At 41.2% G+C, this 274933-nt stretch overlaps 16 protein-coding genes across 17 annotated transcripts; 6 read left to right on the top strand and 10 right to left on the bottom strand.

Moving 5' to 3' along the window:
* Positions 1–6084: 6084 nt before the first annotated feature.
* On the bottom strand, positions 6085–10371 carry LOC142398351 (relaxin-3 receptor 1-like). Its single transcript, XM_075482318.1, has 3 exons — positions 9928–10371; positions 9268–9711; positions 6085–9182 (listed from the first exon to the last, which is right to left on the bottom strand). The coding sequence occupies exons 1-3, from the start codon at positions 10123–10125 to the stop codon at positions 8568–8570; spliced, it is 1257 nt and encodes a 418-aa protein (XP_075338433.1). The 5' UTR covers positions 10126–10371; the 3' UTR covers positions 6085–8567.
* A 4724-nt stretch (positions 10372–15095) lies between these two features.
* On the bottom strand, positions 15096–22827 carry LOC142399523 (cyclic AMP-responsive element-binding protein 3-like protein 3-A). Its single transcript, XM_075484251.1, has 9 exons — positions 22741–22827; positions 22149–22416; positions 20348–20478; positions 20013–20123; positions 19710–19816; positions 17199–17267; positions 15787–15871; positions 15391–15484; positions 15096–15298 (listed from the first exon to the last, which is right to left on the bottom strand). Exons 1-9 carry the CDS (start codon positions 22825–22827, stop codon positions 15096–15098), a joined length of 1155 nt encoding a protein of 384 aa, XP_075340366.1.
* An 8653-nt stretch (positions 22828–31480) lies between these two features.
* LOC142399143 (elongation factor 2b) lies at positions 31481–41122 on the top strand. The gene is made up of 14 exons (XM_075483629.1): positions 31481–31617; positions 32876–33090; positions 34979–35160; positions 35237–35448; positions 35567–35745; positions 36792–36897; positions 37120–37372; positions 37513–37708; positions 37844–37967; positions 38116–38358; positions 38942–39295; positions 39440–39622; positions 40090–40222; positions 40520–41122. The coding sequence occupies exons 1-14, from the start codon at positions 31615–31617 to the stop codon at positions 40711–40713; spliced, it is 2577 nt and encodes an 858-aa protein (XP_075339744.1). The 5' UTR covers positions 31481–31614; the 3' UTR covers positions 40714–41122.
* Positions 41123–42007: 885 nt separating this feature from the next.
* On the bottom strand, positions 42008–46681 carry LOC142399142 (BTB/POZ domain-containing protein 2-like). Its single transcript, XM_075483628.1, has 9 exons — positions 46146–46681; positions 45904–46023; positions 45533–45689; positions 45113–45218; positions 44818–45015; positions 44482–44674; positions 43406–43493; positions 43154–43300; positions 42008–43069 (listed from the first exon to the last, which is right to left on the bottom strand). The coding sequence occupies exons 1-9, from the start codon at positions 46649–46651 to the stop codon at positions 42908–42910; spliced, it is 1677 nt and encodes a 558-aa protein (XP_075339743.1). The 5' UTR covers positions 46652–46681; the 3' UTR covers positions 42008–42907.
* A 2170-nt stretch (positions 46682–48851) lies between these two features.
* Positions 48852–80367, top strand: LOC142399141 (protein unc-13 homolog A). The gene is made up of 42 exons (XM_075483627.1): positions 48852–49212; positions 53464–53493; positions 53705–53804; positions 56908–57025; positions 57161–57284; positions 57907–57977; positions 58186–58234; positions 58627–58656; positions 59897–60110; positions 61314–62414; positions 62544–62646; positions 63862–63905; positions 64487–64565; positions 65026–65031; positions 65124–65198; positions 65310–65529; positions 66149–66376; positions 66588–66729; positions 66949–67118; positions 67264–67379; positions 67820–67983; positions 68196–68349; positions 68635–68703; positions 68879–68968; positions 69294–69428; positions 69586–69713; positions 70186–70271; positions 70408–70534; positions 70624–70720; positions 71690–71833; positions 71914–71991; positions 72501–72578; positions 72660–72748; positions 72863–73006; positions 73774–73897; positions 74463–74519; positions 74645–74725; positions 75704–75851; positions 76275–76331; positions 76630–76716; positions 76822–76978; positions 77055–80367. The coding sequence occupies exons 1-42, from the start codon at positions 49191–49193 to the stop codon at positions 77341–77343; spliced, it is 5625 nt and encodes a 1874-aa protein (XP_075339742.1). The 5' UTR covers positions 48852–49190; the 3' UTR covers positions 77344–80367.
* Positions 80368–80821: 454 nt separating this feature from the next.
* Positions 80822–90809, bottom strand: LOC142399140 (RNA-binding protein MEX3B). Its single transcript, XM_075483626.1, has 4 exons — positions 90451–90809; positions 89357–89929; positions 87291–87541; positions 80822–86081 (listed from the first exon to the last, which is right to left on the bottom strand). The coding sequence occupies exons 2-4, from the start codon at positions 89862–89864 to the stop codon at positions 84882–84884; spliced, it is 1959 nt and encodes a 652-aa protein (XP_075339741.1). The 5' UTR covers positions 89865–89929; positions 90451–90809; the 3' UTR covers positions 80822–84881.
* A 1510-nt stretch (positions 90810–92319) lies between these two features.
* Positions 92320–97445, bottom strand: mbd3a (methyl-CpG binding domain protein 3a). The gene is made up of 7 exons (XM_075483625.1): positions 97274–97445; positions 95895–96051; positions 94793–94930; positions 94573–94663; positions 94294–94471; positions 93268–93423; positions 92320–93152 (listed from the first exon to the last, which is right to left on the bottom strand). The coding sequence occupies exons 1-6, from the start codon at positions 97285–97287 to the stop codon at positions 93273–93275; spliced, it is 729 nt and encodes a 242-aa protein (XP_075339740.1). The 5' UTR covers positions 97288–97445; the 3' UTR covers positions 92320–93152; positions 93268–93272.
* A 600-nt stretch (positions 97446–98045) lies between these two features.
* Positions 98046–101361, bottom strand: uqcr11 (ubiquinol-cytochrome c reductase, complex III subunit XI). Its single transcript, XM_075483624.1, has 3 exons — positions 101226–101361; positions 100311–100441; positions 98046–98428 (listed from the first exon to the last, which is right to left on the bottom strand). The coding sequence occupies exons 1-2, from the start codon at positions 101273–101275 to the stop codon at positions 100321–100323; spliced, it is 171 nt and encodes a 56-aa protein (XP_075339739.1). The 5' UTR covers positions 101276–101361; the 3' UTR covers positions 98046–98428; positions 100311–100320.
* Positions 101362–101715: 354 nt separating this feature from the next.
* tcf3a (transcription factor 3a) lies at positions 101716–124443 on the bottom strand. Of its 2 annotated transcripts, none has more exons than XM_075483621.1 (21): positions 124371–124443; positions 123897–124262; positions 120681–120777; positions 120226–120298; positions 115996–116069; positions 115244–115319; positions 114607–114647; positions 114315–114450; positions 113837–113886; positions 112488–112587; positions 112018–112154; positions 111749–111899; positions 111594–111652; positions 111364–111442; positions 108898–108974; positions 108642–108815; positions 108354–108459; positions 107419–107551; positions 106538–106785; positions 104352–104495; positions 101716–104263 (listed from the first exon to the last, which is right to left on the bottom strand). In XM_075483621.1, exons 3-20 carry the CDS (start codon positions 120732–120734, stop codon positions 104359–104361), a joined length of 1905 nt encoding a protein of 634 aa, XP_075339736.1. In that variant the 5' UTR covers positions 120735–120777; positions 123897–124262; positions 124371–124443; the 3' UTR covers positions 101716–104263; positions 104352–104358. The 2 variants fall into 2 exon arrangements, with proteins under 2 accessions (XP_075339736.1, XP_075339737.1); XM_075483622.1 differs by lacking the exon at positions 106538–106785 and adding an exon at positions 104898–105133.
* Positions 124444–129190: 4747 nt separating this feature from the next.
* On the bottom strand, positions 129191–134514 carry map2k2b (mitogen-activated protein kinase kinase 2b). Its single transcript, XM_075484250.1, is given in 13 exon segments — positions 129191–129264; positions 129380–129430; positions 129649–129719; positions 129721–129809; positions 129841–129878; positions 129881–129964; positions 130173–130224; positions 131219–131296; positions 131553–131586; positions 131588–131634; positions 131837–132056; positions 132058–132134; positions 134416–134514. Coding segments are annotated over 13 exon segments (1014 nt in total).
* An 11819-nt stretch (positions 134515–146333) lies between these two features.
* On the top strand, positions 146334–157598 carry onecut3b (one cut homeobox 3b). The gene is made up of 2 exons (XM_075482317.1): positions 146334–147414; positions 157246–157598. The coding sequence occupies exons 1-2, from the start codon at positions 146334–146336 to the stop codon at positions 157596–157598; spliced, it is 1434 nt and encodes a 477-aa protein (XP_075338432.1).
* An 8825-nt stretch (positions 157599–166423) lies between these two features.
* lingo3b (leucine rich repeat and Ig domain containing 3b) lies at positions 166424–211776 on the bottom strand. Its single transcript, XM_075483620.1, has 4 exons — positions 211313–211776; positions 175363–175972; positions 174462–175205; positions 166424–174319 (listed from the first exon to the last, which is right to left on the bottom strand). The coding sequence occupies exons 2-4, from the start codon at positions 175915–175917 to the stop codon at positions 173750–173752; spliced, it is 1869 nt and encodes a 622-aa protein (XP_075339735.1). The 5' UTR covers positions 175918–175972; positions 211313–211776; the 3' UTR covers positions 166424–173749.
* A 33001-nt stretch (positions 211777–244777) lies between these two features.
* LOC142399521 (uncharacterized) lies at positions 244778–248833 on the top strand. Its single transcript, XM_075484249.1, has 8 exons — positions 244778–244805; positions 245634–245754; positions 246324–246424; positions 247568–247596; positions 247689–247764; positions 247837–247971; positions 248070–248167; positions 248292–248833. Exons 1-8 carry the CDS (start codon positions 244778–244780, stop codon positions 248655–248657), a joined length of 954 nt encoding a protein of 317 aa, XP_075340364.1. The 3' UTR covers positions 248658–248833.
* Positions 248834–249104: 271 nt separating this feature from the next.
* On the bottom strand, positions 249105–252636 carry sf3a2 (splicing factor 3a, subunit 2). Its single transcript, XM_075483618.1, has 8 exons — positions 252147–252636; positions 251169–251456; positions 250996–251042; positions 250693–250802; positions 250523–250572; positions 249911–250051; positions 249759–249827; positions 249105–249653 (listed from the first exon to the last, which is right to left on the bottom strand). Exons 2-8 carry the CDS (start codon positions 251364–251366, stop codon positions 249381–249383), a joined length of 888 nt encoding a protein of 295 aa, XP_075339733.1. The 5' UTR covers positions 251367–251456; positions 252147–252636; the 3' UTR covers positions 249105–249380.
* Positions 252485–257036, top strand: plekhj1 (pleckstrin homology domain containing, family J member 1). The gene is made up of 6 exons (XM_075483619.1): positions 252485–252885; positions 253057–253124; positions 253241–253307; positions 253522–253612; positions 255211–255274; positions 255808–257036. Exons 1-6 carry the CDS (start codon positions 252792–252794, stop codon positions 255898–255900), a joined length of 477 nt encoding a protein of 158 aa, XP_075339734.1. The 5' UTR covers positions 252485–252791; the 3' UTR covers positions 255901–257036.
* Positions 257037–257789: 753 nt separating this feature from the next.
* LOC142399132 (fizzy-related protein homolog) lies at positions 257790–266753 on the top strand. Its single transcript, XM_075483617.1, has 14 exons — positions 257790–258055; positions 258783–258856; positions 260979–261107; positions 261314–261377; positions 262516–262646; positions 262736–262821; positions 262904–263087; positions 263302–263367; positions 263719–263821; positions 263972–264156; positions 264243–264476; positions 264827–264931; positions 265256–265348; positions 265454–266753. The coding sequence occupies exons 2-14, from the start codon at positions 258788–258790 to the stop codon at positions 265493–265495; spliced, it is 1491 nt and encodes a 496-aa protein (XP_075339732.1). The 5' UTR covers positions 257790–258055; positions 258783–258787; the 3' UTR covers positions 265496–266753.
* The last annotated feature ends 8180 nt before the right edge of the window (positions 266754–274933 follow it).

Genomic DNA, 274933 nt, shown 5'->3' with positions numbered 1-274933 from the left:
TGAGCCCAAAACAGAACTTTTTGGTATAAACTCCCCTCGCCGTGTTTGGAGGAAGAAGAAGGATGAGTAGAATCCCAAGAAAACCATCGCAACCGTGAAGCATGGGGGTGGAAACGTCGTGTTTTGGCGGTGCTTTTCTACAAAGGGGACAGAACGACTGCACCGTATTGAGGGGAGGATGGATTGGGCCATGTTTCGCAAGATTTTGGGCAACAACCTGCTTCCCTGAGTAAGAACATTGAAGATGTGTCCTGGCTGGGTCTTCCAGCAGGACAATGACCCGAAACACACAGCCAGGGCAACTAAGGAGTGGCTCAGTAAAAAGCATTTCAAGGTCCTGGAGTGGCCTAGCCAGTCTCCAGACCTGAACCCAATAGAAAATCTTTGGAGGGAGTTGAAACTCTGTGTTGTCCAGCGACAGCCCACGAAACTTGAAAGATCTAGAGAAGATCTGTATGGAAGAGTTGGCCAAAATCCCTGCTGCAGTGTGTGCAAACCTGGTCAAGAACTACAGGAAACGTCTGACCTCTGTAATTGTGAAACAAAGGTTCTGTACCAAATATTAAGTTCTATTTTTCTATTGTATCAAATACTTATTTTCTGCAATAAAATGCAAATTAATCATTTCATAATCATACAATGTGTTGATTTTATTTTTTTTAGATTCTGTCTCTCACAGTTTAAGTGTACCTACGATGAAAATGACAGACCTCTCCATTCTTTGTGAGTGGGGAAAACTTGCAAAATCGGCGGTGTATCAAATACTTATTTTCCGCACTGTATGTTAAGGGTAGCTGTGTAAGTCAGTCAAGTGAAGAAGCACATCTTTGTCCGCAGGCTGTACCAGCAGAAAGTGAATTTCTAATTCGAGCCCTCCAGACTGTTTCTATAAATACTGATGCTTCTAAGAGGAGCAACGTTGTTGGTCAAAGAATCTCAATTAGAGTCCCGCTGTCTGTGAAGGCGACTCTCCGGAAGGACAACAGTCGGAGCATTGAATTTTGGCCACAAGGAGCCAGTTAATGTCAGCATGCCTGGAGCTGGCAAAAACGGAGCAAAAGTTTATCAAAGATTTTGGGATTTCCAACGAAGCCAGAATCAAAGTGTTCAGTAATGAATCAAAGTACTCTGTTTGGAGGAAAACAAGCGCAGCTCATCAAACATTTAACCCGACCCTGCTGTGACGCTCTGGGTGGTGGCTTAATGCTTTGTGAAAGTTTCACTGTCATTGCTGAGATGCTTTTAAGGAAAGTATGAATGATAAACAGAAGCAGCACTGTCAGAATTTACTGATGCCGAGTGTCAAAAGACCCCAGAAAGGCCTCCCACAAAAAAAAAAAGTTTTCCAAGCAAAAAGAGGCAGTGTCTGCTCTGAGGCTGCCTACAGATGCTCCCTGCTCAGCATTTGTGAGCTTAAGCAGGTGTTTGAGGAGGAGTTGTGAAGTTTTAATTATGGTCAAAGGTTTGGAACTGCAAATGTGTTGGAAAACAGAGAAAAACACCAAAAAATGAACATGAAAGAGATTCTGCTTCAGCACTGTTTATTTTGAACGTGCCATTCTAAAGTTAATATCTAACAATCAACAGACCATCTTCAGAAGCGTTCTTTTTTTTTTTTTTCAGCTCTCGATAGCTTCTCTGGTAGACATCCAGTTTTAACAACGAGGCTTCTGCGCTCAGTTTTAATTTCACTCGAGTGTAATTAAAAGAATCCTGTGATCCTTTCTGATGAGTCAGATAAACCAGAACACCAAAGCTCAAAGTGTGAACTCAGAAGAAATTAATCAAGTCTCTTTCAGATGAGCGCAGCTGCAAATTCATTCAGGAAGAAAATGTTTTGCTCCAGCATTAAACTGACTGAACTGCAGTGGAAGTGGGGAGAGAGTTCAGACATTTAATATGAGCTGTTGGAGGTGATTTGGCTCGCTGGAGGCTGTGTGCTCAATGCCTGGATTCCACTTGGGAAGATGAATGTAATAAAGAAAAGGATAATCCTCAATTTACTCATAAAGGGGTGGTGAGGTGACTCTAAAATGAGCTGTTTCTGCTAGTTGGCAGAAATTTGCAAGCTTAATATTTGTCCTGAGGGAAATTAGAATATTGAAAAATGACATTTCGGGAGCGTCTCGGGCGAAGCAGGTGACACCGCCTGTACCCTTTTAAGGCACTCCTTGTTAGTTGTAACATCAATGTGGTACACAGAGGCAGAGGCATGCCCTCGGATTCACCTCCACAGCGCCTGAATCAGACCATTCTCCAGAGGAAAGTATGTTTTTGTTCTTCCAGCAACTGCTGTAACAATGTTCACTGCAGCGCAGTGCTATCAATTAAGTGTATCATAAAAGGATGGAGAGGTTACGCAGCACCAAGATCAGTGCGGAAAAAAAATTCATTTGGAAAATATTGTAAAATGAAACTAAAAGTTTCAAGCATTTCTATGACAAATGTGGAAAATGTCTAATGTAACAGGTTTTTTATTCCAGTCTTTTGTTAAGCATTGATGAAACATTTGTTCTCAGATAAGCTTGGTTTAGATCAATAAAGGTAACAAAAACATTCTAGCTTAAGTAAGCAAAGCTTTCAGCTGCAGTTCATGGATGTCAAGATTGTAGCTTTGAAAGGTCAATAAAAGGCTGATGGGATGACCAGAAGGCAACATTTACTTTTACAGTCGTGAGCTCCTCGAGATGAAACACGTGAGACGCCAACTCCATCATTCACAGATTGCTGGAAGCTCAGCGAGCAGATTACGAGACAAAGCTCTATCACAAAAAGACTCACAACTGAAACACTGTGAAAACAAACTAATATGTTTTAAGTCGCTTCAGACTTTTTGCATCTTTCTCTTTTCGTGTGTGTATAAGTGTATCTTTTATGTTTACTTGGTCAGCTTAATCTCTTGCTTGTGATTTGGCATCTTTTTTTGCTGTTCTTTTGTCTCTCCCTACAGTCATTTTACGCCTATTTTGTTGCATTTTCACGCCCCGCAGATTTTCATTGTCATTTGTCATCCCTGCTGTGTCTCCTCTTCACTATTTGTGTCACCAGGTGATTGTTTTTTGTGTGTCTTTGTGGTCTCTTTGCATCTTTCTGTGGTTGCTTGTGTCTTTTCATTGTTAATCTGTGTCTATTTGTGGTCCTTTTGTGTCTCTTTGCACAAAGCCCCAGGAAAGAAATGGAACAACCACCGTAGGATGTTCATTCACCTGTTTTCTTTTGTGAAAAACAAATGAAGAAATACACAAACACGTCGCAGATATAACACAAAATTAGCTTAGCAGCGGAATATTCTGATCTTGGATGACACTAGAAAAAAATGTAAATCAAATTGTTGTAATTAAAGGTAACTTGGTTTTTAGATCAAGTTGAGAAAAAATTCGAACAACTTTGTAATCCAAATTTACAAAGCAAATTTTTGCACATATATGGATATCCAAGTGAATCTGCAGTGAAAATAGAGTTCTTGCAGATGTGAGCGAGCTTTTACACCTGGCTGATCAACAGGAAAACGTGGCCAAGATAGGTGGAAACAAGGGAAAGGATGATAAAACTCTTTCAAGAAGGTAACTCAACTTGGAGTGTGGCAAAAAGGACGCAATGTTTTTTTGTTTTTTTTCTATCTCTCTGTCATACTCACACTCAGACGCTGGCTTTGCAATCAGCAGATGACGGCTCCACCTGCTGAGTCACATCCCCCAGAGGAAGACAAACTTACAGCGAGCTTAAGAGACGCAGTCATCGGTTGTGGATGGGTGGATTCAGGGGATATTCAGTGATGAATCGTTAATCTGCATTTGGCAAGAAGATGATGCCGGAACTTTTTCTTGGTGGAGAGACACTGAAACAAACAAAGATGACTGCCTGAAGAAAATACATTTCCACAACAATTGATGTTATGGTTTTGATGTCAGGTAAAGTACCTGGGGAGATGGCAGACATTGTCTCTATTTTGGAATCTTTTCTCATTCCATCAATTGAAAGGGGGTTTGGTGACGCTGAGGTCATTTTCAGGATGATAAGGCTTGTGCCACTGAGCACAGAATGTTCACATTTTTCATCAGGAAAGACATCTACTCAATGACATGGCCAAATGGTTCGGTTCTCAATCCAATTGAAAATCTATGGTGGAAAAGGAAACACTGGTCCTTGACAAAGGTTGAGGATTGGTGAGAAGTGTTTTTCATTGGTGGAGTCCTCAAAGAGTTCAAGCTGTCATAGAAACTAGAGGATCTGAAACAGTACAAATAATGATGTGGTTTTTTTCTATTTAGTTATTGTTTGATTCTATACTTGCTTCTTCTTCTTGATCTGGGAAAAATTGCCAATGGTTGAAATAATTATATATTTTTTCAACTTGTGTTTCACAAAGACAGAGTGGTTATCTGTAAAGAAAGAACATGGATAAACATTTTTATTTCCCTGGGTTTGAATTATTTTGCTTCTTCTCTCAGTGGTTCTGTTACTCACTATGGTCCTTTTTTTTGTCTTTTTGTTGCTTGTGACAAATGAATGTTTTCCTTCGTTGTTCTGTGACATTTTCTGGTCATTTTCCAAGACATTTTAGGGCCTTTGCCTATTTTGTGGATGGTGTGTGTCTCTGAGGTTATTTTGAGCTTGTGAAAGTCTGTGGTTTACCGACCATTCTAATGTATCCAATGATCTGATGCAACACTGCTCATTGGATGCACCAGAATAAGCTAATCAATGTGGGCTGAGCTCAAAAACAGTTGAGAATTCAACTGCAGCTTTCTTTGCAACCTGTGGATTTACAACAGAAGACTTGCAGTTAAAAGCTTTTAAAAACAAAAACAGCAATAAGCAGCCTTTAGGTTGTTCATTTCTCATCTCTTTGCAAACTGTATTACTTGTTATATCTAGTTGCATTTTAACGAATGACAGAGTTACACTCTCTTCCTCTCTACGCTTTCTGTGCATGTACAAACTCACACGAGTACAGCTCCACTGAACTGGAAGCACTTTCTCAGATGAAACTGATTTCATAGTGAGTTTCAGGTTGTGCAGACTACGTGAGCTCTGTACTAATTTCTTTGCCTCTTGCTTTTGGAAACTGCATGCATTCAATGTCCCAAGCTCCATCAGGCTGGTGGCTCGAAGAGCAAATTTTACTATACAGGATACAGTCCCTTGCCTACGAAAAACAGCTACTCTGATACATTCAAGAATAGATTCTTCCTCTTTCTTTTTGTCAAGCCTTTCTGTGTGCGTACCTTCAAGTGTGACAGACTTTGACCCATTTTGTCATTCACACTCCTTATATCTGACTGCGTCCTCCTGGGAAATAAAGCATGTGAGCCTGAAATTGTTTTAAACCCTAAACCATTCCGGCTTCGTGTGGGTACAAGTGGGAGCGCTCAAATGAATTTCTTCGATTGTTTTTTTGTCTCTTGGTGTGAAATTGCTCCATGTAGTTGTCAATGAACTGCTGGGCGCACATGAGATTACAGAGCTTGTACCTATCAAGTGTTTCTTGTTTTGTGTAAATCTGCATGTGAGTGGCGACACTGTAACGGCTTCCTCTGTTGATGTAACGACAAAACGGCGCATTCATGGAGTGAGTTTGATATCATGTTAAATCTCTGCAAATGATCACAGATGTCACTGTAACTGAGGCCCTTTCTTTTCTTTTTTCTTTCTTTTTTTTTCACACAGTGTGCAGTGCTGGAGATTTTCACCTCAGTCTGAAATCCCAGTTTTGATTGTTTTCATTTCGTATCTGGAAGATGCAGGTTTCCTTGGTCACCCACTGGCTTTTGAGCAACACCAGAAAAAACACACAGAGACGTGGAAGAGTAAATGTGTGATTCTGACTTGAGAAGTAATCACTATCAGAGTGACACAGAATGGAGGGACCGTGATGGAGTGTGCGTGGTATTTACACATCAGGCACTGTCTCCGAATTGGCGAAGAAGGTTATCCGTGCCAGAATTTTAAAGGTTGCAAAAGGGCAAAAACTCGGAACCGCTTTTGTTGAGCTGACTCATTTGCCTCCTCATGATGCTGTTGTGACTGCAAGGGAGATTAACTTCCGCATACGTCGGTAAACTCTTTCATCTTCCCGTTTTATTTAAGGTCACAAGACATACATGAATTCACAGAACTATTCACAGCGATACAGCAAAGCGGACACAGTGAGGAGGACTGACAATTTCACGCTTTTATCAAACACTGAGTTGCAAATGCCCAGGAGAGTTGATTCACTCCATATGAAGGTTTGAAGTGTGGCAGAGTTGGCCACATTAACCCGAAAAACAAACACAACAATCCTCATGAGATGCAAGGTCCAAAAACCACTTTAAAGGTCAAACAAATAGAATATCACATTATATATTTCTTGTTTGTGTGAAAGAAAAAGAAAATCAACTGACCACTCCACTCAGAGCCAAGTGATCGAACATTAAGTATGTGCCAGTCACACACTTGCAAGAAATTTATGGCATTCGGTGAGATTTTTTTCCCCCATAATATATGCATTAAAACCAGGACATAGCTGCTACAGGACATAGTAGGGGATTTGAAAATGGCATCGAAGAAACTCATACGATCATGAATATTTTCTTCAAAGGCAAAGTTAATCGTTTTGATTGGGATGTGAAGACCGACACCACTCTCATGTTTTGGATGCTGAATATAGAGCTAAATGTGTGAAACTATTATGTATTAGTTGTCTCGTGTCAGTATAGCTGTTAAACTACTTCGCCGATGTTTATCATAACCCTTTCCTGGTTAGCAAACAGTAATCTAGGAGCTTAATTACCTTGTTCTTTCAGGACCCTTTGCTGATCTTAAGTGGCTACTTTATGCTAGAGCGATGGTGCTATGTGGTAATAACAGCCAAAGGGATTAAGGAACATGTGCTGGCAAAAGATTTTCTTTGCCTGTGTTGGTAATTTGAGGTAAACTCATTTCAAGGGGATAAACCGGAGTGATATGACCCATAAAGAGTTTATAATGTGTTGACAAGTCATCAATCCAGTTGGAGGTGCAAGTTTTACATTTATATATCAATTAAACAAAAGAGGGGATACAACAAGATGACATCATTATATAAGTGGCAGTCTAATATTGAACGATGGCAGAGCTGCCGTGACTCACCATGTAAAGAACAAGCCCCCAAAAGACCACAGATGCTGTAGTCCTCTTCTTTTCCTATTAGGCAGTATTTAAACAGACGTGATGTGTAAATGCTCGACTGTGGGCATTCCTGACTTTTGGAGTTGTAGTGACTATAGCCAGGTTTCCATTGCCATTGTTTATTTACATTTTGAGGATATGGACAAGAAAGGGTTAATGGAAAATGTAAACCCCATTTGAAGTGGTTGTTTTCTGTTTTGCAGGAGGCCTCATGTGCATTTGTGATAAAGAAAAAAACTTTTCCATCTCACCTGGAAAAAATTAAAAAGATGTGACCCACCAGCTGTTTCTGGTCTAAACAATAAATTCACTTGAACAACAGCATCTTCCCAGATACTATATAAGCTCCAAGATATTCACAGAAAGTAATTGCTGAAGAGGAAAGCGACCCATTTTCCTTTTGTGGAGGTCCACTACAGCATTAGTGTTATGTTCTTTCTGTCTCTATGTTCTTTTTTCAGATCTTCAAAAGACAGCTTCAGATTTGCTTTGTTAGTAAAATCAGCAAAACCCCGCTAGCTAGTGACAGGATCAGACACTCAATCAGTCAGGGGATTTGATTCGATTGGCTTAAAACTGCTGTGTCATTTTTGAATTGACAAACAAATCTCCGTCCGAGCCCTACATATGTACTGCCATACATATGAATCTTTTTTGCCATGTTGAAGAGGCCACATAGATGCCATTAGAAGCCCACAGAAATCTGAAGCGACCATAAAGCAAAACGGTGTGGTGCCGGTCTGGAAACCAAAATTGGAAACTGTGGTGTGTTAGCGGGGGATGTGGATAACAAAGGGCAGTGTACTTTAAAAGAAGTTGTCCCCCACAAGCTGTACTACCAAAGCAAAGCTCGAAACTAGTTAGGTGTGGATCCTGCCTTGGCCATTTACTGTTTGTAACTTCCCCTTTCTCTCCCACCATGTCTGCTCCCAACTGTCACCATTAAATAAAGGCTTGAAACAAGCAAAAAGAAAACTCTAAAAAACTGTAAGGAAATAATGACTGAAATTGGGTGATATTTTCGTTGATGATCATGGTCAGCTTACACAATTCAAAATAGGAAATGACGTCATTATTTTGAGAGACCTCGTCTTTTGTAGGTGCAATTTCTTTGGTTCATTTGATTCAACTGTAATAGCAGATTTATGTTTGGTTACTGTTTAGTTATTGTCACGAGGCGAGTTTGAAGTATTTAGCTATGACAAACAGGCAGTTGGCTTACCTTAGTTTAGCATAAGGGCTAGGAACAGCGGAAAGCTGCCTGCTTGGTTTGAGCTAGTGGTAACAAAATACACCATCAGCACAGCTAAAGTTCATTAATACACAATGTTTGTTTGTCATATGTACAATAACATTACAGAAAGAAAGCAAATAATTCCCTTTCCCAAAATATCAGTGGTCTGTGAAGGAATCAATCACATGTTGCTGTTCTTTTGCATCACAACCATGTTGGGTGGAGCTTCCTCTACCTGTCTTCCTCTTAGAGACAGTGAGAGAACATTCCGGATGGAGTGAGAAACTCTCAGAAGAAGCTCCTTCAGTCCTGCTCTGTACTCTTTTCGGATCAGGCAGTAAAGCACAGGGTTGAGACAGCTGTTGGCGTGGGCGAGACACACAGTCAGGGGAAAGGCGTAGGCCTGGGCATTGTAGAAGGCTTTACTGAAGGGCACCAAGTCGAACTTGATCAGAACCCCCCACAAGGTAAGAGCCTGGTTGGGCAGCCAGCAGATGAAAAAGGACAAAACTACTATGGTGACAGAGCGGGTGACTTTGGATCGACGGCGGTGTCGTCCTTTTTCATACTCTGACTTCTCCATGCCAGTATCGCTGCCCACCACACTGCCTACAACGCGCCGGCTCAGGATGAACCTCAACAGGAGGAGGTAGCACACGGAGATGACAATCAGAGGAACAATAAATCCCAGAAGGACTTTCTGTGTTTGGTAGAGTCCAAGCAGGACTTGGGGATCCCAGTGACCTGAGTCGGAGTCGGAGAACCGAACTAAGCACAGCTCATCATCTGCAGACACCTGTGAACATAACAACTGCGTTAAAGGATGCTCACTTAAACAGAAAGCAAATCAGGACTGATGACTGAATATCAGTTCAACAAACCTGAACCGTGGTGGAGTAGAAAGCATGAGGCAGTGTGGCCACCAGTGACACCACCCAAATGGCAGAACTGGCCCACTTGGCTCGAGCAGTGTCGGTCCTGGGGCTGTTCATCTTCAGGGAGGTTACCATGGAGCGGTACCGGGTGATGCTCATGGCAGTGAGGAAGAAGACGCTAGCGTACATGTTCATGGTGGTGACTGAGCTTACAATCTTGCACATGACCCTGCCAAAGGGCCAAAGGAAGTCCAACACCGTGTCCACAGCCCAGAAGGGCAAGGTGAGGACAAACTGGAGGTCTGTAATTGCCAGGCTCATCACGAAGCAGTCGATGGAGGAGTGGTGATGGCCCCGGCGGCGGGAGTGGAGCAGGAAGAGGGCGAGGAGGTTACCCACAAGCCCCAGGACACACACCACCAGGTAGACCAGAGCAATGACAACACGCACCTGTCAGACACACAGACCTGGATTTAATTAAACTGTTCTCTGATGTTTTCTGTAAATTGACTCGAAAGTGCGCACAAAGAGATTAAAAGGAAAAATAAGAACGCATGCTGGAATTTTCTTAGAGCAAAAAAATACTTGTACTCTATTACTGTACTGCCTGACACATATTTCTGATTTCAACCAGCTGGAATTAGATAATAAGGTAGTTAAACCTACTGGCAAGTTGGCGCTGTCTCCGTGCAGATCAAGTGAGGACTCTTTAGAAAGGATGTGAAGCCAGCAGTTGAGAGAAAGGTTAAAACCTGGCAGGTTGGAAGCTGCTCCTGAGGGACTGACCAGCTCGGATATTTTATCCTCCTCTCCTCCGCACGCACTCAGCGCGGTCATGGGTCCCGAGCTGCTGTTGCCCTGCATTACTGCGCAGAGCAAAACCGACTTAGTTTTTAAAATAAGATCCCGGTTCTTACTCTTTTGCAAGTTTAACTTCCAAACTGAGAATGCAGAGGTTTAAATGAAAAAATCCCCATCCTTCTCGTCCTGTTTTTATTGTTCAATACCTCAAAGATGCATGACGTGTCCCTACTCGTATGTAGTTATTGCTCAAAACTGAAAATGACAAGATTTCAATAGGAGAGCTGATCATTCCCTACTTTAGCGCGTTTAGCCGTGAGTCTGACACGATGCATCTGCCTCTCCATCCTGTGAATGTGAGAGCACCCACGGACTCAGGGCTTTTATACTCGCTGGGCTCCCAGTTCACCACTTGACGGCGCCCTGTGGGTGCGCACAGTTCATCCAGTGTCAATACGCATTTATCGTTATTAGAGTAAATACACTAAAGGGACTATAAGATTGTCTCAAAACTTTTAGGTTATTTTCTGTTTACACTAAAAGTCCTGTCGCGTCAGATATGGCTAAAAAAAAAAACACATAAAACCTATGTTCGTGCATTTCATTTATTGAGTTTTTTTTTATTTTTTTATAATGTAACCAGTTTATCAGTTTCTCTCGTTTTATGTCCAAATACCACCACACATCTATTTTCCATACCATTTCATAGCATACCACCATGCCATTGGACGAAAGGCAGGGTATACCTTGAACAGATCGCCAGTCCCTCACAGGGCTCCAAATACTATTCGATAAATTCCAGTGGAACTTTTTGTCATTGAGTTCCCATTCCTAAATGAGCTGGTTCATCTAAAATGATTTTCATCACAGGACTGATGCAGCTTTCAGGCTTTCTTAGGGACCTAGAGGAATCCCTGAGAGCTTTGTTCTTGTTTTTTAATTTCCCTGCACGGTCTTACCTTTGAGGAAACTTACTGGGATGTCCATCAACAGCAGTTATAAATCTTTTCTTCTTGTGAATAATCTTTCTCATTGTAGAATTCTGGACTCCAAATTGTTGAATGCCCACTGAAGCAGTATTAATGTACTTAGATTTCCACACACTGATTCTGCATTTTGGCTTACTTTTTGTTGAATCACTATAGACTAGTAATATATCGTGTTTTGTTGTTCACCTAAAGCTGTATTTTTTAAACTTTTTTTCCAAGGTCAGGTAAGATCCGGGTAATTTTATTTATTTTTTTTACTATGTCCTGACATTTAAAACCATTTTCTCAAACAGCTTCATCAGGTATAATATATGTTGCTTACATAATATCTAATCATTACAACAAGTCATTTTTAAATTTGAACACCATTTGAGAATTTGTCCAAGATCTTAACAAGTTTTGCTGCAAGTTCTGTCACCACAAAGCTAGTAGAAGTAGAGTAGAAGGACATTCATTTTCATTGCTATGCCACAAAGAATTAATTTGAGATACACATACAAATATTTGCACAAATTCAAATGAATATAACAGAAATTTGCTTTCTTGCTAACCCAATATTGAAATTGATGGAAATGTGATTGGCATTCGGCCTGGTCTCTCTCTGCAAAGCAGTTGATTTACATTCTGCTGGAGATTTACAAGATGCTTAAAGATGTTGACGTTAATTTCCATCAGTTTTTTTTTTGTACGTGTGAGATAACAGGTACATTTCTGTTTGTGTTAATGTGACAACGGATGTTTCTCTTGGTCTAGGGGAAAATACACGGATCGTGTCATCAAAGAAATACACAGGGGGTGAAAAAATTGCCGTAGATAAGATGATAATGAATGAGGGTGCTCTGGAACGAGCTGCACCCCTTCTGAAAACAGTTCTCGATGTTAAGATTGTTCCAAATGAGACAACTGTTGGCTCTGAAAGCTTTAAAGACTGTTAGTCAGACAGAGTCTTAACTGGCCAAGGACATTCACTGCCTGACTTTGGTTATCAGAGCATAGAGCAGACACTCTGAATGGTTGTCTCAGCATCACAGTGCAAAGAATCTTACAGCTGAGAAAGTCATGAACATTATTTCAATGCGTATGTGGCAATAGTTCATAATGAGCTGCCCTATAAAGTCTTATGGAGCGACAGTGAGGGCATCGTTTTCTCCAAAAATGCCCCATTTCATATCAATGCAATTTGCTTGTTTTCTACAAACACAACATTCTACCTCCTGCTTTATAAGGATAATATCAAGGCAGTTTTTTTTCCCAAAAGGTATATGAGAGTTCACAAATTTTCTGGGACAGTTCTGTGTATGACCTCTAAAGAATAACAACCTTTAGAGTTTCCAAAAAGATCTCTAAAAGGTTTTACAAAACAACTTTAAGAGAATGTCCGGTAAGTTTTCCCTGAAGGCTCCCTGAAGGTTGCTGCGTGCTAACACATCCACACAAAGAAAAATGTATGGCAAAATCTTGTTAGTCTCCGGCTTGTTATTGCGATATTGTGATATTCTGCTATTTCGTTCTGTTGTTGCTTGCTCTAATGAGCCCCCGAAATGGACAAACTTTGCAAAGATAATGATATGATATATTTTTCTCCGTAGCATGTTATCATCCTCAGGTAACAGCACTTTAATTCAAACCTGACGTGATCAATTTTCGAAGTGAATTTCCATCTGCCTCCCTATCACTACAACACCACACACTGCTTGATGCTGTCTGATCAATAATTCATTTATGACTCCAAGCTAGCGGATAGTGCACTTGTATTTTTGGTTCAGAAAGTCTGAAATCGTTATTTCTTTAAATTGTTAAGTACACATTCGCAGCTCTCAACCTGAGCAGCTGCACCCGAGAGAGGATTATTATGAGGAAAACAGACAGGATTTTTAAAACGCTGAAGCTGTAAGTTCAAATTCTTCCAGCTGTTAATTGTTAGTTAATGCTGTCATACTAACATTTAGCTTAAAGGCTATCAGAGCAAGCATGACTGCTCGCCTTTTAAATTCAATCTCGGAAAGAAAATCTTAACGTCACCTGTTTAATACCCATCAAGTGTATAACGTGTGTGTAAATCCTCCAAAGTCACACATGTCTTATCAAATATGCTGCCACGGTGCCTCCAGCAGTTTGTCATGTATTTCAGGGAAACATCAACACATGCGGTTTGGAAGTAAAAATTTAGAAGTGGGACTGCTCTTAGCCGAACTTCCACCGTTTACAGGTCAATAAGAAGAGATCAAGTTTAGTGAAGCGCAGCGTTTTTTGATGACTATGCTCCAATGGATCATCACAGTGGAGTGGCGACATGAACAAAGAATGTGGATAGGAGAGGACACCTCTATTCAAGAGGTGGATAAGCTGGCAGAGGACTGAGATTCTGAATCAAACGTTTTGGACATCTTGAAATGGTGGAGAAGATGAGATTTAGATAAAAGGGGTAAGGCTAATTTGTCTCAAACAAGAGGGAAGAAGATCCAGCAGTTTCACCAGGAATGGTCAAATCAAAACATTTGTCCACATGTTGAATAGTATACCATCACAACAACTGTATACAATAGTATACCCCCCACCCCCCAGTTGAGACAGTTGAGACCACCCAAGGATGGAAACTTAGCTATTGTACCATTTTTTATCTTTTTTTTTTTTTTTCTTCTAGTTCAGTTCAGTTCAGTTGACTTTATTAATAAGGACTAAAATACATGTTTTACGACCTGTCGTGAGATTGTGTTGGAAAATCCTTGGACTAGAGTAAGAACATCAGAATCACAAAACAGGTGGGTTTGACAGCAGGAAAAGGTGACATAAAAAGGGATGAAGAGCAGGTGAGATGGAAGAAACAAAGAGACGAAACAACAAATCACTATCTTCCACATTGTGCGCCTCATTCTAGTAGTGTGCTGCATACACAGTATGTACTGATTAGGGATTGAGCCGAAAGGTAAAACCATTATGTTGCTATTAGTTGATGCTGTGGTGCAGAGTGATGGAGTTTTCCCAATGATTGTTGCTCTCTCAATATGTTTTTCCATCAGAACCTGCCTTCAAAATGAGGGGCATAGCTCTCACTCAAACACACACACACTGAGTATGAAGATTCACAACAATATGACAGTAGACTGCTGACGTTGCTTGGTGCTCAGCACTTTTTTTTGCATGTAAAGACAGAAATACAAGCAATCTGTGGATATTTGTTCGCTGCCTTGATCATAGTTCACCTCCAACTGTCTTCAGAACAAAACGCATCTCATGGTTTGAGGCTGCAGGCAAAATCTGCCCTGCTTTATTTTCACTTTTTCTGCTTGAATAATGGTATTGGCAATTATTAATGCCACACAATGAAAATGCTCTTTAAGGCTCTAGCATTCAGTGAGAGAAGAACTGTCAGCACTGTAAATGCGCTTGCATACACACATAATGAACACCAAAACTTCAAAACAGTTTAAAACAGTGACCAGCATGCCAGTTCCTTCATATGTCTGGTTTTCACCCCAGTCCTGTTAAAACAAATGCCCAGTCTCTCTAATGGCCAGCTGGCACATTAAATAGGCCAAATATAAATAGGCCTTAAGTGAATTGCTTCCACTGTATATGGCATCATTGAAGAATAAAAAAAACTTTAAGGTGATTCCAACATTTACTTGAGAAAAATGTTTCATTCGGGCTCCTCAACATTTCACTCACTTGTTATAAAAAAAAACACTTCAAATTATTCTTGTCATTCTTAGCTATTTACATTTAAGAGAATAACAGGATACAGTAGCGAACATATACTTGGGGTTTATTTTACAGATCTGTTATGTTTAAATAAAACTTTGGCAATAAAGGTGATAAATGATCCACTGGGCTTTTTCCCAAAGCAAAACGAAAATTTACCAACACCTGTGTGGATGACCTCCTCACTGACCATACTTCAGAGAGGGAAATTTGGTTAGAAGCAGCGTCTTCTGGTTGGATGTTTGTGCTTTGGAGAGCCACCAGGTCTTCAACAGTGGGAGTGCTGTAAAGCAAAAGTGCTCACTTGGATGATGCACTTGCAAGCATGTCGACACTCCTTTGCTACATCTTTCTCCTCGGGTGAGGCCAGTAATTATCCTTGTCCCTGTGATCCTGCTGGTGAGAGGAGGGGAGCTCTGCCCAGGCCTGTAGCTTCTCTGTCAGGCCTGTCAGGGCTTCAAAGCCCCTGAAGATAGAGGGGCAGGGAAGAGAGGGAGGAGGGACGTCTCTTGCTTCATCCACCGACTGCAGCGAGCGAGACGACACTGAAAGGCAGAGACATGTCGGAGATGAGCGAGTGTGTGTTTGCGGATGTACATGAGTGATGAAAATGGAAATGTGTGTACTGTCTACAGACCTTTGGTCTCTGTATACTCTGCCTGTCTCTGTTGGTTGTAAGGGTTGGGCTGAAGATTTGAGGAAATGAGCAGAGAGAAGGAGAGCAGCAAAACCTGGACACAAATACAGATGGCAGGATGAAAAGGGGCCAAGCGGAGAAAACACAAATGAGAAGGATATTAATAAACACACGGGGGCAGAATGAAAGGGACTTATTGGGGATGACTTACATAGCATCTTGAAGAAAAGATGAGCATTGATACAGCAGCAGTCTTTGTAGTAGGATATCGAGCTGTATTAATTATGCCTTTTCTATGAAATATCTACTGCTTCTGCATTTGTTAGAAAGGATGCAATGCGTCTAAACACTTTCCCACCGGTGTGAATGGCAGTAACAAAGTGGAATGTATCTCACCAAGATGCAGGTTCCTCTGGTTGTTGCTTTGCGGGAGCTATTAGGGAAGAGAGCCTGTAGCCGCCTAAGCTGCTCCAGCAGAGCACTGCAGTACAATGAGAGGCAAAAAGATAAGAGATATTTACAAAGTTTCACAAGAGGCCGACAGATGAAATACAAGCATCTTTTTGCAGCATTTGGGATCTTTTGCAACTGAAGCAAAAAGAAAAGGAGCAGAATGCTACAGGGAAAGAATGGGATTCTGGCTTCTTCCCCCAGCATAGGTAGGAAAGCAACATGAGGATTGCTTTCTTTTTCAAATCTTTCGTCTGGTAATTTTACACCAACATAATGAGGAATGCATGATTTTTTTTCATGCATTTTTTTCCCAAGGTGAGAACCTGAGGCCATCTGAATTTGGATCAGCAAAACACTGACATGGTCCAAACTCACAGCAGGGTGACAAAAGAGAAACAAAAACACGACTCAGATAATTACAGACGTTGCACCACATACATACAGACAAATACCAGAGTCAAAATAAATTAAGGATTGACATAAACTCAACAAAACATATTGAGAGAGTTTTGTTGGGTTTATTTCTGGAAAACTGTTTGATCAATATCTGAATGGTGCAATAATCCAGGCTTGCTTCAGTAAATGTTCAGCAAATTTCTATAAAGAATATGTTCAACTTTTGCTGTAAGGGGTCATTTATTTTTTTATGTTTCTTCATCAGTATAACCAAGACAATTACTTCTCTGGCCATAGACTGCATATACAGTCATGTAAAAAAGAAAGTACATGCTATTCAAAAAGCATATCAACATACAATTAAAAAAAAAATATCTCACCAGGTCTTAGAAGTAGATGAATACAACCTCAAATGAACAACCATGTCCTGATATGTAAAACCTTTCTCCATCAGATAACTCTATTGTCATGAACTCCACTGTTGTTTTAACTTTCATTCTCACTTGGTAGTTATGTTAACGCACCAAAATGACGGGGTTAAAGACCATCATGGTTTGATGTAACTCAATACCTCACAAAACCCTGCAGGTTCCTCACAGAATAACACTAAAAGAGCAGGTGTAAACTCTGGGCTCCTTTGGTAGAGAAATGGTAAGTTTTGACTTTGCGGCGTGCATCAAACTATTAGCCAATATCTGTGATGATAAAGTGAAACTGAGAAACACTTCATTCAGATGAAAGGAACACACTCGCCGGTTCCAGTTTTTGTTTTGTGGAAATGTGTCTTTTTCTTTTGTTTTCAGCTCTACTCTGTTGTTCAGACAAAAGAAGTTTAAAAAAAAAATCATTTATCAATTTTCCACTGTTTTCTTTCGTACTAAAAAACTATTCATCTGTGTCAATCAACTGATTACAATAATCGTTGATTTCAGCCTTTGTGTGTTCATGTGATGACTCACTTGTTGGTGTCCTCCAACTGCTGAATCTTTCTCTGCAGCTCCAGGTTGTGAGCACTACATGCAGACATCCTGCAGAAAAAGGCAGGTGGGAGAAAGAGTGAAAACATACAGGAGATTAAATAAAGAAAGGAGATCAATCAGCATCATTGTAGGATGCTTTACTGCTTCCCCTCTGCCAATTTCCCGTCTGCTGGCTTTTATCACTCAGACTTTCCTACCCAGTGAGTCCTTCTTTTCTCTTGCCCTCCATTTGTTTACTGAGTCGTCCTTCATTATAGCCTTCAACTTGTAATAACTCTCTATGGTGATACGCTCCACTTGCAGCTGGTTTAATTACCAGCGAATGCTGACTGTGCTCAATCGGAGTGACAATCTCAGCCTATCATGAAACTTTTGTTATCAGGAGACAACAGAGCTTGTGCTTGAAGGAGATCTTAATAACATACTATTAATGATTTTCAAAAAGCATCAATTCAGCTTTCCTTTGAACACTATCCATTATTAGATGGATGAACAAAAGATTGAAATGCATAATTGTTTTCTCACATTTAGAACATGAAATAAAGGTACATTGATGTTTGTCCCTGCATTCATTTAGCTACCCCTGTAGTCACAACACATCAATACACTCTCACAGCCTGCCTTTACTAAGATGAAAGGGAAACCACAGGCTTCATAACAGTCCAGTAGTGTGAGATACACACCGTACAAATAACCTGGGTGAGGTGGGGTTGATGAACAATAAACTTGGTAGGAAATGGAAAAAAAAAAGATGGGATTTGGGGAAATACAGGTACATTTATCTGCCCGCTCTACGACGCCGCATTGTTTGTGGAGGTGTGATGGGCTGAAAGAGCCAACATGTGGGAGGCAGGCAGAACTAGTGACAAATTTGCTGGCTGCCTGCATGGTGAGACTCATGCTGCACAGCCTGGGGATAGAGAGGGAAGAGGAAGACTAAAATGAGATTCATCTTGGCAAAACCCTATGTGCTCCTGATGAGTCGTGCTGTATGGTCTTTAGATTTCCCTTGAACCTTGCTGTAGCCGTCACACAGAGCGGCTTATAAGCTCTGTTGTGCCGCTGGCTATTATAATATAGTACACATTGCCCACATTAGATACTTTTCAAACACACTGCAGGGAACCCATTGGGCCAACCCCGTGCTCAGTTCATCATAGGTGTGCTGAATATTCAATTCAATGGTTGGGTTGATTCTACCACATAGATAATATTATGTAATATTAATGTGCAGCCCGCTGGTCAGTGGAGGCCTTCTGTAGCACTTCGGAGAAACTGGATAAACTGGATACATTTTTTGCTTGACTTTGTGTTAAATAGAAAGAAATCTGCAACCAGGTGAATTGTGTGCTCAGATAATTCTATTGGATTTAAGATTAATAACTCCTAAAACAATTTCATGGGTGAAGAGAAAACTTGAACTGTTTCACCAGATGAGACAGTCCACAGTTCCTCCACAGTAACGGGTCCATTAAGACATCCAAACGTCCTGAACTTTTACCATGACTGCACACAGAGGATGGTCTGATTCTCGAAAAGTAGGGCAGCCAAATTGGTTGTGTAACTCAAGTCTACCATATTGACAAGGTAGATAGTATATGCATGTATTTGTCAACCATCATTTGAATTGTAGCAGCTGGGTTACAAAAAAACGGCCCAACTCCTTGGAAGCACGTCAGGAACAGAAGCTGAGCCCCACATTCAGGAAGGTGAGATAACTCCACGTTTTTTTCTGAACGGTTTCTATTCAACCGACCCCAGATTAGAGACAAAAGAAGCTGAGGAGGGATTTACTCAGTTTGGGTAAAAAGAAATTAAGTGGATGTGTTAGAATGCCTTCAACTATTTCTTACCCTCACCTCTGTCAGAATTTCAATTAAAGGCAATAATGTGTATCTGTCCTGATTTATTTATGTAATTCGATCAATATTTTCAGACTGGACTGGAGCACCAAAAAAACCTCAACAGAATTTAAAATATGTTCATCCTCTAGCAATTTACAGGAGCACAAATATGAATCTGCCTGTAAAAAACTTGATTTATTACCTTTATTATTACCTTATAGATAAAGTACTGACCTGCAAGGCACATGTATTTTGGCCTCAGTGGTAACTGCCTGTTACCTCTGTGTTACAGCAAAGATATTAATTCACGTTTATCTCTTGTAATTGTTTGCCATAACAACAACCGCCGCTCACCTCTTTGACCCTCTATTCCAAACAAACCAAGAGTTCTGTGAGTTTTAGTGAATTTAGAGTCTCCTCTGAGTAAGATATTTAATTTTTTTGAGTGGATGAAAAGACTTTCATCAAAAATTGCTTTAACAATGAAGATAGAACATAGTTAAATAGATATTTACCCCTTTAAAACCTGTCTGTTTAAGTCAATCAAGTAAATAGACGTTTCAGAGCACAAACAATCTACTCTGGTTAAAAGGACATTTCTTTGCCAAAGTAAGCAGAGATAACGTGTTGAGCGAATGGCTCCTACCTTCCTTCCAGACTGTCAACATATTCCCTCTTCTTCTTCCTGCTTTCTTGAGCCGAGTGTTTGTTGCGGATTTTCCGCCGGATCTTCTTCAAAACCCTCTCCTCAAACTTGCCAGGGAGATGAAGGAACGAGAGCGGGTATAAGAAAGAACAAAGAAGAAAAGGATGAGTGAGACAAAAGGGGGCTGGGTGGTGGTGGCAAAGTGTTAGAAGTCGTTTAACTGAGGATACAGACTCAGTGGGAGTGGATGTGTGGGGAGCATGTGTACAAAGACTACTGTGCATATATATGTGGCTCATGTACCTTGGACAGGGGCAGTTTGCTGGGTAAATTTACCCCTTCTTTAGCCAGAAGCTTCTTCTCATCCTCATTAAGTACAAGCTCCTGCAGGGAATGCTGGGAGGCTTGTTGCGCCTGTGAAACAATACTCCAGTTAAATGGGCTCTCCTTGCAGCTTACTTGAACAAGGCACTAGAGTGGAATACAGGACCCTATAAAAAATGTGCTCTTTTTTTTTCGCTCAGAAAAAACAATTGGACCATAATGTTCAAACTGCATTTATACACAACCTTTTTCTAACATGCTGGTCAGAAAGCTTGAGAAAATTTACATTTTGCAGAAAAATGTTCAACTCTTACTGTCTGTCCCAGGTTTGATAGCAGCAGGTCCTTCACTGTGGGAGTGTGGCTGGGTGATAGCAGGGGATTTTGGTTTGTGGTGAGGTAGTATGTAATTCCAAAGCCCTCCTGGAGGCCGACAGACTCCCAGCCTGCATGATAAACCAGAAAAAGAAAAAGAAAGAAAAATAAACCAGAGCATCATGACTTAAAGAACTGACTCTACTTGCAGTTAGAACAAAAAGCACCCATTTGTGCAAAGATATTAGGCATTCTATAGGTAAAACAGAAATAGATAAAGATAAAAAGATAGAGATAAAAAATGTATCCTTCATTACAATTGTGCATTGAAATCCCAGGATATAACAACATTGTTGGTCAAAAATGCAAGCAGGCTCTGTTTTGGTAGCTTTGTGTGTCAGTTAAGCAGCACATCTAGTTCATACACTCTAGCAGATACATATTGTGTGTGTACAAGCCTCAAGAGCAAGAAAGAGTACATGCAGGATTTCTGGGCTGGATAAGTGGTACCCAGGCTGTATAAAAGCTTTTTCTAAGATGAAAAAAAAAGACGAAGGTGACGTGATGCAGGTGAAGCTGGAGGATGTGGAGGAGGAGTTGTCCTCTTATGCTGTAGCAGCATATGTTCAGATATAGGATAAACTTTATGATCTAATTGTACAATAAAAGATTCATTAGATTCTGTTTGTGGTATGATTGCATCCTTTTTATGGGCAGGACTATAGATTGGAGATGGTGCAGAGTAGATGAGTCGTTCAACAGACAGAAGAGATAACAAAAGACCTGGGGGGCTGATGAAGAGGAAAGTATCAGAGAGATGACACATGAAGTTATAGACAAAGTCTGAATTTGTCACAGCTCAAAAGCAGCTCTAATCTCACAACAGGAGCAGAAACTCAGAGTGTTGGTAAATTGTCTTCATCAGTGTCAGGGCTCTTATTTGTTCTCCTGCTGCTGAATAAAAAATGATAACGCTGAATGAGAACTCAGTTTGCCATCATTTCATTTTGTTTGTATGTTTGTGTTAGCCAGCCTGTCACCTTGTCCGTAACATGGCATCTCATTTTCAATTTTCAATTAAATTTCTCATTTAGTGCAATTATCCGGTAAAAAGGTCCAAAGATATCAAGCCCTCCATGTTTTAAGAGCTTAACAGCACCTCCAGGTATTGATCTGACAGAACCAAGGATCAACTAATTATTGATTTGATTTTAGAACAGCCTACCTGGAAGCTGAAAATATCACAATTGGTGCTGTCATAAAGGGAAAAGCTGTTCACACAGAGTTCAGATTTTATTCAGACCCTTGAAAGTATCCTTCAATTTACTTTTATTTCCTCTCTGTAAGTGAAACCCCTCTTTCCCCTGTCTTTGACATCTTTGTGTTGTTTGAGATTTGGTTTATTCAAATTACTTTTGTCACTGAAGGAGACAGTCAGCATGAAAAGGAGACATTATTTTTAAAAAAAAGACAGTTTCGTTGCATCACGAATGACAAACATTTCAAATAATTGCTTACTCTTTGAAAAAGATCCCTGTCAGAGACGCAGTTATTAACCCATATTATTCTACATCAGAGAGGACAAAATGAAAAATCTCACAGTCTCAAGGTTGTCATTCTTTCCAGCACCCTGTTTATTTCTTTTCTTAACCTGAAATTTGAACTCCCTGTAGACACAATCTACTGTACTGTTTAATGGCTCACTTGGTAGCTCTGAATTTCACCGCTTTTCCCATCCTATCTCCTTTTGTATACCCCCTTAATCCAATTCAGGCTGCCCACTCTCCCATCCTAGTCTTACCTAAATCAATGGAAACATCCGATGACTTTTCATTTGCCGGTGGCCAGTCCTCCGGGGATGGAGGCGGAAGTAATGTATGAACGTCAAAGGCTGGGAAAGCAGTGCAGGACATTGGATGGGGGCTGTCTGTGGGATCTGTCAGGGGGTCCTCGTTAATGCCACTGTCAGTGGTGCTGGGTGACCACAGCGGGGAAGCCGGCACAGAGGAGGACTCATGTAGCAGAGCACTTAAGAAGTCATCAGCCTCACTTCTTTGAGAGGTTGTGTTCTGAGGCGAAGGAAGAGATGTACACATCATCACATTGAACCACCACAGCTGGATTAACAGATTTAATCAGTCAATCATGTTCCCACACACGAACACAGACAGGCACATCTCGCAGCCAAACAGCAGAATACAGAATGAAACTGTAAATGTTATCCGACACAAATGAGATTATGCTCAAACATGCATGACCTCTGCTCACAATCCAGTTCACTGCCAATGTTCACATTTTCATAATGACAAGAATTAAATACGGTGTTGTAATTATGTTGCTCGCTTCGAGACTCCTTTTTGAAGCAAAGAGTGCTGAATGTTCAGGCCACATACATCCTTAATTGTCATCGTCCACGGTTGGTTGCTGTGGCAACTGGCTGATTCTTCTGTGTTCCTGATGAGAAGGTCAAAGATGTCCATCCCTTCATTCACCTGAAACAGAGTGATAAAAGTGAAGAAGCTCCTCAGTTTCCTTTCCAGTTTTAAGCTTAAATCTAAGCAAAAGGAAAAATATCTTCCATTGGTTGAGGGCAAATTTAAGTCACTCAGTTTCTCACATAACTTCCTGATGCCCAAATCAATGCAGTCACTTCCACTCTTACCAACTTTCAAACGAGCCACTTTTCTTTTACCACACCCATACTGAATCAATTACTACATACAAAGCAATAGTTACATCCAGTGATCTTACCCTGTCTGTAGTCAACGTCATTATTCTGACATTGAAGCAGCTGATGAAATTTCAATGAAACAACAGGAAAAAAAACACAGTTATAGTTAAAAGCACAGTTAAGAAACGCAGTTATATCAATATGCTCCTCTGGGGCAGTGGTGTGAAGGAGAAATGCCCGAAGGTTTCAAGGGACAAAGTTGAAATGCCATATCATGCAACAGCGTTTCCCCAACCCAGCTTATCACTGTCCAATCCTGTGTTTAGCTGACAGCCGAGAGAGCCAATTGGCACAGAAGGAAGACTTAAAGAATGGATTAATTAGTCAAAGTTAGTCAGAGGTAGTCTAAGTGACCTTTGATGTAAGTTTGATGACAGTAATTACTCGCTGTGTGCTTTCACATTCATTTCATGTTGGACAGATTTAATCAACTGACTAATTGTTATTACTTTCAAGGGCGAGAAAGTGGAGAGACGCTTTTCATTTGCTCCATTCTCTACTCATCGCTGAGAATCAGAAAAAGAATATGGAGCATAAAAGGGCTAATCCTGAAATAAATGTGTCTGTCCACATTTATTTATTGCGAAGCCCTTTGTCACTTCTTCACAGTTCGTGTGACTTAAGACAACCCCAGGCAAAAATCATGATATCACCATGCATGTTCACTTCGCTTTTTTATTTAGTAAAAAAAATGTTCAAAGCATTAAGACAGAAAACTTAAATCAAGTCTATGCCTTGAAATAGAAAAGGCACAACAAAAGAAATTAAGAAGATATTTTAGAAACAAGAGTCAGTGTTTGTGACTGAACCGAAAGAAACCGGCTGAAGTAAATGGGACTTCCATCCAGAAAGCCAAAAGTAAATCATTACTAACCACTAAACAAACAAATACAAGGTTATAGTGGGTCAAAGAGAAGCAAGCACGGACTGTAGATGTTTGGATTAAAGCAATATTGTGATAAACCACCAATCTGCGTTGCGAAAGAATATGGTGCCTGCACTTCGGTTTGGTGCAGAGCCAGTAAACAAAAAAATATGACTGCCTGAGGTGAACAAATTTCCACAACAACAGATGATGTGCTTTTGATGTCAGGTAAAGTACCAGGACAGGTGACTGTCATTAATGTCTGCAGTAAATGCACAGGTGCCGTTTGAAATATTTCTCCGCTTTTCTCACTCATTCAGTGGGAAAAAATGTTTGGTGACATTGGGATCATTTTTCAGCACAATAATGCGTATTGCCACTGAGCAAAGAGCTCTCCGATTTTTTTTCTCAGGAAAGACATATAAATTCAATGACATAGCCTGCAAACAGTCTGGATCTCAATCCAACTGAAAATTTATGGTGTAAATTAAAAAAATTGTCCATGACAAGGCTCTATCCTGCCAATCTGGTCTCTCATCTGTTATACAAGAAAGTTGGAACCTGTTTAATAAAGAGTATTGTTGTGATTTTTTTATTAGTAAAGCCCTCATTAGTGAGTTCAAACCGTCATAAAAGCCAGTGGAACTACAAAAAAGTATTAAAATTAGAAAAATGGCAAATGGCAATGGCAATTTAAATGTGTTTTACATATCCAGAAAGTTTATATCAAACACATTCATTTTACTCAAAACAGAAAAGCTGAACAAACACCCTCCAAATGTGGTTATTCCATTGTTTTTGCCGGGGGTGGTAGAAGCATTTAAATGGAAGACTAAGGACTGAGCCTTGGTGAAGCCCACACATCACCGCGGACAACTCGAATACATTATTGCAAACAAACACAAAATCATGAGAATACTTGTTTTGAACAAAATCTTAAAAGTAAAGTAGCCCTGTGGTGCAATGCGTTGCAAAAATCCTGATAGAAACATACCACAATTAAAGATCTGAGGTTTGAAGTTTCTTATTCTTTCACTTGCAATGGGAAGGTTCAATATCGACTTGTAGTGGGTAATCACTCCGGAATCGAAACAACTCCTTTGTGGGAGACACTTTGTGATTGTGGCTGGTTTAGATCTGACGCATTTGTGTACTGCTGTAAATGTGTAGCAAAAATCAGCTGAAAACATCCAAGCAGGACTGCAGTCTGGAGAGGTTCTTTCACAGTTCCGCAGTTGAAATTATCATTACCTTGTTCCTGAATCATGACTGGAGTTTTAATGGGGGACCTACGGTCATGAACAAGAAGTGCAGAGACAGTGGGCTTTTTGGAAAAAAAAAAAACACAAAACATTGTTGCTGTCTAGCAGGGACACACTTGTTGTCGTTCAGTTTCCATGTGTCCTGAAAACGGAACAATGACCGTGCTTTCCTCAGGAGGGACTTTTCTGCGCCTCTATATGTCTTATCTTTATTGCCATAATCAGGAGCCTCTGTGTCATGCTATTTCTAAGCGTGCACACCATAAAGCAAGTGTTATTACATAATGTGTTTTCAACAAAAGAGGAACATGCACACTTGCAAAGATATATCTGGCTGTTATCACAGCAAGAAGCGATTCTCCAAGTGGAAGAGCTATTGAACCCCTCGTTCCTTCTGCTGATTTCAAGAAAATAACATCTTCGACAAAATCCTCCCATCACTGCCTCAACTATAAACCGCTGTTACACCTTTTTTGCACATTTTACTTTCATCAGACGCCACACAGTTGACAGAAATCAGATGTACTTTCTTTTCTTAAAATTTCAAAAACTTTGCAATTCACTTTTCGTCAAGGCGCTGTGTGACTTTTACTGAGTCTTTCAAAAGTTTCCAATTTGGCATGGAAGAAGAACACAAATAAAACTGTCACACCTCAAAGGTCCAGGCCTGCTTCATTACATGGTGCTTTGCTGAGACCATAAAGGGATTTTCTGCATTAAATATGCAAAAGGTAAAATACATAAAAGATGAGTTCAGTTCCTCATCTTTTCCGATCGTGAGTCAAACACAATGTGAAATGTGCACAATGTGAAAAATCTAATTCTCTGATGTAGGTTTGCTGGGTTCGAAGATTTGGTGTAAAAGATACATTATTTTTTAAATCTGATAAGTTTTTCAGAATCTTTAAAGAATATAAAAAGAAAACCCAACAATTCAGTGGTTATTAATTCAAACATATATATACAGTATGTATATATAAATAAATATATATATATTTGAAGTCAGAAAAAGGTCTAAAGATATTCAGATTCATTCTCGTGGAGCCAGTGAGTTATGGTTTCACAGATTTAAACTGGGCCAGATCTGATTTATTTATAATAATTTCATAAAAGAAATAATACTTGCAGTGAGGCCAAAGTGTGAATCCAATAGGAGTCCTTTAGTCTCAGACAGAGAGCCTATTATCAGCACTGTAATATGCCTAATTGCAAGGCAGCAGAGCTCTACTATCTTTATTATTGTTCTAACTGGAGATTAGAGAGGTTCAAAGTACATGCAGATATGATCTAAACAGAGCATTTTGAGAATATCTTTGGATACCAAGAATAGTTTGCAGTTCAGTAAAAATAATTGCTGTGTTACTGCTTACAACAACATAATGTAATTGTATATTAGCATGTCCATTAGATGCATATCAAAAGGGTGTCAAGAAAAGTTGCACCCGTTTCAGTTTGATAGAAGAGCATCGGGTTCATCATTTCAAACTGATTCACCAATTATCATGAAATGTACTTTGAAATCTTAGTGATACTGTAACTCCAAACACAGATAGGATCTCATAATCCAAAGTTTCACACTGTCTCGTTGCTCAGTAAGGAAGTATGGGCGGGAGGGTGGGGACTTGTGTTGAATAGCAATACTTGGCTGAGTTATTCTCAGGAAAGAGAAAAGTGGTGAAGAAAGGTTACAGAAACTGTTGTGATCCCTGATAGAACTTATGTCAGTTCAAATTCACAGGCAAGACACTGACAGGATATGAGCATGCTCACTTCACCAGCCATGAAGTGTATGTTGGATGCTTCTCGCTACTTGTATGAGTGTAAAACAATTCCAAATCAATGGAAAATTCCCAGTGTGTCACACAAGTGAGAGGGAAAGCAAATCTTTTCTGGACAAAAGTAGGTTGAAGGATTTTTGTGCACTTGTTAACCTATTAAATCCCACATATAGCAAATGTGATAGTGGGATCAAACACACATGCAGGTGTCAGTAAACAGCCCACCGTTCTTCTACATCAAAAACATGAGATGAAGACCTTCCTGCGTGAATTTAAAGGTTTTGCGTGCTGAAATGATGTAGTATGCAGCATCTCTTTAAGTGGAAACTTAGCCAAAGAGAATGCACACTTCTAATGGCAGACTCCATCCTCTCTGGTAAGGTTTTTTTTTTCAAATGACAAAACCTGACAGCAAGTAAGAAGAATGTCCGCACTCATATCTGAGACAGTTTTATCCAGTCTTAATAAGAAAGGAGGGAAGTTCTACTGAAATAGTTTCATAATGGTGGCTAAAGCAGCGCAGAGAACAGCTCAAACAGACAGGCGCAGCCAGGATAGAAAGTCTCGGGTCAGTCAGTCGATCTTTTATCGATGCTATGAAATATGGAGTCCTTTCGCATTTTGAATTGTAAGAACGCTAAGGCAGGGATCTCACTCTATGGGGACGTCCTTGTGTCTGTTCTAAGCGAAACACTTTAAGATTCAGTGAGAGAGATGGAAGGATGGAGGTTAGGAAGAGAGCCTGAGGCTTCAAATTACAGCACAAAGGCAAAGGGGTACAACTGAATGATGAATGAAGCCCGAACCTCCGTCTAACTTTGAAATAACATTTTTACCCATGACCTTACACATCTTATAAATTATAGGACATGACTGAGAAGGACACATTCAGTATAAGTCTTTATATTGCAAAGCATCCTTTGCAAGAACCTTGTAACCTGATGGGGAACTGAGTGATACTGGAGGATCACGAGAGGGCCAGGAAGGTAGCTACCTTTTTGGCAAAAGTCTGGCAAAGTCCAGACCCCGGATGTTGTCAAAAGGTAAGGTAACTGTCATGTAATGCCTCACACTTTGCAGTACTCAGCCATCCCCCATCCCACAAAAACCAGTGAAGAATGTGGATGTTTAACAGCAACATGGGAGACACAGGGTGACCTACTTGATTAGTGACCAACAAGAAGGTGGAGGCTTGGCTGCATGAGATGGACCAAGTCTGGCCACAACAGGTGAGTATGGTCTCTAGATGTGCCAGCATGGCATCCCACCAAGGATTTTTTTGGTGGCTCTTGATCTATGAACTTTTGCTTTCTATGGTCGAATGCTCCAAAAGAAGAGTTAGCAGATTCTTAAAGAGAGGATCTAAGAAGCACAGGTCAGTATTTGGCCAGGTGGAGGTGCGAGCCAGCAGGATGGCTGAAACGTGGCAGCAGGAAGCCTGAAAAAAATGGGAGCGAACAGAGGAACCCACAGTCTAAAAGGCATCACTTAATAAAGCAGAGCAGAGTGAAACAAGAACAGCAGCTGGGCTGGTTCACACAACCACACTGGTTACTGGTCCTCATCAGAATCTCTAATATGATCCAATATTAATGTTAACATTAAAAATCTAATATTTAACTTCTCTTGTATTTCTTATCTGTCCTTTTGCAATAAAGGTTGTAGATATTAGTAGACGTTTCACAGTCCTTTATTTTTCATTTTAGAATTCTAATGTAGTTTGCCTATCCTAGCTGAACAGTCCCATTTCTCACTGACCATTCAAAGAGTTGGGGAAATGTTTTTAATGGTTAAACTATATCAGTGCCTTAAAAATCATCCATCAATCCATTTTCTACAGCCATATAATCGAATTCAGGGCTGCGGTACTTATAAATCAGTTATTATGAATAACTTTGTTCTATTCAATCTGAAATTACCAAGCTATGATGTGTTAGTTTTGCTCATTTAGTCGTTGTATCTTCATTTTAAATACATTGAGACAAATAAAGAGCCAAACATAGAGAGGTGTTTCTTTCACTAAAGGGGTTTCTTTCACTAAAAAAAAGCACTTCCTTTCTTCTTCCAGCTGTAATTTCAGCGCCCCACCTGAGATTCTGGAAACTTCCCTGAGCCCTGCGGTGGACTCGTGACCTGTCCTGGGTGTACCCTACATCTCACCTTTCCCGGACTCTGACTGAGATCAAGCAGATTTGAAAAAATGAATGAGTGAATGCATGAACAGAACCTCCCTGAGATGTTTTGTGCTGCTCTGCCCTCAGCTGGTGGAGGTCTGCTTCTACATCCTGAGGCAGCCTCACAGGGCAAAATTAAACAAAAGGAACAAAGGCTGCTAACGCTCCCCAGTAAACCCAACATGGAACCCAGCAATGGTAATGGTTTACCAAAGTTACATTATTCTGTTTATCAACTGCGTGTACGTCTGCTTTCCTTTAATATTTGAAAAGAATTAAAGCATAAAAATATGATAATATGAAGGAGGCAACAAAAATAATAAAAAAAATCAGTCATATAGCCAGCTGAAAGCATTGAAACAATTGTTTGTCGACCAAAATGTGTCAGTTATAATATTCATTATTCACTGCTGCATTTTCCCCAGCTGCTGTATATTTTCAATTTGCAAGACTACGTTGAAATTGAGGAAAGGCAAATGCTTGGGAAAAAAAGACAATGGTGGTGAGGCATGTCCATCCAATTGAAATGTAATTTCAAATGTGAGCTCATATGCCCAAACATAAAAGGCCACGTTTAATGTTCAAAATATTTGTCTCTTTGTCTACAATTCACACTGATGACTCACTCCACACTCCCTCCCTCATGCTTGCGGGGCTTCCGCTCAAATAAAAAACTAGACATGTTTTTTGTCTATGATAAGGCTCCTGAAAGACTGCCGTTAAATACTGAATATTTGGTGAATAAAACCCAAGTCAATAACTGAGGGAACAGAGTGACATATGACTGTTTAGTGATGCTGTTCTCCAGTGTTTTGGTTGTTATGAAGGGCCAATATTTTCAACGCAGAATAACACCCTGCACATCGAATCATCCTTCAGTTATTTCATCTAAAGTCATCGAATTATGTTTGTTTTCTATGATTCCACTTCTTTTCACGACCGTGTAGTTTTTTGTTATGAAACATTTAAAGGATGCATATATACTAGATGTAAAGTAGTTTGTCTATCCTTTTTCACCTCTCAAAAAAAAAAACAAGACTCACTTAAGGTCATTGAAGATTTATACCGACCAGCCAAAGAGACTGAGTTATATGTCTGTATACCCAACAGCCCTTTGGGCTAATATGCAACTCTGGGCATCTTCAAAGTGGATTTTCTAATCTTAACAGATGAAAGTGTGTGCTATAGGTTATCCTTATCTACAAAATAAATGGATTTTAAAAAAAAAGAAAATGTTAATACCTTCTTCTGGCTGTATAAATTGTCCCTTCAATGCACTGTTTTTTTGCTGTGTCAGTCCTTTAAGTATGACTTAACTGGACGAAACAAGCTGAGATAAATCTGACTGAAGAAAAATACCTAAAGGTAAACTGCTGAATAAAGTTAGTTTTTTTCTGCATCCAAACATGAATATGAAATTTCTCAGAACAGAGTCTCATTATCTTTTGCTCATGGCAAGTATCGAAAAGTAAAAGAGAAACATATTGCAAAAGAAAAATTGTTTCAGAACTGTTACTTCTGTATACTATATAGCATGCAACACTTTATGCTAAAGGTTTTTCAAGTTCTGATCCATGCTTTACAAATTCAGTGTTAAAATACCTACTTTGTTTACTTATATCCACTATATCTATGCATGTAGTAGACTGGAAAGTGTAATGGTAAGATTGCTGCCCTTCATGTGGGTGACTGGAATTTGAATCCTGACCTCCCTCCCTGCCTGAAAGGTACTACCTCCGGTATAACACTCCGGTATAGTGTTGGAGCTGTTGTTGAGCTAAAGTAGGGGCTTTACGTTTTTTTTTTAGGAGGATTTTTTTTTTTTAATGAATATAGGAAAAAAGGTCAAATTAACTGTTCATTTTCATTTAGCAAATTTGATGCATTAGAAATGCATAAATTCAAGGTGAACAGTAAAACAAATGACCATTACATCTAACATTTCCTCAGATTTTTCCTCATCTGTTCTTGTAATTGATAAAAGGCCATTTTGATCAAATAACATCTTCCTGATTCGGTTTTACATCCTGCATATGTGGTAACAGGTTGAACCAGTAAGAATAAAACCAGCCATACTAGTCCAGCAAAAAAAGATTCTAGCATTGTAGAATACCAGAAGCCGCTATCTTGGACTCTAGTTTGACTCTACGGTGAGATGGTGGGGGTTAATTAATCATATATGATGTTTAAGTGATTTTTTGTTCTCCCTTGAGTTCTTTTGGTCTCTGTAACTCAGAGCCTCAGCCCTGGGGCACAGTAGAAGCTGGCACACACCCACGGAAACCTGATACGAGCGGCAGCGCCCTCTGTTGGTAAACTACCAGAGTTCTGCCTTTCCACGGCAGCCGCGGCAGCAGCAACAACGTCTCTCCTGTCACCATCGGGACTGCCTGTTCTCATAGGCAGTGTGTACAGCCATAAGCCGTCACAGAGAAAGACCCACGACCTACAGACAACATGGTGAGTGAAAAATGGGCTGGGGTCCGCTGACGATTGTGTATTTCATGCGTTTGTGGAAGTTAAAAAACGGTCTAAAAGCGCTCAATAAACCTTCGCCGTTACCGTGTCAGTGCAACAAGCTGCCCTGGATGAAGCGTGTCAGGTGTGGGGGAATGGATGCCGCTGTCTGGTGGTGTTATGTGACCAAAGAGGGGCTCTGTTTGCGGTCCGTGATAACATACGCAGTAGCCAACTGATAAAGCTGGGCCGTGGCTTTTACTGCACGGCCCGCTATGCTTCGCTGTGACGTACACGGCAAAGCCTTTAATATCAAGCTGCCGGAGCCTCAATGCAGAAATATCACGCTCATTTGCCGAGAGAAGGAACACACTTGGTACACACATGTGTGGCTCGAATATGATGGATCTAAGTCATGTCTTGCCAAAATTGTGGACATATGTAAGATACGGGATGTTGCGTCACTCTATTCAACGTTAGAGGCGAATGGATATAAAATTACGTGTAGGCCCACAGCAATACGTCACTGTAATTCATTTTTGTTTATCAACGAATTTAAACATATAGGAGGGTTTGGCTGTGTCGGGGAATTCTCGATATGCAGTTTTTGATATTTAAGGAATCCTCGTGTCGGAATAACATAGAATAACATTATTAATATTTATATTATTTCAAAGTAAAATAAAGCCCACAGGGTATATACTGTAGGTATATATGCCCTGTGGGCTTCATTTTACCGCAGTATCAGACAGCCTCCACCAAACGGTCCGACCTTTATCTTACTTTTTGGTCTTAGAAAATTGCCCCTCCCCATATTTTAGATATTACACATTAATTAAATAGTTCGAGTGGTCTGTTGTCGGAAGGCCATGTGTTGGAACATTAATCTCATATTTCTGTCTGACATCTTCTACTGTTTCTCATTCAATGTATATTTCCCTTTATTCTAATAAGAAGATTTTAGCTTAAGGTCTCAGTTCAAGAGACTCTGTGACGCGCGGTAGATCGTTCCATTCAGCTGCAGCATGCGAATGGTGACTCATTAAATTCCCTATCTGTTGCTTGGACCATAAGGTAAAGTCTTTACGCTGCGCCCACCCTCCTTCCACCTAGATTCAGTTTCAAGCATGTCTTTCTTTTTATAACTCCGCTCGGGGCGGGTGCGCAGATCTGCTTGTGGACATAAATAGACACGCGTGATTAACAAACTGAACCCTCTGCTGCCGGTTGGTAATGGATGAATGTGCCCTCTCCCCCACAGGTGAACTTCACTGTGGACCAGATCCGTGCCATCATGGACAAAAAGTCCAACATCAGAAACATGTCCGTGATCGCCCACGTAGATCATGGCAAGTCCACGCTGACTGACTCACTGGTGTCCAAGGCGGGGATCATTGCCTCGTCCCGAGCCGGGGAGACCCGCTTCACGGACACGCGCAAAGACGAGCAGGAGCGCTGCATCACCATAAAATCAACGTATGTGGTTCACAGAACAGGGTGGAGTCCAGACACAGCTATTATGTTGCTCAGCTTATTAAACCCCTCCCCTCAAAACAGCAGCTGAATTAAGTCACGGTGTTACACCACAAACATAAGAAACATTTCTGCTGTTATTACAGAATGTTTCCCTTTTTCAGGTATGAACATTTAAATTTTTAACATCAGCAACACATTTCACAACAGTTGGCAGAGAGAGGTGTTCACCACTGTGTTGCACCGTGTTTTCTTTTAATGGCACTGTAGGTATTTTGGGAACCAAGAAGGCCCCTTTTGTAGTTTTTAAAGTGAAGGATTTTCCCACTCTGGTTTAACTGCTCAACTGTTGTTTGATGTATTTTTTTTATTTATTTTGCTCATATTGCATCATGACAGGCCTGGACAGTTTAGCGCCCAGACTCTTTCACTACAGAGCCCTGCTGCTGTAACAAAGTGCAGAATGGGCATCGTCTTGCTGAGATAAGCAGGGCCTCCCCAGAAAATGGCATCACCTAGCAGGATGTTTGCTGAAAACCCAGCTTTCGCAGACTTGAAAGTTGCCCTTGCCGTGTGCACTAACGCCCCCCATCAATCAACTGTGTGCCAATAAGAAGCCAGATCGTCTCTCTTGTCCGTCTCTTCTTCTGCCTTAAGTCTGCCGTGTCTATGACCTCTGGATCCAATTTCAGATTTTGACTGAACATAGAACAGCTGGCATTTCCATTGCACGATGGAGTCTTTTTTTGCATTTGGGGATAAAGTGATGAACCGTATTCCCCGACAATAGTTTTCAGAGGTGTTCTTGAGCTCATACAGTAAATTTTCTGTCTTTTTTTAAATCTTCCCGACTAATTTAGGATTATCCAGTATGTGTGTTTTTTAGCCCCTCACATGCAGAAATGGACTGGATCCTCTGAATCTCACAATCTTGTTACATATCGTTGATGATGAAATGCGTTAATTATTTCTAAGTTGAGAAAGTGTTCTCCCTAATTGTTGAACTGATACCAGTGCAGTTTTTCAAAGGTCTACCCCTACTCACATCTGTACTTGTGATCTACGAACCCTCACTGGGATGCTCTTTGATACCCAACCGTGTCTCTCACCTGTGGCCAATTAACCTAATTAGTTGGGAGAATTACAAAACATTCATTTCAATTAGCATATAGGCTTTTTAAAAGGAAAATAATGAAAGAACTGGAAAGAAGTGGCCGCTCTCGGTTTTTATTCATTTGGAAGATGCTATAACCAAAGTGTTGGTTTTGCTTACTGGTTTTTATTAGAATTATAATCATTAAACAAACAAAAAAAAACCTCATCAGCAACAACTTTGTAAGGGGGCTGAATAAGCTACATGTTTGTTGGCAGTCTGACTAGCTTTATTTTAAGCAATTGACTCGAGGTTCAGTTGAAAATTGCCCTTTAAAACCCGAGGGGTTTGGGCAAAAACTTAAATTTCTCCGTTGAAACCTTTTATTCCTCAGCATTTGAATAAACTTACAAATTTTCAATAAAAATCATATCAGAGGTTAATTACAAACTTTGCTGCCATATTTTTCTCCAAACTAAAAATGTAATAGTGTTTTTTTATTATTATTATTGATGCAAAGTGCGTGTTGCCTGTGGCCCTTTGTTCCTTGTCCTATTTCAGGGATGTCAACCTAAAACGTGCCGATTGCACTAAAACCATCAGCATTTACTGTAATTTTTCAGTAAATTAAATGCAAAGTCTCTAGTCAGCGTGTATGTCTCATTGAATCAAAGGATAGTCAGTCTCATTATAGTAAATAGGTAGGTGTATCAATTATTTTTTTCTTTTGAATTGAAGCAGTAGAGGTAAACATACAATGAACACATCTCTTTACTGTTCTCTCCTTCTGTTTTTCAGGGCCATTTCCATGTATTATGAGCTTGGAGAGAATGACTTGGCCTTCATCAAGCAGAGTATAGACGGAAGCGGCTTCCTCATCAACCTGATTGATTCTCCCGGTCACGTGGACTTCTCCTCTGAGGTCACGGCTGCCCTCAGAGTAACTGATGGAGCCCTGGTGGTGGTGGACTGTGTCTCGGGTAAGTCGAGCATTTTTGAACTCCTTGACTCTTCTAAAGCTTTCACAGAGGCTCACCTGCCCTTTGCCTCCGACAGGTGTGTGTGTGCAGACTGAGACCGTGCTGCGGCAGGCCATCGCTGAGCGCATAAAGCCGGTGCTGATGATGAACAAGATGGACCGGGCCCTGCTTGAGCTGCAGCTGGAGCCTGATGAGCTTTTCCAGACATTTCAGCGTATTGTTGAGAACGTCAACGTCATAATCTCCACCTATGGAGAAGATGAGAGCGGACCCATGGGCAACATCATGGTGAAGCACATTCACAATCACCATAAAAACACACTTATGCACTAAAATGGCAGAGAAAAGTCACAGTACAGTTGATACAGTGTTTCCTGTATGAGAACACTGTATTTCTTTTCCTCAGATTGACCCTGTCATCGGCACAGTTGGCTTTGGCTCTGGCCTCCACGGCTGGGCTTTCACCTTGAAGCAGTTTGCTGAGATGTACGTGGCTAAGTTCACTGCTAAAGGAGTTGCTCAGATGGGACCAGCAGAGAGGTGTAAGAAAGTCGAGGACATGATGAAGAAGCTGTGGGGAGAGAGGTGAGCATTCTATGACAATGGTCAAGATATCATCAAAGTCATGCTGACTCATACAAATGTATGACTAATTGTCCTCAACAGATGACTGCCCTCATATTAATGTAGTGGATTGGTATAAAATCTCAGGAACCGACACCCATATGGTTTTCTTTTTCTTTCTTTGCTCAGTATAGCAGGTCATCAAAAGCCCCCTTCGGGCTCGGGGATAGCTGGATAGTGCAGTGAGCGTGGCGTCACTGTGTACACGACATTGTCTCTCTGCTGTGTGGACACTGACATTGTTATCATTATAATTATTGCTCCTGTTGTGGATGGCCCTTTATTCTCTCACACAGAAGACACTGCTCCAAAATGACCTGAAACGCCTCGTTGGCGGTCCATGTTTTTTCTTTTCATTAAGTTATCAACATTACATTATCTACATCATTAAACACATTTGCATAATGCCTGCCTAGGGGCTGGTACAGAAACACCTCAAACAAAGAATAAACAGCTGCAATACACTCCACCATTTTTGGTCGGTTTTGTGGGGCAGCCAGAAAACACTGAGTCTTCCAGGAGGGCAGAACTTAAAGTAACAAGGTTTAAAATGGACTGTTTGAGTCTAAAAGTGACCCAGCATTGTAGAGTATTTGAAAAATAAGGTGTTTTTAGCAGGAAAGCATGTAAATCTATTCAAGTAGTTTCCCAATTTGAATTCTGAATTAGATTAGATTAGATTAGATTATACTTTATTCATCCCACAACAGGGACATTCACTTGCCACAGCAGCAACACAGCAAGAAATGTAACAACAGACATGAACAAGAAATTTTAAAAAAAAAAGAGAAAAAGCAAGTACTAAAAAGTAAAGTGACCTAGTATAAATAATATTGCACATTATGAAGTTGAAATGAATAAAATATAAATAAACACAGATAAAGAGAAATCTCTATGTGCTCCTTTTAACATTTAGCACATATCATTTGATCAAAACAATCAACACGTAAACTGACAGATATTTAAATATTGCAGTGCTGTGTAATTATTGCTCTGCTTTTTTTCAGATATTTCGATCCAAGTGCTGGCAAATTCAGTAAGACTGCCACTGGTCCTGACGGTCAGAAATTACCTCGAACCTTCTCCCAGCTTGTTTTGGATCCTATCTTTAAGGTGAACACATAATGCAATAAATCACCAGTATAACGAGTGTTTATGCAACTGCTAAATAATGTTCTTGTATGTCTTCATATATGTTGGAATGTGTCTACCAATATTCACGAGCACCATAGATTTCTCTGCAACACACACTTTTTTTGTCGCCGTAATAATTTCTAAGGTACAAATATAAAGAAATGCTTATTGTTTGCTTTTTTATAATAATTTCTCACACAGGTATTTGATGCCATCATGAATTTCAAAAAAGAAGAGACAGCCAAACTGATTGAAAAGCTGGATGTCAAACTGGACACCGAGGACAAGGAGAAGGAGGGAAAGCCCCTGCTAAAGGCTGTGATGCGTCGCTGGCTACCTGCCGGGGAGGCCTTGCTCCAGATGATCACCATTCACCTGCCCTCCCCTGTCACTGCACAGAAATACCGCTGTGAGCTGCTGTACGAAGGCCCGGGAGACGATGAAGCTGCCATGGGTCAGTAGAAAAAACAAATAACCTCAAGGACATCGTACAATAAGAGTCTTTTCAATAATCACTATATTTCTTCAGAAAACATTCATGGGTTTCATTGACGTTACTAGATTCAAAGTCTATTGTCTCAACTTTCTTCTCAGGTATTAAGAACTGTGACCCCAAGGCTCCTTTGATGATGTATATTTCCAAGATGGTCCCAACCACCGACAAGGGCCGTTTCTACGCCTTTGGCCGTGTGTTTTCCGGCTGTGTGTCCACAGGCCAGAAGGTGCGCATCATGGGTCCAAACTTCACCCCTGGAAAGAAGGAGGACCTCTACATAAAACCCATCCAGAGGTGAGCTTGTTTGTTCACAAACTGTATAGAGGCCTTACATAGATTATAACAGACAAAATAACCACTGAATATATGCTTGATTTTGTTTCCTTTTCGTGTATTTGCTGCAAACGTTTCATCGCCATATCCATGCAGGACTATTCTGATGATGGGTCGGTATGTGGAGCCTATTGAAGATGTCCCATGTGGCAACATAGTGGGTCTTGTTGGAGTGGACCAGTTCCTGATTAAGACAGGGACCATTACCACTTTTGAACAAGTAAGTGGTATTAATGTCCGTTCTTCTGTATAGGGCAGGCAGAAAGTGTGTCTGTGTGACAAAAAGTTTACCATTTGCACTAAGAGTTGACTTGTTGTCGGATCCCTATTACAGCAACCCAAAAATAATCAAGTGATTTCCTCTGCAGTCCCACAACATGAGAGTGATGAAGTTCAGTGTCAGCCCTGTGGTCAGAGTCGCCGTGGAGGCCAAAAATCCTGCTGACTTGCCCAAGCTGGTGGAGGGCCTGAAACGCCTGGCCAAGTCAGACCCCATGGTGCAGTGCATCATCGAGGAGTCAGGGGAACACATCATCGCTGGAGCCGGAGAGCTGCACCTGGAGATCTGCCTCAAGGACCTGGAGGAGGACCATGCCTGCATTCCACTGAAGGTAGACAGAAGGAATGAGAGCTTTCATAGTGATGCCAGTGTTGCTAGTATTGCTAGGAAAAAGGGGGTCTTAAAGGGGACACGAGCCTTCGAGTACAAAACCTAAAGTCAACACCAAAGACAGTTATTCTCACTGAGAGAAGACACTTTTCAGCTGGCTGAAACACTTCATTTGTAGTTCTTTTTTTTTCTGTTACTCGTCTACATCACCATGAAATATTTCTGCATAATGCCTGCCTATTGGCTGGTTTGGCACTCCTTAAATAAAGGACAGTGGCCTCTCTCACACACACATACCCACTTTTTGGCAAGTAACATCACCGTTTACAGCTGATCTTGCCTCAGGAACGGGGTTTCAAAGTGACGGGAGCTGAAACAGAGGGTTTCAAAGGGTTACAACAGGTGTTTCAGCAATAAGCAAAAACAGAAAAACAACTTGCGTTCTAACAAAACCCCAAAATAAAATTCTGAACTAATGATTGAACATAACATGTCTGTAAGTTTCAGAGTAAAATAACTCTGAGTTGAAACCTAAAAATGCACATATACACTCATGCCTGACTCTTTTCTCGTCCTCCCTCTAGAAATCAGACCCAGTGGTGTCTTACAGAGAGACAGTGTCAGAGGAGTCAGACCAGATGTGTCTTTCCAAGTCCCCCAACAAGCACAATCGTCTGTTCATGAAGGCTCGTCCTTTCCCAGACGGCCTGGCTGAAGATGTTGAGAAGGGGGACGTCAGCAACCGGCAGGAGCTCAAGACTCGTGCCCGTTACCTCGCTGACAAGTATGAGTGGGAGGTGACAGAAGCCAGGAAGATCTGGTGCTTCGGTCCAGATGGAACTGGGCCCAACATGGTGATAGATGTGACAAAAGGGGTTCAGTACCTCAATGAAATCAAGGACAGTGTGGTGGCTGGTTTCCAGTGGGCATCTAAAGAGGTGGGTGGTGAATTCATTTAGACTTTCAAATTATCAGTATATAATAATGATAATAATAATAATGTATGATATTTTTGATGATGTAAAGAACACTTTACATGCACTGACATATTCTTAAAAGTGATCTCTGTCCCCGACCTGCAGGGCGCATTGTGTGAGGAAAACATGCGCGCGATACGCTTCGACATCCATGATGTGACACTGCATGCAGATGCTATTCACCGTGGTGGTGGGCAGATTATTCCCACAGCTCGTAGGGTCATTTACGCCTGTCAGCTAACTGCTCAGCCACGACTCATGGAGCCAGTTTACCTTGTGGAGATACAGGTTAGTCTATGGAGGGATATTACCTTCAAAACTAATCACAAAGCCCGGAGTTGTAATACAGGAGCTAAAATAACATCTTTTTGAGTTGGGACATGTCTAACAGTTTTTGTTACAATCATTTAGGAAAACCACATCTAGAAAAACAGATGTTAGTTGGGTTGTTCAAATTAGCTGCGCTATGTTATCATTTGTTCATTGTGGACATTAAATTATTCCCTCTAAGCACTCTTTCAGTCCGTGGGGAAAAAATCTCATTGAGATAAGCCATTTAATTTACTTTCTCACTGAATAATGACTTTGGAGTTATGATAAAGATGCATTAGGAAAATATGTTTCGATGACAGGTATTGTCAGGAGAAATAATTATTGCAGACTTGTCAGGACAGGCTTGCAAAATTGCAGAGTTGTCCTTGGTCATGAGAAAACACGTCAATGCATGTCTGTTGTTGTGCCTTTCCTCTGCTCAGTGCCCAGAGCAGGTGGTCGGTGGGATCTACGGCGTCTTGAACAGGAAACGCGGGCATGTGTTTGAAGAATCCCAAGTGATGGGAACGCCCATGTTTGTGGTGAAAGCCTTCCTGCCAGTCAACGAATCCTTCGGTGAGTAGTTTTAGTCTGTTCTGCAGTCTTTCAAAGCGGAACTGAAAAATTGTTTGGCTAAATGGGAGATTACGACCAAAATCTAAAGAGGAAATTGAATCTTGTATATGTGAAGATACATCAGTATTCAACATTTATGTATACTGAAAATGGTATTAAGAGCTTTCTGATGGTAGTTTAAAACCCTCATGTGTAACACACCTACTATGCATCAGTAAACACACCGACATCACCTTCTTGCTGGATGTACTTTCATTATTTAAAACTAAGCTTTTCATTTGTTTTTGTCTCTTTAAGGGTTCACAGCTGACCTGCGCAGTAACACTGGAGGCCAGGCCTTCCCTCAGTGTGTATTTGACCACTGGCAGATTCTCCAGGGAGACCCCAGTGACCCTACTAGCAAACCCTTCCTAGTTGTCGCTGAAATTAGGAAACGTAAAGGCCTGAAAGAGGGCATACCAGCCCTTGACAATTACTTGGACAAATTGTAAACATCGATCCCGGATTACAAAATACCAAATCAATACCAAACCCCACCCCATGGGCACTTTAAAACCTTTGCACAGGCTTCAAGATACATGGCACACATTGTTTTGACTTTTGAGTCCAGAGCAGAAACAAAGCTTTAGTTGTAAGGAATAGGAAGCAGTAATGCTTTTTTTTTTTTCATTTCACAGCTACCGTACACCAAGTGCCTAGGGTGAGGGTTTTGGGAAGCAATTGGATCCAAGCAGTTATTCCTTATTTCTTCTATTCCTTCACATCTTTCCCTTGTCCTTCCCCTTATCTACCAGGATGGGCCTGTACACTGCACTGTGATACTGCTGCAATAATGCTTATTAAAATGGATGATGGCCAGATGTAACTATGGAATTCACAATAAAGTGTTACAGAAGTAAAGCTTACTGGATTGGCCTTTTGTTCAGTGGATGTAAGAAATAAAGAAAGAAATCAACTCCTGTTGAAAATCTTCCTTCTTAAATATGTTTTTTTTTTTTTAAACACATTGACTCTGTCTACGGCCACGGGTTAGATAAGGTGTGCACCGCTGACAAAGCTGTGCGGTGAATGTTCACAGGCAGCCAACATAAACTCTGACTGGGAAATTATTATTCCCATTTTTCTCCATGAGAGAAAATATAGTCTGGCTCCAACTAGTTTGTCAAAACTAAAGCATTAGTGCCTAAGCTCACCAGTCAAACCAATATATCCCGTCTGAGTTAGCAGCAGGCATTTCAGGAAGTTACTTCATGAAAATAAACACAATCCCTTAGACCTTATATAACTACAATGCATTTGCTTGTTAACTTGTTAAAAAGCACTTCATAAAAACTGTAGTTCATTTTAACCTTAAACCATATGTGTAGCATTGAAGCTAAGACGCTGATGTTACAGCCCACAGACTCAGTGGTAGCCTGACAGGGTGTTCTCACTCAGTTCGGGCACAGATATAAATACTATTTGTATCTAATATCTTAATATTTAAACCAAAGTACATAGAATAGCAGAGACCACAAAGAAAAAACTAGCAGAATTTTTGTTTTATTCAATAACGAGGAAAACTGCGTCACCTGTAAAATAATTTTGCTTTAGGGTGCTAGCAGGTGAATTCTGTTGCCTTTCGACATAATAACTTTGTTTCCCACATTTCGACTGCTGCATTGGATTCAACTACAGCTACGCTTTACACAGACAGAAACGGCACTTAAGCAGTTGTGAATTTTAGCTGAAAAACAAACAAACAAACAAACCAAAAAAAAAAAAAAAAAACAATCACCACAACACTTTTTCTTCACTTTTTAATCAATACTTAAGTCATTACATATATGTTAATAAATGCCACTTTAATATACAACCCTTTAACTTTGCACCAAGGAGGAAATCTCTTCCACACACTGTTTTTTTTTTTTTTTTTTTTTTTTTAAAACAAAGCTAAAAAGAATCATATTTGAAGAGTTTAGTGTGCATCCATAGAGCAACCAAATAAACATATGCAAGGCAAAGAAGTGCAAGGTATCTTGGGTATAGGCAACTACCAAGCAAGGACACGAGATATCACAGATTGTACTGTTAAGTAGAAACTGGAAAATAGCTCAACGTAATCATACTCTTAAGATTAATATGAAGCTTGGTTCAAATTTGCCAAGATTTTATAAACCTTATGAGGTCTTTTACTCTATGAAAGTTGTAATTAATGTGGAGCTGAATGAAACTCTAGTCTGCACTAAATGCTGATGAAGATCTTGTCTTGGCAAATCTGAGAAACTGTACATTCATACAGTTGCGACTCTCCTTCGCACTAATGCTAGAGGAGTACAGGAAGGAGAACCATACAGTTTAAGTAGAATTCAGTGTCACGCCTTATGCCGTCAATCCAAAGCAGTGAGATAGATAGATACTGTGAATAATCTGAGAGACTGTTCCCTCCCTCATGGATTTGGTTTCAGTCGTGTCCGTTTCAGAGGCTGGCGTCGTTACAACACAAAGTGACAGGTTTCGCCCCACGTAGAGACCCACATTGCCGTCCAGCTATTTGTCCTCCTGTTCGGCCAACAGTAGCTCACCATGTGGAGGGATTAGTATGAAGTCTGACAGATTAGTCCCCAGTACAACTGCTGAGGTGTGGACCTGCGCTTGTGTCAGGTTGTCACATTTGATGGAAGATCGCTGCAATGTCTGAGGTGACTATGTGTAGAAGATGACCTCAGGAATCTGTCCGTCTTCTACTGAAGTGCCGTTGTTGTTACCTGCTGCGTAGCAGAAGGTGAAGCAGGTCTTTGTGCCCGAGGATGATGACTCATGCGTTACCTTCCGCATTCCCTTAGTCCCATAATGAGAGTCTGGACCCTGTAAGGCAGAGAGGAAGATGAATACACATGACAAATACACCATTTCTTTCCACGTATTGATTACTTTCAACTTTACACAGACCTTAAGCGTAGCACAGGCAGTGTAGTTGACATTGGGTAGAATCTCCACTGGCTCTTTAAACATGACTCTGAAGGTGTTTGCTGACCCATCACAGCTGAAGCCTGTGTCATTCTGTCCCAGCACCGTGTTGCTGTCTGTGTGAATTATCTAAAAACACCCACAATGATCGTAAGGTATGAAAAACAAACGCACCACATCAAGACGGAAAACTATTCCCAACAAGTACACACTGGAAGGAGCTGTGGACTGTACCTGTATGTTGACTTGGTAGTCTGTGGGTCCGTGTATGGAGCCATAGAGTCCAAATCCAACCACAAATATCCTTCTGTTTACAGAGAACCTGTGAAGAAAAGAAAAGCGGAAACAGATGAAGGAAGGGAAGGATGGGAAAGACTTCTTGTGTAGTTGTCACAAAATAAGACTCTTTAAATCATACAGCTGTGCGTGTCACAGCAGTAAACTCGGAGGCGTGCGTAATCATTTCAACAATGGCTCTGTCCCAGTGAGCCACGGCCCTGAAGAATGATGCACTATACTGGGGCTTTGGTAGAACCACAACTATCAGACACTAAATGAAACCCAGCAAAAACTGAAACGAATAGCCTCGAATATACTATCAACAATGTGGTGTAGCTGCACCTGGAAACGCATTATTAGTGACCTCTGTGCTTGATTTTAAATTATAAAGAATATTTTTAGTGCTTCTTCATTTTCAACCGTTTTGCCAACAAAGATCCCACATTCGGCGACATGGATAGGCATTTCATTTTCCATTTTAAGATGCCAATATAACTCTTTTTATAAATGTGTACATGAATACAGTCTTTACTTGTGGGATAAACATCCCTCTCACTCTCACACAGCGGCGACAATGGCTCATCAGCTCCTCTCAGTTCACCTCATTTAACTTATCAAGTGATGCTTTTTGGCAAACTGTGAGCAAGCTTTGGCTCCCCAGCTGCAGGCACACAGACTCTACACTAACTCTTCTGTCTCTGCTGTCTGAAGCAGAAAAAAAACAACTGATATGAATAAAATTTGAACTACTAAAGTAACTTCAAATCGCACATTTTAAGCTCGGTGGAAGTGGGAATTTGCGTATACTAAAAATCAATCGGTGCATTTCTATCCTGAAATTAAACTATTAAAATTTCAAGAGATTTAGCAAAACTGATTTTTCTGTCAACATACACCTCATTTATGCCCAAATATTAATTGACTACTGTCAATCTCTGTGCGGTGTCATCACACTAAACTGTAAGTCTTATTTATGTGAAAAAGAACAAAGATTGGGTTGCCAGTGTCGTAATGCTCTGCCATCAATTCACCGTATGCGGTCGCTTGTCCCACTGTAGCCCCAGCGGCTCTCCACCTGACCGAAACGTGTGATGCTGCACTCCTTCCCGCGGAGACAGCAGCGAGGCCGGTCGATGAAATCGACGCGAGGTTTTGGGTTTACAGTGAAGTGGAGGAACAGGCTCACCACCTCTCTGTCAGTCAGAATATTCGACTGGGCTGGGCCTGAAGTGAAAAAACGAGATGACCCAAAGACGCAGATCAAGTTCTGAATCACAGGATACCAACGTGTGTTTATGTCAGGAAACACAACAACAACAACAACAACAAAAAAAGTAAAGTGACACTTTTACTGAGTTCCACTTTACCTGCAGCAAACTCCTCAATGGTCATGAGAGGGAAGCGGATGAGTGTGAGAGCTTTCCCCAAGACTTTACGCTTGTTCTCAGGCGTGGGCTGCAGCTGCTGCCTGTGAGCTTCGGCCTCAGCCCAACGCACGGATGCTCCAAACAAACGCACTTCTCTCACGCCGAGAGTGTCCCGCTCCAACACTGCCACCAGTGTATCTGATGGAGGGAAAGTTCAATTATCAATTGCCAGTCAGACTGTACTTCTTAACTACATCATGGAGCAATAGTTACAGTATATACAGGGACACTTTACCCAAATCTATATCTGTGAATCCCTCGGCAGCAAGAGCGTCCCCAGTGTTCTTATCAATGTTCTCTAAACAGAGGCTGGCAAGCTGTGGCTCATCAAACAATCGCGCCTAAAACAAAGAACACAGAATTGTTTTTTGTTTTTTTCAGTGCACAGCTGAGGTAAAAACTGACACATACTTAAACCAACGAACAACTCATCTTGTACTGTTGCTTAGTTTAATGCTAGAAAACCCCATCAGAAGTATTCTGTTGAAACTACCCAAATGACAATAAAATGCATTAACCTGTAGGACCTTGTAGTTTTTCATTGAGTGGACACTTACAGCATGTTCGTTAATGCAATGTGTCGGAAAACAAATGTCTGTCAAATGAAGGGAAAAAAAAACAAACAAAAAAAAACAGTGAAATCAGGATGGCTGACCTGTGTAAGCAACATGAAAGCATTGTCCGCTCTGAGGTTCTTCTTGAGGAACTCGACACAGTGAGCCTCCAGGGCTGGAACTGCGTACTTCTTAGCTGTATAGAGTGTGGTCATCACTGTCTCAGGTCCGATCTGCACTTCATCAGAGTACAGAAACCTGCAGAAGAATTCAAAGGTGACAATTGTACTTTTTTTTTTTTTACTGAATACGGTATAAACAAGATCATGTTTGACCAGCTTCTTCTTGGATGGAACTCAAATATAATTAGTGGAGTATGTGCAGTGAGTGGTAAATACCACACCCCCTTGCGGTGCCTTTAAATACCACACCGCCTTTGACGAAATGCCAAATTATGTTACATGACACTTACTTTAGCAGGGCCAGAAAAGCAGCTGGTTCCACGTCAGGAAGCTCGATCTCCGTTGATGTGGTCGCCATCCCACCGTTAAACATGGCATCGAACACTGCGCTCCCCACAGCCAGAACAAACCTGTCAATGTCAACAGACCGCAGCAACAAAGAGCCGGGGGGGAGGTGGGGGGTCAGCTCGTTCCGGTTCACACAATCAATAAGCTGACGTCAGAGCGCTCGTATTGAAGTTAGTCATCTTACCTGTGTGCAGGTATTCTCTGAACGCCCATTCCTTTGCCCACCAGAAAATGAACGTCACTGAGCACCTCGTTGTTGAACAGGAACGCAAACCGTTCCTTTACGGTGCTCTTCGTTGCCTGCCAGTTGTACACTGGCTCTCGGTACACCAACACAGACGCAGCAGCCGTGGTGGTCGGTGCAGTCGCATGGGAAGCGTTTGACGCTGCGGTGGTTGCCATGTTGGAAGCCGGGGTGGCCATGGATCCAGCTGCCGCAGCGGGCTGCTGCAGCCTGTTCTGCGCAGTCGGTGGAGCTCCGCTCGAAACACCGTTGCAGTCTCCCCCGCCAGGCCCCAGCTGCGGGTTGGGACGCCTGGCTGGTCCCTGTGCTCCCCCAGCGGCACCGACCGCTCCCCCGTTCGATGCTGGCATAGAGAAAACGCTGTTGCTCGGCTGGCTGTTTCCCAGAGGACCCGGGCCGGAGAAACTAAGGCAAGGAGGCCTGCCGCTGTTGTCTCCAGCGGCCATCTTGAACTTGGCGTAGGCGTAAACAACACACTTTATCACTTTTTGTATTTCCAGTAGTCCAGATAGTGATATCTGCTTGACGTTTCCCCCTGGCGTTAGTTACCTGTATTGCGATCTGCCCTCATTACCGAAAACAGGTTTTCTTCATGTCAAGATTCAAGACTCACATGATTAATAATCACACAACACGACACTGTCACACGAAATAACATAATGCAGTTCCCCCGTCACAACAATAACAAAATACACTTAAAAAGCCTTAAAGTGGTGGTTAGAGGAATTAGATATATTGTTAGACCATAGGGCTCCAATATGAATGTTTACTGTCTGAAAGAAAAAGTGTTTATGATTCTTTTTTCCCAGTAATAATAATGACTAATTATAAACAATGGTATTGTTGGGGGGGCTTGATGAAATACTTTACTATAATATATTATATTATATTATAATATAATATATTATATTATAATAAATATATAATATATTGGAGAACTATGTACACGAGGGACCAAGCGAAAAACCAATGCTGAACAGCTGTGGTCTTCAGGAAGCTCTGCATTAGAAACACAGAGTCAATTGATCTGGTTTGTTCCAGCATCCAAAAATACACTTAAAACCTCACATTGGAGAGAAAAAGCTTTCTGTTGTTCTGAGCTAATTTAAGATGGACTAATGTGAATTGGAAAAGTGTCCTGCGATGTGACAAATGAAAAGGCTTCTCGTTAAAGGAGGATCCGGCTTGTTTTAAGTAGATTGCACTTCACAAAAAACAGCACCTGTGATGATGTATTGGTGTATCAATGATCAGTGTACATGACATGCATTTCAATGAAGGCACCAATGCTCGGGGGAAGGTTTTGCTTATTTCAGAAATACACTGCCAAGCCACATTCTGTATGTATCACAAAGCTGTCCTGCCTGAAGTCAATACCTGCCACAAAATGAAATGTATTGAGAAATAGAAATGTTGACAAAGGAGGACCTAAGCTATTGAGCAGCTGAAATCCCATATTAAGAAAAAGAAAACATTTTGCCCTGTGAATGTAGAATCTGATGTAGTCCCCTCTGTTTCCAGACTAAGAGAAGAGGTGACATTTTCTGAGACACATGTCTTTCAGTTTAACATACAAAACTCAATTAACATGTAAATCACTGCTCTCTGTTTTATTCATATTTCACACAGTGTGGCAACGTTTTCAGAGATGAATTTCAATATATTCATTGTGTGTTATAAAAGTCTATGCTGCTTACAACAAGTTTGTCCCAAATCACTGCATGTATTTAATCTCTTCATGACCTCGTCATCTTTCTTTCTTTCTTGTCATCCTTTGACAACTCAGCTCTTGAGGGAAGCACGTTTGATAACTCCCATTCCTCAGCAGATCTCACTTTCTGTTTCATATCAAGTGTCACACTTTCTTCATCAGCTTGGCAAAACAGACACCGAGACATGCTGATGTTTTCCGCGCCACCAACAAACAGAGTCAACATAGTGCTGTTGTGAAACAAGTTTAATCTGACTCTTTTTGCACGTTTATTTTCATCAGTGAGTCACTGACAGTGACCACACACAATTAAGAGTCCCACCCAAAAATCTGCCTCATCTGGTGGGCAATACAGTATTTTCTTATTATTCTATCAAATGATTTTGAGAGGTCACTGTACGTGAAAAAAGGGTCACAGCTTGAGACAATAAGGATTATTCTGATAAGTCAAAAAGATTAACATTTTTTGTAAAATGTTTTTCCAACCTAAAATTGACCTCAGGTTATGTAATTCATTGACCCTTCAGATTTAATTTTCCTTGGGTTGCACTGTTATGTAATGACCCCTTTAGGTACCATTAGGATGTGTTAGTTAAGAGTAGTTTTCTATGTCACATTTTCATACAACATTGATTAGCATGATTTTAAGATAGGATATTTAGTTTAACACATCGTGGACACTGAATTAACTATTAGGACCAGATTTTGGCATTGGACCCCCCTTTTTAGTCAAAATGCCCTGAAACAATGAATGAAATTCCTTGTCACCATATTTTTCATTGAGTACATTACACCAGTCAGGACGATATTAATTCAGCCCCATCCCGTCTCACTTCCCTCCCTGCAGGCCAGCTCGAGGCACGAGGATTTTTCTGCCTGCTACTCATCAACCGTGACGTCAGGGCGGCGTGGCACGGCACGGGGGAGTTGTCCTCGCGCGGAGCGGTTGCTGGATGCTGCTGAAACAAGATGGCTGTGCGCGCAGGAGTAGCAGCGGTGGAGAGCTGAGGCAATGCAGAGGAGGAAGCAGGGAGGGGGGGCGAGGAATTCACTCGTGTCTGTCCTGTCCTGTCCTGTCCTGTCCTGTCAAAGGAGCAACAGCCCTGCAGAGCAAGAGACGAGCGCGTCTGAGATTGTTTAATTCCCGTTACTGTTCAGAGTAACGCTTTTTGTCAGGTAGAGTATTCGTGAGGAAGAGACCGACGGACTGACCAAACAAACCACCAAGTAGAGGACACCCGGGGACCCTCACGCCGCTCACGCCGCTTTTAGAGATGTCCCTGCTGTGTGTGGGAGGTAAGGAAGGAAAGCTACTCTGACAGCCGTTGTGTTGGATGTTATTGAAGTATCACTTGCTCGCGGTGTAACTGCACCAGTTGTCTGACAGAGCCTACGGGCTGTCAGCTCCGCGGAAAAGTGTGTGCAGCCCGAGCAGCGGAGGGTTTGTGCTGAATAGTCATTTCACAAGGCAGCTCTTTGCAGATGCAGCTCGCCTATATTGTCACTGGGATACTTTTAGCAGTTTATCTGCTTGTTTTATACACCGTCTAACCTGAGATAAATATGTCTGTGGCAGTAAAAGAGGGGCAAAAATATGAGCTGTTAGAGTCGTGACTGTTAGTACGAGCAAACATTACAGGGCTGTTTGAGTTTCTAAGAATGTTTAAATGCAGGGGGAGAACCGCTGTTTCCTCTCCTCGTTAACACTGTTGCAGCTGCCGTGAGTATATCCACTCTGCTCATTCATGCGTGGGCAGGAGGAGGAGGACGAGGAAAAGCCCCTGCCGCTGCCGCACCGCGCGCCGCTCCCCTTTGCCGCTCCGCTGTACCGAGGGAATACTGGCACCCGGCTGGAGGTGCACGTCACTCCTCCGCGTTTTCCCCCAAAGCGATGCGTCACCTCTTTCCATCACACTCCCTAAAAGCACCTGATGCTGATACTGTTGCCTCCCGGTATGATGAATAAGCATCTGCTGTGATTGCTCATATAGTAACGCCACAGCTTCCCGTTCAGGGTGAAGTGAGAGGAGGAAGCTGAGGGCTCTCACCAGTAACTGAAGGAGTAGCCTATGCGTTCATAGTATTCTGTAGGACTGATTAGGAGCTGAATCAGCAAAACTGTGGAAACACTTGTCTGAAATAAGAGGTTTTTGTGTGGGATCAGTTTGGTACCCGCAGCCACAGTGACTTCAATGGTTTTTGATATGTCAGTTGTACTCAATTTAGGGATTTTAAACAGAGCATATCCAAAGCCAGAAACTGCCCACCAGGATTTTTTTTATGACAGGAAGAAATGCTTATTATATAATCTGCTGCACATTTATCAATTTATAGATTAATTGTTGGTCTGCGATGTCCTATGATGTTGTACATGTCAGCAAATAGTTGAACATGCCAATTAAAGCAGGGAATATTTAGTTTAATCAAAAGTTAACAGCTGCCAGCTATTTCAGGAACTGATTATTTGCATATATCTGCTTCCTGCATTTGTCTTTTCAAGATGCGCTGCATTTCTATGTCTGATAGAAAACTGACTGAGGTCTTGGACAGTGGGATACTTTTGAAGACATCTTAGTGAGCTTTGGAGTATTGAGATGGGAAACGTGTCACAATTTTCAACGCTAAGAATGACATTTTTTCAGGGTAGACATTTTTAAATGTTGAAGTACAGAAAGTTTGGGTGGGGACTAATGATCAAGAGACCCAGTTGGACATCACAGTTACCCAGCGTGAGTGGGACCTCTACAAGCAGAATGTTCTTTTCTTGCTTTTCCAGTTGTAAGGGAAATGCCATGGAAAAGGTCGTGCCTCATTATTGCATCATTACAGTTAAACTGAAGTGTTCAAACTGCTTGTTTTGTCCAATATGCAGCTATTAGTCAGATATGACAAAGACTGGGGCTGACATTGAACCTTTGACTAATTGCTTTAAGACAGCATCACTTTGTTTATGCCTGCTATGTCAGAGCTGACACTGACTCTGATGGAATAATGGCAATGTGAGTGTAAATGCACATATGGGGCTTTTAAAGTCACCTTTTTTAAATGCCAAGCTTTTTATAGATGCTACCCCACCTCATCCCATCCCGCCAGGTCCACCCTCTGACTGTCTCTGCTCTGAGTCAGTCCCAAGTGTCATTAAGACCCTGAAAGTCATTCATTCATAAACACTGGCTGCAGCTGTCGATGCTGTAGACTACGAGACTTGGCAGAGAGCCCTCTCTCTGTTCCGGTTACATCATTCATGCTTACCTGACTGGAGCTATTTCTGGCCTCCACAGTACTTTGTGCCTCCTGAATAGGCAGCATTTCTTTGACGCATCTGCCAACAAAGCAGAATTCAGAGGCAGATTAACTCTGAAAAATGTTCCTTTTTTTTCTTTATTCCCTGCAGGTGAAGTTCAGTTTTTCTATTGTCTTGGACCACTGCAGATATCTCTTTGGATGTAATGCTTCAAAATAAGACGCTGTCTTTCTGAATCAATGCGTCCCTCATTTTCTCATTTGGTGGGTGAAGTCAGTTCTGCCAATCCCAAACATATATTCCCTCACAGTTCAAGTTGAAGGATCTCCTTGATTCCCTGTCAAGTTTCTGTTTTCTTGGCAACCTTCTTAGCTCCCATAAGTCAGAGCCTGCTGTGTCAGAGGTACTTCCTGAATGAAGTTGCTGCACAAAATTTACCGTTGAGTCCTTCAGATTGGTCTCAGTATCCTATGATTGATTAAAACCCAACACTTTTTGATTTGTTACATCCCTGTCAAATCATTTAATCACTTGGGAATGGTCAGATATAGCTCTGACCTCGTTTTCCATAGCCCGGCTTCTCACCCGTACCCTACATTTCAGCCAACTGATCCGATGTTGGAAACCTTACAGTCTTCTGCATTGTGGGAACGTTTATTGTACATATACAGTAAATGTGTCTTGTATTTTCTCCTTACATGCATTCACTTGAGATAAACAGTTGTTTGTAGGTGCCTGTTGTATTCTTCATCATTACTCAGCCTGTCAAAGAGATTTATGATTGTGTCCTGACATTAAGCCTCTCTCTTATGCCACTGAATCCAGCTCCTTTTTTTTTTATTGATCATCCTCATGTACAGTTACAACTCTCTGTTTTAGAGTAGACATAGGCTACATAAAGAGGAACATCTGATTGGATCTAATCTTCCTCAAGGGTGCGACCAACCGCTGAATGCGATGCACACTGTGGCTTCTTTTTGGACATCTCTGCTGAATGTAGAGTTATTTGAATTATTCTTTTTCAAAAACCGAAGTGGAAATTAAAAGTGGGATGAGTGTAAAAGCTGAATTTTACCAATGGTAAGGATTTTTATGTTGTACATGCCGAGTCCTCCTCAGGGTTGTTGAGACGGAGTGAAAGCGGAGATGAATATGTTCATCCCTGCTGCAGGTGCGCTGAATGTTAGTGATCCACTGCATTTAAGCACGCGTGTGCGTCTCTGCCTGCTGACGTAAGAGCACGGCACAAGCTGCAGGTGAGGCTTGAGTTGTTCTGTGCGTTGCGTGAAAGTTATAAAAAGGGTTGAGATAGCAAAATTAAAAATAACCTTGCTCACTCGAAGCAATTTTACTTTGGGCGAGCCTGTGGAGAATGTTTTGAGGCAAGTCGGGATTTGGTGTGGTTTGGAGGTGGGAATAAGATTCACGTTTGGTTATGTAATGCAGTGAATTTGACTTTGTTTCTTATTATGTAAACGTGCGTCTGATGTGTACACATCTGCAGTGTGGTGTGTGGATCTTCTTGAGTGTGTGTGTGTGTGTGTGTGCGCTTGGTGGAGAATAGTGGAGCATTAAAAATGTATGTGAGTTACGTCAAGGCTGGTAAAACAGTGCTGCAGAGATGGAGCCCGGGCTTTAAATGCATACTGAAAAATCCACTAACAGATTGTGTATGATAGAGGTGGGAAGTACTTATACGAGGAAGACATTCCCAAAACTATCCCCTGTAATTTAGCTTTTATGCTTAATGTGCTAAATAATAAATGATAAATAACTGAATTCATAACAAGTGAACTTTCGATTGATGTGAAATTGTAAGTAATTAATGTATAGCTATATGATTTAGAAGTTTTTGTATTGTGTTTGCTGTTTGTGTACGCAGCACAGTAGGATGTCCATGTTTCAAAGGTGCAGTGTTCCTGGATTTTGCCTCCACGCTCTGTGCCAAGTTTCCATGCACCTGATTAAGCTCAGCTCTTTTAGTCTAAATCTGCATAACTTAATCTTTGCTTTCCTGAGCCCACACACATGTAGTGTGTGAATATGTGCTTGACAACCTCTGTCTCTTTGCGCATGTTGGACAATAAATTGGAAAATATGTCTATTTATCAATGTTTTCATGTCACATATTGTTTTTGTTTTTGTTACAGTTATAGCCATGAGTTCGAGGTTGAATACGTGTTAATAATTATGTACCACAGGCATCTTCTGTTTTTCTGCTCTGTGTAAAAACAGAGGACATATAAGCGTGAAAACAGATGGCGTTCCCGTGTGTCACCATGTCCCTCTCTGTGTTTCCACAGTGAAAAAAGCCAAGCTGGATGGACCCCAAGGTAAGACCTGAGAGCTTGGACATAAAAGGAAAGACTTGCTGTGTTGTGGCGGGATTCTTTTAGCAGAATGAGGATGCAGTGAAAGGAAGTGAATGGTTTTGTAGATTGCCAGTGTCTGTATGTTGCAGAGACTTCTTTTTTTTTTAGTCGTTTCTAGTTCTGGGGTTTTTCATGTTAACACATCTCTTTCTCCATTCCTCTTCCCTTACAGAGAAGTTCAACACTTATGTGACACTTAAGGTGCAAAATGTGAAGAGCACAACCATCGCTGTCCGGGGCAACTTGCCCAGCTGGGAGCAAGACTTCATGTTGTGAGTCCTTCAACATTTATCCTTCACTCCTTCCTCTTCATTCTCCTTTTCATCCGCCCATCATGCTCTCCACACCACTTTTTAAAATTCTTTTGCTTTCTATCAGCTTTCCTCCCCCTCTCCCCCTTTTTTTTTCCACTCCTCCATCCCAAGTGCGCTTTATGCCTGTGTTGTTTCACACAGCTCTTCTCCTCCTCCAACAACTATCTCATGCTCTTTTTCATCCGCTCTCCCTCGACACTTCAGCCCTCTCATTCTCAATCTTGGCTCCTTCCCAGCCATTCTTTCCTCTCCTCTGTCACTTCCTCTAAACACAGCTCCTTGATCTTCATCTACTTAGCCCCCCCCCCCCCCCCACCTGGTTCATACTTACCCCATCACATCTCATATTCACTCCCTCCACTCTCTCTCTACTCATTTCTGCTCCCGAGTAGATCATTTGCAAGAATTTTTCCTATTTTTCTCTAGTTTGTTTTTTGTTTATGGTTTTAGAAATATTGAAAGATATCTTGTTGTGGTTACTGGGATTAGAATATATGTATTTGGGTATTTGGCGTGTAGAGTGATTCAGTGTGCTGTCTGGCAGCATATGGGCGATACATGGGGAGAAAAATTGAGCATGTAGGATGCAGCAGGCAGGATTACTGCAGAGTCCTGTGCATTTGTATGATGTTCGGAGGCGTTGAGCATTGTACAGGCGTTGCATCAGTGACGCTGTGTTATGTAATGTTTGGGCTGCAGAGAGCGCCTCGTGTCCTCCTTCAAACTGCCACTAAATGCCTCTGCCCCCCCAGTCTCTGCCATGAATCAAACGGATACTTTTCTTAAAATGAGTCGCCACTGAGAAGGGAAATCTACTCCCTCTATTTCTTAATTAAAGTTCCCTCTTTCTCCCTCCAGGCGTGCGATACAATCACCTCCTCCACTGCCTTCATCACATGGCTCTCCTCCCTCCTTTTATTCATCCCTCACCTTATTCTTTTCATTCTGTCCTTCGTCCACCTGTCTCGTAAATGTTTTATGTGAGATTCTCTCAGATTTGTTCCCTCAGAGACATTTGTAACCGCAAAGCTTGCAAATAATTATCATATATCTTGTGTGTGTTGGAGATCTTGGGTGTGTTAGATGTGGAAAAAGCTCATAGACCCATAAGCAAAAGTCCTAGTATAATAATGTAAACATAGTCTGTAGAGTCCTTTATTTAATGTTCCACGTCAATTAAAGCACAGAAGGGTTATTGGTAAATTTACCTTCAGCAGTAAAAGATAAATGTGGATGAAACACTGTGTAAGTATCACTTTCCTGTTGTTGTTGATCTAGGTGGAGCTAGTTTGAACTCATTTCTATTGTACAGCTATGCAGTTTAGTCCTGTGGTTCCCAGACTAGATATTGCTCCTCCTCCTAAATACTGGGAGATGAACCTCGGAGACTGTAAGATGTTTAATGGGACAGTAACTTTGGAAAACATATTCAGATTCTGTTACTTAAGTAAAACTAGAACAGCAGTGTAAAAACAATCCACTACAAGCAGGCCTGTGTTAGTCAGCCATGAATCATATAATCTCGTTTATTTAGGAATTATTTATTTGGTCATGTTTTGACCATTTAGATGATACATATCATTAGAAGATTATTTAAAGTATCCCATCGTTGTTTAAGTGTCATGTTACTGTTGTAGCTGCTGCAGGTGGGGCTTGTTTGTAATGCTTCATGCACAGTTTTGTAACACCTGATGCATCTTAGCGGCTGTGATATGATTAAGGGGGTGGGACAGAAGAAGAAAACTCAGACTTGTTTTCAGTTTTTTTACTTTTCCTCTAGTGTTTCATTTGGATGTATTAGATTTCTTTTCTCAACATTTCTTCAAATTAAACCATATAATAATAATGTGGAACTGGAACATTTCTGTCTGAAATTACATATGAGGTGCTTTAGCAACGTAGTATTTTAAGTCCTTAATAACTTAAAATTGTACTTAAAGCGGAACTCCGGGGCATTTGAAGCGCAATCCCATTGCTAGAGGTTGTCAAATACTGACAGTAGGACACAGACTGGTGCAAATCGGCGCTCCCTGTGCGGCGATTGCGCTGTTTGCGCAGCCTGTCATGCTAGCCAAATACGTGGTAGCTAAGGGGCAAGAGCTAAACCTTCCACGTAAAACAACAACTTGCACACTGCAGAAACGTCACACCACTTTATAAACCATCCGACAATAAAGTCACAAGCCTTACCATCAAAACCATATGCATGGTTCTCACATTACTGGCATGGGGACGTTACAAAACAACTTTATAAACAGCATGTCACTTACCGGTTGTCGGTATGCTCGCGCATGTGAAAGCCCAAAAGAGTCAATGGACGATAATCCCATATACAAAACAATTATCTTCTCTAGAAAAACTGCGTTCAAGTATTTAAAACATTACAACAATACATGCCCAGTAATATTGTTGTAATGTTTTAAATACTTGAACGCAGTTTTTCTAGAGAAAATAATTGCTTTGTATTTGGGAGTATCGTCCATTGACTGTTTTGGGCTTTCACATGCGCGAGCATACCGACAACCGGTAAGTGACATGCTGTTTATAAAGTTGTTTTGTAACGTCCCCATGCCAGTAATGTGAGAACCATGCATATGGTTTTGATGGTAAGGCTTGTGACTTTATTGTCGGATGGTTTATAAAGTGGTGTGACGTTTCTGCAGTGTGCAAGTTGTTGTTTTACGTGGAAGGTTTAGCTCTTGCCCCTTAGCCACCACGTAGTTGGCTAGCATGACAGGCTGCGCAAACAGCGCAATTGCCGCAAAGGGAGCGCCGATTTGCACCTGTCTGTGTCCTACTGTCAGTATTTGACAACCTCCCAGCAATGGGATTGCGCTTCAAATGCCCCGGAGTTCCCCTTTAAGCCTAGTACTTGATCATATATACTTGCATACTATTTATAATTGTATGGCAGGTGGACAGACCAAAACTTTGCTGCACATACGTGCATTGATTTTCATAATCTTGGCCTTTTATAGTGAAATATAATCTACATAATATATGTTGCCCCAGCTGTCTCTTTCTATATTTAGAATTTTCCATCTCTCTGTCTGGGATGTAGTGAAATTAACCGCCTGGACCTGGGCCTGACAGTAGAGGTGTGGAACAAAGGGTTAATCTGGGACACCATGGTTGGCACCTTGTGGATTCCGCTCCGCAGCATCCGACAGTCAAATGAGGTTTGCCACTAACCCCAACCACCACTACTCTTTACTGAGCTGTGGCTGGGCTCAAAGCACAAGCGCAGTGTTGATACTTGTTTTCATCCAGTAGCGTAATGCTGCTTGTGCAAAAAATATCCTTTGTGTACACAGGAAGGTCCAGGGGAGTGGCTCACGCTGGACTCTCAGGTCATCATGGCTGATAATGAGATCTGTGGCACCAAAGAGCCCACTCTACACCTGGTGCTGCTCGATACACGGTTTGAACTGCCGCTTGGTGAGTACTTAGTACTGGAATAACCAGAAACTGCCATTTAATGGGAGAAAATATACTGTATATGAATAAGCAAACAACACCCCTGTAGGAAAACAGAAGATGAAGCAAATGAATGATGTCTTTCATAATGTTTTCACAGCAAACATTGACAAATGAAAATCAATAATCTCTGTTTGATTAATTACCCAGACCCACTTCTCAATTATGTGGTTAAGAAGTGTGTGTGTGTCAGTAGGAGGAGTTACTCTGTTCTTTTATTTTCGGTGATCAAACTGTCTCCCTCTTAGCATCGATTAGGTGTCATTTTCATACTCTTCCTGTCTCTCCGGTCAATATTGTGCACCTGACTCCTAAATATGTGCACCTGACCTATTTTTGTTTTGGGGGCTTTAAGTGAAAAGGACAATTTTAAATGTCAATATGTTTGGATCTGGCCAAACTATGTGCAGCTTTGTTTCCGTTTTTCTTAAAAATGAACAGTCAGATCTGGGTCAAAATGTATTTATTTATTTTCTTTTTAACCATGTTTTATTGTCATTTGTTTGAACATTTCTGCACATTAATATATTAAGTGCTTTGGAAGGTGAAGCTCCATTTTGGCTTTTTTGCCATTGTTTTTCAGATATCCCTGAGGATGAGGCACGCTACTGGGCCAAAAAACTGGAGCAGCTCAATGCCATGAGGGACCAAGATGTAAGCTGTCAGCCTGATTGATTTAATACCCCAGCACATCCTTACTTTTTAGGAACAAGCTAATGTGATTAATTGGGGGAACGTGTTTTACTGTTCTCGATGAAATCCAATATTTACTGTAACTCTTGTGTGTAGGCATACATACAAATGGAATTATTCCTTTTGATCACCGGCTAACCTCTTTTTGTCCTGCTTCTCCCACCTACAGTACCAAGAGGAACAGGAACGCCCCCTCCGTGCACCGGGAACCCAGTGCTGTAAGTAATCAGTTACCGATTTAGGTGTTTAGATGTAATTAGATTGCTTTAACTCAGCTTGTGCTTTATGTGTTTCACCACATGAGTTGTGTGTTAGACGAAACAGACCTGGTTTGCTGCATTGCAAGAGATCAATAGTATTATCAGATGTCCAGAAGCCATCTCCTCCACAAATGCCTGTGTGCTTTGTCTATTGGCCCTGTCTGCATAGCTTGCTGAGCCAGCTGTCTGGAGCAGCTGGAGAGACTAGGAGGCACATCGCTCCCTCCTCACTCTCTCCATTCGCTGTCCCCATCTGGAAACATTGAAGCATTGATAGCGTGAATGCATGTTTGAGTTTGACCACAGGTGTAATTCATAATCAACACTGACACCCCTCTGTTTCATTGCAGGTAACTGGAGTCTATGGGGGGACCAACAAAGTAAGTGCAAGTGCTGGATGCACTTTAGATATACACCTGAATTTGGAGAATTGCACTTTTTTAGCATTCAGTTTGAGGGTATCTATTTGTGTTTTATTTCTGTGTTGCTGCTAAAAGTGTAGCACTGTCACCATGCCGCTGCACTGCTCATAAACAGGAGGGAACATTTATTAAATAGTTCTACGTCCAACACTGTTCACCTTCAAACACCCTTAAAGCTGAACATCAGCTGCAGCTTTCACAAACTTACAAAACAGTACTTTTCTTCCCCTATTTGTAGGTCACAGATAATCCTGTTAGGTTTCCCATGTTTATCCCTCTCGATAGAGGGGAAATAAGTTTAATCCGAGGTTGTCACAGCATTATGAACACAACAAGCACCAATGTGTTTATCCCCGAAAGATAATGACGATAACTCGACAACTTAGGCACTATTTGGTACAAAGTAACAAAGAACAAGGTCTGCTGATTATGAAAAACAATCGACAGAATAGTGCTTTTTCTTTTGCATGTATTATTTGTTTTGCACGTATTATTATTATTATATGCATTAAATTTTTGGAGAAAAAGCCCCAAATCCTCCCAGCCTGTTGTTTTCCCTCTTGTTGGGATGAGCAGATGGTCTTATATAAGTGCCTGTGAGACTCACCCACACAACTGCAGCAATTCATCTCATCTCTGTTCACTCAGAGGAAAAAGAAAAGAGCAGGGGGTTAATGACAGATTGTGAGCTAATGAAGTGCCTGATGGAGACGAAAACAATGAGACATGTAGGGACATGGGCGAAGTAATAAAAGGTTTCATGCCATTTTGATAAGTGTTTACATTACAGGACAGAGGAAGATGAAGCTGTACGCCGTGCAGCAGTTTGTTAGCTGGCTTTTGGAGTGAGAAAGATAATGATGAATGATTAATAGATAGCTGGTTTCGCTTTTGACTGCTTCGCACTGTCTGGGATGGTAATCTTTGATCAATGAACATCACAGAAAAGTAAAGCATGTCCTCAGTGAGCAGAGCAGATTTATGCTGAGTTATTATGATGAGCCTGAGAGGGAAGAAGCTCATAATGTTCATCATGTGTTTCATGTATGAATGCACTCTCAATGACCTGTATGGATCTAATAGGGGTGCTGGAATGCTGCCAGCTTCATGTTTTTTTTTCTCTTTTTCTTTTATTTGATAGAAATCTAAAACTAAAAAGTTATTTTCTCATCCCGTGTCTCTATGTGCTTTTGTGTAGATGAGGACCCAGATAGCGCTGTGGATGACAGAGACAGCGACTATCGCAGCGAAACCAGTAACAGCATCCCCCCTCCTTACTACAGCACATCCCAGCCCAACGCTTCTGTTCACCAGTATCCCATCAGCCACCAGCACCGCAGCTCCAGGAGCTTCTCTTATCCACGCACCGGGAACAGCCAGGACCTCGACTACCACAATCAGAGAACTGTCAGGTGTGTACCTGCATTAAAGATTACGTTGATAATATCATTGATAAATTATTCTATTTGTAAATTTTTTTTCAGTTGATTGAACGGAATATATTGTATCTATTGTATCAAAACTGATGTTTTGACCCTTTGTAAAAGGAAATGCACTGACTGTCCTGCTGAAAAAGAAAATGAACAATGGCTCTTTTTTCCTCATGTACCAATGAGTCAGTGTGTGCGACAGTGAGCCGGCTGACGCTACAACCAAAGGAGCTGAATGGATTTCAGCCAAAGGAGCTGAATGGATTTCAGCCAAAGGAGCTGAATGGAATTCAGCCAATAACAATTTTACCATTTATACCTGTGTTTTCCTTTTGCGAGTCTGAATATCCTTTAAGAAGTGTTATAAATGAATGAAGACAGTCAATGAAATTTCTGCCATGTCCTTTTTGCATATGCAGACATTTCATTGGCTTGTTCAGACCCAAAGGTACTTTGGGTCTGAACTACACTGTCAGTTATTTTCAGTACTGTTAGATTTCTCAGCATTTATTGATGTATTTCTCTCAGACAGAGAATGAAAATATGCATCCATCCACCTCTCACTCTATGAATTATTTAACTTGCAATCTAATGATCAATACTGCACATAAGATTAGCTGCTTGTGTGAGTGTATTGGACAGGGCAACCTGCTCACACCCCCACCCTTTCCTCTCAATCTCATCCCCACTGCTCTCTACACTCCCTCCTTCTCTGTGCCCTCATTCTCTGGAGTCTCTCTGCTCACCACTCCCTTCCTGTCTTCACCTTCATCCACCCTCCTTCCTGTGTCTCTATTAACTTTTTAATAACTCCATTCATCAAGGAGTACAAATACTATTTTTCCTGTTTGTTGCACTTCTGGATGCTTGTCCCTTTTTTTTTTTTTTGATCGGCCTTCTCTAAGTCTCTCAACCTTCTGTTCTGCTCTGTTTCTTGCTACTTGTCTGGTACTATTGTATTTCCACTGCTTTTCATTGATTAGCCATCAGCATTATTCCTGGCTGCTCCCAAGACACGCAGAAAAGGTGTTTAGAGGGGCTGTCCAGTGGAGTACAAAAAGTACGGGCCATAAAGTGCTCCAGTATTGTGCACTATAAGCATTTTTGACATTATAGTTCATAAAGGGATGGTAAGCTATTTATTTCATGTTGCATTGTAACTTTTGCCTCTTCTCTTCTTTCCAGTCCCACTGGTAGCTATGCATCCTCTGCAGAGCTCAGTCGGTGCAGCAGTCAGCTGAGTGAGGAGGATTATGGTGGTGAGTACGGTGAAAGGGACCCTTACGATGAGAATGACTCCTACCATTCATGCCACTCCTCAGTTAGCTACAGTAAAGGCTCTCCAGACTGGGATCCTGATGAGACCCAGGGGGCATACAGTGATGAGGGTGGCTACAGCAAAGATGGAGGAGAAGAGGTTGCTCTGTATGAGGGAGATGATGGAGGACTTTATGAGGGAGAGGAGGATGGCCTCTTTGAGGATGAGGAGATGATGTATGATGATGAGGATTTGTACAATTTAGATGGGCCCCTCAGCGAGGACATAGAGCCACCATTCACTCCTACCCCAACATCCACGGCAGCCCCGACGCTTGATGTACCCAGCTCCAGACCGCCTCTAGAAAAACAGCCCTCCCTACATCAACAGCAGCCTGCTGCTCAAACCCCTAACCAAACATCCAACCAGGCTCATCGTCCTGGCATGGCGTCAACAGCACAGCCCCCAACCGGTCAACAAACAGCCCAACCACCAAAACAAGCCCAGCCCCAAACACAAGCTCAGCCACAGCCCGCCCCATCTGCCACTTCCTTCTTCTCAATGGCCAAACCGCTAACAGCTGCGGTCACAGGCTTGGCTTCTACTTTCCTGTCTTCAGTTCCCACTGCCCAGCCTGCCCAGGCTCACCCTCCACCCTCAGCTGCACCTCAACAACACCAGTCTGCTGTAGCCCACTCTGTCCCTCCGTCCCACCCAGCTACTGTGGTAAACTCAGCCTCCCAGCCACCCTCCACTGCCACAGGCCCTTCAACCCAGCAGACCCCTTCCTCTGCATCACCTCACTCCCAGGGAAACGACCCCTCCGCCACACAGACAGCTGCTCTTGAGGATGAGGCTCCCCAGCTGGAGGAAGAACTGTGGTTAGAAGAGGATATGATGACAGAGAAAGAGGCCAGGACGCCCCCTGCTCAGCATGAGGAGAAGCTTCCTGCAGAGCAGACAGAAGAGCATTTTCAAGAGAGCAGAACACTGACGCCAGAAGAGCAAAAAGAGATGCCACCTGAGAGGTAGGAGTGAAGGTTGAAAGGGAATGAGATCGATAAAGTGAATCATTAACAAAAATAGACTAGAAAAGAATCAATAAGTCGCCGTTGCTAGACGTACGTCAGCTGTAGACATTTATATTTTTCTTTTAGCTCACCAGTTATAGAGGAACCCAAAGAGCCAGTTGACCCAACAGTGAGAGCCAAAGAGAACTGGCTGAGGCTCTACAACAAGGTCTTGGAGCAGCTGAGAGAGGTAAGTGTACCAGTTAATTTCTGGTTAGTGCCCCAGCCTCCGTTCACATTCCAGTCCAGTCAGGGCCCAGAGCTGTAGGCCTGGTTCAGCTCCACTCTATAATTTAAAACAAATACCTGAGTTGAAGAGACTCCAAAAATGTCTACCCAGTCTTTGAAATATACATATGTTGTGCATTATTGATGTGCAGACAGGGTACACACAGTATCTTCCTGAGTTCTATTTTGATAGTGTATTTTGCAAGTCACCAGGAAGCAGACTTAATGTGTTCCATCTTGTATAATTGATACCTTTTTCGGTATTCTTAAAATAGGAGCACTTGTCAGACATCAAACCCTTTATTTTGAGTTTGGATGAAGCACCACACCATTGCTTGACAGAACTGCTTGATTTAGTTGGACGCATTCAATTTTGCTTGGTCAGTTTTCACTTGCACATTTTATTTATTCATTATCTTTGAATTCAGTTGTGTAAATAATTAATCACTTGCTTCAATGTTTATGTTGATGTATGTCACCTTGCGTTTTTTTTTTTTGTACATTTAGCTTCTTTTCCCCTTGTCTTTATTTTTTTTTGTTTGTTTGTGCCGACCCACTTTGTTTTCTTTCCAGTTTCATGTCATTGCCATAGCGACACTCGCATGCACTTTGCTCGGCCATCATTGGAGCATGCAGACAGGTAGGTACAGTCTGAATGGTAGCTTGAGAGAAAGGAGATATGTCTGGTTGGATATTCTTACCGTGTTTAAGACACTTTCACTTCATTCCTTCATCTTCATAAAGTTTGATCTCTTCTGCTGAATCTTGCAAGAAGCTGTCCCACAGCTTGATTATTTGCTACACATGTTCTTCTAGTTCTGGTTCTTCATGAAAATGTCTTAATTTAAATCTTAAGCAAATCCAGTTTTGCATGGCTACTTAAACAATTTATGCTTTTTGCAGTGAAATTAATTAGGGTAACATTATTTCATATTACTCTTATCTTTTCTTAATGGTTTGTACAAATTGATTGTGTGAAGAACACAATAACACTTTATAAGAGTTTTTACTGACCCATCTCTCTCTCTCTCTCTTCCTCTGTTACAATAAATTGTTAAGATTCTAATGATGTAACTTTCTAGTGAACAGCCCTATTCATACAGTATTTAAAGGCTGGAAAGTGCAGACATAAGAAGTCTCATTTAATCTTTTAACATTCATCCTCTTTCTCTCCTAGGCTCGGGGAGAAACCTCCAGCTCGCTGTGGTTTGGTAAAGGAGGGTGAGTTACTGTCCAGTCATTTCTTTATCCCTCAAATGAAAGATACTGTACACGTCACAAAGCAGCTCCGGCAAATGAAATTTAGTCTAAATGATCATAGCTCATTTGGGAAATTCTGCCACCGCTGCTTTATATTGAAAACGACCTTTACGTCTGGGAAACCTCTGTTGTATTTCATTCTGATTCACAGGCTTCTTCAGTTTGTGGCATTAGGCCAGCGAACATTGAACAGCACTGGGCTGCCCTGACTTAGCTGGCAGGTCATTTGTAGATGAGGCAGATATAAGAGTGGAGCGGTTGGTGCTCACTGAAGAAAGGCTAAGTTAGCCAAATAAAAACCAAGCAGATATACCCAGGAGTGTGGATCGTCATGACGACTATTTGAGAGAAGTTCAGCCTGAATAATTAAACTCTCCAGTTAAGTCCTTGAGATGTCTGCCTTGGCTTTAGAAACAAGAATTAAAAATTTGTCAGCCACAGACTTCATCGTTAGATATTTTGGTGATATGCATGTTTGATTAGCTATAAATAGTCATGAGCACATAAATGAATGTATAATGTATCTACTCTGTTTTATTCAGAATGGGAGGTGCACTCTACAGTATCGACAGCATGCCTGACCTTCGCAAAAGGAAAGCCGTTCCTCTCGTCAGAGATCTGGTGAGAAAGGCCACGAAAGCAAACGCACACAGAAATATTTACCAAACTTGTGGAATGATTTCTGTTTAGATTTTATTGGCTCTCTACTATTATGTCACTCTCGATGTGTATTAAGGTTTGTTGTTAGTTTGCCTCTCCAAGTGTCCACATGTTTTCAAATCTTTTATCTTCCACCATTCCCTTTTTATAATCAAAAATGAATATACTCGCACTACTAAACTACTCCCACAGCCGGTCACGAGGCACTAATGAATTCAGTGTTTGCACAATTGTGGTGTTTATGTTATATCAATGATAAGTGTAGCTACACTGTTGATGTTCAGAAGTTGGGCCATACCGATCAGATTTATAGGGCATTTACACAAACGCATACATATGTTTATGTTTGTTTAAATTGCTTTTTTTGATTGTGTCTCCTTCAACTCTTCTCCTGTGTTTCAACATGACTTGGCTTTATTAGGCGATGGTAAGTATTTATTAATCCCTCAACAAATTCAAATGGAACTAAAAAACTTTAGATCAGACTCGTACACATTTCTGTTTGCCTTCTTGTTATAGTCTTTGGTGCAAAACTCGCGTAAAGCTGGAATCACCTCCGCCATGGCCTCCACCACCCTTGGCAACGAGGAGCTGGTGGGTGTTTTTCTTCTTGCTGTTCTTTGTCACATTTCTCCTCAGCTTTTTGAAACATTTGATAGCTGCTGAAATCAAACTTTTCTTTTGTTTTCATCATGACATTTGCAGAAGAGCCATGTTTATAAGAAGACCCTGCAGGCTTTGATCTATCCCATCTCCTCCACTACTCCGCACAACTTTGAGGTGTGGACAGCCACCACCCCCACTTATTGCTACGAATGTGAGGGACTCCTGTGGGGTATCGCACGCCAAGGCATGCGCTGCTCTGAGTGTGGTGTCAAATGCCACGACAAGTGCCAGGATCTGCTCAATGCTGACTGTCTGCAGAGTAAGATCATGCTACTTTTTGCATAAATGCACATATTAAACACACTCCTCTTCACTTATGTGCACTTGGACTCTTTCTTTACTTAGCTCTTTCTCTGTATCCTTCTGCCCAATTGACAACCCATTATTCTTCTCCCTCTTCCTTTCCAATTTATCTCGTGAGTAATGTGCTTTCACACCCCTGCCTCTTTTTTTCTTTCTCTCTTCCTCCCACAGGCTTTGCATCCACACTGCTCTGTCTAACTCTGATCCACAAGAGGTTTCTTATTTAGCTGCCATTCTGATATGAGAGGCAGTTCATGTGATGCCTAATTAATCTATTTCATGTGTCGTAAGAGTCTTATGAGCTCGTGTTTACCCAAAACATGCCACTATTTATAGCCACTCTATAATCAGATCAATAGTTGAGTGGGATAGTTGGAAGGTTTGGGTTTGACAAGTGGCCAAAAACGGTCAAAGATTTTCAGTTTTGATCTGTGCTACTATGGATTGGTGCTCACTTTTTGATCGATGATTACAGGGCAACCTGTTATAATATTCTGGGTTGTTGAGCCTTGATTACCTCTACATTTCTGATATCAACCATTCCTCCTGTATTCCTCATTTAATCTTGGTCTCAGGAGCTGCAGAGAAGAGCTCCAAGCATGGGGCAGAGGATCGAACCCAGAACATAATCATGGTCCTAAAGGACCGCATGAAGATCAGAGAGCGGAACAAGCCAGAGATATTTGAGCTGATCCAGGAAGTGTTTGCTCTTGACAAAACAACACATGCCACGCACATGAAACAGATCAAGCAGAGTGTGCTCGATGGGACTTCAAAGTGGTCAGCAAAGATCAGCATCACAGGTAACTAATCCCTTATAAGTGTTAAGCATTTTTTTGTCTTTTCAAACAGACGTTGTGTTGTTGTAGAGTTGTTCTTTGGTCGTGGCTGACTTGATGAAAGTACATGTACCTGAAGTACAAAAGAAATGATGTATTCTAGATTTTTAAAGAAAATCAGACCTCTGCCACAGTCTTTGTTTGAATATCTCTTTGTCTGTTGTCTTTTCTTCAGTGGTATGTGCCCAGGGCCTTCAGGCTAAAGACAAAACAGGCTCCAGTGACCCTTATGTAACGGTTCAAGTTGGGAAGACAAAGAAGAGGACCAAGACCATTTACGGCAACCTCAACCCTGTCTGGGAGGAAAACTTTCACTTGTGAGTGTGGCAGAAAGCTTTTGATAGTTTTAACTGCTGATATGTCATATAATGCTTTTATGTCAAACGCTCTAATTTAGTATGTCCCGTTTTTTTAGTTTGGATCTCTAGAAAATCATGTAGAACTTGGCATAATCCTTTGATTCCTTTCACTATCATCTTATGTTCCTCTGTATTCTATTTATGTTTTCCGACTATTTCTGTCTCCGCCTCATCCAGTGAATGCCACAACTCCTCTGACCGCATCAAGGTTCGCGTGTGGGACGAGGATGACGACATCAAGTCTCGCGTGAAACAGAGGTTCAAGCGTGAGAGTGATGACTTCCTGGGTCAAACCATCATTGAAGTGCGCACTCTGAGTGGAGAGATGGACGTTTGGTACAACCTGGGTGAGTTTTGTGAGATCGGACAAAAGGCGAGGGAGATTTTGAGAGTCACACAGACACAAAAGCCTAAGAAACCGAAGTCTGTAGTGTAGAAAGAGCAGATGCCATTCAACTCAGGAAGTGTGAATGTCTGACCTTTATGTTACAGACAAGAGAACAGATAAGTCTGCTGTGTCGGGAGCCATCCGGATGCACATAAGTGTGGAGATCAAGGGGGAGGAGACGGTGGCTCCATATCATGTCCAGTACACCTGTCTGCATGAGGTCAGTCTGATCGAACAAATGTTTTTAAGATTACTTGCACTTAGGTTTTAAATGAAACTTCAAACTTGCAAGAGCAACCCATTTCCCTTAGTTCAGTAGTTCTGGTCAGTCTTACTCAGTTTCACAATAACACAATCTGTTGTTTTGTTAATTCTGTTTCTGTCTTCAAACACTAAGAAATTTTCCTGTTTTTTTTTTGTTGTTTTTTTTAAACTGTAGTTGCCAATATTAGGTTTCTTATGACAGTTTAGCAATGAAAATCATTGAAATTATTGAGAAAATGTACACAGATTGACATAGGTGTCATTTAACCTAGTCTACACACAGATGTGAGCCCATGTCTTGCCTTAATTAATACATTTTTTATCTAGATGTTCTTTATGATCTGAAAGTATTCTATATGTTAAGACACTGATGTGCACATACCTGTCTGTATGTAGCATCTGTTCCAGTATACAACTGAGGAGCAAAACAGCGGTGTAGTAAAGATTCCTGATGCTAAAGGAGACGATGCTTGGAAAGTTTACTTTGAGGAGACTGCCCAGGAGATCGTGGATGAGTTTGCCATGAGATACGGAGTGGAGTCCATCTACCAGGCCATGACGTCAGTACCTCAAACTATACCCAGAATGTCCGACTTTGAGATTACAGAGATGACCCAAATCCTAAAATAAAAGCATTGTTGATTTTCCTGTTGCTCTCAAATAGCCTCATAAATCCTACTGTTAAATACTTACTGTACTGAATATTCATGAACACAGGTGAAAATGGGCACGCGGTTAATTCAATTGTCTTATTGCCTCTTCAATCCAACAGCCATTTTGCCTGCTTGTCATCAAAGTACATGTGCCCAGGAGTGCCAGCTGTGATGAGTACCCTGCTTGCCAACATTAATGCTTACTACGCTCACACCACCCAGTCCTCTAACAACGTTTCTGCCTCGGACAGATTTGCTGCATCAAACTTTGGCGTGAGTTGCTGAAATATTACTACAAGAGGAATTATGAGATCATTTAAAACTGCTATACTTCAGTGGATGATGTAGCTCTTAAAAACTTCTCAGAAATGACTAGACTTAATATCCTGGGAGTGCACACGATAGATTAGTGTCTCTTGCTTACTTTATGAAATCTCCAATGAGTCGATCATCATCAGGTCCACAGTGGGTTTGACCTGTCAGGTGGCAACAGATAATCTTGTCAGTTCCGTTGTGTTTTGATTGGCCTACTCTGTGTTTATATCTTTTTCTGTGTAGAAGGAGAGGTTTGTCAAGCTACTGGATCAGCTGCACAACTCCCTGAGGATTGACCTGTCAATGTATCGGGTACTTACTGCTCATTCAAATTTACATAGTGCTTAAATAGTATCGCAAGTGCCGTTGATTATGGGTCTTCTGGTGGGCTTCATCTGCCTGGACTACTTTTCTTGTGATGTTAACAGTGTGTTTTGTTGGGCTCACCGCTGCTGCAGTTTCTTATGGTTTTCCGTGTGTTTTTCAGAATAACTTTCCTGCCAGCAGTCCGGAAAGACTACAAGACCTCAAGTCTACTGTTGACCTGCTGACCAGCATCACGTTCTTTAGGATGAAGGTGTGAATGAATATCAGAAGGAATTTGTTTCCCCTTTTTCTTTTTTTCTCCAAACTATTTATTTTAAAGTTCTCAGTATTTTTCTTTATCTGTAGCCTGAAGCACAAATTTAGAAAAAGGATTACCAACATCCTACTCAAACTGAAGTCATTAGCATGACACTGTGTGTGTGCGTGAGGTGTTTATGTGAGTGTTGGTATGATTTTTGCAGCTCATTGAGTCTCTGGTTCCCACTGAGATAACCCCCTGCTGAGACACCGCGTGTCAGACAAATACTTTAAAGTGTTTTCCATTCAGCCATACGCTGTGTGCTGTCTGTGTTCAGGTCCAGGAACTGCAGAGTCCCCCCAGGGCGAGTCAGGTGGTGAAGGACTGTGTAAAAGCTTGTCTCAACTCCACCTACGAGTACATTTTCAACAACTGCCACGATCTCTACAACAGGGAATATCAGACCGACCCTGTGAGTTAACCTGCATGGAATGTGTATGTGCCAATGTCTGTTGCCAATACAGCTTTCCCACAATTTTGAGCACATGCTATGCCCTCACTGCGCTACGATAAAGGAAATCTTGATATATGCAGCTTTTCAGATACAAATCCAACGTCTCTTTTTCTAGTCAAAAGCAGTTCCTCCTGATGAGCAGGGTCCCAGCGTCAAAAACCTGGACTTCTGGTCAAAGCTCATCACCCTTATTGTTTCCATCATAGAAGAGGATAAGAACTCATACACCCATTGCCTTAATCAGTGAGTATGTGCTCGTAGCATTGCTCCAAGGCCTCAAGGCAATATTTAAGAGTCAGCTTAGGAGAGGTTTGATATGATAACAGCTATATGGAATTTATGGAAAGCAGTGCAGGGCAATGGAATATGAAGTAGGGGGGAGTATCAAGCGGACTTTTAGCCTTTTTTAAAATGGAAAACAAATAGGAATGATACGGGGGGGGGGGGTGATTTGTAAATATTTAATTAAATATTTCTGATAATGAATTTAATTAGGCCCATGGGCTTTGTTTTGAGAAACAATGAAGATAATAGCATCTTGCCAACTTTTGGCAAGATGCTGTTTTTTTCTCAAGAGTATTTTTTATTTCTGTGGCTGCTGGAAACATGGAGAGGAAGTGCTGATGGAGTTATATAAAAATGAACCTCTGTTAAATAATACAGTACCATTACTGGATATTTAAGCCTCTGTCTGTGTCTGTGATGTCTGTCACAGGTTTCCCCAAGAACTCAATGTGGGTAAGATCAGCGCTGAAGTCATGTGGAACATGTTTGCTCAAGATATGAGATACGCCATGGAGGGTAAGTTTGTCTGTGTGTGTGTGTTGCTGGCGTTGTGAGATCAGAGGGATAAATGTTTGTGTTGTTTTTATGTGGAGAAAGAAGGGGAGTTTAGAGTGGGACGCTCCTCATATCATTCTTTCTCTTTGATATGCAGAGCATGAGAAGCAAAGGCTGTGTAAGAGTGCAGACTATATGAATTTGCACTTTAAGGTGAAGTGGCTCTATAATGAGTACTGCAAGGAACTGGCCACTTTCCAGAAACACGTACCTGAATATCCAGCGTGAGTACTTTCTGTGTAGCTGCACACCTTTTCTGACGACTGTGGTGCAAAGATTTATCATGCCCTTTCTCGTTCTTTGTCGTTTGCAGCTGGTTTGAGCCATTTGTCATCATGTGGTTGGATGAGAATGAGGAAGTGTCCAGAGATTTTCTTCATGGAGCCCTAGAGAGGGACAAGAAAGACGGGGTATCTGTTTTCATGTGCAGTCTTAGTTTGAATAATGCCATTTTATTGCTATTACTGTGTTTTTAGCAACATATGAGTCTTGCATCTCTTTAAGTATTGGAATGTAAATACTGCATTGGACTACTTACAACCATCAAGGTTCAGGAGATGCTATTTCAGCCAAGTTTTGGTCCGAATTCTTCTTTAGAAATAATTTGACCAAAAAAGAAACCACGCAGTCATGTAAGGCTGAAGTGTAAGTAGCATTCAACAACTGAATTCTGCTGAAACGGCAAAGGAATACATCGCAAAAGTTTAAATGTGATCTTCAGCCTGTACACCCCCCCCCCCCCCCCCTTCCACACACACACTCAGTTCCTAGGCTTTCCTAAAAGCCTCAAGACAATCGATAAGGATTTGATACCAAAGGCATGAGGAAGAAAAAGAAAAAAAACTTCACTGTAATAGAACAGATGCTACAGCACAAGTTGATGTAAACACACACACACATACCACGCTGCGTCTCACAGTCCCTGTCTCGCTCACACCTACGTAGCCACACAGCAGGAAAGTCGATACAAAGCAGCTGAAGACTCTCCCAGCTCATATGTCAGGGTTCCTTTGGGTCCAATTACTGTCGCCCGAGGCAGCTTCTGCTTTCCCTTGTCAGCGAAACGGTGGTCCCCTGGCTCAGTCACATACCGTAACACAATTCAACTCTGAGCTAATGGCCGGCTTGCTAATGAGGACTCTTTTCCCTATCATAACCCTCTGATTACCTCCATCCCTCCAGTCCAAACACTTTAAGAGGACCCACCTGTCAAGTCTCAGGCAGCTCCTCAGGGGTCAGTTTTGTAGTTCCTCTCATGGGTGGTGGCCCTTAGTGGAATCAAGCATCACACTTTCAGTGTCACATCGCCGCGTTGTAGCACCAGCACCTCAGAGCACCCTCTTAAATTTTCCCCTCTACTCCCTCTTCTCGATCTCTAGTTCCAGGTCACGTCGGAGCACGCTTTGTTCTCATGCTCTGTGGTGGACGTGTTCTCTCAGCTCAATCAGAGCTTTGAAATCATCCGCAAGCTGGAGTGTCCCGACCCTCAGATTGTTGGCAACTACATGAAGAGATTCGCCAAGGTGACTTTCACCTCCTCATGCTCTCACAGAATGTGTTTGCCTGAGTGCTCATTCCAATGTAACACCTTTCTTTCTCGTAGACTATCGGCAACGTCCTGCTGTCTTACGCTGACATCATAGCCAAGGACTTTCCAAATCATGTCAAGAAAGAGAAAGTGGTAGGTGACTGTAATGTTTTATTTTGATTTTGTCTTTTTTAATGTCATGCTCTTTCTATCATATATCTTAGTTTTGACACAACAAGGTAATTGATGGGAATTTGTGTAATTTAAACTGCATTTTAAGACGTTTACTGTGTTTGTGGTCGAGTTGATTAATTTCAACACAATGAAATACTCTTCAGTGTAATGGCTGAGCCCAGGTTGCAGCCTTCACATTGAGTTAGAGCTGTGTAATTAGCTGAAAGTGGTAAGCTCTTGTAGAAAAATAGGCTGCTCCCCTGTAGAGACCAGCACCCCCCAGTGGAGCAGTAATTACTGAAAACTCCAGCTTCCCCTGCCCTGCATCACCAGGAGGGATTTCACCAAAGACGCAAAAGAAATTCAAATAAAAACATTAAGGGACCAGACATTGGTTGATCACAATAAAAGGTTGGGAGCAGATGTGCGAAAAACACAGTGTGTGTATATGTGTGTGTGTGTAATGATGTTTCTCTTTCTCTTCTCAGCCATGTATCATTATAAATAACATCCAGCAGCTCAGAGTTCAGCTGGAGAAGATGTTTGAGGCCATGGGAGGCAAAGATGTGAGTTTCCATTCCATTTTCTTTTTCATTTTGATATCCTAATATGAGACATCTGTTGTACTCATCACATCTTTCTTCCAGCTCAATCTGGAGGCCAGTGACTTCCTGAAAGAGCTCCAGAACAAACTGAACAGCGTCATGGACGACCTCAGCCGCATTTTTGCTGTCAGGTGGGCGTTTCTGTCTGATCTGCCCGAAAACGACCACAAGCAGTTTTTCCAGTGGATTTCGAAGTCCGTTCTCATGATTTTTTTTTTTTTTCTGTGACTTGTGCACTGTTACAGTTTCCAGCCCCAGATTGAGGATAACGTCAGGCAAATGGGGGACATCCTTGCCCAGGTGAAAGGTCAGACTGTGCCGGCCAATGGCAGCGTAGTGCAGGAGGCTGACAATGTCTTGCAACCCATCATGGATTTCCTGGACAGCAAGTGAGTATGGCTGGATGTCAGCAGCCAATTTGGCAAATTAGGAATAAATTGTTATTTTGTCCTTGCATTAATTAGCTCAAGTAATGCCATATGCTAAATATAGAACTGCAATGATCTGCTGATCATTTAAACTTTGCTGTATATCCAATAGGCTTTCCCATAACTATTTTGACATATGACTTCAGTAGCTCAGCATTTTAGGGCTACATGCGACAAATGTTTTGATTGGCTGACATGGCTGGACTACAGATGGGTCAGTTTAGCGCTAGGGCTCATGACTCTAGAGCCATGCTGTTCCTGTACTGTATTTAAGTATGACGTTTGGCATTGTCTTGTTGAAATAAGCAAGACCTTCCCCGAAAAAAAAGATGTGAACTGGATGGCAGGATAAAACCTGCATATATTGTTCAGCATTAATGATGCTTGCACAGATGTGGAAGTTTCTGCACATTTATGATTGGATTTTGAAATGTGAGCCCATAACAAGCTGGATCACAGCAACTGGCTTTAGTTTTTCAGCCATATTGGATTCTGTGAATCTTGTGACGATACTATTTAATTCACCAGTTTTCTCTGTCCTAGCTTTTTTTTTTAACTGTTGTTGGTGTCAAATACATTTTTTTCAAAGCCTTCTCTCATTTTCTTTAATTTTTTTAAAATATTTCAATATTTTGTCTTTGTACAAAATAGCATCTCAACTGTATTGGTAAGCGAGCTGTAAATGAAATTACTGTTTGGTGAGGGATTGTGTGTTTTTTCGGTTTTAGCTTGTCACTGTTTGCTAAGATCTGTGAGAAGACAGTACTGAAAAGAGTGCTGAAGGAACTGTGGAAACTGGTGATGAACACAATGGAAAAAACAATTGTGCTTCCAACACTCACAGACCAGACGGTATGTCATTAAAAACTTTTTTATGCCTTTGAAATTCAATGTTTTCTTCACTTCTGTATTAAAATGTTATTGTACATTAACCCATCTGTACTGCCATTTCCTCATTCTTGCCCACACCCCCCAATCCTAAGGTTATTGTAAGTATGTGTGTGTAGCCATTAAAAGCATGAAGAAACACTTTATTTGTAACAGGAACCCAAAATTCACCCCCCGTAGCCTTTGTCACTTTTTCTCCTCCGTGGATACGGTGCTTCAAAACCTGACTTTAATAGCTCCAGCGTGCACCAGAATCAGCATTACTAGCCCTGCGATACTTTGTGACTGGACACTGTTAAAGCACTTAAACCTTGGTCCTCCCCCTCCTCAGACAAAGCTTGTTTACTCTACCTGGTTGAAAGTTATATTCCCTCAAGTCAGTCCATAAATGTATAAAATGTTAAGCGTTACTCTTTTCCCCCATCACCCACCTCTCACCTTGGGAATCTTCTTCACATGCATCTCTCAAACACCGCTACTTGTTTCTCTTCACGCTGAACTCACCTGTCTGTTTGTGTCTCTTTGACAGGGCACTCAGATGATCTTCAATGCAGCTAAGGAGCTGGGTCAGCTTTCCAAGCTCAAGGTGATGAAAACAGATGGCAGCAACGACAACAAAATGCCTACAGAGGGAATTTGTACTAAAACTTAGATTTGAACATATAGACAGCTGAGGCATAGGCTGACACCTCTGTATGCTCTGTCCTGCAGGAGCACATGGGCCGAGAGGAGGCCAAAGCGCTGACTCCCAAACAGTGTGCGGTCATAGAGCTCGCACTGGATACTATTAAGGTATGAAATGTGTTTCGTTCTGTTTTCAATACTACTGTATTTGCTAGCTTAAACTTTGATTTAATGCCTACCCGAAGTGAAAATCTAAATTTGAACACAGTGTTTTTTGTTTCGTATGTAACAAACTTCAGAAACAAACTCCGTCAACTGAGTTTCCTGATTAGCAAACCAAGCGCTGGGTTTTCCTCTCCCACTTGAAAAAACAAGAAATGCTTTGTTGGTGTTGACAGACTGCCTCATCTGAGCAGCAGACAGGAAGCTCCTTCGCAGCTGGGGATGGGGAGGATGGGGGGGACGGGGGCAGCGAGCGGCAGAGTGGAGAGATGGGTCCAATTTGCATATTCCAGAGATCACCCTTTATGAAACCCTTATCAAAAGCTTTCAAATAAAAAAGATCCGCTCTGTAAGTAAATGAATAAATAGATTAAATAACTGATATTTCATAAGCCTTTTTAACTACTACCAACTTCTTTTACCCAACAGTGAATGCAAATGTATAGTTTCTTGTTTCAAGGCAAAGCCAATGCAACACAATCAGAACACACCAGATGAACATCGGCCGCTGCCATTGGTTAATGTCATCCCATTTGGAGTTCAGTCAATTGCATTCAACACGCTAAACATATCAGCCGATGCAGATGTTTGACTGATGTATCAGGGTTAAAACTATTAACCGCACATTATAATAAATATTAAAACAGCTGCAGACTACAGTTGGAAATATGAAGTTGATATGGATGTTTATTACCAGAAGGCTCAGCACTCCATATTCCAGAGGTTATGTTTAAATTTATATGATGAGAATCAGGTTGTTGACGAAATATAATCTAGACAAAATATAATATTTTACAGATTTAAAGTAGTTTAAAATACCAGAGAAGCTATCGGGCGTCATTGCTTGCAGGATGGTGACCCCACTGTAAACTGCATGTGTCGCCCAGAGCTCAATATGTGTGTCGTGTCACATCTGCTGCGCAGCAATACTTCCATGCGGGTGGCGTTGGCCTGAAGAAGACGTTCCTGGAGAAGAGTCCCGACCTGCAGTCTCTGCGCTACGCCTTGTCTCTGTACACGCAGGCCACAGACAAGCTGATCAGGAAGTTTATCCTCTCACAAAATGCTCAGGGTACGACCACAGACAGAACCAACGCACACTCGTACGCATATTCACACTGTAACGGAGTAGGTTCAAGCTGCTTCACACAGAGTTGCTCTCAGAAAGTTCTCTTGCATGTTTTTTTTCATGTAATTTGACGAGTGGAACTGAATGGAATAACCTGCTTACAGTGTTGTATGAGCGAATATTTTAATGAACGCTTCAGTAGCAGTTGTATAGAATGCAGTGCTTGCTTTTTCTGGTTTTGATTACACTTTGTGTCATACTAAAAGTCGACTGATAGGTTTTAGCCCGTGTTCTGATACATCTCTCTCAAGGATGCTATAATTGTTCAGGTGTTGAAGGCATCAGCCAGGTCTACCTCAATGATCTGCTTTATTAGGAGCTCTTTTGTTTGTTTTGTTTTTTACGTTCTCTTCTGTTTGCCCTCAGTCCACGGAGGAAAGGGGGTCAGGTACACGGCTAATGAAGACACCCCACCAGAGAAAGGTACATGTCCCTCAGGGGAACCCACAGCACCCGAGCAAAAACTGTCCCCAATGTATAGAATTGTTTATGGTATATGGAATATTTCACATACTTTTATCGTTAGGGCACAGAGAGACTGAATGTAAACACAGCAGGGACTAAAGATCAGGATGAGGGTAGAATGTGAAAGAGCTTGGGCACACATGGTGTGATGGAATACAGTAATCCTATGGAAACCTTTGTTGCTTCCTTCAGATTAACTCCTTTTTTCTTTTCAGTCTGATAAATATAGTGCTGGTAACTGAGTGTGTTTTTCCAGCATCTGGAGTGGACGCAGTTGGCGAGGTGGTCATGAACGTGGACATTTTACCCCAACCAAACGGAGAGCACAAGATCAGCGTCAAAGGTAAGAGCACAGTGCAGACTGGGTCATGGTATAGTCTTCTTTATCCTCCAACGTCCTACTTTGCTCACTTTACTTGTCGTTTTTTTTTGTTTTTTTCTCCTCTAGTCGTTTCTGCCAATGACCTGAAATGGAAAGCACAGGGCTTCAGGCCTTTTGTGGAAGTCTACATTATCGGCCCTCACCTCAGCGACAAGAAGAGGAAATTTGCCACCAAATCCAAGAACAACGCCTGGTCTCCAAAGTTCTGCGAGAGCTTCCAGTAGTGAGTATCTATCTAATCGGATCATCTTAGCTATCATGTGAGCCAGGAACACTAATGTCATTTTGTCTTGTTTCAGCTCGCTGGGAACCGAGGTGGGACCAGAGGGCTACGAGCTGCAGGTGTGTGTGAAGGACTACTGCTTCGCCAGGGATGACCGCACTGTGGGCATGGCCGTGCTGCAGGTGAAGGACATGGCCAGCAAAGGCAGCGTCACCTGCTGGCTGCCGCTGGGCAGACGAGTCCACATGGATGAGACGGGCCTGACGGTGCTGCGGATCCTCTCTCAGCGCAATAACGACGACGTGGCCAAAGAGTTCGTCAAGCTCAAGTCAGACCAGCGATCGGCTGAAGAGGGCCGCAGCTGAGGGTGGAGGAGGGCCAAACACGTGTGCACAAAAACAGCAGAGACATACCGGATTGACACATACCACTCACGCCTACATAGACAACCCCGTGCAATATACAAGCACACACTTAAAAAAAAAAAAAGCTCTATTGTACATAAATCTGCATACATTATGCAACATTTACATTGCAATGTTATCAATGCAAACATGGGGAATACGTTTATAAAAATTCCATTATTTTTCTGCAGCTGCCCTCGGTTTAGGGGAACCCTCTCATTGGCAAGCAGCTGTCAGCCGCTCACTCATTCTTTCCTGTGACACATCACTCCTTTTATATGCAGTATATTTAGTTGTAACGTAACGCACCACAGGGCGACAGAACCATGTGAATAGTTTGAGAATGACCACTTTGCACTTTTGCTTCTCAGCATCTTCAGGAGAGCAGTCTTTGCCTAGCTGTGCTCTGTTTGTCTGTCCGTCTGTTCGCTCGCCTGCCTGACTGCGTGTCGTTCTTCAGTGCGTCCCCGGCCTTGTCGTTTGCTCAGCGTAGTCTTCCCACGGTGCAGCGTGTTAAGTCAGAGCTCAGACGCATATCAGAGTTCGGCTTGGTTTTGCCCAAAAATCCAAAAGAGGCCACCGATCAGTGTGAAGGGGTAACATCACTGCTCGTCTGTGCTGTAATGTACTAACGTCCTGCATGTCGACCCCAGGAACACTGTGATTCTCTTTGCTGTAGCCATGGCAACCCTTCCCACATAAAAGATGGGTATCTCCAGTATTTTATCTTTGTGAGCATGGTGCATATAATCCTGCTACAATATGGTTTTGTGAACATCAGCCGACTAACCCTCCTCATGAAAGAGAGGACACGCTGTCCGTGGAGCAGTTATGAGCCCAAAATCCCACGTGCTGATGGAAGCAAAAGTTGTGGTCTCAATGCGCATTTTCAAAATACTTCATATCGCATCAAACGGAGCAATACCCCACCGTCTCACACCCCCTAGTATGCACATTAACTCCAAAAAGGGCTACAGGCTCAGTGGGCCGGGATGTCACTTCACGGACTGACACATGCTGTCCCTGCTCGTGTTGGGAAACCGCAGCGTCCCTGTGTGCGCCTGCGCTGCCATAGAAACACAGCTACTTAAGGCAATAGTGGTTTTGTGTGTTCACTGAACCTTGTGGACAAACCCTCTGAGAACGCTGCTGTGTCTACTGTTATCGTGTACATGCATGTGTGTGGAAAAGTGTGTATGTGTTTGTGTATAGGCTGATGGTCACAACTGCAAATTGGGCTCTGAGATTGTGAGCAACACTCACCCCCCAAAATGTATGCGCGGTCGATATTTAAAACCACAGAAGCACCAAGTGCAAGATCCAAGGAATGGGGAAGTTCTGATTGCATTTTTTTTTTTGTAAATGACTGAGATATTTTGTTTCTGGACTCATACATTCCCATTCCTGTTGGAAGTGTGTAATCTTTTACTTGCCTAAGAAAAGGGAGGTGTTTTGAATGCCTTTAGTAGGACCAAATTTGCAAGAACAGCAGCTCTTTTTCTTTTTCTCCAAAAAATGAAGCCATCAAAGTCACCGCCAAGCATTTCTGATGTTTAAGTATTACTTTCCGTCATGTGGGTCGATGGACCCGTTTACCGTTCCCTGCAATAAGGTGAGCAGACACTCCCGGCCATAGTCTGACTCGTCTCTTTGTGTGTCAGTTATTAAATGCTGCAGGAAGCCACCCCACGTGGGCCTGTCATCTGTTTTCGTTACTCACCGCTGCTGAAAGATAAAAAAAAAAAAAAAATCTCTGAATGTTATTTACACTCAGCAAAGCCTTCTCTCTCATCAACAGGATTGTTGAATCTTAAAACCACGGCTAGCTTTGAGAAACCCACTCACACCTTTGATTTAGGCCGCCAGATTTCATTTGAGTCATAGAAACGCATGAATCCTGCTCAGTTGTTGTGTGAACTTCCCTGGTTGCCGAGTCTTTGGGATCATTTAAAGGGGAACTCCACTGATTTTACGAGACCGTTTGCTGATGAGCACCGGGGGAAACTCTCACACAGGTTCCCCTGCAGCTGTGTTAACTGTCATGAATGTTTTTTATGTAAAATCACTTAGTGGCTGCAACTGTGACCATTGAAAATGGTCTAATTTAAAAAAATGTTTTTTTTTAAAAATGAGACAGTTTGAAAGTACGCAATGAAATGATCGTCTCCCCACCCCTGCTTGCAGCTATCAGATCCTGGTTGCAGACCTCAGATGTAAGTCATATCACCTTGTGGGTAATGTTGAATTCAGAAAGAAAAAAAAGAGACAGAATCTCTGTTTCATCAGCCTCAATCTTTATTTGTACCAGTCTCTGAGTTTGACAGCGTTACAAAAGTGCGGTGATAAATTGGTGGAGTGCTCCTTTAACAGTCTCGTTTTCATGCGTAATCCCAGGGCTCAAGAGAAGAAAACTTCACGTCAGATTCAGGTTGTAGCTGAAAAAGCAACGAAAAATAATCAATTGTCCAGTTTGGGGCTCGTTGGCTGCCCGCTAAATGAGTGTGTGTGTGTGTGTTCACATCCACACTGACCACACACACCTACACACCGACCGCTGCTCAAGCACAAAAAGGGCGCATGGAAGATGACACGCACGCACACCGACACAACTCCGTGGAGACCAATGATGCCCACCCTGTGAATAGAATCAACTACAATTGCATGATGGGAAACTTAATTGTGCCAGCACGTGTCTCTTTGATGTTACTTGACTTTTTATTTGACTTGTTTTTACTTTCCAAAACTAGTCTAATAACTCATCAGTGTGTTTCTGTTTTTCCAAAAAAAAAAAGAAGAAAAAACCCAAAACATCTGTAACCAATATGAATGTGAACACAGAACTCGCATGAGAGAATTATTTTCTACTGAGGATGTTTGTAATTTTTTTCTTATCATTATTGATTGTTCTTTAATGAGGACGAAGTGGAGCTGGAATGCAGCCTGATTGTGATCTGCTTCCTATTAAAAGGACTTTTGTGTCACAACCTACACGTTTTAATGTGGTCTTGTGCTGTAATTTGAGATCAAACGAGAAATGTGTCCCACATCTAATATAAAATGATTAAGGCAGCGAGTTAGGAAATACATCAGCTGTTCACCTTTCCCCATAAAAAGTCGGTTGACTCAACTCATTCAGCAGATGGCGTGCTCTCAGACGTAGACAGCAGGGTGTAACTGACACAAACCTTCAGCTGGAAGCGGCTTCCACCTCAGTGAGCGCTCAAAGTCTGTTCTCTCTGTGACCTCTGACCTCTGTGTGGAGGGGGAGGGGAACACGTTTGCATTACACAAGTTGTAAGAGGGGGCAAGAGTTAAAAATAAATAAGTGGTAATTCAAGGCATTTTCTGTAAGACGAGTACTTTTAAGAGCAGTGTGTCTACGTTCCAATGTTAGTCTGGTTTCTTCTGAATGAGTCCCAGGAATTGGAGTTGATCCGACTTCTGATTAGGGTATTATTTTATTTTATTTCTTCAACTTTTGGTCCATTACACGTAAATTCCCTTAATTCTACCATCAGTGCTTTACATAAAACGTCTCATCACCAGTATTTGTGATAAAGCATCACAAATTCAGCCAAGGTTGAAGCCTTGAAATTGTTTGAGCTGAGCCTTTTGCTTAATTCTTAATCCCGAACTGTCCCAGCGCTCCAGCGCTGTGCTAAAGAAGTAACTTCATCTTGTGCTCTTAGAGGTCTGATGTGCAGATTTCACACCGTCAGTCAGGCTTTGTTCAGCGGCTCTGCTGCCACCACACGGCGCAGAGGCGGCTCCTCTCGTTCAATGCACATTCCCACCAATAAAGACACGGGGGGGACACAGGCTCATATTTTTTACCGTAAAAAAATGAAACCAAAAAACAAGACTTTATTAAAGAAGCATAAAAAATAAAACTCTTGATACATTTCTCATAACCGCCAAGTCAGCTCAAATCATAGATTATACAATTTCTGCGGCTCGCGGTTAAAAGGTCCATAAACTTTCAAATAAAATATATTTCAATTTTAAAATTTCTTCAATAATTTTTCTCATTTTGTTATAAATTGCCTATATGTAGTACACAGGAAATAAGGAAAATAAAAAAATGGAAAAAATAAAAATAAATTTGAAGTAATAAAAAGGGTCACATTATTGTCTGGGATATTTAGGTAAGCAAATAAATCGTAAAAAATAAAACATGTAAAAAGTTGTTTTTTTTTCTTCGTTTTTTTGTCTTTTTTTTCTTTTTCTTCACCTTAAAAATTATTAGCTAATGCCAGGTGGCTTGAAGACATGCAGATGGTTAACTTACAAATAATGATACATGTTCTTTAGAAACTACACTTATCTTCAATTAAGTCATTTCGCTTCTGAAAACAAGATCCTGTTGATTGTATCCAGGGTATATACACATACAGGTTAGGCCTGAAGCCTAGTTTGCTGACGTTTTACATTTTGGTTCTGCGTACAAAGAGAATTAAAGCAAAAATAGGAGAGCGGAGGCTTGAGGGGAGTCCGTCACCCCTTACTGGCGTGGCTCTCTTAGCATCCCCCCTCTAATCACAAAAAAAAGGTCAGAGGTCACTGACTAGCATGCCTCAGGAAACCCTGTTTTCAAACCTTTAAAAAAGGAATTGGGGGGAGGGGGGTACAATTGCCTAAAAAAAAAAAAAAAAAAAAAAAAAAAGAAAGAAAAAAAATTCTCAATTAAAAATCTGTACCTTTTTTAACAATTAAAAACTACTGTACATTAACCCTAACATTCTCTCGTTGGCCAGAAACATCCTGGGGCAACGCCAGGACTTACATGAAACCCATCTGGCAAATACAACAAAAGTTATTCTTTAAACACATAAACTTGGACAGTTTTAAGAAGGGCTTTTAAAAAAAGAGGCCTCGGCAGACTTTCACAAACAGTCGTCACAGATCTGTCCATTCAGACACATTCGCAGCCCCCTGCGTCTTTTTCGAGGGCGAAGGAAAAGACGCGAAAAAGCAACAGAACCCAACGGGAAGGAGGGAGGGGGGCGTTGCCAGTTTCAACACAGCGGTCCTACAAGAGGAGGGAGCGGGGCAACAAGAATGAGAACAGGGCTGGCGGGTCTATAGTGCACCGGAGATGTTAGTCTGAGAACTAAATGGCCTCCCACTAACGACCGAGTTTGTTCATCTCTATGATTCAGTAGGGAGTTGCACCAAAAGCACCAAAAGACACGTCTTTACAAAGACTACATGTTCAAGCTCCCGGGCAGGCTGTTCTGATGGCGGCGGGTGCGAGCTACAGTGGAGAGCACAAACAGTCAAAAAACAGCAAATAAGTTGGACGTTATCCTAACCGGAGCACCAAAGCACAACAGCAGCCGTTCGATCCTGTACTCCTATAGAGCTGCCCTTCATTCCATTCTATCAAAACCGTCCAGGGAGGACGACTCCGACCAGCGTCGCCCTACGCACCAACAGGATCCGTATGTGAGGACTGTGTCGGGACAACTGGAAAAATAAAGAAGCAAAACATTCTGCAGCTGATGGGGTTGGAACACAAAGAGTGTCTGGAAGCCCTGGATGACCTAGCTACTAGCTGCCATAAAGGATAAGTTGATTCTTCCTACTGTGTGAGCCTGAAAATGTGATTATGCGTCTGTGCAGTCAGAGGAAGCCCTTGAGAATTAGGTGTGTCCTTTTAATTCAGTTGTCATGGCTTGTCTCATTCTATGAGCGGATTCCCACGCATGTTCCAAAGGGCCGCCGACGGCAAACGGCACACCAATGTCGCCCAAAATCACGGCGTATTAACACTATATGAGGCAGTTACTGCAAACTCACGCTGAACTTTTTTTCAAAAAACCACAAACACAAAACAGGGTGTACCTGCCTCACTGGAGTTACTCGATATTTCTATGAAACACGCGACAAAATCTCAAACTACGATCCATATAGCTCACTACATTTTTGTCAAGAGTACGGGGCTATATGGGTACAACAGTGTGTCATCTGAGAGAGTGCCAAACAGCTTTGCTGTGAGAGAGGGGTGGAAGACCAAAACCTAACAAAACCGGAACTGTTTGTTTTTTTTCCTTTTTCTTTTTTTTTTTAAAAACAAGGGTCTGGGATACAGTGCGTGGGTGAGGAGGAGGGAGGGAGTGGGGTTCAATTGAAACCCCTTTTTATTGTTCTACGTGGGAGGAGCAGTCTTTTCTCCTTCAATCGTATTTCACAAAACATTCTCGTGTGACATCAGAAAAGCCCTATCTCATCCTAGAGTTCAAAATATGCTCGTTAGCCACACACTAGACAGTCGAGAGTCAGAAACTAGAAGAAAACACTAAATACGCAGCTCTAAGTGTAACAGACACAGGATGTGAGAGGATAATGCTCTCGTGTGGATGGACCGGAGCGGCGCCTTCCTACAAGACCGAGCGAAGGACAGAAACCAGACCCTCTCGTGGTGATGACACACTGACTCTATGTGAACAACATTATAAGTGGGCATTATTCTCTCACATACACACTAACACACACACAAAAGAAGGAAAGAGATGTAAAGGGATTGTCAGGCAGCCCACACATACAAACTGACCACAGTCACGGTCCGTCAGCATCGCTTATGGTACGTTTCTTGATTTATTTATTTATTTTTTTTTAAAGGATTCTCGTCCAAATTCGTCAACCAACGCGTTACTGGATTGAATCAGGAATAGAGATGTCTATTAATAGCATTCATTTGGCTTATTTACTGATGGCTAAATTTTGTGTTGCAACAAGAAACAGGAATTCGTCCTTAACAGGTCCCTCGGGTGTAGTGTTCTGCCAGGTGCCTGACAACGTGCCGACCTTTTAGAAGAAAAAAAAAAAAAAAAAAAAATCAAAACAAAAGATGTTCCAAAGCTTAGAAAACAAAAACAAAAGAGGAACCTTTCCGCTTCATGTCACAAAAAAATAGCATGAGTGATTGCGGAGGACAGAGGGATTCGTTGGAACGGGTCGAGAACATTAAAATTAGGAGTAGAAAAGTGCAGGCCTCGTTGACAGCTTCATCAAAAAATATCTGTTAAGTACAAAAGTGTCAAAAGGAAAGGCTGTGAGAGAGAAAGCAGGCAGAAATCTGAAGAAGCCAGGATGAACACGTGTGGAGACGGACCGGCAGCCGGCAGAGCGGGCTGCTGCAGGTCGAAATGAAGGCCTGAAGAGAGATAAGACACTAGTTTCTTTCCATAAGTTCACAAACGAGAGACTGTCCGAGCCCCGACTGCCTGCTGACCAGTTTCAATTCAGAAAATAAGTCATTGTCACTGTAATATTATTATTATTGTTATTATTATTAATCTTGACAGTATCAGCAATATATCAACATCCGTATAGTATCATCATCTCTATTAATGCATTTATTATGGTCCATCATCTGCGTGTGAAGGTTATTAGTGTGAATCCTTCCATCGGCTCCATCACAGCTGGTGCCCCACTGCAATATCCTTCCTGCCCCCCACCCCTCATATTCAAGCCCCCTCACACAAATGCCCAGGGCATTAGGAGAAGATGCGGATGCACTGTGTGGTAGGAGTGTGACAGACGGGGCATTCTGGTTCAGCTGACTGGCAGATTTGCCCAGCGCACTCCATGCAGAACAGGTTGTGGCCGCAAGGCACCAGGGCTGCTGTCACCTCGCTCTCGAAACACACAAAGCAGTCCCTGTTGACCCCAGGGCTAACGCCAACCAGACTCGCCACCCCAGGGCCAGAGCCTTTCAGACGGCTCAGCATCCCAGAGCTGAGGGCCACGCCGCTGCTGCCTCCCTCGGAGTCGGTGGGTGAGCCACCGGGCAGGGAGGAGGCCGAGCAGGAGGAGTAGCCTGTTGACGAGCCGCCGGAGCTGGAGCTCGACGCGCCGGAGAAGGAGCCCGACTGTAGCCAAGAGAGAGTGCTGAGAGGGTCGCTCTGGGCACGCCGGGCCAACGGGTGATCCAGCGGGCCTACACCCGTGTCCTGAGGCAGAGTCGGAGACAATCGTGGAGTGACGGCGCCACCGCTGAGGCCGCTGCTGTTGCGCCGTAGAGGCTGCTGCTGGGAGGAACTAGCGGTCTTATTTCCTGCTCCGCCATTGACAAAAGGTGCCCAGATGTTGGAAGCACTGAACTCAAAGCCCAGTTCCTCTGAGGGAGGCAATCCTGGAGTAGAGTCCCCCCCAAATGTGAATCCACCTCCAGCGCTGCTGGAGCCTGTGCTGAATGGGCTGGTGGGGCTACCTCCCTCATTGGCCTTTCGGGTAGTGTTGAAGCTGTCTGAGCTCATCCCGCCATTGTGCGTGTGATAGGCGACCGAGGAGGACACCTTCCGGCTGGAGGAGTGGTGCACGGACATGGGAAGAGAAGGTGGTGGGGAGGGCGGAGGAGGAGGCGGGGCTGAATGGTGGCCTGTAGCCCTGGACCACAGAGATGCTCCCAGTCCTGCACTCAATGAGCCGAGACCTTCAAGACTGACATCAGTGCCGTTTGTGTGGAAGTCATTGTCTCCCTGCAGGTCTACAAAGGTGCCAGTTCGCAGAGTGATGTGAGTCTCAATCTCTTCCCTCGCTCGGTCCACGTTTTCCGGCATCCCGGTCACCTCAAACACCGGGTCTTTCTCTCGGCTGGGCGTCACAATGTAGGTGTGGGTCTGCTGCTGGATGCGCTTAATTGTCGCTCCCTTTGGTCCGACAACTAAACCAACGACTCTGTAGGGAACTCTGACCTGGATCAACAAGAAGGAAAGAAACTTCAGCCAAGGCCGTACTTTTCTCAAGACCTTTACGTGAACACATGTTCAGCATTTTCTTTGTTATTTTGTAGAGTACAACTAAAAACACAACATTTCCTAGCCACAGATAGGGTGACCAGATGAGGTTGGCTGAAATTCGGGACGGGGCGCGCGTGCATGCGCGGGCTGACTTACATGTACAGTAATAAAATGCTTTGTCGTCGGTGTTCTAGTATAGATTGGGTATAATTGCAATAAAAGACGCACACTTCGGTAATATCATGGCAAGTTCCAGTGTATTGGTATAACGTACACAGTCCGGGGTTCATAAAATTAACATGAAAGTTAAAATTAACTTTAACTTTTAACATAACGAACTGAACGTACAAAACATCAAAACGCATTATAGCCTATTAAATTGTAGGCTATATCGCTATTCAAACATTGATTATTGTTACATCTCAACATGGAATAGGCCTATCATATTATGCCATACGAGCGATACGACTGCTGGTGGGTGACAGAGTGAAACACGGATGTGATCTCAGCAGCAGCAACTTTATCATACAGTACGTCGTCCTGTTTTTTAAAGAAGACACACACCAGCGTGTTTCTTCCTACTGTTATGGCATTCGTGCAGTGTAGTTTACTACTAGCATGCAGTTTAACATCAGATTCTCCTCCGTGGGAAACGCCAAACTCCTTCCTGCACACTTTACAGAACACCTTAAATTCATCCATCAATGCATTTGTAAGCCATGAATATTTGCCCTCCCATTCCTTCCTGTACCTGCATTGTCGCTTTTGTTTTTTTTGCTTGGTGGTGTGGCTCTTCGCCTGCCATTTCGCTAGCTATTGATGTGTCAGTGAAAGTGAATTTTCGCGCCGGTCATTGTTCGCGCTTACTGTTGCAATGGAATGGAATTAGAATGTCCTAAAGATAACAAAATAGATACACTGTAGCCGGGGCAGCACGCAGCCACTTAACATTTGGGGCTGCGCAAGCAAGCAGCCTCTAGGTGGCACAGACGGCAGTAGCATTAGTTTGAGATGTGTACTTTACCTGGGGTTAAAAAGTAATTATTTGGCATAAGTTTAATTTTCGGGACAAGTACAGCCAGATTCGGGATAAAAGCTTAGAATTCGGGATTGTCACGAATTTTTCGGGACATCTGGTCACCCTAGCCACAGAGATTTTGGTACCTGTATGGTGGTCTGCCCGGGTAGGTGAGGTGGGCCGGGGAGAGAGCCGCCTCCTCCTCCTCCTCCTCCTCCTCCAGCTTTGCAGCGGGATGCACGGATCATGGAGAAATGCTCCGCTGCAGATACAATTTCGCGTTTGGCCATCTCCACATCCTCCCTGCGTCCCGTTACGATGAAAACAGGATCCTCTCCTCTGACTGGAGTCTTTATGTAGGTGTTTGTTTTAGCACGCAGGGCCTTAATCTTGCAGCCTGAAAGGTTTAAAAGCACAGTCTGTTAAAACTCAGCCATAAAGTACATGCGTATTCTTTTTTTTTTTGTGCTAAGCTCTGTGTTTATATATAGTTAGTGGCGCTTCATAGTTATCAAACATGCGTGACAATTATTACATAATTGCACCAGTCCTTTTATTTTCAGTCACGGCCTTAACACTCGTACAAAAATGGGCTGACGGAACTAAAACAAAACGTCGAGCCTTTGTGCCCATTTCTTCTGCTGTGGTTTAATGGCACTGGCTGTTTATTTTGAGGCACTTAACTTCTACTTAAACTGCTGCTGTTCGATTAGCATCTATTGAGATTCACGTTATGGATTTAGTCCGAAAGCTCAACACCACGGCGTGGCTGTGAGCATGTTCTTCTTATGAGCCAGATGAAAGTGGAGATCTCAGCAACATGAAGGAGGTGATCTGTGAAATCTGCTGCAAAGAGTTGGCAGCGAAGGTGGCCCTACATCAACAACCTCATTCTAATAGTAACAGAAAATCAGGACCAAAGTTAGACACGGAGAGACAACCGTTTGTACACTTACAGGCAAAATAAAATTCCATGTATTCAGCTGCCCTCAGTAACATTAAAACAAGTGGACAAATAATCAGAAATTGTTATGACAACATTAACTCTAACTTTAACTACAATAAGTCTACCAATACTGTATATGGTACAGTACAGGAGGCATTATCTGTGGTGGATAACAGGCCACATCAGCGCTGCCTTTTGTTTGCCAATGCGGTGTCTTCTTTTAACGGGAGCTGTGACTACATCAACTCAACACATCTGTGGGACCACACGGAAGAAGGTACACCGGCAATTCGAGAGTTTAAACACGCAGCCTGTGTCATGTTATGTCGCCCCTCCAGCATCCGCGCCGTACTGTGTCTTTAAGTGAGAACGCTTCATTGTCGGCGACCAATAGGACCCACAGAGCGTGATGTCATTGTGGGAAGCAGAAAGCATGGCTTTTTCAAACAAAGGGAACAATGCCGTAATGCCGCCGCGGCTACGACGCCAAAACTGTCCCCCAAACAGCAGAGCACCTCAAGGGTGTCTCGAAAAAGGCGAGAAAAACCAGGAGGAAACCGTACATGTTTAAAACGTGGCGGCTCGTACGTGAGCGGCAGCATCGGCAGACAGCGATGGGTGCAGGGCGTAACACCGCCCAGTCCCGTGTTTGTGCGCCTGCTGCCCCGTTTCTGCCTAAAATTTATTCCAAAAAAACCGACAATAGAGCACCACGGACACGTACATGTGTCGGAGTAGCGAGTTCTGCCTTCATATCAACCACTTCGGATCGGCGACGTGTCAACTGAGCATATTTCGCTATATCTCCTTTGTTTGGTGCAGGCTTCTAGACATGTCCAGACTCCCGACAATCTGCCGCTTTGTCTGACCCTCTTCCACCCCTCCCCCTCAATCCTACTCATCATCCACCCCCACTCTCCCACTTTATGTCAGGGCATTGTCTAAATACTGATAAAAAAAAATGGGCACGTAAAAACAGGAGGTGAGCCGGGTTTTTTTTTTATTTTTTTAACCGAGTATCCGCATTATGCTGCCATGAAAGACCCAAACCGTGAGTGCAGTCCAACCAGAGCACTAAGCCCAGACAGTTAAAGTTCAGAAACCCTCCCCTCACCAGGCAGGCAGCCACCCAAACAAAGAACGACCAAGCTGCATGCTACCCAAACAAGCTCTGCACAAACATAAACACCGATAATAATCACTCAGATCAGCATCACACACACACACACACACACACACACACACACACACACACACAGTACTTACCTTGTCTCCCTACTATTTCAGCCACATGTTCAGAGCTGGGGACAGGTACACATTCAGTCATGTTGACGCTTCTTTTCCTGTTGGAGAGGACGGAGCTTTGTTCCCCGTGGAGCATGGCGTGTGAGCCGGCCATGTGGTACCCGCTAGAACCGTAGTACTCCGGGGATGGAGAGCAGGACGTCGGTGAGTCCCGGGACCCACTGGGGTGCTCCATCATTTGTAGATCCATGTAGCCCCCTCCACCTACACCATTACAGCCATCAGAGCCCGGACCCTGGTTCCCATCCAGAGTGTCGACAAGCACGCTGCCTCCACTACCTCCGCCCCCACAATCCACCTTCTCCATGGCCATGAGTGACAGCTGGTCCAGGGCAAAACGGAGCACCTCTTGGTGGTCCTCGTCCCGGGACTCCTGATCCGTCTCCCGGGGCAGACCGACGCCGTTGTGCTGGCTGCTGATCACCACGTCGTGGTCCATAATCTCGGGGTGGAATAAAGGGCTAGGCATAGTTTCTCCGTGGATCTCACATCAGATCACGGATGCCTGTTTGTTGGGAGTGAGCTCACCCTCAGCTGAAACAAAATAAGGAAAACAACAAAAACAAACTGTTGGCTTTTAATCAATTAAACGTACAAAAATTAAGTAGAGATCAGCAACAGGGACCACTCATCAACAGCAGCATGCATCATGATGTTGATTTGAGCGCCTTGCTTTGTCTGTTGTTGCTTCTTGTCTGACAACTGGACCCATCCAGGAGGCTGATTGTTTTGTCTGTCCCAACACAGCTGAATAAAGTATTTCCCCACGCTGATAAAAACGAAGATTTGTCGCGCCAACTTCAGTCAACTGCATACGTGTAAATCGAAATTAAGACGTAAATAAAAGAGGGGGTGAATGCTGTTGTTGGCTTCAACAAGAAAGCTAGCAGGCTAGCTCCACATAGTCGGCACTCAGTCACGTTGTCGACCCCTTTGTTTGGGAGCACCGCGGCTAGCTGGTAAGCTCTACTCTGACAGTCGAACTTGTGCTCATTTTCAAAAACACCCGTGTTGTTTTTTAAAATTAAACAAACCCGGAAACCTCGCAAACTTACTTTATCTCGCCTTTAAGGTCCTCTCTTTGCCTGTCGTCCAGCTCTTGAGGGAAAGACGTGAAGCAGCGAGGAGGAGGAGGAGGAGGAGACCAGTGCTGTGCGGTGCAGCGCTAAGAGCTAGCGCGCTAGCCACCTAGCAAGCTAAATGGGGGCGTTGGAGAAAAAACGTTAAAAATCGAAAATAGGGCACTGTTGTTTTTTTCTCCTCGTTTAGAGTCAAAGCATACTCCTAGGACATTTGCTGAGTCTTCATTCTCCGTATCGTCAATGAGACCGTAGCTGAAATCCGAGGCTGGGAGTTCCCTTTTAGTTATAAAAACAGTGATTCTCGGCTCTCTGCTGCTGCCTGACCCCGGTCGGTCCGCCGTCTTTGTCTAGCCAGGCGCACGCCGCTCCGTCTCCCGCACACGGCACTGACGTCACCCGCGACACAACAATGGGTTCAAAGGCCACCTGGAGCAAGCGGACAGCATCAACGCTCAATTACAACTCACGTCCGTTGTGTCTGCCAGTCTTCTCGGTACTATATAATTTTTTTCCACGAAACTGATGTTCTTAGCATCCCCTTGAACCAACAGATGTATGTAAAGAAAAGGAAAAAACTGTGGTCATAGTTGGGTGTGTTCATCATGGCTACCCAATGAGGTGTTTGGGGTGGTCCAACAACACCTCAGAGTGATGCCCAAACACTCCGTGTCACTGCATTTGCTTTCTAGGTTATAGGATGATGACAACCAAGAGTCACAGCAGCCCTTTACACCATTTAACATGCACTGGAATAAAGGATATGCACGTTTAAAAAGTGCCTCTGAAAACAATCCTCACAAGCTCATATGCACCTCATGAAATTATTAATTTATTCACCAAATCCGTTCCGTTCCGTTCCGTCCCCCCCCCCCCCCCCCCCCCCCAAGTCCCCCCCCCCCCCAACAGTGTCCTTACAAGACCCCAGATGAGGGGGGGTCAGACATAAATACCCCCCACCACCAAATCAGATTTGGTTCATGAATCAGTTCCAGTGAGGACTTTCAGAGCCTTGGTGTTATCAAGTTCATCAGCCCGTGTTTACACCAGTTTGGAGCCGAACCATCGCAATCGATGATGCACCATCAGCAGAGGGCGTAGTACAGACTTTATCTCTCTTATTCGCCCTACTCATGAGAACAATGAAATGCAAGCAACTGAAGGGCCACAAAAGAGCAGACTACTTCACATCATAGGTTCTTTTTTTTAGCAAAATATTACACACTTAGTCATATTTGTGAATTCTAAAAGGTGTAAATGTAATAGCACTTTTTCTAACAGCTACATCACCTGTCTGTTCTTATCTAACAGCCTTCAGCTATATTTTAATCAGACAGATCAATATTAAAAAGTTTGTGACACCATATGCACGCATTTATTGCAGAGGCAATACTTCCCCCAACCCCTTTATACATCTTAGATGCTGAAAAGTCCTCCACCAAAGGAGACAGATTTTTGCCCGGGCTTATAGCTCCTACTGCCGCCTCTTTGCTCCTCCATGCGTATTTTAGGAAATGAGACATCTTCCAAGTTTTTTCTTCTGCCGAGACCAATTTTTTGGGTCACAGGTTGGTGGACGGGTTGCGCAAATAAGAGAAGTGAGACGAGCCTTTGGTCACAGCTGGGAAACGAGGTTTCAGGTTTCAAACCTACTAATTATTGGCAAAAAACGGTTCCATAATTCTGTGAAAAGCCCAAACAGAACCGTTTTGTGCTGGTCACAAGGAGGTGAAATGGGGACCAGAAGTCATTACTACTTCGGTTTGACTCCTTCTGACTGCCGAAGTCTCACATTAGTCTGAAGCAGGATTATAAACAACTATGAGAAGAAAAGGAGAGACACTCTTCACCACATATCATAAAGGAGCTGCATTTATTTGACAGTTACAGTCACACACACAGACAAAATCTTGCGATGATGTACAGTACGTCAACGCTGCATTTGCCGTCTTATCCGAGGATACAGGTCTTAGCTGTAACTGTCCAAACGCTAATGCAGCTGGAAAACACGACACAGTAAATTCTTGTGACAACACAAAACTTCACGACTCAAACTATGTAAACTCAGGTTATTGTGAGGAGGAAAAAAAAAATAAAAATAAACCAAAAAATAAAAAATAAACCCAAACATTACAACAAATTAACTGTGAAACTTTAACATGTTTGGTTATTCACAGCCACAGGAGTGCTGTGTGTGTACAAAAATACTGCAGCTTTCTTAGCTTTCAAACACACCGTGTAACACACCACCTACAGTGTCTGTAAAATATAAAGCAGAACGTTCTTGGAGAACAGTTAAAAATATACACACATTTCAGAACCAACTTAAACGCAACGCCACTCGGACACTCGCGTGCGTAAAGTTTTGCGTCTTCAGCGTCGAGCTTGAAACAGCTGTTGGCTAAATGTAACACTGCACCATATTGAGCACCATCCACAGCTGCCGTACATTAGTTAAGAGGTAAAAATGAAAACTATATCAAAGCACCCTTTCAGGGTTACACTGCCACGTGTAAAAAAATAGAACATGAAAGACAAAAGTCTTTGTTTAGGTTAGCAAAATCTGCAGCGCAACGTCTGCATTTAAAGTCTGTTTTAGTTTAAGTGTGTACAAATCAGCATGGAGCCGTTTATTTGAATATCTGAAGGACTACCAGCAAACTTCATGTCCAGCTGACCTGTGGGAGAGGTGACAGAGAAAGGGGTCACTCGTTTACAAATGTGCCACACTTCATAGTTCATCACAAGATGATCACAGTGGATGAGTTAAAGGAATGCCGAGTTTCTGTGTACCTGGGCTATAATTCTTCCTTGTCCACCTTCTCAACCGTCTCCTCTTCCTTGTCGACTTCTGCATCTGCAACGGCGTCCTCTACATGAGCCATGGAATCAGCCATCAGGGCCTCCTCAAGCCTTCTCCTCACATTCTGCACCAGGTCCTCCTGCTTCCTGCGGCGCACACACACACAAACACAAGCCCTACGATAAATGGTGCAAGCTCACCGAGGCTCAAAAGGAAAGAACTACTGTCTTTGAACATCCCCAGAGACATTTGTAGTATCAAAAATACGTAAACAAACACACCTTCTTAGGCCACATAAACATGCAGTCAAATTAAAAATGAGGGGGATTTTCACCATGGCAACTCGTTCCAGTAGCGTACAAAAAAATTTGCGATTCCCTTAAGTTATAAATGACCACAAGTGTAAAATTTCAATTTCACCACAACCACACAGACTTGAAGGGCTTTGCTCTGAAAGTCTGCCTAAGAACACATGCTGACACAAAGATATCACAGCAACAATGGAGGCCGTGGGTGGAACAGTACATGCAATTGGCCTTAACAGTTTGGCACATATACTAAATCCCAACTTGAGCTAAATCCCAACTACTCGAAGTCTATTTTCGGACGGTCACACATTGTGAGAGCGAGCGGAGCGGAGCAGGTTCTCTGATGATTTCAGCACAGGAGAACTGGAGGAAGACAGGATGGGCCGAAAATAACTGCTGTATTCACAGTGTAATTAAGGAGGGGATCGGAAAATGCAGCTCACACAAAATGCACATTTCTTACTTCAGGGCACTATGAGAAAGATATACATATTGTACAAAAAAATGTATATACTGAGATGTTTGCTGTCTCAACGGCCTCAGAGTTACATTTAGAGTTCAGTCTGTGGTTGCAGTAAGCATGCAGGTGTACGCGGCCGTCCGACATCCAGCTCGAAAACGATGTAAGTCAGGAACATTGGATTACGCTGATGCATGTACCACACAGTTATCAGTCCTTTCTGTTTTAATGGTGTCCATCCATCCTACCTGATGTCTTCATCGGTCACTACGAAGGCTTTGCAGAGAGGCTGTGTCGTGTTGAGCCAAACTCCAGGATTTTTCTCCACCGCGGCAGTGAGCTGCCCGGTGATGGGGGCGGGGCTGGTGTGAAGGGCGCTGGCGATGGCAGAGAGCAACGTTTTGTCCGAACAAATAGGCCCGACGCCTAAAGGAGAGGGATAAAAAAAAAAAAGGGCGGTCAACCTCACAGTATATTCTCACTCCGCACTCTACATGGTGGACGTGTTTTTTATGGTTATCCGTAACCCTGTAAGCCTTTGGGAAGATCCATAGTTTTCACCAGCTCCTCAGCTATATCGAATGCATTTATCCCGCTCAGCTTCCTCTCCCAGAACAGCTGATAGTGGAAGGAAAGCACAGAGGAGAAAGGTCCTCGTTAAGTTTTAGGTCACAGTTTTCCCAAACTGATAGATAAAAGTTATTGGAAGGATAAAGAGAGATTTTTTTCCCCTGCTCTCTGACTTACCTGTTTTGGCTGGTCTACCGCCTTCTGAGGGTCCGTCTTCACCTTGTTGTTGGGGTGATTTGTTACCTTGGTCACTGGCTGTTTGAAGATGGAAGCGGTCTGTCGAACTGGTAGTGTTGTGTTTAAATCCGGCTTGGTCTGTCAGAGACAACAGAATGAATGACTAACTCTCTAACTGACTAACCGGCCATGTGATCAGACATTGCATCCATTACTTGATTCCAGTGAGCGTGAGGGTGCAGCTGGAAGACTGTGCGAGTGGGAGTGTTATGATGCAAGTGTGGCTCTAAGGAAATAATCTGGAGCTACACAGCAGAGATGAAGGACTGTGGCATCGGTTTTACAAGGCACACTTGTAACACAGTCATCACGACACCATATGGGCAGGAGAGGTTTACCAAAAACAATGGAGAGAATGCACCCTGTAATAGCGCTTCACTAACTACTCAGTACAAGCGCTAAAATTGGGCATTTTGACATTTAAAATTACTCCAGAATTTTCTAATCTCCTGATTCAAACTAAAAGAAGAAGAAATGCAGTGCACGCAACTAAGCGTGTACCTTAAAGCACTCACCAGGATAAACTGCTAAATGTTTCCTGTTATGCAAGTCACAGTGAATGAGCAAACAAGCATTTGATTCAGACGAATGTTTCCAGGGTAATTCATTAGTCGCAGCTTAATGGCAGAGCAGCGAACACTTAGAGGCCACTGTTGGAGTCTCATGACATCTCAATGACTTCTTGCCAGAAGGCACGTGGGGGACTCTGACAATGTGGAGGAAGGCTGCACAGTCTGATGAGAGCTAAACTATGCCGTGTCGGTCCAATTTGCTGTCCGAACGGTTTGCTTTGTGTCCTGGAGCGGGCGACTTTTCTCGCCCTTAAATATAACAGAGCCTGAGCTCGTTCACTGAGAAGACTTAAGTAAAATGCAGAATATGAAATTGAAAAATCCAGTGCGTGATTTATGAAACACGCAAGAGAGGTTAGCATATTTTCTATTTTAAGTTTATGCAGGAATTGCACTGAGAGTACAAATGGCTAAAGAGCAGAATGCAGAGTAGCAACGACCAGGCTTCTCAAAGCCAACCTCCATCTCACCCTGATCTGATGGTTGGTGTCGTAGAACGGCTTGTGCCTGCTGCGCTGCGCTTTGGTCTGGAGTGAGCGTCCGGTCCGGGAGTGGCCGGCGTTTATGTCCGTGCGAGGGTCGCTGCGGAATAGCTGGGGCTTGTTGAGAATACGCTTGACAGGTAGACTGAAAGGAACAAGAGGTAGATCCATCACAACTGTGCGGTGGTTGAATCGGCTAACCTGACGCAACGCGACAGTGTTACCTCCAACAACCGAGGCGTTCAAACCCATAAAATGATCAACTTTAGAGGACAACACTGGGATTTGCGACAGTGGAGTTCTCTGAAGTCACTTAGCGACAGTTGAAACAAGACAAAGATATTTCACAAAGATATCTAACTTTTTGTTGTTGCATTTGCAAATCAAGACTGTCCCTATACAACCACGAGGACCCAGAGGTGTAGATCATCCTGCCTCAACAAGTGGAATAACATGTCACCCAGGCGCACCTGCACCCACACGTGCCATCTTTAAAGGTTGATTTACAGTAAATAAAACACCTGCGTGGGTCTTCTGAATGTGTGGCTGGCCTTTTTAACTGCAACAAATGTGCAGCTGGAACAAAAAAAAAAAAAAAAAAAAAAGACGAGAGAGAGTGAACCCCTTTGAGAGTCTATGTGGACACACGGCGTGACACCCTACTTTTAGACCAGTCAGAATCTGAGAGTACGTTTTAATTCACTTTGTGAAACTTTACCAAACGTGTTTAGCAGCGTTGCTCTGGCCTAATAATGCTCGGATAATTAGATAGAACAAAGGTTTGCAAATGTTGACTGCAAAGAAATATAGATGATAGAAACTTTGGTGAGTGAGCCGGTCTGTAAAGAAGTCTCAATTTAACTTTTTAATGTCGCGGAATGTCGGGCACCACAAACTCCACTTGTGGTAATTTGGTACAGTCTCACACTCACACACACAAAATAAAAAAAATATTGTAAAACAACAAATACGCAACTGGATGCAAACTCCACGGTAACTTCTGCAGCTCCCCACGTCACAGTTTCTGATGGGTCACAGGTTTCGCTGTGACACCGGGCCGCGCGCTGCAAGTCAAGCGTGTGTAAACAATGAAAGTTAGCTAGCTAATCAAGCTAGCAGCGTTTGAACATCAATTTCCCCAACAACAGGGACACAAATCAATGTTCTCCAAAGCCACTTGTTTCTCCAAGGAACGAACCCGAAGTGACCCACAATCGGTATAACTACCACAACAACCGCGTTATAGTTAAACAGAATTCATATTTCAATGATGTTGCTGGTAAGTTTAACTACAAAATGAATGCATGCATGCGTGCATTTCCTCGTCGCCTCAACAACTCGTGCGACCGCACGCTTGAAAGTCCCACCTTTTTCTGTCCATGATTCCGATTGTCTCGTCTTCCTTGCGATTCTTGATGATAAAATGACAAGAAGTCCGCTATCTACGTATTACTACAGTCATGAATTTACACGGTCTGGTTAGCTGTCGATGCCCGCTGTCAGGACCTTTACAACTGCAGATCACTCCGCCAGACCCGTAACATAATAATCACTGTAATCCATGCGCCGTTGTATTGTTAACTAGTCCGATCCTGAAGGCGGGTGAGTCCAACTTGGCGGTGGTTTAGTATCTGCATCTCTGTGTGTCGGTACTTTTAAAACCTTAAAGGTGGTTATTTTGTGAGTTTTCAAGATCAGCATACTGTATATGAACTGCAGCAAATGCCATGGATACAAGTGGCATTAAAACTTTTTTTTTTTTTTATAAACTTTAAGTATTTATCTATTGTTTTGCTAATTTGAACGCACTTTAATTTTGCTGCATGGCTAGTACTGATCACTACATTATTACACATGAAAAGATAGCTCTCCAACTATATGGTAAGTTTGCAATAATGCTGTAATTTGGTTTATTTCTTAAGTACAAATACAAGAATTGAAATAGCTATATTTGGGATTAAGGCACATCCCACTAGATCAAAGCTATGTTTAAATCCAAATTTGATTCATTGATCCGACTCTGTATAGAGTCCCTTAAAAACTGCAGCCGAACCCCACAGAGATAAATATAAATCTAATATGAGGAAGCAGACAGTTTTCATATCATTTGGCAAAAAAGAAAGAAAGAAAACAAGCGTAGAAGTTGATAAATGGCATACATTTTACTTCTCTTAGAAACAGACACAGGAATCAAATCTGACCCACAGAACACAGATGATCAAAATAAATACATGTCCTCAGACCAAGCAAGAGAAGAGGACAAAAGCAGATGTGTCGCCATCCCTTTTCCTTTTCTTCCGTTCCCCGTTTTCACCAGCGGAAGGCGAACGTTTTCAGCGGACGTAGATAAACAGTTCAATGTTTACTGAGCTGCTGGATGAAGACGATGGGCTCCAGCGGCCTTCCAGGCGGTGGGACCCAAATGCACGGTGTGGGCAGCAGCGGTTCATGCTCATTGTGTAGGTCTTTGTATGAAAAACAAACCAAAGAAAAAAAAGAAAAAGAAAAAAAAAGGCACCAACCTGACAGAAAAAATAAGAAAACACAAAATCAAGAGTCAAAATCAAGTCTGTTTAAAAGCTCCATCAACATACAGTACAATCAACCTTCAACACCTTTTGTGATCTTATTCTAAAATGCTGCTGTAAAAAGAAAGTACACCCTTTTTAAATTTGAAGGACATATCAGAATGTCATAAAAAAAAAACTAAAAAAAAAAAAAACCTGGTCTTAGAATTAAGTAAATGCAACCTCACATGACCAACAACACATGATATATATAACACTAAACCTGCAACTGTCTTAAACATTTCACACTTGTGAATAATCTTTCTCGGGGTTACTTTGGAACTGCCCTATTCATATTCTTCCCGGATTGATGGGCAGCAACAGCTCCTTCTCTCAGATCGTTGCGGATGTCTTTCCTCCTTGGCACCGAGTTAAAACGCACCCGAACGCTCCAGACCGGCAAACTAACAAGTGCATTCGATTGGCAGTATCTGGTTGCTGGTTACCATCCCAACTCCTGTGGAAGCTGTGAGGGTGGACTTGGTATTTCACTCTGCTTCTGCACTTTGGCACATTTTTTGTTAAAAAATTTTTTCTTAAAAGACACTGTTGTTGATCTGAGACTGCACTCATAGCATTTTGAGGCCTGCTAAGAAATAGATTATTTTTCTTTTAATCATGCCCTGATGTATAAAACATGAGACAGGGTTCATTAGTTTACACAAAAGTCTGCATGTGTGTTGTTAGCGGTCAAAGCCTTTCAGACCGGTATATTGGAGGCGACAGCAAACAGTCTTCAAACAGACCACCGTCGTCAGTCTGGTCCGTCGGCACCGACTTCCACTCAGTATTTTTCTTTGAGGTGCACTGCCAGTGCGAGTGCACGTGGTACTGGCCAAGGCGTGAGATGTGCCCACTTTTTTTTCTAAAAGTAAAGAGTCGTTTATCCGGGTACAGCCGTCACAGCTTCATGAGTTTGTAAAAAATATGTCGTGGTGCTCTGAATGCTCAGATAAGATTCCTGTGTGTACACACACAAACACAAACACAAACACACACTACTCAAGCAGGTGGACTGCTTGATGGTGTTGGGTTGCACGGTGTCTCAAATTTAGTTATCACAATCAGATATAACTGTGACATAATGAGGGCAAACACATGGTTTTATTTACTCAGTCAGCAGTTGGTGACAGTTACACATTTCCCTGTCCCATTTCTAACGTGAACAAGATCATCAACACACATTTAAGACAAAAAAAAATCTAACTCGCATTGTGAACGAAGATGTGGTTATTTGCCAACTTTTACCAGGGTCTGTGGCTGTTTTTAAGTGTTAGTGGTTTGTTTTAGACCAGTGCAGTTTGCCATCGGATCAACGCATTCGCTACCAGTAGGTCCTGCGAAGAAAATTATATTTTGTGGAAGGATATTTTCCCATAACGGCAGCAAACCTCCAACAAGTGTCGCCCCGGGTTCCGCTGCCACATTTATTTCCTTACTTGTTGGCAGCACGATTCTACAATTTCCCGGCAGAATTTCATTTAACGTGGCGAAGAGAAGCGTCACGCGTAAAAAGAGCAGCCGTCTACAATTTTACTGTGGATGTCCACCACTTTCAAAACTGTGGAATAGAGGAGCTGCTGCTTTGAGTGCTGCTCTTTAGTGACTTCTTAGATTTGAAGGAAACAAAAACTGCCAGTGGCTAACATGTAGTATTTTCACAGACTCAATTTGTGACCCATGTACCCTTACCTACAATCAGAAAGATCATATACTGTTTGTCGGCCTCGAGAAGGGAGCCTTACTTTGGATATTCCTGAGCTACAGAAATTACGTGAATGCCTGTGAACAATAACCGACCCGCTGGCCGTGTCTTTTGGCCATTTCTTTGACTGACCTGACTGCCACTATTCATCCTTCTTGAATTTGCCATTGACGTAGGGAACATAATCCAAAATCAATCGCCAGTCCGTGAAGTAGACCAGAGCGACACCTCCAGTCGTACCCCATATGGCCAGAGTGGGGACCCTGTGGAGTGGGGAAAACATTTAAGATTTGCATATAGGGATGGAATCGTTTTCACGATACCAGTCTGAGATTAAAACCAAAGCAAATTAATCTTCTACAATTTCAGTATTCTAGATCATCAATTAAACATAGTTGATAGTATAAGAAAAAAGAAATACATTGTTTCATCAGCTGGAAGGATATACTGAGTAGAATAAACGTGAAACTATCGAGCAAGTGTGTAACACATTTGCGTCAAGCCAGTAAATCGTTTAGTGATCACCTTTTAATGGTTGATTTATGATTATCTAATCTATTTTTAAGTACTCGTTGTTTAATAATAAGAGCAGATTGAATATTTTCAGTTCATTGCAGTAAAACTGACAGACTAAGTGTAGCTTTTAATTACATTACTTTTATACAACTTCTTACTACTGCAGCCACATTTTCTTCAGTTAACTTCGAACCAAATATAAAATAAAACATAAGCCTTCAAGTTAGCTCGTGAGCTTGTTGTTAAAAGAATAAAATAAATAAATAAATAAAAATGTAGCCTTGGGGTCTGAGGAAAACTGCTTTAAAAAAGAAAAGATAACACACACATACATAAAAGCAAACGTGGTCATTTCAAGCATTTTTTAACCCAGGAGTTTAGCAGAGAGGCTAAAGTCAACATGTCCCCATAGTTATGACCTCGGCTAGGCTAGGAGCTAATGTTAGGCAATACCATGAGAAGAATCCATTCACCAAACGTCCGATTCCTCTTCGTTTCTAACCACCGAAAACGATATAAAGAATATCTTACCATGATTTGAAAAGGGCTACGTACTTCTGACCGATCACTTTGTTAATCATTTTGGCTGAAATATGCCCTTCTAACGCAGGACGTGCCGCTTTAAGAGCTGAGAAGAACTTCCGTGTCGCGTATGCATAGCATACACAATGCGCATGCGCACTAATTACTTCCGATTAATTTAAAGAATAAAAGCCCACAATGATACCTCTAATAATAATAATAATGGAATTATAACGATAATATAAATATAATACTGTGAATATTACTACTGTAATAAATCATGATATAGCTACTCGGGGAAGTTCTGTGACTTGGTTCACAACAGAAAAGATCGAAATAGGTCCTCTAAAGTCTTCTAACAGCGTTTTCTTATGCATCCTAATATGCACTAATAATGCAATGCAATAATGGAGTGGGTTTAGCTATTTACTAACTTATTTACTTTACTAATTAGCTTTTACTGCAGACAAAAAGAAAACACACACACACAAGACAAGTGTCTTATTAAAAATGGCACATTTATTGCTACAGTACTGTTATATACACAACAGTTCTTAATATCTACTTTATATATATAAAAAAAATAGGAAACTGGAGGCACTTTGAGGACGTAGCCTACATAGATATTGTCCCCAAGCATAGAAAGAAAGAGAGCTGTAGCATGTCATCTTTCACAGAGAACAAAAAGAATCTGTAAAAAAACAAACAAGCAACAAAATTCAGGTGTAACTTTCGAGGGACTAGGTCACTGTAGACACATATTGAATGTACAGAAGTAGGTCTTCAGTAGCAATTTTCCATAACACAGACACTCATTCTCTAGAGAAATGTTAGATGATAAAGAAATTTAGATTGGGGGGCAGAATTTCTGTTAAAATGACAAATACTGTTACATGTAAATATCAGCTTACAATGAAATAGCTGACAATGACATATCAGAGAGCAATGCACATGCCAATCTAGGACAAAAATATATCACAAAATGAGAGCGAGAGGTTTTATGTATAATTCTTTAAGTCCTTTAAGTCGTCGACCATGTTCAGCTTACATCTCATGACGCACATACATCGAAGTGGTCGCTGTCACCCAAGAGGCGTAATTCTTCAGTAGACAGATGTTATGTTACTGAAATATACATGTTTTTGTACATCTGTATTACAAAAGGGTAGAACTCATAAATCCTTAAATGCAACATCATCCATCACGTAGCAGAGATGTATTCAGGCACTGGTGAGTAACCATTATCAAAACCGCCAAAGTCAGGAAAATGACTTTTTTTTTATTAATTTTATGCTTCATATAACAATGAAAGTGAATTTTGCAGTGGATTGTGCAGACCGCCCCGTCTGCCCCTTCCTCAGACACCAACAAGCTCACTGATGAGCCAGACGTCAGGGAGGGGCGAGGGGACGCGCTGAAGAAACTTATGATAGTTCTTCTGTCATCAACGAAACTGTCACAAACACCAGAACGATCCAATTACAAGTGGCCGGACATAGTTGTGTTCAAACAGAGATAAAAAAAAAATAATAATAAAAAAAATAGACCCATATCACCACATGTGATGTTAGAGCCCGATCATTTTTGTCTTTTCTAACATTTTTAAAGCACCTGGCACCGAAGAAAACACCTCATTTTGTTCCTGGAATCTAAATTGTGTTACATCGTCTTACATTAAAACATTGTAAACAAAGAAAACGCAGTCCAAATGATACAAACAAACAAAACTCTTACAACTATGTTACAAAGTAAAAAAAAAATCAAATTAAAAAAACAATGATATATCAATTCTACGAAAGGAAGATCCTTATAACAGGCTCCACAATTGTTCAAGAGAGGGGAGGGGCAAAACAACAAATGCTCAACAGAGCGACCACAACCAGTGAGTCAATGGCAATGGAGGAAAGGTAGCAGTAACACTCATGATCCCTTTCAATACTTAGTATTTTGTCAACGAGCAAAATGTTATTTACCGCAATACAAATTGCTCTGACGCTTCAGGTCAGCAGGTTCACCGTGCTGCGATGTGACGTGGGCAGGGCGATGCTGGCAGTGTGAGTCGGAGGGTTTTGCGGCGACCATGTGGCTGCGAGGGTCTGACTTCACGACGGTGAAGTAAGCTCGGGTAAAACCGCAATCCTCAGAGGGAGAGTGCGAGCCTTTTTGATTCAACCTCACTGTGGATCCTGCAGAGTCGTGTGTTTATGGAGTCTGTGGAAGCCTCTCTCTGGCAGTCTTTCCATTCCACTTGCATGGCAGTGACAATAACAGATGCACAGGACTTTAAGAGATAAGACTCTGGGCTCCACAGTTCTGAGACATGCAAAAAAAAAAAACCCAGTACATGTGTGAGCCAGTGACTGAGGCGAATTTTCAAGCCTCTGAAATAAATTCAAGAAAAACAGCCTGGAATACCAGCATAGCAAAAGGAGGAGTCAGTTTTCCGATGGACCAATTTGTGGCCAGATGTCTCCAAACTTCTGCATATCAGACATATGAGATTCTTAACTTCTATCAAACCAAACACTATGCATGAGGCCAGTTAAGGCATTATTAAACAAAACTTCAAAAATCCTTGGATATAAATCATCCCTCTTTGCTTGTGAAGAATGTAAGACCTCTGTTTCTGATGGGAATGCCAATAACAATCCAACAATATAAATCCTAACTTTGCTCGCATCAGCAATTGATCCGAAAGTCTCGTTTGATCCAAACAGATTTTGCTCCCAAACGTGTAAAGCAATTCTTGCAAAGTCCAACAAAAACATGATCATCCTCATGACATCATCCTTATGTCCAAATTCCACTGTCTCCAAAAGCAGTGTCCTCAGTTCAAGGCATCGTCACGTAAAGATCAATAAACCTTTCTTCTCTTTCCGAATCTTGTGTGCTTCTTCTATTTAAATTCACCTTCAGGAATGTGGCCACCTGCTTTGTCAGTAATGAGGTGTGTGCGTGTGTTTTCCAAAAGCTGATTGACACACACTGAGATGCATGACAATGTTATTTAAGGCCACGTGTTCTAAGAGCGGTACATTGAGCACGAACTGGAAGGAGAAAGGAGACCATTATTAAGATTGTACAACAAGACATTACACAAATATTCATCATATCAGACAGATTCTGCAGACTGACCTAAGAATTACATATGGCTCACAGGGTTGTGTCCATCGCCTCCGAGAGGATGCCCACCCCCTATCTGCATCTGGGGGTCCACACCTGAAACTTTCTCCTCCTCTCTCCTCTTGAGGCAGGCGGCCTTTGGGTTCAAATTACGCTCTTAGGAAAAAAGAAGTGATCGGAAACACCGGCGTGTGAGAAGGTCAATTTTAGGCCTTAAGAGATACTTTCAGACAACAAAGCAGACGTTTGAACATACAGAACACTGACTTTTGAACAGGGGAAAAACAAAAAGGACAAAGCAAGAAAGAAGAATGAAAAGTATGGCGAGAAAAGCAGGTGTTTGGCAGAAAAGCAGGGATATACTTCCACTAACATTCTCCCTTCCTTCTCCTTTTTCTGAATTTTAAGCGAAAGAGCCTACATGGATGCCACACAGTGGGAACAGAGCAAAAGAAAAGGTTTTCCAGTAGGTGAATCCCAGTCAGCTTATGTTCAGCTACAACAAGACATGGCTGCTTGTCTTATGTGGATCAGATCTTCTTGCACTGGCTGACCTACCTCGCACCTGCCTCTCCAGGCTCAGAATGACCTGGACAGCCTGCTGCAGGATGATGAGCTTGGTCTGGGCCTTGTCGCTCTGCAGGTGGACCTGACACATCCTGCCCAGCTCTCTGAAGGCTTCGTTTATGTCACGAACACGCACTCTCTCCCTAGCGTTGTTAGCTAGGCGGCGCTCTCGCTCCCTCTGCTCCTTCTCATCAGCAGTCAGGTTCTCATCGGTCACCGAGTCAAGGCTGCAGCATGAAGGAGAAGTGGGGGTTGGAGGGGCTGGTTAACAAACCCAAATCACAACCCTGCCTGACCCTAGTCTAGCTGTTCTGACTAACTCTGGACCTATAATACTGAATTTCACCTAGTATTTCACCCTCTCAGGATCTTTGTTCTGGGACACATTTAATCTTTAGTGCAGGTACATCTGATGCTACCTTTGAGCTCTCGGGGCAGGACGAGAGCTGTGGAATTTCTAAAAGATCTCAGCGGAGCGGGACTGTGTTTCAGGAGGGTGAATGCAGGTGTATAAATATGGAAATGTTTATTTTCAAAAATGTATGGATACGTTCTCAATCATTCAAATCTTCTATGTTGTATGTTGAGTAAGCTCGAGACTGGGGGGATTTAAAGCCAAGACTGGATCGAGATGCAACAGTAGATCTGTCACTAAATCTTATCGAACTACAGGAATAGCTTTAGGTCACTTGGGTCCAGGATGGAAGTTGAGGGGATATAATGAATGACTATCCATCAGAATGAGAGAAGTTATTGGGGAGAGAGGAAGCAACACCCTCTGCCAAATGCAGTAAATAGAAAGAGCCACAGAGAGAAGCTAACGTGAGAAGCGTAACGTTAAATACATCAGCAATAGATGTATTTTTCTGAATGTGAGGAGTAGGTCTCTGTTGCCATCTGCAAAAGGAAAATGAACAGGACAGGGAAGTAAATGGCATCATGGAAAGAATTTTTAGAAAACAGGCTAGGAAAGTGGAAGGGTTAATGTTGAATGGAAGAGACATGAAGCACAAAGAACTAGAACAGATCTGGAAGGATGTTAATACGCAACAGACAGCTCTACTTTCATGCCAGCAAGAGTCATTTGTGTAAAAGGTAAACAGACAGAAAAATGCTGAAATAACTTAACTGAAATGAAAGCTGACCAACTATTTTGTAAAAGCATAAGAAGTGACAGTGAAAAAGCAAATGACGCCATAAAATTTGCTTATGAAGCTCAGAGATGAGGTGGACAGACATGTAAGCAGTTTTATGGTGGAGAAAGGCAGCAAGCTGGAAGTGAGGCAGCAACATTAAAACAAACAGACCTGTACCAGACAATGAAAACATTTAGGATGAACTGGAGAATGGGCGCGTCTTAAAACTACCACACAGCTTAATATCCTAATACCATGTCCTCACTTTCGGACCATTTTAGAACAGACTGCAAAAAATATAATGCTTGAAGTTAGCTGTACAACATACACGCAGTTATATCAAATGAACTACCGTGATACATCACTGTCATCCAGGAAGACCGAATGTCTGAATAGCTGGACGTGGTTTAGGATGGAAACCAAAGCAGTGTGGGAGTTTTACTTTGTAGAGAGGCCCTTCCCCTCTACTTCCTTCCTCCCTGGACACCCACTGACCTCGAACTTGTTGCTCCAGGTTGAGTATAACGTTAACGGCCTGTTGCAGTATGATCAATTTGGTTTGTGGTTTCTCATTGCTCAGATGGAGCTGACACATGTGGCCCAGCTCCTTAAAAGCTTCATTGATGTCCCGCACACGTAGCCGTTCACGGGTGTTGTTAGCCATCCTCCGCACTTTCTCCCGCTCAGCCTTAATCTCCACTGGTAGATCTTCATCATCCTCATCATCATCCTCATCATTTGGACTAGTGAAGAGTCCATGGCAGATGAGGAGGGAAACAACAATAATGGTACAGTTCACTTGTATGAGTGTCTACTGTAATGCGGTGACATACATTGTTACAATCATGGGGCGATTTGGGATGAAAGACAGTTAACAACCTGGCTAACACACTAACTGAATCAGTAGCTCAAAGCCTCCAGTTTCTGGTAGCATTTACACCACATCATAAGAATCAGGATGATCGGGTGGAAGAGTGAGAGATTAAAACCAAACAATCTCCCATGAGATTCCATTTCTGGACTATAACAAAGTTCTGTAACCATTATAATATAACATCAAATTCAAATAAATCCATTTAAGTTAATGTCTGTTCCTCCATCATTCTCCACTTTTACATTCACTTTTTTTAGAAGGTAAGCTGATCTTAATGTGGTTTTAATATTCAAGCTATTGCCACCATTAGTTTGTCTTTGGTAAATCTCCTTCCTTGTTTATGGAAAGAACCTGAGCAACAAGTTCTAATTTCACTAATCAGGGACATGGAAATATAAATAGAGGATGGATTATAGAGAATGCACAGATCCTGCTGATTTACACTTAGAAATGATTGACTCAGTGCATTTATAAAAAAAGATTTAAAAACATTTTTGGACACCTTGTTCGAAGACGGGCCTTCATGTCCTTTTTCTCGTCCTCTGACTTGTCAGTAAGGGAGCAGTTCTCATCGTCCTCCCTATCCTCTCGTTTGATGGCGGCACCGCTGGAACGATTCGGGTTCCCTGACAGGCCTAAAGTCAGAGTTCAGAAATAAAGTTACTTGAAAACATTAACTTAAAGGGGAGCTGCGGTATTTTCAACATTAAGCCTCTTTTCTGAGTCGTCTGCAATGTTTTAGAACCCCCCTCACCGCTTTTTTGATGTTTACTGCTGTCTCCGGTATTTGCCTAATTTTGATTCTTCTCAACCTGCTTCAGAACGGCAAGTCATGTGCATGTCCTAAAAGGTCCGTAAAAGCACAATAAACGTCCGTTTTCAAAATCATCAACTCACCGGAGTGGTTACTGGTGTGCACTGGTAATCCATATCAAATTTCGTTGTGAAAAGTTGCTTCTGTCGTGTTTTATTTGACATTTTGTACTAGATGTTTGTTGATATTACTCCGCCACCGCTAAGAAAATAGTGCGAGCATGAACGAGCTGCCAAATAAAACACGACAGAAGCAACTTTTCACAACGAAATTTGATATGGATTACCAGTGCACACAAGTAACCACTCCGGTGAGTTGATTATTTTGAAAACGGACGTTTATGGTGCTTTTACGGACCTTTTAGGACATGCGCATGACTTGCCATTCTGAAGCAGGTTGAGAAGAATCAAAATTAGGCAAATACCGGAGACAGCAGTAAACATCAAAAAAGCGGTGAAGGGGGTTCTAAAACATTGCAGACGACTCAGAAAAGAGGCTTAATGTTGAAAATACTGCAGTTCCCCTTTAACAGTCCAAAGGTGGAAAAGTATTTCCATTCTATTTGATTGAAAAAAATAAAAACAATTACCAACAAAACCAACAAACATGAAGAAAAGTTTCACCTGTAAATCCTTCCAACTGAGAGCCTGGATGAACAGATGCAGGGCCGTGATGCAAAAGTCCTCCACCAGAGGGCAGACCAGCAGAGTCCTCGTGGTAGGCGGACATCTTCAAAACAGCAATTTATATAAGTTCAGCCACGAAAAAAGAATAACGGGTTTACCACTGCAAATGTTTCTTTTATTTATTTTTTTTTTTAATGACTTTTACTCTACTTTCTTTAAAAAAAAAACAGACTTCATTCAGTCCTTTGGGTATAGTTTTTATATCACATTATTTAGAAATCTTACCAGTCCTGAAAGGCGACTGACCAGTCCAAGAGCTGAACTGTTGAAGCCCGGTGGTAGCCCTAAGCCAGCCGACAGCAGATTGTGCATCTCAGCGAGTCCTGGTCCTCCCTGTCCGCTGGCGTGTCGCTGAAGAACATTGATAGCTTCATCCAGGCGGTCCTCCATTTTACTTGGCTAAAGAGTCGACGCATAAATGATTGTGTGACCCAGACCTCTGACATTAAAGAAAAAAGTAAGATGGAAAAAATAGACTCACCGCTGATTGAATACCACCCTCAAAGTTAGGTGAAGGTGTGGCCTGACCTGAGGACCGAGTCCACTGGGATGCAGAGCCTTGCAAAAAAAAGAGGAGATTAATAAAAATATATTACGACAAATTTAAAAAGAATATTCACAAGACAAGTGAGGGAGAGGCACTCAATGTAATGGTCAGTTTTTTATGTCCACCAAAAAGACTGATGCATCTGCAGATATTTGTTATGATTACAATTAATTGAATTCCAATTGGCTTGAATATGACTTTATTATCTAAGTGCCTTGAGATGACATTTGTTGTATTTGGCGCTATATAAATAAAAATGAATTGAATTGAATAATGCTCAATGCTCGGTTTTGCTTTCTTTTCTTTACAATGAAAATGTTTTGAAAAATCAAAGATTAGCAAATCTATGACTACGTTTTGATAGTGGGGCCAGCCTGATGCTGAAAAATGTGTTTTGTTTTGCCATATTGTGCTGACTATTATGCGCCGACGTACATTACCGAACAGAAGTTTATTCTGTCTAAGCAGGTGAATTCATTTTTTCTGAATGCACTCCGTTGTTATTTAGAAACAAAAGCTCAAGAAATGCATCACAGACAGCTCCGCACAACAATGACACCGAACATGTGCTAATGAACAGCAGCAGAACAAGTAGGTTCAACCAAAAATGAACAGAGACGTAAACAGCTGGTGAGACTGACGTTTTACAGGAGGTGTCCGTTCTATCAGAAATTCTTACACCAAACTGAGAGTGAGAATAGCAACAAGGAACAAGTTGGTCAACCTGCAACAAGAAGGCCTGTCACAGTCAGAACTTTTGTGCTACATGTTTCCAGATGTGCTGTCCAAGCTTCTCTGTACAAGCACAAAGAAATGGGCAAAGTAGAAGGCTGCAGGGATGGCACCAAAAATGAGTGCAGCAGACATATCAAACTTAAATCCATTCAAAAGCCATCAATATCGTGTATAGCTATCAGCTCACAGCTGACAGAGACCAGTAAGCCCCTGGTACACCCACCTACAGTCTGTTCAGAAGTGGTCTTTCTTCTGACGTGGAAACAAAGCCAAGCTGACAGCAGGTGCTCTCATTCGATAGGGTAAAAATTTAAATACCAACACTTGGCTCTAACAGAGGGCAGTTTGCTTGCCAAAGGTGCAACAAGAATGATTGTCAGCAAGCAACAGTGAAGCAGGGAGGAAGTTCTATGTGCTGCATTTCTGTCGGCGAAACTGTTGATTTGGTGCAACATTCCCAAACAAGGACGACTAACTATTTCTTCAGCCACTAGAAGAACAAGGGCTGCTCCTACAGATGATATGGAACCCACATTGGTGTTTTCTTTTCATCATTGATTCATTCTGGGATTAGATCAACTGTGACAAGTTCCAAGATGTCTCAAAAACCCGTCAGCATACTCCTTTAAAAAACTGTGCAAAATGAGAATTGGAACTGTTTTAGGCAAACGGTAGTTCTGTAGATTAGCATGTTGAGTTCATTTCATTTTTCTGGTTACTGCACTTTGCTTAACATTCATTTCCAAAAAAAAATTCACTGCATTCAGTTTTCTAAAAGCATTTCAAAGGTAAAACATTTTACAAGCACTTTTAAACTGTTACACAGTACTGTAGATGGTAATAAAACACCAGATTTGTCGATATAGCAGACATGAAATGCTATGACCAAAGTAGAAATGACGATGGAGTTTAACAAAGACAAATGTTTTCTGATTTCACATCAGGTCGTTTTGCCACTTTGTTGTACCTCCAATCTGGTTGTAGTTAAAGTATTTGATGTGTGACAAGCTCATGCATGGAGTCAATGCAGAGACAAATAGGGAAATGACTCCCCCCTCTTTTAACTTTTTCAGTATTTTCCCTTCCTCTCTCATAAGTTATATTAAGGTGTTCTGTGTGAGTGTGAGTGAAAGATCATGTGAAGGTGACACTGTGGATGGGGCGCTTGTGTCACGATACTTAATATCTGTCAAGACTAAAATACTATTGTGCGCCATTTTGAAAATAGAATAATTTCTTACAACTAACTTACTAATCAAATGACCAAAATATCAAGACAGATTTGTCAGCACAATATTCACAGTAAAATATTCCAAATCAGCTGAATGTAGCAGATGGCAAGACACTTTTAAATTATCCATGCAGTGTCCTACTACAGAGATAACGCTGATATGGATCATACATTTACACACAAGAGAGTTAAGATTTGTCATAATACTACAATAAAGATTTTTACAGCATCATGTTTTCCTTCCACTTTAGACCCAATAAATAGAGCTTTTTTGGCACGCCAAACTATTTAGCCAGGGATAAAAAACAAAAACAGTATGTTTTTCAAAGATTTTATCATCTACTCTGAGCCAAAGACAGGAAAAAGATTCTTAGTTGAAAAAACAAAACTACAAAACAGCAATTTGACCTTAAAGTGAACAGTTATTTACTCACCTGATACAGCCTGAGGAGAGCCAGAGGGAGTAGACGGGGACGCAGGGAAAGTGTTACTGTTGGGGTCTGAGGGATAGATCTGGACACAGAATTTCAGATTTTTCAATCTAATAAAACACAACCTATCTCCTTATATCTATTACTCTTCAGAAAAAAGACAAAATATTACAGTCTTGTAGCAAAGAAGTACAACATTTCTAGCCTATAAACATATATTTATGACTGCTTACAGATGCCAGGGCTTTTCCAATCTCATCACCCGAACTTCCAGGTACTGCACCCCGGTTTGCTTGGTGAATAGAAAACAAATATTTCAATTAAATTTACAGTTTAGCTTCCTACAGCACTCCCTGCGAAGTAAAGAGCACATATAAAAGGTATTTACCCATAATGGTTTCAGTGCCAGCAATAGGGGGCGTGTGGCTGGGGACGCCAAAGCTGCTGGAGCCCGAGTGGAAGCCAGCAGGATGAGATCCATTTACTTCACTGCCATGCAGGGGGTAGTTTTGGGGAGAAAGGGGTAGGGCCCGTTGTTTCTTGGGAGAAAACAAAAACACAGCAGTATAAAAAATAAAGCAGACAGAAGCCCTCACAGTGCATTGGTCAAAAAGTGTTCTAACTTCAACCTGTCTTAAGTGTAAAGGCAGAGCTCACCATTCTGTCTTGGGGGTTAATAGCAGTGAATGGACCATGCTGGCTCAGATGAGGGGAGTTGCCGAGCACGGCAGAATAACCAGGCTGAATCATCGATCCAGCAGAGCCCCAGTGATCGGAGGGCGGGTGGAGGCCTTCTGTGAGGGGGTATCCAGCAGAGGAGGGGGAAGCAATAAAGGTGAGGGATAACCAGCCCCAGGAGATGAGAAGACAATGAAGGCCGCATATGAGACATGTCACATTACTGTGATGACTTCATTCAACTGTGATTCACTGTTCAGCACCACAGGGGGGTCAGTGGCAATTGCAACCCCATTGTTTCATCCAGACATAATATAGTCAAGAAACTAATGCACAGCCACACAAGCTTCTAAGGAAAATTTACGGTAATTACTCCATTTGTCAAACGAAACTTTTCAAATAAACAAAAGACAAGTGGGAGACTGAAAGCAAATATTGGTTCAGCTGACCTTGCATGTAGAACGGTGGTGGGTAGACATTTCCTGCTTTGGAGGCTGGGTAGCAAGAACCGTCCCGGCTAAAATCTTCTCCTGTGGCTGATGCATAAACCTGCACACAAAATAAAGCCAAACTCTTTAATTAAATGCTTGAAAAACTGTATAGCTTAACATGTGCCTGGTAACATAGGTACATGTTTAGGTAAATTAAAGATGGTTTCAGGCCTGATTGAAGGTTTTAAACACACAGAAGAAGATATACGTGCATTAAACACCTGATTAAACACAGCTCTAGAGAGCTCAGTTCCCTCCCTGGTTGGAATCTATTTTTACTGTCTAGTTTTACAACTTAATTGAATAAGCAGACCATCGCACCATTTCTGCAGACTTCAGCTCAGATCTGCGTGTGTTCGATGTTTACTGTAAGAGTTTTTTTGGGCCTACAATTTCAGTGAGATTTGCACATATTACTGTGTTAAACTCGGATATTCTGGGAATGGTTTACAGATACATAATTCACTCTTTTTAACAAAGTAAGATGTTACCATAAAATGTAAGCTGCGTGTTAAACTGGGTATAAAGGAACCACTGTTCTGAACCACATCTTGCTCAATCAAGACTTTTCAGGACGAAAGTCAAGAATCAAACTGTGTCTGAAAAACTTAAATCCAAATAGACTGAAGTTTTCTTCTGTAATTTGATTAAACATAGAAAAAGAAGAGGAAAGAGAGGGGAGAGGAGAAGAGGGAAGGGAGAGATGCACTCCTAATTACTGAACCATCTGCCGAATCCTGGATGGCGGCCAACTCCACTGGCAGCTGGGATAGAGAGATGGGGGAGGGAGTGGGAGAAAGGGGAGGGCTGTTGTTTGTGGTGGTGGTGGGGAGGGGAGGGGGGGTGTTGCTTGATGGGGTGGGGGTAGAGAAAATGAGGAAATAGGGTGTCCAGAGAGCGAGAGTGGGAGGAAGAAAATAGGGAGGAGTAAGTACCATCAAACCCCAGTATAAATTCTCTTTGGTGATTTGATGAGTGTACTTGGCAGAGGGTAAAGAAATGTGGCTACGAAGCAAAGGGCTCACAAATACAACACACTATAAATACATACTGCAAATGAGTGACTGGGTGAATGAGTGGTTTTTCCACCCTGTTCATTTTTTACTTTGGTGGTGCAGATGCACAGCTGTAAGACCTGGAAGGCCTGTATCACAGCTACTATACTGCTCTGCAAACCAAGGAAAGACTTCAGATGCCAAATGGAATGTGAAAGGGGCGTAAAACATGAAAACACGGGGTCTCATGGAATGAATGCAAGGGCTGAGACATGGTGTAGAGCTGAAGCCTATCTGGATGTTAGTACTCACAGAGGAGGGCAGGCCAGGGGGCACCTTCCTGATCTTTTTTGGCTGGGATTCTGCAGGGAAGGAAACGGAGGGAAATCATTTATGCTTACAAGAAAATAAGAAGAAGAATGAAAACATAAACCTACTAAAAATGTGACTACATATTAGGCATTAGCTATTTCACTTGAGCTGCTTATATCCATCTAAAGTCCTGCAGAACCAATTCATCCATCTGTTTCTCTGACAGCTAATTAACGCTTTAGTTAAAAGGTAATCAGGCGGATTTTACTCGATGATGTCCCCTATTGAGAGCTCAGTGATTTTACTTTCCCTTCATAATAAGAAGTGAAAATGTTCACATCTTTTTTTAAAACCTTAACAGGAGAAGTGGTGATGCACACAAATGTAAATATAAACCATCAGAAAGATTCTTCTGTAACAACAAATATGTCTTATGAGTGTTCAATGCTGTGTTTGATTCAATGTTTTGCAGTCTCACCGGTGGGGTCCTGTGAGGGTCTCCTGCGAGGGTTGCTGCCCTCATAGGTTGAATAAAACTGGGAACTAGTCTTAACAGCTAATGGGGAGAGGGCATCGGGACTGGGCATGGTTATCTCACTGGGCACAAAACCCGGCTACAGAAAGATGTGGGGGGAAGAAAAACAAATACACGAGCTCACGTGAAACCGGAGAGGTAACTGGATATGGTAAAGTGAGTTTCAAGTGTAGAAAAAACTGACAAAGGGACACAATATCCTGAAAGAAGAAAATGTGCCTTTCAAATGATTTACCTGTGTTCCAAATGATGAGTATGCCCCTCGTTCCGCCTTCCCTGTTTGGAGGGGAAAGGGGACAAAAAAGAAATTGTTAGGATTCTAAATATTGGGGTTTTATGTCAATAATAAATCACACTCTTTTGTATGATGCTGTGTGGAATTTACGGCTGTGGACAGGAAATAAAAAACAAATGGGCCCATTATGAATGCTTTAGGGGCAACTGTGCCCAACCTCTGCCCCCTCCCATGACAGTTAAACAGAGAAGAGCTATAGTCCACTGTAATCCCCAGGGAGAGCCATGGTTGTGCATGGGTGCTCTTTACACCCCCACCCCTCCCACACTGAACACACAAACAAACCCTTCCTCCGTATCCATCCTGATGACTTTACTCCCTGGATCCATAAATATGCTTTGCCCTATCTTGGTATATTGGTATCCAACATGTGAAGGGCTGCTCTCTCAAACAAACAACTCACTGTTCTGATTCAGTCACACTGTTCATTGATATTAGTGTGTTTCAGTCAACATGTTCCTCCACCATCTAGTCCAACACTGGCCCAAATTTCTTTCGCTTTGGTTTGTTAAGAAAAAAGATGTGAAAGTTGTGATGGCTATGCTTCAATAGCTTGGTTAAGTTCAAGCCTACTTACCAGCAATCCCTGATCCGTATACGGGGGCAGAGACAGGGCCCTCTCGCTCACTGTAAAGGCCCTCTTGTCCATAACCCTGAGGGAAAGATGGCAGAAAAAGAAAAAAAACAATGGCAGTATTGATATAAATGAAAATAAACATAATTACTACAGCATCACTACTGAATTAATGTAGAAACATAAATAAGACACAAATATATCTTTCTTTGCATTATATTCTAATTATAAAAATGTGCAAAAATAACATTTATCTGGGTCTTTTTTTCAAGTTCAGTAATTTGTAAATTAAGAGTAATTTGCTCAGCTGAAAACAAAGCAAGTAACATACATATATACTGTATAAATATATAGTTTAGGTGGGTTTAGACATAAGGTTGAAACCACTGTAAACCTGTTTAATATTCACACTAATCTGACTGCATCTTTAAGTCTTTTTGAACTGAACAAATTGACACACAATACCCTGTTAAATACAAAACAATAACCAACTGGCACATTTAGTATCTCTCTCCATAAAGACGATCATCATAATATTGTGTAAAGTTTAATTTTTATAGGTGACAACGTGGCATTTACCTGTGACTGTGGTACAGTGGTCAAATGTAGAGAACTTTTCTTATATCAGACCCTGTGTGTGCGTGTGTGTGCGTGTGTGTCAAAGGGGTATACAAGTGTGTAATCATCCAAACTCAGAAGCATGACCTAACACCTAAATGGCTGAGCTCAGTGTCATAAGTTAGAATAAATCGTACCCTCCCCTGGTTGAAAGATGGACTAGTCTGTTCTCCTGGACCCCAGGGACTAGACCCGCTCCTCTCCTCAACACCTGGAAGACAAAGAACTGGGTTATGATTTTTAGCTCGTAAATAGTATACACATTCTTAACAGAGATTTATGGCCTGGTTTTGCAAGAAATGTTCAACTTCAGCTGACTTGCTTTGATACAGGTTTTTCAGGCTGCTTAAAGTAACCTCAATTGAAGAGCTTCACTTCATAGCTCACACAGAGACAGCGTAGTGACAGTGCTGTCACGTAGTGTGGATATGAGCTGTAGGAAGTTTGAATAATTAACACTTAGTATGAGGCTTCCAGAATCATCCTCGACATTCTTCATTCTCCCACTCCTTTACATTTTCCATGGCAACAGTCATTAATAGCCCTTTTATTCTCACACATTTGGTTTATAACTTCGCCTTACCACAGACTTTAAGTCTCAACCTCACATTGCTAGCATGTGTTAGCCCTGGCCAGAGCAGCTTTCGGCAAGGTGACAGAATTTGAAAAGAGCGATTTTAAAGGTTGGTGAAGCAGAAATTCCTGTCTGTCCCCTCTCTCTCCATCTACTCATACTGCAACACAGCATCTCTGGGGGGAAGCTGAAGCTTAATTGCAACCCAATTTGCATAATTGTGCATATTAATGAGGCTAAGCTCTATGAATATTCATATTTTTGTTTTGTTGTCTAATTAAAAAGCTGAGGGGAGAGAAGGGGGCGGGGGGTGGACGGTAGAGACGGGCTAGAATCATGACAGGATCAGCAGTAGAACAGAATGATGGGTCCATACTGCCAAAAGCTGCTAGATTGCAGTGACAAGTGTGAGCTACACAGCACCAGCAGAATAAGAGATGAAGGAGACAATGTCTTGCCCCCTGTCTATGGGTGACTATCCATTTCCATGTCAATCAAAGATAAGAAAAAATTAAATGAATTCAACATTTGTTTGTGCTTTAAGTGATCAGCACCCAACTAACAAAAAAGAAAGGCTTCAGTTTAGTGTTCTGCATTCAGGGCTGCGTTACATTTTTGAAGATAACTGATGTTATGACGAATGTGGTGAATTCAAGGAGCCCAGTTCACTCATTTTATATATATATATATATATATATATATATATATATATATATATATATATATATATATATATATATATATTATATTCTGAATATTAATGGACCTCTAGTTTTCGGGGGCTCTTTCAACAAGTGCATGTGTTTAAATATTTTCAAGGTATGTGGCTTTTTATAAGGACAAATGATTAAAAATGTTTGGATGCACTCCAGGACACATAATGGTGAAATAAACAGAATGATGCAGTGTCAACAGGAAATCATTCAAATAAATTCAGTATCAAACATTAGTAGCTCTTATCAGGTTTGAATACCATTACTACATGAAGTCACTTTAGCTGTAGTTAGGATACATTCAGCGATAAGTAGACAGAGAAATTTAATAGATCTATGGCAACTAACTTAATAAGAAACATGTAAGAATACAGTTAATTTGTGTTAATCATAGAGTCTATATTGACTAAGTGAGGGGCAGAAGTGATGTTCAAGGGATGGATCTGAGTAAGAACCAGAAGAGGGATGCTTAAGTGATTCTTAATGGGGAAAAATAAAATAATAATCTGATTTTAAACAGAGTTGACTGTTTGATTGTGATGAATAAACAAGAACTTAATCTAAGAACCACTACAAGAAGCGACAAAATCAGGAGAAAAGCAAAAGCAGTCCAGTATTCAGACAGACTATGAGAACTGGCCAAGAAAATGAAGAAAAGGGTGAGTAACATCAGACAAATTCTCTGGAGAACCCCAATGCGTTTCTCATCTCAGCAGGCTACACCCCTTTAAGCATAGCTAGTCTATAATTACACAGGAAGAGATACTGGAAACAGACAGACGGCCTGAGTCACAGGCTTCATGAGCAAAACCCAGGCACATATATTGACCAAACTTTGAGACATGCCTTCGTTTTACAGGAACACTGCCCCAGGGCAACTACAAGTGAGTGTACCATTTGTCTGCACAACTTCTTCCTTCCCTTAGCAAAATGACTCACAAAGACACAAAGAATGATGTCAGATAAAATCTCAAGAGTGAACGCTGTAAATGAAATACTGAACAATATACAATAACAATGCCGTGCTGTTTTAACCTTTGAGTCACCAGAGACTTCTTAACACAACATACTGCATTCTAATCCGCTAAGACATACAGCTTGGCTTATATTTTCACTCTGTGAATCATATGCAGTATTTTTAAACAACAAGACGCTCCAGCTACTCCAAATTTAAACTTTAAAGCATATCCTCTTGTGACTTTAACAGTCTTTAGTCTTCAAAGATTCGGTCTCACATCTGCTTGAAAAATCTCATGCAAATTTTCATCTTTTCCCCTTCTGCATTTCTGTCTCGTACCTGGGTTTAAAAATACATTTTAGCATTTTCAGTTTCTAGAGGCCAAAAAATGAAAGCGCACCAAAAAAAATGAAAGAGAGTGAAAGAGACCGAGCAGAGAAAAGACCATCACTGAGGGCTCGAAAGGGGAGGGTTCACCACAGCCACACATGTTAAACCTTCACATACCTCAAGTCTAAACCATACAGGGAAAAAAGGCCACTAACTGACTCTATATGGAAAACTCGAAGCAGCTGCAAGAGGAAGACAATTTGACAAAATGAGTTTTCTTTTTAAAGGAATCGTATGTCAGCATTACCTTAAGTAAACACAAAAACACAGGACTCTATAACTATCTTGACTACATGTAAACAGGCCTTAACACTTCGATTGGAATCACACTTTAAAACACAAATACAACTAGTCAAATGAGCAGCACCACTCTGATCTATCCAATTGTATCTGCAGAGGATGCTATAACCTTGTGGTAGATTGAATAGTTTAACATTATTAGAAATATGAGATGTCTAGCCACACAAATTTGTTAAGGAGTCTGCCTCAATAAACCCTTGATATTACTCTAGCTCCACTCTTCGAAGTTACCGAGGCCACTGTTCTTGAAATGGGTATCTTTTTATGAATGAGCTCTATTGCCACATTCAAGCATTCAACCAAACACCTTACAGGTATATCACAGATGTTTTCCCCCACGTTGGGAAAGCTCCCACTCTGAAGTAGGAGCTAAAAAAAGACCATGGAAACAGAGCTCTTTTAACCATGACCGGCCATGCTGTGTGGATACAAAAAAGAGGGGGGAACTTCCTTCAATAGTTGTAAGGACTATGAAAAGGTTCCAGTGGTCCGAAAACACCTTATGAAAAGCATTGATAACATCAACTAATGTCCTTTGTAAGCCTACACCGTACATTTGCAAAACAACATGCAAGTGGCTTTCAAGTGAATAGACGTAACGGAGACCCCTATACTCCACCCAGCAACTGAATGCCTTGGTTTCCCTGTTATCCTTTGAATATCGGGTTTCTTTCTATTGCCTGCTGAAAGACTTGCTGCACCTCTTGAATAAACAAGTCCAGAGAAAGGTTTGAGTAAGACATGGATCTGGTGAAATTGGCAAGGATACACACACTAATTGCTGTATATGACAGCCTCACAAAGAGACCAAAAACACGACAAAATGAAGGAAACCGTCTGATCTTGAGTAGCTTGGAGGTGGTGTTCTACAAAGTCATTACGGTGTTGAGCTGGTAAATGTGATGGAACAGAACTTTATTAATGATGACGATGATGACTAAGACGGATAAAAGGTCTAAGTGAAAATGAGTTATGTGGAGGAAAAAACTAGGGTGCGAGAAAGCAGGACAAGGGAATACTGTTTTCCACAGAGTAAGCAGAGGAGATTAATCGGGCTGTTCCCACCAACCCCCATCCTCTGCCTTTGTTCTTACATGACTGAATGGCAACAGCTGAGAAGGTGAGGGAAGGGACACCTGTGAGGGGAAGGCGAAATTTCCTCAAGTTGTTCATATTTTCTGAAAGTTCTACAATAATTTGTGATATGAAACTCAATTCATGAGAAAAAGAGAAGAACAGGAAACAAATGGGTTTACTATTACAATTATAAGGACGGCTAGAGAAAGAAAACGGGGTAGTGAGACTAGTGAAAGGCCCTATTAGGCTTATTTTAGAAAACTCATAAGGAAGCAATACAAAAAACAAGGTCACCTTTTCTCACCGGCAACAGGTGAAAGAATAAGAAGAGAAATAAAATTTTAGTTGTTCTTACCAGAACCTCCAAACTGACTGCTGGCGAGAGTGGTCGGCCCATTTTTACCATTTGAAAGTGGAAGCTCAAACATCTGCAAAGAGAATGAACGCATCTGTAAAATAACTGGAAGACAAAGTAGCCATTTGATTTGCCCTCTTAAATTATAAAAAAGGAATGATTAATAGGTCATTCAAACTGTCCTGTCCTCTTTAACCAACAATGGGCATGAAGCAATCCAAGTGTTCCAGCTCTTGGTTTTTTGACTTCTAAAATTAAAGTGACACCACGAACAGTCAGCTGATGAAATGCGTTGAAACCCTTCCAACGCTCATCGACCGTGGATCCCGTTCATTCACATTTCAACCTCCTCAGCAACAGTTCAGGACTTCTCATTAAATCAATAGAACAATATGTCGTTCTGTAACCAAAGATTGACATGGAATAAATCCAGGCAGTCTTCAGATAAATCTTACCGCGCTAAAATCCAGCAAGTCGCTGAGCTCCTTGTCTGTTTCCACTGCAGCCATTCTCTGCCGCTGTTCACTGGGCCCTTTCAGTGTCAGCAACCAACTACAAGCAGAGTTAAGGAGCACATGAGTTTATTTGACCATTTATAAGATAATCAAATCATTCTGACCAGCTACAGAACACCATGTTTTAATGTATTGATTTTGGCAATGTCACAATGTGTGGGATAAAAAATATTGGTGGTTTTTTAAAGTTTAAGATTAAAAAACAACAGCAACAACAACAACAACAACAAACAGTAATGTTTTAGAATATTGTTTGTGTGGATAAAACAACCAACACTTATCCCAGGAGTCAACAGTGACTAAATGGCTTAATTAAAAAATTTAAATGCAATGCTTTGGCTCTGATGCTTTAAGATAAATTAATTTTAGATAGTTCAGATATTGAATACTGCTAATTATAAGTATGTACATCAGTCCCAAAGATAAAACAAATACATTTTCTAAATATCATAACATCCATTGACCCCTCCCTCCCTCCCACTCACATCAACTCAGCTCGAGTTACAGAAAGTGTGAGACTGCAAACTTGCTTTAATTGAGAACTTTACAATAAAAACAATCCCAAACAAAGGTAGTTTATCATCTATGTCCATATAACATAAACATTTTCCTCTTCTATGCAATAGATAATGCTTACAGTAGATAACTAAAACTCAGCCACATATAGCCTTCTCCATCATTAAACATAATTTGTGGGTTTCCATGACTGTGCATAGATACGGAGATTGGAAGCACATGTAGCATGATTTATTAAGCAATTTACTGTGCAAGTTGGTTTGCCATGTTGACATACTTTATGCATTCACACTGGGAGGAAAAATGACAACTTTAGAGAAGCAAAATGATGAGCTCCTGTTGTTTAAGAAGGAAAATAATAAACAAACAAATAAATAAAATCATAAAAACACTATTGTTGGCCAACTGCTTCAATTACGAATGGTAAATGTTTGGATAAAAATAAATCCCTTGATGTGTCTCCCCAAGAAGGGCTACTTGTGTGCATATAGAGTTGCATTCAGTAGCTACTTTAGTATGCGCAATCCAGTTTTTGGGCATCCATGGAGAAGATATCCTAGACTTGGGCAGATGAGTAAATTAGTATAACACAGACCCTTGCATACAACAGACAGGGAAAGCATAAATTGGCTCTAATTCCAGTGATTTTACAGCATGGCATTACCTTACCTGTGGTCAGAGTACTGACTAAGTAATGTAAAAATACAACTAGTTGTAAAAGTAGCCCACATCTAAAATGACCATGGTTCAGCCGCTGGTCGCAGGACATTGGCGGTTAGTCGTTTTACATAGATACTGATTAAATTCACAAACAATTCAGAGAGAGCTGCTGTCAAATTTCTTCCAATTAGTGCGGGACATGGCCCCTCTTACTCTTCACTGATGCAGTTAACCTGAGCTTGTCTGTCATTGTTTTGAGACATGACACTTTAAATATGTTACCTTGACAACTGGGTTAAGATAATTGCCTTTTTCTACATTTGTGCTAACAGTATACTCATTATGGCCACCGACAAAATCCGCACCTTTTCTGGTAGATCAATCTGCATGACTATATCCTATCATATGAACAGAATGGGGCTGGTCCAGAGTGGACATTTATTAAGACCAGCCAAGAAAACAAACACTACAACAAGCCTATGGTATTTATAAGAAAATAAACAAGCAGGTTTAGGTAGAGATTTTTTATTTGTGACCCCAAGGGCCTCCAAGTCTACCAGCTGACTAACTCAACATTTTCCTGACATCATCAAGGATTTCCCTTAGTCTAGTATTAAAACCTTGAACAATGGAAAGCCAGGTGGTTTTAGTTGTGTGGCAACAGAGTTGCCTTTTACATGAAAATATATCTAAATTCATACACTGCCGTACACATGACAGCAGAGCTGTTTTTACCTGTTATATTGTGTAAACATTGCATCTTATACTTTTGTTTATGATCAGGTAAAACAATGACAAAAACATTACACAAAATTAATACAGCTCATAAATGAGCACGACTAGCGTTCCCCCAAAGTGTGACAGAACACACTACATCAGATATAACCAATTAGAGCCTACCTAACAGAGAAAATCCCCTACCATCAAAGACCAATGCGATGGCAGCACATACTTAAGCAATTTCTGTGCCTGTGAGCTGAGGTCAAAATGGGGGATAAGCGCTTAGCCCCTCCTAACAAATGGAAGTTGCCTACGCTTGTCTTGAGCACCCCCACCTTTGGCCTGCGTATTTGGAGAATAAGTTATATGACAGAAATAAACACACAACAATATCCTCCTACCTGGCGTCAAATAAGAGGCAGACCGTTAACTACAGCCCGAGTTTTAAAAGGCTCGTCGGTCCGTTAAAAATTACAAAGGGACGTTTAAAAGGACCCGAAAACCTGTTGCCTGAGTTCACGTCGAGCAGCAAAACTGGGAGACACTGATGAACACAAAGAGTCGGGTCCCCAGAGTTTAAGTTGAGTGGCAAAGCGCAAGTAAACCGTAAAAAACGTCAACATCGCTTAAAAGTATCGATCAAAAATAGTTTACCGTCGTCTGGGAATGAGAAAGTAAGGCGCTAAGCTATGTGCTACGGTTAACGGTAACAAACTGGGTGGGTGAGGGGTGGGGGTTAAAAAACATATCGAAGTTATACTTTTTTTCGAAAGGATATTGTACATTTTCTACAACTTTTGGTTATTGCTTATTTCAAAGTGGCACGGGCTACATTGGTAAAACTACCATCCGAGTAAGAACTATAAGAAACTAGCATTGCAGCCCAGTGTTATAAAAGAAGTCAGCAGGTTTATATTAACGTTACACGGCTAACGTACAAACATTAAACCTACATACGGGTACAACAGACAGCAAGACCCCTGGGGAGATAACTCAGTCTAGTAATATGCTAATGTTCTTTAATGTTACAGCCCATTGAAGTGAACAAAGAAGTCTTTTTCATCACACACAAGCTGCTAATGCTACGAAATAACAGTGGGCTCAGTCAGGCCGAAAATCCAAGACCCCGCTTTTCCCGGTTGTAGCACTCGGTACAACTTGAACACTGTACTTAAAACTTGGTTATTACGCCGGTACCAATGTTAATAAACAACTTCTACTTGATATGCATGTGCCCGTTATGAATGTGCCCACGTTTACCTGTATTCAATAACGTGGCATCCAGCGGAGAGAAATGAACGGCAGCAGAAGAGAGAAAAACAAAGTTAGGGATAGGATCCGTCTCCCGTGGTCCGGGCTGTGGGCTTGATGAAGAGGAGGAGAGACAACACAAAACCACTTCTCTGTCGTCTTGTCTCGTTGCTGTCTTCGTCACGCTGATGAAAACACATCTATCTCACCGACCATAACTCTCGTGTTACCCTTTCCTTATAGTTATAGAAACTGTAACCATTTCATTTTCCAAGTAGACATTTTAGCAGCCTCCACATTGTCGGTTCCAATGGAATATCACTCCGCAGCACTGGAGGACATGGACGCTCAAACATAAGCGGTGTCCAATTTCAGCTGAAACGAAGAAACCAAATGAGGCATATTTCGACAGCCCGTGTATTAAATGCAGCGGATAAATAAATAGCATAGAATGTCACCGTTCAGAAGCTGTGAACGACTTACAAACGATCCGAGTAGCGCTTTGCGGGGATCTACGTTGACTTGCGGATGAGGACGACTGAAAGCCCAACAAACTAGACCAGCAGAGGATGGAACGATAATATCTGAGGGAGGACCAATTGGAGTCCACGAAAATTTGATTGACGCGCGAGCCGCCCTCATACATTTCAGCGTCAGCTCCTAGGACAGTCTGTTTGCCAATGGGTTTTGTAGCATTTTAATTTGTTCTCGAACTGCCTGGGCTGCAAAAATTTTCAAGTGTGGAGAAAAAAAAACGTGTTGGGGGGGGGGGATGGTGCTCGGTCACGCCAAACAACATACGAATATTACAAGTTTCTCCTTATCTCTCATGTCTTACAATACATCAATTCCTGTATAAATTACGAGGCTTACAGGGGTCCAAGTTTAGTTTTACAACCTTAAAAAAAAAAAAAAAAGGAAATGTCATTCCATATTTGCAACTTTGTTAAATAATTAAGCATTAAATCAGAAGACCTCGGTGGCGTTAAAAAAAAGGAGAAAAAAAGCAATGGTGAAGCTGTTTACATTTGTCAAATTGAAAGCTAGAGCATATAGCACAAGCCATTATGAAAAAAAAAGAAGAAAAAAAAGGCAAAAGAAAAAAAATCCATGTTGCTGTTTTACAAAGGTTTGATATTTGTGGTTATGCAGACCAGATTCAAGTAAATGTCGGCTTTTATTTCTTGAGAAATCCTCAACTGGTTTGGAGGAAAACAACCAAAGTAACATCTGTGCCGGCCTTCACGAGAAAACTCAGCCATCCACTTTGTGGTTTAAAAACATGCGCATGCACACATGTCACCAAAGCAAACATCTGCATCTGATTAACAGAGAGGGTAGAGTGGGTCTTGGCTATCATGTCATTCTTTTGAGCAAAAGGATCATCAGCCTTTGTATATAAATTCTGACTTTTAACATGCAAAGAACAGGCAATCTTTGCTTGCCTGCAAATGTAAGAACCGCACCGTTAAAGACACTTGCTTTAATAAAAAAGGCTCTGAGGGTACAGCTCAGCTCAGGAGTTGGTAAAGAGCAATGTGGTAAAGAGCGTTCAGTCGGTGTGGGCACATCAACCTCATTATGACAAAAGTAGTTTCATGTCACAGATTCAGTGTGAAGCTCCGACAGTACACCTGGGGAAAGGTGGCGCATATATTCGCATGGAAGCGATCATATCACTGCTGTCTTTTTTAAAAGTAGGACAAATGAGACTGGGGTAAAACAACATCAAGGCTGTATTGCACGGTGCAAGACAGAAAAAAAAACAAAAAAAAAAACAAGCAGCTATACTTAGAGTGGAACTCCATTTTCCTAACCCCAGAGTGCGTACTCTCCTCACCACCCACTCTTTTCTGGGCCCTTTTGTCATCTAGACACAAGCTCTCAGGCTTTGTAAATGGGTTACCCCAAGCAGCCACCCACGCATCAGGTACAGTGTCAAAACCTGGGGCATCCTGTTATGACTTCTGGTTTCCTGTTTCCTGTTAAAAATACAGCCCCCCCCCTTCCCCACACCTCTGTTTCTCAAACACAAACACACTTCACACTCCGATTCTTGTCACGGGGCAAACCGAGCAGGCCCGGGATCAGCTTCTTGTACCCCACTTCAAATGTTGAGTGTTTCCGCATTCAGGTAGTCAGGAACACATTTGGTAAAAAAAAAATAAAAATCTTACACACTGCCTTTTAAGACTCAGTAAATCAAGTGGTGCCGGGGTTTTCTGCTTGTCGGGTCCAATGAAGACATCACCCTTTGAATTTTTGATGTTCATTTTTATCAGGTACCACACACTTTGATGTAGAAGCTGTCAGTTTTAAGCCCAGTGAAATATAAAAACCCATCATAGCCCCAGTACGCTGACAGGAGCAGCTGTTTTACCCCATTCCTCACATTCAATTTGTTTTTATTTCATGTGTACATATTGCCATTTCACATGCCAAAGAGGAAGATGTAGAAGTGTCCAGGGACCACTGAAACAGCAATAACAGCAGTGTGTGCTCATGTGTGAACTGCGAGTTTGTTTGCAAAGAAAGAAAAACAAAAACAAAAAAATTAAAACAGCGAAACACATCGCGCTTCCTGTGTACACCCCCCACCATCTCTGAGCATCTCTCCCATCAGTGGTCAGCCACATCGCTCTTAATGAGTAGAAGGGTTTCTACCTTCCTGCAGTGGTTCGACCCTGCTGTGCTGAATGTTCAGCGATGATGTGCATGCTTAACTGTCTTGGTGCAAACTCCCATCCTAATATGCTGAGGCATTTACTGGTGTTGGGTGGCATCACGTAGTTTTTTTTGTTGTTTTTTTTACAAACAGCAACAGTGTTTCATATTTTTGTGATAATCAAATTGACATTTCTGCAGTTCCATAGGGATTCCACAGACTGCTCACACATTTCTACTCGTCATTGTAAGAAAAAGAGGAAAGCACAATAATACCCAGCTCTTTTCCCTAAATTTTTAGCTCATCATCCCCTCCCCCTTTCTTGCAGATTGGAATTCATTAGCAATCAAAGAGCCACTGACAAGCCCAATCTTAATTACCCTCTCATTTGCATGTTTGCATATTAATGACTGCAGACTTTTGCCTTTTTCTGCTGCAGCTCTCCCCCTCCCATCAACATTGCTCAGACATACCCACACCACATACTGCAACACTTTGTCATTCTTTGAGCTCAAGGCCCCTAAACCTTAAACCTGGATTCGACAGACATTCAAGGGAAGACATTTTATCGCTCCACATTTGAGCTGTGCAGCTTCTCATTGAACTTTTAGTTTTAGTAGAATGATCTATTTTAGAAGTGTGGTGTACTAATCTTAAGTTCTTTCAATATCAGGTATTTTCTTTTCCAGGCTGAACCCAACACATCTCTCAAAATTTCATAATTACCAGTTTGGTAACACAGCCCACTTCAGTTAGTGCTTGTACTGGAGTTCCTCAGTGATAAATAACCTCTTCTGCTGCCCCCTTTTGGTGATATGTTAATAATCTAGAAAATGAAGCCGTCATACCCACAAATTGAAATTCATTCAAGCTATTTATCGTTATTTTAAAAATGCAAAGCTTTGGACAACATGCAATTTGTCTTTAAAACAAAGGTGTCACAGGGAAGCACACAAAAAAGAGGGCAGACAAAGGAGCGAAATGCCCCAAAACAGGAAAATGGCAAATCCATGTCCTGCTGTTTACGGTACAAAGTATACAAAACAAACGCCATTTGTTGCAGCTGACTTTGCTCATTGAGCAACGATGCAACTTGCTTCAGAGCTCAAAGTGTCATTTTGTACATTTCCAAAGCCAGCCTCTGCGTGTGTACAACAAATGTGATTCCACCAGTAACAGAATAATCCGATCCTGTTTTAGGCTATTCCAAAGGAACCTAAAATATACCAAGGAAATTTTGTACTTAACTATCTTTTATTAGAATTTGACACGAGGGTCGTGTTATAATGACTTGAACATTGCGCTTCAACTCAAGACATTTCTAATTTGTTTTAAAATAAACAAAGTTGACATGTCAAGATACATTTTACACGCATTCTTCCTAATTCAGATGCATATCCGATTTGAAGCAAATTCATTAATCTGTACAAATTCCTAGTTAAGGAGCGAAATGCCCCAAAACAGGAAAATGGCAAATCCATGTCCTGCTATTTCTAGGACTTACACGTGTCGTGTGTAAGCTTCGCAGCACTTGGGGGGGAAAAAAGCATTAATTTTAACCATAAGCCTGTACCAACATTATCCAAAGCAACATTCCTTCTAGGGAGGTATGTTCCAAACAAGGAGTTTATGGGATTTCAGAGGATGGTTTGTAGGCGGCAGCTTCCCCATATTTTAACATACTGACAGAGGAGTCAATGTCTTACCAGCAGTAGACCGTGTCAGTGAGTTTAGAGAATCAGAAACAAATCCTTATAGGTAAACTACAGGCAAAAGCAACTCATAACGGAGCTATGAGAAGAACAAATTCCTCACCATCTAAAAACCACAAACCTTTCAGTTTTAACAGCGGTTCCAGCAAACACCAAATTTGGGATTTTTACACTTTTGTATCCGACAGTTATGTCCTTTGTCTTTGCGTTTTTTCCAACTGAAGATTGATGATCCCTCCTCTGAGCAGCCGACGGCTGGGGTCGCCCTAAAAGATTCTTCCCTTATTCAACAAACTCCCATCTGTGAAAGCGATGATGACCACCGTCTACTGCAGGACAAGACATTAACTACTCAGAGTCGATGAGTCACCAAGTTACTGAATACAAGAAAAATACTTGGTTCTCTGAGACTAAATGTGAACAGTTGTGTAAAATTTCCTCGAATACGGTCCCAGTGGGAATAAGCAACACCAGGGGAGGAACAAAAGCCACAATGCCACCAGAATATAGGGCAACGTGGTGGAATCAAGGGGCTAAACCCTTTCTTCAACTTGGACATAAATTCCTTCAAATTAAGGTGAGTTTGCAGTTCAAACTCACAATCTTTATATAAATGTGGCATATATTAGTTAACAACAATTGTGCCCACGTGCTAATACATACAGACCTTACAGTGTTTCACATGTACTGTATGTCACATGTGGCACAAAGATAATGGGCCAAAAAGGAAAATGTGAGGACACTTACCATCAGCATTTTGAAGTCTGCAGAATTTTTAACGAGACTGTGGAAACAATACAAGAGAAAGGATTGTTTAGGGCGAGCTCTCAGACAAGAATGGTGGCATTAGATTTGATTATGATGACATCTGATAGTTAAACACTTGAAAAAAAAGACTTTTTTGTTAGAACAAGTGAATAATATTTTCAGCCTCCCCACTCTATCACAAAATCCTGAAAATCACTGGTGAACACGTCATTGGGTAGTTTAGGAAGGGGCTGAAATACAGAAAAGGGTTGAGTGAATATGTTAAATCACCAGAAGAGAGCGCCACTTTCATGATGTTGCAGGATGTTAGGAAATATGACTTTGGATTGTTTCTTTGATTCTTATCTCATTGATCATGTAGTCTAATGGTTCAAAGAACGCCATTATGGGACCCTAACCTGTGGAAAAAGTCAGGTCATAGGCCATAGAAAAATACAACAGTAAACTCACTCAGTCACAGGACAGGTAGGTTATAAAACGAGGGTGTGAAGCTCACTGGCATCAAGGCTGATTTATGATCATGTGGAGCCGTCTGAAGTGGCTGGCATGAAAATGTGCCAATTTGAGTTTTAAATAGCTATCTTAAACACTTTCCTTATGCGTCCATCATGCTCACCACTGACAAGTCTACCCAGTGGTTTGGGTTTGGCCATCCAAATATGGCCCCCAGTTTTTTCACATCTAGAGAGGGGGGACGTAGTAGCGTCTGACTGACAGCTCTTCAAGGGACAAACCCATACTCCACATATTTGATGTGGATGATCAAAACTTATACATCTGAGATACAAATCAGAGAATATCAACATACCGACATGAAAGATCTAGTCCCAACAAAGGAATTGGCTATGAGTCTATGAGCAGCGCACTCACACCAAAGTCACAGAACTTGATCTCACCCCGTGAATTCACTAGTATGTTCGAGGGTTTCACATCTGGGAGAATAACACAACAAGTCAACTTCTGTCAACTAAACACCTCTCAAGAACATTACCGACTGGTCTTGATCACACACGTTTCGTTAGTGCGTAACCACGGTGCAGGTAAAGAGGTTTCGCCTTGCTATTTGGCATCAGGACTCACAGACGTACCTTCTGCATTTTCAGATGGTGTCAATCATCAGCTTGATGAAAATCCGGATACCTCTATGCATGATGTGGTGCTTCTCTCTTAGGTAGGCAAGGCCTCTCAAAACCTGTAAGAAAAAAAAAAAGTGAAAACTATTAAAGAAGTCAATAACCTTAATGTGAAAGCAACGCTCAGAAACGAGCAGGAAACATGTCTGGGTCAATAGTGTATGCCGGCATATTGGGTGCATGGTTTACACTAAGCTCAATAGCATAAAAAGCGAATATGTGATCAGTAAAAAACCTTACAGTTTAGGCTTTTATAAAACTGATTAGTCTTAAAGTAACATGATGATAAATTCATCCTGGTGTTTCTATAGGCTGAATGGAGAGATAGGATATTTACCACTGTTATATAGAAATGTTCTATTTTAATGCCACACAAATTTTCTCTCGTTGTTTTTACAATAAAATGCCCTCATTTCCCTCCATTTGGCATGGGAGTATTACACAGAGCTCTGCTGGAGTGGAGTTCACTAATTTAGGTCTATAAAAACATAATAATACTTGAGTGGTTTGCCAAATATATTTGGGTGCCAACTATTTGCTTTGAATTGTCACTGCTAGCTGAGCAGGACAAGTTTTAGTCCAGAGGATTCCTATTTAGCAGAGTGCAGCAGCTTTGTTGGGCAGCGACACATGCGAAAGAAGGCTTGTGCAGGCTTATGGGGCTCATCTGGCAACACTCTTCCACAGAATTTAGCTACACTTAAGGGTGGTTACTGTTTTTGAATAAAAAAGCCCTCTAAGTTGGCAACAATGAGATGTTAATGAGCATATGCAGCTCTAGGTGCTGCAGACGAACGCAAGAGGAAAAGCTGGGAGCGAGTCTGTGCTGCCAAGAGAAAAACACACAGGCGGGGATACAGAAAGTGGTAGATTACATCCGTATAAACGGAACATACGTATAAACGGAACGTCAGATCGCATAACTTGTTTGAAAAAATACTGGTATGCATCAAAAAGTTGCTATGCTTCCCAGCCCTAAAACAACTTCGACCAAATAGTTTTTTTTTTGCCATTGCAAATTATCTCATGTCAGGCAGATAACCACATCCTTACAACGATGGTGACTTTGCCCAGAATCTCTCCAGAGATCCGCTTTGCCTCTTTTAGCCCCTGATCCAGAGATCTGCCCTCCTAAACAGGGAATACAACAGCTCAGGATAAAGTGCTACAACAATAGCGCTCCAAAGCACATTTTCCCAATATTATAACAAATACTGGTATTAATATGTGTGAAATAATACCAAAGTGGTTCCTTTAACGTGTTTTCTAAGAGCTTATGTCCTCAGAGTACCCCTTTGACACATCAAAAATGAAACTGACATTAACAACATTCAGTTTAGATGTAGGACAGACTACTTGCTACAAGGACCCTCTCCAAATCGGTCACGATGTGCTCCATCCAGATGCTGATCTCTCTCTCTCCACAGTCCTAACATGTGGGGTGAATTACACTCATGTAGGACCTGAAGCTTGCAGGTTTAAATTCTAGGCGAATGAGTTAATCTGAAAATAATGTTGTCTGTTGTCACTATAGCATGTGTTTAACATAACAATGAATGCATAATATCAACATGTTCAACATATACAGTACATACATATATATTTGTACCTGTTATTTTCAACAGAAATAGTAATTAGTTTTGTCACCACAGCATCACCACTGCTATAAGCACTTTGGATCGCCTTGTTGCTGAAAAGTGCTATATAAATAAATTTCACTTCACTATAAGTCTATTTTCAGCTCACTTTTCTTGCCATGATTATGCCTGAAGTTTTGTGGCACTTCTTGATGAACATTCCTCCATTGCCTGCACCCAATTCCCAGATATGACGAAGGTCATCATCTTTCAACTCGCCAATCTTGACTCTCTGAGTGAGGAAAGCTTCTAACCCTCTGTTGTTCATCAAGCTCCAGCTCCTCCAATATTCTCTTAAATGCTTCTAAACTGGCTTTTGAATAAACTATGAGCTGGGATTTAGTAACACTTTTGATAACAAGATTGACAATACCCTGTGTTTATCTCCTTGTGGAGGTTTCTAATTTAGACAGTGAAAAAAAACAATACTATTTGGGATTATCACATGCAGTTTTTAAGCGTTCAACCACCACAATCTTGTAGATGCTAATTGGGCATCTAGGATTAAAGTTCCGTTTCATGTTAAGTAAACTAACTGTTGTCAGGTGGGTGTCTGAGTAAATGAGTATCGACCTCAAAATGGGACTGAACTGGCTCTACTTAAATGATCATTACCTGACTCACAATACAAACAGCAGAGCATCAACATATAAAAACAAATTAGGCTAACCTTAGCTAATTGGCTAGCTTTGGGTAGGTTAGTTCCTCCAGATTACCAGACGTAACGGTACTTACGCTAACAAGCATTATGGTCACTGCACTGACACAAAGCAAGTTGATTTTAATTTCGATTCAAGGAAAAAAATGGCAAGAGATGAAGATGAGGCGGAGTGAGGAGCTCAGCAGCACAATGCGCTACTTGCAGCTGTTGTGTCAATCTCGCGATAAACAAAACAAAAAAAAAAAAAACGAGAGCTCTGGGGCTAGCACATGTCAACGGGATTTTGGAACGCCACAATGATCGTCATAAATGCTGTTTGACATGCAAGTTAGTTTATTGAAAGAAGTAAGGATTTTTGCTGATTTCCAACCCCCTCTTTCTTGTAAGGAGGACTGTTTGTTCAGATTACTGAAAGCAACTAATATGTTCTGGTTGCATTTGAAAAAATGTGTAATGAAATTATACTTAGATTGTAAAGGACTATTTGGTCACATCTGTCTTCACAATATTGAACATTTTTATATATATACACTACACATGTAGACAGCATGTGATTGTGATTGGTGTGTGATTTGACCATTTCTAAAACCAGAATATGTTCTGTTGCTAATTAACATCACACTCTCCTCTCAAGTTGCCGGTTTTGTTAATGCTGATTTGACTAAGGTTTATTTTGGATGCTACATATTGATAATGATGTTTATATTGGTTTTTATTTCCAGTGAAAATGAAAGTTTTGAGTGACTGCTTCTCTTTCATTTGAAGAACAGCAGCAACAAAAACCTTGTACAAAAGGAACATCATCCTGTTGAATTCAAACATTACACCATAGGTTTGTCCCAGTATTGCTGGAAAGATAAAATGGGTACAGAATCCAATATAGTAAAATTATAAATCTTACAAGATTATCCAAAGGGAGGAAAAAAAGTTGTTTGTTGAACAAATGTTTTATGTCTGCGTTTTTCTCTTTTTTTGTAAGAGGTGTCTCATTTTAATTCTGAAAACAATCAAAACATACTCAGATTGGATTACATGTTCTTGATCCAGTGGACTAATAAATTATTTTAAAGTAACCTGATGCAGCCCTGGTTACGGGGCTTTGTTTTTACTACAGAAAATGGAGCTGTTATGGAAAAGCTTCCGTTCATCAGATATCTAGATATTCAAATGTACCGCTCTTTTACTAAAGTCTTCAATGTGTTTTTTGTTTTTTTACTTCATCTTCAAACACATATTTCGAATTCCAAGCACAGACTTAATGACCTAATTTGCTTGAAAATTAAAAGCAAAAAGGTAAAGTTATGTAATAAAGAATCCTTGAGAGAGGGACCAAAATAACCAGTGGTAATATGAGATGATTTAGAATTTATTCTGAAAAATTAGCAGACCTATTGTTTGATATTAGAGGGACCTTGTTTTATGTGTATAATTTTGTCACATTGACACATTTTTAATTTAATTGTTATTTAACAGCAACACAAATTGCAACATCTAACTGACATGCGGTTTGGTTGGCTGATGATCCAATCACGAAGACACACCACCTGCAGAACAAAATGTGGGGGAAAAAAATTACTTTGCTTCCCTGGTTTACCCATTTTAAATGATCTCTTTCTTCAGCTGTGAATGCCATTAGCGTACTAACTAAGATTTCAGTCAAAAACCATCATAACTCACATCATTATATCAGTGTATAACATACTGATCTACAGCCCTAAAAAAGGCCGTTATTTCACCCATTTTGAATGTCATTTATATCCATTAAGAAAGTGCAAAAGTGCATCAAAAACAGCATAATATGTTTTTAAGAAAACACACAAAACCATTAATGAATGCAAACAGTAACTAATGCACCCTCCTCATCTAATGAGAGGAGGCAGAGCAATATTAATGCTGCACCTCTGCCTCATAAACAACATTAATGTCTTGCTCACACACATAAACAAAAATACTTTGCCGTTGTAATTGTTTGCCTGCACACTCCCGTTGCTGTGTAATGTCCTTTTCAGCAGGTGGCACTCTTTCCTCACTTCTTTAAGACCTGCAGACATCCTCAGTGACTGCATGGTTGTTTCAAAGTGGGATGTACAAGTTTCCCCTCGAACTGCGGCAGTTTTAGTATACAAAGAGAAAATCACTGACAAAGAAGACGTGCAAGAACTGTACGAGTGCATTTGACAACAAGCATAGATAACATTGTTATCAATATAGTTTTATCAAATTTTGTTACTTTGTGTTTGCAGATTTATTACCCTTATTTGTTTGCAGACATCTCCAAAGCTGCATTGGCTGTGATGGCTTTCTGATGGGTTAGGTCTTGCTGGTAGTGTCAGGTGGTTTGCTGTTTCTGGTGCCTGAAAATGAATATCAGGACTGCATTTTCAAGTGTTTCTTTAGTTCATGATATAATCAGGAAATGGTTAACAGGATTAGTGGAGGTCAAGTTGAGGTCTGGAATAGCAACAAAAGTTTAAGAGAACTGCTCGAAGAACTGCTTGCAAGGCAAATCAAAACTCCCGATTGACTCCAGGAGGCTGTAATAGACTCTGGAGTGGTGGTGCACTGTTTTTTGGCAGCAATGAGCAAAAGCATGTTTGGAGAATCAGGTGGGCAGAATTCCATGAAAAAAAAAAAAGACTGCCTCTTAGAAATTTAAGCACGGGCTTGGATTGACTATTTCCGCCTACAACCAGTGGCAATGGGAATATTTCACTGTCAGAAGACGAGTGGATTCCATACCAGCAAAGTGCAATTATCATATCTTTTGTAAATAGCTGGAGATAAAAAGAGGATGACTTCCACAACAAGATAAGGTTCCCTAACGCCTTAAAATCCACAATTGAGGTAGTCTGCAGAGAGTGTTTTATCATGGCCCCCAGCAGGCCAGACATAAATATTATTTGCATGCACAGGAATCTCACAGAAGTATTGAGGAAGAATGAGTAACAAAGTGAAACAGCAAAAGCTTATTCAAGCAGTGATACTTGTCAAATTACTGACCACTTGGCTTTCGCTTACAGTAATGAGTTCTCCTTTTGGTTATTTTGGGACCGTAAAAGATGAAAATTTTAAAAAAGCAGTCTTGAACTACCAAGGGAATGTGTCATCATAGCTCTGTGTCTTTCAGAAAGCAGGCCATCATCTACTTAATTGACATTTCAGAGTCACAGAAACTTTCAAAAGGATTGGTCAAACATTTTGCCGGCCACTGGTTTAACCACTATCGCATATAGCACGAAACCAGAGCCTGTTGTTCATTTACCGAAAGTTAACTGAACAACTTGCTGAGATGAGGAGTCGCTAGAGTTAAAAAATATGAACGGAGGCTTCAAAGTAAACAAAGTTGTTGGCCATCCGTTGCACGAAGCGTTCACTCTGAAATGTTGCAGGGAACGTTCGCTTTAGGGCTCTGAAAGCCCTTTTAGGATTATTTCCATGGCTGCAGTTATGGTGGGCACATTTAGGCTGCAATTTATTTCAAAATATCATTTGAATTTAGCTGGTTTTATCATTTTTTTTCCACGAGCGTTTTATGTCTTCACATCGTGGCATCTATTACTGCAAAACTAAATGAATTTGAAATCTAATTGAAAGTAGAAATTAGTGTTCCTTTGCAAAAGGTCTTGGCGGTCTAAATATCCTAAATCAGTAGAAATAAGGACATTGAAAAGGGGACTTTCCATAGTCACGGACAAGATGCCAATAACCTGGGCAGCTCTCTGAAATCATTGAATCGAAATCTAGTTCAATTCTAAACGAAGTTGAACCTTGACACGTGACCCCTCCCCATTTGGCTCTTTTAAGTCAGTTTTAGATCGCTGAGTCGTGCTCTCTGATCCAGCACGGTGCCAGATCTCCCCCGGCCTGTAATGTGATGGCCGCACGTGGCCCACATTAAAGCACGAGAATATCATTTTCCAGTTTGCAGGGTAAAAACAGCCGCCACTTGCCGTGGAGTGAAGCAGCATCTTCGTTTTTGTGCGCGTAGAAACCAAAACCATAACCATCCCATCCCCATGAAACTGAGCAGAGAGGTTTCTTCGGTACACGTTTTCTCACAAAGTTTTAGAATTCCAACCCAGTTGCCCCCAATTGCTACCAAAAGAAAAAAAAAAGTTTATAACGATCCGCAGCACGGACTGTAATTCTATAAACCCATTTTGTAAAATGCTGCATAATTTAACGAGGTCCTACGCTTGCAGAACTGCATTCAAAATACCTCTTTATGTCGCTGAAATAAATGAAACCGCAGCCACAGCTGTACCTACAATAAATCTGCAACACCAGAAATTCATCCTCTTTCACATCGATGACACCAGCTCATGAGCCCCAGGCTTATGTCAGGGGATGTACTAATGCATACTTTTTTATAGTTGCACAGTAAGACAATATGTCTTTAATTCCTTTTTCATTGTGCTTCTTTTAAAGATGATCAAAATAATAATCTTTTTGAAGATTATAGAAGCTGCCTGTTTGCTCATTTTAGTAGCTCTGCAGCACTGAATGGCATTCAGATTTCAATAAACCTTAAAGTTTCCTTTAATGTAATCATTAAACTATAATTATAAATGCAACTGTTTTACTGAAGACCATGAATATGATATTATTATGCAATTAAATAATTCTTGAACTTAGTCAGATAATGGCAATAACTGGACAGCTCTTACAGTGATTCTGTCCACTGCAGTGTCCAGTTCAGCTGTAACACATCAGAAATAAGCAGAAAAGTCCAGGAAATTAAGTCGAATGAAAATCCCCAATGATGGCTGTATAATACACAGAGGCCGGAGATGACTTTCATGAAATACACAGAGAGAGAAACGTTATCAAACCACGATAATGACAGGCCTACCTCCGGTTATGCGGAGAGCCAACTAGTCATTTCACGCAGAGGAGCAGTTTCTTTGCAAGATTAGACATTCGGTGTATTGAACAGACAAGCAAGCAAACTACCAAAATAAATGAAAGAGTGCAAATACATTTGGGCTGCACCAGCAGCACAAACGTAAACTAGAAACAGCCATGTTGAGTGTGCAAAAGAACCACAAAGAGCATGAAACTGTAAAAAACTGCCAAGACATGTTTCCCATTAATCAAAGTTTCACAAGAAGTCTATCCAGTTTGTAAAAGCTGGAATAAAAACAACTGTGGAACAACTAAAAACTTGGACAAAGATGCAGTGCCACGTTGTTAAAACATTGCATTACATTCAATATATTATTCATGAGTGCAAAATGTTAGTAAGTGCAGCGCTGTGCACCGGGCGAACCCCTTCCGGCTTCCTACTCAAGTCAACTCAACTTTATTTATAAAGCCCTTTAAAACAGCCGTGGCTGAAACAAAGTGCTGTACGTGAGTAAGAACACGAAATATAAGGCATAAAACATAAGAACAATGTAAAAACAATAATAAACAATAACAATATTAAAACAATAAAAACAATAAAACAATAACAGAAACAGAGTCTCAGGCTGGGTTAAAAGCCATGGAATAAAAATGGGTTTTAAGACGAGTTTTAAAAATGGATAGTGAAGGGGCTTGTCTTCTGTGAAATGGGAGGTCGTTCCACAGTTTAGGACCGGCAGCGGAAAAGGCTTCCTAAATGGTCACAAGGTGAAGACTGACTGTTGCGAGAACCTTGAAAGGAAAGAGGCGTGCGATTCAGATTCCTACCATCTTTGTGTGAAAAATTGGTCATTTAAAAATGACATTTAAAAAATAAAATAAAATCATCAGAAAAGATTAGATGGTGACTCTTTTTTTTGGAAAAGACACCAGAAATGGGACAACGGGCCTCGATTAGAGGCCCCAGACTGATAAAGGTTAATTAGGAGCCACTGGTTTCAGTCTTAAACAATGTTCGCCTTTCTATCAACACATTTTTAAAACAGCAGGTAAAGGCTGCTTGAAAATAGATGTAATTGAGTAAAGGTAAACGATTCCATTAGAGACAGCAGAGTAAAAGCATAACTCAAGCAGTGGAGTGAATCCACTCATTTCACAGTTTAATTGTTTTATTTACACCACATAAAGAGGACGCTTAAACAAGTCAAGTTCCATTGCACCACTCAGTGACCCCTCTCCATCTGATCACCACATACCACATTCTTTGGTCAGTGCTGTTGCCATGGCAATGCCTCTCTGGTCGGTACATGGACGTGCCCCCTGACCCGTGGAGAGGTAACCTTTGGCCTCAGGCTCCTCATATAGGGTCAGGGGGTCAGCTCCAGCTAGAGGACAGTAAAAGTACTTCACTGATTGGCTATAATTTGCCCCTATTCATACCCTCATCTTTTTAAGTGGCATATAGAGCAAGCGGCCCTTTGCAGATGGTTTGCAGCACTTTATTCCGTTTACACAGAGCAGTGTGTGGTGCGAACACTGCTGCTTGTGGTATGAACGTGCTAAGTAGATATCTTAAAGGTGGGATTGTGTCTGTACAACTACACACTGACTTTCCACCTCTTCTGCTTTCTGAATCACACTGTGGAGGTGAAGATAGAGGACGTAATACAACTTATGGACGACTTTTGAGACTGTGTAAGTGAGTAGATCACTATAAAGTCCTAATAGACAAGAGAGATGTTGGGTCACGCTGAGTAAACCCAGTTATCTGCGAAGAGCAGTTTAGTTCGTCTTCATCCCTCTTCTCCTCACCCTCCCGATGATCTATTCCTCCCAGGCCAATCACTTGTCAATATCTCCACATTAATTTGAGAGACTGTGTGGGGGCAGGGATCTCTGAGATGTTGGATAGTGGCACAAGGACATGAGAAGGAGAGAGGCAGGCGGAGGAAGTGAAACGAGAGGAAAATGGGGAAATGGAAGCAGGATGAACGATGGGAGAGCAGAGCGTGGCTGAGATAGAGATGAGTGGCTGTGTTTTACCCATCATTCTTTTATATGGCTTCCCTCGAATATCAAAAGCCTTCCTCATTTGTCCAAATGAGCCCTGCAGTCAGCAGGATCTGTAATGATAATGGCTGTTTGAGAACTGAGCCTCAATGCGAGAAGAATACATCTTGGTCTCAATTCAAACTTCCAAGGCACGGCAAAGAAAAAGTGAGGTACAACCGTGACTCATGATGCACACATTCAGCCTCACATACTGTACCCGCATCAAACCCTGTCTCCACTGTGGGCACTTTAATCCACCTGCTGCGGTGATCTGATGATGAAATGAACAGTTTGTTCAATATGCACCCACTCCTCCATCACTGTCCTTTTGTATTTCTGAAAAAGTGCGACCCTTGATCCTTTGACCCCAACTTGCATGGCACAGATCACACTAGGGAGTGACAAATCTTGTAACACGTTTAACCCCATTCTTTGGTGGCACACATGTAGGACCACTGTTAGCTTTACAACGGCCTGATGGAATATTTGTCAGCATCTCTCAATATCGTAAAACGGTCTGATATTAACTTCTAATTTCCTCGCTTTTTGCTTAAAAACAGATGCAAAAAGGCAGATTTGTTCCTTTCTGCTTGTGTTGGTATTTGAATTTGTCACCTATTTCCAACAGACGTATTGCACATTGCTTTAAAAGGTTTCAGGGTGACTATTGAGTCAGACTTGCTCCAGTGAATATTTCAGCCTACAGGAATTCTTTGAAGTAATGGTCTGCTAAGTAACTTCTCTGCATTGAGCTCAATAGTTCCTCCACACTACTTACAGAAATGATTTTTCTTTCCCACAAAGACATAGTTGAAAAATTGTCTCCACTGCACTTAGCTGAAACAGAAAAAATATTTGCACAGGTGTATATATTAACATGTGTGTGCGTTTGTGTTTGTGTGTGCAGCAGGGAGGATTTCCACATTTTCCAGCTCTCCTGCAGTCTAATGAGTTATTTGTCATCTGCAGAGTAAAGGATTTTTAAAAGTCAAGCCAGGACCGACTCCCTCTCTATCCTATCTCTCACCCTCTCTCTTTCCCACTACCCCCCTGACACTTGCAATGGGCAATCGATAGGTTATTGATCAACTCTCTCTATCGCCAACCCACCAGACTAATCACCTTAACACCAGCCCAACTCCCTTTCTCTCTCCCTCCCTCCTCTCCTTGTCCTCTTCCCTGTTGCTTTCTGTTTCTGTCTCTTGCTGTTGCTTTGTGTCACACTCATTTGCGCAGTAAACTGTGCTTTCCTCCACATTTGGGGAACCCAAAGCCAGCTTGATGAGTGTTTTCCTCCCCAAGGTAAAAACCCAACACTTTTAAATGACCTCAATTTGAAATGCCCAACTCCTCCTAATTGCCGGACATGCAATATGGTATAGATAAAAGAAGAAAATTTAGCATTGTTGCTAGTCATCTTCATATATCTCCTCTTTTCCTTGCTTCCCGATTCCATCTCTCTCCGTCTGTCTTTGTTTGAGGGGGAAATCGATGGAGGGTATGAAACCAGCATAATTTCTGCCTCCTGTCCGAGGATACCTGAGGCTAACAGACCAAGGAAGGTGCTTCCAATGCATTTGTATTTCCTTCTTGTATGGGTTAAAGCTTTTTTTTAAGGCACAAAAAGATCAGATGTTTTTTTTTCTGAACAAAATCTCAAGTTTGAAAAGCTGAGATGACAGGATTCTGTATTCAGAGACTTTTCTCTTATATTTTACCCACTTCAGGGTCAGCTGTGGCCATCCATGGCTCATAACATATTTATTAAATGGCTTAACATAAACCATAAAGTTAATAAGACTCAGGTTATTCAGTAGTCTCACCAAGTGTTACAACCATGTGAGACAAACTGGTCAATAACTGCTTTTAATTCCAATTACAAAAAAAACCTGTTTTCTGTACAATTGTTTTCCAAATGTGTCTATGAATTTCATAGTTTGAAATTTCAACAGTCCAACAAAACACTTACACAAAAAGTAGATAACTTTCTGGTTCAGTAAAAACTCTGCTTTCTTTCTATTCCTTTATGCACATATATGTTTTTGGGTTTTTTTCTCTCGCAAGCTAGGACATGCAAAAGAGGTCCAAAGTTCCCATCTTGGACCTGGCATCAAGAGGTCAACCGATGCTCTGATTTCGTGACAATTAGCTGCTTTTCCACCATACACGATTACTCTCCTTTGAAGTCTCGAACTGATCTGACTAAATGAAAAGCAGAAAACCCCTGGAAGAGAATCAACATGATCCATGACCTTTGGATGTAACTGAAGATATGTGTTGTGAGGCTGAAACGCCAGGTTTGGACTATCCTGGCATTTGTAATCCATTCACTACTTCAGAAGAAGATTTTAAACACTCCAATTCTCTTAGTGTGTTGTGAAAACACAAACGCAATCTCTGAGTGTTTAACTCAAAGAGTACGACAAACTGCACAAACAACATGGCCGTGCGTACAAACACCAGGCTCTCACACACACACACACACCTCACAGGAGAATTGATTGACTATTCTGTCTCAATACATCTCTCCGTCTGTTACTTAGCAACCAGTGCCTGAGAGGATATGGATGCTGAAGAAGTTGTACTCCTGTGCATTTTTTGTTGATAAAGAGATATGAATAATGAGAATGTCGCCCTCACTATTCTGTGAGGTGCTCACAAAGTGACTCTGTAGTGCAACAAAATAACAAAAATGTGCACATTTATTCGTCATTGTTTCACTCTGCCAATAAGATGTGAGGGTCTTCTATTTGTTGTCTCTTTAACATAATGCCATTTCTTTTTACTCTCTTGTAGTATTCCATTTTAATGAGGCTGACTTGCTTTCTGTTGTGTTGAAGAAGTTGCTGATAGACTGTATAGTTTTTAAATGTTCTAGACTATCATGTTTCTTCTCCAAAAGATGAATGAAATACATTTAGCTGCCACGGCAAGTGAAGCGGGCTTTGGAAAATATGCAGACCGCAGCAAAGTAAACGTTCAATAAAAAAAACTCGGATTCTCCTTCATAAATCTATAATATAATGTAACACATGGTGAGTGAAGCACTTGAGATTTAATTGTTTTTCTTGTTTGTTTTCTTTGCACTGATGAACTGGAGGCATACGATACTTTCAATAAGCTGAATCCTCAGTGTTAAAAATACAAACTCTCTGATATGCCGGAACGAGCTTTGTGAGAGGCAGTAAAAGCAAAGAAGGAAAGACAAAGGCAAAAATCTGCATTATTTTCCCTTTAAAACAGAATAATTGCGCATTAACCAACTCAACATTTGGGTCATATTTGAACAGAATTTCTAGTCGGGTGGGGGGGGCTTTGCGTATGAGATGTTATTGGACAACAGGCGGTGTACATCCTGGACTGGTCACCAGTCCCCAACACAGAGACAAGCAAGACAAAGAATTTTTGTTACAAAAACAAATATGGCCCAGCTGCTCGGTCAAAATCTCTTGAGAAAGTAAAAAATTACACAGTGTGGGAAAACAACCCAAAATCTTCTCCTTACAATTAGTTGCAGTTTCTTATCATAATAGAAATGCTTCAGTGAGGTCTAAGATTTTATTTGTCTTAACAGTGTATGTTTCTTAAATAATATTACTGAAATCACTAAGCCTGCAAAACTGAAGATTTTTTTAAATTGCATTCTCTCTAATTTCTAGCATTTAGGCAAAAAAATAAAAAATAGATAAATCACTATCTTTTTAAGTCAAATCACTGTGACCTGTTAAGATAAGCAGACAGATGGCAACTTTACGTGTGTTGAATCATCTTTTCATCACTGCACCTATCTCCTTTTGTTTCCATTGTAATTAGCTTCGGTGTCCCTTAACGACGCATGCAGGGTACTTCAGCACATTTGGTGCTCGGGAGGAATTATGCTGACTGATTTTGCCCTGTTTCATTCAATATTCTTTATTCAAAAGTCTCCTTTTGTCAGAGCACACCAGCTTTTCTCTGCCACAGGCCTCGAAGATAAACAAGATGGAAAGTGAGTTCTGGAAAACACTGATGAATTCTCAAATATTTATCTAAATGTTAGAAATGAGTCCAGTTTAAATATATATACATATATATAGAGATATAGATATAGATATAGATAGAGTTGTTATATGAAATACATTCCATGGCAACTCTACAGTCAGATTTCAAAGCATCAATGACATAAAAAAAAGAAAAAACAACAACTAAACTAAACAGTGTTTCCCACAGATAAAGACACACACACACACACACACACACACACACACACACACACACACACACACACACACATACACACGTGGTCGTACAGACTTCAGATAATATAGTTTTCAAACCTACAAACCTTTATTGAATAGCTGCTGCCCACCAAGCAAAACGCTGAACCAAAATTCTAACTTTCGCCAGAATGGAGATGTTTTTATTTTAAATAGACGTAGAGAAATATGTCAGTCCATCGTTCCGTTACTGTGCCAGATGCTGGCAATTTATGAAAACTAGCGATGGGAAAAAAAAAATCGATTGAGTAAATAGAAAAAAAAAATTGATAATAAAAATAATAACAAAAAAATCTAAATAGCCTTAGTTATCGTCGTCAAGGAATTAAATTCCAGGCCAACGGGGACATCATTATTAACCTTATTGAAAGGAGGAGGGAGCGCAGCTTTTAATGGCCTTTTGTTCAACAGATAATAAAACAAGGAAGTTGACATTTCAATTTCTTCCCCCGCTCCCGCATATTTCCGGTGTCAGGGATGCACAGGTCAAAGCCTAACAGCTGAAACGATCTCACACAAATGCCTCAATGTTTAGGAAACAGCGTCGAGTCTGACTGAACTGATCGATGATCAATATTTCGAACGTTGGGATCAATATCTGAACTTTAAGGGGAAGACAGCTTGGGGCTTTATGATAGCCGGAAATAAACAGTTTGTATGGATGGACTTCTCGTTCATGCCAAACTCCTTCTTTAACAACGGCTCTCAAATTCATTTAAGTGATTAAAATCTATAAAAGTAAAAAAAAAAAAAAAAAAAAAAATGTAGAGAGAAAAAAAACATCCCGTAGTAACAAGCTTCGGGTTGCTCTGGTCTTATGTAGTGGAGGCCTGCAGTGGACCCCAAAAAAGTGTGTGTGTGTGTGTGTGTGTGTGTGTGTGTGTGTTTGGTTAAATCCGTTTTTTTTTTTTTTTGCCAAGTAGTTCATTTCTAAATATTATGAATTCTTAAATGTCAACCAACATAGTTTCGAACAAAGTTAATTTTTCTATTATTGAAAAATATAATCGAAAATATATCCCGTTATTTGCAACAAAGTTGAACAGATCATTAGAAAAACATATAGTGACTACAGTTTAGTCTATTAGAAAGTTGATTGAAATTGACCATACAGTAAAATGGTCCCTTTTTAAAATATAGGCTACTTTGGATGGTCTTATTTTGATCCCTGCACCGTTGAATTTAAGGGCAAATCCATCCTTATAATTCTGTTTTATTTGCTTTTTGTCGGTTATGTCCTGAACAAACTGCAATACGCGTGGACATAACTGCAATTATTTATTTTATCACCCCAAATCTCTTTATTTCAATTATTTCTTGCAATCTATTTTCCCGCTACAGCAGATCCGAAGAAGTATAAAATGATAAACAATTAGACTGAAATAACAAAAAAAAAAAAAAAAAGAAGAAGAAGAAGATGAACAGAGTTACAAATAACTGAGAATAGTTTGAAAGCCTCTCGGGTTTCTTATTTAACTGAAGCCACATACACACACACAAACAAACCACAGTAAAGATAAACCCGGGCTGCGTCTTGGCCGTGGCTGAATGAGGCGGATAAACGCGTGAATCACGGCACCGAGCCCGGAGCTCAGATCCTCAAGCACTCCGACTGCCCATTTATAATCATTCTAACTATTATTATTACTTTTATTATGTGTTAGAAATAACGTTTTATGTAGGCTATATAGTCTAGTAGGCCTATTTTAATGCATGCCTCTGTTTTCGAACTTCACATCCCGATCCGTAAAGTCTGAAAGAACGCGTTTAATTTAATCCAAGTACTCGTTCTGTAAATTTCGGCTCACGGTATCTGGAAATATACCAGGATATTATTTTACACGTGCAAACATCCCACTCGGAATTTGGTGACCTTCGCACAATTCAAACCAGCGGGCTGCTCTCTCATTGGCCCGCGACGTTAGGATCCTAACTTTGTGACCTTCTCCCCCTCCTCCCCACCCCACTAACCGGCATGCGCCACGTCATTAATCTCTGTCAGTCAATACTTCGATTAGCTTTATCACTAAGCGCATAAATGCAAAACCATACAGTCCGTGGGAAAGCAAAGTTTATCTATAAGGAACTCATGCGTTCCTAAACACAGCCGCGGACTTTATTTTACAGAACGAACATTCCGCGTCAGGATGTCACCTGTCTCCTGCCTCCGCGTGCACTGATACAGGTGTGATGCGTGTGCACGCGCGTTGACATAAACGCCATGGTCGACGAGACAAAAAATATTCACACCTTCTCATAACTTCTGAGATTCTGATACAAACAGTTTTGAGACAACCGTGTAATCCCTGTGAAGAGGACAACTCTGCTCGTGCCCGCCCCACATTTTAAATACACAGAGGCGCGCCCCCCTATCTCTGACACGCGGCTCAACCTGCTCTCAGTGGAAGCGATGTTGGACCAGAGATGAGATACAGCCCGGGAGAGCTCCACATGAATGCTTACAGCGCGTCAACAACACGGAGCCAGGCGGTTCTGTGCATGCCTCGGAACGACAGAGTTTCTCTTCGAGACACCGGATTGATCGGACAATTTTAATCAATGGATTTGTGTTCAAGCTGCTCGGTAATTTCATTGCTCCGGGAGGGCTAGGGAGTAAAAAGTAGCGTGTGTACCTGACTGAGGGTGAGAGAGCAGCAAGAGGAGAGACAGGGGAGAGGGTGGGAGGAGGGGACGTGGGACCATATATTCTTTCAGCTATGGAGCTCACCATGGACAACTTGCACAGCGTCTCGTCGCATTCCCTGGCGGGGGACCACATGAGCTCTCCGCACGCTCGACCGTCGCCGTCTCCCAGCTCTACAACCAGGAATCTGGTCTCGCACGCTCCCGGCGCGCGGTCAACCATGGTTTCCGGCATGGCCTCTCTGCTTGAGGGGTCCGGAGGGGACTACCGGACAGACCCGTCCGCCTTGTCCGGGCATCTCCATCCGTCGATCAGCATGTGCGAAACCGGGATGAGCCTTAGTAACACTTACACCACTCTGACCCCCCTGCAGCATCTACCTCCGATATCCACCGTCGCGGATAAGTTTCACCATCCTCACTCACACCACCACGCTGCCGCCCACCAACGACTCTCCGCCGGGAATGTCAGCGGAAGCTTTACGCTGATGCGAGACGACCACCGGGGGCTTACGTCCATGGGCAACCTGTACAGTCACTACCCAAAAGAGATGTCCGTATCCGCTATGGGTCACGGCTCTCTCTCCCCGCTGTCCGGCGGTCTGGGCTCTCTTCACAACTCCCAGCAGTCGCTCTCAGCCTACGGCCCCAGCGCGCACCTCTCCACCGACACCAAAATGATCTCTCCGGTGTCAGGGTTTGAGTCCCACACATCCATGCTGTCCCGAAGTGACCAAGAGCATCTGGCCAGGAGTTTAGGGGGGCATGGCCACGGCATGATCTCCAACCTCAACGGCATGCACCACCACCCGCACAGTCACCTCCACTCACAGGCAAACGGCGCAGTGATGCTGGGGGACCGGGAGAGACACGGTCACGGGGCCAGCCAGGGAGTATCAGGGTCAGGCATCCAGGCGGAGGAAATCAACACAAAGGAGGTGGCTCAGAGGATAACGGCGGAGTTAAAGCGGTACTCTATCCCGCAGGCCATATTCGCTCAAAGGATCTTAAGCCGGTCACAGGGCACCCTCTCAGACCTCCTCCGGAACCCCAAACCCTGGAGTAAGCTCAAGTCAGGCCGGGAGACATTTAGGAGGATGTGGAAGTGGCTGCAGGAGCCCGAGTTTCAACGGATGTCTGCTCTCCGGCTGGCCGGTGAGATAGTCTTTTCAAAATTGTCATTTTTTTCATTCAAATTAATCAGGCGTAAGTAGCAAAACAGCCACAGTCACGGTCTATCGTGGTTACAAACAGACACTTAAAAGATTCAGTACCCCGGACAGCTCTTCCGGTTAGGACATGAGGCACAGCGGCTCCATCAGTGAAATTAGCTGAATCTTTATTTCCCAGGGATTCAGCTATTGTGATTGGAAGGAGACCAAAGCTTTTGTGTTAAACTCAAATGCATCAATACATTCTTGGTGGACATTGACCTTTACGCACTCTGCTGTAAACTAAATGTGTAGGTCTATATTTTTAATCGACAAAATGAAATCCCAGCTGATTCACAATAAACCTCGAAATACACGTCCTCCCACGACGCCAGTTTCTGCGCGCGCGCGCGCGGCTCCTCAGCACCAGCGGCGGCGGTGGGGCTACTGGGCCAACTAGTTGCGCGGCAGAAACGGGGTGACCCCAGGCTACCCGATCAATACTCCAGTTCCCACTCTCCTTTTTAAATGTGGCACACCAATCAATACTCGTATCGGAGCTGAAAGACGTAATAACCGCCTCTTGGCTTTTCATTTAGTATAAAAATAAAAGCTCTGAGTTTTGAACACGGACGGGTATGATGGCTTTAACACCTACTTCGGAGACCGAAGCGTGTCCACCATCATTTCACAGGGTTAAAAGAGACATTCAAATGGCTGATTATGCTCTCTAACCTGGGACAATATTCTTATAGTTACAGATTTAAAACATAAAATAGAATAAAACTAAAACAGGTGGAATACACAGCGATCAGCCATAACCTTATAAGCACTAACAGTTAAAGTGAGTATCACTGCTCATCTTGTCACCATGTAATTTTCTGCAGGTGAAACCTGTATAGTGACGTCCACATGCGTGTTACTTTGACACCCGCCACCTACTTAAACATTTCTTTTTTGCAGAGCAGTCACACAGTTAAACTGTAATAGCACTAAGAGCACTTCCCTACAAAAGCAGCTCTAGCAGCACAGCAGCTAGAGCTCAACAGCACATGACAGCTGTTAAGGAATGGCTGAAAAGTGTTCAATGCCCCACACATCCTCAAGATACCAAAAAGATGGCATCTGCAAGCCCACCCAATCCACAAGGAGCCCACCCCGCAACCCACAGGGCTAAAAAGATGTGTTGCTGATATCCAAGTGCCAGACACTCCAGGGCACCCTCAGATATTCTTTGTCCACACCCTGACTGGTCAGAGCTCTTTGAGAGGCACGGAGAGGAACTATTTAATGCTAGGCAGGTGGTCATAAAGTTATTTCTGATCCAACTGCATAAACCTGACGATGTGATCCCCAGATCTACTCTGAGGCAACCTCGAGCTGCGCAAACTGCTCTGATGAAATATTGATTCCAGCTGGGGTGGGGATCGGTAACACAGACCAATATGAACAAGAAAATATAGAGAATATGGACTTTTTGAAACTGATCCCCAAAGGCCCTTAAAAATGTATGATCAATTTGCCTTATTTTCCCTTAAAATTCACATGATCATGCCTTAGTAGATATCAACAACTCAGAGGGAGAGATTACAGGTGAAAGTCAACAGATTTGTGATTCATCTGGAGAAAGCACTCAAGTACAGATGGAATATATGGCCAACAACAGTAAATAGATAGATAGATAGATAGATAGATAGATAGATAGATAGATAGATAGATAGATAGATAGATAGATAGATAGATAGATAGATAGATAGATAGATAGATAGATAGATAGATAGATAGATAGATAGATAGATGAGGATTTGTAGCTGAGGTTTTGAGTGTCATTAATAGTGTTGCTCTGTCCTTTCAGTGTTTGCCTGGCTTTGCACATAGGAGATCAATAAGGCTGTTTCCCCTTCCCAACCCCCTTCCCTCCCACTCCCTGGTGCTCTCCCTCTCTGCAGCACATGGCAATAATATCACTAATCTTTCTCTGGTTAACCTGGCAACAGGAAGGCAGGTTGTTTGGCCTCAGGAGATTTGTGCCAAATAACGAAACAAAGCAAAAAACACAGACTGGGGGACGGGAAGATGAATAAGAGCTGTTTCATCAAGTCAAGTGATGAACAAAATAATTTTCAGTCCTCCCTGCACTCTCTTATCAGACCCATCTTTTAATGCCCATCAAACTTACTTGTGCCATGAAAGATTAATACCAGTATTTTTTTCTGAGGAATCCAAATGAACCGAATTGGAATGTGCAAAACTTCAGTCAACCTGGCTTGAGTGCAAAAGCGAGAAAAGCATAACTGACATGTGGAAAAAGAGCTGCAGGAGCCAGGAGATGCCATTGATTGAGAGAGGGCTGGCAGGTTTGGGCTTTGTGTGAACAGTCAGATAGAGGCAGGGTAGTGAAAGGATCAATACCAACCTTAATAATTGATAAGTATAAGGGAGACGAAGGCAAGAGGGGAAGAAAGAAAGAGGCAGAGACTGGTGGGTGTGAGCGCTTGTAACAGGATCGTCTAAGTAAACAAAGTCAAATCTGTGGTTAACAGCTGAGGACCACACACCAGTCCTCCTCCCTAAACACCACAGCAGATGGTATGTAAGTGGTTTTGAAAAACACTGTTTACACCCCAAACATAACTGTGAGATATCATTAGCAACAAACCTGACCCCAACCAGCGTGGTGTAGACTTCCACTGCTGAAAACTCACCTTAGAGCATATTTATGAGGCCAGAAAAAGGGAAGCCTCATCTGACCATGTGTAACAAAGGAAATGCAATATTTCATGTTAAATCAGGGCAGGAAGGCTTATATTATAACACAGACACCAAAAGATCAGAGCCTAAGCGAATCTTACAGTAGACAAAGGGCATCAGAGCATCCAGCTGCCTATCGACACCTAGTAATGAGTGCTTTCTGCACATGTCAGCGAATCCTCAAAGCAATCCAAGGTTGTGATGTCATTTGATTTTAAAGGTTGTTATGCTTTATGGGGTTTGTAATGCATCTTTATGGAGGCCTGAAGCACATTCCACAGAGTGTGCATGTGCATGTGTGTCTGTGTGAGTGCCTTCACATGCACGTGTGTGTGACTGGGTTATAGAGTGTGTCTGCACCATACATTGTTTAGGCTTATCTGACTCACTCTGAATCGGTATTGATTTCCTCTCCTCTGCTCTCTTCTGCTCTCTTTGGCTCTCTCATATTCCCTCCCTCGCTCCTTCCTTCCCTTCCATGCCTCCCCCTTTCTCTCTCATCTGGCTCTGTATCAGCATCTGCAAGGCAGATCCCTTGCCATCCAGCCTTAATTCATTTCTACTCTCTGGTCATCTCTTTCTCTCTCTGTGTAACAGGCATTTTGCAGAGCCACTGGCACAATGGTGTAAAATATTTTGGCACTCAGCATGAATGAAAGTAAATGTGCTGTAACTTAGGGAAACCTTCAGCGTTGACAATATAGCATAGCAAAAGAATAAGAAAAAAATGCTTTGTGTAGTTTCGTACAAAATTTTCAACTTCCATAAAACTGATCAAATCTGATATTTGGGGCATGTGTAAACTCCAATCAGTCATCTTGTATGCCTTAATCAAACTATGCCGTGTAAATATATACACGATTATATTTTGTAAAAAAGTGGAGATGAGACTAAGCGGTAGAGACTAAATTCATCCCAAATTTACATGCATCCGTGATTGAATTGCCTCAATGTCTTGTGCAAGACATTAACAAAAACATGGAAACAGAGAGACTAACATGTTTTGTTTAGTTTTTTATTTTTATTTGATCCATTACATAATATGACTTTTTTTAAAATTATAATTTGCAGCAGAGCCTTGTTTTCATACGGTCCCGCGTGGCTCACATGTCAGTTTGGATACGGCCTCGTGGTGCTGAAAGGACAGCTCCTTCTGATCTCCCCCTCTGTTAAACGTGCAATAAAAACCCCTTCAAAGCATCCCTTTTGTTCGATTGGTCAGGGTTGAATTACAACATTTTAGCGTTAACCTCTTTGTCCCCACGGGTAACATTCATCACACATAAACTTCATCAACATCTCACACTCTACAAGTCTGCCGTTTGTGTCAGAGAAGGCGAGTTTATGAGAAACGCGTTAAAGCAAAGTCACAGTCTCACATCTAACCTGTTATGTTTGGTGGAGATAGTTCGGTTTGATAAAAGTCATATGATGTTGATTATAATGATGTAATACCTAAACATACACGTAATATTAAAAAATATTTTGAGAAAAGTAAGTTTTCGTTTATAGTGCAGTGAGTGATGTTGTTGGTGCTCTAAGGCAATTCTTAACATTTCAGATAAATGGACTATTGAATCTATTTTGAATAATAAAAACACATAAAGTTTGTTTAAGACCCCAATAAAACAAAATATTAAAACTAAATCAAATTCCTTAAATTCCTTTAAAAAAAAAAAAAAAAAAAGTCACATCTGATAGTTAAAAGAAACTGGATGTTCTTTCACCTATACCTGTAAATGTGTCTGGCCGGTAAACACTCTCCACTTTCCCCTAATTGTCTAAATCCTAGTCTTGCATTTCAGATATCAAAATTTGTTTCACATGTTTGATTAAAGCCTGTGCTGTCTGGAGAGCTTTTTTTGTCCACCCTACGTTTAAATGAGAGTTTAAAAAGCGCACAGATGGGAAGAGAAAAAAGGAGAAGCGTTAAAATAAGCATTTAAATGTGGCGCAACTTCTGCAGACGGTTTACAGACTACAAGCCAATATGTGATGGGTTTTAAAGCTGCCGATCACTCGCCTCAACAGGACAACATGGGCTTTTCATTGGGATATAAACGGCAGCTTTCAAATAAAGCCAATCCTAATCAATTGAGTGTATTTAAAGGATGGGAGGGACGGTGTGGGTTCACCGCCGCTGTGCTGTGTGTTGTTGGAGGAGGGGGGTGGTCTACATCCCGGCAATGAATAGGCCTATAATATGATCAATACAATCAATAATCGTACATCTGAGAGGTGTGACAGAGAGTGATTGACACCAAACTGTTTCTCACCTGCAGTAGTCCGTCCAGGGCGGGAGAGGGCCCGTCTCACCGCACACAAAGCCCGATCTCATCCGTCCGTCCAGGCGTCGACTAGCAGCAGCACGGTGCGGTTAGTTCACCGTCTGCCCCTCATGGCCCATCTGCTCTCACATCCACACACACACACACACTCACACTCAAACACATACACTCACATGTTTATATGTGAAACACGTGCCAATTAGACACATAAATACAAGTAAAGAAACTGAATTGGAGCCCTTAAACTGATGCCTGCTGCATTTTCATTTGGCAAAATCAGAGGATTGAAATACATATGGCCTTTTTAAGTGAGGCTCATTTCCACTTATTGGCTTTCATCTCTGCTTGGTGTTACTCTGATACCTCGTGGAACATGTTGCTGATATCTAAGAATCTCAAATTTCTTCCTGCACATGCAACATTTCAAAACACGCCAGACAGAGCGTCTTCAGTCACAATCACATTCATACATCTGCTGTCTTGCTGTTGTGCAATTTATGCTGTAACACAACTCTGATAAACTGTTATTAATGGCTGATTATCAGTGGAAATTCAACCCCTTCCAATTTAAGTTTTTTTTTTTCCCTTTGGGATCTTTTCTGATCTCACCTTGACCTTCAGTTTGCAGAATCCTGTTTATGTGAGTGAGTTTGTCTCACCGAGGCTGTTTTCACATTCCTGTTAAAAGAAGAAAGTGATGTGCTCATCTGGCATAACAGTTCAATAAAGAATAAGAGTTCAACCTAAACAGAGGATTCACTTCTCCCTGAGACACCTTGTCTCCAGCAGTCTACCGTTTTATGTTATAATTTACTTAGTGTCGTCTTAAAATCAGACAACTGGACTTTTTTAGTGTACTTGTTTTTTTTATTGATTAAGGATTATTTTTACACGCCCTAAAACAGCACAGGGTTCAGAGCAGAAAGCCCACTTTCGGTGTTTTGCATCTTTTCCCCCACGGTTGAATGTTTGAGCTCCACCGTGCATTCTGAGTGCACTGTTTGACTGTTTTCACAAACACTTGGACATTGAATGTGTGTTTCTGAAAAATCTGATTTTAAGAGATGGACCAATTTGTGATACTGCAAATAATTTGAAAAACAACCCTGGCCCGATATTAAGCACACAGACGTTTACCTCCCCCACACTCTCCACGGCACAAATACTAAGACGTATGAGACATCTGGTGTCCAGCTATTAGACACATATATTTTTGATAATCTGATTTCTATATTTAGGAGTATTTTCTCATTTTAAGTGCAGTACTTTTTATGTTCAATAGACACCTTTTTCCTGTAAAAATCAAGTTAGACAGATGGCTTTTGTATGCCTTATTAGAGCTTATATGTAAAGGGAATCTTTCAAAACCACAGAATATGAATCCTTGTTCTCTAATGTCACCCATAACATAACAGTCAAGTCAACCATTCTATGCCTCCACTGCGCATGAGATCTTCTTGCAGATACGTCCACAGTCACTATGAAAGGCAAAGCAGAAACAACAGTGGCCACTTGCTGTGAGCCATAAAGCAGAGCTTCTATTAAATGAGGCACAAGTGCACCTTGACATGCTCAGCAGCAAGTGGATCAGTAAGAGGTCAATGTGAAACTTAAGTGGCAGTTGCCTGACACCCTTGGTATTGTTGACACCAGGACATATGAATGAAACAGCTTGACTAAGAGCCACTTGAGACTGCTGCTTGTCTGTTCAGGAAAGCTCATTTAGTAATGAGGCAGCTAAACATAGCTTATAACAGTTTGGTTCTCTTTTCTCAAGAGAGGTTCCTTTTAATGAGCAGCTCCCCATTTTCCCTCCCCGCGGTCCTATCTTTGCTCTGCTAGAAGGATAATCAAGGGGCCAAAGGAGTCCCACTTGAAATGGACCTATTGATTATCTGAAATATGTACTGACCAGGGCCAGGCCTGCGCTAACTCCTCAGTTTTACTTGGTTATGATGGTGGCCATGTTGGCTTCCACAGCGGGCCTCCAAGCTGCTCTCATTTGAGCTGACAGAGGAGGACCAGAGTAGTGTTGGCATTGTAAAATGGCCAGTAGCACAAGTTGTTCGAAAACAGGCATTACATATTAAATTATCACTATATTAGCGCGAGCATTCAGTCATTACATTAGGGAGTATTGAGTTTGGTTTGAGACAGCACTTAGAGAGCCCAGAGGAGAAGCTGGCATGGCTGGGCCTGAACCAATTGAATAAACGTTCCATGAAATGGTTCTGAAGTGCGGATCAATCAATATGGTGACTATCAATCTGAGGGCAAATTAAAACAATTGAGAAAAACAACAAGAGGAAAACGGTCATGAAAGGACGGAGTGATGCATCTGTGGAGGCTCTGACACGGGGACAAACACCGCTGAGGAGAAATATGCGCGCAGTTATGATTTGCTTGCAGTAACAAAATATGAACAATAGCAGTTCGTATACATGCACTCACACACATGGCCATGCATACACATGTGCACATTCATATTGATCTCCACCTCCCAGTCAAATCTGTTTACTGCTGTTGTCTAAACCTGCTGTACAATCATCAATCATTTGCATACACCACTTCCACACTGCAGCCAGCCTTGTTCATCTAGTCGCCCCTCATTTCTTCTTTTTCACCCTTTCCTCATTTCCTCTTATCCTCATGTGCACCTACGGTCACCTAAAGCTAGGATCATCCCTGTTTCTTCCAGTCTTTCAAGCACAGCACCTGACTCCATATCCTGCACTCCCAGACTGGATGACTGCCACTCGTTTCCCGCCTACCCCCCACCCCCCCTTTGTTCTTCCACAGATAAACAATTTCTTCTCATCTGTCTGTCACAAGGCGCGCTCTCGAACCATACTCCCCCAGCGCGAGTCAGCGCGCGCACACACCCATCCACACACCCACACACACACCCACACACACATCCACACACACATCCACACACACGCACACACACTCAGACACACACGTACACACGCGCACACAAAGCCTACACGCACCTCGCTCTCGCGGATCGATGGGGATCGATCGGGTGGGGAAGGGAGCCCTGATTACTGGACCACGTGTTCAGGAGAAAACCGCGGAAAATCGATCATTGCAGCTTTTTAGGGCAGCAGAACAGAACAGACTCCCTCCAGTCTCCACAGCCAGAGCCGAGCCTGTACTGACGGTGCATCCAGGCAGCACGGCAGACCGCTTCTTTGTCAGCATTTCACATCACGCTCCTCCGGTTTCAGCAAGACACACAGATCTACAATGAAAACACTTTAGACACATCCATAGCCTCTCCTCATAGGATTTATTACTGGTTCGCCAAAATGTAATGTGCAAAAATTGTTTACCAAGACAAATGAATTCGCCAACCTCACACACGAAGCATGAAAAGTAACTTTAAAGCTGGGATATGTTTTAGATCAGGAACATTTTCCGAATACATTTCTCATCTATTTTGGAGATATACTGTTTTCTCCTCATTTTATCATTTAAAAAATAAATAAATAAATAGGGATATAAAACTTGACAAGTAGGTTCGGTCTCACAAAATATGTGTAAAAGGTTTGGCAACATGTCCAAAAAGTAGTAGTTATGATCAAATGGAAAATACTGTTGGTTGTTGTTTTGGAGAGCTTTCAGGCGACAGGCAATCCTCTACCGTGCACTGACAGGAATGTGTAATAGTTGTGTGATATAGGAATAATATCTGACACTTTGATAAAACGCAAAACGGATGCATGTTACAATTTATAAAGAGGAAAAGAGAAATGTAAGTTATATCATGAGCAGAGCTCATGGATTGAAGTTACTTTTCAGTTTAAACAATTTGTCCCCTTCACGTTTTTTTTTTTTTTTTTTTTTTTTTTTTGCGTGTTATATTTGCGTTCTGTTGCAGCACCAGGTGTGGACCACAAGGAAATTGTTTTGTCCTGCCTTCATGTACAGCTTGAAATCTGAGAGTTCACACCTAGATTCCTCCAAGCTACATATTAATCGTGAGAGAAAGAAAATAATAACGCAACTAACAAAAAAATAAAAAAAGGTTTAGTCATGTTAGACCCGATAGAGCCAATTTACAACAGTCACATATCTCAATACGTTCTAAGACATAAATTTATATAAATTTCATGAAAAAAAAAATAAGATAGCCTAACTGCCAAGTTAAAACAATTCTTAAGTAGTGAAAATGTAAGGCGTGTCTCGGTAAACAGCGTTGAAATAATTCACACAATATTTTGAAGGCTGAAACCCCCCAAAACCTAAAAATAATGTTCATTAAAAGACGCAAAAGGGAGTAATCCCAAAGCACTGGTTTAGATCAGATTTCATTTGGAGATTTGATTAAATCAGTTTTGACTTTCAAAATCTTAAAGTCATAAAAGGGAAGCTCCTTCCCTTTTATTCTGCCATTCTGCCTTTTACAACATGTTTCACGTTGGCCTCGTACAGTTCGACATGCTACCTGGCAAATGTGGCTTTTTCCAATGTGTATTATTCTCAACACTAAGACTTCCGTAACTCTATGCATGAACACAAACAGCTGCTGTTCGTCCATGTTTCAATCTTGTGCTTTCACACCCTGATTGACCCTTTTCCCAATGTGGCGCCTCGTTTCTTTACTTGTATGCCATAACGTGTCTTAAACGTAAACCCAAATAATGTCAATAGTATTAGATTATATTCCTATCCAGTAGGCTACTGTACTTTGTATTTACTATTTTGTATAGTTACTAACTATTTTGACGATAATTAAAATGCATCTCTTTTTTGTCGTCTCCTTCCTCCGTTCATTCCTTCCCTGTCTCCAGCATGTAAACGTAAGGAGGAGGACCGGGGGCGAGAGCGCAGCCAGGTGCCAAAGAAGCAGCGACTGGTCTTCACCGACCTGCAGCGTCGTACCCTGGTAGCCATATTCAGAGAGAACCGCCGCCCCTCCAAAGAGATGCAGCTCACCATCTCTCAGCAGCTGGGCCTGGAGCTCTCCACCGTCTCCAACTTCTTCATGAACTCACGCCGCCGCTGTCCGGACCGCTGGGACTCAGAGGAGCACGGTCACGGCGTGCATGGTCACGTGCACGCTTCTCACGGAAACGGCAGCAACAATAACGCGTCACCGATCCAAGCCGGCAACTCCTCTGCTAACACGTTTTCCAAGGCCTGACGGCTGCAGGACAGATGCCTGATCGGATACGTGGAGGATAGAGGAGATGTTTTTTTTTTCTCTTTTCTTTTGAACACCAAACATTGTGCTCTAACTGCTGTTCTGCACGGCTACTGAGTGTGTAGCTTCAGACCAATCTCATCTGATTCATCTGCTCTATGTGCTGCACATGTGCAGATGAATCAGATGCTTTCGCTGTGTTTTCTTTTGATATGAATGTCATTCTAAGTGGGCTGACGTGCATTTGATATGAGGCTCCTTAAACCAAAGATTTGGTAGCTTTAAGAGTTTCCTTAAACCAACCACATGTAACTCTCTGTCCATCTACCTGAAAACCAAAGATAATCTATATCCACCTAACTACACTGTAGGTTTGTGCGGATGCCCTGAAAAGTGAGGATTTTACACCAGGAAACAATAGCTTCAAGACCAAAGAGCCTGTTTTCACTAAACAGCCAGGAACCAAAGAGCAGGTGGATCTGCTTCACAGTAACAGTTACCAGATATAGAGTCAGGTTTAGAGTGTGTGGATTTGTGCCGAGTCTGGGGTGAAAACAGATGCATTTAGTAGCTCGTTGTCCAAAGAAAGACCCTGTTTGCTGACCTGAATTTGTGCAAGAAACAGTCCTGGCTCAGTTTCAGTACCCATACTCGGGCTGATTTTGGCGGCCTCAAATACCTCCTCTGGGCCATAATGAGGTTAAACCAATTAGTCTACCTCAGCAGTGATGTCTTCATTTTCCTTACACATGCTGAGGCTGATTGGGAGGTATATTTGTGGGTGACAGGTGTCTGAGAAAAGTTCTTTGAGGCACAAATACCACCTGCAGCACTGCATACCTGCGTGCAAAGTTCTGATGGTCTGCATGTGGCAGAGGGGCATAATACTTCACTCAGCCTGCTCCACATCAGAGCAACAGTGCCACCTGCTGTCCATTCAAACCAAATACAAAGGTGTCATGAGCATGATGATGTAGTCACAGCTCATACATCCGGCAGGCCTACAGCAAACAATTACAACCCTGCAGAGTATATTTCTCTCAGGACACACTCCACACTTATACAAACAAATCAAAGTTGATTATTACAATTCTTATCAACACACCCTTTGATACGTATTTGAATGTTTGTTTCTTAACACTCATAGTACGGCTACACAGCCATAGACTGCGTAGCCACATGAGAGGTTATTTTCAGGTTACAAAAAGAGAACAATCAAGCAGGGACGACACTCCACACATTGGAAAGGTGTCATCCCCGAGAGTAGGGGGCAAGGGGCAGAGGAAGGAGGGGATCTGTTCTGTTCTAGTGGCCAAACACAGAGGTCAAACGTCACAATATAGGATCCTGAGTGCCAATGATGTTTGCCTCTTCATGATAATCAGAGAACAGATGCAGCCTTCTCCGTCGCCATGCGCCCCGCTGTGTCTGCTCTGTGTCATTACAACCTTCGAAGTGTGAGCACTATATGGGCGAGTTGCCCATTCCATACCTCAGAAAAACAATATGTGATCAACATGAAACACAAAGACTGTAAATAATCTTTAATTTCATCTACCGTTCTCTCTATCCTATCTATTCTCTATCTACTCTCTTGCTACTTCCCCCGATAATTTTTCCCTCCTTTAACTACTGATGCGGGTAATAATAGTACCATAGGCACATGGTTTCTCTCTTGTGACTATTGTGCTATGTTGTGCTGAAACTATGTAAAGAAGCACCTTCTTGACAAAATGTAAAAACTTTAGGTTAGGGAAAGTAGACAAATCAACATGTCATAGACTGATCCTATGCACAGACAAGGAAGGGATACCAAGAGTGACAAACTGTGCTATTTGTGAATATCTGTGTGATGGAATAGATGGACTGTCTGGACATGAAGGACCTCTTCCTTGATCTTTAATCGTCTTTGAACTGGACTGTCGTTGCATTCCTCTGCTTATGGTATTCTGTGGTTACCATGAGAACCGCCTCATTTCTAAATGTCTGTTTACTTTTTTTTTCTTTGGTGAGCAAAGCCACTTGTTGTGTAGCATCTTCTAGCGGGAGATAATCATACTAGAGAGGAGGTGCCCCGGGAGGAAAAGGGTGCGGTAGGGGAGGCAGCAGCATCAGACGCCCGCCATGGGGCTGATAGAAAACATTTAAGTGACATGTCTCCTTGAAATGACTTCTGGTCTTTACATAGCGCACTATGACATATTTCCTGTTGGAGGTGTCATTTAGGAATTCTTCGAGAGTTTGAGAGGAGAAAAGTTGTACAATCCAAAATCCAAAACAGTTCAGATGATGTGTAACATGCAAATAAAACCAAATGAAATGATTTGCAAATAATTATGAACCCATACTTTATTCACAATTAAACAGGGAAAAAACGCTTGAATGTTGAAAAAGAGGCATTTCACTATTTCATGAAAATATTAGATCATAATGAATTTGATGGCAGCAGTATATCTAAAAAAAGTTGGCACAGGGTCACCATTGTGTAGCATCCCCTCTTCTTTCAATAATCGTCTGTAAATGTTTGGGAGCTGAGGAGAGCAGCTGCTGGACCTTTGGGGGAGGAACGATGTCCCATTCATGTCTTAAATGGGATTCTAGCTGCTCAATAGTCCTGTGTCTTCTTTGCAATATTTTGCATTTTATGATGCGCCCAATGTTTTCGAATGGGTCGAGGTCAGTCCAGCACCTGGACTCTTCTATCACGAAGCCATGCTGTTATAATAGATGCAGTATGCGGTTTAGCATTGCTTGTTGAAATATACAAAATCTTCCCTGAAAAATATCTCATCTGGCTGGAAGCACATGTTGCTCGAAAACCAGTATGTACCTTTCAGCACCGACAGTTCCTATCGGGATGCCCATGTTGCCAGTCCCAGAGACACTAACGCACCCCCATATCATCAGAGAAGCAGGCTTTTGAAATGACAACAAGCTGGATGATCCCTCTCCTATTTAGTTCTCGGCCTATTTTAAATGAGCTTTAGGCCAGAGAAGACGGCAGTGTTTCTGGATCATGTTCACATTTGGTCTCTTCTTTCCACGATAGAGCTTTTACCTGCATAGCGGACATCTAAGGGCCTGAATATCTACGGCATCCAAAATTGATTTTCGACCATGCCCCCCATGCACACAGAGACGTGCCTAGACTGCCTGAATCTTTTGATGATATTATGTAGTGTAGATGATGGAATATTCAAAGTCTTCATGATTTTATGTTGAGGAACCCTAATTTGGGCTGCACGGTGGTGTCGTGGTTACCACAGCTACCTCTCAGTCCGTCTCTCGGCCGGTGGTTCATGTGTGTGGAGTTTGCATGTCTTCTCTGTGCTTGTGTGAGGGTACATCTCTGGGTACTCCGACTTTCTTCGATAGTTCACAAACATGCATGTTCGGTTAATTGGTGATTCTAAATTTACCATAGGATTGAATGTGAGTGTGCACGGTTGTTTGTCAGATCTGACACTGTGTTGGCCCTGCAATGGTATGGCAACCCATGCATAGTGTACTCTATCTCCCATGACATCTGGGAAAGGCTCCAGCCTCACGCAACCTTGAATTGGATAAAGCGTGTATATAGAAAATCAAAAGATGTAACAAGAAACTGAAATTGCTCCACAATTAGTCGGCACTATTTTTTTTCCAATTGCTGAATCTCTGCCCATCTTTACTTCGAGAGGGGTAGGTATTCCTCTAGCTGTTTCTTTTAAGTACCACTTACTCCCCCAGCCTTTCGTTTGCCCCCTTTCCTACTTTTTTGAGACGTGTTGCTGCCATCAAATTGAGATTAGCTAATATTTTTCAAAAAATAATAACATGTCTCACTTTCAACATTTGATATGTTTTCCATCTTCTGTTGCTCAGTATGAGATTATGAATTTCGCAAATCACTGCATTCTGTTTTATTTAAATTTTGCACAGTGTTCCAATTTTTTTTTTTGGAATTAGGGTAGTACATTTTCTTGTTTTTAAGTTCACACCCAAACCAGTGAGATGGTGATGGACACGTATGTGTGTGTGTGGTTAACTCACAGAGTTAAGTGGACTGTGACACGGCCATAGTTACCAAAGATGCTTCAGTCCTGCTGTGTTCAAACTGGACCTGGGAGTTGCTTACACATGCACGCATGTAGGCGTACACACAACCACACTTCACACGCAAACACGCATGCAGAGTGCAGAGGTGCATATTCAACAGAGCAGTCATGCTGCATGGCAAACACAAAGAGGTATTTTTTCATGTAGGAAGAGTTGAGTGCCTTTTTCCTTCAACCAGGAGTTGGACTGCTCTGATCACACACACACACACACACACACACACACATACACACTCACACGCACACACACACACACACACACACACACACACACACACACACACACACACACACACACACACACACACACATACATACTGTCAAACACAAACACATATGGTTGAAGTGAAGGAGGACATACGATGGGTGATGGGGGAGCCACACCGGAGGGTTCCTCATGACATTTTCGTTCAGATTCGAAGAGTCTCACAGTGAGAAGACATTATTTACATCACATTTTTTTCCAAATATGTTCTTAGATGCTGGTGAGATCAAACCATCACACTTAGTTCTCTCCACGTACACACATGCACACACACTCCAGCCAGAGATATTTTTGTGTAATTTATAGTCCGAGTGTAGGTGTGTGTGTGTCTATTTGACTGTTTACCAAAACCTCTTCTCTCTCATTCGCTGGCCCTAAAATCAAACAGGTCAAACCAACTAATAAGAAAAACAGTGCAGAAGTTACTATCTTCAAATGCCCGCTGGTGACCCCTGCCCATCCAAAGCCTCTTTGCTGGTCCCTCCATCCAGGGTAGCATTACAACAAGGCAGGCATGTGTAGACAATTCATCTTGATATACCTCAAATCTTTATTGTAAAGGTTCATGTAGTGAGATAATAATGTTTAGCAATGAGAGTGGCATTAAAGTCACAGCAAAACGATTGTTCTGGTTTTATAAGAAATATTTCTCTGAAAGGAGTGTGTGAAATGTAAGCAGTGGTTTGACATGTTTTGTTTATTTATTGTTTGTAAATCTGTGTCCTTGTTGACGTTCCAAGAAAGACTGAAAGGAGGAGAAAGTCACGGACAAAAACGTGCATAAGGAATATCTAAAGAGGCTGACAATGATACCACATAGGCTGTGGATTAGTGAAGAAGAAATCAGATTAAGACTGATCGTGAAAAGAAAGCAAGAAATTAGAGGATCAAGGTAAAAACAACCCATCAAGGACACGGTCATTTCTGTTTTGCATCAACTTTTGGCTTCTTTTGTGTTTAAAGAATGTCTTCTATGCGTGTTAACGTGATTCCCATATTAAAAAAAGAGAACCAACCAAAGCACCCCTGTCATTAGAGGCTAATGAGCGATTCTTTTATGCATGACTTCAATGTAAGTGTATATAAACAACAGTTTGAACTGTATCTCCACAGGTGGAGGAGAGGGAAAGAAACTGTGTGTGTGGGGGGGACACATCTGCATTTGGTGATCTTTGCATTCTTTGTTAGCTCTAGCGCTTCAACGTGCTGTTTGTGTATTTGTATAAAATATGTGTATTTATGTGTGTGTTTCAGGTTCATAACCGTGTCTTTTCCTTCTCTTTGTGTGTTACTGTCCCCAAATTTTTGTCTCTGTATTTGTTTCATCTTACAGGTGTGAGTGGGAGTTGTGAGAGTGTGCATTTAATTTTGACTCTGTGTTTCCGCTCATCTGTGTTTAATCTAAATCTGATCGGCCTAGGGTTTCTCTGCTTCAGGAGCTTAAACTAACAGACGGCCAGGCAGCTCAATCTCCTTCCAGTGCATCAAAATGGCGTCATTTTCTTTTCCTTTCGGAGCTCTGGAAGCCCTTAGTGTAGATGTTCTCTCCCTCTTCCTTTACCAATCAATCAATCAGAACCAAGTGTCTTTGTGATGGTAGAGACAATCAATTTCAAATAGAACAGAGACTAAAAAAAGAAGGAGGGAGAGAGACAGAGAGGGGTGGAGGAGGGTGGAGGAGGGTGGAGGAACTGGACAGGAAGGAGAGATGAGAGGAAAAATGGGAGAACGGCTCTCAGTGTGTGCGTGTGTGATCACCTTTGACCTCTGCACAGTGACCTTTATGGTGTGGGCCAAGGCATTCAGGATCCTCCCCCAGCTATGCGGAGGGTGGTGGTGGGGATCTGGCTTGTTAAGTGGACATCTAATCGAAGATGTTGATCAAATGCCTGCATGCATATGTACAGTGCACACACACACACACACACACACACACACACACACACACACACACACGCACACACACGCACACACACACACACACTCACCGAAACACCCACGCACACATACAGCCACAATGTAGAGAGCCTTTCTTCTGGTCTACATCTCAGTGATGCTGTGAGTCTGTCGGTCATGTTGTTCTGCTTTTTAGCCTGTGGAGGAAGAATGGAGAGATAAATTGGACAAATCATGCATCAAGAGAAAACCAGTGTGGTTAAACTGTGTGTTTTGACCAAAACAAATAAAGAACCAAATAACCGGACTGTTCGCTTTTTTTCATTCTTTTTTTCCCTTCTACCGTGCTTTGTTGCCACCTAGTGGTATATAAATATAAGTACATGGAGACCAATGTTTCTGCACTCCAATTGGCCTTTGGATGTGCTACAATTTATTTGATCAGCTGACTTTGTATTAAGGACTTCTTTAAATTTGATCTCCTGGAAAGAATGTTTAGCAGCTGCATGAAGCCATTTCTAAACATCTGTAAATAAATACTCAAAAAAGTGCATAAGACAGGTAACGTTCCTAAAACTGCCAACTGAGAATTTTCTTAAACTCTTTTCTTTAGCCAATGGGTTTTTTTTGGATTAAGTTTTCCCTGTGGCTGTCATTTTGGGCCTTTCATATGTCACCTTCTTAAAATTCCTACCATTCACACACTGTGAAAATGAACTAGGGCTCTTCTAGAGTTCGGGAAGACTGGAAACACTTGTGATGCTTTGTAGATTACTCTCAGTAAGTCAAGGGCTGTTTGAACCAGACCAATCAAATTCTCGTACACTAAACTACTATTTGTCATCTAATATTATCATATTTCACACATTATTCAGAATATTTATTTGGAGTAAAGAAGTCATGTGTTAGAAAAGAGAACCCAATTTTGAGGGGGAATTGTCTAAGTATATCTGATTAAAATACATAATCAATAGAACTTAAATATTTTTTGATGTGACAATTGATCTATCAAATGACAATTATTTACCTGTGTAAATATGAGTTTTGGTACAATATCTCAGATGCTAAGAACTGGCAACAAATCCTCTTTAAAACAATGTACAAAACTGCAAGTGAGTTTTTTTCCCCGTCACACTCCAGTTCTTGCAAACATCTGCATTTGGATTACCCGAGAAGCTCCTTGGTAGCATGTTTTTGATTGTAGACCTAAGACTCGTTGCAATCACCCCATGTTGCAACAGATAATGAGTGTGTGTCAAGTAGTGACTAATAAATAGCTACTTTATACCATATAGTTGTATTTTGCTGTAATTATGTATGGTTATCTCTTAATCCCACTGCAAACCTTGACTTAGCGCACTATTAACATAACATTCTGAAAATTCAATGTTATGGTTAGAAAACAAAGGGCTTCGGTCCTTGAAGTAATAATTCATTAGTAATGGCCCATGTGCACAAATAAAAGGCCATCCAGAAAGAGTTTGAAACTCAAGAACTTCACTAACTTGCAGACAATTATACACACAAGCTAATATCTGCCTACATTGTTCCCTAATGTACCTCAGTTTTAATCTATTTCAAAACACATTTTTTTTATCATCATGAAACATTCTGGTGCTCCAGATTTAAAGTTTAAAATCAGTCCTCTGAAACCGCCATCCTAGATCTTGAAAGCAGACCTCCAACTAAAGCAGAAGCTTTGAGAGCAGCATAAAACTGCTTATTATTCTGGAAGGGGATGATCAACAATCACGTGTGTAAGGATACAAAGTTCACATAGGGTTTTTTCAGTTTGTACAGCCATGTGGAAAAAACTGTAGCCTTTTTAAGTTGAAGGTTTTGCATATCAGGATACTCTTGTTAAAGAATCATCTGGTCATCAGTCTTAAAATGAGGTAAATTCAACCTTATATAAATCCTAACCCATCACATATTGCTCAATGTCTAACAAACAAAAAGCCAAAACGCAAAAGCAGAGAGTGAACAAAACTGAGCCAATCCTTTATGCTTTTATAGAGAGGGTAAGTAGCTGATCGAATGTAATTGATTAATTTATAATAAATTAGTGTGAGTACCTAAATAAAAGCAGAACTTTTGTCAGTTTGCTGGTCTGGAGCTTTCAGGTGTGTGTTAACACAATGCCAAGGAGGAAAGACATCAGCAATGTTCTTAGAGGAAGAATTGTTGCAGCAGGCAAAATTCCTCCACAAGGATGTGAGAGACTGATAATGTTGCACAGAAAATGATTACTTCAACTTATTGACTCTAAAGGTGGTACAAGCTACTCTTGGAGCGTGCTTCACACATTTTTTCACACATTGCTTCAGCATTTTGTCTTGGTTTTTGTTGCATGAATAATGCCACAAGTGTAATATGTCATGTGTTTTTGGTGATCTGAGGTTGCGTTTAACTAATTTTACGACCTGGTAAGGACCAGATGATGTTTTCCGAAATGTCCTGATATGTAAAACTTTACTTTTTGTGACCTATTGTGTTCTAAACCTATGGACACTGTTTCAACATCAGCTGACACAAACACATAAGAAGAAGAGACACAGGACGCAGTCGACAGTCACATCATGCTTTTATGACGAAAATGGAGCTAATTTACAAGACAGACAGTATATAAAACATACATTGAAATAAAAAAAGAACTTGTATGTGTTTTATAGACAAGTACATTTTTATTATCCTTTCATTTGAGACCAAGCAGCCATGGGACTGAGCAAAACTGGAGTGATCCCCGGAGAAAAGAGGCAGCAGTTAAATCCTATGTTACTATACCCACACTATTTACAGTTCAACAGTCATTTCCTCTGTCAGACATGGCAAGAAGGTCTACAGATTTGATGACATGATATGGCTAATTGATCTAATATGTACACTTTCTGCTCTTAGCATCCAAGGATCAGCACTCCATGGCAAAAGATATACATGTTAAAAACTGCATCAGATGGTGTAGCCAGAGAGTTTGGTATCCACAGTTTAACAGTCCCTTTGATATGCCATGAATATCCACTAAGGATGTTATCATTTGACATTATTCAATATGGCAAGGTGAACTACAAGTCTTTATATCAGCTCTGCATTTAATTGCAGCACTCCGCACTCATTCCTAGGTTTCAGGAGTCAATATCAACTGAGTCGGAGAGAAATATATGCGTACTTAGTGCACAAACCTAAAAACGAGTAATCCATAAAAAAGGGTTAAACGAGATAGGTGCCAGGATGACGCAGAGCGAGACAGAGACAGAAAAGACTAGAGAGAGAGAGAGAGAGAAAGAGAGAGGAGAGATGTGAATACCAAAACCAAATCTGACAAAAACACGTGATGTTTTTTAGGGATTTGCTAGTTTGTGTATTAGAGAGCTCCAACAAACACAGAGCTATACAGCTTCCTTTAAAGAGTGGAGGAGGTGATGGAGCGTGACACTGGCTGAGACCTGGAGAAAACGAGTATAATCCTGGCACCTTCTCGTTTTAAAAAAAAAAGCAAAATCTTCATTAAAGGTAATGTGGAAACCTAGGAATGAGTGCCAGCCAGGTCAACAGGTGCTCTGCATGCCTCCTCCTACCCCAGAGGGATTCAAAAAGAGTGACAATATTCAACACAAATCAGGAAATGTATGCCATTGATAATCCTATGCCCATACAGCATTGATCAGTCCCACCACCCTGCTTGGAATATCAATCCTATTATCTACAGCTTATACATCAGAGCATCTGTTTGTGGATAGATATGTGTAAAAGTACAATCATCCAAAGTAAACATATTACTTTTCTAAGATGCATGCTCCTTTGAATATCAGTGAATGCGAGCCATGCATTGCCCCCGGCTTTGAAAGGATTAAACCCAATTTAATTGTTTTACTTGCTCTGTTTCGACCAGTCTCATGGCAGGCAACAATGGCACCCCTGGCTCTCAATACGAGTGCAGGTGAGAGTTTGGCAATACCAATCACTGTGTACAAAAGGCATGCATAGATTCAACCTGCTAAGAACACAAGAATGAAAGTTGTCTTTTTCTCAAAGAGTAGCCAATAATTTGCAGAGCAGCTCTCTGTCATGTATAGAGAAGGGGACAGTGCTGTGACATTTTGCGGTTTATGCTATGGATCAGACTGACTCCCATTAAATCAGGGTCACAAGTGTTGCTTTTGATCAGATTGAGGCTGCTCCTGATAACTTTGCTTACAGGTGTGACACAGCAAACAATGCCCTACACCCAGAGCCTTGAGAAGGTCATACTATGGCTATTTAAAAATCAGACTCATGAAGCTAACAGTCAATTTGTATGTTATTTCACCCCCCACAAACAATTCTGATGATTCTGATTTGTCCTATTTGTTGCTGTTGCTTATGTTGACCAATAGGGGGTAGTGTTGTCACGTAAAACGGGGATATGTGAAGATATCTGGTCAAGGTTAAGATGAAGCAGTGATCTTTCCGAGGTGCTTTGAACAATCTGTGAGCAAAGCCGTATGGTTCGACCTGTTATACCCAATTATCAGCTTGTAGAATCAGTTTGCATCCCCAAATCTTTGTCCAGCTGGAGGAAATCTTGAGCATAAACAATATTTCTGTCTGACAGGTTAGAAAAGGTTAGAAAAAAGCTAAAAAAAAAAAAAAAAAAAAGCTCCAGTGTTTTATGACAGTCTGTCCTTAGTCTTCTGTTATGGAAATGGAACTAATAAGCCAAGTAATCAGCCAATCAGCCAGGCGCACTTCTCCATCATCCCATTACTGCTTGTCTCAGCTCTGATAATTCAGCTCAAGTCTAATCCAATCAAAATAGCAGCTGTAGGATGTGGAGTGAGAGATGAATTTGTTTAGTGCTTATGCAAAATCAGAAATGACAGGAGACAAAGGCTGCAGACATGCAGTTTTAAAAGTAAGACTAGAAATGGTGTCTTGGTCAAAATAATGAGAACAGCTCTTAGACAAATGAAAGCAAAGCCTTCTTTAATTTAGAGCTGGAAAGGAAACAATCTAACAAACCAAAAAAAACATGAATAATTCAGGCTTGGCTGGTGGTGATGGCATGATTATGGTGTCTGAGGGTTTCCTTATTTTGGTCTATGCCTTTGAAGATTTCCCCAGTGGAAGGTATCTTTACAGTGAGGTTTCTGCAACTGTAAATGGAGCGTCCAGACAACGGTGCATCGTCCCCTGGCAAGGACAAACCAGAGGAGCGAGCGGGGGATTGCTCAGCCTACTCTCTTAAGAAACACGGAAAAGGACATGAATCAATCTGGCCTCCACCAGCAACCAGAAACTCAAGAGAGTCTGTCAGCCAGAGTGAAGTAATGGCTTGGCTGCAAAGGAAGCTGCTGGAGCACAAGGAAATATTCTAATTTGTGACTTGAAAGAATTGTTCTGGCAAGAGTCAGTATCAGTTAAAAACATCATAATTCCACAAAATCTTCTGAAAATGAACCATGGCAAGGACATTTAAGATAAAAGATTCACCTTATATTTTTCTTTTTCAAATAGAATATAGCTCGAAGCAAACTGAGCTCCTCCAGCTTTCAAGGACTTGGGAGGCTCGAATAGATACAAATGCTTCTTCCCAACCTTGACAAAGTTTGAAATGTCACTTTTCAGGATACCTCGTTAGGCAGAATGTGCACGTAGGCTTTAACGACAATCCACCTCTTTCTACATTTGTAGAAGTGACAAGTTACCATAATGAGGAAATACATACAGTACAGTCCATGGGTTTTCACATCCAGAGAAAGATCCCAGAGTGGTGCTGTGCAGGGGGGCAAAGTTCAAGATTTGGTTCGTATGGAATGGGCTGGGTGTGAAATGGGAACCAGTTTTTTTTTTTCATTTTTCTTTTTTTTTAGGGAACCTGGGTCACCCCTTTCATCTTTTGTCTCCACTGATCCAGTCACTGCTCCACGTCTGGTGGCATCATGAGGAGTGACGAATCGTAACACTACAACACCAACTTACCGACCACACAGAACACGTGTCTACTACCACACGACCATACTCCAGCCTAATACTGTGAACAGGGACAACATGGGTAGGAATTGCTAATAAGACAGGGGACAGGAAGAGGGGAGGAGGACGGGGAAAAGGGAAGAGGGAGAAGAAGGAAATAAAATGAAATACACTCTCATCTAGGCTTACATTTGTGATTGATGTTTACACAATAACACCATCAACAACCACTACAGACATCCTCACTGTCTTCTAAACCTACTTAACACTGAGAAATACCTGGGAATGGAAACACAGGAGGATTGGCTTTGGGAGAAGAGACATCCATAAAGGAAACATCCTGTTCTCAACACCATGAGAGCCAAAATGGCTGCAGAAACCAGGCCATTTTTTTTTTTTTTTTTATTAATCTATTCTCATTCGGGCTCATGAATCTTTAACAGATGTTTGGTTATTCATCCTCACACAGAATCTGTGGTTTCATCATCTCTGACAAGGAACTAAAATGGAGTTTGCATGATTCATTTTGGAAGAGTTTGAAGTTTTCTCTCACTTGCAAATTTAATTTCCAAAACATGGATTTGTTATAAAATGTATGATTGTTTTGGATCAGAGTTTACAAGATTTTACAGCACGACCCACTAAAACATTTTTTAACATTATTCTTATTTCATCATCACACTACTGATCATATGGTGGCAAGTTAACATTAGCAGTACCAGCAATTGGTAAATCCACTACTGGATATGTTTTCTAAACTAAGGATCCATAATAGGATAAATACAGACAGCTATTGATCCAATTTGGAATCTGCTTGAATGTGATTTTACTGAGTAATAATCATGTACTGGACATCCCAAATAATTTACATAAACAAGTGCCAGAAAATCTCCACCAGATTTTAAACCACATGCACCGCATGTTTACTACTTTTGAACAAGTGTGCTCACAATCAGTGTTTTATCGTTGTAATGACAATTTTGCACATCTGAAGGAATATTAGACCTGTAATATCTAGACTATAAAATCACACTTTCACAAAGGCAACCAGCTCCTTTGTTGTTCACATACTTGGCAGAATACTTTGCTTGTTAGTGGAGGATTCCACTAGGGGGAACAGGAGAGAAATCAGACTGTTTGGAGCTTCCTGATTTAAAGGGAAAAAATAAACACGATCACAGCAGAACAGGCGACAGCTGTGGTGTCATAGATGACATGCGGTATGATTAGACCCCTAAATCAAAGACATTAGACATCTCGTGATTTTTTTTACCTATGCTGTCCCTACTGGTAAAATACATACTGCATCATAGATGCTCCAACACATGGAAGACACACGAAGGATTATTTGTATTGGCTGTAGAGTGGATGATAACAAAAGGGCTTATGATAATATGTGAGGTTATTCTTCAGGACTTTTTCTATCAATTTCATGTCCAATAATGTTCAAGCGCTGCTTTAATAGAGATGAATGGAATTTGTAACAAAAAGTCACAGAAGTTGCCAACAGAGATGACAAGCCGTTACTGCCTCTGTGATAAATATTGTCGATAGTGGCACCGGCAGTGTCCATCCATCAATGCTAATTGGTGCTGGAGCTGAATATCCATGACTGCAGCAAATAGCACCTCCAACCAAAGACAAAAGCTATGTGTCTTTTTTTTACAATGTCAGAGTGCCTTTAGACATTTGAGCATACAGCAAAATGTAACAAATATGCTGTTTTTATGTCTGATTTACTGTAATTCTTTTCTCACTGTCTTACATCTGCATGGACCACTGCTTAAGAATATTGGTTTCTTGATGATTATATTGCTTGGCCTGGTTCAGCTAATACACACACTGAGATGTGTGCATGCTCTATTTAGCGTACTTCATGAGGTGTTGAGAACAGAGCCATCCCACATGGAAAACGAGAAACTTAAATGGTAAACAGCCAAAGGGTCACAGAGAACAACAGAAGAAACCAAAAAAGGGATAAACAAGAAGCAACATAACACTTCAAATAAACGTTTTCGTCTTTTTTTTGGCAATTAAAATCACAGTACTACTCTCCACTATACAGTGCAAATGGCGTGGGTAGGGTTAACACGATTTCATTTACATTTGAACATTTCCTCGGTCTCCAGCCAGGGACCCCTCCCAAAGGAGGACCCAGTGGGGGTGTTAGGGGACAGGGGTTATAGGGGGGGATGCACTGGGCTAGGGGGGCAGAGACATTCGCACACTGGCCGTCTCAGAGGCAGAGAAAGAGCAAACGGTGACGCAATTTGAGATTTCTGAGGGGCTTTATTACTTTGTGTGTTTGTTGGCATGTAACTGTGATTATTGTTCCTAGCAGTTCCAATAACCACGATCAGGTTCTATGTTCGTGTTGGGGGGTGAAACTTTATGCAATCTGAGTGACAGCAGACAGTCTTGTGATCATCGAGGCAGCTTATCCAATGGCAGTGGTGATAATTATATCACTAAATCATGCACACACTACTGTATAAAAATTCAACCTACGTAAACTATGGCTTTGTTTCTTCACACATACATTTACATTAGTTCTCTCTCTTCGAGAATGAGTGTTATCTTTATGGCTATACATGGAGTATTGCTGGAATGTTGGATATGTGTAACTGCTCTCACTCGTTAGATTAGTTACTTCACTCTTCCTGAGAAAAGGTGCCATATGTGTCATTCTCTTCAAGGACAAGGGTGTTTGTTAGGTGAACACCGCCTTGCGAGACCGTGTGTTCTCCGTTTGCCTCTGAGTATGACCCAACTCTCCAGGCAGCTCCCCCCGGGCAGCACTGGTAAGGTCAGGTGACCAACAACACAGCAGAGAGCAGAGATGAGAAAAGAACTCATGCTGAGAAGAGAGCAACAGTGGGGCTTGTGACATAGAGGTGAGGAAGCACAGGTCAGCATGACTCATGTACTACCTCCCCTCCAACCAAGCAACCCTCCTCTATCTGCAAACCTGGGTTCCTTTGCTCTCTCTTGCATTGGTTGCTATGGTTACCATGGTGGCCTGTGCCCAGTGGGCTTGTCTTCCTAACCAAACCCTCAAAGCCACAGGCAGTCATGGCAGCTCTCGGTCAGTGTGCTCGTCCCAAACTCACACAGCTTATGTTGTGGTGAAATCTCACAAAGAAGAAAAGGCTGAATTATGTTTCTTTTATCTGTTAGTCATCCAAAGCCAGCGATTGTCTCTAGATCATATATCCAATATGTATTAAGCCATTGAATAAAATGAAATAGGATAATGTTAATGAGGTTTTTGACCCGATATAATCTTTATTGTGGTCTGAATTGATGACAAAAGGTAACGTAAGCCGTAAAGAGGAACGTTTTAGGCAGTATTTTAAAAACACGTCTTGTACAATTAAAAACTATTTAGTTGTACAAAATGACCACTCTCTTCTCAAACATGTATGCTTTGAAACGAGACTCTTAATCGTAATGGAAGTTCTGAATGGCATTTATTTCTAAAAATCCCTCTGATAGCACCAACTAAAAACGGGCAGAAAAAAGAAAGGAATCTTTTCTCATTTTCTTATTGATATAACTGAGAGACTACCCATGTTCCACAGCTCAGTAATATTGCCAATTTATAACTGATCTCCCACAATTCTTACCTCTATTGTTAAAGGCCATGAATAACAAGTAGCTCCTTAAAATTTATTATGATCAATCTCACATGTTTTAACAACAAACTGAGTAAGACCACTGTGAGTTTGAGATATCAGGGTAGTTTTGCTTTCATTCACAAACCCAATTGAATCATGGCTCCAATTTTTAATGTAGGCGTTACAGGCAGCCATGAGCCATAAAAAGGAACTTATATTGTGCTTTCAAACTTCTTTGTGAGTCAGTGGCTGTGTGTGTTTGCATGTGTTAAACACATTTCTGGGACGTGCTCATGCCTCCCCCAAGGGACCCCTGGCTGCGTTGTTTCATATCATTTTCATGTTGAACTTTCTGGCCCCTCCCGAAGAACTCCCAGTGGCGGGCTCAGATTTCCGGAAAGAGTACTCCACTGTAAAGTTGTTCCTGCGCTGGCCACGTCCCCGGCTCCACACGAACAACAGTAGGAAACAGAAGAGGACCACCCCCAGAAAAGTGATGCAACCCATTGCTGTGGAGACCAAGATGGTGGTCAGGTCCAAGGTGAACTTGAGAAAAACACGTGTGCTGTTGAGATTTGTGTCGTTGAAGAACTCGCCGCTGTACAGTGAGCGGTTAAGAAAGAAGGCAGAGGCAGCATCTAGTGGCTGGCCGCGTACTGTAAGAGTGGCGAAGTAGGTGTCATTGCCTCCGGCGTTACTAGCGATGCAGATGTATGTTCCACTGTCAGTAAGCTGTGCGTAGCGGATCTCCAGGGTGCCAGTAGGGAGAACAGTGATGCGCCCTGAACTCTTAGCAGTGATCCGTCTGCGCTGTGGGGAAATCCAGACAATTGCAGGTGTAGGTTCTCCATCAGCCCGACACAGAAAACTCACTGGCTGACCTTCTCGAGCAACCACCTGGTGGAGGTGGTGGAAAGGAGTACATGAATAAATAAATGCAGGAGATTTACAATACAGGAAAACTTTTGAGTGCTTGTAGATGCTATTAAACCATAACAATGTGTATTGTAATACATGCAATCATAATCATCCTCATTACCTGCTGCATCTTACGGTTGCGTATCTTAGGTTTCTGGCATGTGAAGTGATCGAAGAGTGCAGAATCGGTGAAGGCGCTGAGACTAACCCCCTGCACCTCCACCGGCCCCGCACACACCGGCACTCTGCCGTCAAAGTTGAGGGTCTTGCGTCTTTGCAGGATCCACAACAGACGACAGTCACACAACAGGGGGTTCCCATCCACTCTGAGGGTCTCCAGACTGTTGACAGAGTGGAAGGAGCCCTCTTCTAGAGTTTGCAGGTCATTGGAGGAGAAGTTGAGCACCCGGATCTGTCTGAGACCTCCGAGGGCGTGAGGCTCCACCATCATCAACCCGGTGCTTACCATGATGAGCTCCTTTAATCTCAGGAGATCCTTGAAGGCCCATGACTCTAGCGTGGTGATGGGATTAAAGGACAGGTTGAGATGGGTGAGGTGCACCAGATTCTTGAAGGAGGCGGAGGGGACAGAGGTGATGTTGGTGTTGGTGATGGAGAGCCTGTGGAGATCCAGGCCCAGAAAACTAAGAGGGGAGATGTACTCAAGATATGGCCAGTGATCGATTTCAAGACCCCGCAAGTTGGTGAGTTTGCGGAAGTTCTGGTCCTCCAGGGCAATGATGCTGAGGTGGCGAAGGCGAAGTGTGACCAGGCTGCGGAGGTAAGACAACGTCTGCCCAGAAATGGAAGTAAGGTTGCACCGCTCTATTGTGAGATCCTCCAGCCCCAGCAGTCCTGAGAATGCCTGGGGATCAAGAAGAGAGGGTGAGATCATTTACTTTCTTTCTAATGATGCATAATGGTCCACAGTGGGTGTTCGGTGTTGATCTTATGGCAAGCAAACTAATGAAGGACAGGTAAAGCAATTTTTTGTTGTACTGTCAAAGTGATTATGAATTTACCTTGTGGGATATATAAACCAGGTCATTGTCTCCAACCTCCAGATATTTTAGACTCTTCAGATCCTGAAAGGTGTAGTCCAATAAAATGACCATCTTGTTCTCACTCAGGTCTAGGCTGGTCAGATTGCCCAGCTTGGCAAAAGCCCCCATTGGCACTAACTTCATCTGGTTTCCCCTTAACTTCAACACTTTGAGATTCTGAAGGGTGGAGAAGGCATTAGGCTCTAATGTGGCGATGAGGTTTTCACTGAGGTCCACTTCCTCCAGCCGTGGGTATGGTGTCAGGTCACCCGTCTGCACCCAACGGAGACGGTTCTTGCTGAGGTCCAGGAGCCGTGTCTCTGTGGGAATGCCTTCTGGAATGTTGGTGAGCCGCCGCCGCTGGCAGGAGACTGACCTCAGCTGAGCTGAGCACTCGCATCGTGGAGGACAGGCCTGGCTGTTCCCTGGCAGACTCAAAGTTATCACAGCAACCAGAGCGGTAGCCAGGATCCATCGACACACCCTCGGCAATGGCACCAAGGGACGCCCACCAGGGCCAGAAGGGTTGCTCATGGCCCTGGTCTTCTGACTCCTCGCCTGTTGCAGGCAGGGTCAGTGCACCAGACACCTGCAAGTAGACAGAGGGAAGTGATATATGAGAATTGATAATTGAGGAGGAAGTGAAAACGAAAGATGGATTCTATCACATTGTTGTGAATTATGTACATCTCCCGCAGTAATATTGCAGTGAAAGCTGTAGAAATGTGAGACATATCATGAGATAACGTTAAAATACATTAAAACAAGTGAGACCCCTTCACAGTAACACTGATTGCTCTGAGACATCTTGTTTCAGCTGAATTTGTGCATCTTGCATCTCCTCTGCGCTCCTTGCAGCACTCAGACTGTCTACTCTATTTTGACAAACACAATGAGTTTATTATCACCATGTAAATACACAGGCTGAGGTCCTCAACAGTCACATTATGCCTTTAAACATTGCATGCTGTGAAATGAGAGGAGAAAAACATCTCTGTAAAATCATATTATGTGTTTGAGAAGGTATGAGCTGATGGTTGCTTGTGTAAGTTTGCTGGGTATGAATTAAAACTTGTTTTGGTGCTTCAAGCGCAAAGATAAGATGAATCACTTGTGCTTTAACATTTCTTCAGGCAACCGGTCATCTCGCCCACGCACTGTTTTGAACATGGAAACAGTCAAAGAGCACCTGGCATCAGATCTGCAATCTAACTCTATGTCCATGTAGTTTTGCAGGAAGTGGTAAAAGTACTTTCATACTTGAAAAAAAATACTGATTGATAAGTATGGGGGGAGGAAAGAAAGTGTTTTGATTTCAAACACACCCTGCCCAGCAGAAACAGCAGAAACCCCTCATGTTAAGCTCTTAACGATTTGGTTGTTCATTCATTTTTTAGAGGGGAAATGAGAGAATATATTATCAGCACTGGGGAGTATCATGTAAAAATGCACTCTGATGCAGGCAGTAGAGGAAGGCAGAGCCAAACAGATTAATGATATATGGGTTAGGTTGGTTTGAATGAGTAGTGTTCAGAGGCTGATTCACACTGAGTCTCTTAGTTTGCTGCGGGCATTGCCTCAAGTCCCTTTCACTATCAAGTTAGATCCATAAAAACAGCCTCTTTAAATCATAATCACATCTGACGGTTTTAATGCGTTGGCATCAATGGGATCAAAGCGGATGAAGCAAGATTTAAGCTGTATTTAAACGATGGCAGACATGCCATCACTCACATATTTTCACACATGAGCACACTCAAGCAAACTGCCGTAATCCCTCTTGAGATTTTGGTTTCATCGCCTCAAGATCCCTTAATTTTTGACCGGGATGAAATACAATCTGTTTACGTGTTCCCTGTGTGGAGGATCTGCTTGAAATCAGCCTCAGTCTTTCCTATTGCTTGGAGACAGTTCTCAGACAAGGAAAGGCTGCTGTGCAGACTGCTGCAAAAACTGACCCACTTCTCAGTAGCAACTCAGCCTCGCACTGTCAACCAGCAGTTACTCACCATGACCACAACAGCAGAGCATTAAACCTCAGCATCTCCATGGAAAAGGGCCCAGAAGAACAAGAGAGAGATGAAAAAAACAACTATGTACAGATGTTCTTATAATGAGCCATTTTAAAGCTGAATTCAAACAGCATTACCAACAGATACCAAGCAGATATGCCATTTGGGGATCTCGTGCCCTGTTTTTGATGGCTTTGTTTTATCTTTAGGAGTACAACAGTGTTTGAGCTGTTCACAATTTTGGTCTAAACTGAATTATTTCAACAACTATTAGATTACATAAAATGTGTTGTAAATATTCATGCTTTATGGAGAAGGAATCTAACTAAGTTTGGTGATACCCTGACATTTTCTCCAACAACGGCATGAGGCTGCTGCTTGTAAGTTACTGTAGAGTGAAATGAATTAAAAGCTACTGATTGGATGATAAAAGTTTGGAGCATTTATTTTAAGCTTTCTGTTCTGATTTTGGTGACTATTTTTTCTCTTTCTGGATCAGCTGCAGATCAAATGTTTAACCTATTCAGTGAAATATTTTGGCATCTATGTATGAGGTAGATTTGGCATAATAATGTGCATCGACTCCAAATGATAAATCCTGACTTTGATTATAAATGTCCTTTTTGTGCACCAGTGAAAAGATGATCTTTAATTCAAATATCTTGAAAACTAGCAGACAGATCGTCATAGTATTTGGTGGAGGCTTCCATTGTTCCCTGTTTGTTTTTGTTGGTTATTACTTTTTTATACTGGTTATTACACTACCTATGATAAAAGACACTGTACTCCATCCAAATACATCTGTATAGGGTGTTTGTTCATGCAGGCAAAAACAGAGTATAATTTGGTTTTTGAATATGCTGTGGGCTGCATGGTGGTGTGGTGGTTAGCACTGTTGCCTCACAGCAAGAAGGTTCCTGCTTTGAATCCTGGCTGGGGCCTTTCTGTGTGGAGTACACACACACACACAATATATATATTATATTATATATTTGTCTACATGTGTACATATATATATATATATATATATGTATATATATATATATATATATAAACATCACAACTAACACCCTGGGCTTGTTGTGTCCTTGTCGCACTCTCATCAAAAGAGTACAATATATTGACATTTAGTCTCTCGTTCATGGTCAGTTGTGAATTATCTAGCATCTAGCATGACAAATTTTGAAACAGTTGACTGTTTGGGAAAAAATACTCTTCAGTTAAGGCAGCTTGAATTTAGAAAATAATATCTGTTACTTTTATTTTTCAACATTTAGAAAATTGGTGGAGGGATACTCAGGCTGGCAGTCATTGACTTGTGGGAAGTATAATGTTTAGGTGTGTAGAGATGATACATGTCACAATAACATTAACATGAATGCCAGTACCCGAGGCTTTTCCAGCAGAAGGTACTCCGTCAAACGATAATATTACACACCTGTCAGTGGTTTTAATGTTGTGGCTGCTCAGTGTTTGGAGTTTTTGTGTGTAGGTTTGTGCACCTCTACCCTCCACTTAGCCAGAGTGATGGATGTAACCCATTCCCATTCTCCTCAGAGAGTCATATGGGTCAGTGGCAGAGTTACAGCACGAATCAGTGAGCTGACATCGTCAAGGCAGACAAGATTCTCACTGCTTGTCTTGAGGACAGGAAGAAATTCTTTAGACACATACACACGCACACACTTGCACACGCACACACACACACATATACACACACCATCAAACACATGGACCCAGAGGGGTCTATAAATCACCCACTGAGCAGGCGAATGAGTACACTTCTTTTCTCTCACTACTCACAACTACTATTATTGCAGCTGGTTGTTTCATGAGTAGCCTGTCCCCTCTTGTGGATCTGACTCCCTCCATTTTCTTCTTCTGAGTTAAAGAACCCAGCGTCAGTCTTACATCTTTGTCTTTTTCACTAGCAGCTCCATTTTTGCACTATAGACTGTAAATTAGCAACTGCCAGATGTTAAGGAAACATCAGGGGCAAATCCAACAACTATCCAGACAGTGAGGAAGGCAGAGTGTGCCACAGGCCAGCTGTCCTGGTGGAGATAGGAAGAAGAATAGAGGATAGATCAGCCCAAAAGCTAAAAATAGCTGCATTTTCGTTAGCTTATTTAATGAACAGATGTGGGGGAGCAACATCCCTGCCCAATCATACATGTATGAGCAGCCCGCACAGGCTCAACACATATGGCCACAGCCAGATGTTTTTTGCACACTGTTTGTTTTACCTGCTGCTGTCAGGCTAGTCTGATTAAGATCACAATGTTATCAAGAGAGAACTCCCACGAAATAACTGCAGGGAAAAAAAGGATGTGGTTAGTGTCCGTTATGTATTAGTGTGTCGATGTGGCTGATCGTAAATGGGTCATGCATATTGACTGGTAGCCTTTATAATTCATTATATTTGGCCAGCAGAGCGCAGATCTCCTCAATCCAATATCCCTTCTTTAGTGTCCCCTCGTCCTCAGCTTTCATTGCTTCTTTCCTTTTTTTTTGTTCTCACACATGGACACAGGTGCACACACAGGAACACAATATGACACAAAATCACTCAATAAAAACCTCTCAAGCAATCACTGTTTTACTTTGTGATGTCAGAGCAGCCAAGCAGTCAGCAGGTTATTTCAGAAAGCTTTTTACTGTTACAAATATTTTAATGTGCAAACTTGACAGTTTTTTTTTCCCACAGGAAAGCTGACAGTCTGTACTTTCTGTTGCTAAGTAGCTTTAAGTCCAATATTAGATCTGTGCTTAGTCACTACCTCTTAAGCCCGAGTCAAACGCGGAATATAGCTTAGAAACCGTGCAGCGCCGTGTCGGGGAGAGGAAAGAAATGTCACGGCAGAGGACAGTTTTGATGAAAACAACTTTTGGTTGGTTTTATGACAGGGATTTGATTAAGCCTAACAAAATTAGTTTGACACATTACTATGATCTACAAGTAAACAGAAGTTTGAAAAATCAAGTCTTTCTTTTTTAGACAGAGAAGGGGAAAAACTGAAAGCAACACCAGAACGTAAACTCTTGATTATAACAAAGGAAACCCGCCATCACAATGTAATTAGAGGTAAAACAACATGGGGGATGCCCCTGGAGGAGAATCTGAGAGAAGAACCCCCACAGCGACGATCCGCGCAATGCCAGTGGGGGAACACGGCTGTAGTCTAAATGATAAAAGCGGAACAACAGAACACCGGGAGAAGAAGAAAACACAGAACACGAGCACTGGGTCAAAATTTAAAAGGTTTCGGTCATTTTTCTACATCATGGCAGTCATTACAGCAACACACAATGGCAGACGACAGCTATGTAACTGTCACAAAAGCACATTTTTCAAGTTGACATCATTTCAGCTGACTGCAGCATTCAGTGTGAAGAACACTATCGTCATTTGAGTTAGCAAGGAGAGGCAATACCTCTGATACCGCTCTTGGTTTCATGTAATCCTACAAGAACTGCATCTTCTCCCTGATCTCAGAACTCTGAGTCACTGAGGCAGGGATAGGGGACTGATTGAGACTGATTGAGACTGACACTGCTTGGTTTGACCTTCAGCTGATTGGAGCCATAAACACAAACCTTTGACTTGACTGTTGTAGCAATGTCTCACTGGACAACGTACTGCTAAATATAATGTCTGAAGTCACATTTTGACTGGGACCATGTTAGGTTTCAGGTCTGAAGTGTGGGCAGAAATAATCTCATTTGCGAAAAGAGTTCACTGCATTTAAGAAAAAAATCATTTAAAATTTGATAATGGGATATCATAAATGCTTAAAAAAATCAGTTTGATTTCCGTATCACTGATATAGTTTTCATTTGTTGGAGTCCTAAAACAAATGCACACCAGGGGACGGTTTGAGCAATCTGCTAAAAGTTCTTTTCCCATTTTTCTACTTAAATAGAAGTTCTGGCTTACTTCAGTCATGCATTCTGTGTCTTCATTAGAGAAGTTATAGTGATTTTGGGGTTTATGATAACTTTTCACTTGTTCCCCCTTTGGCTGGTGAGGATCTCCATAAAACTACCCACAAGCTTGTTAATGAGTGCGTGACCGTCTTCAAAGCGAACTCAAAAAGCTGAAACAATTGTAGATTATACCATGAACTGTTATGAGGATGACTTAAAGTTATTCCACTTCTTTTGTCAAACAAACAGATTTATACAAAATGAATGGTTTGTTGTCTTTCACCAACATGAAGCTTATCAATTAAACATTCGACCTTACAGGGTAGGACACATTTGAGTTCATACTGCTAAAGGTTTGTAGCTATACAAGTTCAGACCACCTCCGAATATAATCTGAGTGAATAGATCTCAATTGATCCTTAATTTGGTATTCCCTCACCCCTGTACCTGTGACCTTGAGGCAAAAACTCCACAATCCAGTGATATCAGGCTGACGCCTGGTGAAAATGACAGACCTTACACCTTAAATCTCTGGAGACTTCTAACAATTTGTCACAATTTGTTACAATCGATTTGTAACTCTTCATCTTGTAACAAGCAGAACTTTAAAGCATTCAGAATTGTAATCTAAACATATGCACTTCCACACTCCCAGCATGCATGCAAACTGAGTAGATGGACTGCTGAGCTGAGGATACAGAGTATCATATCCATCCATCCATGTATTGTCCTCAGCTTATCTGAAGTCGGATCGTGGAGGCAACAGGTCCAGGAGGGAAAGCCAGACATCTCTCTGTCCAGCAACATTCTCCAGCTTCTCCTGGTTGAGCCCAAGCCATTCCTAGGCCAGAAAGGATATATATTCCCTCCAGTGCATTCTAGGTAGGGATGGGAATCGAAAACCGGTTCTTGTTGAGAACCGGTTCCCAGTGTTTCAATTCCTTGGAATCGTTTGGCAATTTTGCAAACGATTCCCTTATAGATTCCAGTGGGCGCAAATTACGTCACCACGCAACGTTACGTGGCGAGTCCAGTGCAGCCAGCAGTCAACAATAAACATGGCGCCCAAGCGGTACAAACGCTCAAAAGTTTGGTTGCACATCCCTAAAAAAGACGACAACAGGGCAACTTGTAAAGTGAATATTTCACCAAAGGGAGGAAATACTACCAACGTGCAATAACTATGAATGAATGTCGCGTTTTCGATCTGCTCCGGACTAACGTTGGTGAATCTGTACCCAGCAACGTTAGCAACATTAGCATGTCCTCGGCTAACACTGCAGGTAACTAACTAACACTGCCTATCATGTTAGCACCATTATTGTAAAACCTGCTGTTAGTAATGGTTAACGTTAAATGAATGCCTTCTCATGCATTACATTTAGATGAAATCATGGGAGACAGAGCCTGACTGGCTCAGAGCCAGAGGCTGGTGGTACTACCCCCAGTTCACGTCTACCTCCAGCTTCTCCTTTCACCAGAGCAGGGAAGAGTTAAATTACCCAGGCCATGATAGACCAATGTGGACCTCACCATTGTTGGGTTTGTAAGGTCATGACTCGTGTTACTTCTAAACTAAACAAAGTTAATGCTAATCGACCGGTTTGTTGTCCTTTTTCTCCAAATGAGAATCGATAAGGGAACCGATAAAGAACCGAATCGTTAAAGGTGATAGAGAATCAAAATCATCTTTTTCATGTTTTTGGTGTTAGTTCTGAGTCTCCCCGATGTGGGGAGTACACACGAAGTGCCAGCAAGTGTCAGAACCTCTGTTTCAAGTACTCACCCTTATTTTGATTGCCGCCAGAAAATGGGCAAATCCGTGTTTGAGCATTAAGTGACGTATCTTTTGGCGCAATCACCCCCCCACACCCAAATCCACAGCCACCCCCTTTCAGACACGCCCCTTCGGCAAGAAACAGAAACAGGTGTGCCTTCCAAGACTGTGAAAGCGGATTACGATCGTTAAATATTCTTCCCCCGGAAAGCAATGTTCGCGATCAATGGCTTTATTTATTTTTAACAGCATCCCCAGTACATACAACCACCGACTTTTCCTTTGCTCTGCGCATTTCACGGAGTACAGTTTCACAAACCTTGCACGGTCAGTTCTGACTTTGCAACAAAATCAACCCCAGCAATCAGTACAGCCTGTAAGTATCACATTTTATTTTGTTTTAAATGTGTGTTATGCCATATTCCTGTTGTAAGAATTGCACGTTAGCTCTGGCTTGTTCATCTAAAGGGAATGAGCTTTCTTTTCAGTGAGAGCAAGGGCAGCCAATCAAGCAACGGCAACCAAATAGCGCCAACACCTACCTGCATTTCATAATGAGGTTGCCAGATAAGCTCTGAAACGACGCCAATAAGGGCAAACGACGCATTCTAAACCCAGCATAGCAACATAGCTGTTTCAGAAAGCCTTTTAGGGAGGTTCTGAGCCATTACAGACCCAACCAATTTTTTTTGGGCTACATATCAAATCACAGAACAAGGATTAATGCCCCATTCAACCTTTCACTATCACCTTTAAGCAGAATCGAAAATGGAATTGGAATCGTAAAAATTTTATCAATTCCCATCCCTAATTATAGGTCTGCCATTTCAGCTGCTTGTATCTGTACTCATTCTTTTGGCCACAACCCAGATCTCGTGGACATAGGTGAAGGTTGGAACAAAGATGGACCAGTAAATTGAAATCTTCTTTACCACAACAAAACGCGGCAGCACCCTCATAACTACTGATGAAGCCCCAATCCGTCTGTCCATCTCTTGCTCCAGCTTGCCATCACTCGTGAACACAATCCAGAGATGACTTGCCATAACATATCTAAAGTCTGATATACTTCTGACAACATGAGATTCTAACTCAGTGAGGCATACAGCACATATTCCCTCACTGATCATCCTTTGGGGGAACCATTGCCCCTTTACCGATGACCATCTCCTCCACTTGTATGATTTTTCACACAATGTCAGGACGCATTATGACTCACAAAAAAGGCTCCTACTATTACTTTACCCTGTGAACCAGAGTTACCCCCCCCAAAAAAATCACCAATCTTCAGGATTTCTCTGTGCTGATGTATGTGTATGTCTTTCCCAAGAAGCAAAGCAAAATGTGGCACAAATTACATAAGCAAAACATTGGCCACATTTGTTTAACTGCATCAAACTCTGCAGAAATTACATTGAAACTGAACATGCTCAGTACACTAGAGCAATGCCTGATTGCCGCACAGGCAACAACACAACAAAGTTTAAACAAGCTTAGGTAAAAATCCCACAGGAGAATAAATTTAAAAAAAATTTCCAGCTTGATTGTAAAGAGACAATATCTTCCAAAGCTAAAATGATTTCTTCAACAAACACCACACCCCATAAACCATTAACTGCCATAATGCTCTTGTGCCCACATTATAGATGCCCCTGAATTTAGACAGGAGCTGTCTGAGCTGGTGTGGCAGAAGACAGACAATGCTAAGTGGATGAGAAAGGAGACGGGTCCAGAAGGTCGTTTCATTTCTCTGTGTGTGCGCGCTTGTGTTTTTACTTTGAATTCCACCAACACTGAGACTTCAATAAGGGGTGTTGGCACAGCAGGAGTAGAACTGACAAATCCTGTAACACTGATAACTATAATCTGTATCAGTTTTACCTAGTGCAGCAGAAGGTGCTCAAAGTGTTTTGTCACATGCAGATAATCTATAGAATATACTAGCATGAGGGCAGTGATAGCCACAGAACTCTACCATATGTCTCATATGTGCCTGCTAAAGAAATGATGAACAGCTTGACTAAAAAGGGTTGTATTTATCAACACTATGTTATGTAGAGGGTGGGCAGTATTGTCCATTGTTCTCATCAACTTGTGCAGCATTCTTCTTTGCACATTCAGCTCCAGAGGCAGTCCCCAGCACAGAGCCAGCTTTTTTTTTTAAGTATTTTTTGAGGCTTTTTATGCCTTTAATGATATGACAGTGTGAGAGAGACAGGAAGGACACGCAGCAAAGGGCCGCTCGGTGCGGGAGTCGAACCGAGGCCCGCTGCATCGAGGACTAAGCCTCTGTACATGGGGTGGCTGCTTAACCCACTTCGCCACCGACCGCCCCTTCTATCAGCTTGTTAAGTTTCTTTGAGTCACTGGCTCATGATGTTGCTGTCCCAGCAGATTGCCGCAAAACGGATTGAGCTCTCTTGTTTGAATGGTTTCCTATTCTTGCTAGACTTAGATTTTCAAGAGCTTAACAGTTCAGAGCCTGGTGAAAATGTACTGTTTCAAATTCCTTAAATGGCTCTATCCATAAGGGCTAAGATGAGCATGTTTGTACCAGAACTTGAACAAAAAAATAATAGGGTGAAGGAAAGTTTACACTTTAGGAGTAGAATCGTCCATCCGTTTTCTATATCTACTTAATCCAGTTCTGGATCACAGAGGGGCTGTAACCTCTCCACCCTGAACAGGTCATCACTCCATTAGGATAAAATGGACATGGAAAATGAATGAGTGAATGAATGAATGAATGAATGAATGTCATTTATCTGTTTAACCCTTTTAAATGTTGTCATTGCATTTGCTAATGCAAAGTTTTTATTTGCCCCATCCACAATGATCCAGCTCTTATAGAATTGGGATTGTATGTCATAATTGGTCCGCGTCCTTTGTACTTGTCACATTTAGCTTTTATTGACACATCAACTTTTACTCCTTTCATTTGATATTTTGACTTTTATGAGTATGCAAGATTTTCTTTCAATAATAAGACACAGAAGTACTCTTTTTCAGCAGTTTCAAATGCCTCTGCAGCTCTGTTCTCTCCAGCCAAGTCAGTATCTGTTGCATACTCCATTTATCCAACTGTTTCTACACAAATATGTGACAGAGAACATGCAGGATTTTTGTGCTCTAGTCTTTTGATGTTTTGTCTTACTTGGTTCCTTGCTTCATTTTGCTCCCACTCAGTACTGGCTTTGTTGTTTTACTCTTTGTCATCATGAGAAACAGTGTGGTGCAGTCCAGATCATAAAATCTGTGACAAACACCAATAACGTGTCTATGTGTGTGAGTGATGGTGTGTGGGCATGTTTCAATCCTCTGAAGTGATTGTATTGGTGCATCAGTTTTCTCTGCTGTAATTATTCACTCTGTACTCACAGCAAATGTGACCTGAAAGACAACAATGCAGATGCTTTAATAAGCCATCCACCCGAAGACAGTGATGACCATCTATTTTGTTGCAGCTGATCCTGTCCAGTCAGATTATGTTAATACTTGGCAGCTGTAAACTAAGAAAAATTGTTGAAAGTATTCATAACCTCAGTGTCTCCCCTTTCACAGCAGCCTTTATGTAAAATCCTCTCTGTGTGTACCTAAAATAGCTCAAACTGGAATCCTTCATGTAAACCTATACACACACTCTTTACATCTAATTTTCTGCCTCTGCCTTTGTTTGCGTCTCCTCTCTCTAGCTGTAATCTGACAGCTGAAGACTGTCCGGTCTGACAGTTCTGATAAATATACACAGAGGGATGGTGGGATTAAAAGGGAAAACAAAAACAAAACACTGCAGCATTCAGTGAGTCACTTCAAATGCTGTTTGTCCTTTTCAGAAGTAGAACAAACGTCTATGGATTCATCTGTAAACCTATTGTGTCCCATCTGTTGCTCTGTTGCCTTTTGCAACAGCCATTTATAACTGGCTCATAAGGGTTTAAGCACATAGAGGAGGCAAAAACTTGAATAGAAGTACATATATAAGATTAAGGTCTTTAGTTTAACCTTCAGAGAGGTGTACCACAAAGCAAGACCAGTAGTTTAATGAGCTATATCGAGCTGAAACTCAGAGTTTTCATTGTCACGAAGGTGGCTCTCTTTTAACATGGCCAGATCACCATGGTAACTTAGGCTGAACTCATAACCTGCTCCAGAGCAGTTTATCCTTTCAGATTAAATTGTCTGAAAAAGTGACAGACTTTGACTGATTCTTGGCCCAGAAAGCATACTCGGACTGAAACAGCATTTAAATGTTGACAGGCAGGACAATGAAATTCGATGTCTCACAGTGTAACCCCATTTAAAGCGCACGACTGACGTTAAATAATCAAATAACCAAAGTGGCAAAAACATTACTCAACCATCATCTTAAAAGTAAATCAGTTTACCATCTTTACATAAAGATCTAATTTTATTTTACTGTATAAACACAATACAATATTGATTCGGTGACATATTTTCAGTATTTATTCTATAAAGTATTTGACCCACCATGGATTTTAATCTTGACTAACAATCAGCCCTTTTAACCAGAAGTCAGTGTTGAATTAACAACTCATGATGTGGGATCCCAGCCGAAGGAAAAGCCCACATTAAGTATCCAAACCTCTCAATCCTCCAAAGAAAATTTGCCACTTTTTTAGTTAAACAAAATGTAGGCTGTGCATTGCGTTACTATGGGAACCATGCATTCAGCTGGTGAATCAGAACAGTTTATTTATATTTTTTATATCTGTCACGATTTGCCAATGACAGCCTACTGCTTGTATTGGATCTAACACACTCCAGAAAAATAAATGAATCTAGTTTTGTGAATCAACGAATGTTCAATAAGTAGAATTACACTTTGATTTGGCCAGTGACTTGTGTGATATCCCCATTTAACAACTAACACTTTTTTTTGCTCCAACTGTGTTTCTGCTGTAAAGATTTTTCACACTTCTCAATTCATACAGCCTAATCCTCAAAGAAGCTAACACAAAGTAAGCCTGTCTGTGTTGAACTCACTTTATTGTACACAGTAGTACGCATTTGCTGTAATGAAAACAAATTCCCAATGTTGAAATTTGCAACATTTTCTCTTTTCTTTCCCTCAAATTAAAGTATTAAAGAAGACTGGGATCTTCTGCAGATAAGGTCAGTAATAAACTACAATTTACTATTAATTGTTATAAAAACAACTAAAAGAAACTGAAACTTTCTGATTTTAAGGGGATGGAAACAATCACTTTTTCTGTGCTTTAATAATATATTTCATCAACAGTTTTAAAGTTCACTTAAATTCAGAAACAAATAAATAATGCTCTATTTACATTCTACCTCATGTTTTGTATCCTAGTTTTCAATTTGGTTGAAATTTGTTAATGCCACACCATACGAAACCTGGCGGTCCAAAAATGAACTTCTACCATCAGTAAAACTTATAATATATATCCATAATCATGTGTCCTTATAATCAATGTTCTTAACGTTAGCATCTGATAACTGAAAAACAAAACAGGGGAAATGGAGAAACAGTGAAACCCAGGGTATATGGAGCTGATATTTGGTGGAGGAATTATAATGTTATTTTTGGAGTATGAACCTGTTGGCTGGTCATTATGTTCTGCAATGCGACATTTTAATTATCTGGACCAGTTCAACTCATGACGTGTGACAGAACTGTGCCCTGTCAGAGAAATCATTACCCGTCTGATCTCTGTTTGCTGTATGCAGCTTACACTCAGGCAGCAGGCTATTTACCGAATGCTTTCTCATACGATCAAAATGCGTCGACTACTAACAATCTCGAAAGAGGCTGAACCTGCAGAAGAAAGAGGTGGCACGAGGTGAGCACTTCACTCCACGATCTTAAACAGGCCAATGTAAAGAGGAGCTCATGGACACTTATAACCAAAGTATGACAGGCATTTCAATAAGAATTTCAGAAAATCGTGTCAGCTTGTGGAAAAAGGGCAGAACTTATGTCTCCTTAAACATTTGCAAAGACAAGCCATTAGAGCACAATTGCTGTGGGCATATGCTATCATCTTCCATTTCTTCTATTCTATTCTACCTGATTGCACAATGAAATCATGTGTTCTCCACATCAAACATATTCAAAGTGAATTACATTTAAAACCCAATTTAAGACACAATTAATTTAGCAAGGAAATGATAATATTCTAGACTTTTCAATTGTCAACAGTTAATTAACTCTAATAATACATCGATTTCACATAGCTAAAGCTCATTCTTCTGCACTACAAACACTAATGAAAAATGATTAACCTACACCCTTTTACATGACTGTACTGACTGATGTTTTGCTTCATTGCGACAAACGTGGGGTTTGTCATTCCCACACTGTTTGTGTTGCTCAGTAAATGTTGGGATTAAAACGTAGAGAAAATACTGTAGTTCTCATTACTGTTTCAAGCAACTAGTGTAATAAAGCTTTTTTTCATAAGAAATGGGTTTGGTGCTCAGACCCACAAACAGGCTTAAAGAATAAGGACAAAGTCCAAATTTAAAATGCAGGTGCATTGCAAATGTCTGAGACAAGTAAATATTTAATATCCATTCCAGTGGATTTTGGGACAGAAGAGATTAATGGTTATTCTGGCCAGCCAGCCTCTTCAGAAATGTACTTCTCTGGAAACAAAGAGCATTTCTGTAAGCACTCACTTTTAGTGAACATGGATCTTTTTGTTATACTCAAAGCCATGGCACATTTAATTAGCTGAAGCTCGTCTGATGATTCTCAGACCCTGCGGTGTTTTGACCTGCTTTTCTCTGGCTCAAACACGAGTGCATGATAATGCATACTGAGAGCACAGACACATGAAATAACACACACAGCATGCTCTCACGCACATGCAAATGCACACGCAAATAGACATGGAGGCAGATACGTACTGTAGAGTATTGTGAAGTAAACAAACAACAGAGGGCAGCCCAGGAGTCTGTCTTATTAGATTGCCAAGAACCATATGATCTCTGCTCTGGTGTAACGTCTTAAAGTATTTACCCAACTCAGATCCAGTCATGATATACTCACATACACTATTTTTACTGCGTGACATCACATTTTCCCTTCCAACTCCTAATGAAGTGATCTGGAAATTCAGGGGTCACATCATAAATCTCAGGGGCAGAGGTCATTTCAGCTCCTTTCAGCAGGCATTAGTAGCATGCCAGGGCCAAAAGGGGAACAGATTGGTTTACATTCTCACTAAACTTACAGTAGGTCTGCTTAAATTCCACACACTGATGTTACAGGTAGCCAATATACTCTCAAAGAATATAGACAAGCTTTCAGAACATGTAAGTCTGAAACAAAGTCACAGCTTTCTTTTCACAAGACAATAGAAATTTGACTTGGCTTATGAACAAGGTAAAGTGCAAGAATGAGAGATTTTTCTTTCCTGCACAGTTTTAGCGCAGCATTCAGCAGCTATGTGACTAAATGTAGTCCTGTTATACAGGATGGGATGATGCCTCATTAGCGAGCAGGCTGGAGTTCAGACACAGCCCATTTCTCTGTGCTGACAGATGCATAAAATCACCTGTTTCTTCTGGGATCAGATCTGTGCAGAATCGCTGTGATGTATTTAAATGGTACGCGTGCCAGTCTGTGTGATACAGTGCTGCATGTGAACCATTGTAGGGGCTTTTTTTCTTCTCTTTTATCCATTGCTCGCGCTGCAGATCAGAGGTTTGGACACATGCCAGACACAAGTCATTAAGCCTGGTATGTGCATTGCTGAAACGGCATATAGCTGCACGATTTGTGGCTATGTGCACGTGAATAAGCCTGTGTTTACATGGCTTTTTTTAAAAGTGTATTGAGGAAAAGCATTTAGTGTGGCAATTGTTTATCCTGGGGTGTAATTAACCAGCAAAGGCAGAGATTATCACACTAATAGCAAAACAGCAACTTTGAGAGAAAGACTTAAAAATAGTTGAGATAAAATTATTTATTCAGACTTGACCGCACTGCATGCAGACACCAATCATTTTGAGTGACAGCGACCATGACAAGCGACTGAACAGCCTTGAATTAGCCTTGCCCTATGGGACTCTGCGGCCTTAATACTGTTATGAAATGACTCATTCAATATCCCAAACAAGCTTCCAAAAAGCTTGATCACCGCCACCAGCTTTATTTGATGAGTTTCCAGACGTTTACACAGAGTACTTATCAGTCAGTGCAGTATACTGTGACTTGCCCAGATAAATGAGGTCGTGCATTGTTACGAAAGAGGATAAAACTCCTTTCGTACAAACGGAAGACTATTATCACCGCACTCATCATTTCTGGACTCTGGACAGGATATGAAGGAGTTCATTTTTGGTGTAATTTCCTTTCTAAAGGCTAATGAGCTTCCATGTAAGAAAATGGGGGGGGGGGTGATCCAAAGGTTGGTCATTGGGAAGGGAAATCACATCTTCTTCTCGACGCCAAAAGAGCAGCGGAAGATTTTGATAATAGTCGGCCGAATGAGGACTTTGACCTGTTTCCTTTCTTATAAATGTTTTGGATTTTATATTGATGTAATAATGTGTTTGCTGCATACAACATACTTTTTGATTAATTGAGCCAATAGTAATGATTTAGTATTGATCTATGGGATATATCTTATCACTCTGTGTAGTGTTTTTTTATGGAGAGAGCAAATTGTAGTCTATGCCTAAATCCTTCCTCTGTCTTTTGTAAGTAAATATTCTATTCCAGGAACGGTGTATGTAGGCTTATGTGGTTAAATATCTGCCATGTTGCCATACTGTGGTGCTTACCACTGCCCCTTGTGGCTTGGAGTAGGCCTACAGGTACTACACCTGAGGGCAATCATATAATTAGATACCTGTTTGCCTCTGTAACACACACCCTGATGAAGGCCTTAGAGCCGATACGCGTTGGTGATTTTTAATGTACTAGCCCACTTAATAAAGATTGCTTTGGACTTTTTAAATCAACTGAAGTGCCTGGACCAAGGATTTTTTCCTCTCTCTTTGTTGAACATTGCACCCTCCAAGAGCACCAGTTGATTTTGAGGGATACCAGCAGCGCTCTACCTACTCTTCTTCTTAGGATAAAACTCCTTTCGTACAAATGGAAGACTATTATCACCGCACTCATTTCTGGGCTCTGGACGGGATATGAAGGGAGTTCATTTTTGGTGTAATTTCCTTTCTAAAGGCTAATGAGCTTCCATGTAAGAAAATGGGGGGGGTGATCCAAAGGTTGGTCATTGGGAAGGGAAATCACGTCTTCTTCTCGATGCAAAAAGAGCAGCGGAAGATTTTGATAATAGTCGGCTGACTTCTGTGAAGGAAAGCATTTCCCTGGGGACGTCTCACCTGAAAGGCAAGAGCCCCATTTCCACTTTGTGCAGCTCAGTGTGTGAGTGTGAGTGTTTTGGAGTGTCTGTGGGCTGTATTATCATAGCTTTGTTATAAGACGAAAAGAAATGATTCAATTCTCTTGCTCGTTAGATAAGCTAAAACCAGACGGGGAATTTAAAACTAAGATAGCTGACGTGTCCTTGATATGCCACCGCAAATAATGATGGGTCCAGGAAAAGGTGAGATGAAAACTAACCGAAGGGAGAAGAGATGGTGGACATGGAGGACAGGAAAGAGGTGATGGATAAAAGATGAGGAAAAGAGCAGGCAGGAGGGAGATAAGAGGTACACTGTCCCACTCTATCATTAATGATAGAGGAAGGTCAAATCTATCTCACAGCTGAGAGAATCTAATGATGCAAATTAGGGTTGATGCTCAGACACATGCCACATGAGAGGCCCAGAAATCATGATGTTGCTTCAACAGGCATGGAGCAATTTATTATTTTAAACCTCTCAATGTCAAGTGAAAAGGTCACATTTTCTCAAAAAGAAATAAAGAAAATGTGTCATTCGTAAAGCCAAGAACAACCTGACTGACTGCTAACAGTACATAACAGTCTGTGTGACAAGTAAACAGCAAGAACAGGAACAAGTTGGAAAGGGAAAGACGGGGGAGGGGAGGAAAGTGACAGCTTTCTTTCCGCAGTCTTTGAAGAGCAGCATGGTGCTGGATTCACATTGAGAGAATCTTTGATGAATATGTTCATAGATTTGACCTGAATGCATTAACCGATGTAAATCTGTGTTCAATTCCTTTTCAACTCTACATGCTCTCCTTCTGTTTTCAATCTGCATTTTTGAAAAATGAAAACAGGAAATCAAATTTACAAATGAATTATTGCTAGGATCCCCCTACATATGAAAACCTACCTTTCCCTCTTAGCCAAGGTTTTGTAAATAAACCATACACCCAACAGCGCTGTTCATGCACAGTGGAATTGTGCAAGGATGGGGAAAGCATTGCATATTCATACATGGCAGTGATGTAGACAGCAGAGTAATTGCGCTGCTTCATGGATAACAGTGACCCTTTTAGCCGAAAAGCTTATTGGCTGGCCGTTTCTGTGATTCTGCCGGCACAACCAATAGGAGCTGTCACCACTGCTTCTGATGTGGGGATGAAAGAACGGAAATATGGGGGCGAGGAAGACGGTGAAATAGAGGTGAAGGTTAAAGAAAAACAGGAATAGGTGATGTTAGGTGGGGAGAGAATACGGAGAGTGACAAGCATACAGATGTGTAATAAAAGAAAGCAGGGGATGTGGAGGAGAAAAACTGAATCCTCTGCGCTGACAAAACAAGTCTGACAATCCCTGAGAACTGACAAAGCTGTTGGGCTTGTGGTTGTACAGCTGCAACAGAGCACATGTGTGTGTATGAGACAGAAAGACAGAGACGTATGCGTGTTTGTACAAAGCAGTCTTGTGTATAAATCCACAGTGCTTCATGGAACATTAGCTGATCAGCCCACTTCCTGGACCGTTTTTTCACTGGAGATCTCACAGGAAAATATGCAAATTCCCAAATGCACCCACAAACACACTTCTAGCTGCCACACATATGGCTGTGAGATTTTTGTAAACGCTCGAGCAAGGTAGCGAAAAGAACCAGTTCATTGTTAGGATGATGAAAAGGAAAGGAAGGAGGGGGGTCAAATAGGAGGAAGTTCCTGGAAAGGTCATAAAAGCATAAAAGCAGTGGAACAAATAAGAGATGCTGGAGAAGTAAAAATGAAAAAATACAGGAAGACAGAGATGTGGACAAGAAGTGGGTTCATGGCTTTGGAGAGAGCTCAAGGTTGATTTGATTAACAGCTGACTGTCGGAAGTCAAGGTAGTGTGTCAACCTGTGTGCCTTTTCATGTCTGCCCCTGCATGCATATGTTGACACAACACACACACATAAACCACATTGAGTTGCCTGTGGTATGAAATGCGCTATATAAATAAAGATTGATTGATTGATATTGACAATAAATTGATTTACAATCTTACTTGTACAATTTTGGCCTAAAATATTACTCATAATTCAGTTCAGTCTCACAAGAAAACTTGTGTAAGGTACATTTTTCCACATGTCCAAAACATAGCAATGTTGCAATCCAGGGTTAAAAATTGTGAGATGGCAACCTACCTGCATACCATTGTATGCAATTCTATCATTTAGACCTTATATAAATTAATTCTAAACTTAGGTCAGTCTTGCAATCTGTAGCTTGAAAGTATATTGACTAATTCCATGCATAAAACCAATCCTTCCCCCTGATAGGTGTTTTTGTCATATTGTCAATCCAGAAAAAGTGGGATACATGCATTTGGGGAGCTTCAAACCAGCAAACACTTGCATTTGTGTACGCTTGCAATTTATCAAAGACAGAGATTAGGAACAAAATTAATCTCTTATATGTTCCTTCTGCCATATCAACATTGAGCTTTACCCAAAATTACTATGACAGGGGCAGAAATGACGACATCCTGAAAAATTCCATCAATAGCTGCTTCTAATTTCCTCCAGATGGAAATTCCCAGTTGTGATGAAATTGTCCAGAATCAGATTTCAACTCTTTTCATCACTTTAAATCCTTCTAATCCATATTTGATGAGTTTTCCTCAGTTATTTTTTTTTATGCGTTTTGTACAAAGTCAAATTAGAACTGAAATTCTCAAGGCTACTTGAGCAACTTAATCTAGTTACTTATGTACAAAAGAAATAATAAACGCAATATGTTTTTTTGGACAAATTCCAAATGCTTTGGCTCATCCGTACAAATGGTTATGTACAACTGTCTGCTGTGTCCTATTTCATTACAGTATGTTACAGTCAACCAATTAGACCAACATGTATTATTCTTGTTCTCTGTGACTTTTCCCCCAGAACATCTGCTGAATGAATCAATTCATTAAGTCAATACATACAAAATGATTGAACCAATCTTCATAATAACATACTGTTTTTTTTTTTGTTAGACTTTCTTTTGGAAATGTGTCTTGGAAATTAACCTGATCTCAGGTTACCGTATTTAATGCTGACTTTCGCTAATAAAGAGGATTGTGTGTAGTTAAATGATCAACCATTTCTCTTGAACAGATTACAGGCCCATGAACCTTTTACCTGGCAAGCATAAAGAAACAGAACACAACATCTTGTTACAGTTTCTCGCCAGGAAGGAACACTTGATATGAGTTGGATACCTTGCAGAGGACAGCTCTGATATTTTCCTGTTGCAGCTATAATTTGGCTCACGGGCGACTTCTCCTGCCTCTTGCCAACATGGCTGAGCATTTTGAATGTCATGTTTGGGAACAATGTCGCCTGCACTTGTCTTGAATATCCCTTTTTAATGAATTTGAACAAGTTAAAAGCTTTTGCAGGTCAGCTGTTCTGTGGCTCTGTTTGTGTGATATGTTTGGAGAAATGCATATACTGCAGGAATTTTCCAATAAAACACACATTACTGGAGGAATGATGTTGCTGGAGCCCTGATCACAGTACTGATTGAGACATTTATCCTCTGGTACATCTTCTGCTCTGAAGACTGAATGTAATTATCCAATGCTAAAAAAGGATTACAGAAGTTCCATATTGATGATTAATTGAATGATTTTTTCTCCCAAAAAGCAGCTATAGTGAGAATGATGAGAGAGAAGCTTCCCTGAGAGAATACTCAAGCCATCAGGGTCCTTGAGCTCCTAAAGGAAGCTGTGGGATTCTGGCTCCGAAGACACACAGAGATGATTCGAGTCCTCCCCATGGAGCATCCAGTTAAAATTCAAGGACCCTTTCCATCCCTCATTTTTGCTGCCTCTAAAGCTTATCGCTCCCTCTTTGCCTCTTGGCGAGGTCATGGTTGAAAAGTTTTAATGATGTTCCCAGGAGGCCAAGAACAATCATCTATGTGTGTGTCTGCATCTATGTGTGTAGCCGAGAACAAGATCGACCTTATGCGCATACAAAGCCATGTGAGAATCATGTATGGATGTGGAGGTGATTGCAGGATTATCAGACTCTCTGCCGGGTGCTCACTGCACCATTTGGCAAATTAAACAGGTCGTCTGATGTTTAAGCAAGCGAGTATTTTAGCATCTCCCCTGTGAATTCCTCTTCATAAAATATTGGAAAATTCAAAGTGCAACATTTTGGGATCCATTTCAGGGCAGTCAATACTGTTACCTTAAACACCAAACATGTCATGCGTGTTAAACTGCAAGATGTAAGTGCGCTGTAAAGAGATCAATGGCGGTCTCTGGGGGTAAAAATATGGGGAAATAAACAGTCTGTTGCATGTTACACCATCAAAGTTATGCAGCACAACTCTGCAACACATTCATGACCACAATTTACATACTGACGAACAGCCCACAGGATTAATGCTGGAAGACACACAAACATGTTGTCAAAACAGCCACAAAGACACATCAAATGTGAACACAAACCAACTCCAGTCCCTTCCTGTCAGCTTAGTATGCAGTCCTTCCCAAGGACGAAAGAGAAAGAATCTGTTCTATCTTCATGTGATAGTGAGTGAACTGGTGGGAGGAATGAGAGGCAGCAAGGAGAAAAGGAGAGGGAAGCGTGAGCGCTGCAGGAGAAGTGGTGACAGCTCGCCGTTTCAAAATAGCCTGAATAGCGCGGCTTCAAAATAATTCCCTTTTTCTCCCTGATCCTAATTTCAACCACAGTATCTGAATTATTTATTCTAGACCAATGACATGCAGGAAAAGGGATGAAGAGTCATTGCTCTATTTTGATTCACATAATAAATTCATGACTCGATCTTTAAAAGGAGAAAGAAGCGGGCAGGGACGGAAGGCAGGGCACAGACAGTTCAGGGTTTAGGACAGATTCTAAGTGCCATGGAGTGTAAAACACGAGTCAAACAGGAAGCAGCAGAGGGAGAATGAAACTTAATGAGTCTTAAGAAATTGAAAAGGATGTCAAGGCTTTGGAGACAAATATATAAAACCAGTCTCTCTGTAAAAACCCATTCACACAATATCAGAGCAGACGTGGACTGTTACCCAAGCTCAACTGAGGAAGCAGACAGCCAGCAAGGAAAATATAGGAAGGAGAAAGACCATCAAGAAGCTAATGTTTGATTACCACATTATGATACTGTATAACACAATATTCTTTGGTCTGGATATCAAAAGGGGGGTTATACAACATTCAAGTACCACAATTTCACAGTTGTTTTAGACTGTAACGTACCCCAGCAAAAACTGCTGGATTAGGGTTGTTTGGAAAGTTTTCAAAAACTTTTTGAAGTTAAAAGCATCTGTCTTTGTCTTCAGTACAGAAATCCAACTGGACTGAATTTTCTGTCAAAAAAGAATTCACCTTCCCAGGCAGGATTTGTGGCATTAGGATCTTGAGGGAATCCATCTTTCCAGGCTTAAGTCTAAGGCCAAGTTTTACTATGGCTTTGCGCCTGCCGCAATGTTTTGGTGTTGAAATGTACGTATTCATCAAAGACATGTAGACGTAAGTTGGCACCTGAAAGGCACAGTCACAATGTTTTCAGTATCTGGCCCTGATGAGTTTCCCTTTCAGAGAGCAAAATTCAAGGACGGGATTGTTTAAATGTATCATGCAGGCTTATTTACTCTGCTATGCACTATGCAATTCACTACGATTCCATTATTATCCACTGCAAAAAAAAAACCACATTTTAATTTTTGCACTTGGAATGGTTGTGATAGTTGTCGTGCTGAGGGCGGACAGGTGTTCCATAATACTGGCAAGAGGAGGGAGTCTGTGAAGGAAGAGATTCTCCATTCATGGGATTTTTTTGGAATGCCAGTAGAAAACATTATCAGAATGACTGCCAAGCAATGCTATTCTTAATGGACTGAAGGAAAGCAAAGGCTAATGGGATTCTTTATCTACAAAGAGTCATGCAACACCTGCTGCACCATACATATTTGCAGCTCTGTATGTTTATGTTACTCCTTTCATTTATGTTTTGCCATTTTTATTTAGGAGAAAGAATGGACAATTTGATCCAGTCTTTTTTTCGCAGTTGGTGCTCACACAAACAGATCACAGCAGGAGGCTTTCTGCTGGAGATGCACTCTTCAGGCTAAAAAATGCAAGCAGGGGGGTGCTGGGAATGGATGTCTGTAGCATACAAGAAGCAGCACATTATGGATAAATGATAGTGTGAAAATTGCTGTATTTTCTTTATAACAAGTTAAGAATAGCAGATTGCATGTACCTGCACGTACCTGCACGTACCCACAATAATAAAAAGTCAGTAGAAACAACAAAATCTCACCATTGTTATAATGGATGTTCCATAATTTCTGAAAGTTCCAAAGTGATCTTCCACATTTTCACATTTCCACATCCACATATTTTCTAAGTGCAGAGGAATACAGCGTTAGCATTGCTCTGTTAATATATTGTTGGGTTCAGAAGGAATTACTGTACAGATGCCACAATGATGACTTTAAAAAGACAAACAGCTTTGAAGAAAATACTAGCACTTCCAGAGCCTGGCAGGTGTGTAAGTATCCTATTACTGCCTTTTCTTTTCTCAGGGACACTTTTTTTCCCCAGGAAACAGTTGCTGGAAAAAAGGATGTTTTGTTGTCTGGCTGATACAATAGTTATAATTTACAGACAAAAAGGTCATTTACAGACAAAAAGATTTAGCGAGGCAAATAAAAAGAGAAGCAACTCGCCACAGGCTTGTGTCCTCTGTAAACAGACAAGGCACTTTAACAGCCCCACTGAAACACAGTGAGTCATGAGCATCATTGCACCAAACAGTCTGTCTTGCAAGAACATGAGCTGACGAAGAACATCCATACATTCATTTGGATTTACTTAATATCACTGAATGCAAATGAGCATTATGATAATTTGTTTAGTCTTGGTTTTACCTTTTGATTCGAGATAGACATTCTCTGAAAGCAGCCTCTCTTGTCTGGCATTTATTATCAAATCGTGTAAAAATACCCCGACTGCCTTGCTCCAAGGAAACAAATCTCAGACAAATTTAAAGCTGGGTTCAACACGCAATGGAGCGCATGATTCGCGGCGGTGTTGTTATATGAATGTGAGGAAAAGCCAAGCGGAGATGCATTTCATTTAGAAGAGGAAGCTAACCTTTAGCTTTACAAGAATCTAACAATTACTGTGTACATTTCGAGCTCTAACTAAACTCTTGGCCTCTTAGTTATAAGTGACACGTATTAAGTTCAAAGCGACACATATGTGCTGGCATTCCTGAGTGACTTCCACATGCCTCCAGTCCTGCAGGGAGAGAGACTACATGAATGCATGTGTGCATTGCTTTGGGTGCGTGCATGTGCACGTCAATGTAGAATAATCCTCAGGCCTCTTCATGCCTGTTTGTGTAGCAGTGATGCAGAAGTAATGACTGAATCTGTGCTCCCTTAGAGGGAAATGTATGTGTGTGTGTGTGTATGTGTGTTTGTGAAGAACAAGGGGTCATCGCTAAAGGAATGTACAGAAAATCTGTCTGAATGTATCTGAACAAAGTGCTCTCACAGTAGTGAGGAATGATTATTGAGAATTAAATTTATACAGCAGAAATCTTTGCATTTGTTAATATTGAACTTCAAATTTTCTCTTTAGCTCAAGGAGACGCAAACAAATTCATGCTGCAACTACATGTATCCATTTTAAAAGACGACTAAAAGAACTTTTAATTAGTGAAAGTGTATAGTGGGGGTGAATTTTCCCCATCATTAATCAGTTGATATTCAATTAAAGTCAGCTCTATATGGCCCAGCATTGTAAAAGTTCCCTCAAGGAGTTTTACAATCTGTCATTAGTTCCTCAGTCTGGACAAGGAATGATTTCCCTCAAAAATGTCTACTTTCTACTTTACCCAATAAAGTACAAGGATTTTTTTGTATAGGTTTAGTTTCAGTGCTACAGATTACAGATATTGATATGAAATGTTTTTATTCCATATCAACAAGCCTACATGGTCACAATCTTTAAAAAAACAAAACAGACATACTCCAACAGACTTAGTTTTTTTTTTGAAGAGCAAATTTGTCTCACAGGGAGGTAGACACTAAAAGAACAACGAAGAAATTGCACAACATTCGGGGGAACAATGAGGGAAACCAACCTTTGACAGGTTGATGTGGTATGAAAACCCAGGGACTGAATTACGGTACTAATTGGGAAAAGGGGGGGTGTGAGTCAGATATATTGTCCATCCATCCATTTTCTATACCCGCTTAATCCGTCGGTTGGGTCGCAGGGGGGGCTGGAGCCTATCCCACCAGTCATCGGGGAAGAGGTGGGCTACACCCTGGACAGGTTGCCAGTCCATCACAGGGCCACATAGAGACAAACGAGACAAAAAACCACACACATGCTCACACTCACTCCTAGGGACAATTTAGACATGCATGTTTTTGGACAGTGGGAGGAAGCTGGAGTACCTGGAAAGAACCCACACATACACAGGTAGAACATGCAAACTCCACACAGAAAGGTCTGGTCAACAAATGGGGTGTGAACAGAGGCAGAGTGAAATATTTTAACATTCGTCCCATCCAGGAATTTGATAAGACATGAGATATATCATCATTTTTTTTACTTTTTACTGCAACCAAGGAAGCGTGCAATGCCCTGAGTCCCAGTAAATTTAGATTTTTGTTAAGTTTCCATTAAAATACTTGTGAAACTCCTGCTAGCTCATTGCTGAGTTTGTTTTACACAATATCAAGGCTTCTGCATAATAGCCAATGGGTATCTTTCTTGCATGGGCCAAGAAGTTGGCAATTGGCCAGTCAATCGAAACTCCAAGCAATGGGTTGCCGAGTGTAACTTTCTTGTAAATTACTCCACATGATACAAGTTAAGACAAACGGTCACAAACTAAACCAAAGACTAAAGTAGGAAGTAATCAAAATCACAAGGCTTACTGCTTACATGAACAGTTATTTCATCAATCTGATAGAAATGATCTTGATGATAAGATTCAAACACAAGTGTTTACATGGACGCTAAATAAAGAGAAACCTGCAGAAAATATAACAAAGGAAGAAAGAAAATAGGAACTAGAAAGGATAGAAAACACAGGGGCCAACTTTTCCTGCTGTCTATAAACAAGCGAAGAGTGAAAGTGGACCTTTCACAGCTCAGCTCACTCTGCTACGTCTGGGAGTCTGGGGATGTAACTCAGAGAATTGTCCTCAATGAATTTACTGGTGTAGAGCACTCCAAGAATATCAAATAAAGATGTTCAACAACCCTTAACTCCACTAAGACTCTTCTCCAACAAAGGAAGTGGCAGCCATAGATCTGTTAAGTTTTGCTGCCACCTTGTTTCTCCCTCTCAGAAACTCATCCCCTCACCTTACAGGGTTTGGGGTTTGAGCACATTCAGAAGAATCAGTCAGGAACAATTGATCCCAATCAGAGAGAAACAATCAGTTTAAGTAGAGTAAGAGCCAAAAGTTTGGACACACTTTTCCGTACATTTTGAATGAGTGGTTGTGGCCAAACTTTTGATTGGTAGTATATATACGTGGTGACATTTTTCTTTTTATCAGATTATCAAACGTTTTACACCCTCCCACTTGATCTTATTCTGGTTAACTTGGCTCAATCAGTCTTATCGGATTGATGTGTTGTGAGTCCTCTTTATTCTTATTTGACTATAAATTTAATTAAATGTGGTCCATGGAAACACAGCTTATGTCAGCTCCTCATCTGCAGTCACTGGGGTGGCTGTAGTTTAGGAGGACTCATCTGCCATTCGGAAAGTTGGTCGTTCAATTCCCACATGTCGAAGTGTCCTTGGGCAAGACACTGAGCCCCATGTTGCCTTCATTGCATCCATTGGTGTCTGAATGTTTGTGACAGAAAAAAGCACTGTACAGCCAGTAAAATTGCATAGACTGAGACGTGCTGTATCAGGGCATGTGTGTAAATCGGTGAACGTGGCATGTAGTGTCTTTGAGTTCTTTGAGTGGATCAATTAGACTAGAAAAGCTCCAGATAAGTGCAGTCCATTTGTCGTTACGAGCAATATTATTCACTTTAAATAATGCTTTTCAGGAAACTGTAGCTGAGATTTAGGAAATATTACTCATCCAAAGAAACAATGATATTGGGTGTAATCAACACAAAAATGATCTTATTTTAATAATTACAAGTATGATCAGCAATAAAACCACTTGCCTAATACTATGTGGGTGCCCCTCATGTTGTACAACCAAATCTGACCAGTAAAGGCATGGACTCTTTGAAGTTGTCTTATGGTGTCACACACTAAGACATGTGCAGCTGATCCTGCATGTCCTGAAAGTTCCTAAATCAGGACTGTTTATCCAGAATTTCATTCAGGTGCTGACTTGGATTGAGTTCTGGGTAAATAAGAGAAATAAATGGTTGTGATTTTACGTGCTAAAACAATATCCACCTGAATTCCAGATGTTCCCAGCTGGACATGCTCAGAGCCTCATTCCGCCTCCGCTTCACCTTTTTTCAGAGTGCACCCCACCGCCATCTCCTCCCGAGGCAAATGATGGGCATGTGCACGGCAGTCCACATGATGTAAAGGAAAATGAAATTCATCAACCAGGTCACCGTACTGCTACATGGTTCATTTGTGATGCTCATGTGTCCATTGTACAGTAGGCGCTCTGGGCGGTAAGCAGAGGTCAACGTTGGAGCTCTGGCCAGTTTGCAGCTTAGCAGCCACATACACAGTGAGCTGACACCTGTCTGTTAGACCTAGCGTGAGATTTTAAGCAACTCGTGCTACTGTAGCCGTTATATGAGATGGTCACCTTCGCTCCCCACGTGCATTAGAGAGCCCCGATATTCCTTCCTCACACCCCATTTAGTAGGTGATTACCACTGCATTCCAGAAACATCCAAAACCTGCTGCTTTGCAGATATTCTGACCTAGTCCTTTCTGACCTTCTCTCTCTCAATCCTTCTGAAAGGACACCACCTTGTAGTGTCTATGGGGATCAGGGAGCAGTGCTCAAAAAATTATGCTTGAATCATTAAAACACAATCTGCAGAACTGGGGCGCAACACTCCATCAGTGCTATCAGCTGAGCCCTCCTCTCCACAGGAAGATGTGGTTTGTATTGTGCCTGGACAGACCATCAGAGGAGGAATCGATGGCAATACAGGATTCTTTAACGGAGTTCTTACAGATCAGAGAGTCGTTGATCTACTGAAAATCCCAGATGGAGAAAACGAACAGAATGGAGAGAATGAGAAAAAAGAGAGAGATGTATGAAGCATACAAAGGGGACTCGACATGTGCCACATACATTACACGCACACAAGGTCACACACATCCACATACACTCCTGTAGTGCTCTTGCCTTGAAATCATGCTGTTGGAGTTAACGAATAACTCCCCCTCTGCCCCAAAGGTTGTATCTACAGATGGCATTCGATGGGAATTCGTGCGCGCGCGCACACACACACACACACACACACACACACACACACACACACACACACACACACACACAGAGGAAAGGACGAGGACAGGTGGAGTGAAGACAGGGGAGATCATCTCCCGGAGATGTGATACTTTATGGGTGGCCATTAAAAATAAGGTGAAATTATTTAACCTGCATTAATAGTCAATTAACATACCAGAAATATCTACACTTTCATGAGCACACATACATAAGAGTAATCTCATTGACCTGCATTTATTAACATTTGTGGAGGGACAGGAAGCACAGGTGAGCAGAACCAGGAACTTCATGACCTCCTTAAACATTTAATGATATCTGAGAAACATTAGTCCTTAATACAAGCAGGCCAAGTGATGGCAGACAGGCAGCACACACACACACAAAACTGTTGGATGTGACTCTCCTCATTGAATTAGTAGAAATTGAAGACATTGTTAAACCAGCTGAGAAAAGTTGGGAGGTGAACCATTAAATGGATGATAAGGATTATTTTTACCACAATATTTCTCTGGTTTTCTTTTCAACAAATTTCACATCATACATAAATTAAATTTCGAGATAAAACTTTAAGAGAATAAAATTTTCCTTAATCCTCATCATCATGACTTTTGAGCTGGGAGAGAAATGTTAACTCAGAGGGCAGAGCAACTTTGTTACAAATACTCTTAAGATTAAGATTAATATTTAGACTTTATTGTCATGTAGATGCATGTAAATACACAAAATTACTCCTCTGCATTTAACCTATCCAGGTTGGCACCTGTTGAACACACACATGCGCTCATGGAGACAGATGCTATAAACACTGGAGCGGCGGGCAGCAGCCATTCACAGCGCCCGGGGAGCATGGGAGTATGATGCCTTGCTCAAGGGCACCTCGGCAGTGGCAAGGAGGTGGACTGACACCCCTCAAGCTGTCAGTTCACCAATCTTTGAGCGGTGAGAGTGGGGTCTTTTCAGTGCCATTACTTTGCTTTTGCTTTTATTGATGAATGTTCTTAGTGGGGGTGATACAAACGTTTTGAAGCTTCAACCTTTGTCACGCTTGTCAATGACCAAATCATTATTCAAGTGCTTAGCTTTTTGAAATCATGTTTTAATTGCTATAAAAGCCTATGAACTGTGAAGTAATGATCCAACACTGTTCACGATTAATTTACATGAATTGTGATGAGTTATTCATTATTTAGTGCACCACAGATGTCATCTAACAGCACAGCACTGACCGTAAAAGTAAAATTTGATCAATTACACTTGCAAGATATATATTTTATATATATATATCAAAAAGTAATCATATCAATACAGTTTAGTGTTGAATGTCTTCAAACGCTTACCAACTGTGGCTAAATTGGATGCTAATTTAATTGGTTCCATTTTCTTTCAGTCTTAGGCCTATTTCATTCTTCCTGAGACTTCAAAGGTCCAAATAGATATTTGTTACAGCGGCAGTTATTTGGTAGCTACCTGTCTCACAAAGGTGTTAAAAACTGATTTACTATTTGGGGAGGCCAGGACCCCAAATTAAAAAGTAAATCTAGTAAATGTGGGACAAGTATTGTAACAACTGAGAAAAGCTCCCATCGCAGCTACAGTCTTGATACACAACTAATCACAACGGAGGTGCACTGGTATGAAAATACATGAAAATGGTCAAAATGCATTTGTATGACATGAATTGTTCTTAAAAGTATAGTGCTGAGATGAAAAAAAAACATTTCTTGTTGGTTAATAAACCAGAAATAAAACATTTGGCAAAGATTTCAGAAAATAGAGAAAAAGGATGATTTTATCTTTGCAAATATTAATTTCAGACATTCTTCTTTATATAACAAATATACAAATATGGGACCACAGGAACCTAATTATAGTTTTTACATCTACTGGAGGCCATTTTTTTCCCACCATATAATAACTGTGGCCAGCTGTTAAGGTCTTCCTTCAAAGTGGGGTTTTCAAAGTTGTCTTAGCATGAGGGGAATTGCCTGTGACTCAGCTGTCTGATGACTGATTGAACGGATAAACTCCAGTGAACTGCAACTTTGATGACAGGAGTCTGGTTGTGTTAATATTTACTAATTTTAAGCAAGATCAGTTGCTGCTTCAATACAATTAAAATCACTTAATCAATGTTGAAAATCATAGCGAGCTACAAATTTGCAGTGCCTGTTCAAGGCTGAGCTTGAAGGTTGATAAACTGCCTGCTTTAATATAACTGTTGTCGAAGCTAAGCTTTATAATCTCAACAGCCTGCGAAATGCCAACGTTGTTTCTATGACATCTTCTACTTTGATTTATTAGCTTGATTACAAAAGGAGCTGACAAAGTACAACATTGATTGCTGGTATGGGATGTTGTTGCGAAGAGCTTTTTGACTTAAACATTTGATTTTTACTGCTTTCTGTGTTTCAACAAGACACGTCTTTAAAAGGGCTCAGAGTGAGCTGAGGTGAAGTATGAAGCTTTCTTCTTAATGAGCAAGTGAATTTGTAATTAGCAAAGAAAGAGTACATCATCTCTAAACTGAATTTGAGCATTTACTTTAAAGACACTGTGAATGACTGAATGGATGTTTGTGTCAGACAGATGACAGAGAGCCAGATGCTAATGCCTTGGAAGTGTAAGACATCAGGTGACCTTAAAACTTTCCAATCAGACCCAAGAAACTGTGAGAGAAACAGACCGACAGGGAAAGTGTAGACGGACAGACAGAAACTGAGTGCAAGAATGAACAATAACATTTGAAGCCCTGGGGTCAGGTCTGTAAAAAGTACGGTTGGGAAAGTAAATTAGAGTAAACGAAATGGAAAGCGGAAGGGCTGCAAGAAGAAAGAGACAGAGAGTGAGATAATTCATTGTGAGGGAGGAAGTGAAAAAGAACACTGACAGAGGAAAAGGAGGTGCTGAAGGCCACACGGTTGTAATTTAGTAATGAAGGAGGCTGAGCTAATAGGGATGTAGTTCCCACCTGCATTTAGTCTGAGTTAGAGGCCTGCTCCTTCATAACCTACTGGGATCATGCCCTTTATTTTACACTGGAATTGTGCGACAACATCGGCAGAAAGCACCTGAAAACCATCATAACCTCTCTGGACAAACACACGTATTCAAATGCACACACTATTGGCAATAACACACTCATTCAAGGTGATGTTAAATCGGGTTCACCTCTAAACAAAACAAGGCTCTGAACTGCAATGCCACCAGTTAAAAGAGACTGGAGCTTTATTGTGTGTTTATGTGTGTGGATTAGCATAAACGGTGGGTGCAGATAGCTGTGGGCCTCAGGGATGTAAGTCTTTGACCTTGTCTGTGCAATCACCTCAATTATGGTCCAGCAGTCTAACAAAACCAATCTGCCATGTAGGACATCCTTAAGACCCTTGATGCATTTCTCAAGGTTGGTCATCATCCTCAAACACACGCACGCACGCACGCACTTATACACAGCCGTGCACATGCTGAGATCAAAAGCTCCTTCAACAGACCCACATACCCCCGGTCACCTTCCTGGTCAAATCCCCTCAGTGCAGACCACCAAGGATTGTTTTCTTTTTTCACACACTCCTTCCAGTAAAAGATGATCCTCACATCTACCTTCCAGAGGCTTGAACCCTCTGTGCTTCCTGAACCCCTCATTTAGAGTGAGCTGTCACGCCACTTCAGCTTTGTTTTTAGAGCTCGGGACATCAACTGTATTATTCATCATGCAATAATGACCACACATTTATGAGATTAGAATTGGAAAAAGCTGTAACTTTGCTAAACTCAAGACAATGGTGACAGACTGAATTAACTGATGCTAACATAGTTGCAACACAGCAATGAGACATTATCACTATTTAAAGTTGATGCAATGAATGTGATACCGCACAACTTCATATTTACATTATAGTGCTAGGGCAACATAATCATTAAACTGAAACCATGTCTTAGGCCGCCTGACAAATCTTTTTTGTTTTTTACTTTTTGGTTTAACAATTTAAAATTGCAAAGCCAAAAGGTAAGAAGGTTACCATTAAATATACAGTTTTTTTCTATCCTGCTCTTCAAATAATATGCTGGCTATCAATAGCACTGTGCTTGAAAAACCTCCTGACCTTATGGCCTTTAGACAAATGAAGAAACTGATTTGTGCACTCTGCCATCATGCATCCATTACAGTGGTGGCCGGTGAAAGTCACCCAGTTTGTGCTGCTGCCTACTGACAGCAGCATGGACATTTAGATCAGCATTATGCAGTATCTGATGAGGGTGAAGAAATAACATCAAACTTTTGTAAACGCCATCAATTTCCTAATTTGACTTTAAGGGTTTAAATGATCAACTGTTAAGTTTCACTCCCACAAAATATTAGGCTGTAAGGCACCTGTGTTCATCTTTGTGATGGTAAGCATGTCTACATGACAGTAGAAAAAATTGTGTTTGTCTGAATAATACAGATCATCTATAATGCATATGGACAAATTTGTCCTTAATTGTGAAATCTTACAAAATTGCACTTCTCAAAACAGAGCTAAGCACCTAGATTTTGGAGTTGGGTATCAAATTACTCTGGACTCAAATGGACTCTGCTTATAATCAAAGTTGAATCTTTGGATATTGATGCAGCTGTTGGAGTGCTTGGTCGATTAACTTTAGCTTGCATGGGGAACCTGACCTGTTGCACCGTCTTAAACGTAACAGCTACATGCTCGTGTGTGTGAGATGAATACGGATTGATTTCAAGCAAAACTTTCCAATTTTTCAAATAATAGCCTAATTATTAACCATATTGTCATTATATAAATAATTAGCCATAATTTCATTAGCTGTGTGAGCTCATTGCCACCTAAGAGCATAAACAGGCCTTTCTGCATCTGTCCTTTCCTGCAATCTCTGTGGAGGCTGCCAAACATTTGTACTACTTACGTTAGCCTTTTCTTGTTGATATAAAATTCACTGGCATCACAATGGCATCATCATATGGTTTCTTATTGCTCTCCTCAGATAAACTATGTTCACAGTGATGAGTAAAATAGACTGGCTAATGAGAGTTGCTGCACAACACATGAGCCTGCCTTTAATTTGGTTTACATATCAGTAGAAGCTATGCAGAGCTCACGCTGTTGCTTGCACAAGTAATCAAAGCTGATATGAAGATTATTACTTGTATGCTGAAGTTTCTGTGTCAATTTGCTATTATCAACTAGCAACTATCAAAGCAGCCCCACCTTGAAATTAATTGGATATTAGTTTAAAATTAACTGGACGATAATTTCATTTGTTTGCTCTATGCGCTCACATTTACTCCCATATCACTGCTTAACACAGATCGTAGGCTATCACCACCACATGATGGCTGCATCTGTTTCTGCCATTCAGCTGTACTTGTACAATGTGGGCTCTTGACCAAAATGAACTCAGCTTAGTTTAAGGTGCATAATTTTATCATGTTTTATGTAACATAACTGTAAAATGAGCTTTATGTCGAGTTATTATTGACATGTTGCATAATTCAACCTCTACCTCAGAGGAATCTGGCTGTAATGCTCTTCTAATTAGGACTAATAGCCCAAACTGTCAAAGTAACATGTAACTTGACATAAACCTGATTCTGCCTCACAAAGATGCTGCAGGTTTTTATAAATAAATTAAACACTCTGCTTTTTTATTGATTCTATGCGTGTCTATTCCTCTCTTCGCCGTCTTTACCCATGAGTGGCTGAAAACTACCATTTTTCCACTGTTTCCACTCAAGGAAAAGAGACATCTGCGATAAGCACCTGTCAACACAGAAGCCAAACTGTTTGATCCACATTCTCTTATTTTTCCGTCAGCCTCCAAACTCTTTCTGTCTTTGACTTGGTGCCTTAAATCATTGCCTTTATCTTATTGAATTTGATTTTGTGTCACTGTTCCTGTCTTTTTCTCTCTGTTAAGGATGTCTTCTTTTGTTATCTAGATGATGATGATGATGACCAAGGATGCAACACCGAATTCTAATTGATTTTTTATCAAATTTCCAGTCTTTTCAGGCCATTTTACTAACTGAACAGCAGGGAAATCCGTGATATCATGTTTCTGATGTATTATACGCCACATAGGATAACAATATAGGCTGGAGAATGTGCATGTTTGCATTGAAATTATGTTGCTGTTATTGAAGAGATCATAAGGTTGAATCATTACTGGTGATATTTGTGGAAAGAAGGTAATAAAAAGGAAGAAGAAGGAAAAAGGTAAGAAAAAGCTGAAAAGACAGGGTTACATAAAGGAGCGCAAAGAGCCAGCGAGGAAGAAGGGTTTTGATTTAAGGGGTCCCTCTCAGCAGCACAACAATTTCCTTTGTTTTAGTTTTGTTGACAAGAAGATGAGATTTTGAACATCGATAGAGTGAGAAACCCAAACAAGTTGATGAGGAACTGGAAATAAAGAGCTAACAGTATAAATGCAGACAGATTTTTTCCTTACACTGAAAAGCTCCCACTGGTATTTTATATTTTCATGTCTGCTCTGGATGTATGTGAACAGTAGCAATTTGAAGTGGCACCTGTGATCAGGCACCGATGATATTCTTTGCTCAAGTTCAGGCAACCATAAAAAAGGCAGACAGGAGAGAAGCCAAGCATGCTGTCCGGAGGGGGGATTCAGGTGTCGGTAATTGCTTAGCCAGAGAATGCAACAGGAGATATGATCGGGGGAAAGTGAGAGAGGTGACAGTCTATAATTGGAAATGGAGAAAGAAATAAGATTGTGTCAAAAGATTAGGAGAGAGAAAGGGGGAAGAAGAAACAGGTACTGCTGGCTGAAACACCCCATGCAGACTTGTATGTCACAGGCCAAATGCACATTACCACAGTGACATAACACACAGTCGTACATGTAATTTTACCTTGCATGTCTTGCAGTGTAGCTGCTGGATAAGAAGGTCTAAGCAAGTCTTAGGCTGCACAAACAAGTCAAGTTTTTCTCAGCTGCAACACAAGCTTATCCTTTCAGTTTTTCTATATTGCACACTGTTTGCGCAGTGCACAACTCATATGCCAAGTCTATGTAATGATCCAGAAAAAGAGTTTTGCCCGGCGAGTCGTTTATTTACATGCATCACTCAGACAGCTTGCAATAACAACATGCCTCTGGTTGCAAAACAATAATTTGATAACAAGACATGTCTTGTAAAAAAAAAAGCACGACCTCACACAAACATACACATAATCTCTAATCCTCCTTTTGCTGGAAATGTCTGAGGGCAAGTAAGGAGTCTTGTCAGCGTGGGTAGTCGTCAGCCCAGAAGATCAGCAAACATGCAGTTGTGTTTTTCAGTGTCTATTTTTATTTTGTGTGTCTATATTTAAAATATACATGCCTACGTGTTTGAGTTTGTGAAGTATAACTGAACGTACCCAGGACTGAAACGTGGTCCCTGACGCCTCCTCATCTGTCCAGCTGTGAGCGTGTTTGAATCTGTTTTCCTCTCCTCTTGGCCGACAAGTGGTTGTCACTGCCCCTCAAGGCGAGCCCTTCAATCCTCCTCAGTCCGCCTCTCTCTCAGACGGTGGCATCAGCAGCTGTACCAAGGCAACCTTTCATTCCCCTCTTCTTTCTCCTCCTCCCTCCTGCCAGCAGGCTTGTGTGTACAGTACACACCTCCTTCTACTCCTTGTTGGTCATCGCACCCCCACAAAAAAAAAAGATGCTGGCCTTTAAAGAAGCTCACATGAGACTTTCTCTCTCCTTCAGTCTGTGGTTCTCAGTTGTTCAGGGTGCCCTCCATCTCCCCCAATGCTTTGACGTGGGATTGTGGGAGTAGTGAGGATGGATGAAGAAGGAGCGTGCTGTAGCTGATGCCCCTGCCTCCTTCAGTATGAGCGCCTCTCTCTCGCTTAGCATGCTTTTCATCTCTCTCTCTCTGCTCTCTCACTCTTTATCGCTCACCACCCCCTCGCTCGCTCTCCTCACTCACTGTCTAGCTGCTCCTGCTCTGGCTGTCGGCTCCACAATCTAGTGTGCAGCCGAGCGTATGGTGGACTGAGTGGCTCTAAACAACCATGCACGAAGAAAAACAAAGAGAATGAGGGCAGGAATTAGAACATGGAAAGCTGGGAAAGAGAGGCAAGCAGGGAGAGATAGATGACTTCTACAGCTAATCATAGTGATATAGTGAATATAGTGTAATAATAATAGTGTATAGTAATTACGTGTTTGACAAATTCCAGTAGACTTATCAAAATATCTAACAAAATCTGTGTTTTTCCAGATCTCTACTTGACTTTTCAAAATGATCTGCATAGTCATATTTACTGTCAACTGCAATGTTTCCTAGTTTTGTTCTTAATACAGGCTGCTTCTAAAAAATTCACATAACCCATGTCACCCATCTGTTGTGTGGTACAGTTTTGAAACCTCTAGTTTTGTTCTTCATTAATTAATTGATTATTCGTTCATTTATTTACTCGCCATCTTGGCTTTTTTCAAACAGAACATGACAAGCCATATTGGACCTAACTAAAACCAGAGGACAATATGGACGCCCATATGGTAGCGAATTATCTGAATACTTTTCAATTCTGAAAAATGTTTGCTAGTTTTGAGCGACATTTTCCTCTGTTTTATCTATCCGCAAGTAAGGTTGCCAAACTCTTCTTTATGATAGCAGGAAATGGGCAGGTTTGTGGAAGATTTGGATTGTGTGATAAGGCATATTATATATATATATATATATATATATATATATATATATATATGTGTGTGTGTGTGTGTCCAAATTACAAATGTAGCTGATACTACTACTAGCCACAATAACTGACCTTGTTGAATATTAGGGACTTTAAATGTGACCTTTAATTCTAATCAAAACTACATAACATTTAAAGATCATCATGATGCAGCCCTCCGAGCCAAATGGCACCAAACTCTTCCTGCTGAAGAAGGATATTTGAGTACAACATACAAAATAAGAATGTTATTAGTTACAAAATGTACTCTTTTAGAATGCTTTTTCTCCAGAGGGTTTGTTCTGTTTAATCACCTCACCCATTTGCCCCCAAGCATGCAAAGAAAGGGAGCGATTTGGACCAAAGGAAAATAGACATTTTTATTGTTTGGTCTTGTTGCCTTGTCAGGGCAGATCAAATCACAGGGTGCAGAGGTTTAAACACACACACAGACATACATGCAGAGAAATACTCTCCTCAAGTTTGAATGTCGGCCCCTGAGGTCAGAAACAGCTCATTGCAGGAGAGGAGAAGTCTGTCCTGCAAGCCTGAGTCCAGAGGTTAAGGTCAAGGTCACAATGTCTGGTGAAGGCCAAGTCCAGCAAACACCTACCACTCCAAACTCTCAGCCAAGCTGACCTGCCTGCCCGCACAAGCTCATAAACATACAACACCACTACACCACCACATGTGCTTCCCCTGCAAAAGACTGAATGCGATAACACATTTGAAGATCAGGTCAGTTTTTAAAATCTCACTTTAAGTGGTATAAATTCAGGCAGTTACTTCTAAAGTGCTTGTAAGTTGTCCTATTTACCAAGTGTATGCATAATAATTGTAGAAATATTTTTTTACAAGCTACTAATCAGGTTATGAGCTAAGTGCAGAAATTCTGAAGTGAAAATAAAACGTTCGTAAAGCAGTGCTCCTAAAGAGTTTGATAATGTGCCTTAATGTTTGGTTGAAAAATGTGATGAAGATTGGTCGTTTTTTTAATTTAGTCACCCTATCTCCCTCCTATGGCATTATTCTTTGGGCATTAGGTTCTGCTTGATGTCCTGTTTAAAACCTCAATATTAAACCACCACCCCTGTTTTTCCAATACTCTGATATCTGATGGTTAAATTTACAGCACTATGACAGCAACATTAGTAACCGACTGATTTAACTAAGTCACCAGTACACCGGCACAATTCCCCACTGGTCTTCATCACACCACATATTAATATCTCTCTGATGGATGATATTTCTCCTGTTCCTTGTTTTTTCCCTTTCTCTTAGAAGCTAAGGCTCATATTTACAAGGCTGTCGTCTGTCACTCTGCAAAGCATTTCCAATGTCCAATTCTCTGATATTAGTGAAAAAAAAACACCTGGTTCCTGCTACATGTTTCTATGTTGTAAGTCTGTGGTTTCCAACATGCAAATTGCACTTTAAATAAACTTTTCAGGTTCATCTCTTTATTCTCCCTGAGTTGTGTTCACAGTATTCACTTTGTTACTTGTTTCACATTAGTGCTCTCATAAAAATTTTGTCAAGCTTGCACATTAGCAAAGCCACTGTTCTAATAAAGTGTTTCATCAAGACCTGACAGTGTGATAGTGAACAAGCTTGCACAATGGCAGAACCCTGATATTAGAGCACCTAAAAGGAATTGATTCGTTCTATCATTATTTGTTATTATTCACACTTCTGGTTGCTCTGATTTTCATGTCAGAGGTCTATTGTAGAGCTAAATAGGCCTGTTTTATTGGACACAGGGCGGAGTTATCTGAGGCCCACATTAGAACTATAATGAACTATAATGTATTCATTCCTCACACTGCTTACTTTCCAGCCCAGATCCAGATATTCAAAGAGAAGGTTGTGTTTTTAATCCAGTCGAGACTCAGTTGCTTAAGCTGATAGAGCAGTTTAAATAGCAGACGTAACAAATTATGTCAGGTCTTAGTATTCAATTTAATTCACTGCATCACAGAAATAGCTTAAGGTGCGCTGGAACAGTTGATCCATCAATAGGAGGTAGATTATCAGAAGATAAATCAGCTGTAGCACTGAGGGTCAGACTAGAGTTGCTCTTACTTGATGACAAAAAACATTGTGTATTAAGTGAGTGGTATTTAGAATATTTAATGTGTTTGATTTGGCTGGCTTAATGAATAAGTAAATGTTAATTAGTACACTGCCCTACACTGACATATATATATTTATACATACATATACACATTTATCCTGGACATTATTCAATCAGACTATTGCACTAGTGCATTAGTTTATTCCAACAAATTACGGTGAATAACATTTGTAATGGTACTGTAGAAATCCCACCTTTCTGGAACTTTCCTCTTCAATGTCATGAAATATATTTTGTCACTCCACTTAAAATTCTGCTGACATATTTGATGTAGGTGTGGGTTGACGATGCATTTGCCCTCACAGCAGGTGCAGAGAGTCATAATTATGCAGGCAAATGTAAGAAACTGTGGCTCCCACAAGTGACGGTCTTCTTTCTCAAAGCTTTTGCTTTTTTGGGGCGGACTTTCAGTTGCCCTGACATTTAGGACAGAATGGGTTGGCATTTGAGTTCTGAGTGTGAGTAAGTTCTGAGTGTATGTGAGACCTGGGTCATAAATCAGTTTTTGAGATGACGTGGATGGAATATAACAGCTGTACAAGCCTGTTTGAGAGGGATTATGTTATAAAACTCCCTTAAAATTTTAGTATCCAGGTAATTAATCACTGAGCAAAATACCGACTTCAAAGTCAATTTCTTTCTATTTTCAAATCTTATTTGTGGGAATGATTTATAACTACACTTAACACTGCTTGTCACTGTAAATATCTCAAGATAAGCTAATTGATTACAACAATAAGAGAAACTCCTCTAAAATGGGATTTAAACACGCTTTTGTTCAGCCATGCTGCGCCTTATCAGCAGCTGTGCCATGAAACTAATCACAGGCTTGTTCATTACTGTTATGTTTGGCAGCTTCTCTGCATTTCAGTCTGCTCCAAAGGGGGACAGTCAAAATCCAAGGGACTTACATCGATGAGTGTTTGTGCTTACAGAAATACCTCACACTGCTCATATAACCTCAGTTATTTCCCATCCTGTAACTCTATGCTGGGACGTCACAGCCAGGCTTTAACACAGAGTGCTGTTTCTACTTTATGAAAAACAGTGCACACTTAGCTTACAATTCTGTTTGTATTTGTATTCAGTCTCACAGCTTGCAGTTCTTTTTTAAGTCAAACCACAAATGGGTGACAAATTGAAGGAAAAAAATATTAACCTTTGACCCCTGAAGGAATGTGGTATTTTTGTCACGCTCTAAAACAAATTTTACTGGCACAGTTTTTGTCCATCTTGTTTCCATGAAAACCACTTATGGTAACCTCACATGTTGTCAAAGTAAGGTGTTGGAGCAATTTTCCTTACGAACAATATTTGAGTGCGAGAAACTGGGAACAAAATTACATAAACCTTCCTTCCAACACTCATAGCTTGTAGCTAAAGGTTTTTTTTTTAGAACTTATGAATTTAGTCACTGAGACCTGTGCTTTTCTTTGTTTGATTTAGTTTATTTTTGTGTGTCTGAGGCAAAGACTTTATCTGTGTCTGACAATAATAATCTGGCAGACCTGTACCTCTGCCTGCGTATCAGAAAGGGCAGCTTGCTCACATGTTGCAGGTAACAACCTTGATTTCAGTGCAATCCCAAATTAAATGGATTGACAAAACAAGGATAAAAACTTTTTTGTCTTCTCTTGTTCACCTTCTCTCACACTTCATCAGTTTCTTGTCTGCTCACTGCTCCAGTTTTGCCAAGAGAGACAGATTGTTGATGACACATCCATTCGCGACAATATGAGGAAAGAGAGGAAGAGCTCTGATGATAAGTAACGTAGGATGGCACTGCAACACTGTTTGTGTGCGTGTGTGATTTTGGGTGGGGGGGTGGGGTGGGGGGGGGGGGGGGGGGGGGCATGTGGGTGTAGCTGAGGGTCTTATCAGTGGAAACAGACCCGGACGTGAGAAGGGTGGTGAGCAGGGAGAGGATGTGTGGTGGGGTAGGATGAGGGGCAGTGTGGGAAGGCAACAGTGAAATTGAAGGATAAGAATAATAAATAGGAGACTGAAAGCAGGCAGAGATGGAGAGATGTTTGAAATAGAGATGGAAGATAGTAAAAGGGGATAATGCATTAAGAAGGCGTGGCATAAAAGAAAAAAAAAGATTGGGAGAGAGCAAATGGGATGCTGTTTGGGAGAAAAAGGATAACAGAGGTTGGTTTAGGCAGAACATGTTTATAAGCTGATAGGAATGACAGGGCAGATGAAAGAAGATTTTTTTTTTTTGAATATACTGATATTAACTGCAGGTGCCTGGAGGGAGTCCAGATGCCCCCAGCTCTCACCACTGGATAATTTTTCCATATGACGTGAGATTGGCGTGTTGCCCATCATATAAATCATGCACAGCAAGCTTTGACATGGCTGCAACTTTATATTACATTATCAAGAATGATGAAGCTTAATGATGCCCTTAAATGCTCCGAATTTTGCTGCCTTGTCATTTTACGTGTGTCTAAGCCCTGGATGTGTGATAAGCACAATGTGGCCCATAAATTAACACAATGGATTTAGTCTTTTTGGCATGTGCAGGCATCACTTAACTTGCATTACATTGATTGCTTTGGTCACTTTACAGAAGTGCAATCATATAATTTCACACTATTAAGTACTTCTGAGAAACCTATTCACATCTCCAGCTGACAAAAAAGAAACCTTATCCATGTTAACTTCTTGGGGAAATATTTTCATGATTTTAATGTTAAACATGTAATGAAAAGGTTTAAGGTTTAAAGTCCACCCCAGTGTCTCATAACACAGAGGTCAGATGCTGGGTCCAGGAATTATTATGTCCTTATAACCACACAACACAGCCATCAGCTCCCATTTGGATGTATTCTCAATTCTTGTATCTCTTGAGAGCACAGTGGCACTCTGTAAAAGTGAAACAGTCATCAGTAATATCATCCAAAAGAACTGTCACATCCAGAAAGATTAGCATACACATTGAGACGTGATTTAGGATACTAACCAGAAATTAATGAACAATCATCTGCTAACACAAAGACACGTAACAAGTTAAAATGCCAATGTTCCCGCATTTATCAAACTTTGTTCATGGCAGTCATCAACACGCTATCTTCTCAAGGTTTGCTAACTAACTTGCTGTGGAACAGTACTTTAAGTTGTTTTGATCATTCAGACGGGAGCAGAAAACTAATTCTATTGTTGTTTTCTCTGTAAGAAAACCAAATGTTTTCATTACAAAGTATTAATGGTTTCTCCTATTTTTCAAATTATGATTTTTTTCAAACCTAAACTTTACTTGGAGTTTCTTACCTAAAAACATTCCACTTATTCTGCTCAGCTCCTTCCATTTCAAAAAAGGTATTATTTTTTTAGGTTTTCATACATCCTCTATTGAATGAAACCATTTATATTTCATGACAAACCTGCTGATTGTTTTTCTGTTGCCACCATCATGTAATGTGCTGTTTATGATAAAGAATCCCTTGGAGAAGACCCAATCTTTCTGAAAGGGTGCCTTAAAGGGACAGGAGCTAAAAACAGTGTTTCACAGAGTGTTTCAGAGACACTCTGTTTTTATGTTAGAGGATGTAAATCTATTCTAGTAGACTCCCTAATTATAATTAGGAACCTGTAAATGAGCATAAAATGGCTCTTTACGGTGCACACATGTGACTGCGACCTTGGTTTGATTCGATCTTAAGAACCTTCTTCATCACAAGTCAAATTAAATGCAAAAGTACCTTAGAAATGACCATCCTGCAAGATTATGAGAATTAATCATTAAAATTAGTTTTTAACAATGAACACACAAATAAATCATAAAACAAGTTAAATAAGCCATTTGTGGAATAGATAGAAATGTGGATTCATTTGCAGACACTGTGCAGTGGCTGTATAATTTGCATCCACAGTAACAGCTCTGTCATACCAAGTAGCAGCCATGTGCACTTGGATATAAATCTGCAGCACAGATGCACAATGTTTCTTTCTCAGTGATACCATCGAAGAGAAAAGGGCAGTGTCAGCGATTTGCTCTACCATCACTCTGCAGCTATGTAGTGCCCTGAAGGCACTGCAAGCACTTATTGTCTTGCTCAGAACAGGCTGCAAGCAGTCGGAGACAGAGACTCACAACAAATCTCTGACCTCTGACATAAAAAGAGAGGTGAAGAGAGGGGAGGTGAAAAAGAATGTAAAGGATGAAAAACTGAATGGGTGAATTGGACACAGTTTAGGGGGATGGAGTTACCACAGTAACTGTATATGTTTTAGAGGACGGATACAGAAAAGTAAAAAGAGAGATTAATAATAATCCTATCTGGAAGGAAAATACAGATAGTGTGTAAACCTGCCTGAGACTGAGAGAGGGAGAAAGTGTGTACATGCATGCGTGTAAAAATGAAAACATCTCTGCAAGGTGTGAGATAGATGGAGTGTGTGTGTGTGTGTGTGTGTGTGTGTGTGTGTGTGTGTGTGTGTGTGTGTGTGTGTGTGTGTGTGTGTGTGTGTCTGAGTTAAGAGATATGGAGATATGACAGCGGAGGTGTTGTGCAAATCAATACAACGCTGACTGGTGAGAGATAAAGTGAACTGAGGAGAACTGGAGCAGGGGAGGAGACAGAATGGTGACAATAAAAGCTGCAAGAAGGGCAAAGGAGGGGAGGATTGAAAGAAGGTAAGAGAGAGTGATAAGGAGAGGAGAGAGGGTGTGATGAATATACAGTGAGAGATGATGTGAGAGGAGCTGTTGTTTGTCCTCAGGCTGCTCTCTTCGAGAAAGGACAAGAACGTGGGGGTGGTTAGCAACATTTACTGACACAAACTATGAGTGTGTGCGTGTGTGCTCATTTCTCGTGGCAACCAGTCACCAATACCATTGTATAAGAATGATCAAAACAGATGAAACCATGGCAACTGTAATGCACTAGTAACAACCACTTTCTTGTCACTCAGGAAAAACACACCATATCAGGTGAGGCAGTGCAATTACAGGTATCCTTTAAAAACAAAATAAACTAAATCTGCCTTCATTAATCCATGCCTGATGTTATTTTTAACCTGAGGGGGGAGATGAGTTTGCAGCGTATAATCTGGATAGGTTTTTGTTATTGTGCCACTGCCCACCGCAGGGCTCTTAGTCAAAAAATTCCTGACGGGAGCTCAGACAGTGATGGGCGTAGCTTCCGGGTGATGAGCATAGCGTGGCGTGAGGGACAGGAGATCAGGGCATCTGGATCATGGTTCTAAACGATGCCTTCACTTCCAAATAAAACCCAGGCACGGGTGTCCAATGGCTGTCTGGATCGCTCGCTTAGGACAGGATAAGAGGGATAAATGAGGTAGCTCCGGAGAATGCTGCCTCACAAGCCCCGGCTTAAAAAGCTCATTTGAATCTGTTTCACCTTCAGACAGGGTTAAACTGAACCGTGAATATCCAAAATACTTAGCCCACCTGTCCTCACTATTCGACCCACAGGCCATCAGATTATTGAGCAGAGTCTGCAGTGAGTCAGATGCATGGCTATACACAACAAGTTTCTACAGGCTTTAAAGCTCTTGGTGAATCTTTACCATGTGTTTTGGTGTCAGCCAAATGACTAAACACTATCAAAAATATCTACATATAAGAAGAATCTATAAGCCAAGTTTGGAAGCAGAAGTTCCCTAGTTTAGCATTTGTATTCCAAGTAGTATTAGCCAATTATGTTTATGCGGGTTTTGATTGCATAGTGATACAAATAGCTGTTGTGTGTTTTTTTTATTAGCTTTTTAAAGATCATTTGCATTTAAATAATATTTAGCATATAAAATCAAAAGTTTTGACATAGATATTCAGTAACTACATAATTGCTGGCTTGTATTACAGAGCGTGTTGGACTCCATCAAGGCTGCCTCTTGTCACTGATCCTGTTTGTGATGTTCATGGAAATTATCTCCAGACATAGTCGAGGAGAGGAAGACGTCTGGTTTGGAAGCCTAAGGGATGCATCTCTGCTCTTTGTGGATGATATGGTTCTGTTGGCTTCCTCAAACCATGACCTTCAGCACACGGTGGAATGGTTCATAACCAAGTGGGAAGAGACCATGATGAGAGTCAGCCCCTCCAAGTCGGAGGCCATAGCTCTCAACTGAAAAAGGGTGGAGTGCTCCTTCCAGATTGGATATGGATCCTTGCCTCAAGTGGAGGAGTTTAAGTATCTTTGATCTTGTTCACAAGTGATGGAAAGTTGGAGCCATACATGGTTAGACAGATTGGGGCTCATCAGCAATTATGAGCGGTGCTGCTCCGATTCGTTGCAGTGAAGAGGGAGCTGAGCTGAAAGGCAAAACTTTTGATTTACTGGCCAATCTTCATTCCAAACCTCAGCTATATTCATGACATTTGGGTTGTGATAGAGTAAAGCTGGAGTAGAGCTGCTACACCTCCACATCAAAAGGTGTCAGTTGATGTGGTTTGCCTCATAGATAGATGGATGGATGGAAGGATGGATGGATAATAACTCATCCACCTGCATATATATATACACCTGACTTAAATTACTACATCCTGAACATGCTTCTGCAGAAGTGGAGACGCACCATCTACTCTGTGACGCTGGTTTGTTATTTTGAAACAACGGCGCTTTTTGCTACTGTATATGCCCTTGTGGTTATGATAGCATAAATATGACCCAATCAAAATTTAATTGGGTCACTATCAAGTATGATACAATATACCAATTAAACTGTGTGATTTTGCTGTAGCTTTATGACTACTGTCAGAAGGAAGATGAATTAATAAACATGCAGGTGTGAGAGACCTCTCTTGTTCAGTGAGGTCATTTAGCCTCTAATGCAGTGAGAGATTTACAGGCTCTATTAGTTTAAGGCAAGAAGAGAAACATGATTTCACTGTTGGCTGTAATGGCCAGGACTCCTCCAGAGAACCAAGAGTCATCTCACTGAGATAAAAAAAACTGCTGCTTGAAATGGAGACAGCTCCTTGGCCCACTGTGGTTTTTTGAAGGATAATTAAAAGTTGACTATCAAATCTAAAACTCTCTTGAGGTCTCTGCTGAAAGGAGTGTTATGTGATATGTGTGCAGATTTCATCAGCTGGAGACTTGTGGAGCCATAAGACAGTAGCGTTTGCATCACCTCGCACAGCTCAGTTCTCCAGCTTCCAATGACCTTACTGACTGTGGGCGTCGATGATAATTTATAACCAAAAGTTTTATGACTGCGCATTGAGTTTGGAACAAGGAATATGGTGCTGCAAGTGTGCCACATCTCTTTTCTTTGTTCTATGCGTTATCTTTACTTTTGACAATCATATAAATTGTCAGAGTTTTCCTTCAATTCACACTCACATCGCCCGATTTCCCCAAAAGTTTGGACGCTGTATAAAATTGTAAATGAAAACGGAATGTTTAAGCCACACATTTAATAGTGGATGATACAAAAACAATACATGAAATACTGAAATGGGGAAATTGTATAGTTTGTTAAAAAATATAGACTCATTTTTAATATGATGCCAGCAACAGATTAAAAAAAAAAGAAAGAGTCAGGGCAGAGGAAACAATATACTGGAAAATGTGTGTAATGATTTAAGAAGAAAGGCTCACATCTTATTAGGCTGACTAACAACAGGACAGTAACACCAGTGGGTACGGGTAGGGGTTCTTTTACTTTGTGAAAGACTGTATGGGGAAACAGTTATTTAGTTTAACAATAGCAAAGCATTTGGCCATTTTCCTCATCTATGCTACAAATCTCTCTTTAGGGTAAAGATGAAAACCAATATTGATTGGCTGTGAAGTTCCAGCCCTAATGCAGCACTGCATTAAATACAGACGATTCTCGAGTGAGAAGAAAAAAATATGAAGAAAACAAAAAGAGAAACACTGCAGAGTTATCTCAATCTAAGGACTTTAATGGGTTGATGTCAGATAAATTAGTTAGTTAGTTAGTTAGTTTTGGAATTTGTGGTTAATTAATTAATCTTTAAAGCACTATGTTTCAATCGGTGTTTTTAAGCACAATATATAGTTGTGCATTAAAATGGCTGACTACCTTTTTCTAAAAAAAATAGAAATTTCTGACTAAGTAAAATCATGGAAGATGCATAATGTATCACCTAATTACCCAGGAGGTTAGTTTGTTTGTGTCTACTCACTGCGAGGTTTGTTTCTGTTTAGCAACCACGTCTTTATTCACTAAAGCCGTGTGTAATGTAGCCTTTGTAAAATCTCAGCATTTTTTACTTTTAGTTAACCATTTAATTCCTTGTGGCCTTTGCTTTATGAACCAGAAGTATCAGACGCATCAACCAGGAAATGAGCATGCATTCTTGGGTTGAAGGGGTTAGGGGTGAAAGAAGTCAGCAGCTCTTCTTTTGTGAAGACTAATTTTGACTCCACTGTGAGACTTATTTTTTCTTTATTCTTTCCTTCTGCTTGTTTTTATTTTAGCAACCAAACTATTCACCTGGGGCCAGGAAATAAATAATATCAGCTCAAAATACTTAGGAAATCTTGCACAGTCCTTTTCACAGACATTTTCTCTCCATGCAACAAGATTAGCAAAAAAAAAAGGCAACAGTTATATGTATTTTTCAGGGAATGCCATGCTTATTTCAGCAAGATAATACAATAACACTTTATCTGTATATTGCAATAGCAATCCAGGGATTTGCAAACAATTAAAATCATTTGGCAGCTTATGAAGTCACAATTAAAACCAATAAGGCCAAAATGGAATTTATTGAAATGTAATAATACTTTATTAGTATCCTCAAAAGGAAATTCTTTTGTTGAAGTATATACTATTGAAAAAAATTAGGATATTGTGGTAGGACGGAATCACTTCCTGTACTGGTCTTTATTGCAAGAAAAGCTGAAGAAGCTTCTGACTGAAGACTATTATTTATTCATTCGGTCAAGCACAGGTTGTATAATGTTGTTCATGGGGCACGAGGTCGCTCAACTGGTTGAGCGAATGCACCATGTAAAGGGGCTGAAGTTTCCTTGATGCAGCCGGCCCGAGTATCAGAGGATACTCAAATCCCTCCACCACGTTATGGTGGCGATTCTACGGAGGGAGAAAAAAAATTCAAATAAAAAAAATAAATAACTGGAGGAGAATCTTATCTGTGCATTCACCTGAGTCCTGCAGCATCACAGTCTTTCATTACTCATTTCAAAGTACGTCGGATTGGGCTGTGTGATACTGTGTGGGTGTCCAGGTGCACAGTGCATCTATTGTGTCCGGTGTTGCATTATATTTGTGAATATAATCATAATGGGAGGACCGTGGAGTACCTGTAGAACACGTGCTCTTTTTCCTCAATTATAGGGGACATTCCAACATATCACATGACCAACTTCTTTGAGTAAACAGCTGCTGGCATGCAGGGCTTAACTTAACTTAGCAATTTTTCTTTTTTATAAGATTATGAACATAAGGACCAATAATTTGTGCACATATTCATCCTCATTATTTCCCTTCTTTTGTCACTCATAATGTCCCCAATAGATGGGGGCAGAGCCTGCAGATGAATCTGTGTTTGCTGGCTAGAGATGAAATGAAAGAAAGATGAGTCAATTAATTGGAAGCAACAAGAGTAATGTCTTTTGACATGTGGAATGAAGTTTGAGGATCACACATTGTTACTGCAGATACACTGACGAAAACACAATTATTAACTGTGAGCGCATCGCTCGCAGATACCTAAATTTTCTGTTTTTTGTGTGCATTTGTGTGTGTGTGAGTGTATGTTTGCCTTTGCACCTGATGATCTTTGAAAATGGTTTGTGACATCTGGGGGCCCAGAGGACACAACACTGAATCATATTGGTTGCTCCTCACATTAAATAGTCTTGTTTTCCTTTTTCACAGGACAAGACACATCTAATACCTGAGGCTGCTTTCACCTTCCTCTTATTTGGGAGTTTCATTTTCTCTCAACATCGATCTGATTTGGACGGCTGATGCGCAGGAGAAAAAGAGAATCAGTGCAGCAGAGTTGTTCATTTTCTTGGAGCGTTTGATTGTGGAAGCATTATCTGCTTTTTAGAGGGTGTTGTTGTTCAGAAGCAGCTGGCTGGAGAGCCTTGCCTGCTGTACCTAATCGGAACTGAGAGCGTGACGCCCTGATTAAAAATCCAATGAAAGCACTCTCAGACGCACACACATAGACGCGCACACAAAATTCACATCTGCCATGAAGACACTAACAATCTCTCCAAATTTCACATCATTTCTGTATTTCAAATTCACGCATACAGACAAATACAGGCACCATGTTTTTTTAAGGTGAGCAGGAATAGAAAAGGCTATATAACATATGAAAATATTTAAGGATATGTTGAGGTTGGTGAAATAATACATTTCATGTCGCAGGAACGAGCTGGAACACTGAGGGGGATGCATTAGACCTGGAGGTGAGGGAGCTTTCACAGAGAAAATGATTTGGGTTGAACGCTTGATTACTTGCATTCAGGTCAGTTTCTGGCACAAGTTTGTGTCTTCTATGTGGTGGAGATGTGTTCAGTTGTATAAAGGAAAAGACAAGATTCAGGCACAAGATGACCAATTTTGAATATAACAAAATGTAATGCAGCAAAGCTTTTAAGTGTGCTGCTAATTCTAAATATTTATTCTCCTATGACTCAGCTTTTCTCATTTAATATGACTGCTGTGTCAGTGCACATAGAGGCGTGATTTACTCTTTTGTTCTCCTTTGTTTTTTTTTATTGTAGTTACTTTCAGATGAAATCAAATGAAATTTAAAATATGCTTTACTAATCCCAAAGAGATACGAATTTAATGTATTTTAAAAACTGATCTTCTGGATTTTCAGTTTCCACACACACATCTGGGTTTTAGCTGCATTTCATAATTTCCATTTCGACTGTGTTACTGAATACGGCCCGTTTTGACCCCAACTGATTCAAATAAAAGATCACTTCAACTCTCTTCAAGCAAACAACACTTCTAAATGTAAAGCAGAACATTATTAACTTATTCACAGCTTACTTGGTTTTAGGACTATTTGAGGAGAAAATATCCGGACCTCGTCCTGCCTTCCCTTCTGGATGCCAGTTCGGATCAGATGGAGGTTCCACGGTTATTAACCTGCCTGCATGGACACGTTGCCAGATAAGAGAAAGAGATGCTGTGCTACAGCTGACTGATCACAGCACTATGTGTGTGTAGCACATATAATTACATTTGCCACAAAAGATACCCTAACTGTACGAGCTCAACATTTATATATTTTGTCTGTAAGTAAAACCGATGGTTGGAGAGCAATCACAAGAACTTTAATGACACACACTCTCTGATAAGGAAAACGTATCGCTTTGTCCTCTTCAAAATACATCTATGGCGAATAAATACCACACACACACACACACACACACACACACACACACACGTACACAATTATAAGTACATATAGTGTAACCTTTTAGGAAAGAAATAGGTTAGCAAAGTTTAACCTTCATCACTCACCCCGTCTCTCTCTGTTCCCTTCCAGTATCTCCCTCCCCCTACTCTAACCTTTCATGTTCTAGCCTCATCCTGGTTTTGTGGCTCTCAACACAGTGGCCATGAGGAGAGAGTACTTATGTATGCATAAAAAGAGTAAAACGGGAGAGGGAGAATTCTAATTAATTTCCACGTCTATATCTCTCTCCATCCACCTGCTCCACAATCCTAGCAGGCAGAATGTAACCTGGAGTCAAGCCAAAACCTCCATGACGGGAGAAAATGCAATTATTTCTTTAACGCCCTTATCCCACCTCAAAACCATATCCATCATACATCCACCCAGGTTCCCTCTGTTTAAGTCTTATCCTGAAATGGACGGCTGAACACATATGTTGGTTCTTTTTTTTCTTTCTTTTTTTTGTCGAAATATCAGTTTTAACTCCCTCAAGTAAATATTTTCACACCTCAACATGTGACATTTTCCATTTCCCACCTCACAGCTCTGGCAGCTGAGTATTAAAAGACTGTATCTGATTTACTCCATTCAGTTACCTACAAATATTCTGCTGTACTTAACCAAGTAACTCTGACACTCATTTATTTTACATATTTCTACAAGTTGTAACTTTCTATGGGACTATATTGGTATAAGAAAATATGCATATTGTGAATTGAAGACAAAAATCAAATAAAGCTCTGGTGGTCTAAGTCTGGAACCAAGTCTGGAATTGCATGATTACATGGTAGACATACTCCATCTTCCGCAACTAAGAATTTCAGAGTGTTCAGATTGAGCTCAGAAGGACTAATGATCTATATGACAGAAGGTTTAAATTGAGCATGTGGGTGTCCGGCTGATAATAGGCTGTGTAGGATAGCTGTGTGTCATAATTGGGGCTGTAGTGCTCCTCCAACCTCTAACCTACTCAACAATAATCTGAGATGTCTGGTGGGTGTTAGACTCCACTGTTGCCCCTCATGACCAGGATAAGAAAATGTGACTGTCCTCCCTAAATTGCACCAGGATTGTATGTTCATGCAGGCATAATCAAAACAAAAATTACATTTGAATTACATTTTCACATCACATGAAGGCATATGGTTAAAAGTCCTAACTGGCCAAACACAGACAAGAGGCCTTTCCTGTTTGTTGCCCTGATGCAGGAAAGAGAAGGCGTAGTAACTGAGTAACTTTGTTTGAAGTGATATGATGATAAAGCTGATCAAAGCTGGACTTGATTATCTTGCATCTTGCTGCATTGTTGTTAATTTGCACCCGATTCTTTTGATGGTGACCTCCTCCAACGCCCTTTCCCCCTTTGGATTAAAACCAACTTTTAATCAAAAGGATTTGACTAACGTAATGTCATCTACCGGGACTCTGCATTGTTAGCTATTTGGAGGACTGCAACACACACACAGATACACACATGCACCTACAGACTATGAAACGCACACAAAATTAGAATACCAAGCTGCACATGCCCTCAAGCTCCGTAAGCCCTCTGAAAAGCTGTTGCTTGCTGTTAAAGTACTTGGGGCACCTCACAAGGTTTACAAAGGCAAGGCTTAGAGGTAAGTTCAAAGAAGTCAGGGAGAGGGGCAAGGAGGGATGAAGGAGAGAAAGAGAAGAAAAAGTCCTGGGGAGGAGGAAAGTAAAAGATTGGATTTGAGCAGCAGAGAGGAAGATTAACCAGTCTGAAAGGAGGAAGGCTAAATGAGAATATATAAAGTGAGAGGTAGAGGAGGATTGACAAGTGAGTGGGTGCAGTGATTAGAAAATTGAAGCTTTGGGAGGAGATATAGTCTGACACTGGTTGCAGAAGAGTGAATCTGGAAACATGATGTTGGTGAGGCCAGAAAATTAAAGATCTGTGCAAAGAGAGGAAGGAAGAAGGAAAATGGGAGACTGTTCATGGTTACCTTTGTTCACTTCAGACTAAAAAATATAGACTTGACCATAGGCAAGCAAATACACACCCACAAGAATGCTCTCGGTTTCTTTTTTTCTTTTAGAGATGCTTTGTCAGAGGATGCTGATCCCTGGAGCTCTTCACTCCAACATGGAGCCTGTGCCACCAAGCTTTGTCTCTGCATCTTTGACTGTCCCTGTTCTCCCTCTTAAGCTGAAGTGAAATCAGGCCTGAAAAGTAAAGAGATTATTCCAGCACAGTGCAGTTTATTGCAACAGAGCCATGTTCAGCTGCAGATGCATTCTTCATTCAGTACACTTCACAGGTCCTAATCACTTGTCTCACTGTTTAGTAATGATTTTAGATAAAGATTGTTGATGACGACACTAATCCTACCTGGCCCTCCAGGTGAAGAGCCAGCAAAACAATGGGTAGCATACCTTTCCTTAAGTGGACAGATAGTAACATCTGGCTTGTTGTGCATTTAACTGATTTGATATAATGTGGAATTATAGTTTTTTGTGCTTGAAATGACAATTCCAGAGGTATGACATGAATAAGTTCCAAAGTAAAATGCAAAGGAAGATTATTAGCACAACGATCATAAAGAGCCATCTCGGTGATTAAGCAGTGCACTTTCATAACATCTAGGAACGTTAAATAAAATCATTCATAAAGCTGAATAAATATCACAGTGAAACTGAAAGAGCAGATGGTAACATATCCTGACTTTTAGTCCCTAATACATCTACAAACATCCTACTGTGAACACTTTGTGTGTTTTTAATCGTGATGCTAGATTTTTGTCCCAAATGTTTAGCTGCCGTGCAGAGGCTGAGTTTAGTGCGATGACATCATCAGAGCTATTCTACGCTTCAGTGCAGACGGCAGCCGAGGCTGGAGGCATTATGTTATCGGGTTGTCCGTGGCTTTTTTCGTGAGTTTAATATCTCAGGAAAGGCTTGAAGTAATTTCTTTGAACGAGCCACAAACATCCGTGTGGACTCAAGAATGAACAGATCGAGAATTTTGTGGTCAAAATGCAAAAGTTCAAAGGTCATGGTGACTTCACAAAAGCTGTTTTTGGTGATAACGTGATTGGCCATGACAAAATTTCACACAAATGTCTGATTGGATCAAGAGAATAAGTGATAACTTGTAACCATAGGGTAGAAGCAAACCTTTTTTCTGATATCATAATGCTCTGCAGAAACAAGTTTCCTTCAATTATACGCTTATCACTTTAAGTTTGATATATTTCAGATGAGTGTGTTACTAAAATAAGTAATCCTGTGTACAGTTTTGTTGTCATGAAGAGACAAATGAGCCAACCACATTTTGGTGGAAAAACTCTTTTAATATGACTTGCTGTCAAGGTAACTACTGTAACTATGACAACAGAACAATTTTGTGAATGTACATTGTTCTGTTCTTCAGTGTCTGTGAGATTATTGTGTGTTATCCAAAGTGCGTGCACTACCATGCAGTCCTACCAGACTATTATCTCTGACCGAGACAAAAATGGTGTTTTTCTTCATATGTACGCTTGTGTTGTCCGTGTGCGGATGTACAGAGGCTAATGTGTGTGTGTGGAAGCAGCAGCATGTGCAATGATGCATGGTCCATTCGTCCTCTGTGCAGGACATGTGATAATAAGCCAATCACTGAGGCTGATGGGAAGTGATGAGCAATGAGAGCTCCATCTCTCAGTGGAGAACGAGACTGAGATGGATGATGCGTGCTGTTGTAGACTGGGCTTCTCTCTGCCTGGCACGACCACCTAGCACCTGAGACCAAGGCCAAGGTAGCACAGTCAATCATAGCTGATACAGGCCTCATTGTTATAGAGAGCACATACACACTTACAGATTGAGCAAAGTAATGTTAGAAAACACAGTTGTTGTTTTGTAGGGAATCGCATTTCCAGAGCGATGATGAGTTCTGGCACAAGCTGTCACAGTACCTGTATGCGTTTCACATTGGGCACCAATCATACTATGATGACAATTGTTTATAAATTAAATGGTCATGCATAATGGCAGGATTGCAATAAATTACCGCACCTCGACTGCATTGAGGAAAAAAAAAAAGATAATCTTATTTTATTTTGGCAGCTGGTCTTGCACCGCTACCCAAAACAACTGAAATGGAAACAGTTTTGGACTATTATAACATCATATACATTGACCATCAGCTGCAGGTTCACAAAAACAAACGCAGAAATGTACAGTGAAGCAGACGTCAAGTTATATATATGGTAAATAATCACTTAGATGACATTGTAGGGCCAGCATCATGCAAAATAGCCCAAGGGGGTGGGTTGACTAAAAGGAAGCAACAGCAAATCCCTTTGATCTCTGCAACCATTGATACATGCAAATAAATACACTCTTCTGATGAGGGAATAAAATTTGGCTTAAAGCATCATCGCTACCTCTATGATCAAAAAACACAGCCATGTCCTTTGTTAAGGTCATCACTGCGTTCATGCACTGGTACAATGAACACATATGACCACCATACCACCCACCGGACAAGAAGGCCATGAGAAATCTTTTGGAAGATGTCAGCTAACACTCAGTGGGTATAACAATCACACATATGAGCCTGCATGAAAAATCAGACGGGTTGGTCTGAGAGCCTGCAGTGTCGAGATAAACAAAACACTAAAGCTTGCCCATTTGTCATTGTGTGTGTTTTTGTGTGTACATCTCAGTGTTTAGTTTCCAGGACAATGGAAGCCTGAAGGAGATGAGGGGCACATTTCAGTAATAATATATTTACTGCCATCTTTCGCTCCACGGCCATGTTGCCATCCCTCGCTTTTCCTTTGGCTCTCATTTCACAATCATTAAGTGCAAACTGAGACCAGTGACAGAGGAGCAAGAAATGAAAAATGAAATAAATTAATACAATTAAGATGAATGGATAAATGAATAAATATAGATATACACATTCTAGTTTCTTAATGTGAGTCCTTAACAACTAAAAACAGATACAATTATAGCGCACATGTGGTGTTTTGATTACACTATTGATTTGATGCAAAAGCAGCAATATTATGGAGTCAGCAAAAGAAGAATCCTATAAATGTTACCACTACAAGTTTGTATTTTTCAAGCTTGTCTAAAAACAATTCTCAAGCTTATATTTACACCTACAAACCATTTGAGATTGTGCTAATAATTAATTCTCTTCGATCCGGCCAGAATAGAAATGAGAATGTTTCCCCTATCACTTACAAGGGAGTAACATTTTGAAACAGTCTTTTACCTGCCAGTATGGATGAGATGCCAAAAGTCTTTCAATGTAAACATGATAATGTGAGAACTGCACATTAGTAGCAACAGAAACAGAAAAGATTGCAGAGCGTGTGGGAGAACTAAATTTATCAATAAGAGCTTTGTTAGGGTTACCATATCAAAGTGTACAAAGAAGTTAAAGAATGTCTAAGTCTCCTCAAACAACTGAGCTGTCTGCCTTATCACTCAGAAAATGGTCGTGTCGGTCAACTTGGTCTCTTTTGCTTTGATATAGCCACACATTATTGGCATTTATTAACCAGTCACAAGAGTAAAAAGTGAGTTTATTTTCTGTAAACAACAGATGCATGTCCTCTTATGCTGAAGGTGTATCTGGAATGTCCAGGTTCATCCATCCATTCTCCTTTGTTTATCAGAGGGCCATACAGCTCTTGCTTTGGCCATACAGGACCCCTTACAGCCTACAACAGTAACTCTGCTACCTGGACTACCACAGCACCCTCACAGAATCCCCTGAGGACCATAAGCCTTTTCCAAGTCCTCAAAACACATGTAGACTGAAACTCCCAGTACACTCTCAGTAGCTCCATGAGGGTAAAGATCTGGTCCACTCTTCCACAACCTGTATGAAAACCACACTGAAGTCTAATGATTGGCCTGAGATTCCCTTTCAAATCCATGGAGTAAATCTTCCCAGGGCAGCTTGGTGTGATTCTCCAATAGTTAAAACAAACTCTCCGGTCTCCCTTTCTAAAAAAAACTCGGCAACATCTATCAAGATGATGTGCACATTTTCATAAGCAGGTACAATTTTATTTAAACCAAAGGATTATCCTCTCCTAACCCAAAACCAAGAAGTGCCTATATGTAACCAGTTTAATTGCACATACTAAAATATTGGTTTTAACCACCAATACGAGTGCCAAAACATGAAAGAGTTGTGGAAATACATGCGCACACTCACAATAAATAAGTAAAAGATCTAAGGGACACAACACAAAAGCGTCCTCCGGCAACACTTGAGCTCAAAGCCTCACAACGCACATGTTTTATTCACACCTTCCCAAGTGTGGCAAAATAAAACTGTTAAACCAATGGAGACCATGAACCACCTGAAGACTGTTGCTTCGCAATTGCAAGGCCAGTGGGAATGCAAAAGGGAATAACACCTTCCTCCCAAAACAAGTTCCTCCAGGAAATAAAACAACATTTCAGAAAGAACCTCCCTGCAAACTTGTCCAATCCTCAAGCCACCACTCTTAGAAGACACAGAGGAAAGGTGAACTAGGGGAACAAGCATAGAATCGAGAAGCTGCATTTGAAGCAGGCCTACCACACAATAACTCCAATATCTTTCTATTTTTCAGTTTTCATTTGGTTGTTTGCTTGCTACAAAGACTTTTTGGTTAGGGAAAGATAATGGTTTAGTTGTTCAACTCTATGAAAAAATTTGATATTAAGAAAAATTTAAAATGTCAAGATGGTATTTCAGCAGATTTAAATCAGCCTCTGAAGTAAGTGAGAAGCAACAAGTGTACTTTGACCTCAAAAATCTGAATGCATTACAGGTAAAGTGCCACCTAAACCATGACCAGTAACATTTCATTCAAAAATACAGTAATCTGTCAGGAAAACATTTACTAAATGAACACAGTAAAGTCTGAAGCTGCTCACAAGTTGTATAGTGTTTGAGCTGTTTAATGTTGCAAACACATAATTGTGACAGTTTTGCAGTGCATCTTTCCAGACATGTCCTCTCTCCTCCCCAGCATCTTGTTTAATCATCTGGATAAAGTCTGACAGTCTAATATATCATATGCAGTATGAAACAAACAAAACAAAAAAAAAACAAGTTATTGCTTTGAACATTTGGTGCCACCTTGAAACTAATCTAATTCATGAATGTCAAGCAAGTGTTAGAGAAGACGTGTACGTGTGAGAGTCATATATAGAGAAATTGAAGGAGATAAAGTGCATGTGTCTGTGTTTCCCTCTTCTGCTTTGATCTCTCTTGCTATTGTCTACTTTTGCCTGCGGTCAAGTGTGCAGCTGTCATGGATCCCTGTGAAACAAGGAGACAGACAAGAGGTGTTCCTGCTGAGTGAGGATGGTGAGGAGTTCTCCAGTCTCCTCTGAGAGAGCACACAACACAGCTTATGTAAGCAGGAGACAAACTAGGGAGGTAGGAAGGAAATGAGGGTGCAAGGGACAACAAGCAGAGACGAAAAAAGAATGGGAAGAGAAAAAAAAACTGTCAGACAGGCAGTGAGGAAAAGAGAGGGAGAAAGACGAAGAGAGCTGTCAACATAAAGAGTCTGAGTCATTCGTACTGTGCTGGATATAGCACTGAGCTGAGAGGCATGTAGCTAATGTACGACATCTCAAGAACAATTACATTCCATCAAACCAGGATTAGATTAATAATGTGGGAGAGAGCAGACTCTATGAACACAGGTCTCTATGAAACTAGGCTGAGAAAGAACTCAATTTCTGTCACTAAATTATGTTGACCTTGAACTTACTTTAGTCCTCAATATTAACCTGAGACTGCTCCTAAACCATGTTAAACATTTTTTAAAGACTCTTAAAAGCATTTAACGAAATATTTCTTAAATATATAAATGATGCTCAAATCTTAAAATTAATTACTTATTGTAATCTGCTGTAATCTGGTTGCAGCACTTTTCAAACATTGCTTTCTAAATTGTGAGTTTTACCTCAGCGTTATAGCTGACTACCTGAAACTACTAACGTCAGTCAGGTATATGATTTTTATTCTGTCACATTCACTGCACCATTTTGTTACCAACAGCGGCAGTTAAGGACCTCTGCTTGGCATGTTCTCCCTCTGTAAGTGCCTACAGAAAGGACTTGCTGGGAAAGCGGCAGTCAAATAGCTGTAATTATCTGCAATCAGTTGACAACCAGGGGCCGGCTGAAAGACTGCTCATACACAAACATGGTGGAGGGAGAGCAGCGATGAGGGGTGCATAGAGCAAAATATCTCAGGCAAAGACAAGAAAAATGGCAGCAATGTTAGTTTCTGAAAAAAGCAAGAGCGAAGCTGCAGCAGATGTGAATACCGATCAGACAAAGAAATGACAACATTGAAAACTGCTGTCTCTACAACCCTCTGCCTCCTACACAGCTGCTTGTTTATCTCTGAACCCCCCCCCAAAAGTTTTACATAACATGTCACATACACTGGCTGCACATTATTTTTACCTATGTTAATAACTAAAGTATCGTGGTAGGACTTTTTCTTATTAATCATAAATCAAATAAGATAAGTAATATACAATAAAAAACAAAATAGGAATCTCAGAAATGAAGGACCCCATGTAAAAGCTTTTACATAAAATAGAAAACAGATCAAACAGATCATTTTAAATGAGTTAAGGTCAGGGAACATCCAGATGTTAACATTTCAATGACTCAGTTAAAGCAATACTATGTAACATTTCTACCTTAAAATAACAGCTTGAAAAAAATTGTGCGGCTAGAATGAGTTTTAATATTATGATTGGCCTGTCTCCTATGCCCTTCGGGGGTCTGAGTTGGAAAAACTGCGCTATGTAACTTTGCTGGAGCGGCCCGGGAGCTGAGCGGAAGTACTTTGACTTGCTTTCTGGCACACCTACCGCAAAAACAAATAGACCCCTCTCACGCTCCCAGGTACATTTGATTACTCTTACCTTCTTGGTCGACATAGCTTGCACCTTCTGACGCCTCGCCGGTTCGTCAACAAACGTGAAACGTGAAAGCGAAAGGGTGTTGTATTTACGACAGTGTAACCATACATTACCTCCAAGCCTGTAGGGGGAGCTCCATAGTGGGCTTTTTGAGAGGTTACATTGTATTGCTTTAAAGGACAATCATTCAGTATATATCCAGTATGCAAGCAAAATTAGTATTTTGTGGATTGGATTTTCTGGACTTCATCTAGTCTGTTGTATCTGCAAAATCTCTGATCAGCAGTGAAAACGTCATGTGAAACTAACTTCCTGTCAAATGTGCAACTATAATGTCTTTAATATTCTTATACAGCTTGACATAAAGGGTCATAGAACCACCAAATGTGGACGAAAAAAAAGCTGCTTTGAACCGATGATGATATACGATAATAAACTCATTAAGAAAATATTTAGTGAAATCACAGGTCAAGTGAGGATTGGAATAATTTTCTTTCCTTTTAAAAATGAATAAATTTTAAAAAAATCGGATTTCAGGGGAGGGGCTGCACGGTGGTGTGGTGGTTAGCACCGTCGCCTCACAGCAAGAAAGTTCCAGGTTCAACACCCAGCTGGGGCCTTTCTTTGTGGAGTTTGCATGTTCTCCCCGTGTATGCGTGGGTTCTCTCCGGGTACTCCGGCTTCCTCCCACTGTCCAAAAAAGCATGCATGTTAGGTTGATTGGCATCTCTAAATTGTCCTTAGGAGTGAGTGTGAGTGTGCATGGTTGTTTGTCTCTATGTGGCCCTGCGATGGACTGGCGGCCTGTCCAGGGTGTACCCCGCCTCTCGCCCATTGACCGCTGGGATAGGCTCCAGCCCGCCCGCGACCCGATCGACGGATTCAGCGGTATAGATAATGGATGGATGGATGGATGGATGGATTTCAGGGGAGTTGACCCAGCTATAACTGGAGGCTTTGGGCGCTTCCACTCTAGCTTTACTTTTCAGAACTGGAGAACACTTCCATCTTTCTTATGCAATGTTTCCATTACTGAGAATAGACTTTAAATCTCACCTCTACCTGACTCTGCATGCCGAATTTGGTAATGTGAGAGACAAATTAACCAGTTCCACTTTTACATGCATGTGATTGCTTTTTAAACTGTAACTGCTAAATTCACAAGATGTTTTGTCACACTTGTCACCACTACAACTTACAAAATCTTGCCCATAAAGCCTCAGAAGATTATATTCCGTAAAACTACTGGCTAAAAACTGCTACTCGTGGCTTAGGCAGGCAAGAAGAAGCCAAGTGCTGACGCGTTGGCTCGTTGATTAGGCTTAGAAGAGGGTTGATGGATTAGGTTGAGGAGGTTTAAGGTTGCCTCCTGGCAGCGGCATGTATTTAACATAAAAGCTGTCATTTCAGATTGAGATAGCAAAGGAGGATTCAAATATAACGAATCTTGAGCCTTTCTTTTATATGAAATATGCACAGTACAAATGTCTTGTTTCCCCATTTTCATTTCTTGCTAACTGTCATAACGGGTGGTGTGGCATGGTGAAGAAAGAGGACGCGGATGCAGATATTCCAAATGATAACTTGATTTATTCCAAACAATCCAAAAGAAAAGCGCGGCTGAGCCAGAATACAAAAACCTAACTGTGAAAAACAAAGACCTGACAATAGCTGTGAAAACCTGACATGAACAAGACAACATGGACAAATCTGAAACACAGTATGAATGGCAGTGAGGATCTGGCAATGGGCATGAACTAACCTGGAGACTAAATACAGAGGAGGGTGATTATTGAGTGAAGGCAGCTAAGGGGAAAAACCCAGGTGACGTGGGTGAAGCTGATGGCAGGGTAGAGGAAACTGAGGAAAACATGGCAAAAACTGAAGACGGACCAGGAACATAAAACATGAAAAGACATGACACTAGCCAGGCTTTATCTGAGACAGATTTGACTAATTCAAGTCTAAGACAATGGAATGGTCTAATTATTACAGCTCTATGGGTGAGTGGTATGAAGACATATACTGCTGCATACTCCATTCATAGCGTCAAAGATTTTTTTTAAAACTTGCAGATTCAGATTGATGTTTGTGTTGCATCTCCTCCTGAAGTCGACAATCTAGTCATCAATGAGCCATAGTGATAAATCGCTGGCTTCCTTAGTGCGCAAGGATTCACATTACTTGTCTCCCAAAGGCGCACACACTTCTGCCAGCACATTAGGGCTGTGATAGAAGCTGTGAAGAGCTGGCCTGGAACTGCTGCTTTGTAGCATGTTGAAAAGATGAACGGCCTCAGATGAATAGATGGTAATTAATACACACAGTACCCATGAGTCCGCAGTACAATATCAGGGCAAATTACTCCGTCGATAAAATGGCCTACAGACATAATGAGAGACAGAGTTAGGTGTGGAGGGGACTGAAAAAGGGCTGTCACTCGGTCATGCCTAACTAAAGAAAAACAGTTGAAGGAGTAAGAATTTTAAACAAGCTTTGAAAAGTCAAACCTAGAAGAATGCATCATGAACGTTTGAACAAAAGGAAACAGTATTATAACAGCTAAGCCTTAAAGTTAAATAGAAATTAGACAGTGAGGATAAACCTGGCCTTTTTATTCATGATCAAACACTACATTGAATTTCCTTTGCTTTTCGAAAAATCCAATGCCTGTAAAACTTCCCTGTTCTGTCCTCTCTTCTCAGTTCTCTCATATCCCTCAATCTCCTGTGTGTTCTTCTCAAAATGATGTAAAAAGCTTCAAGATATTTAATGGCAAAGGATCAATGGGAAGAAACACACAGCCCGCACAAGAAGAAAATCTTTCATCTTGTCTTCCTCTCAAATTGGCCATCTGTTAGTATGTCCCGGCATTCCTTTGGGTCACTCCAGTTCCTTCTTCCGTATCTCTGTGAATATTACACCTTTCAGCTCCCATTATGAAAAAATGATGGACAGATTAACACATTTTTTGGACATTTCAACATTTCCGTGCCTAAGGGCTCTGACCGGATTATGGAAGACCGCACCCCACTAAACCAGCAGGACTCACAGTCGTGTTCTGGACAGTTACATGTTGTGGTCTCTGAGAGATCAAGGGTTTGGTGAGCTGCTTGAAGAGATATGAAGTGTCAGAGAAACACAGAAGACCCACAGTAGCTCCAGGAGAACATGAAGACTTTGGTCTGTGATTCAAAGCAAAAGCCTGGCAGCACAGATTCCATAACTGAATTCTTGTGGATACAATGTCATTTCTCTTCAAATGCAAGTTTTACTTTGTCAGCACTGCTGAGAGGGAGAATGTTAAACACACAGGCAGGTATTGATGCTGGAAGGTAGGAAGGTTGTCCTATGAGGCTGTCTGTTAAATGAGGGCCGCTAACCCCAGCCCTCACATTTTAAATTGGGATAAAGCTAACAAGACAATAAAATGCTCGGATAAAGAAACCTCCTGAGTTTAATAAGAGATGTAGAAGTTGTAATGGACTGACTTTATTCAACACATACATTATAAAGTCTCGAAGGGGAGTCCCATTGCTGCATCAGCTACAAAACAAGCACACAGTTCTCTTGTGAGTGCATTTAACCAGAATAATTTAGAGTCACGGCATTCACAAATCAGTCATCATTAATGCCATTTTTTCTGTATCTTGAATGCAAAGTGTATACACTTTGTGCAGAATCATTAGGCATGCCTCTATTCTGTCCTTATCATTATATCTATGCTCATTTATCAAACCCCAAACCAAATTAACTTGAATGCTAATTGGATTTAATGATTTTAAGGTCGCTTAACCCATTCACACCTGAGGCAAATACTACAAAATGTGTACTAAATCCTCAACTGTTCTTTAAATCAATCTCTTTAAACCTGAAGGATTCCTTAAAAAACACCAGATCCTTTATTCATTTCTCAGCCTCAGTTGAAACCATCAAGCTGAAATAAATTAGTGTGAATTACTTGTATTTATCAATAAAAATTAAATTACAAAAGTAATTGTTTGTGTCTATTGAAGTTGATGACAATGCAGTGTACACATGCAATGCTCATATTGTATCATTCATGGTAGTTTAAAGCATAGAAACATGGTTCAGGGAAGGAAAGAAAGATACATAACATCTATATGTTGCATTCAAATGGATGGTTAAAGTCACTTATATCTAATATTAGGTTCCATATAATTATCAAGGTAAATGGACAAAAATGAGAGATTAAACCAACCATAAAGCCAGAAATTGTAAAATGCCTCTGAGTTGGATGTAAAACTCTAAAAACTGATAAACTATTGAGGCCTGATGACTGAACAAAACAACACCTGGTTGAAAATACGGAAGTCAGCACAGCTACAAAAACCTGGAAAGTACTCGACAATCTGAGGCTAAAAGGAATTATTCATTTTGGTGGAGGGGATGGAGGATGCTGTGCTGGATCACTAATGGACAGAGAGTACCACTTCAGTTCAAGCGCCATCAAAGTGGAGGAAAAGTATCGGCATGGGCTTTAATCAAGGATGAACTAGTTGGACTTTCTGGGTTTGACTGAAAATGAGTTCCCCAACCTGCTACCAGCTTTTGGAAGAGACTTTGTTAAAGTGGTGGCATTGAAAGAGGTCTGCTGTATTCAGTGAGGTCATCACCTTTAATTCAGAAAAATCTTCCATCACATGCATCGAGTACCCTGCTGCCTGGCTAGCCAACAAAGGCTAAAGAGTAATGGCCCGACTCCTTTCCTTACATCACTTCTTAGAACTTGTCCTTCTCAAATAGAACATTTGCAGAAGGGCAGGAAAACGTTCTCTTTGAACAACATTTAAGTGGCTGTGGCTGATTCTTCAGAAAAGAAGGACTGTGCACAGATGAAAAAACTGACAGACTCCATGGATGGAAGGCCGATGGGAGCTGTTAAAGAAAAGTGGGGCTATGTTGGTCCCTTTATATTTCTGAAATAGTAGATGGGTTAACAGACTAATCACCTGTCAAGTAATTAAGAATAAACACAAGCTGAGACTTAATTCTTTCTCCGATTTAGTTGCATTGTGATTCTACACACCTAACTGTTGCCTGATATTGTGAACATGTATGCCAGTGAACTTCTGAGGATAGGAAAATTAATTTTTATTGTTTTCTTGTTGTTTGAGGTTCAACTAGATGCTTGATTCGTCAAAAGCATTGTATAAATTTTATTTTTACTGAGTTGAATTGAATGTTGCTTTATGAATAAGGAAATTACAATGTTGTAGTATAAATTAATGAGGAAAAATAATGAACTAAATAAAAGAATGAAATAATAATAAAGTAAAATCAGTTGACAAACTATTGGAAAGCTGAAATTTAGCACAGAGAGAGAGGTATGGTTGGAATCTCCAAAGATCACTATGAATGGGGTGTTGTGTTTGTAGCCAGGCAACAAGTGAGCTGATGACATCACGTTCAGTATCAGCAGCTAACACAGGCGCTTTTCACACATTGGTGGCACCCCATAAGTGCCTCATTAAATCGCCCCTATTTCTCTTTGGTAATTCGCACATGGTCTGCATCAGTGTGTCTACACACATCAAGCCAGCGTTGCAGAATAAGCTGAGTGACAACAGCATCCCTGTTTAGAGCAGTGCATTCTGTGATGATAGCTTGCTCTTATTTACATAGTCAGTTTCTCCTCTGTTACTACCTCCCATGGCAGCTTAGCGGAGTGTAAGTGCCGGATCAATTTCAACCCCCCTATGTCGCTTTTGTCTTTTCAACTGTGACACCAACATACAACCAGGGTGCATAAGTCCCAGCTTGAAAGCCATTTGTGAAAAGGTCTTTTGGTGCATTTCTACTGAGCAGCATGTATGGAAATGCAATGCCAACAGTTCAACATCAGCTCTATTTGCACAGGAAATGAAACATATTACTACATAGATGTTTAAGCTCTAAGCTTAAACATGAGCTTTAAGCTCTTCCACTTTATTATTCACCAAAACAAGCAAAGGAAGAAATGGTTTAAATATCTTCCTCAATCAGAATCAGAATCAGGTGTATTGCCAAGTAGGTTTGCACTTACAAGGAATTTGACTTGTTGTAGTTGGTGCAGACAGTATAGATATATATACAGAATATCTAAAAAAAGAAGGCGATGTAGTGCAAGCTGAATGCTATAAATACTATAAATGTGCATATACACAACGGGATGAAGTGGTTCCGAATAAATAGAGACTGTGCGTTTATGTAACGCAGAAGGTCTGTAGATGCTATGTTAATGTAGCTTGTAGGTCTGGAAGGGGAGAGGCAGAGAGTCAGTGTCAAGGGGGGTTCCGGACCCACAGGTGTGCAGGCCCTGGAGAGATGGAAGATTGCAGCCAATCACCTTCTCTGCAGACCGAATGACACGCTGCAGTCTGCCCTTGTCCTTGGTGGTGGCAGCAGCAGCGTACCAGATGGTGATGGAAGAGGTGAGGATGGACTCAACGATGGAGGAGTAGAAGTGCACCACCATTGTCCTTGGCAGGTTGAATTTCTTCAGCTGCCGCAGGAAGTACATCCTCTGCTGGGCTTTCTCGATGAGGGGGCTGATGTTCAGCTCCCACTTGAGGTCCTGGGAGATGATAGTTCCCAGGAAGCGGAACAAGAATCCACAGTGTCAATTGTGGAGTCACAGAGGCTGATGGGAGTAGATGAGGCTGAGTTCTTCCTGAAGTCCACAACCATCTCCACTGTCTTTAGAGCGTAGAACTCCAGGTTTTTTTGGTTGCACCAGGTTGCCGGATGTCCTCCACTTTGCTCCTGCCCTTCTACCCTAGACTTTGGAATTACTTGGGCTTTGGGAAGCTCAGTCAGCTATTACCTAGTGTAAACAACTTTCTCATTGCCATGGTTAGACATCATATCAGATATTAAGAAGTCCCAGAAATACAGCATTAAAATCACTTTAGAAAAGATATTCTAAAAACATCTTTGTTTTCACAGATAGAAAATGTAGAAAAAGGACACAAATAAAGTCAGAATATGACCAGAGCTACAGCAACAGGCTGCCACTAGTGGGCAAAGATATTCAACAATACTTAACAACAATACAACAGTTTGGTGGTACATTTGATCCTGAAGAGTTCAATTTACATCATATTTGTACGTAGTGTATATTTTGAATATTCATCCAGTCTGTGTGAATAATTAGAATTAGAGATGGAGCTTCATAGGTCATAGACAAAAACACATCAACCACAGAAGAGACTGGAACATCAACCATAGATTGCAAGATTTCTGAAAACCATAAAATGATCCAACCTGTATGCCTTAGTTTTGTCACTTAAACCCGTTGGTTAAGTAAAATAAACCTTGAATTTCTGTTCATCAGCATAAATATAATAATTTCCTGTCTACTTTATATTTTATAATGAAATCAGGTTGTCTGAGTCGTAGTGGTGAAGTTTCAGTGACTCGGGCCTGTTCAAGCCCATCCTGTCTATGCTCAGTTGCAGTGGGATCTGTGGAGTTTTGTGGCCGGTTCAGAGCCTTGGCTCGTTATGTGTTCAACTTTATACTCCTGACTGCTGGCTGGACATGTTATTCTGCTGGGTGAAGCTGCTGCCATCAACATGCCCTTCCCATTTAGGTGTGTGCTTGTTCTGTATCAATATTTAGCTGAGTAGGAAAAGTGATGAAGCCCCAAGTACAAGAATACCAGGACCAAAAGGTTTCCAGCAGAACATTTGGTGAAGAGGTGATCAAATGACTTTAAGTAGTTTTTCCATCAATGGCTACACCCCAGTTTTGTTTTAATAGTCATAAAAATCGTTTAACTTCAAGTGCAGTTTTGACATATATTTAAGGGACCTCCAGTACATGTCGACAAAAGTTACTAACTTATGCAAAAGGTTTTATTCACGTTCTAAAATTGTTTAATTGTGACTGTAAATGTGCCAATGCCACTAAAATGAAAAGCTATTCTGCCCACTGTGTGAAGCTACACTGCTCAGCAGAGTAGATTCTGATTTCAACAGGCTCTTGGGAAAGTCAACACAACACAATGCTGTCGTAGACAGAACGAGGACACACACAGGATGTACACGGTAAACATATCGGTGTAGTAATGTGTTGCATACACCGAGTAAAGAAAAACAAGTTTTCCTTATTGAATGTTTGAATACTGGGTAGCACTATGGATCTGTTCATCAGGTGGATGCCATGTTCCACAACTGTGGCTCTGACTTCACCAAGACACTTCTTCTTCCTGTGTGATATCTTTTCCAAACACTACACTTTCTCACACTTGTTCTTTCAATTTTGCAAGTCTACTGTTTAGATATTGGAGCATAAATACTGTTGGGAACTGATGAGTGAGGGACTGCAGCTGAGACTGACTTACAACAGGTGAGTGTGGACCTGAGGACCGGAAACGGAGCAACTGAGGACAACTACTGATGAGGATGTGAAACAGAGTAAACTGGAAACTAAACTGAGACCAAGACACAAGCACAGAACCGAGGCAAGACTAAACTAAGAGTACAGACAAAAGCAGGGATAACAACAAAGTCAAATCATGAGAGGAACGATCAACAAAATGGCAAATCAATAGACTAACACAAACAGAGAATAAATACTAATTTAAACCGGTAACTCAAAATACTGAGAACACAAACAAAAACAGAATGAAATAAAAGTCAGAAAATTCACAAGCCCTGACACTGATCTCTGATAGAACTTCAAGTTCCTGTAAGTCTTCTGAAAAAGACTGCGGCTAACATTGCTTCATGCTTCACTCTCCTGGCCAGTGAGTAAGGGCATAGAGCAGCTCCCGGTGGATGCCGAACAGTCAGCCTCAGTGCAGTCCTCATTATGTAAGGACAAAAGGGGACAAAAAGCTTCACTAGCTTGGACGTCTCTGGTGCCTTAATTTGGAACGTAGATGTCCGCAAGCAATGTTTGCACACTTTATTTGCCACAATGTGTGCTGTCCACAGGGGTTTACATTATCCTTGAAACTTTCATGAAGACTTTGGTCAAACATTGTTGGAGTTTCACTTTTTTATTTCTTCAGCATGTGCTGAGAATAAGATGCATGGAGCTCAGATTACTTTCTGTTCAGGACAAAATCTGTCAATCTGCAGATTCACTTTAATATTTGAACAAATTCATTTATCCCTTTTCAATATGCCCTTTTTAATCAGCCGTAATTGAAAGAACTGCTCCCACAGATGATGCAATCTAACAAGCGGTTAAATCAGCATCCTTGGGACTAATAAGCACTGACAAATGAGTGGGGTGAGAGTGTGCATTGGCCAATTAAGTGTGCAGAAGAGCTCATTATGAATAACACTAAAAGGAGATACAATGCCAGTGTACTGTGCTATAAGATCAAAGATATTTAATAAATGTAACACTATATCATGACATGAGTCCGTTATAAAAAAAAATAATTTGTTTGAGAAGCATGTGAACCTGAGTTATAGGAGAATTTCGTTATCTCTCGTGTAACTAAAAATAACTACATGCAGTTCATAACTATTACAGCACTGAAGAGATATGTATACAAATCAAACTGAAAGCATCATATTTGCTGTTTTAAATTGATACCAGTGGAGACAGATACTGGTGTGTAGCTCAGTTTTTTTTTTGTTTTTTTTTTAAACATGCCACAGGTCTGGGTACATCCCTGCCTTCCTTTGATGGGTCTACCCTCATCAAAGGTTTCAGCTACTGTCCAGTTGTGATTACAGAAGGGTGTAGCGATGTGTGATTCAGCTGGAAATGTGCAGGGTACCAGCAGACGCATGAGTCACCGACATCGCCACAAGTCTGTTTACGGACACTTTCTCTCCCTTCCCACATAGAAGTGGCCTGTGACCACCTAACCATGAAATAACCCAGTCATTGTTACATCTGGTTATGTAGCCTCTTGTTAGTGGCCTATTTATTATGTTTGCCTCAAGTCTTCACAATACACAATATCCACTCATTTAGTGAACAGAGATAAACTGAAGCCTCCACAGAAATATAATCTAATAAGATAAAGAGGCCATATGTGTGCATGCTCAATATAGTAGCTGTTGGCCTGGTCATAAAAAGAAATGTGTCAGCCCCACAGTTAAACTGTGTGACGGATTGTTTGTCTGACGGACTGCAGTGCAGTCACTGTCTGCAAAGCAGAGCGACCTCACATCCCACCTTCCAAGAACAGCAGTGCTCTCTGCTGGTGGATCATTAAAATGATATCCAGACAACCTCCCAGACAAACAGTGAAAAAGCATTCAAAGAATCTTGTGTTAAAATTACAATAAAATCTTTCAGTTATGGGACATTTAGCCCATTTGTCTAGATTAAAAATAAGAAGCAAATAGAAAAATAAATCACTTTTTGTAGAATCACTGCTGAAGTAGCTCAAAATCTTTAGCTCATACGTATTGCCTGATTCAAAGCAAAACTTCTCCAACCCAGTTTACCAAAACTGGTTATAATATGCAGCCTATTTTTTCATCTCAGTGTTCTAGGAAAACTAACAGCTGTATGAGACACGGTAATGTCAACGCTGCCTCAGTCAATGCCTCTCACTGACACTCAATAGCTTTTTGTTTTTTCATTCTCCAGCACCTGTGCTTGGCTGTCAGACAGCTCATATTTGGACTGCGCTGCCATCTCTGTGGAGGAACAACGACTCTGTGACAAAGGTTCCCCGACGCTGCTCAGGGGAGCCCAAATGTCGAGGCAGGTAGGCCTTAATTTCTATCAGGGGAAAAGGTTAGGCCTTATCACAAAACAGGTTATTCAATGGCATTTAACAATAACATCAGACCTTTTCCTTTTGTGTATTCATATAACGTGTATCCATTTGTCTCTCTGGTGACACAGCTCCATCTATTTATAGAGCTGCAAGGACATTAGCTCAATGTCCATTTAGAAATGTCATGTAAGACATAAGGGCCTCACAGTATTCATCTGTAAATGTTAAGGTCAGGGAAAAGCTTCAAAGTCATTCATAAAGTGGAGAAGTTAACCTTTTACTTGAATCCTTCTGTGCAGCCAAACTGAAAGAAAAAAACTTTCTTTTTGTGGTTCAAAGTTAAGATAAAAGCAACTGCGTTGACATTGGGACTCACCAAATTAACTTGTTTTCATAAGTTACCGGCAGCCAAGAGAAAATAGCATTAAATGAAACAATCCATACACTGAATTGGCCTCTTGATTGCACAAATATGTAACATTAAGCAGGCCTAAAATCCCATCATTTAAAAACAGACTCATTTTCAGCTACTTCCTCCCTCTTTCTCTTTTTCTCAGGAGAGAAATGGAAGAAAGCTATGAAACATTTGAGGAAGAGTTGTGGCCACCGAAGGCAGAACCTCTTCCACAGAAGCCTGCCCGACAGATCCGCAGACCAGGTGGTGACATACAAACACCGAATCTGCGACGCCTGTGCATATATTCCTTAATGCTTTGTAAATCTTTTAAAAGCATTATATAGCTCTGGAAATACTTGGGGGCAGCAGCACAACGAGCAACTGAAATATGACTCCCTGTGAAAGGGAACACTGTGATAATGAACCCTTGCCAGTATGGCTGGATCATTTCCCAACGCAGTAGAGTGCGCTACGATTAGAAGCCCACAAATTTGCCACCACTTTGGTCCAGACTGAAATATTCCAGTAGAGTCCTGTGTTGCAGTCCCTGAGGATGAACAATAATTATGTTGTTGACCTTTCACCTACTGACATCACAATGTACCATTATGGTTATGACTGAAATGTCTCCACGTTGTTAGGAGGTGGGCAGAGGGTGTTGCCTCCCCCAAAATGAACCACATTAACTTTTGTGACGCACAGGCTTTTCATTTTGGGCCTCCAACAGGTCAATTTTTTGATTTGCCAACGACTTTGGTCTATGAGCAGATAACCTGCCACCAGTATCAGCTGTACACTGAAATGGTTTGATAAATGGACCACACTTGCAAAGCACTTTCTCAACAGCAGACAGAAATAGATTTTTTTTTGTTTAAACAAGAAGTTTTATGTTTGGGGACATTCAGGATTAATAATCTTATCCCATCTGTGAAACAATGTGGTGGTAAGATCATGTTTTGAGCCTGATTTACTCCATTTGGGCCAGAAAAGATTGTTTTTAATCAACAGAACTTTGACTTATGAATTATACCTGTGAACTCCAAATTCAGGTAAATGTCAGGAAATGATTCCATAAAAAACACCTTGGGAGAAAGTGGGCGTGAAGCCAGATAACAACTCTAAGATAACAACTTGTTCTTGTTGTAAGAACATCTAAAAAACCGAAAGTTACCATTTTGAAATATAAAAGTCGGGACCTGAATCCAACAGCTGATGTGATGAACAGCTGTCTGAAATGTTTAGTTGCAGTTATTGCTTTAATAAGAGGTCATACCAGATTGATCAAGCAGTATAAGTCTATAAGTCTTATTCATTAACTAGTTTCTCTTAATGTTTTTTTGTAGCTCTTGTGTTTTTTTAAAATATATTTTATATCATACATAATTCAGTCTTAATTTCTTCCAGAAATGTACGCTTCAAGGACAACTAGAGAGGTAAGATGCAAAACAACCAAAATCAACAAAATGTCAAAACTGTCCCATCTTTAACATCTAAAACTATTAAGCTGCATCTTGTTCTCCTGCAGGAGGTGGCTCCAGGTCCACAGCAACCAAGATCAGAACCCAAGACTTCACCCAGAGAGCCAAGCTTCACCAAAACAAGTGAGTTATCAGGTTTTAACATTTAAGCACAATGCCAACAAGATTAACCTTTATTTCTGATCATCTCCTCAGCATCCTTGCGGAAAGCCTTCTCCATCCAGAACCTGACACAGATAGAAACACCATGGGAGAACGTCACTCTCAACCGCTGTCTGCTCGTGGCCATTACCATTCTGGTGCTGACCTCAGGCTTTCAGAGACTTAATGGTAACTAAACTAGTACACATATATAAGATCAAAGGCATGACAAGTGGCATGACTGAGCTGTCTGTTTAAAATAATTATCTTGAAAAAAAAATACATAGAAACCTTTCGTGGCCGTGGAGCAACAGAGGAGGAGGAAGAAGCTGCACTGATAACAAGAAAGCCTGGAACTTTACGGCACCGAGGGCGTCCGTTGGAGGTAAACTGGTTTCAGTTGCAACTTTTCATTGTAATGACTGGTTAACTTCACAATTCAAACTTCAAATTTTCCAATTATGAGTTGAACGGCTTGACAGTTTCCATTGCTGTTCTTGCCTCGGTAGCCAGAGACATCTCTCTGGGAAGTCATGTTTTCGTGGCTGCCCAACCTTGATGATGATGAGGAAGAGGATGATGATGATGATGAAGAGATCAAAAGAGGAAAATCAAAGAAAGGAGTAACGACACGAGCACTGAGAGGTGTCAGGAACAGACCGCTGCAAGACAAAAAACTCTTAAAGCAAAAAGATGGGAAATTAAAGGACAAGAGAGCCAGAGAAGAGCAAATCAAAGGCAAGAAAAAAGGGGTGAAAAAGGGAAACCCTGAAGAGGAAGCAGATAAAGAGGATGAGGGAGAGGAAGAGGAAGTTCCTAAGAAAAACAAGAAGCCGGAAGAAAAGAAAGAAAGGAAAAAGGCTAAAAAAGGTTGACTGTGGCAAATGTTAGAATGTTCCAATTAATTACTGAAATCTCAACCACGTGTGCTTAGTTAAACCACAGAACAGGATCAGCATCATTGTTACAACTTAGTTTTGCTCTCATGGACAGAAGAGATTTTTGTCAAGACTGAAGATCCATGAAAATAAATGCGTTGCTTTGTTTTAGATCTGTTTGTCATCAGTTGGTTGCTTATTTGTGTTTGAGGACATTTAACAAATGATGCAGTCATGGACGTAGCTAGAGGAGACTGATCTTTACAAACTTAAGACCAACAGCTGAGGTTTTCCCAACAAGCCACTTCTCAGTTAGAAGGTTGCTTTTTTCAGTAAATTCAATCTTTTATCCTGATTATCAGCCTTGAGTTTAAATAGTTCAGGAACTCTCAAAACATGTTTCAGTGAGATGTCTTTGAAGAAGAAAAGACTAAGACTCAATCATTTTCCTTTTCACTTCTGTATTTATTTAAAAAAAGACAAAAAAAAAAAAAAGCAACCTTAAAAGATTAACCAGCCATCAAAGCTCAACATCCAGACAATGCTAGAAAAAAAACAACAATTTTTATATAAACAGCCTGCCTGATTTACTTTGACCAAACAAATGAAAAAAAAATAATCTACTGAATACTTTTCAAATATTGTAAGCTGGACACAGCTGGACACAGTGGACAGTCAGGGCAGACTGACTGAAAGCAATTATTAGCCAATGGTAGCAGATCAATTATTAGACATTGCGTGGCCATTTGGGGGGGGCGGCCTCATCGGCATGGGAGGCATGGGCATCTGAGGGGGCATCTGGGGTGTACCTGGCGCCCCAGGTGGGAGAGGAGGGACAGACATCCCGCCGGGTGGAGGAGGAGGCAGACTGTCATTTGCTGAGCGAGGTCCTCCACTCATAAGAGGAGGGGGGTGCTTCACATTGGAAGGAGGCACCGGACCGGTCGACTGGGGAATAGCTTTCTCCATTTTGAAGTGGAATTGCAGAAAGAACTGAGCAGAGAAATAACATGAAAACGTTAAAACACATAGTCCCTTTGGTGTAAAATAACCTGTTTTTCGCTTTGTGACGGCTAATACTGATGAGTCTGTCGGTACCTGTTTAGTTTCTTTGTTCCAGTGCGTCCAGAAGCGGTTTTCTGCTTTATCAATTTCCCTGCTGGGGACCTAAAAGGTCAAGCATCCCAACGTCATATTACAGTAGGACATAAGCATAACAGAGGCACAACAAAAGAGCAAGTCCCACTCACCTTGAAGGCAATGGTTTCATACGGTTCGGCAGCAAACAGCAGGTACTGCCAGCGACGATCAGGAGGCTCGATTCGCTGTTCATAAGCGGACATGAAACGATGCCTGGGTCCAATACCTTCAGCAATCTCTGGATAATCAATCTGATCAAAAGAGTCAAAAATAAATAAATAAACACACCATAGTTTACAGATCTCAATGGCTGGAAAAAAAAGTATTAAGTATTGTTGCAATGTAAAACAATATAGGGAGAAGCATAATGATGCTTTCTATCTGTGAACCATCGTGGCTGCTTCCATCACTAGAATAAGTAAAACAAATCTGTTGCATTTATTTACACAAAGAGGTGGCATAGACTGTTTAGCACACAAAGTCAAACCAAATATATGCTCAGCTTTTTAGTTCCACCAGAAAGAACAGGCAGTCCATGATCAATAACTGAGCATCAGATTTCACACACACACACAGCTCGATATCAGCAAGTGCTCTGAGAGACTGAACACCAAATTATGAAGCCGTCTCAGCTGTCAATGGAGGGTAAGGTTTTATTTTCTTTTACTGGACGACATTCAGTTGGTTCAAGAGTTCAAAAGATTTGTCATCAGGATTCTAACCTGGAAAAGTAAAGACTGCTGACCAGTCTCTGGATCCCTCTGTTTGGTAACTATGAAGAAGAAGAGAAACACGTGCCATAAAACCATTAGAATCCTCTACAGTAGCGCAGAAAGTGTAATTATTTTAAAACAAATAACTGCAATGATATATTACAACAAAGCTGGCTTACCTTTGTATCCTGGTCTACCAATTTTGACAAACTTTTTGACCTCAACTTTCACTTTTGCTGGAGCTGGTTGAGCAGGAGCTTCTTTTGCCTCTTTGGCTGCTCTCCTTGCTCTGAAAACACAAAATAAGGTGGTCCTTTGCTTGAGTGCGCCAATCTCAAATAACAAACATTAGGGGTGCATTGTATGGATAAAAATTCTGATAAATTCTGACAAAAATTGTTATAAAAAGGAACCATTGGATTAGAAGAAACTGAAATCAACACAGTTATTCTAAAAAACATGCTGATGGGAGGTAGACTTACAAGTTGGTTTGATGTTTCTTTCCTTGTGTGTGGGCCAAGTAGCTACCCTGTAATGCAGGGGAGGGCAGCTTGTCAGTTTGCTTTTTTTAAACAAGATGCCCAAATAACAAGAAACGCAGCACAATATTCATACACAGCACAATCCAAGAATGGTCCGTTATGTGAATCCTCACCTCATTGTTGTGAAGTGTCAGACAAAGTTTGCACTCATATGATCCTAAGTGATTCTTCATGAAATAGGGGTCTTTGTTGATGTCGATGGTCTCCAGGGCCAGCTGACGTAACCGTTCCCTTCTGTCACGGTTACTCTCAGAGGCAGATGCCACCCCACCGCTGCCCGTCTTCCCTCCAGCACGATGCTGGAAATCCATCTTTGCAAAATGATGGACTAATTCACGTGGTCAGACCAAAATTTAAGTATCCAGTCAAAACTTGACTCCAAATGGATTCCTCTTACTTATCTATGAAAAAAACAAGGGCAAATTGCTACAATGTTAGAAATAAAGGACAACATTCACTGCTATTACTATAGTGTGAACAGCAGCGTGTGTGAAGTTGAACAATCTGTGTGAGCTACTAAGCATTACATTTTTTTAAAGCTCAAATAACAAATCAAGTTAAATAACCTATTGTGACTAATGGGAACATGTTAACTTGCAATTATACTATCAAATTTTCATGAATCGGGGTAGCAATATATATGGTGCAAAAACAATGTCCCCAAACCCTTGAGACCTAATTTCCACCCTGAGGGAGCTGTAACTACACAAATCTACACACATCTACAATATTACACATATCTGAATAATAAAAGCAAAATGATCTCAAATTATATTTCTGAATTAACCAATAAAAGTAACCCAATTTAACATAGATGAATAATAGTAAATAATCAAAACAAACGAACCATTCAACATCCTATTAGCTGTATGTTAGCATGAGGTTCCGCTTGCTACTGAATGCAGTGCCAATGCTAATGCTAAGCTAATGATGTTAACAGCTAGAAATGGGTTGTTTTTAGCAAATATCAAAGATCAAACTACAAGTAAAATTAAACTTATTGTGCGTATCTAATTTGGTATTAGGGTTTGGTTGGCTAAACGACAACACGACAATATATTACGATCAGTTTACTTTATCCAAATACTTACCAACTCCACAACGACAGGATCACGCAAACGTTGATCTACACTGCGCATGTGCAATTACGGTTCCTTCTTCTTCTGATTTTAGCGGCTGATAAACGGCTTCAGTTGTGTCGCCGCCACCTCCTGGACAGGAGCCGAGGTGTTGACTTGCCAGTTTTTTCCTTTTCCTCCTTCTCTCTTTTGATTGTAATTCTTTTTATATTAGATACTTTTTTCTTTTTTTATATATATATGAGATTCTTACAGTTGTATTTGACTTCAGAATTTTACTCACTATATTGCTCGTCGTGTTTGGCCCTCACTTATTACCGTACCGTATTACCGGTGCTATCAGTGGGCAGTATCTTGACAGTCTGGTTTACGTATGGGAGTGTCACTAACCAGAAAGTGTGCCGTGTGTCCGGTGTGATGCACGGAGGAGAAGCCTGACGCCGTTGTACATGTTTGACTGCAAAAAATGACCAAACACTCAGCGTCACATTGCGAGAACACCTGAAGGCAGCGAATCCGACTATATAAATAACAAAATCACTTATATTCCTATTAGACGACTCTATTATGTTTTCGGTCGGGGAAACGGAGCAATCGTAGCCACATCGTGTCCTTGCGTCTCTGTCCAACTTGGATGTATCTGCGTCAGTGACCGCGATGCGTTTCAACGAGAAGGAGCTGGTCTTTCTGAGCCGCCAGCCCTCTGAGCTGGCAGCTGAACTTGGGATGCGGGGCCCCAAAAAAGGAGACGGTAATACGGTTTGTTACATTCAGATGATCACTCTCACTTCCGTTTAGTGTATTTCGGGCAGCAGTTTATGTAAACATCAGCGAAACTGGTGGAGGATGTTCGTGTCAGCTGCGCTGAAATGTGTTTTATGTTAACGAGTCTTATGTCGGCTCCTTTTTGGTATGTATGCAGTTGTGAAGAGGAGGTTGGTGAAACTTGTCGTTAACTTCCTTTTCTACTTCCGGATCGATGAGGAGGAGGTCAGCTCAGTCAATATTTGAACACTTGGACATGCTGCTATTAATCATTATTATTATATCAATTTATGTCGTGAAATGATTTCTTGTAAGTGCTGAAGTTTGTGTTTACTCATCAGCCAGTTGGAGCTTTGCTGCTGGAGCAGTGTCGTGTAGAGAGGGAGGACAGCCAGACCTTCTCTGTTGGTGAGTCCCAGGGTCCACAGGTTTACTTTCACATTCAGTTTCATAACTTTCTCCATTACTGACAGGTTTTTCCTCAGTAAGTAAAGATGAGTAAGCACACACGACTCTTTCAGCACTTTCCTGGACAGCTAAGCAGAGAGTGTTGTTATGACTTCATCTTGGAGTTTCTGTTTGTGTCTGTTATTGAACTGATGCCATGTTCTTGTGCTGGCAGCATTTCTGGATGAAGTGGAGAGGAAGTATCTGTTTGAATGCGACAATGAAGAGGAATGTGGCAAGTGGATAGACTCCATAATCAAAGCGAGGTTAGAGTTACTCTTTCTTTCCCTTCCACAGCCACAATAAAGGGTTGCATCTTCTTGAAGACCTGTCAATAACTGACTACTGGGAAACATTACATATGTCTAAGCTAAACTAGGGAAAAATAACTTCATTTATTATGCAAGCCGTCATCAAATAAAGATGAATCCAAATGTTTGGCTCTTACATGGTTGACAACTCTGTTAGAACTGAATAGTGCGCACCTTTTCCTGATGTTGGTGTACAGGCCCGCTGGACATGACGAGCAGAGAGAAGGATGCTCTTTGCACGGAGGGGAAAACATTAGCAGCTGTTTCCTTAAAGGGTGGAACTGTTAAAGCAACAAAGATGAATTGTGTTATTAATTGTTGGTGTAACAAAAAGGCCACAGATCGAGAACAGAGTATTGTGAAAGTTTTCAGGTGATTTACTGACAGCACTAATCCATTTGGGGCTATATCATCACGTGACATCAACATTTATTTTTGTATCGGTCATACGATCTAGGTGGGAATGATTTTCATGGTGCTGATTAAATCACGATGAATTGGACCAATCGTGGGGCATGTTACAGGTTCCAAAATTGAACATGCTCAGTGTCGGTTATGTCAGACTTGGAAAATTTCCATAGCTTAAGATACAGCAAGGACTTTTGTTAAAGGATTTTGTCAGTTTTGGCTTCATTTCCCAACTGGCTGTTGTAAGAGTTTGGTTCTTACCTGCCAACTCAGATGGTTGGTAATTTCTAAGTAGTTGTCCTTTTCCAGATTTTGTTAGTCAGATCTCTTCCCTTCTGATAGCTGTGTTTTGCTGTTCTCCAAGTCTCCTCTCGCCCCATGAATCCACAACCTCTAAGCAGCACATACACAAGGGAAATGGCAAAATTTGACAAAGATTTTGATTGTGAAATCAGACATCCTTGCCTGGTTATTTAAGTTAACGGTTGTAAAGATCCATCCTTTGCAGGGACTTACTTTGATTTTAGGCACTGGCCTCCCTAAAGGCCATTTTCCAGAAACCCCTGAAGACTCTAAAATGAATGAAACATGAATTTTTCTGTATTATTTGCCTTTAGAAAATGAACATGGTAAATGGATGAATAAATAAATGCCATTCATCTAACACATTTTCAAATGTGAAGCCTGTGCAGCTGAATGCAGTCTCATCTGCTGTAAGATGCTATTTGAATGCTGCGAGTACAAGGAAAGCCCCCCCCGATCAATAGAAACATAGGTGTAACACAAATAAGCCAGGTTTCCAGATACACAATATCAGCAACGTGACTTTAAAGTGTTATCAAGTGATTCAAGACTGCTCTCCTTTGTCTTTAGCTGAATTATACTGGGAAAGCTGTGATGCTCCCAAAGAGGAGACAAAATGAGAAGGTTGTTTTCTGATGATGGTCGTTTTATACCTTTCTGATCTGGATTATACCAGCACGGCGGTTTTCCACATGTGCCCACAAGTTTAGTATTAAAATAATATCAGAAAAATTCATGTTCCAGTGATCTGGGTATATATTATGTATATATATAATCTGTTTTCTGCATGCTTGAATGTTTGTCTCGCCCCTGTCTAATTAGTTTGTTCTCTTTTCTTGCAGTTATGAGTTCATGAGGAGGAACCTCATATTCTATCGAACTGAAATCCACAGGCTCACTGGGAAGGTATGTCAGCCTCAGTGCAGCAACGACGTTGCCGCTTATCATCGGTTTCATACCATGAAAATGTATACAGTGGATTATATATATTGATGTTCAATACCAGTTCAACATGTATGAGTTGATAAATGAAGGAAGATGGTTTGGGTTTCAATCTTCAATCCAAACAGTTTCCTGGTTGCTCAGGATGATCCACAGGTTTTTACAGTCATCTTAAGACAATTCTTGGTTAAATCCTTTAATAAAGCCTCGAAAGAAGCCATAAAAAATATCATTACAGCAGTGTTAGTGGTTTTTTAAATCCCACTCGCTCAGAGACATAAATCCCAGAGCAAAAGTGAAGTTGTTAATCCTTAACAAGTAAAACCCAGACACCACTGAGGTTAAGTGAGAAAGTACTTTATGTTTTTGTGTCTGTTCTTGTCTTTGTGTGTGATTTTGATGAACTAATTCATATGAAGTTTGATTCTGCTTCAATAAGAAGGAATTAGCTCTGTACATTTCTTGCCGTCAGGACTCACCACCTTCTTTCTCTACAGGACCCCTTGGAGCAATATGGTATATCTGATGAAACCCGCTTCCAGGTCAGCAATGGTCTGCAGCTTATGCCCAGAGATACCTCCTCCCTGTAGACCAACAACCTATGTTCACATGACCGTCATTTGATTTCACTCTGCCATTCCAACGTTCACTTCGCACTGGTTTGAAAACATCTGTAGTACTGTCTACACTCCAGCTTTTTTCGGCTGCTCTGCTCTACAATATTTGCTGTTGCTAGGACTTCTACAGATGTCATGACAAGGTTTCTTAGGATGTGCTTAGTTAAAACCAAAATTGCTTCTGCTGTGTTATAATCAGTCATTATAGGTAATGCAGGAACACTCTGTACTGTTTTTATTGGTTATGGATATTTTTCAAGCCATTTACTGTCAAATTTTCAGACCTGTAGCTTATCTAATGTCTTTATAAACATGTTTTATACTATATTTTCCACTGGACATGATGTACATGCAGAGAATATGATTTTGAAAGGCTATAATTTTTCTAACCTGGAGTCATTCTGTAGGCATGAGTTCAATAAGAGTCTATCCAGAGAATGTGAACATTGCTGTAAAACAAACTAAAACTTAGAGAGATGTGTCTTTTTCAAAAAACGCTTAGTCAATACCCTGCCAATGTTAGAAAACCTCCGACAGTACAACAAGTACATTTGAAATGCATGAGTCCTTTGAGCTGCTGGGCTGAGCCAAATGTTTTGCTCAGTGTTCATGTGAAAGATGATTTTTAGCTGTCCATGTATGCATTCACCTTGTAGCCCTTTTAGACAATTTAGTTTTTAAAACTATCCTTTTGCACATATAACTGGGTGTCAAGGGTTTATTTTTATTATGATTACAGTCATTTACTTGAACCTAATATAGCTTTCTATTTCACTGTGAATCAGATTCTTTTTAGGTAAGCTGTTGGACCACGTAGGTAACCTGAATCTTGATGTGATTGCTTAAATATTGCACCAACATTTGCAAAGTTTCAGCAAATGGTGAGAATAAGTTTTGCTCTCTGCCATATTTCTCCATAAGGGCTTTGCTGTGTCTTACAAATTGGTGAAATATTTCGGTCTTTTGTCAAGAGACACGGAACATATGTCAATGAATGTGTCTTTGTTTTGAAATAATTTGCACATGGAATGTGTTTAGTCTGTTTTTAATTGCAACATGGTTGTTTCACTGGCATCTCCTTTTTATACTAATAAAGCATTTGAAAGATACTGTTAAAGTCATGCAGTGGGTTTCTAAAAATGAAAACATTTGCTAACCAGAGAAATTTTACTTGCGTTTTTTTCGGTCTTTGCAAGTCTATTGCAGCTCCCACTGCGGTTAACTCGAATTATATTATGTCTGTGGTTCTCAAACTGGGGAGTAGCAGTGCACTTTGGGGTGGGGGTTTGGGGGTAGAGAGCTACCCTCATGGGGTTATGGAGGACCAGGGAAAAATATGGGGTTAAAAAATGAGCTTGAATGAATATGAACGATGAAAAAAAAACAAGAATTTACTGATGCCATTGTGATGACCTTTGTTTCACTAAATAATTTGATATTTGTTGCTTCCCTTGCCAATGTTATTGCTTGATTAAAAACTTGTAGGTTGGTGGAATGTGAGCTTTCACTTTAAGATATGGGCATGTTAAAGGATTTAAAAAGACAACTCGTTGTGCTGCGAAGCACTTCATCACATGTGGGTGGGGGTCTTCATCGGATCTGAGCCAGTGGATTAAAATCAAATGCATCAACATTTATGAATTAGTTAATAATGTGAGATCACATTTTCAAATTTGTATTATGAATATATACGTCAGTTTTCTTCATTTCTCTAACAACTCACACACTCATGTTTTAAAGACATTTTACTCCATTTTGCAGCGAACTTGTTATATGTGTATAAATGATCAGCAATATGCGACTATAAGAACATGATAAATATGTAAATAAATATGATAAATTATCTGCCCTTTGCCAACTGCGGTGAGTTGAAGAGGCGATGTGTTGGGCTGTGTGTGACACGTTTCCTTAGCAACGCCAAATGTGTGATTCAAAATCAAGTGACGACACCGCCTTCCCGTGATGCTTTGCGAGACCAAATTGAATGCTCGCTATAAGAATACATTTGTATTCTGCAAATTTGGTCTTCAGCCATAAAAAGCAAACCATAACAATTTTCTGTTGGTCTTGACGCAACTTTACAAAGCCACTTAACAACGCGTAAAGGGGAGGATAATATTAGGAAAAGGTAGGTATTAAGACAAGGGTAGATTATTAACAAACATTGTTGACAAAGCATTAGCCGGACAGCTAGCGTAACTTACTTACGGGCAGCCAGCTGAGTTAGCGGTAGCATTTGTCTAGCTCTGAATGCTAAGTGATTGGATTCTTTAAATTTTTGTTTGTTTGTTTTATTGCAACTTCTACAGATCAGCGTTAGTCATCTCAGCTGTTTTTTTTATTGACGGTCCAAGTAAATTCCTGCTGCTAATATCATTTTACAACTCTTATGTTGCTAGTCCAGTCAGATATAATTGAAGTGCTGTTGTTTGCATTTTAGACTAACCCTAGTCGTAACCGTACTCTGGAATTAAGTCTTTTACAGGTTAGCCCTACTTTGCTATTTGGATTGGTGATAGCATAATGACTCTCGAGTGTTTATTGTTTAATAGTTTCGAATGACTTCATTGTTGATTAAACTGGGTTACAGCTTAATTGTCTCAGTGTCTCCCTGCAGTGGTATTGGTTTTAGGATGATCAGCTATTTACATTTAGGTGACTGCCTGCTTTTTTATCAACATCAAGCTAAAAGTGAAACAAATCAACTGTATGACTGATGTTTGTGAGTTAGCTAATTGGATCACTCATTCTGTCGTGTCAAAAATAAAACCTCAAAAAATGAATAATTTTTCAGTTTTGTTAATCATTTTTACTGTTCTATGTTTTTTTTTTGTTTGACCTTAACCTGTCTGCAGGTGTCATGGACCAGGACTATGAGTGCAGGCTGCTCAGACAGATTAATATCCAAAATGAGAATGCAAGCCCAATAGTAAGTAAATAACACACACACCGTTTATTTTTTTATGTTGTTTTCATACAACAAAAAAACATAAAGTTAGCTCTTTGCTCCAAATCCGGGGCCATGGTTCTCAACTGGGGAAAAAGGTGGAGGGCTCCCTCTGGGTCAGGTGGAGGAGTTTAAAGTGCCTCTGGATTTTGTTCACAAGAGATGGCAATGTGGAGCGAGAGATGGACAGATGGACTAGAGTATCATCAGAAGTAATGAGGGCGCTGTGCTGGCCCGTAAGCTTTCAACTTACTGGTCCATCTTTGTGCCAACCCTCACCAATGGTCACGAGATCTATGTATTGACCTAAAAAAAAAAAGAGGTCTTGGACACAAGCGACTGAAATGGGTGTACTTGGAAGGTGGCTTGGCTCAACTTTAGAGATGGGGTGAGAAGCTTGATAGTTTAGAGGGAGCTCAGAGTGGGGCCGCTGCTCCTTTACATCAAAAGGAATCAGCTGAGGTGGTTTGGGCATCTTGGTAGGATGCCTTCTGGTTGCCTCCCTTTGGAGGTTTCTGGGCACATTCAACTGGGAGAAGGCCTTGGGCAGACCCAGAAGTAGCTGGAGGGAAAATGTATTCCAAATATTAAAGTTGTCCTTTCAGTCAGGAGAATAAATTGGTTTGTGGTCAAGTGGGGAGGATGAGTTAAACAGTCCCATTAAAAAGAATGTAGCAGAGTCAGGAGGTTGGGGTTGGTTTGAGCTCCGATCACTGATAGTTAGTAGATGAACATCATTGAAAACTGTCCCCAACAATTGATGTTCTGGGCAGAGCTTTAGGCCCCATCCACACATAGCCGGGTATCTGCTAAAACGAATATATTTTTCTACATTTGGACCTGTCATCCACATGAAAACGCATAAAAACGCATCGTAAACGAATGTTTTTAAAAACTCCGGGCAAAGTGAAGATTTTTGAAATCTCCGTTTATGCAGCTGCGTGTAGACAGAGATAACCGGAGTTTTGCGTTTTCGAACGTCACAATATGCGCCAAAACAACAACAAATCTGCTTTAAAGTCTAAAGTGCGACCTTTGTTTACTGAAGAAGCATATGTCTTGAGAACTGTGGTGGTTATTATTGTGCAGGCGCTGTTTACTGCCTTGATTTTACACGCCCAAGTCGTAGGCTACTCCCAGAGGAATGGCGTGACAATTTCGCTTGTCCCGGTCCTCACTCCTCTCGCTGTTGGAATTATTACGTCCTCATATCGAGGGGCAGTCCACTGTCATGCGATCACCTGTCAGTGTGCTCAAAAAAGTTGCGTGCACACTTTATCATTTAGCTGACGAGGGCAGATTGCACAAAACAGCAAATGCATTTGGGTTGTCAAGACAGGTGAAAACGCAGATGTTCGGTTATGTGTGGAAGGTGTTTTTTTTTCGAAAACGAGGTAATGTGGATACAAATTATTTTATAAACGGAGGGGGGGAAACATTCGGTTTTAAAAATACCCGGCTACGTGTGGATGGGGCCTTAATGATCTGCTGCAGAGCCCTTCTGTCTTGGGCCATTCAGCTCCCCACACCACTTTGTGATGTTTCCTCTAAGAGTGTTTTCAATTGCTCCTCTTTAGAAGTCACCAAGTACCTGCCGTTTCCTCAATAAATGCAGTTATTTCTGAGCTCTCAATATGAAAATGTGGGATGACCATTACAGCTGTTGTGATTTCCTGCGGTATCGCTTGTAAGTAAACAAAAATCCTTAAAGAGAAAACTGCTTTGTTTTGACCTGTATGACTAGTATGTTTCAGTGATCAGCCCAGCTCTAGAACCCTAATAGGCACTCCCTAATAGAGGATTGTTAAGTAGCAAAGCACTTTAGATGGGTGGAGAGGCTGTTACTCTCCGTGTGTTGGAAAAGAACAGGGTTTAACAAACCACTTATTTGACAGTGTCACTAGCGCTGAGCGAAACAAGACCTTATCGGCCAAATGACTGGCTTTTGTGAGTGCTGCCTCCTGTTGCTAACACCTCAAATGAATGCACCATCTGCCACATAAATTATCCTCCTGTTTTGTTATTAAGATTTCCGTTCACAATCCAAGGCCTGTTTGTGTTTGGCCTCCATTCAGGAAATGCTCTCCTCTCTTCCCTCATGCAGAAAGCTGTTGGTGCAGTGCGATCTCTGACACCCACCAGCTCCCCTCTGTCCTCCCCTAGCAAGCATGGTGATCGCTTCATTCCCTCCCGGGCTGGAGCCAACTGGAGTGTCAACTTCCACCGTATTAATGTGAGTCTGCTGCAATACACCCAGGACTTCACTCTCTGTCCTACCAAAAGCACAATGCTCTCAAGATCAAAGAGTTGACTATGACCTATAAGCAAACATATTGAATTAATCAATTAATCTTTTTCCTTAATCTTTTTGAAATAGAATAAAATCACGCATTAAGTGTGCTGATTTGGTTAATTCATTGGTTTGATTTTCTGACACAGGAAATTGAGAAGTCACACAATCAAAACAGGAAAACTAAAGATGGCACTACCGACAGCAACAAAGGTAATCATTTACCTTTGTGTTAACATTTTTTTTTTTTTTTACCACTAGGCAGAGCTCACTTTGGCCTTGTCTTGACACGCCCTTCCTCTGCCACCTTGCAGCAGGGGATAGCTGCTCTGAGTATCACTACTGTGGTTTGTAGCATCACAGTTGAGCACGTCACAGAGCTGGAGATTAGAGAAATCTTTGTTCTGATCGTTTTTATGTGATTTGACCTTGATAGGAAGTGTCTGTAGCACAAAATAATTTGTGAAGGCATGAGACAGAGAAGCAGTCATCTACTCCTTTCCTCTGCACTGCACTGCTCTCCTTTACTTTGTGGGAAATCTGATCTTCTCCTCTGTTTAGACTGCATAGAGACCAGCATTTAACCTGTAAGAATGACTAACAATTGGTGGAAGACTGATTGGAGCACCCTGGACACACTCCCTCTCCATACATTCAGATTTCAGCCATATATTGACTTTTGGGGTAAAGAACGTTTCCTGCTGTTGTAAAGTTTAACATGGGCAGAGATGGACAGTTCAGGTTAATTACTTTTCTGTGTTGTAACCTTTGGGCAGAAAATTGGAGTGACCCCACACAGCTTGGTGTGACTAAAGCCTTCCCTCCCCACCGTGACAAAGCCACATAGTTTAAACCCCGGGCTTTTCTAAACAAAACTCAGACTGAAAGCTCTTTATGATGTAGTAATTCTGACAGAGTATAACTGGATCCTTCTCCACCATACTTTATTGATGGGATATATTAAGAATATAAAAAGTACCTTTCATTTATCGTATTTTGCTCAATTAAATATGTTATGACATGATAAGTTGTGATTTTCAGCCCCCAAAACATATTTTTCTCTCTGTTGCAGCCGTACTTTCATTGTGAGTTTCTTCCATTTTTCAGCTAAATACTTCAGGTCTCTTTGTCTGCTCCACTCAATTTTAATAATTTGACCTTCTCTTGTGTACTAAGCATTGGAAGGCTCATGGAAACAGAGGATAAGGACTAAACAAATCTACGTGAAAATTTCTCTCTCATCTTTAGAGATGTGAAAGAGCTGAGAAATTGCAGAGGGAGTTAAACATTTGAACTTAATTATTTCAACAGCGAGGTTTGATTTCCCCCTTGTCTGTTCCTCCGTCTCCAGCCGATGGTCTGGCTTACTCAGCTCTGCTGAAGAACGAGCTGCTGGGAGCAGGAATTGAGAAAGTCCAGGACCCCCAGTCAGAGGATCGTCGTTTGCTGCCATCCACTCCTACAAAGAGGAGCCTTTTTAGTGTAAAACAGATAACATAGCTCTACTGTTCATCCATTTTATAATGGTGTTTTCCCTTTGATGAGTAATCATCTGTTTTGTTTTTTTATAGTATTCTGTAAGTCCTAAAAGGGCTCTGCCAGAGGAAGATGGAAACACAGTTTCTCCATATTCTTTATCACCTGTCAGTAGCAACAGGTAACATACCCCCGCACCCACTCGCCAAATAATATTTCTTCATGCAATATATTAACTGCTCTCATTGTACTGTGTGTTGCAGCCAGAAACTGTTACGGTCGCCAAGAAAACCTACCCGCAAAATTTCCAAAATTCCTTTCAAAGTTTTGGATGCTCCGGAACTGCAAGATGACTTCTACCTCAACCTGGTGGACTGGTCCTCTCTGAATGTGCTCAGTGTTGGACTGGGTACCTGCGTATACCTGTGGAGCGCCTGTACCAGCCAGGTGTGTGTGTGTGTTGCATTAACTGTGAAAATGGAATGCATTTCTCAGTCAAATGACGTCTCTAATCATACTGGACACGATAATGAAAAGTGTCTCTGCGTGTGTATGATGAATATTTCATAACCCAGAGGCTTTTAGGGTTTAATTGCGCTGCCCTCTGGATTTTTTCATTAATCTGTCTCTATTTGTCTATTTTTTGCCCCCATTTCTGAAGGTGACACGTCTTTGTGACCTCTCTGTAGAGGGAGACTCTGTGACATCAGTGGGCTGGTCGGAGAGGGTGGGTGTTTCTGTTATTTGAGGTCTTCTTTGTAAACTTTTGTCAGTTTAGATGAAAGTAGAAAGAAATTAAATGTTTTTTTTTTAGTCACATGATATTTAGTTGATATTGTTTTATGAGCTGTATTTAATCATTTAAATATATGCAGCACCAGTCAAAAGTTTAGACACATTTATTGTGTCCAAAATGAATACAGAGTACTGGATGCTATTCTTTCGTTAGAGTTCTACCTTTCAGCTAAAATGACTCATTAATTCTACCTTTACAAAGATTTGTGTTTCAGTTCAAGTCCTTGTTTTGCCATGTGATCCTTACATACGTCTTCGTGCTAAGTGTGTTGCCTATTTTTAGGGTAACCTGGTAGCAGTGGGTACACATAAAGGCTATGTTCAGATCTGGGATGCAGCAGCAGGGAAGAAGCTCTCTGTCCTAGAAGGACACACAGCCAGAGTGGGTGAGTTGCAAATCAGTGGAGATGGGGTGGGGGAGGAGACAATTACTAGATTAAATCATTATAACCCCGGTGCAGTTGTTGAGCAACATCTCTCCTTCATGATTGGTGAATTATCTCCCCTTTAATCTGCCTGTAATTCTTTGCTGCCAGGCGCCTTGGCGTGGAACGCGGACCAGTTGTCGTCTGGGAGCCGTGACCGCGTGATCCTGCAGCGGGACATCAGAGCTCCGCCTCTTCAGTCCGAGCGTCGTCTCCAAGGGCACAGACAGGAAGTATGTGGACTCAAGTGGAGCACGGACCACCAACTGCTGGCATCAGGTGGAAATGATAACAAGGTATGAAGGCAGAAGCTCATCTTTTCCTCTTTCGGCTGCACATGTGTCCGTTTCTGTCCCCTCATTGTGTTGCCTGCCGCCTGCAGTTACTCGTATGGAACCACTCGAGCGTCCTGCCCGTGCAGCAGTACACAGAGCACTTGGCAGCAGTGAAGGCCATCGCGTGGTCACCTCACCAGCACGGCCTTTTGGCCTCTGGAGGCGGCACAGCCGACCGCTGCATCCGCTTCTGGAACACTCTGACTGGCCAGCCCCTGCAATGCACCGACACCGGCTCTCAAGTCTGCAATCTGGCCTGGTCCAAGCACACCAATGAACTGGTGAGTCACCTAAAATGTTTGAGTAAACAGTGATGAAGTTCAACGGATTCCCTGATTCTGTTACAAATGTAGAGCAAAGCCTAAGATGTGTTGGTGATTCAGCTCCTATTCAACAAGATGCAACAACTGAATAACAGCTTTAGTGGGTTGAATGGTAGGCGGGCCACTTCACTTTTGAATAGAGGGAGTGGTACTCTTCCCTCCAGTATTTGAACTTGGCAAGTCTAAACATGCTTTTTCTGTGCTGAAAGTGGTGGTGTGGAATTACCTTTGGCTATGTTCCAGATGAACAGCATTGCTTCAGGTCTTGTGAAGTAACCGCACAACAAACGCTGTTTTGTTTCACTCAGGTCAGCACACATGGTTATTCCCAGAACCAGATCCTGGTGTGGAAGTATCCGTCTTTAACTCAAGTGGCCAAACTCACAGGACATTCCTACAGAGTACTCTACCTGGTCAGTATACACGGCATGCATTTTCATCTGTTGAAGCTTAAACTGAGACAAATGACTGAAAGCATCACTGGAAAGGGAAATTTTATCCCAAATTTTTTTTATTTGAATTATAGTGAGTGTTCTAGCGTTTTATTATGATACATTTTCTTTGTTTTTCACTAAGCATCTGTGAGAATCTTCTGGTATCTAAGAAAGAGGCAAAAAATATCCACCCTTACTGGAAGGGAACTGGAATCATAATGTTGCTGTCACACCTACTCCTGATTATTCTGATCCCATATAGGAGTGTCATATTCTTGGTGTGTAATAGTGACTTATGTACAGGCCATGTCACCTGATGGAGAGGCCATTGTGACAGGAGCTGGAGATGAAACACTTCGGTTCTGGAACGTCTTTAGTAAGATGAGATCTACGAAGGTAATTATTCTCCCAATTACTGATTGTTCCTTGAATGCAGAATATTTTTCACTTTTGTTTTCCGTGTACAAGAACATTTGCAATCTTTTGTCATATTTCCTCCAGGAATCGGTCTCGGTGTTGAACCTGTTCACCAGGATCCGGTAGTCTGCACTTTGAGGGACTACAGAAGGGAATGGAATTTGTCTGTGCATGTATCACTGGGCCTCTTTGAATATTCATCTGGAGTCATATTCAGAGAGCCCCCTCGACTCCCATTAGTTTATTTAGCCAAGTTGTAGCTGAAGGCGGGAGGAGGTGGAGAGATGCACGGCCTGACTGTCGAGGGCCCAGGAGATGCAGCTCACACAGTAATCCTCTTCCTTCTGAATGTTGGAGCCAACAGACCTGTGATCAGTGTTTGGGAGAATTTCAGGACTGTTTGTTTGATTGTTTTGTTTACAAATCAACATTGTGCATACCTGCCAAATATTAAGTTTGTCCTTTTGATTGTCTATTTATTTTTTTTTTTAATTTTTTTTTATTTCTTGCTTTTTCCTTGTTTTTTTTTAACGTAAATTCTTCCTAGTGTGTTTGTTTGGAAGGCTGGCGGTGTCCATATCTGCAATCTTCAGACTCATCTCTGGACTAACTTTGTTCATTTTACAGAAAAATATGCAAATATGCAAAATAATGTTTCATGGACGCTGATGACGGATTACGTGAACCTGTTGTGCTCTGAGAACTGTTGCAGATTTCATTTTAGTCTCACCAATGCTCTTGCATTGTTTCTTAGTAATAACAGAACATTCGTAATATCAGAACAATAAGTTACCGAAGGTAATTCATGCAAAGATTTTTCATTTAAACTTGACTTAAGAAGTCGTTCATTTATGTTGTTTTCCTTCATTCTTAATTGGAAAATCAGGCAAGGAAAAATAAATCGGAACTGCTCGGCCTTATTAGTGTAGTTATTCAAACCAGGATGGTGAGATGCTGTTGTGTGCAGAACTTCTGCTTTGTGCTATGTCGGCTAAGATGCTTCTGTTCTATTTTAATTAGAATTGTCGTTTTCTTTTTTTCATTTGGGGGGAAAAAAGAAAAGAAAAAAAAAAGATATCATATAATTTGCTACACTTCCTCCCTGTAATATTTGTTTGAATGCCTGAGTTAACCTGGTGTGATACATTTAAATGAATGCTATTTATTTGTTCTGTAAGTTTACCGTACAAAGACTGCATGCTTGTTTATTGAATTTATCCAAGACTGCTGAGGGGCAGTTTTACCCCCCCAAGTCTGGAAATTTCTTTTAATGCCACTTCAAAAACAATGCTGCCAACTTAAACCACAGAAAGAATGTTTAAAAGGAAAGTATTTCTGTACAAAGACACGATCCACAATTAAAACACCATATCTTGTAAAAATTTGTCAGAGCTGTTTATTGACTAATCAACCTGTAAAAGAGCCCACAACACCAACATGTGCTGGTTATTTAGTTTGTAAAATGTTAAAGGAAACTTGTCGAGATGGCCCCAAAATGCATAAGATTACTGGATATCTGGGTGGTTCTTCAAACAAGATTACATCATGGTTTAACTTTAAAGTATGTTCCACCTTGGTTTTCCTAAAGAAAAGTCCTCCATCTGAAGTGCAACCCAGTTTTACTTTTAGATTTACACTTCATAATGCCTGGCTTTAGAAATGACTTAGTTGGTAGAGATAATGAGCTCTTTAACGAAAGGCAAAGCAGGGAGAAGTTTTAAATTGGCTAAATTTCTCTCGCGACACCTTTCTGTACGAAAACTGACATACACCGTAGTACTAATACTCCAGGTCCTGGTGACCCTCAGGTTTTATAGCTCTACTGTCTGCAGAATTATCAGCAGTGTCTGTCTTTCAGTTTGAAATGAAAAAATCTACCAAAAGTTAACCTGGATCATTTTCTATGATAGCTGGTGCTGTAATTTTTAGCTGATGTTACATGGGAAAGAGTTAATGGGGTATACACAAAATGGTTAATTTGTTGGGGACTATTTTCAGAAGTTGATCGATACGTGTTTGCTTCTCTGGTGAATATTTATCCATTGAAATATATTTAGACAGAGACAACACTTGTTATGATCATATCATTTATTTCAATCGTGAAGAATCTGTTGACGGAAAAATATAGCCAAATTTTTCTAGGGTCGAACATAAACTGCCAAAGATGTGACACTGCGAGAAAAGGTTTTGGTTCTCAACAACAACAGTTTTTCAAGAAAGTAAACTGTAAAGGCTGTAGAATTTGCATTCATATTATCACCCTACAGAATTATATGTATAAACGGAGAGTTTCATTCATTTTCTTTTTTCTTACTTTGTCATCGTTCTGTGAGATTCTCACACTGATCCCAAATTCAAAGTGAACACCAGAGGGAGCCATCATAAGAACAGACCCAGACTTTGTAAGTCAGTGCTCCAATGCTGCTACCGCACCCATAAAATCAACCTCAACCATATTACCTGGAAGGTGACGTTCAGATTTAATTTTCACTGCATGTAATCTTGATTGTCTTCTAAGAGGCAACCGGGAAGTATAAACATACACGCATACAGCTATCATCCCCATGAGGTATCTAAGCCAACAGCTGTAAAGCTTAACATCGTTCCCTGGGAGTTAGCAGATTTCCATCATATTACCAGGCTAGCCCACATACGCATAGTTTTGACCCTGAGCATGAAAAATGACGAGTGTTCACATTCTCCCAAAGCTCCCACACCTCCGCCTGTGCCCTGTAGCTTATCCAGACTCACTCTTACACATTTCAACAGCAAATGGATTTTTATCAAAACAGCTGAAGGGTCCAAATGCAAGCAGAGTGATGGATGAATAATTACGTTCCTTTTTGTTTTGGTGTTAATTTAGAAATCACAAATAGTCCTCGGATACATTGCTGGAACCATTAAAAGCTGAATTTGGAAAGTAAAAAACTGAAAAGTAAAAAACAAAAAAAGGAAGGGAAAATATCAATGCTACTTCCAAAATTAAAGGCCTTTCTGTGAATTAGTTTTTATCAGGTTCCGTAGGCCCCGGTGACTCAGCCTCTATCAACAAAAGAGCCAGAGCCTTTCTTTCCTTTGGACTCCATTATAATGTCATCGGAATAACATGCCTGGTCCATTATAGTGATCAGATAAATCACCTGAATGGAGGACTTTCAGCACAGCTTTCCAACTCATCTGCAACTCTTGGTGGGCAGATGTTAACATTAAGCTCTGAAAGCAGCGGGGAGAACAGAGGGGGATCGCTAATATGCATAATCCTACCTCCTGATGTTTCCATCAAGAGACACAGAGTGCGATGTGCATCATAGGACTAAAGCCTCACAACACAGTGAAAGGAATCTTCCCCAGGTTCCTCCCCTAAGCCTGACTCTTGAGATATCAAAGCAACAAAGCTTTTGTGATAACTATTTGCTACAGCACCCAGGTTTCTCTTTGCTCATTTCGTCAGAGGGAACAGAACACAGAGAAAGCCTTATTTACAAATAGACAGGAGTCTCTCGCCCGTATTCAGCACCTTTGTATTCAGAAACTGGGGGATGGGTAGGGTGTTTTTTCCGCAAGCTGTATGATGGAGACGATGCATCATTTAAATAGCTTGACTTCCATCCGGAAACATCCTTGTAATGGTGTCCTAACATGTTCTTTGGGTGGAATTTGAAAGCTGGGCTGTCATCAAGCTGAGCAATAATATTTGGCAATATTTGGCATTTGTGTGGTTTGGCAACAATACGCATCAACACATCGACGCAGGCTTCAGACGCCTGAGAAGAAAACTTTTGTTCTCTTGTGCCATTTCATAGAATAAAGGGAAAATGGTTGTTAGATGGAGCTTTTAAGTGTAAACGTGTCAACACAAAAGTATGTGACTAACGTGAAAATCATGAGCAGGAGTAAGTGTGAAAGTGAGTTTTTCATTTTCTTGTAACAGGGTATATGGTAATGGATCCCAAGTGTATGATGGATGACAAAGTTTCATAATAGCCCACTCTGAGGCTTACTGACAATTACAGCAACATTGAATTATAATTCACAAGGGATATAATCTAATCCTTCCATGGACCAATATCCTAATGTTCAAATTTCATTCGTTAAAAAGACCATATTGAGCTAATTTATAATTTCATAATGTTATTTTCAGGGTCTTCTGGAATTGTTTTTTCACACTTGAATGTTGAAAAGCACATTGTTTTTGTTCATACTGCAGCATATTTTGTCACCATCCATCTATCCATCCATCTTCAAAACCCGTTTAATCCAATTCAAGGTCGCTGGGGTTCACCCTGGATGGATCCCCAGGCCATCACAGGGCCCACACAGAGACAAACGAGAAAAACAACCATGCACACTCACACTCAGTCGTGGGTCAATTTAGAATCACCAGTTCACGTAACATGCATGTTTTTTGGGAGAAAGCCGAGGTACTCGGACAGAACCTACACATGAATGGGGAGAACGTGCAAACTCCATCCGAGATTCGAACCCAAAACCTTTTTGCTTTCAGGTGACAGCGTTAACCTTCACACCACTGCGTAGCCCATCTCTTTTCACCTTCTGTCTGAAATGCTTTGTTTTATCTTTTGTCTCCTTAAAGGACCAGTCTGCTCTTTTTATACAGAGATGAAAAGCAGCTCGTTACTCTTTGTTTGCGATATCAAACTAGCCACTAAGCAGGGATTACAAGGCTGTTAGCATCTGGTATTAAGATGCATCTTGAGTTATCCGATCAAATGTTGACAGCTCAAGTGCAGGTGTGAACACACTCAGGGTGCATTCACATCCATTCACTAAGATCCACAGTGGTCTGGGACACCAGTTGTAGAGCTGGAAAGTGATACTTGCAACCTGATTCGACAAAAGTACTTATGTTTAAAGCCGGAATGATTTTCAATTACACAACATTATAATAATTTGTGGGAAAATATTATTGACTCAGTATTTAATTTGATTGGGAGTCTATTGGAGCTTGAGATATTTAGAAGCTAGCCACCCTTTGCATATCAGTTTCTCATCTGACACCATAGATCATATACTTATGATCATATTATGCAGTTTATAGTTCTGATCCATATGTTATTTTCTGCATAGACAGTGATACCAAAGCTTCTTGTCTGTCCTGTAAGTCCTGGTAGCTGCCTTTACCTCCTGACCTGATTTTTAGTGACCAAGGCATACAGACATCTGCTCCTCAAAATTGGTGTTTTAATGTAACCAAGCAGAACTTAACTTGGTGCAGTGGAGGGAGGGGAGAATATGGTGTTTTGCATTGCAAGAAGGCACAAACAGCCCATGGATGCTTTACAGGAAAATTGGTTTTTTAGGCTTTTCTTCACAAATCTGTACAGTTCAAGGTCAGAAAGTGTAAAAGCTTTCATTTTACTCATTCGTCATTCTGCATCTTCTATGTAACAAAACCCTTTAGAATTATTTATCAGAATCTAACTATCTATGTGACACAGGTTAATCTGAGATGTATTTTTTTTTCTGCATAACATGGTTCAGGTCACTGAATGTAATTCTGGATTTCAGAGAAACATCACTTATTAGTTATGTTGTCTGGACTGTGTCCCACCACAGCAGAATGGTTATGACTACTTGTCTATTTTGACATTGTCATTAAAGTACATTGACATCTGATCACAAAAGGTTACTCAAGTGTTCACTCAAGACGCATGTGGAGATGGATTTTAGTCGGAAACTGATGCCCTTTTAGCTTTCCTCTTAAAACAGCACCGGCCAAGACACATCCCGACACTAGGTCTTAATGACCTCTATGCGTTACATGGTAATGTAGATTTAAAAAAAAAAAGACCACAGAACTGGATACCTTAGAAAAAGACACATATTACCCCGTGGCTATTCTTTGTTGTCGCTGGCTTCTTCCTCTGTGCTCCGGTGTCTTTTGTTATTTCCCTGTCAAAACCTGGGATGGAACCGTGGAGTGTGTGCAAAGTAGCTAAGCCAGTTTAAGTCTAGTTGAGCGTATACATGCGGGAGTAATAGGACCCCAATTTGATCCCAATGACATGATCTGGGTGTTTTAGCCTGGCTTTTAGAGTTTTGATTTCATTCTATTTTAATCTAACTGACTTGGTTACATGTATTTTGAATGTCCAGTTGTGACTTGGCTGATACAGTAATTCAGTTTTTTCTAGTGTCGTGTAAATGATTATATGTCCTGTTTAACATTCCCTTTGGGGTGGACTGTGGGCTTTGTGACTCAGCACGTCTTTTACATCCACAAAAAGCTGTGTAACACACTGAAAGAATTGAAAAACACTAAAATGCATAAAATATCCTCTTTCATTCCTGGTAATGGCTTTTTGAATTTTCCCTTTGGTCCAGTTCTGCGAGTGAGTAGTAGGTAAAGCAGAGAAATAGGCCCAATTACACCTCTGTTGACTGTGACAACGCAACCAAAGATAAATAATTACAATGCTGGCAGCAAGCCTAACCATGCAAAATCCAAATTCAAGTGTATTACATTTGTTGTGCTCCACTGAACTGGCCAATAAACTGTTAAGGAGATTTTTTTTTTTAAAACACTGAGAATATAATTAGACTATAAAGCTGCTGTTCTAAAATGAAAAAAATGGTACATTAAGGTTGGTTGTTGGTGTAGTCTGATGTACTGTATATACACTAAATGTTGCTGACCTAGATTTTGGACTCTTGCTCTGAAGCTGATGGATGACTTTAGGTTGGGGAACACACGTTTTTACTCTCAGAAATGGACACAAGACTCAAGACACCTCTCACCCACCCATAACTGCCTCTGTTCTTTGAGGGAATAGAAATTGTTGCTGTAACATTTACAAGACAGCATTTGTATCCTTTCCTGAGTAGTCCCTTCTTTTGTTTATGCCAGCCAAAGGAAAACCTTTATTTGCCATGTTGACAATTATAAATGTATTTAGCCCCGTTGTTCTCCTAAGCACATGATGTTGCCACTGCAGCCATGTAGCATCCTCTGCGTCTAGGTATGTAATATTTCAGTCTTCTTTCCACTGAAAATCAATTTAATGTCTAATCTTAATGTAACAGTTTAGTTTGAATTAAAATACGTCTGTGCTCTTCAACAAAGCCAGGCACAGGCGCTCAGATGATATTCTATACACTTCTGCAAGGCATTATTTCAATTCAGCTGTTTTTCCCTCCCTTGCTCTCCTTTTTTTCATTAGTGTTTTTTTCATCAGCTTAAAATACACCCTGAAATAAAATCACAAATTTAGGCGACATTACCTTAGCACTAAAGTAAAGAGGGTCTTTCCCCAAACAGAAGTAGTGAGGCAATAGCATACACTATATCCTCACCCCACATATGTTTTATTCATATGCTTCTTTAACCTTCATATAATGTAATTTGGCTCCTGGTTCGGGCCGCACCCTTAACAAGGTCTGAAAAATCAAATAAATAAATCCACGTCAATTGGTCCCCTCTCGCCGTCGTCACGCCACTTTGTCCCACCTCCTCCTTGTCTCCCCCGGGCAGCAGACGTATATAAACACACAGATCCATCTTCCTCCAGCCTACCCAGTAACATCACGATAACCATTACGTGGAGCTCTGATGGGAGGGCGCACAGGCTCAGACTGAGGCTGATTTCTATCGAATAAAGCCAACAGTGAAAGAGGTGAACCTCGGCTACTCACCCAGAGCCAGCACAATAAGGTTGTGTCGGCATCACCTGTTGTGTCCATCGATAAACGGTGAGTGCATCACTTTTAGCCTTTATCCTGGATCATTCCTTAAACGGATGTCGGGCATGGGGTTGCTTATTTGTAGAATGTTGATACTATCGTACTTCAAAAGGGCTGCCTCTCTCCTTTATCCCCCTTTTTTCTTTGTGTTTTAGGTGGTAATAACAAATGTTATGAAGCAAAAATCCGTCAGCATATAATCCCGAATGCGTCCAAGGGAAATTAAATAACATCCCTTTCCTCCTCTTCCTGCCTCGCCTGAAGGAAAATGTTTAACATGTCGTCATGTAGCTGTGATTTCAGGGAGAGAAAAAAAACTAACTGACCTCACTATACTTCTAAAGCGGGATCGCGGCAGTTTACGTGCCCGATCTGAGAGGTCTTTTGGCTTTATAACCTCCTGAGAGAAAACTTTGATGCAGCAACAGGTGGCATGTTTTTTCTTTTTTCCGGGCCGGAATCGAGGCGAGATGCTGAGAAGGAGATGGACGTAATAAAAAAAAAAAAAAAAAAGAGAGAGTAGGGCGTCATTCAGCACCGAGACACTGGACAGCTCCCACGTCGAGGGCTAATCATTTCCGTTTAGCTGCGAGATTGAAGAAACAACAGGTTGATTTGTAGCGTATAATTGATCCAATTCACACAGCTATTGGATATAAGCATAGCTTTATGTTCAGCATTCAATTCAGCTTCTGTTTGGACACTACATTGAGGATTATTGAGTGGAAGATGCTTTGAATGTCAGAGACCAGAGGGAAGTAGCCTAATTTGCTTTAAATCGACACTGTGTTTAGTGAACAATTATTGATCATCTCTTCCAGGGTCTCCTCTTGGTATAAATAAAGTCTTTTCTCTAGTTTGCACTCAAGGACCCCCCTCGCCCCCCTTTTCCTCTCTTCCTTCCCCTCACTAAACAGTTCCCCTCTTCCCATCCCCCTCTTCCACCGACTCCCAGTCTTGTTGCATAGCTACCAGCTCAAACACATACTGGGGATGCAGGACAATCTGTATGTCTCTTCTCTCTTCCTCCCTCTATTCTAGTTCAAATGTGACTTAGCAGACGGAAAACAGCAAATCATTTGATGAGCTGATGGTTTACTTTTCAATTTCCACATGATTTTCAGCTGTACCCCGTTTAGGGTTTCTGTTCGCTGCATATGTCAAACAGCGTATATTGTAAGTGTTGTGCTGTGATCCTCTGTGTCTCTCTGTGTTCCCCCCACCACCAGCCCACCACCCCTCCTGTCTCCCTCTTTTGAGAGGAGCTGAAAGGTTGGCATTACAACAACAAAGGAAGGATGGAATGTCAACAGGCTTCAGAGAGAAAATGGGTTGAGGGATACAGAGAGATGGGGATTGCATGTACATTTTCCATATCCGACAAGAGTTCACAACCTATCAACAAACTACCAGCTCCTGCTCTGCAATAGTCATGTCTAATTCTGAAGTTCACATTGGCGCCGCTGCAGAATCAATACATCATGTTGTGCTCCGGTACATAGAAGGGAAGATTCAGACTGAAGTGTTACAATTCTGTTTCCTTTTCTTTTACGGCAGATTGAAGCAGAGGATGTGGACGCGACCGGAGATGAAGGGAAAGTGTTGGTTGTGCTGAGTGGAAGACTAGTGATTTTGTTGTGACGCTGATCAAAGAACAACAAGTCCCAGTCTACCTCTCAGCACAAGCAGTGCCCTGCAGTATGCACCAGCTTTAGGCTGCATGGCTCAACGATGTTGCCGTTAATGACCATGTTTCCTGTTTATTCAGAGGCAACAATATGAAACCTGCCCTTTAAAAAGCCACTTAAATTGTTCTGATTCAGTCCCTGTGTGAATGATTGTTCAGTAATGTTAATTACTGGC

The sequence above is a fragment of the Odontesthes bonariensis genome, chromosome 14, assembly GCF_027942865.1.
Source record: "Odontesthes bonariensis isolate fOdoBon6 chromosome 14, fOdoBon6.hap1, whole genome shotgun sequence".
NCBI lineage: Eukaryota > Metazoa > Chordata > Actinopteri > Atheriniformes > Atherinopsidae > Odontesthes > Odontesthes bonariensis.
Note: the sequence above shows the minus strand (reverse complement) of the source record. Positions and strands in the feature narration are given on the sequence as shown.

Excerpts from the sequence above, each read along its gene's own strand:
- LOC142398351 (XM_075482318.1), bottom strand. The coding sequence starts at position 10,125 with ATGCAGGGCAACAGCAGCTCGGGACCCATGACCGCGCTGAGTGCGTGC. Across the intron at positions 9,712-9,927 it reads GAGACAGCGCCAACTTGCCA|GTGCGTGTTGTCATTGCTCT; the intron begins GTAGGTTTAACT and ends TGTGTCTGACAG. Across the intron at positions 9,183-9,267 it reads TCTACTCCACCACGGTTCAG|GTGTCTGCAGATGATGAGCT; the intron begins GTTTGTTGAACT and ends TTATGTTCACAG.
- LOC142399523 (XM_075484251.1), bottom strand. The coding sequence starts at position 22,827 with ATGGACATCTTTGACCTTCTCATCAGGAACACAGAAGAATCAGCCAGT. Across the intron at positions 22,417-22,740 it reads GGACGATGACAATTAAGGAT|AACACAACCTCTCAAAGAAG; the intron begins GTATGTGGCCTG and ends CCTTCGCCTCAG. Across the intron at positions 19,817-20,012 it reads GCAAACTGCCCCTGTCCAAG|TTTGAGGAGAGGGTTTTGAA; the intron begins GTACATGAGCCA and ends CTCCCTGGCAAG.
- LOC142399143 (XM_075483629.1), top strand. Across the intron at positions 39,296-39,439 it reads TCCAGTGGGCATCTAAAGAG|GGCGCATTGTGTGAGGAAAA; the intron begins GTGGGTGGTGAA and ends CCCGACCTGCAG. Across the intron at positions 39,623-40,089 it reads TTTACCTTGTGGAGATACAG|TGCCCAGAGCAGGTGGTCGG; the intron begins GTTAGTCTATGG and ends TCCTCTGCTCAG.
- LOC142399142 (XM_075483628.1), bottom strand. The coding sequence starts at position 46,651 with ATGGCCGCTGGAGACAACAGCGGCAGGCCTCCTTGCCTTAGTTTCTCC. Across the intron at positions 45,690-45,903 it reads GCTTTTCTGGCCCTGCTAAA|GTTTCTGTACTCTGATGAAG; the intron begins GTAAGTGTCATG and ends ATTCTTCTGCAG. Across the intron at positions 44,675-44,817 it reads CATTGAGGAGTTTGCTGCAG|GCCCAGCCCAGTCGAATATT; the intron begins GTAAAGTGGAAC and ends TTTTCACTTCAG.
- LOC142399141 (XM_075483627.1), top strand. The coding sequence starts at position 49,191 with ATGTCCCTGCTGTGTGTGGGAG. Across the intron at positions 58,235-58,626 it reads TGCACCGGGAACCCAGTGCT|GTAACTGGAGTCTATGGGGG; the intron begins GTAAGTAATCAG and ends GTTTCATTGCAG. Across the intron at positions 76,717-76,821 it reads GCACAAGATCAGCGTCAAAG|TCGTTTCTGCCAATGACCTG; the intron begins GTAAGAGCACAG and ends TTTCTCCTCTAG.
- LOC142399140 (XM_075483626.1), bottom strand. The coding sequence starts at position 89,864 with ATGCCTAGCCCTTTATTCCACCCCGAGATTATGGACCACGACGTGGTG. Across the intron at positions 87,542-89,356 it reads TGAAATAGTAGGGAGACAAG|GCTGCAAGATTAAGGCCCTG; the intron begins GTAAGTACTGTG and ends TAAACCTTTCAG. Across the intron at positions 86,082-87,290 it reads CCGGGCAGACCACCATACAG|GTCAGAGTTCCCTACAGAGT; the intron begins GTACCAAAATCT and ends TTGTTGATCCAG.
- mbd3a (XM_075483625.1), bottom strand. Across the intron at positions 94,472-94,572 it reads TCTTCCCAAAGGCTTACAGG|GCGTCGGGCCTATTTGTTCG; the intron begins GTTACGGATAAC and ends CCTCTCCTTTAG. Across the intron at positions 93,424-94,293 it reads GTGACCGATGAAGACATCAG|GAAGCAGGAGGACCTGGTGC; the intron begins GTAGGATGGATG and ends TGTGCGCCGCAG.
- uqcr11 (XM_075483624.1), bottom strand. The coding sequence starts at position 101,275 with ATGATTAACAAAGTGATCGGTCAGAAGTACGTAGCCCTTTTCAAATCA. Across the intron at positions 100,442-101,225 it reads GTAGCCCTTTTCAAATCATG|GGTCCCCACTCTGGCCATAT; the intron begins GTAAGATATTCT and ends CCCACTCCACAG.
- tcf3a (XM_075483621.1), bottom strand. The coding sequence starts at position 120,734 with ATGGCTGCAGTGGAAACAGACAAGGAGCTCAGCGACTTGCTGGATTTT. Across the intron at positions 108,460-108,641 it reads TCAGTCGCCTTTCAGGACTG|ATGTCCGCCTACCACGAGGA; the intron begins GTAAGATTTCTA and ends GCTGTTTTGAAG. Across the intron at positions 104,496-106,537 it reads CCTGGAGCAACAAGTTCGAG|AGCGTAATTTGAACCCAAAG; the intron begins GTCAGTGGGTGT and ends TTTTTTCCTAAG.
- onecut3b (XM_075482317.1), top strand. The coding sequence starts at position 146,334 with ATGGAGCTCACCATGGACAACTTGCACAGCGTCTCGTCGCATTCCCTG. Across the intron at positions 147,415-157,245 it reads GTCTGCTCTCCGGCTGGCCG|CATGTAAACGTAAGGAGGAG; the intron begins GTGAGATAGTCT and ends CCCTGTCTCCAG.
- lingo3b (XM_075483620.1), bottom strand. The coding sequence starts at position 175,917 with ATGAGCAACCCTTCTGGCCCTGGTGGGCGTCCCTTGGTGCCATTGCCG. Across the intron at positions 175,206-175,362 it reads TGGTTTATATATCCCACAAG|GCATTCTCAGGACTGCTGGG; the intron begins GTAAATTCATAA and ends CTTGATCCCCAG. Across the intron at positions 174,320-174,461 it reads GCAACCGTAAGATGCAGCAG|GTGGTTGCTCGAGAAGGTCA; the intron begins GTAATGAGGATG and ends CACCTCCACCAG.
- LOC142399521 (XM_075484249.1), top strand. The coding sequence starts at position 244,778 with ATGTGTGATTCAGCTGGAAATGTGCAGG. Across the intron at positions 246,425-247,567 it reads CCGACAGATCCGCAGACCAG|AAATGTACGCTTCAAGGACA; the intron begins GTGGTGACATAC and ends AATTTCTTCCAG. Across the intron at positions 247,765-247,836 it reads GCCAAGCTTCACCAAAACAA|CATCCTTGCGGAAAGCCTTC; the intron begins GTGAGTTATCAG and ends TCATCTCCTCAG.
- sf3a2 (XM_075483618.1), bottom strand. The coding sequence starts at position 251,366 with ATGGATTTCCAGCATCGTGCTGGAGGGAAGACGGGCAGCGGTGGGGTG. Across the intron at positions 249,828-249,910 it reads ATGAAACCATTGCCTTCAAG|GTCCCCAGCAGGGAAATTGA; the intron begins GTGAGTGGGACT and ends TTGACCTTTTAG. Across the intron at positions 249,654-249,758 it reads GGAACAAAGAAACTAAACAG|TTCTTTCTGCAATTCCACTT; the intron begins GTACCGACAGAC and ends TTCTCTGCTCAG.
- plekhj1 (XM_075483619.1), top strand. The coding sequence starts at position 252,792 with ATGCGTTTCAACGAGAAGGAGCTGGTCTTTCTGAGCCGCCAGCCCTCT. Across the intron at positions 252,886-253,056 it reads GGGCCCCAAAAAAGGAGACG|TTGTGAAGAGGAGGTTGGTG; the intron begins GTAATACGGTTT and ends GTATGTATGCAG. Across the intron at positions 253,613-255,210 it reads GACTCCATAATCAAAGCGAG|TTATGAGTTCATGAGGAGGA; the intron begins GTTAGAGTTACT and ends CTTTTCTTGCAG.
- LOC142399132 (XM_075483617.1), top strand. The coding sequence starts at position 258,788 with ATGGACCAGGACTATGAGTGCAGGCTGCTCAGACAGATTAATATCCAA. Across the intron at positions 261,378-262,515 it reads CACTACCGACAGCAACAAAG|CCGATGGTCTGGCTTACTCA; the intron begins GTAATCATTTAC and ends CTCCGTCTCCAG. Across the intron at positions 263,368-263,718 it reads CAGTGGGCTGGTCGGAGAGG|GGTAACCTGGTAGCAGTGGG; the intron begins GTGGGTGTTTCT and ends GCCTATTTTTAG.